At 43.7% G+C, this 268,015-nt stretch overlaps 11 protein-coding genes and 1 non-coding gene across 37 annotated transcripts; 7 read left to right on the top strand and 5 right to left on the bottom strand.

The window, feature by feature from the left end:
* Nucleotides 1–14,978: 14,978 nt before the first annotated feature.
* foxq2 (forkhead box Q2) lies at nucleotides 14,979–17,785 on the bottom strand. The gene is made up of 2 exons (XM_071346724.1): nucleotides 16,955–17,785; nucleotides 14,979–15,582 (listed from the first exon to the last, which is right to left on the bottom strand). Exons 1-2 carry the CDS (start codon nucleotides 17,387–17,389, stop codon nucleotides 15,226–15,228), a joined length of 792 nt encoding a protein of 263 aa, XP_071202825.1. The 5' UTR covers nucleotides 17,390–17,785; the 3' UTR covers nucleotides 14,979–15,225.
* A 15,298-nt stretch (nucleotides 17,786–33,083) lies between these two features.
* On the top strand, nucleotides 33,084–61,308 carry pias4a (protein inhibitor of activated STAT, 4a). 2 transcript variants are annotated; one of them, XM_071345167.1, is made up of 11 exons: nucleotides 33,084–33,232; nucleotides 40,737–41,115; nucleotides 42,904–42,988; nucleotides 43,094–43,135; nucleotides 46,888–46,978; nucleotides 47,096–47,224; nucleotides 47,486–47,591; nucleotides 47,691–47,764; nucleotides 47,956–48,116; nucleotides 57,986–58,131; nucleotides 60,279–61,308. In XM_071345167.1, exons 1-11 carry the CDS (start codon nucleotides 33,206–33,208, stop codon nucleotides 60,524–60,526), a joined length of 1,488 nt encoding a protein of 495 aa, XP_071201268.1. In that variant the 5' UTR covers nucleotides 33,084–33,205; the 3' UTR covers nucleotides 60,527–61,308. The 2 variants fall into 2 exon arrangements, with proteins under 2 accessions (XP_071201268.1, XP_071201269.1); XM_071345168.1 differs by having other exon boundaries at nucleotides 33,195–33,290.
* A 3,087-nt stretch (nucleotides 61,309–64,395) lies between these two features.
* Nucleotides 64,396–70,956, top strand: map2k2a (mitogen-activated protein kinase kinase 2a). The gene is made up of 11 exons (XM_071345169.1): nucleotides 64,396–65,043; nucleotides 65,313–65,523; nucleotides 65,756–65,902; nucleotides 66,246–66,323; nucleotides 67,015–67,066; nucleotides 67,898–68,022; nucleotides 68,228–68,447; nucleotides 68,629–68,693; nucleotides 68,810–68,871; nucleotides 69,211–69,256; nucleotides 69,641–70,956. The coding sequence occupies exons 1-11, from the start codon at nucleotides 64,955–64,957 to the stop codon at nucleotides 69,749–69,751; spliced, it is 1,206 nt and encodes a 401-aa protein (XP_071201270.1). The 5' UTR covers nucleotides 64,396–64,954; the 3' UTR covers nucleotides 69,752–70,956.
* Nucleotides 70,957–72,645: 1,689 nt separating this feature from the next.
* On the top strand, nucleotides 72,646–100,339 carry zbtb7a (zinc finger and BTB domain containing 7a). Its single transcript, XM_071345118.1, has 4 exons — nucleotides 72,646–72,823; nucleotides 84,895–85,431; nucleotides 86,115–87,028; nucleotides 93,029–100,339. The coding sequence occupies exons 2-4, from the start codon at nucleotides 84,973–84,975 to the stop codon at nucleotides 93,435–93,437; spliced, it is 1,782 nt and encodes a 593-aa protein (XP_071201219.1). The 5' UTR covers nucleotides 72,646–72,823; nucleotides 84,895–84,972; the 3' UTR covers nucleotides 93,438–100,339.
* Nucleotides 100,340–122,306: 21,967 nt separating this feature from the next.
* tcf3b (transcription factor 3b) lies at nucleotides 122,307–145,833 on the top strand. Of its 12 annotated transcripts, none has more exons than XM_071345108.1 (21): nucleotides 122,307–122,868; nucleotides 126,245–126,346; nucleotides 127,873–127,945; nucleotides 132,400–132,473; nucleotides 132,945–133,017; nucleotides 133,399–133,439; nucleotides 133,702–133,837; nucleotides 134,067–134,113; nucleotides 136,852–136,966; nucleotides 137,773–137,930; nucleotides 138,131–138,272; nucleotides 138,466–138,524; nucleotides 138,632–138,710; nucleotides 138,957–139,033; nucleotides 139,148–139,354; nucleotides 139,470–139,581; nucleotides 139,763–139,904; nucleotides 140,615–140,677; nucleotides 141,256–141,491; nucleotides 141,752–141,903; nucleotides 142,014–145,833. In XM_071345108.1, the coding sequence occupies exons 2-20, from the start codon at nucleotides 126,266–126,268 to the stop codon at nucleotides 141,895–141,897; spliced, it is 2,061 nt and encodes a 686-aa protein (XP_071201209.1). In that variant the 5' UTR covers nucleotides 122,307–122,868; nucleotides 126,245–126,265; the 3' UTR covers nucleotides 141,898–141,903; nucleotides 142,014–145,833. The 12 variants fall into 12 exon arrangements, with proteins under 12 accessions (XP_071201209.1, XP_071201210.1, XP_071201213.1 ...); XM_071345109.1 differs by having other exon boundaries at nucleotides 122,308–122,868; nucleotides 136,852–136,951; nucleotides 139,145–139,354; XM_071345112.1 differs by having other exon boundaries at nucleotides 122,308–122,868; nucleotides 138,161–138,272; nucleotides 139,145–139,354.
* A 7,260-nt stretch (nucleotides 145,834–153,093) lies between these two features.
* mbd3b (methyl-CpG binding domain protein 3b) lies at nucleotides 153,094–158,810 on the top strand. 3 transcript variants are annotated; one of them, XM_071345166.1, is made up of 7 exons: nucleotides 153,094–153,228; nucleotides 156,201–156,360; nucleotides 156,604–156,741; nucleotides 156,878–156,968; nucleotides 157,258–157,435; nucleotides 157,667–157,810; nucleotides 158,346–158,762. In XM_071345166.1, exons 1-6 carry the CDS (start codon nucleotides 153,215–153,217, stop codon nucleotides 157,803–157,805), a joined length of 720 nt encoding a protein of 239 aa, XP_071201267.1. In that variant the 5' UTR covers nucleotides 153,094–153,214; the 3' UTR covers nucleotides 157,806–157,810; nucleotides 158,346–158,762. The 3 variants fall into 3 exon arrangements, with proteins under 3 accessions (XP_071201267.1, XP_071201265.1, XP_071201266.1); XM_071345164.1 differs by lacking the exon at nucleotides 153,094–153,228 and adding an exon at nucleotides 154,080–154,303 and having other exon boundaries at nucleotides 158,346–158,810; XM_071345165.1 differs by lacking the exon at nucleotides 153,094–153,228 and adding an exon at nucleotides 155,510–155,616.
* A 1,655-nt stretch (nucleotides 158,811–160,465) lies between these two features.
* Nucleotides 160,466–179,307, top strand: LOC139541757 (unconventional myosin-Va). The gene is made up of 34 exons (XM_071346716.1): nucleotides 160,466–160,483; nucleotides 161,243–161,353; nucleotides 161,460–161,628; nucleotides 164,620–164,764; nucleotides 165,027–165,183; nucleotides 165,381–165,606; nucleotides 165,736–165,849; nucleotides 165,949–166,061; nucleotides 166,148–166,416; nucleotides 166,535–166,616; nucleotides 166,709–166,849; nucleotides 167,200–167,331; nucleotides 167,444–167,527; nucleotides 167,820–167,969; nucleotides 168,170–168,267; nucleotides 168,512–168,598; nucleotides 168,829–169,155; nucleotides 169,297–169,453; nucleotides 170,122–170,361; nucleotides 171,681–171,905; nucleotides 172,000–172,093; nucleotides 172,180–172,328; nucleotides 172,489–172,710; nucleotides 172,836–172,936; nucleotides 173,039–173,153; nucleotides 173,273–173,381; nucleotides 173,509–173,631; nucleotides 173,703–173,854; nucleotides 174,124–174,210; nucleotides 174,930–175,053; nucleotides 175,194–175,500; nucleotides 175,888–176,062; nucleotides 176,292–176,372; nucleotides 178,643–179,307. Exons 1-34 carry the CDS (start codon nucleotides 160,466–160,468, stop codon nucleotides 178,802–178,804), a joined length of 5,046 nt encoding a protein of 1,681 aa, XP_071202817.1. The 3' UTR covers nucleotides 178,805–179,307.
* Nucleotides 179,308–183,185: 3,878 nt separating this feature from the next.
* Nucleotides 183,186–236,040, bottom strand: unc13a (unc-13 homolog A (C. elegans)). 8 transcript variants are annotated; one of them, XM_071345096.1, is made up of 43 exons: nucleotides 235,726–236,040; nucleotides 231,161–231,190; nucleotides 230,972–231,071; nucleotides 229,212–229,329; nucleotides 228,709–228,832; nucleotides 228,553–228,623; nucleotides 228,267–228,321; nucleotides 227,408–227,437; nucleotides 227,011–227,218; nucleotides 225,853–225,972; nucleotides 222,965–223,750; nucleotides 222,625–222,715; nucleotides 221,043–221,089; nucleotides 220,668–220,752; nucleotides 218,453–218,527; nucleotides 218,100–218,319; nucleotides 213,220–213,447; nucleotides 212,511–212,652; nucleotides 212,147–212,316; nucleotides 211,575–211,690; nucleotides 210,242–210,405; nucleotides 209,888–210,041; nucleotides 209,673–209,741; nucleotides 205,713–205,802; nucleotides 205,343–205,477; nucleotides 204,644–204,777; nucleotides 204,452–204,537; nucleotides 204,024–204,150; nucleotides 203,666–203,762; nucleotides 202,768–202,911; nucleotides 202,566–202,643; nucleotides 202,359–202,436; nucleotides 201,858–201,946; nucleotides 201,453–201,602; nucleotides 200,906–201,029; nucleotides 196,202–196,231; nucleotides 194,926–194,982; nucleotides 194,747–194,827; nucleotides 191,758–191,905; nucleotides 190,768–190,824; nucleotides 185,615–185,707; nucleotides 185,314–185,473; nucleotides 183,186–184,987 (listed from the first exon to the last, which is right to left on the bottom strand). In XM_071345096.1, exons 1-43 carry the CDS (start codon nucleotides 235,745–235,747, stop codon nucleotides 184,699–184,701), a joined length of 5,472 nt encoding a protein of 1,823 aa, XP_071201197.1. In that variant the 5' UTR covers nucleotides 235,748–236,040; the 3' UTR covers nucleotides 183,186–184,698. The 8 variants fall into 8 exon arrangements, with proteins under 8 accessions (XP_071201197.1, XP_071201199.1, XP_071201198.1 ...); XM_071345098.1 differs by lacking the exon at nucleotides 190,768–190,824; XM_071345097.1 differs by lacking the exon at nucleotides 196,202–196,231.
* A 926-nt stretch (nucleotides 236,041–236,966) lies between these two features.
* LOC139540984 (SWI/SNF-related matrix-associated actin-dependent regulator of chromatin subfamily E member 1-related-like) lies at nucleotides 236,967–243,687 on the bottom strand. Of its 4 annotated transcripts, none has more exons than XM_071345094.1 (9): nucleotides 243,569–243,687; nucleotides 242,927–243,010; nucleotides 242,455–242,682; nucleotides 241,533–241,653; nucleotides 241,306–241,361; nucleotides 241,097–241,166; nucleotides 240,784–240,999; nucleotides 240,237–240,369; nucleotides 236,967–238,921 (listed from the first exon to the last, which is right to left on the bottom strand). In XM_071345094.1, the coding sequence occupies exons 2-9, from the start codon at nucleotides 243,002–243,004 to the stop codon at nucleotides 238,909–238,911; spliced, it is 915 nt and encodes a 304-aa protein (XP_071201195.1). In that variant the 5' UTR covers nucleotides 243,005–243,010; nucleotides 243,569–243,687; the 3' UTR covers nucleotides 236,967–238,908. The 4 variants fall into 4 exon arrangements, with proteins under 4 accessions (XP_071201195.1, XP_071201196.1, XP_071201194.1 ...); XM_071345095.1 differs by having other exon boundaries at nucleotides 242,455–242,658; XM_071345093.1 differs by lacking the exon at nucleotides 243,569–243,687 and adding an exon at nucleotides 243,432–243,546 and having other exon boundaries at nucleotides 242,455–242,658.
* Nucleotides 243,688–244,575: 888 nt separating this feature from the next.
* On the top strand, nucleotides 244,576–253,099 carry btbd2a (BTB (POZ) domain containing 2a). Its single transcript, XM_071345091.1, has 9 exons — nucleotides 244,576–245,558; nucleotides 245,951–246,070; nucleotides 246,340–246,496; nucleotides 250,325–250,430; nucleotides 250,568–250,765; nucleotides 250,992–251,184; nucleotides 251,468–251,555; nucleotides 251,706–251,852; nucleotides 252,009–253,099. The coding sequence occupies exons 1-9, from the start codon at nucleotides 244,969–244,971 to the stop codon at nucleotides 252,168–252,170; spliced, it is 1,761 nt and encodes a 586-aa protein (XP_071201192.1). The 5' UTR covers nucleotides 244,576–244,968; the 3' UTR covers nucleotides 252,171–253,099.
* Nucleotides 253,100–253,801: 702 nt separating this feature from the next.
* Nucleotides 253,802–259,771, bottom strand: LOC139540981 (elongation factor 2b-like). Of its 2 annotated transcripts, XM_071345090.1 has the most exons (14): nucleotides 259,635–259,725; nucleotides 258,257–258,471; nucleotides 257,970–258,151; nucleotides 257,807–257,852; nucleotides 257,492–257,703; nucleotides 257,097–257,272; nucleotides 256,863–256,968; nucleotides 256,346–256,598; nucleotides 256,059–256,254; nucleotides 255,509–255,875; nucleotides 255,064–255,417; nucleotides 254,691–254,873; nucleotides 254,287–254,419; nucleotides 253,802–254,145 (listed from the first exon to the last, which is right to left on the bottom strand). In XM_071345090.1, exons 5-14 carry the CDS (start codon nucleotides 257,636–257,638, stop codon nucleotides 253,952–253,954), a joined length of 2,109 nt encoding a protein of 702 aa, XP_071201191.1. In that variant the 5' UTR covers nucleotides 257,639–257,703; nucleotides 257,807–257,852; nucleotides 257,970–258,151; nucleotides 258,257–258,471; nucleotides 259,635–259,725; the 3' UTR covers nucleotides 253,802–253,951. The 2 variants fall into 2 exon arrangements, with proteins under 2 accessions (XP_071201191.1, XP_071201190.1); XM_071345089.1 differs by lacking the exon at nucleotides 257,807–257,852 and having other exon boundaries at nucleotides 259,635–259,771.
* On the bottom strand, nucleotides 256,691–256,757 carry LOC139541807 (small nucleolar RNA SNORD37). The gene has a single exon (XR_011668423.1). It is a non-coding gene; the product is annotated as a small nucleolar RNA SNORD37 (small nucleolar RNA).
* Nucleotides 259,772–268,015: the final 8,244 nt, after the last annotated feature.

Raw genomic sequence — 268,015 nt, 5'->3', positions numbered from 1 at the left:
TGACATCACAGACTGGATAGGATTTTGTTGTTGATTCACAGTCTCATAAAATGGACAGAAAATCACACTGTCAAAGTTGTCACTCATTATGTGTTTACTGTTCCCCTGTAATGTACAGTATAGGCTACATTTGGTACTGTCATGGCAGTTGTGTAGAGTACATGGCATCATGTCTAGACCTCTCATAACAGTCAAGCAAAATACTATAGAAGTAAGGCTATTCCATGAAATAAAGAAATTGGAAAGGTTATCCTAATATTCATCAATATCAACAAGCTCACCAATGTACAATAAGCTGTTAACCCCCCCACCCCCCCATTCTAAAACTACCAACCTCCACACCCGATAGAGCACTGGTTGCTAAGCGACAGAGGGAGAGATGGATTGAGAAGGCATAGTCGATCAATTCTACAGAGAGAGAGTGAGAGCAGAGAGAGAGAGAGAGAGAGAGAGAGTGACCCAGAGAAAGAGGAGAGGGGGAGAGGAGAGAAAGGCAAAATGCAGAGTGATTGCAGTCATATTCCTGCTTTGAGTTGCAGAGAGGGGTTCGAGATGATCCTTTGAAAAATATAGCTTTCTTAACAGTATCTTGCCTTGGCAAATAAATCCATCTCTAAAACTGTCCGCCTCGCAATCTCTTATCAAATATTCCACTTTCATACGTTTATCACTACAAATTATAATCTATTCAACCACCCTATGTTGAATATTCACCAATTCATGAGAGAGCTTATAATTTTAAATGTTATACTCTCTCAGTCTTTCTATCACACACACACACACACACACACACACACACACACACACACACACACACACACACACACACACACACACACACACACACACACACACACACACACACACACACACACACACACACACACACACACACACACACACACACACACACACACACACACACACACACACAATTACTCATGCCCAGCAGTAGCACATCTCCCCCAGTGTATGTGTGTCTGTGCAGAGCTTGGTGTTGAGCGCATCGACTGAGTATTGATCTCTCCACTCACCTCCCTGCAGTCAGCTCTTGTCCTACATAGCATGCCCTGTCTGATTTCTCCCTTAATGGCTTTTATCCAGCTCCAATCTTTATTTAAACTGAAAAGTAGGAATTAGCGCTCACTCCCATCCCACTCCCCCTTAGCCATCCTTTTCACCCTCCTCTCCAGGTAGTCAACACATCACTGAACCCCATTCCTCCTTTTCTGTCTTTCTCTTTCTGCCCATCCACATTTAACTTACTCCCCCCACCAACCCGGTTTGTCTTTCAGTGTGCTGGTAATGATTGTGGTGCTGTTTGTGTGTCTGTGTGACAGAGAAAGAGAGAGTAATAGCGACAGAAAGATCATATGAGTTTCAGTCATATAGTATCTGATATAACCAAAAATTAGCACCTAACTCATCAAACATCTCCTGAGAATCATCCTTTGCCGTATGTGATTTGCTGATTTCTGATTTGCGCATAATACCAAATAAATATTCAAGCTTGATATATATGTACATGTCATTTCCATCCTAGTGTCACTGACATTTCAGCCTGGAAATGGGAAGCATTTGTTCTCTGTGGAAGTCTTTGTTATTGATGGGCTTTCTTTATTGTGACTAGCTAAGCATTGGTTGCCTTGGGGAGGACCTGCTGCATGCCGTCACCCTACCATTCCATTCGGTTTGATTTGTTGTTCATAGAAGGAAGTGATGGCAGACTCTTATCTTGGCTGAGCAGAAAACAAGCCATACCAAATAAGACACGGCCGACTATCTGTGCTGGCACACACAATGGGGATTAATTGATCCCCTAATACCACCGATAAATCAATTCCTGCCTTCCCCTGGAGCTCATCTGTCCAATTGGAGGACTTATCGTTTGATCAACAGAGGCTCCCTGGCCAATAGGGAGGCAGGTGGGAGGGAGACTGACAGACAGCAGCATAGAGGTTAACCCTACTACGGCCAGGGAGAGTCAATCAGAAAGCCATTGGCAGAAGAATTGTTACTGAGCTGGATGGAATAGAGTGAGCGCTAAATACACAGAGCTACAGAGTGCCCTGTGTAGTACTGGCAAAGTTGGAGTGGGAAACGACTGCATAAGAAGCTATCTATGGTCAGAGAACTAGTTGACAAAATATTCAGATACATCTAATAGGAATGAATATGTTTGTTGAGTCTATTGATATCACAAAGCACACGAGTTACTGGAAACATTTGACAATATCATCAAGTATCATATGGTCACCGTTTCTGCTTGCTCCGCCCAGATAGCCCACCCTCTCCTCCTCTCATGCAGCCAAGTCTCTGCTCGGGGCATCGGCCATTTTCTCACAGTCGCATCCTGTTATCTCCACCTTCGTTTGATTCATCTCCATTAGACTATCGCTTCCATCCTCACCATCACTCTCACTCTTCTTCACCTTCTTTTGTCTCTCTCCTCACTCTCCTCCTCTCCCTTATAAGCCGACATGCTGTTTCTGCCTTTCCCACAAACATGTTTTCGTCTTACAGCTCATATAATAAGGGGCTAAAAATATGCCTTTTTTTCTGGAGAGTATTGATTTTGCCCGTAGCATTGTCTATAGAGAGGGAGAGGAGAAAGAGAGAAGGAGAGTGGGAGGGGGAGATAAATTAACTAGCAGGAAAAAAGGGGAAAGGATTAGTCTGTGTCTGGTGATGCTCCCACCTTTTGTATGCTGTACTTTAGCCTGTTGAAACATCATGGTACTGTACATTACAACATAATAGTAATCCCACTAAGTTTGTTAAATTTTTCTCCATTGCACTGTCCAACAGCACAGGGAGTGAACATGTACAATATGTATGCATGTATAAATATGTACCATTATAGCCTACTGTCTACATACATTTTGTGATATGAAAGAACATTTGACAGGCCTTACAATGGCAAATGCTCACCAAATATGTTTTAGTGCTGTGAATGGCTGGCTCTTTTGGCACTTGTGTGTAATGGAAATGGAGAGAGCTGATCAATAGGCTATTGATCGTAGCTGGCCATAGTCAGGGGAATTGAGAGTGAAAATAGGAGGGAGTCGGGGTGGGGGCTGGCTGCAGGTTGATTTTTTTCAAATGCTCTATTTCAGAGATGACAAATAGTCTGTTTGAAACGAGTGGAGAATGGCAGAGCTGAAGCCTCTCCTTCCAGTATGCACTCTGTCTGAACAGAGATCAGACAGACTGGGTTTCCCAGAAGTTGTCTCTTGGATCTGAGCTGAATCTACTACAAAGCGAAGCAGGCTTTTAAGGCCACAGCAGCTTGTGTGTGGGGATCTCTGTTTAAAGGCTTTCAGATCCATCCAGCAGTGTTTTAAAGCACTGCAAGCACATATAGTCTAGGGATTTGTACTGATGTCCAGGGTGCAAGAGTGCCTGGAACCCCAGGGGATACACAGACACACTTAGGGAATAGTTCCACACACACAGAACACATTGACCAGGTCCTATAACCGTACACCCGACACTGGAGGAGTGGATAGCAGAGGCACACCAAAAAGGGGGCACTGATGATCAACTCATTTTGTGTGGAAAGAAAGAGTATATCTTTACCATACAAATGGATTACATTGAGGGGGCATGTAGGCTACCTCCTCAGTTTCAGTGGGTATACTGGCTGTGGTGGACAGGACCAGCTGGTAACCCAGGTCCACGGGAGCCATTGGTAAGGCATTGGTAAGTGGTTAGAGCCCTGGTCTATAAGTAAGTCTCCCTGAGAGAGAGGCCCCATACCTCAGTAAAAATGCAGCTGTAAATAATGTATTGAATGGAACCTTAAGGTCCAGAGGGAACAATGGATGTGCTTATTATTATTTCTGGTTGCTTATTTATGCAGTGAAGGTTCAGACTGATCGGTTTCCAGCTTCATTCTCCATTATAATTTCAGCAGTCTATCCAAATCCATATCCACAGGTAAGGCCTATAAATATATGTAGTCTTATTTTTCCATTTTGCCCTCAGGTTTGCATACAATAAACTTGTGCGCCCACATGTTTCTTGCCCTGGTTGGGGTTCATGTGTGTGTGTTATCTAGACCGGTATCCGAGGCGGATACATGGGCCTAGGTGTGTGTGCCCTGTTAATGCGCAGAGCCAGGATCCATTGATCTCTGTGCAGGATGTCAAACATTTTAGCACGGATCTTGTCCTTGTTATTGCCCTACACAAGCAGGCTGTTAATGCATTAAAAATCGTTTCTCCCTATCTTTCCAAACCCATTTCTGAGCCCTGCCCGGAGCAACACAAGAATATGCCACTCCTGACCCCCCTCCTTCCACAAACTGTTTCTCCCTGACCTTCCATCCTCTTTGTCTTAATCAATCTTTACGACACCCGGTTGCATCTACCTAATGTTTCCGGACTTTACTGTATCCCCTTTCAAAAATTCTTAATTAAGCCCGTTCTGTGTGTTTACAGTTGGGAAAATTACAATCTGACAGGGCTAATAAAAGAACATTTGAGAGAGTAGGTCAAGAAAAGCATATAGGGACCATTCTCTATGATGCTTACCTACTCCATCTACCACTCCGTCTCTACCACTCTTTATCTCCCTCCATCCCACTCCTCAGCAGCTGTTTAGGGCGACCTAGAAGGTGAATCAAATCAATGTATTTATGAAGCCCTTTTTTACATCAGCAGATGTCACAAAGAGCTTATACAGAAACCCAGCCTAAAAACCACCAAACAGAAAGCAATACAGATGTAGAAGCATGGAGAGAGGCCTACCACATAGAGAGTGGTCTACCATCATCTTTTCAGAGCAGAGTCCAACCACACGTGTCTGAGGTCAGAGGTCATGGCAGGAACAAATAAGGAGTGATTTCCTCAGCAACCTGAAAAGAAAGCAATAGACCCCAAATGACGCAAGAGATATTCAAAGTGAGCTTTTAGGAAATGCAAAGGGACATATAAGAGGGCCCAGTTTCACACAACTTAGGTACATTTATTGGCCAAATGATTGGAATGGTACAACTTATTGGTAAAGAGTCTTACTTACTTTCAAATATTCTAGTGACCAACAAAAACTAAAATAAGTTAAATGAGTTTGAAGCACTTTTAAAGTGCATTATTTTCTTCTGTATGTATGTGCGCGAGCAACAGAGGAAAAGAGTGTGTGTGTGTGTGCGTTCGAGACGTTTTATGTTGCTCGACACAGTCTGACAGGAGCAAAGCCCTGTAGAATTGAGCGTATTGTATTTCGCACTCCACTGGACATATACCTCACATTGGATGTGAGAGAAATCCATTGTGGTCTGTAAGAACCTTTCAGAGGGCCTCTGTGAACACGCCCTCACCTCCTGTATGTCAGCCACACACACAGGCAACCCACTGCAGTGTGATGTGTTCGACTCTCACAAGAGGATGTGTGTGAGTGTGTGAACTGAGAGAGAGAGAGAGAGAGAGAGAGAGAGAGAGAGAGAGAGAGAGAGAGAGAGAGAGAGAGAGAGAGAGAGAGAGAGAGAGAGAGAGAGAGAGAGAGAGAGAGAGAGAGAGAGAGAGAGAGAGAGAGAGAGAGCGGCTCTGAGTATGTGTGGAGTGTGTGTCTGAATGGCTGTCTTTAGTGAGTTAATCAGAGGAGAGGCCTGGAGAGTGTCAGGCAGCTCAGTTGAAGTGTCCTCAAGCCCTCTCACTGTGCGTTGACACCTCTTAACCCCAGTCTATCATCTATCACACCGACACGGCCTCTCCATTGACACTTGCCACCCCCTTACAACGTACCCTCTCCAAAGGCTGAGAGTCCACTACAGGGGTTGTTAGCGTAAGACAGTGTTCAGAACAGTAAAGCATGTGCATGGTATGAACTGTACAGGGCCTTCAGAAAGTATCCAGACCCCTTGCCTTTTTCCACATTTTGTTACGTTACAGCCTTATTCTAAAATGGATTAAATAAATAAAAATCTCATCAATCTACACATAATACCCCATAATGACAAAGTGAAAACAGGTTTTTAGAAATGTTTGCAAATTTAAAAAATAGAAATACCTTAAGACTCTTTGCTATGACACTCGAAATTGAGCTCAGGTGCATCCTGTTACCATTGATTATCCTTGAGATGTTTCTACAACTTGATTGGAGTTCACCTGAGGTAAATTCAATTGATTGGACATGATTTGGAAAGGCACACACCTGTCTATATAAGGTCCCACAGTTGACAGTGCATGTCAGAGCAAAAACCAAGCAATGAGGTCGAAGGAATTGTCTGTAGAGCTCCGAGACAGGATTGTGTCGAGGCACAGATCTGGGGAAGGGTACCAACAAATGTCTGCAGCATTGAAGGCCCCCAAGAACACAGTGGCCTCCATCATTCTTAAATGGAAGAAGTTTGGAACCACCAAGACTCTTCCTAGACCTGACCACCTGGCCAAACTGAGAAATCGTGGGAGAAGGGCCTTGGTCAGGGAGGTGACCAAGAACCCAATGGTCACTCTGACAGAGCTCTAGAGTTCCTCTGAGGAGATGGGAGAACCTTCCAGAAGGACAACCATCTCTGCAGCACTCCACCAATCAGGCCTTTATGGTAGAATGGCCAGACGGAAGCCAATCCTCAGTAAAAGGCACATGACAGCCCGCTTGGAGTTTCCCAAAAGTCACCTAAAGACTCTCAGACCATGAGAAACAAGATTCTCTGGTCTGATGAATCCAATATTTAATTATTTGGCCTGAATGCCAAGTGTCACATCTGGAGGAAACCTGCCACCATGCTTCACCTTAGGGATGCAGCATCATGCTGTGGGGATGTTGTTTTTCAGCAGCAGGGACTGTGAGACTAGTCAGGATCAAGGCAAAGATGAACAGAGCAAAGTACAGAGAGATTCTTGATGAAAACCTGCTCCAGAGTGCTCAGGACCTCAGATTGTGGCTAAGGTTTACCTTCCAACAGGACAACGACCCTAAGCACACAGCCAAGACAACGCAGGAGTGCCTTTGGGACAAGTCTCTGAATGTTCTTGAGTGGCCAAGCCAGAGACCGGACTTGAACCCAATCAAACATCTCTGGAGAGACCTGAAAATAACTGTGCAGCAATGCTCCCCATCAAACCTGACAGAGCTTGAGAGGATGTGCAGAGAAGAATAGGATAAACTCCCCAAATACAGGTGTGCCAAGCTTGTAGCGTCATACCAAAGAAGACTCAAGGCTGTAATCGCTGCCAAAGGTGCTTCAACAAAATACTGAGTAAAGGGTCTGAATACTTATGTAAATGTGATATTTCAGTTGTTATAAAAAAAAAAAATTGCTAACATTTCTAGAAACCTGTTTTTGCTTTGTCATTATGGGGTACTTTGTGTATATTGATGAGGAGTACATTTTAATGCATTTTAGAATAAAGCTGTAATGTAACAAAATGTGGAAAAAGTAAAGAGGTCTGAATACTTTCCGAAGGCCCTGTATTGTATCAGAACCCCCCGGGATATTACATTGTAATGAATTCAAAAAGATCAAAGAAAATTAGGAGACGCTGATTCGTTCTGTAAAAATATAGATTATAAAAGATGAAAATGAAGTATAATGACTTTCAGCTCCCATGACCATTCTCTGCATGCCTGTCACCTTCACTCTTATTATTCATTTATCGTGCAAATGGATGGATGGATAGATGGACAGATAGATGGATGGATGATAAAAAGATGGATTGAAGGGCCAGTGATGAAGTGAAAAACAGCATCCACCTGTATTACCCCAGAAACAATGCAAATTTGTTTATTCAAATGTGTCCTTCTCCTGTACAGCTGCCCAACGGAAGAGAGAGGGGTGTCAGTACTGTCACTGGCCAGTGTAAGTGGGGTCAGGGGGTGACGGTCAGTGGAGGAAGGTGAAAGGTCACCGAGCAGTGGGTCTTGTTAAAATACCTTTTAGCCTCCTTCAGGGATGTTATGTAATGGCTCGGGGACTAGTTTGGCTAGCAGGGTGAAGGGGTGCTAGCTAGAGGAATGTACATGCACTTTGCCAGATGCATATTTATTACTCTTTTTTTATTTGGATTCAAAGTGAGTGCACAGAGGTCAAGAGGGTCAGGGTCAATGTTTATATATTTTTGGGGAAGTATTATTATCATTCTGTTTTACCTAAAGAGGATGTGTCTCTAAGTATCATACTTGGACCTTCCAGACATTTTAATGTCATTGAATGTCATGAAATGATGGTCTTCTTTCATCTTTATCCTTAATCTCGTGATAATAACCATATTCATTTTCATATGCTTTGCTCAATAGCCTTGTATCATGAGCGATGATATCCCACTTTTACATCACAAATCTCCATCACTCTCTCCACATCATCATTGATCACTCCACATCCTCCGTCTCTCTCTCCCTCGGCTATCTTTCTCTTCACACCTCTAACCTCCCTCCATCCTCTAGCCTCACTGTAAAATTTGTCCTTATTCCCTGCTTCAGCAGGCTAACCGTGTGCTGTACCTTTTATCAGTCCAGAGCTGTTAAATTAATAAATTGATATTGACGAGCTATCAGCCGGGGGATAAATTATTTGGGAGCAGAAGGCCTGGGTCATATGACTTTTAGTACCCAGGATTCTGTAATTATTCCCTGCGAGTATGCTAGTGCATAACCCATCCCCCCATCCATACATTCACACATTGGTCTATAAACATCCACACGTACAGTGGATTACAGGGGGCTGTGGGGAATACTGATGATCATTATTGCTGTCATATTCATCATGTCATCTTACATGGTTTAGAGCTGAATATTGTGCATTACTATTGGTATTAGCCTATCAATACACTCACAGAATACATACAGTATGTGCATCGTTGTTCATACAGTATGTGCAATATATGTATGAGGATGTATAGAACCAAATGCAAATTGTACACTATTGAGCCCGTATTCTGAATACCTACAGAAACAAACATGTTAAAACATGGAATGTTATTCAGCAGATGTTCCCATTATAAATGCCAATTGGAGTTGAAATCTGGGAGAAAGGTGACGACTGCAGATGAGGGGGCAGTGAGCATGTCAGAGTGCCAATCATGGAAGCGCTCTCATTGCCCTCCGGCCACCACTAACCTCTTGACCCTGGCCATGGCCTAAAGGTTAAGGGTCACCAACAAGAGGATCACTGCTGGCCTGGCTGGAGAACCATCACCATAGCAACCCTGTCCCTGGGGAGGAAGAAAGGGAAAGGGCACTGGACTGCTCTAACATCTACCATCTCCCCCAACCAGGGGCTCAATCACATCTGTGCTGCTTTTAGAGATTTCAGCTGCCCCTATGGCATACATTGGACTAGCAGAGAGTTGTATCGCTTAGGCTTACAGTAGGAAAAGTAGACACAAGGCATCTAGTAAGTGACCATTATCATGATCTATTTCCAATCAAATGAGGATTGGGAGTGACACTCTCAAGCAATCTGATACTCTCCCAGAGAGAAAGGGCTGATCTCTTGAGATTCTCATCTGACAAATTGGACATTTGTATCTTGTTCTGTGAAGTATTGTTTTCCTTGTCTTACTAAGATGTCTTGTTATGTCACTTATATTTTATACCCAGAAAATGACATGCAAGTCTAAATACTGCGCATGTAGGATTTCAATATAGCCTAAGTGTGATGAATATGAGGCCCACTGAAATATTTGTTCCAAATGATCAAAACAATGTTGAGGTTTACTGGCATCTTGCGTCATCTAGAGGCGAAATACCGTATTGCTCCTTACGCAGCGCGGCACAATTGGCCCTTCACCGTCTCCGCTCTCCTCACTGCTCCTCCCGCAGAAAGAAATAATTCGGTCTGCCTCAGTCTCCCGGGAGCGCCGGTCGATGCCTCGTCCTACCATATGTCTGAGCCCAGCTGCCAATCAACAGGTCAACGCGACCTCGGGGAGAGAGGGAGGGTTGTTGGGAGAGATCAAACAGTGTACCTCAGGGATGACAGATGCAGATGAAAAGAAAGGCAATAAAACATTGCTTCAAAGATGGCAACGGTGCACTGGGAAGCAAATTATTGTTAACAGTAATGTGTAGAATAGCGCCTTGCATTCATGATGATCGATTGACTATTATGGGGCCTTTGATGCTCAGGCAGCCTGGGCTATTATTCCTGCACCATAGAGATAGAGATTCCAGCATAATGCTGACGTCTAATCTACCTGTTTCTATCTATTCAACAGCTTTACAAAACGTTGTTTCGACCTTTTCCAAAACTCCACGTTCTTGCAGGCACATCTGCCATATAATTTTCTTTTGAACGTTTGTAATACAAGAGGCTGAAGTCATTTTTGGTCTATAACTATTCAAGAGTCCTCAAAATTGCGTAATTCTGTGTAGAATTCGTTCTATAGGTCGTGCACAATTCAGCCAAGTTAAACCGTGACTAAATTTGGGTAATGTAAATGTTGACTAATTCAAATAATCTAATAGTTTTGACATGTTTATTAAAAGCATATGTTTATATTTTTGGGTGGTGAAGTTGTGCTTCCTGTCTTATCAGTCACATCCACAGTTTGAATGTCCTTTTTGACGCTCTGTGGAGTCAGACATCAACCAATGTTTTGTCAACATTCATCAATAATGTCTCTTGTTAATCCATAATCAATCCAAGAGACACTACAACAGAGCAATAAAAGCAGCTTTGGAATGCTATAATGTAGCCATAACATGGCCATAAGTCTTCATCATTCACACAGCAGGACTCATCTTCTTACCTCACTCTCAGATTTGTTAATCAGGGGCAAATCGTGGACAGTAATCCCAGGCCCCTGCACCCTTCCGCCTATCCTATTAGATTAAGAAGATAAAGCACACAACCTAACACGCCTCCCTCTGCCATGGCCCTACAAGCTGTGGCTACACTGATAGCCTTGGTCAACTTAAACACATAACTTGTGGCCATAATGCGTTGAATGGAGACATTCTTTGGTAAACTGAAAAATCTGATGTTGATGGACGTTCACATATTCCTAACATGTATGGCATCTAGTTGTGTGCCACAATGAATTACGAAACAGCTGAAAGAATGAGAATGAGAGAAATGCTTGAATGCAACATTGCATTCACCCTCAATTTGGGTGTACATCATTACTAACACTGTAACAACTTGTCAACTTGTGTTTTGTGTAGAGATTTTTTTTTTTTAAAGAGAAGTGGATCAGCATACAGTAGCCCAGTAGTTTTCCCATTGTTCATTTTATACATTACACTCGACAAGGAGTGCTTACACCATTACACATTTTTGGCAACTGTGTGTGTGTGTGTGTGTGTGTGTGTGTGTGTGTGTGTGTGTGTGTGTGTGTGTGTGTGTGTGTGTGTGTGTGTGTGTGTGTGTGTGTGTGTGTGTGCGTGCGCTGTAATGGAAAAGTGTAATTTATACAGTAATTTTAAGTATTATTAACAGTAAAAAAAACTCTGAAACGTTTTACTGCATCATACTGTAAATTATAATACATTGTGGGAAAACTGCTGTATTTTGAATGATACTGTAATTCCACCCCACAGAATACAGTACCGTACCAGACTGCCCAAACAATTTTGACCACTAGTGGGTGCATGGTATTGTTGTTTTTGGCGTATTGACATATTTTGAGGTGTGCCTTGTAAGAGATTATATTTGTTGCAGTGAGAATGCTTTAGCAATTTAACTTCTATGTGGTTACAGTGCCCCATCAATTTAAATTGTATAGGGGACAGATTGGAGTGGGAGCTAGTCTTAAACCTTAAATGGTTAAGCATTTTTCCATATCTTTTTGGTCTGTTTCTCCTTTAGTCGCTGCCTGTTTGGAAACCATTTGTTAAGGCCTCTAGAAGTGCAAGTGATATAAAACACCAAATATTCATTAATATGCTGTAATGCGTAAGCACTTTACCTACATTCTAAAAATAAAAGGTTCCTGGAGTATCCTTTAGGGGTTCTTCAAATTGAAACTGTGGGGGAACCCATATAAGTTCTTCGAAGAACCTTTTAAAAGTTTTCTTCAAATGGATCCTCAAATAACCTTTTGAATAACATTTTTGGGGGAATTTTCAGTGCCAAGAACCCTAAGGTTCTTCTAAGACTTTTGAGGATCTTAGAAGAACGCTTGTTGAACCCCTCATTTTTTGAGTGTAACAGCCAACCTGCTTGCACCAATCCCATATAATTTCAAATAAATACTGTGAAACACAAGCCTCTCCCCTCAGTAAATGTCATTCATCCATTCATTCATTCATTCCGATTACGGTTGCATTTACTTTTACAGTATAATACAGTCAATACAATACAGTCAATACAATACAGTCACAGTACTTGCTTTGATGCCATATTTATATTACAGTAGGTGTACTTTAATATTAAATACAGAATTGTACTTGCCACCAAGCTGCCAGTATATTACTGTCAAATTAATGGTTACCCCTTTACAGTGTGTGTGTGTGTTTGTGTGATGGATGCAACCTGTTCAAAGCCTTGTTTCCTGCCAGCATGCAGAAAACATATGCAACAGAATTAAAGCCCTAAAGCTTGCGAATTGAAGAGGATTTAATGCGGAGTGCAATTCATGGGAATTAAACAAATTAGTGGTCCAATTAGCTTGTCCACAATGAACAGAGAGATTTGGTGAACAAAAATTAATTAGATGGATTTGTCATCGCTCTAATAAACAGAGAAGAAAATGGGGTTCTGACATGTTAGTCTACTGTATTTTTGTCTTTTCCCATAAATAAATACATTCCCTTTTCTTTTTAGAATGTACTCTAATCTACCTTTCAGATGTATTGCCTTATCCAAATATTCAATAATTGGTAGACAAAAACCGCACATGAATTGACATAAACAAGCAGTATAAAAAGTCGATCTCTGACCTAATCCACTCAACAAAAAAAACATGCTCAAGTATTGTGAATTTAAATGCCAACCTCTGGAAATTACATCTGAATTTCCTATCGATGGAATAACTGACAGCTGATGATTGACTTTTCTTTTTTTATGATAATCTTGTTGTATTCTCCAGATATAATTATCTGACCATGCTACTGCATATTTTAACACGTTTTGCCCTTTGATAAAGAAATATGGAGCCAGTTCTCTATACATTCTCAGACCGGTATAAAGATCAGTATTATTGTATACTGTATAATATACCTTTCACATTTCCAGTTGAACTGTTGTTTCTGATTGGACTCATCCCTTTATATCTTTTACTTGTTGTTGCCAGTGAAGACTTTGACAATGGTCCCCTTTACACGCTCACACCTGCACATTCACTTCTCCGCGCCACCCACTCCCCCGACCCTTCTGCCACCTCCTTCCCTTTACCTCCCTCCCCCTTCCCTTCCCTACCCTCCCTTCCCCCTCACCTCACCTCCTGCAGTGTCTCCTCACCACAGGAACGGTAACAGATTACACTGTGTGATAAGCTTCCTATTTTTCGAAACTCCTTGGGATCTCTGGGATTATCCGGGTGCTTATCCCCTGAGTCGACTTTGGGAAGCCTGCTTTAGTCTCTTAGGGCACAAGATTTGGCATCCCAGCATCTCTGACTAATTAGCATCTAAACTAGGCCGGGCTTCAGGAGTGGGCTCACTTTTAACACCCTGAATTCACACACAACCACACATTGGAACACACAGGAACACACAACCACAAAAATACACACAGACACACAAAGGTAGAAGCTAGCATGCACGTATTCAAGCATGCACATGCACAGTTAATGAACTGTACCACCTGGAGTACCAAATATCTTCTCAGAACAGTCATCTGTACAGTAATATGTCAGTACAGTCATCTGTACGGTACAATATTCTGTACATATAAGTTACTGTAAAGCAGGGGTTGGAACCAAAAATATTTTCCAATCGTTTCATTCTGAACAGAACCATAATTTTTTTTGTTTCATTCCACTGTTCCGACCAGCAAAATAAAGTTCTGAACCAGTGTTTATCGTTCCTTTCTGTTCGTTTTCTTTACATTTAGCTCGAAATTAAATTTCTTCACCAATCAGTGCGGATAGAGCAGCTTGCTGTAGAGTGGGTAAGCGATTGAATCTGTACACGAAAGTCGTTAAGAGCAAATTGTATTTTGCCGTAACAGCATAGTTTAATCACAATGAAAGACAAACATACACACTGTGCTACCAGTCACAGTGTCGGGCACGAGATGCAACTGAAATGTTGAGGGTGAGGAGAGAGCGAGAGAGGATGGAGGAAGCTTCCCTTGAAGCGCTGGGCATCTTGTTACCTGAATTAGGCCCACAGAATTATACCTACGGAGGAGCGGCTTCTATAGAGGAACTTCAAATGTCTTTGAACTTCCGAGTTGGTTTAAAGGTGGACCAGAGCAAGCGTTAGCTAGCTAGCTTGTTTGTGCAGAGCGGCACTAGAAATAAAAACACATCTTACCTTTTTGTAGTTAATAAATCCAATGTGAAACGTGATAACTATAGCATCCTTAACTAGCATTGAAAAAGTCAACCTATTCTTCTCTAATTTAACATCTCTCCCTAATTTCTGAATTACGCTTGTACCGTTGTCAGTAGGCTTCAGTAACCTATGTTTCAGAGGGGAGGGGCAGGTAGCCTACACACACACGCACACCTACTAAAAAAAAAATTCTAGTTGTCAGGCAGACGCTGGAATACGTTTCTGAGTAACAGAGTGAAGGTTTTACATAGGGGCTTTGTTGGCACTTTGTTTGTTGTGTGGGACTGGAAAAAATGCCCGGAATGTTATTAACCGGTTCCCATGCTTTTAAAATAACGGTTCTGTTCCAGAACAGTATAGATCACTTTTTTTCGGTGAGTGTTCTGTTCTTCAAATCATTTTGTTAGTTTCCGTTTTTTGGTCAACCAGTTCCAACCCTTGCTGTAAAGTGCTTTATTTATAGATTTAAAATATTCTCATTCTGTGTAAGCATTTTCTCATGTTTGACAGAAATCATTGACACTTTGGTTGGTTAGGTTTTTTTGTTTAGTTTATTTGAAATTGTTGAAGATATATAAAATAATGCAATATGTTCATCAATATATTTACAATTCCATTTCTTCATATACAGTACTCATCAAATACAATATACATAATATTACAGTACAAATCTGGTGTATCACGTTTCAAACAATAAATAGTGCAATATAGTACTTTGGTGCTTTGGTACTCGTATTTGTGCCAGCCAGCCACAGATTTCACAATCATACTCAATACATCTCTCTCAGCCACCTGTCATACAAAGAGTAGTTCAACATCAAACATGCATCCAATTCTGTGGTGCTATTGAACCGGAGCGTGGAGGGATGGGTGTCGTCTGGCATACTGGCTAGCCCAGCTCCAATACATCCTGGCTGAGAGGCAGGACAGAGGGTGGGCTAGGGGGCAGCACCAGTACGGCACCCCCCTGGGCCTGTTGAGGGGGTAATAGGGTGCGTGCAGGGCATACGGGAGCTGTCCTGTCACCCTGCGGATCCTGCGGCGAGCTCGGCGGCGATGGTAGTCCCCATTGGAGAAGTCTTGGAAGTTAGCGGGGTGGATGGCCCAGAAATGGCCTTTACCATTGTCACTCCGACCAGCCTTCACAAAGCATTCGTTCAGGGACAGGTTGTGTCTGACGCTGTTCCTCCAGTTCTTATCCTATAGAACAACAATAATGTTTACATATGAGACATGAAGAATAAAGGTGATTCATGAATTAAGTGTTGTATGTGGCCCTGGAACAGAAATGATCCAACATCATCCTTGTACTCAATTATTAGAAACCAGAAATGGTATTCTCCCATGGCTGAATCCATCGTATACATTGTACAGAGAATATTAACAATTTTCCCTTGCATTTATTTCATTGGTGCCAGGCCATGTAAAAGGGCCATAGTGACGTTTGACAGACGAAACCACCACGTTCACCTTGTTTAATTCCCCTAATTCCATGAGGTAAACCTGTTGTTACACCTGTTAAAGACCTAGTTTTAGTTCTTAACCCGTTGCGGCTATCAACAGAATTACCTACAGCCTTTAGGTTACTCAGTTAAACCTTCCATGCAACAACAGAATCAGCTGAGCCAGGTTCATGCATGCAGTAATTCTACCCATTACCGTGCCAGAGCACCCTTTTTCAACAGTTCACAATGGGAATATAGTGAAAAGAGAAAACGGCAGATATACTTTTTCACGCTCTTTATTTTAAAATGCTGTCTTTTGACTACAGTGGAGGATGTGCGTAATGTCCCAGAATAGTACTTTAGGTTTTGGAAACTTTCCACGCACTAGTCATTTCTTGATCAAACAGCTTTGCAAAGGTTTTTCTCATGAGTATCTAATGTAATCTAGTTAAATTGATTAGAATTACAGACTATTGCCAATACAGCTTTGCAACAGCTAGGAGCGGGAGCTGTGGTGTTGGAGGGCCAGTAGGAGGCACTCTTTCCTCTGGTCTAAACAAAGATCCCAATGCCCCAGGGCAGTGATTGGGGACACTGCTCTGTGTAGGGTGCCGTCTTTCGGATGGGACGTTAAACGGGTGTCCTGACTCTCTGAGGTCATTAAAGATCCCATGGCACTTATCGTAAGAGTAGGGGTGTTAACCCCGGTGTCCTGGCTAAATTCCCAATCTGGCCCTCAACCATCACGGTCACCTAATAATCCCCAGTTTACAATTGGCTCATTCATCCCCCTCCTCTCCCCTGTAACTATTCCCCAGGTCGTTGCTGCAAATGAGAACGTGTTCTCAGTCAACTTACCTGGTAAAATAACGGTAAAAATAAAAAAAATAAAAAAAAACAGGGAGTTGGCCATGTCAATTCCAATTCAATTCAGTCCGTGTTTGAAGTGAATTGAAATTGAATTTCAAGAATCAAAAACAATCTGCTTTGAAAATAAATGGCACTTTTTTCAATTCTTGAATTGGAATTGGAATGTATCTCCTGAATTTAAATTAAACTGATCCCAACCCTAGTTCAGACAAATATTCAACTTGGAATGAACCCTGAATTGAATCACTTGGACATACCTTGTTCTTGAAGTAGGGGTAGCTATCCATGATCCAGTGATAGATGTCACACAACAACAGCTTCTTCTCCTCTGAAGCAAGTATGGCCATAGAGATAAGGGCAATGTAGGACTGGGTGGGCTTGTCCCGTGGACTGTCTGTAGTGGTCGCCTCTTGATCGTCTTCCACTTTGACCTCTTCCTCCTCTTCATCCTCCTCCTCTGACCCCTCTTCTCCTTCTGGCCCCTTCTCAGGGCTCCCAAGTTCGATACTTTCCCTCCCTGAGAGGATGTCAGGACTCCGCTCCTCCACTGAACTATGAAGGGTCTGCTCTGCTGGGGGACTCTTTGCCTCCTCTCTCATGCTCTTACTGTCCTTGTTGTACAGCAGGTAGTCTATGGTGAAGCGTAGTCCCAAGCGCTCCCGGACAGTGTTGCAGCTGCTTCTGTCCTCCATGGGCCTTATTGGACTTTTAAGGCAGTTGCTTAAAACACTTTAAATGTAGATGACCTATTTCCACCACAATAGGCAATCCTCAGATTCTTCACAGATGTTTTTGTTTCTCAGTTTCCCAGTAATGGTCTATGACACTGCTGTGCATCAAGTAAGATGCCTCTCTTCAATGTCCTTTGGGCTAAGTAAGTTAATGACTGCAGTCTCTTTGGTCACAAGATCAAGTTAGGACAATTAAATGGGATAGTCCCAATTTACCCTGATTGTTTGATAACTCAACTCAATGTGATGCCAAAGCCTGTATAGCTTAAGGACAATCAAACGTGTTATACCACATTGATCTGATAGAAGAAGAAAAAAATGAAGAAAAAAATAATTTATGCAGTGTTATTTCCTTGCTCAAATGTATTTTGTGAATACTAGATCAGAATGGATCAGAGTTGTGATGGTACCACTATTTAAACGTCCGTAAATGTATCCCTCACAGTGAGGGGCAATAGAGACAGGAGAAGCACAGGTAGGGGGTCTAATCAAGGCGGATTAATTTTATTAAACCACAGCAAATCTTTGTAATTACGGGAGATTAAACACTGATTTAGTAGGACATGGTGTTCAGAGGGTGCTTCAGCAGCACCAAAAGGCATTTAAACAGCATTATCCCTACTTAAATGGGTTTGGACAGAGGATGCTCCGTATAGTGCACATTATCAGAGTTACTGTAAGAGATTCTGTTATAAAACAGTAATACCTTTATCATAAATTATGTGCTACAATCAAAAAACATCCCCACAGCATGATGCTGCCACCTCCATGCTTTACCGTAAGGATTCGGCAAGGTTTCCTCCAGAAGTGACGCTTGGCATTCAGGCCTTGTTTTCATCAGACCAAAGAAGTGGGCTGTCATGTGCCTATTACTGAGGAGTGGCTTCCGACTGGCCACTCTACCATAAAGGCCTGATTGGTGGAGTGCTGCTGAAATTGTTGTCCTTCTGGAAGGTTCTCCCATCTCCACAGAGGAAATCTGGAGCACTGTCAGAGAGCCATCGGGTTCTTGGTCACCTCCCTGACCAAGGCCCTTCTCCCCTGATTGCTCTGAATACTTATGTAAATAATGTATTTCTGTATTTTATTTGTTATAAATTAGCAAACCTTTCTAAAAACCTGTTTTCACTTTGTCATTAATGGGATTGATGAGGGAAAAAAATAATTGAATCTAATTTAGAATAAGGCTGTAACGTAACAAAATGTGGAATACTTTCCAAATGCACTGTATAGGCTAATGACAGAAGAGAAGCTGCATGTATGTAACTATAGACAAGTTGAGTGACGAACAGCCAACCAAAATGTTGGAAATTATAAGCAGAAACGTATCTAAATCAGACCAAAAAATTCTGCACCCCCTGTCAAACAATTGTTTGGCATTTTCTATAGCCTGTTAACGGGTTAGGGTTGGGTGCTGGCCTATATTATTTATATTTTTTCTGGGGGTGCTGCAGCACCATCAGCACCCCTAATTCCCGCGGCTATGTGAAAAGATGTGGATTCGTTCATGCCTAAGTATAAAGGCTTAGATATGTCAGCATGTTGACACATACTGTACCCTTTCCAGAGTTAGAATATTCTACAAATACAGTGTCTTCAGAAAGTATTCATACCCCTTGACTTATTCCACATTTTGTTGTCTTACAGCCTGAATTCAAAATGGATGAAAATGTATTCATAATGACAAAGTGAAAACATGTTTTTAGAAAAATGAAATAAATAAATATGTTATTTACATATTCACACCCCTGAGTTAATACTTTGTAGAAACTCCTTTGGTAGCAGTTACAGTTGTGAGTCTTTCTGGGTAAGTCTGGGTAACTTTCCAGATGTTGATTGTGCAACATTTGCCCATTATTCTTTTCAAAATTCTTCAAGATCTTTCAAATTGGTTGTTGGTCATTAATAGACAACCATTTTCAGATCTTGGAATAGATTTTCAAGTAGATTTAAGTCAAAACAGTAACTCGGCCACTCAGGAACATTCACTGTCTTCTTGGTAAGCAACTCCAGTTTCGAATTTTGGCTTTGTGTTTCAGGTTATTGTCCTGCTGAAAGGTGAATTAATCTCCCAGTGTCTGGTGGAAAGCAGACTGAACCAGGTTTTCCTCTAGGATTTTGCCTGTCCTTAGCTTCATTCCATTTATTTTTCACCCTGAAAAACTCCACAGTCCTTATCAATTACATGCATACCCATAAGATGATGCAGCCATCCTTATACTTGAAAGTATGGAGAGTGGTACTCAGTAATATGTTGTATTGGATTTTTCCTAAACATAACACTTTGTATTCAGGATTTTGCTTTACCACTTTTTTTGCAGTATTACTTTAGTGCCTTGTTGCAAACAGGATGCATGTTTTGTAATAATTTTATTCTATACAGGCCTCCTTCTTTTCACTCCGTGTCAATTTAAAAATATATATATATTTCACCTTTTTTTAACCAGGTAGGCCGGTTGAGACTGCGACCTGGCCAAGATAAAGCAAAGCAGTGCGACAAAAACAACAACACAGAGTTACACATGGGATGAACAGTCAAAAACACAATAGAAAAATCTAAGTAAGATTAGGGAGGTAAGGCAATAAATAGTCCATAGTGGCGAAATAATTACAATTTAGCATTAACACTGGAGTGATAGATGTGCAGATGATGATGTGCAAGTAGAGATACTGGGGTGCAAAAGAGCAAAATTAAACAACAATTTGTGGAATGAGGTAGTTTGGTAAGCTATTTACAGATGTGCTGTGTACAGGTGCAGTGATTGGTAAGCTGCTCTGACAGCTGATGCTTAAAGTTAGTGAGGGAGATATAAGTCTCCAGCTTCAGTGATTTTTGCAATTCGTTCCAGTCATTGGCAACAGAGAACTGGAAGGAAAGGCAGCCAAAGAGGAGTTGGATTTGGGGGTGACCAGTGAAATATACCTGCTGGATTGCGTGCTTCGGGTAGGTGTTACTATGGTGACCAGTGAGCTGAGATAAGGCGGGGCTTTACCTAGCAAAGATTTATATATGACCTGGAGCCAGTGGGTTTGGCGACGAATATGAAGCGAGGCCCAGCCAACGAGAGCATACAGGTCACAGTGGTGGGTAGTATATGGGGCTTTGGTGACAAAACGGATGGCACCGTGATAATCAAATCAAATCAAAGTTTATTTGTCAAGTGCGCTGAATACAACAGGTAGACCTTACAGTGAAATGCTTACTTACAGGCTCTAACCAATAGTGCAAAAAAGGTATTAGGTGAACAATAGGTCGGTAAAGAAATAAAACAACAGTAAAAAGACAGGCTATATACAGTAGCGGGGCTATAAAAGTAGCGAGGCTACATACAGACACCGGTTAGTCAGGCTGATTGAGGTAGTATGTACATGTAGATATGGTTAAAGTGACTATGCATATATGATGAACAGAGAGTAGCAGTAGCATAAAAGAGGGGTTGGTGGGTGGTGGGTGGGACACAATGCAGATAGCCCGGTTAGCCAATGTGCGGGAGCACTGGTTGGTCGGCCCAATTGAGGTAGTATGCACATGAATGTATAGTTAAAGTGGCTATGCATATATGATAAACAGAGAGTAGCAGCAGCATAAAAAGAGGGGTTGGGGGGGGGCACACAATGCAAATAGTCTGGGTAGCCATTTGATTACCGGTTCTGGAGTCATATGGCTTGGGGGTAAAGACTGTTGCGAAGCCTTTTTGTCCTAGACTCTGCACTCCAGTACCGCTTGCCATGCGATAGTAGAGAGAACAGTCTATGACTGGGGTGGCTGGGGTCTTTGACAATTCTTAGGGCCTTCCTCTGACACCGCCTGGTGTAGAGGTCCTGGATGGCAGGCAGCTTAGCCCCAGTGATGTACTGGGCCGTACACACTACCCTCTGTAGTGCCTTGCGGTCAGAGGCCGAGCAGTTGCCGTACCAGGCAGTGATGCAACCAGTCATGATGCTCTCGATGTTGCAGCTGTAGAACCTTTTGAGGATCTCAGGACCCATGCCAAATCTTTTAGGTTTCCTGAGGGGGAATAGGCTTTGTCGTGCCCTCTTCACGACTGTCTTGGTGTGTTTGGACCATTCTAGTTTGTTGTTGATGTGGACACCAAGGAACTTGAAGCTCTCAACCTGCTCCACTACAGCCCCGTGATAAACTACATCTATTAGGTTAGTATTGTGTAGTAACTACAGTTTTGTTGATCCATCCTCAGTTTTCTCCTACCACAACTCTGTAACTGTTTTAAAGTCACCATTGACCTCATGGTTAAATCCCTGAGCGGTTTCCTTCCTCTCTGGCAAATGAGTTAGGAAGGACACCTGTATCTTTGTATGACTGGGTGTATTGGTACACCATCGAAAGTGTAATTAATAACTTCACCATCCTCAAAGAGATTTTGTAACGTCTGCTTTTTTTTACCCATCTACCAATAGGTGCCCTTCTTTGCGAGGCAGTGGAAAACCTCTCTGTTTTTTGTGGTTGAATCTGTGTTTGAAATTCACTGCACTATTATTGTACACAGAGTGAGTCCATGCAGCTTATGTGACTTGTTAAGCAAATTTTTACTCCTGAACTTTAGTCATGCCTTTAGTCACTTTCGCATTGAGGACATTGAAAAAAGCAGAAAGTAATTACGCACAGATAGAACGAGAAGCCCTAGGCATCGTTTTTGGAGTGTGTAAGTTTCACCAGTATCTGTACGGGAAGAAGTTCACCCTTCTTACAGATCATCGTCCACTAATGAGCATCTTTGGACCGAATACTGGCATTCCGTCACTTGATGCAAGCACAATGCAAAGGTGGGCTTTGTTGTTGTCAACACAAACCTACGGCATCAAGTATCGCAAGTCAGAACTGCAGATGGAGTTTCCAGGTTACCACTACCTGTGGTCAAGCCAGAGTCACGCCAAGTGGACATCTCCTACTTCAGTCAAAGGGAAAGTGCACCAGTCACTTCAACACAAGTGTGAAGAAACACTTGAAACAACTCAGTATTATCTGAAGTAATGGAGATCATCATCAAAGATACTGTAGAGTTGCAGGAGATGCTCCGGAACTGAAACCTTACCTTTCCAAGTGAAATGAGCTGTCAGTACAGTCCAGTTTTCTGCTGTGGGGGAGGAGAGTTACCATTCTGCCTTCGCTGAGGAAACCAGTGTTGCAACAGCTACACTCAGGTCAATGTGGAATGATTCACATGAAGGAGATCTCACAAAGCGAGCAGCCAGGATTGGATGGAAGCATTGAGGAGAAAGCAAGAACATGCTCCTCATGTTAGAAGGTTCACAACATACCTCAACTTGCACCTCTTCATTAGTGGGATTGGCTGGAGGAGGCGTGGCAACGCATACACGTCGACTTCACAAGTCCATTCGAAGACAGAATGTTTCTTGTAGTAGTGGATGCTCATAGCCATCATGAAGTCTATTTCTGCAGAGAAGACAATCGAGAAGCTGGGAGAAGTGTTTCATCGGTTTGGATCGCCACTCCAACTTGTTAGCGACAACGGACCGCAGATAGTGTCCCACAAATTGGCCACGTTCCTACAGGTGAATGGCAGACAGCACATCAGGTCTGCACTGTGTCATCTATCTACCAACAAGCTGGCAGAGAGGCTTGTACATACCATGAAACATGCCTTAAAAGTATCTCAGGGTCAAGGGACACAGCACCAATGTCTGCACAGCTTCCTGCTATCCGACAGGAACACGCCACATTCACCCACCAAGGCTTCGCTTGCATCGCTTCTCCTGAAGAGAGAGCTACACACAAGCTTTGACCTACTCAAACCTTGGGAATGCAAAGGAGACAGTGCGACGTTGACAGGAGAGCCAAGTCAAACGTTTTGAACTGAGAGCAAAGGACATCGCTTTCAATTCTGGAGAAACTGTCTTAGCTAGGAACTACCTCAGAGGACCAAAGTGGGTTCCTGCTACAGTCATTGCTCAGACTGGTTCTGTGTCCTACTGTACACTGTCCAGACTGCAGAGGACGTCATCTGGAAAAGGCACACAGATCAGTTACTGTTGAGTAAAGCCACACCGACAGAATCACCAGAGTGGTCCATAATTGTTACTGGGTGACACCCTGACCCAGCAGTCGTCACCTAGGGCAGTGTTTCCCAACTCCAGTCCTCGAGTACCCCGAACAGAAACACATTTTCGTTGTAACCCTGGACAAACTCATCAAGGGCTTGATAATGATAATGGCGCCGGAGGAGATGGCTATTGTGCTATTGTGTGTGTTTTTTCGCATTATTTGTAACTTAATTTGTACATAATGTTTCTGCCACCGTCTCTTATGACTGAAAAGAGCTTCTAGATATCAGGACAGCAATTACTCACCTTGTATTGGAAGAAGATTTTTTCTTTAACGAGTCGAACGCAAAGGATTTACTTCAGACACCCGACAAGGCCCTCATCCCTGTCATTCTCAGGAGAAGGAGACAGAGATATTTGGACGTAGGTCGGGGTGCCTTGTAAGGATCCGAAGGCGAGTGGGTAATCTGCCTTTACCATCAGTCCTATTAGCTAACGTACAATCATTGGATAACAAAACAGACGAATTATGATCACGTATATCCTACCAACGGGCCATTAAAAACGGTATTATCTTATGTTTCACTGCGTCGTGGCTGAACAACGACATGAATAACATAAAGCTTGCGGCTTTTACGTTGCATCGGCGAGATAGAACAGCCGCCTCTGGTAAGACAAGGGGTGGCGGTCTGTGTACGTTTGTAAAAAAAAAACAGCTGGTGCACAAAATCTAATAGTGTGGAAGTCTCAAGGTTTTGCTCTCCTGAGGTAGAGTATCTCATGATAAGCTGTGGACCACACTATTTACCAAGAGAGTTTTCATCTATATTCTTCGTAGGTGTCTATTTATCACCACTAACCGATGCTGGCACTAAGACTGCATTCAATGAGCTGTATACGGCCATAACCAAACAGGAAAACGCTCACCCAAAGGTGGCACTCCTAGTGGCCCGGGGACTTTAATGCAGGGAAACTTTATTCCATTTTACCTAATTTCTATCTATGTTAAATGTGCAACCAGAGTGAAAAAACTATAGTCCACCTTTACTCCACACACAGAGACGCGTACAAAGCTTTCCCTAGCCCTTCATTTGGCAAATCTGACCATAATTCTATCCTCCTGATTCCTGCTTACGAGCTAAAGCTAAACCAGGAAGCACCAGTAACTCGGTCAATGAAGAAGTGGTCAGATGAAGCAGATGCTAAGCTACGGGACTGTTTTGCTATTACAGACTGGAATATGTTCCAGGGATTCTTCCGATGGCATTGAGGAGTACACCACATCAGTCACTGGCTTCATCATCGATGACATCGTCCCCACAGTGACTGTATGTACCCCAACCAGAAGCCAAGGAATACAGGCAACATCCGCACTGAGCTAAAGGCTAGAGCTAACGCTTTCAAGGAGCAGGACTCTAACCCGGAAGCTTAAAATAAATCCCGCTATGCCCTCAGACAAACTATCAAACAGGCAAAGCATCAATAAAGGACTAAGATTGAATCGTACTACACCAGCACCGACGCTCGTCGGATGTGGCAGGGCTTGCAAACTATTACAGACTACAAAGGGAAGCACAGCCGCGAGCTGCCCAGTGACACGAGCCTACCAGATGATAGAAATAACTTCTACGCTCGCTTTGAGGCAAGCAACACTGATGAGAGCATCAAATGTTCCGGATGACAGTGTGATTACGCTTTCCGTAGCGGATGAGAGTAAAACCTTTAAACAGGTCGACATTCGCAAGACAGATTACCAGGATGTGTACTCCGAGCATGCGCTGACCAAGAGGCAAGTGTCTTCACTGACAACCTGTCCCTGACTAAGTCTATAATACCAACATTTTTCAAGCAGACCGCCATAGTCCCTGTGCCCAAGAACACTAAGGTAACCTGCCTAAATGACTACCGACCCGTACCACTCACGTCTGTAGCCATGAAGTGCTTCGAAAGGCTGGTCATGGCTCACATCAACACCATAGTCCCAGAAACCCTAGACCCACTCCAATTTGCATACCTCCCCAACAAATCCACAGATGATGCATTCTCTATTGCACTCCACACTGCCCTTTTACACCTGTACAAAAGGAACACCTATGTGAGAATGCTGTTCATTGACTACAGCTCAGTGTTCAACAACATAGTGCCCTCAAAGCTCATCATTAAGCTAAGGACCCTGGGACTAAACACGTCCCTCCGCAACTGGATCCTGGACTTCCTGACGGGCCGCCCCCAGGTGGTAAGGGCAGGCAACAACAAATCCACCACGCTGATCCTCAAAACTGGGGCCCCTCAGGGGTGCATGCTCAATCCCCTCCTGTACTCCCTGTTCACTCATGACTGCATGGCCAGGCACAACTTCAACACCATCATTAAGTTTGCCGATGACACATGATGAGACAGCCTGTTGGGAGGAGGTCAGAGACCTGGCCGTGTGGTGCCAGGACAACAACCTCTCCCTCAACGTAATCAAGACAAAGGAGATGATTGTGGACTACAGGAAAAAGAGGACGGAGCAAGCCACCATTCTCATCGACGGGGCTGTAGTGGAGCAGGTTGAGAGCTTCAAGTTCCTTGGTGTCCACATCACCAACAAACTATCATGGTCCAAACACACCAAGACAGTTGTGAAGAGGGCACGACAAAACCTATTCCCCCTCAGGAGACTAAAAAGATTTGGCATGGGTCCTCAGATACTCAAAAAGTTCTACCTCTGTACCATCGAGAGCATCCTGACTGGTTGCATCATTGCCTGGTATGGCAACTGCCCGGCCTCCAACCGCAAGGCACTGCAGAGGGTAGTGCGTACGGCCCAATACATCACTGGGGCCAAGCTTCCTCCCATCCCGGACCTCTATACCAGGCAGTGTCAGAGGAAGGCCCTAAAAATTGTCAAAGACTCCAGTTGCCATAGTCATAGACTGTTCTCTCTGCTACCGCACGGCATGCGGTACCGGAGTGTCAAGTCTAGGACCAAAAGGCTTTTTGACAGCTTCTACCCCCAAGCCATAAGACTCAACAGCTGATCAAATGGCTACCCAGACTATTTGCATTGCCCCCCCCCCCCTTTACGCTGCTGTTACTCTCTGTTTATTATCTATGCATAGTCACTTTAACTCTACCTACATGTACATATTACCTCAATGACCTCAACTAACCTGTGCCCTCACACATTGACTCTGTACCGGTCCTCCCTGTATATAGCCTCGCTACTATTATTTTATTGCTGCTCTTTAATTATTATTATTTTTTTTTTTTGTAATATTTATTTTATTATATATATTTATTTTATTATATATTTTTTACTTAACACTTATTTTTCTTAAAACTACATTGTTGGTAAAGGGCTTGTAAGTAAGCATTTCAATGTAAGGTCTACACCTGTTGTATTTGGCACATCTGATTAATAACATTTATTTGATTTGATGAGTAGTTGACAAGTTGAATCAGGTGTGCTTGTCCAGGGTTACAATACAAACATGTACTGTTGGGGGTACTCAAGGACCAGGACTGGGAAACACTGACCTACAGTTGAGGCTCACAGTCACTTTCTCAGGACACTGACTCAGCCGTACCCAAACAAGACTGTGACACAGGCTACTCACATGCCTACAGCTGTGTCAACGCCACAGTCTAAATACATTGTTGTTAAGAGTCAGGTTGACTGTCATTACCTTATGAAAGATAGGCAGGCACTAGAGGTTTTCACGGTTTCAACAGACACACAATTCCGAGATCCGAACCGGGACCCGAACAGGTCTGGGCCATGAATTCATACTTTTGTCACGGACCTGGTCGGGTCTGATATAATTTCCACGGTCTCGGGTATGTGCAATTAAAATTGATTTACCGACTGGAAACGATTGGACCTGTCCTCTGTTAATTTAGTGTTTGTGTGATGAGAACTATGTGAGCTCGTTATCTGTGACAGCCAATTGCAACTTAATAAAACGTATAGCTTGTGTCCAGCTGAAACTGGTTCTGGCTGCTACCTCCCGTGCGCCTGCTGCTGAGAAGAGAGAGAGCGAGTAAAATTAGCCTTGGCCTCGGCTACTTTCATCTAAGTGATGAAAGTTAGTAAAGAAACAGTATAGTAAAAAGTATAGTGAAAAGAAGCCGACAAGGGGAATGTCCTCTGGGAAAAGTTTTAATATTTTAGTAGACAAAGATGAAAAGAACGTTGTTGTGGCCAAATGGACTGTGTGTAAATCGTTATTCAGATTTGATGCAATTTTCTAACTTTAATTTATTTATTTTTGTATTTATTAGAAAATGTGTAGTCATTATTATTATTGTAAATTGTTATTATTATTATTATTATTTTTATTGTAGGCCTATTTAATCATCTGAACCAGTTCTTGAAATAGCCTATGCAACAAGTATTTTGTTTCATTTTGTTGAGACTTTTGTTGGCTAAATTACAGTACCAGCCAAAAGTTTGGACACTACTACTCATTCGGCCACAACAACGTTCTTTTCATCTATTTTGTTGAGACTTTTGTTGGCTAAATTACAGTACCAGCAAAAAGTTTGGACACTACTACTCATTCAAGGGTTTTTCTTTATTTGTACTATTTTCTACATCGTAGAATAATAGTGAAGACATCAAAACTATGAAATAACACATATGGAATCATGTAGTAACCAAAAAAGTGTTAAACAAATCTAAATATATTTGATATTTCAGATTATTCAAAGCCACCCTTTGCCTCGATGACAGCTTTGCACACTCTTGGCATTCTCTCAACCAGTTTAATGAAGAATGCTTTTCCAACAGTCTTGAAGGAGTTCCCACATATGCTGAGCACTTGTTGGCTGCTTTTTCTTCACTCTGCGGTCCACTCTGCATTTACAAACCATCTCAATTGGGTTATGGATCCACCTCAATTTTCGCCTAAAATGACATACCCAAATCTAACTGCCTGTAGCTCAGGCCCTGAACCAAGGATATGCATATTCTTGATAACATTTGAAAGGAAACACTTTGAAGTTTGTGGAAATGTGAAAGGAATGTAGGATAATATAACACATTAGATCTGGTAAAAGATAATACAAAGAAAAAACTACCTTTTTTGTATTTATTTTGTACAATCATCTTTGAAATGTAAGAGAAAGGGCATAATTAATTATTCTAGCCCAGGCGCAATTTAGACTTTGGCTACTAGATGGCAGCCCTGTATGTGCAACGTTTTAGAGTGATCCAGCGAGATCTTGCGTATCTATTCAAAATGTTGTATCAATTCTGCCCAAATGTGCCTAATTGGTTTATTCATACATTTCCAAGTTCATAATTGTGCACTCTCCTCAAAAAATAGCATGGTATTCTTTCACTCTAATAGCTACTGTAAATTGGATAGTGCAGTTAGATTAACACGAATTTAAGCTTTCTGCCCATATCAGATATGTCTATGTCATGGGAATTTTTTTGTTTCTTACAACCTCATGCTAATCACATTAGCCTACATTAGCTCAACCGTCCCGCAGACGGAACACTGATCCTGAAGAAGATTTATTAAGGTCAGGTGATTGTGGAGGCCAAGTCATCTGATGCAGCACTCCATCACTCTCCTTGGTCAAATAGCCCTTACACAGCTTGGAGGTGTGTTGGGTCATTGTCCTGTTGAAAAAGAAATGATAGTCCCACTAAGTGCAAACCAGTTGGGATGGCGTGTCACTGAAGAATACTATGGTATCCATGCTGGTTAAGTGTGCCTTGAATTCTAAATAAATCACTGACAGTGTCATCAGCAAGCAATCCCACACCATCACACCTCCTCCTCCATGCTTTATGGTGGGAACCCGATTTGGACTCATCAGACCAAAGGACAGATTTCCACCATCTAATGTCCATTGCTCGTGTTTCTTGGCCCAGGAAAGTCTCTTCTTGTTATTGATGTCTTTTAGTAGTGGTTTCCTTGCAGCAATTCGACTTTGAAGGCCTAATTCACGCAGTCTCCTCTGAACAGTTGATGTTGAGATGTGTCTGTTACTTGAACTCTGTGAGGTGCAATCTGAGGTGTAGTTAATTGCCGATTTCTGAGGCTGGTAACTCTAATGAAGTTATCCTCTGCAGCAGAGGTAACTCTGTGTCTTCCTTTCAAATAAAATCAAATCAAATGTTATTGGTCACATACACATGGTTAGCAGATGTTATTGCGAGTGTAGCGAAATGCTTATGTGGCGGTCCTTTCATCATAGTGCTTGATGGTTTTCACGACTGCACTTGAAGAAACTTGCAAAGTTCTTGAAATGTTCCAGATTGACTGACCTTCATGTCTTAAAATAATGGAGGACTGTGGTTTCTCTTTGCTTATTTGAGTTGTTCTTCTTTCCAAATAGGGCTATCTTCTGTATACCACCCCTACCTTGTCACAACACAACTGATTGGCTCAAACGCATTAAGAAGAAAGAAATTCCACAAATAAACTTTTAACAAGGCACACCTGTTAATTTAAATGCATTCCAGGTGACTGCGTCATGAAGCTGGTTGAGAGAATGCCAAGGTTGTGCAAAGCCGTCATCAAGGCAAAGGGTGGCTGGCTACTTTGAAGCATCTCAAATCTAAAATATTTTTTGATTTGTTTAACACTTTTTGATTACTAGATGATTCCATATGCGTTATTTCATAGTTTTGATGTCTTCACTATTATTCTACAATGTAGAAAATATTAAAAAAAATATAGAAAAATCCTTGAATGAGTAGGTGTGTCCAAACTTTTGACTGGTACTGTTTGTTGAGTTGAGCACGTTCCAGACAAATGGTTGAACTGAATTCCTGTTTCCTGTCTCCCGTCTCTTGATTGTTGAATTGATTAAAGATGTGGTTATGAAATCTTCGAGACATAACAGTGAACAACAGGCACAATTCCGATATAAAAAAAAAAATCTAAAAGATTCAGGAATGTCACATGCACAGATAAGTACACTTGTAACAACTTAAGCATTATGAAACTTCTATTTGATCAAATACGTCTAATCTATCAAAATAGCAATTCCCTTTTATCTTCACCAAATTTGACACTCTCTATCCCCCCATACAAAAACTCTCCCTCGGTCTGCTTAGCGCTTATTTTAACTAGGACAGATTTGGAGCGGAGTCGACCCTCTCGCCTCTGTCTCTCTGGTTGTAGTTACTGTAATAGAACAAGGTGGGGCATGCAAACCGTTTTACACCAATGATGTGTATAATGTTTACACTGAGTATACAAAACATTAAGAACACCTGCTCTTTCCATTAAATAGACTGACCTGGTGAATCCAGGTGAAAGCTATGATCCCTTATTGATGTCACTTGTCAAATCCACTTCAATCAGTATTTAAATAATTATTTTTAAGCCTTGAGACAATTGAGACATGGATTGTGTATGTGTGCCATTCAAAGTGGAAATGGGCAAGACAAAATATTTAAGTGCCTTTGAACTGGATATGGTAGTAGGTGCCTGGCTCACTGGTTTGTGTCAAGAACTGACCATCCTACCGATACTCGATTTCGGCGATGTCATTTACAAAATAGCCCCCAACACTCTACTCAACAAATTGGATGCAGTCTATCACAGTGCCATCCGTTTTGTCACCAAAGCCCCATAAACTACCCACCCCAGCGACCTGTACGCTCTCGTTGGCTGGCCCTCGCTTCACACTCGTCGCCAAACCCACTGGCTTCAGGTCATCTACAAGTCTCTGATAGGTAAAGGCCCCGCCTTATCTCAGCTCACTGGTCACCATAGCAGCACCCACCCGTAGCACGCGCTCCAGCAGGTATATCTCTCTAGTCACCCCCAAAGCCAATTCCTCCTTTGGCCGCCTTTCCTTCCAGTTCTCTGCTGCCAATGACTGGAATGAATTGCAAAAATCACTGAAGCTGGAGACTCTTACCTCCCTCACTAGCTTTAAGGACAAGCTGTCTGAGCAGCTCACAGATCACTGCACCTGTACATAGCCCATCTGTAAATAGCCCATCCAACTACCTCATCCCCATACTGTATTTATTTATTTATCTTGCTCCTTTGCACCCCTGTATCTCTACTAGCACATTCATCTTCTGCACATCAATCACTCTAGTGTCTAATTGGTATATTGTAATTACTTCACCACCATGGCCTATTTATTGCCTTACCTCCCTTTTCTTACCTCATTTGCACACACTGTATATAGATTTTCTTCAACTGTATTATTGACTGTATGTTTTGTTTATTCCATGTGTAACTCTGTGTTGTTGTATGTGTCGAACTGCTTTGCTTTATTCTTGGCCAGGTCGCAGTTGTAAATGAGAACTTGTTCTCAACTTGCCTACCTGGCTAAATAAAAGTGAAATAAAAAAATAAAAAAATAGAAACGCTGCAGAGTTTTTCACACTCAACAGTTTCTCGTGAGTGCCAAAGGACATCCAGCCAACTTGACACAACAGTGGGAAGCATTGGAGTCAACATGGACCAGCTTCCCTGTGGAACACTTTCGACACCTTGTAAAGTCCATGTCCAGACGAATTGGGGCTGTTCAAGAATGAGAGGAATGAACCCCCGGTGGACTATATTGCCCTCGTCTGTCCAAGTTGAAGAACTACTACTACACCCTGCCTACACCATCCAAGTAGCCTGAATGAGACATGTGGTAAAATGTATCATTAAATAGAAATTATTCCATAATAAAAAAATACTGAAGATAATTATGTCATTGTCAAGAGAACATACACCTCTATTTTAATTTACAATACCAACATCATGTAGTAGCCTATCAACCTTAGAGCCAACACTGTTTGATTATAATATGGAGCTGATATTTTACAGAACTGGAGGTTTTGTAAGACACTGACTGTCCTGTGAATATAATTTTTGCTCAAATTTGTATGTGTGCAAGCAAACAACTTATGATAAAGCACACAGGAATGGTATTAAAGTAGGCCAACATAGAGCAGAGCTGGGACAATATATATTGTTCCAATTATCTGTTACTTATCACAGTTAATATGCAAACTTGGGGTGAAAGTCAAATCATGCAAAGATTATATATTAGAGTTTATATTATCCTTTCATTTGATTTTAAACATAAATGGTTTTGGTTTACGAGCTCTGTTCTTCAGCACAAATCAAGAAGTTTGGAAATCCAGAAATGGATTACCAGGGGAGGGTGTGAAATCAAGAGAAAATAATTAACACAGGACTGCTCTTATTCATTGGACTGCATTTTAAAATCGAGAAGCATGTATAACCTCTCTTCCAATGTGACTTCAGTGCACTACATCTGTGTACTGCATTTTGACTTGGCTCCCTGTGAATATTTAGATTATTGTTCAAAATAGATAAAGAGTTTATTCGATATCCAATGGTTCGTTGCATTTCCCGAAGCGGAATATTTCACTCGGACAGGAGTTGATTGGGCCATGCGCTCCTCCCCATTTAACAGGTCATGCGTTCCTCTTGTTTTGAATTTGAATTATTTTCACAATGCATATGCTCTTTGATTCGATAGTATAAAACTCAGCAAACTCAAGCGTTCAGCTACTTAGTGGCTGGTTATGTTTTCTTATAAGTGAGGCCTTACATAGATGGGAGGCCTGTCTCTGAGTGTTTAAAAAAAGTTGTACTGTCACTTTAAAACAATGATGACACGCCTACTTTCAACGTACTCCTTGAAGCTCGTAGTGTGGTTGCGCTGTGATTGGAAGCAGAGAAGCGTCGAGCAGCGAGCGACCCGTCTGCTTCTCACTGGTGAAGGACTACCTTTCGGCTCTGCCTCTCGCGGGGCTGCTGTACAAAGATGGCGGGCGAACTGGTGGAAGCGATGGTAAGCAGAGATCCGCTCGACCGGTTTGATAGGAAAGGGCCTGCGTGGGAGATGGCCGGTTAGTATGGGAAACTGTAAATGTTTCCCATGAATACTGTATAAAAGTGTTTAATTTAGTGATGGTTGATTAATTGGTAGCTATATTGAAACTGGTTTCTCTTCGTCGCTAAGTGCGTCTAGCTAACGTTAGCTAGCAGGGACATGGAAAATGAATGATGAGGCCATAAAAACACTCGCCAGCAGGGAGTCAGTGCGAAATTGTATCATTCAATGTTTAAGCGGGAGATTGCATTACACATTCGGTCCATCCACTGGCACTTTGACTTGTCAAATTGACGTATTTTCACTGTTGGGATAACAACAAAGCAAGTGGAGGTAACGTTAGCTTACCCACTAGCCTAGCTTCTTGTCAGACAAGGCAATTGTCAATGCCACTGTCCACCTCTACACGCTGTAAGCCTGATACACTAGTTGTAGAAATGAACCTGAATTGATGAGATTGACTGATGTAATTAGTTTGCAAGACTTTTCTAACTACACTGAACAAAAATATAGACGCAACAAATATTTGACTGAGTTACAGTTCATATAGGAAATCAGTCAATTGAAATCAATTAATAAAGCCTAATCTATGGATTTCACATGACTGGGAATACAGATTAATCTGTCAGTCACAGATGCCTTAAAAAAAAGGTAGGGTCGTGGATCAGAACCTGTCAGTGTCTGGTGTGACAACCATTTGCCTCATACAGAGCGACACATCTTCACATATAGTTGTTCAGGCTGTGGAAAGTTGTCCCACTACTCTTAAATGGCTCTGCGAAGTTGCTGGATATTGGCGGGAACTGGAACACGCTGTCGATTCAGAGCATTCCAAACATGCACAATGGGTGACATGTCTGGTGAGTATGCAGGCCATCGAAATTCTGGTACATTTTTCAGTTTCAGGGAATTGTGTACAGATCGTTGCGACATGGGGCTGTGCATTTCGTGCTGAAACGAGGTGATGGCGGCAGATGAATTGCACGACAATGGGCCTCAGGATCTCATCAGGGTATCTCTGTGCATTCAAATAGCCATTGATAAAACGCAATTGTTCGTTGTCTGTCTTATGCCAGCCCATACCATAAACCCACCGTCAACATTGTGAACAGAGTGTTCATCAGCAAACCGCTCACCCACACGATGCCATACACTCTGTCTGCCATCTGTCCGGTACAGTTGAACCTTGGATTCATCTGTGAAGTGAATACTTCTCCAGCGTGCCAGTGGCCGTCGAAGGGGAGCGTTTGCCCACTCTGTTACAATACCAAAATTCAGTCATGTCAAGACCCAGGTGAGGACGACAAGCACGGAGATGAGCTTTCCTGAGATGGTTTCTGACAATTTGTGCCGAAATTCTTCAGTTGTGCAAACCCACAGTTTCATCAGCTGTCTGGTGGCGTGTCTTAGATGATCCTGCAGGTGAAGAAGCCAGATGTGGAGGTTCTGGGCTGGCGTGGTTACATGTGGTTGTGAGGCTGGTTATTTTTTATTTAACCTTCTATTTAACTAGGCAAGTGACACAACACTACATAAAGAGAGAGACCTAAGACAACAACCTAGCATGGCAGCAACACATGAAAACACAGCATGGTAGCAACACATAACTACATGGCAGCAGCACAAAACATGGTACAAACATTATTGTGCACAGACAACAGCACAAAGGGCAAGAAGGTTAGAGACAACAATACATCACGCGAAGCAGCCACAACAGTCAGTAAGTGTCCATGATTGAGTCTTTGAATGAAGAGATGGAGATAAAACGGTGGAGTTTGAGTGTTTTTTTTTGCAGCTCGTCCAAGCCGCTAGCTGCAGCGAACTGAAAAGAGGAGCAACCCAGGTTAGATGTACCACCATTGGATGCGATTTATGATAGAGAAATGAACATTCAAAATTCAAAGGGCACTCGCACATCTGAGCTGTCTTTTTTTTTTAAGGTGCATGGTAACAGTTGAATAAGATGAGGGAAAAAATAAGAAACCCGCACATTTCTCTTGATAGTATCACTTCTCTTTAATAGGCTTTACGTATCGGCCTCAAGGCCTTCGTCAGAGCTTTTGAGTTAAAAAAAGAAATAATAATTATGTAGACATGGCTCCACCCACATCCGTTCCATGCATCAAATGGGGTTAGAGTTGAGGGAAAATAAGTAAGCGTTACCAAAAATAACAATGTGCATTTGATAAATATTAAAATAGTGTGACGTCAGAGTTATCTGAAATGTGGGCATTAATTGATCAAATTTACAACGTAACATACATTGGCAATTCATCATTAAGACACCTTGGAAATTATGTCTGGAGGGTGAAAATCCAAAAACATTCTCTTTTGCTCAGAGTATTATTTATGTCACCTCCCCTGTCTGATATCTTGACTTTCTCAATGCCACAAAATCTAAAGGTAGAAATGTCATATTTTTGGTCATTTAAAATCTACTGGGACTGGATAATCCCTGTCGTTTGTCCTGGTTTTTAACTTATATGTTCACAAATTCTCTGTTTGAGAAAACGAGAGGTTTTACCTACATAACAAAATCCACATGGACATTTAATCATGTAGATAACATGGGTGGTGGAGCACGTATTAATGTCATTTATTGGGAACCGTTTTGAACATGAATGAATGCTCACATTTCAGATTACTCTTTTTTATTGCGCTGTAACCAATGATTTATGAAAACTTGCTTGGTGGGTTGATGTCCTCATTGTGGTTTTACAGAGGTGTTTAATATGTTTTATGTACACCCTTTTATTAGAATATTTATGAAATTCACAATGTTATATTTGGTAACACTTACTTATTTTCCCTCGACTCGAACCACATTTGATGCATGGAATGGATGTGGGTAAAGCTATGTCTACATAAGGGTGCTAATTAAAAAAAAGATTGAAATAAATCACAAAAGCTCTGACGAAGGCCTTGAGGCCGATACGTAAAGCTTATTAAAGAGCACTGATGCTATCAAGAGCAGTGTGCGGGTTTATTTTTTTTCTCTCCGAGAAATAAACATTAAATTCTCTGGCAACAGCTCTGGTGGACATTCCTGCAGTCAGCATGCCAATTGCACGCTCCCTCAACATGAGACATCTGTGGTGTTTGACAAAACTGCATATTTTTATTGGCCTTTAATTGTCCCCAGGACAAGGTGCACCTGTGTAATCATGCTGTTTAATCAGCTTCTTGATATGCACACCTGTCAGGTGGATGGATCATCTTGGCAAAGGAGAAATGCTCACTAACAGAGATGTGCACAAAATTTGAGAGAAATAAGTATTTTCTGCGTATGGAACACTTCTGGGATCTTTTATTTCAGCTCATGAAACATGGGACCAACACTTTACATGTTGCATCTATTTTTGTTCAGTGTAGATAGTGACTAGCTAGCTACATGCATTGCTGGGTCTTCAAATGCACCGATGGTGTTGTGTCCTACACTACTTAAAGGAGGGACCAGTCTAGGTTTTGTTTGCAGGAAAAATATTCTATGCATGGTGTTAGGAACAGAAGGGGCTCATAGGTCATGCTACTGAATTCTAGAGGGGAGGGAGGAAAATATTACTTGAAGCAAGTGCACAGATACCTTTGTGTAAATATAGTGTGTGGACACCTTCAAATTAGTGGATTCAGCTATTATTTCAGGCACACCCATTGGTGCCAGGTGTATAAAATCAAGCACACAGCCATGCAATCTCTATAGACAAACATTTGCATTAGAATGGCACACTTTCCAACAAGTCAGTATGTAAAATTTCTGCCCGGTCAACTGATGGGTGTCATTGTGAAGTGGAAACGTCTAGAAGCAACAACGGCTCAGCCGCGAAGTGGTAGGCCACACAAGCTCACAGAACGGGACCGCCGAGTGCTGTAGAGCGTAAAAATTGTCAGTCCTTGTTTGCCTCTGGAAGAAACGTCTGCACAAGAACTGTTCGTCGGGAGCTTAATGAAATGGGTTTCCATGGCCGAGCAGCTGCACACAAGCCTAAGATCAACATGTGCAATGCCAAGCGTCAGCTGGAGTGGTGTAAAGCTCGCCGCCATTGTACTCTGGAGCAGTGGAAACATGTTCTCTGGTGTGATCAGGCTAGGCCCCTTTGTTCCAGTGAAGGGAAATCTTAACTCTACGGCGTACAATGACATTCTAGATAATTCTGTGCTTCCAAACTTGTGGCAACAGTTTTGGGGAAGGCCCTTTCCTATTTCAGCATGACAATGCCCCATGCACAAAGTGAGGTCCATACAGAAATGGATTGTTGATCGGTGTGGAAGAATTTGACTGGCCTGCACAGAACCCTGACCTCAACCCCATCGAACACCTTTGGTATGAATTGGAATGCCGACAACCAGGCCTAATCGCACAACCTCACTAATGCTCTTGTGGCTTAATGGAATCAAGTGCCTGCAGCAGCAATGTTCCAACATCTAGTGGAAAGCCTTCCCAGAAGAGTGGAGGCTGTTTATAGCAGCAAAGGGGGGGACCAACTCCATATTAATGCCCATGATTTTGGAATGAGATCTTTGACGAGCAGGTGTCTACATACTTTTGGTCATGTAGTGTATTCCAATTTAAATCATTTGAGTTGACATGCTGAGTGTTTAAGTTCTTTTATACCAGGTAATTATATAGATAAGTCTGTGCACAGCACTTCAAATCAAATGTTATTGGTCAAATACAAATATTTAGCTAATGTTATTGCGGGTATAGCGAAATGCTCGTGTTTACAGACAGATTATTTCACTTATAATTCACTATCACAATTCCAGTGGGTCACAAGTTTACATACACTAAGTTGACTGTGCCTTTAAACAGCTTGGAAAATTCCAGAAAATTGTCATGGCTTTAGAAGCTTCTGATAGGCGAATTGACATTATTTGAGTCAATTGGAGGTGTACCTGTGGATGTATTTCAAGGCCTACCTTCAAACTCAGTGCCTCTTTGCTTGACATCATGGGAAAATCAAAAGAAATCAGCCAATACCTTAGAAAAAAATTGGAGACCTCCACAAGTCTGGTTCATCCTTGGGAGCAATTTCCAAACGCCTGAAGGTACCACGTTCATCTGTACAAACAATAGTACGCAAGTATCAACACCATGGGACCACGCAACTGTCATACTGCTCAGGAAGGAGATGCGTTGTCTCCTAGAGATGAACGTACTTTGGTGCTAAAAATGCAAATCAATCCCAGTACAACAGCAAAGGGCCTTGTGAAGATGCTGGAGAAAACGGGTACAAAAGTATCTATATCCACAGTAAAACGAGTCCAATATCGACAACCTGAAAGGCCGCTCAGCAAGGAAGAAGCCACTGTTCAAAAACCGCCATTTAAAAAAAAGCCGGCCTACGGTTTGCAACTGCACATGGGGACAAAAATCGTACTTTTTGGAGAAATGTCCTCTAGTCTGATGAAACAAATAGAACTGTTTGGCCATAATGACCATCGTTATGTTTGGAGGGAAAAGGGGGGATGCTTGCAAGCCGAAGAACACCATCCCAACCCTGAAGCATGGGGGTGGCAGCATCATGTTGTGGGGGTGCTTTGCTGCAGGAGGGCCTGGTGCACTTCACAAAATAGATGGCATCATGAGGAAAGAAAATTATGTGGATATATTGAAGCAACATCTCAAGACAATAACCCTAAGCATACTTCCAAAGTTGTGGCAAAATGGCTTAAGGACAACAAAGTCAAGGTATTGGAGTGGTCATCACAAAGCCTTGACCTCAATCCTATAGAAAATTTGTGGGCAGAACTGAAAAAGCTTGTTTGAGCCAGGAGGCCTACAGACCTGACTCCGTTACACCAGCTCTGTTAGGAGGAATGGGCCAAAATTCACCCAACTTATTGTGGGAAGCTTGTGGAAGACTACCTGAAATGTTTGACCCAAGTTAAATAATTGAAAGGCAATGCTACCAAATACTATTTGAGTGTATGTAAACTTCTTACCCACTGGGAATGTGATGAAAGAAATAAAAGCTAAAATAAATAATTCTCACTATTATTCTGACATTTCACATTCTTAAAATAAAGTGGTGATCCTAACTGACCTAAGATAGGGATTTTTTACTAGGGTTAAATGTCAGGAATTGTGAAACACCTGACCCAAATGCATTTAAACTCAGTTTATGTAAATTTCCGACTTCAAATCTATATATATGTATATATGTGTGTGTGTGTGATATATACTGTACATATATACTGGATATAGTTCCTTTATTTCTATATATTGTTGCTGCCTCCTGGGCCCAGGGGCTTCAGCCCCGGTAAACCCCTGCATTAAGCCAGTCCTGCGCCTAACATCTACTACCATACCCCGTTCAAAGGCACTTAAATAGTCTTGCCCATTCACCCTCTGAATGGCCACATACACAATCCATGTCTCAAGGCTTAAAAATCCTTCTTTAACCTTTTAATGCAGTTGGCTAAATCAGGAAATATTTACTATGATTAAATGTCAGGAATTGTGAAACTGAGCCAAATACATTTAAAACTAAGGTGTATGTAAACTTCCAACTTCAACTGTACATATGAAATGAGTAAAACATTATTAAAGTGATCAGTGATTTCATGTACATTTACATTTACATTTAAGTCATTTAGCAGACGCTCTTATCCAGAGCGACTACAAATTGGTGCATTCACCTTATGATATCCAGTGGAACAACCACTTTACAATAGTGCATCTAACTCTTTTAAGGGGGGGGGGGGTTAGAAGGATTACTTTATCCTATCCTAGGTATTCCTTAAAGAGGTGGGGTTTCAGGTGTCTCCGGAAGGTGGTGATTGACTCCGCTGACCTGGCGTCGTGAGGGAGTTTGTTCCACCATTGGGGTGCCAGAGCAGCGAACAGTTTTGACTGGGCTGAGCGGGAACTGTACTTCCTCAGAGGTAGGGAGGCGAGCAGGCCAGAGGTGGATGAACGCAGTGCCCTTGTTTGGGTGTAGGGCCTGATCAGAGCCTGAAGGTACGGAGGTGCCGTTCCCCTCACAGCTCCGTAGGCAAGCACCATGGTCTTGTAACGGATGCGAGCTTCAACTGGAAGCCAGTGGAGAGAGCGGAGGAGCGGGGTGACGTGAGAGAACTTGGGAAAGTTGAACACCAGACGGGCTGCGGCGTTCTGGATGAGTTGTAGGGGTTTAATGGCACAGGCAGGGAGCCCAGCCAACAGCGAGTTGCAGTAATCCAGACGGGAGATGACAAGTGCCTGGATTAGGACCTGCGCCGCTTCCTGCGTGAGGCAGGGTCGTACTCTGCGAATGTTGTAGAGCATGAACCTACAGGAACGGGTCACCGCCTTGATGTTAGTTGATGTATATAGGGCAGCAGCCTCTTAACGTGCAGGGTTGAGTAACTAGTGTAGGCTACCTTTTTTAAGTTATTGGCACTTGCCTAGCTCAAGGAATCCAGATGGTAATCCAAAACTTCCCCTCTTCCTATCACTCTCTCCTTTGTGTCTTCCCTTCAGAACATGGTGAAGAGTTTCCGGGTATCTGACCTGCAGACGCTGCTGGCCTCCATGGGCCGTAGTAAGAGCGGTCTAAAGCATGACCTGGTGGGACGGGCGCTGAGGCTGGTGCAGACAGAGTACAGCCCAGAGCTGCTGAAGAACGTGCGGCAGCTGTACGAGTCACGCTTCCCCAAGGCGTCGGGTTGGCTGGCTGCTCGGCGCCCGGAGGGGGTTCCGGTGGCCTACTCCTCCCTCAGCTCGTCCCCCACAGGCACTCAGGGCGCAGACTACCTCAATGGCATCCCCAAGCTGTCCTCCACACCTGCGGCTGAGGTCAAGCTGGTGTCGCTGCCCTTCTACCAAACTCTGGAGACTCTGTTGCCGCCAACAGAGCTAAGTGAGTGATTTTTGTCAGTGAGATGTAGAGAGCTTTCGGTCTAGTCAAGTTCTTGTAAAAAGAGGCCAAAAAGTTCCTGGTCAGCTTTTATGGTCAGTAAAAGAAACTCGCCTTTGGAAAGTATTCAGACCCCATGACTTTTCCCACGTTTTGTTATGTTACAGCCTTATTCTAAAATGTGTTAAATACATACAAAATCCCCAGCAATCTACACACAATACCCCATAATGACAAGTGAAAACAGGTTTAGAAGTTGTTGCAAATGTATTAAAAATGAAAAACATACCTTTTTATTTACATATGTATTCAGACACTGCTATGAGACTCAATTGAGCTCAGGTGCATCCTGTTTCCATTGTTCATCCTTGAGATGTTTCTACAACTTGATTGGAGCCCACCTGTGGTAAATTCAAGTGATTGGACATGATCTGGAAAGGCACACACCTGGCTATATAATGTCCCACAGTTGACAGTGCATATCAGAGCAAAAACCAAGACATGAGGTCGAAGGAACCCAATCGAACAGGATTGTGTTGAGGCACAGATCTGGGGAAGGGTACCAAAACAATTCTGAGGTAACGAAGGTCCCTGAGAACACAGTGGCCATCGTTCTTAAATGGAAGAAGTTTGGAACCGCCAGATTCTTCCTAGAGCTAGCCACCCGGCCAAACTGAGCAATCGGGGGAGAAGGGCCTTGGTCAGGGAGGTGACCAAGAACCCGATGGTCACTCTGACAGAGCTCTAGAGTTCCTCTGTGGAGATGGTTGTCCTTATGGAAGTTTCTCTCATCTCTGCAGCACTCAACCAATCAGGCCTTTATGGTAGTGGCCAGACAGGGGACACTCCTCAGTATAAGACATATGACAGCCCACTTGGAGTTTGCCAAAAGGCACCTGAAGACTCTCACACCATGAGAAACAAGATTCTCTGGTCTGATGAAACCAAGATTGAACTCTTTGGCCTGAATGTGAAGCGTCACTTCTAGAGGAAACCTGCCACCATCTCTACGGTGAAGCATGGTGGTGGCAGCATCATACTGTGGGGATGTTTGTCAGCGGCAGGGACTGGGAGACTAGTCAGGATCGAGGGAAAGATGAACAGAGCAAAGTACAGAGCTCCTCAATGAACCTGCTCCAGAGCACTCAGGACCTCAGACTGGGGCGAAGGTTCACCTTGCAAACAGGACAACGACCTTAAGCACACAGCCAAGTCAACGCAGGAGTGGCTTTGTGACAAGTCTCTGAATGTCCTTGAGTGGCCCAGCCAGAGCCTGGACTTGAACCCGATCGAACATCTCTGTAGAGACCTGAAAATAGCTGTGCAGCAACACTCTCCATCCAACCTGACAGAGTTTGAGAGGATTTGCAGAGAAGAATGGGAGAAACTCCCCAAATACAGGTGTGCCAAGCTTGTAGCGTCATAACCAAGAAGTCTCGAGGCTGTAATCGTTGCCAAAGGTGCTTCAACAAAATACTGAGTAAAGGGTCTGAATACTTATGTAAATGTAATATTTACACTTGACATTTTTTATAAATTGGCAAACATTTCTAAAATACTGTATTTGCTTTGTCCTTATCGGTATTATGTGTAGATTGATAAGAGAAAATGTATGTAACCTAACAAAAGGTTGAGAAAGTTAAGGGGTCTGAATACATTCTGATGACACTGTATACTAATGACAGAAACATGACATTACAATTAAGTGCTAAGGACATTTTGGACATTGCGAAGCATAGGGAAGTTGTGGTATGTGTATGTATGTTTTTTCTTCTGCATCTGTCCTTGTAGTTGCCCAGAACAGTGAGAAACTGCAGGATAGTCAATGCATATTTGAATTAACACAGAGCCAAGCGGACCAAGTCAGAAACGCAACGTGAGCATAACACTTTTATTCAAAGTTAACTGTGTTTATTCTACTGCTTGTGACTTTGAATGGACACTGAGGGGTACCATAACATTCCCTCCCTTGTTGTTTTAGTGAGCTTCGACCAGGAATGAAGGCAATCCAGGTGGTTCTTAGGTGAGTTTACAAGAGTTCAACTGTTCTACACACAACAGCACACTAATCCCACAATTGCATAGGTAATTTCCGGTACATACAGTTGAAGCCTTTTCTAGATCAGTAGCTAGGCTTCCATCAATTTGTTCAATGATATTCAGGTGAATATTCTAACATTCAAACAAAAAATATGCACATTTTACCTGCAGTAGGGGTTTTCCATCAAATTGTCTTCTTGGTAGCCTTGAGATTAGAGCGTTGGACCAGTCACTGAAAGGTCGCTGGTTTGAATCCCAGAGCCCACAAGGTGAAAAATCTGTTGCTGTGCCCTTGAGCAATGCACTTAACCCCAATTGTTCCAGGGCGGTGGACAATGGCGACTGTGGCATGATCCCATTCCCTACGCGTGTCTCAGTGGGAGTTGAAATATGCAAGAACACATTTTCATTACACATTTATACAAATGTGTAGCAGGACAATTATAACCCCCCCCCAAAAAAATGTTTTTGTTAAAAGCTGTGCGTAATTACGCTGTAAGTTCATTTAGAGAATAAAAAACAGAAGTATGATGTGTTTCCATCCCATTTTTAACACTTTAGATGGTTTTGGCACAAAAGTCTGCAATACACAGCAAGTGTGCCCACTTTGGTCTTGGCACATGCGCTCTAGCCAACAGCTTGCAGATACAGCACAGAGGGTAGGCTTCATTATGAGATTATGGAACAGTGAGTTTTTATTTGTCAATTGACAGTCAAGCATCAATCATCATGCCAACAGCATAACATTTAAGGCCCTCATTATTGGAAAGGAGCATTTAAAAAAATTAAAAAATAGTGTACCTTTATTTAACTAGGCTAGTCAGGTAAGAACACATTCTTATTTTCAATGAAGGCCTAGGAACGGTGGGTTAACTGCCTTGTTCAGGGGCAGAATGACAGATTTTTACCTTGTCAGCTTGGGGATTCGTTTTTGCAACCTTCCGGTTACTAGTCCAACGCTCTAACCACCTGCCTTACATTGCACTCCACGAGGAGCCTGCATGGCAGGCTGACTACCTGTTACTCGAGGGCAGCAAGAAGCCAAGGTAAGTTGCTAGCTAGCATTAAACTTATCTTATAAAAAACAATCAATCTTAACATAATCACTAGTTAACTACACATGGTTGATATTACTAGTTTATCTAGCGTGTCCTGCGTTGCATATAATCGATGCGGTGCCTGTTAATTTCTCATCGAATCACAACGTACTTCGCCAAACGGGTGATGATTTAGCACTGTCGTTGCACCAAACCTAACCATAAACATCAATGCCTTTCTTTAAAATCAATACACAAGTATATATTTTTAAACCTGCATATTTAGTTAATATTGCCTGCTAACATGAATTTCTTATAATTAGGGAAATTGTGTCACTTCTCTGTCGTTCTGTGCAAGCAGTCAGGGTATATGCAGCAGTTTGGGCCGCCTGGCTCGTTGCGAAATGTGTGAAGTCCATTTATTCCTAACAAAGACCGTAATTAATTTGCCAGAATTGTACATAATTATGACATAACATTGAAGGTTGTATAATGTAACAGCAATATTTAGACTTAGGGATGCCACCCGTTAGATAAAATACGGAACGGTTCCGTATTTCACTGAAAGAATAAACGTTTTGTTTTCAAAATGATAGTTACCGGATTCGACCATATCAATAACCAAAGGCTATTTGGTTATTGATATTTCTGTGTGTTATTATGTTATAATTAAGTCTATGATTTGATAGAGCAGTCTGACTGAACGATGGTAGGCAGCAGCAGGCTCGTAAGCATTCATTCAAACAGCGCTTTCGTGCGTTTGCCAGCAGCTCTTCGCAATGCTTCAAGCATTGAACTGTTTATGACTTCAAGCCTATCAACTCCCGAGATTAGGCTGGTGTAACCGATGTGAAATGGCTAGCTAGTTAGCGGGGTGCGCGCTAATAGCGTTTCAATCGGTGACGTCACTCGCTCTGAGACTTGGAGTAGTTGTTCCCCTTGCTCTGCAAGGGCCGCGGCTTTTGTGGAGCGATGGGTAACGATGCTTCGAGGGTGGCTGTTGTCGACGTGTTCCAGGTTCGAGCCCAGTTAGGGGCGAGGAGAGGGACGGAAGCTATACTGTTACACTGGCAATACTAAAGTGCCTATAAGAACATCCAATAGTCAAAGGTATATGAAATACAAATGGTATATAGAGAAATAGTCCTATAATTCCTATAATAACTACAACCTAAAACTTCTTACCTGGGAATATTGAAGACTCATGTTAAAAGGAACCACCAGCTTTTCATATGTTCTCATGTTCTGAGCAAGGAACTTAAACGTTAGCTTTTTTACATGGCACATATTGCACTTACTTTCTTCTCCAACACTTTGTTTTTGCATTATTTAAACCAAATTGAACATGTTTCATTATTTATTTGAGGCTAAATTGATTTTATTGATGTATTATATTAAGGTAATTCAGTATTGTTGTAATTGCTTTTTTGGTCCTCCAATAATCATTATCGGTACACCTCTAGTGACGCCTCAAGCACTGAGATGCAGTGTTTTAGACTGCTGCGCCACTCTAGAGCATCAAGCTCGTGCACTTTCAACATTCTGTGAAGTTCATCATAGCTTTATAAATATTTAGCCTAATACACTGCACTGTGAATGCTTTTCCAACATCTCATTCCAAAATCATGGGCATTAATATGGAGTTGCTCCCCCCTTTGCTGCTATAACAGCCTTCACTCTTCTGGGAAGGCTTTCCACTAGATGTTGGAAAATTGCTGCGGGGACTTGTTCCATTCGGCCATGAGCATTAGTGAGGTTGGGCGATTAGGCCTGGCTCGCAATCGGCGTTCCAAATTCATCCCAAAGGTGTTCAATGGGGTTGAGGTTCAGGGCTCTGTGCATGCCAGTCAAGTTCTTCCACACCGATCTTGACAAGCCATTTCTGTATGGACCTCGCTTTGTGCATGAGGGCATTGCCACAAAGTTGGACACGCCGAATCGTCTAGAATGTAATTGTATGCTGTAGCATTAAGATTTCCCTTCACTGGAACTAAGGGGCCTAGCCCGAACCATGAAAAACAGCCCCAGACCATTATTACTCCATCAAACTTTACAGTTGGCACTATGCATTGGGGCAGGTAGCGTTCTCCTGGCATCCACCAAACCCAGATTCGTCCATCGGACTGCCAGATGGTGAAGCGTGATTCATCACTCCAGAGAACGCGTTTCCACTGCTCTAGAGACCAATGGTGGTTGAGCTTTAGACCACTCCAGCCAATGCTTGGCATTGCGCATAGTGATCTTAGGCTTGTGTGGCTACTCTGCCATATTCACTTGTCAGCAACAATTTTGGCTGAAATTGCCAAATCCACTCATTTGAAGGGGTGTCCACATACCTTTGTGTGTGTATATATAGTGTAGCATTTCTTGACTGCAACATGGTTATTCTATCAAAAAATGTGCATCAAAGCATTTCTACTGCATTTGTCACATGGTCTATTTCACAGATTAGAAAAATTATTCACCCGTCTATTGTAGTTTGTTCTGTCAACATTTGGAAAGTTTCCTCTACTGTGTTCTTTATCAACTTTATCAAGTCCCAACAAAACAGTGTACATTTTGTGTGTGTATTGAATGACAAATCTGACCACCACAACCATTCATTGAGAATGTCTGTGTTTAAGAGGATTACATATGTTGCCATCTAACACTGATAACCATTGATAACCTCCTGTGCTGTTGCTATGATCCTTTACAGAATCTGTTATACAGACTCCATCGGTGTCCAGGAAGATCAGTACCCTCCCAATATTGCTGTCAAAGTCAACCAGTCCTACTGTCATGTACCAGTAAGTAGTCAAGCTGGGGAATCCCATGCCCTCAGGCAAACAAACCAACCAACCAACAAATCAGAAGAAAATGCCTATATCTTTGTTGCTAAACATGTCTATATTTGTTCTGTACAGGGTTACTACCCGTCTAATAAGCCAGGTGTGGAACCGCGTCGTCCCTGTCGCCCAGTCAACATCACACCCTGGTTACACCTCTCCACTGCCACCAACCGGGCCACTGTCACATGGGGCAACTTCGGCAAGGTCAGTCTCTGGTTGAAACTTTACACTGTTATTTTAGAACCTTGCCAAGAGGCGACACCTTTTGCACATCTAAAGTAAACTCTGTGATGTACGCAATGTAATTGCAAGCTGTTTTGATTAATTTCCATGACAAGTATTTGAAATGGTTTGGTTGTTTTTGGCAGCTGTCTAAATGTTGACAGCTTCAGATGATATCTGCTGCTATTTCCAGTGTGTTCATTCTGTTCAGTGCTCACTCATGTCCTCTTGTCCTGTGTGCAGCGCTACTCGGTTGCAGTGTATTTAGTGCGGGTCTTCACATCAGCAGAGCTCTTCAGCCAACTTAAACACTGCTCAGTGGAGAGTGCAGAACGCTGTCGTGAACGCAGTAAGTGGCCTCAGCATTTTTGTCTTTCATGCTTTATTGCGTTTTAGTAGTAATTTTTACACCTGTGATGTTGAACTAGTTTCTTTCTGCTGTGTCCAGTCCAGGACAAGCTACGCTTTGATCCAGAGAACGAGATCGCCACCACAGGGCTACGGGTGTCCCTCATCTGTCCTGTGAGGATCTGCACTCTCACCACAAGCCATATCCACCCAGTCATGCTTTAATTTCTTATTAAAGTCTCAAACCTTTCAGTTGTTACTGACCAAAACAAAGAAAACCACAACACGAGGAACAGGCTACCACCCACCATTTGTCTACAGCCTAATGCTAATAACATACCTCCCTTTCCTCCTCCTCCTCTCAGCTAGTGAAGATGCGGATAGGAGTGCCGTGTCGGGTGCTCACCTGTGCCCACTTGCAGTGTTTCGATGCCATCTACTTCCTGCAAATGAATGAAAAGAAGCCCACGTGGACCTGCCCTGTGTGTGACAAACAGGCTCCCTTTGAGCTGCTCACCATCGATGGGTAAGTAAGGCATGCTGAGGCTTGTCACTTACCAACAGCACCACTACTACTCACTCCAGGAATTTGAGAACCACTCTTCCTTTTACGGGTCTTTGCATGGGTTAGAATTTTTTGGAGCAATTTCTTTGACTCCTAAAACTTGCAATGGCCTACCTACACTGGACTACATTTTCAATAAGGCTATTGTCCCAATAAGGCTATTGCAGTTTCAATAAGTCGGTCTCAATTCATTTTCATTAAGGATATTATGGGGCTAAAAATGTATGATTTAGAGACAAAAGTATCGATGCACGCTAAGTTATCTTGAGTCCAACCTTCCGGGTGGCGCAGTGGTCTAGGGCTGCGCCACCAGAGTCTCTGGGTTCGCGCCCAGGCTCTGTCGCAGCCGGCCGCAACCGGGAGGTCCGTGGGGCGACGCACAATTGGCATAGCGTCGTCCGGGTTAGGGAGGGTTTGGCCGGTAGGGATATCCTTGTCTCAGTATGTAAAAAAAATAAATAAAAAAAATATCAAATGTATGCACTCTACTGTAAGTCGCTCTGGATAAGAGCGTCTGCTAAATGACAAAAAAAAAAAGAGCCTTATTGAGGACCTGGATAATTTCTCCAGTTTCTCTGGACTAAAACCCAACTATGGTAAGCGTACTATATTACGGATGGAGTCTCTAAAAGATACAAACTGTATGAATTACATTTTTTCAATCTACACACAATACCCCATAATGACAAAGCGGAAACAGGTTTTCAGAAATGTTTGCAAATGTATTAAAAATAAAATAAAAACATACCTTATTTACATGCAATACCACTAAAAAGTTTGGACACACCTATCCATTCAATGGTTTTTCTTTATTTTTACTATTTTCTACATTGTAGAATAATAGTGAAAACATCAACTATAAAACAACACATGGAGTCATGTAGTAACCAAAAAAGTGTTAAACAAATCAAAATATATTTTATATTTGAGGTAGTAGCCACCCTTTGCCTTTGACAGCTTTGCGTTCTCTCAACCAACTTCATAACGCAGTCACCTAGAATGTATTTCAAATAACAGGTGTGCCTTGGTAAAAGTTAATTTGTTGAATTTATTTCCTTAATGCGTTAGAGCCATTCAGTTGTGTTTTGACATGGTAGGGGTGGTATATAGAAGATAGCCCTAGTTGGTTAAATACCAAGTCCATATTATAGTAAGAACAGCTCAAATAAGCAAAGAGAAACGACAGTCCATCTTTTCTTTAAGAAATGAAGGTCAGTCAATCCGGAACATTTCAAGAACTTTGAACGTTTCTTCAAGTGCAGTCGCAAAAATCATCAAGCTCTATGATGAGGACCGGCAATCACCTGACCTCAACCCAATTGAGATGGTTTGGGATGAGTTGGACTGCAGAGTGAAGGAAAAACAGCCATCAAGTACTCGGCATATGTGGGAACTCCTTCAAGACTGTTGGAAAAGAATTCCAGGTGAAGCTGGTTGAGAAAAGGCCAAGAGTGTACAAAGCTGTCAAGGCAAAGGGTGGCTACTTTGAAGAATCTCAAATATAAAAATATATTTGGTTTTGTTAAACACTTTTTTTGGTTACTACATGATTCCATGTGTGTTTTCGTAGTTTTTCTTCACTATTCTACAATGTAGAAAATAGTAAAAATAAAGAAAAACCCTTGAATGAGTAGGTGTGTCAACTTTTGACTGGTACTGTAAGCATTCAGACCCTTTGCTTTGAGACTCGAAATTGAACTCCGGTGCATCCTGTTTCCATTGATCATCCTTGATGTTTGATGTCGCCCGGCCCAACTGAGCAATTGGGGGAGAAGGGCCTTGGTCAGGGTGGTGACCAAGAACCTGATGGTCACTCAAACAGAGCTCCAGAGTTCTTCTGTGGAGATAGAACCTTCAAGAAGGACAACCATCTCTGCAGCACTCCACTAATCAGGCCTTTATGGTAGAGTGGCCAGAAGGAAACCAGTCCTCAGTAAAATACACATGACAGCCCGCTTGGAGTTTGCCAAAAGGCAACTAAAGGACTATCAGATAATGGCTCCGGCTCACTCTGATAATGGCGCCGGAGGTGATGGCTGCAGTTTTACGGGCTCCTAACCGACTATGCAATTTAGTTTTTATTCGCATTGTAACTTATTTTGTATGTAATGTTGCTTCTACCATCTCTTATGACCGAAAAGAGCTTCTGGATATCAGAACAGCAATTACTCACCTCGAACTTGGCAAATATTTATTTATTTAATTGTCTGATGCAGCTGATGTGAAGGATATACTGCTTCCTCGAGACCAGGCCCAAATCCGTAATTCGCGTCAAGAAAAGACAGAAATACAGGGGGAGGAGATCGGGGTGCCTTGTGAGAATTTGTCGGCGAGTGGCCTCTACCATTCGTTCTATTGGCCAACATGCAATCACTGGTAAATAAACTGGCTGATCTTCGTTAGAGATTATCCTACCAACTGGACATTAACTGTAATCTTATGTTTCACTGAGTCGTGGCTGAACGACGACACAGATAATATACAGTTGGCTGGGTTTTCCGTGCATCGGCAGGACAGAACAGCTAAGTCTGGTAAGACGAGGGGTAGGGATGTCTGTTTGTCAATAACCGCTGGTGTGCGATGTCATCTAATATTTTTTTTTTTTTATTTTTTTATAAATTTTATCCCCTTTTCTCCCCAATTTTTGTGGTATCCAATCGCTAGTAATTACTATCTTGTCTCATCGCTACAACTCCCGTACGGGCTCGGGAGAGACGAAGGTCGAAAGTCATGCGTCCTCCGAAGCACAACCCAACCTAGCCGCACTGCTTCTTAACACAGCGCGCCTCCAACCCGGAAGCCAGCCGCACCAATGTGTCGGAGGAAACACCGTGCACCCGCCCCCTCGGTTAGCGCGCACTGCGCCCGGCCCGCCACAGGAGTCGCTGGAGCGCGATGAGACAAGGATATCCCTACCGGCCAAACCCTCCCTAACCCGGACGACGCTAAGCCAATTGTGCGTCGCCCCACGGACCTCCCGGTCGCGGCCGGCTGCGACAGAGCCTGGGCGCGAACCCAGACTCTGGTGGCGCAGCATAGCACTGCGATGCAGTGCTCTAGACCACTGCGCCACCCGGGAGGCCTGATGTCATCTAATATTAAAGAATTCTCGAGGTATTGCTTGCCTGAGGTAGAGTACCTCATGATAAGCTGTAAACCAGACTATCTACCAAGAGTTTATATTATTCTTAGCAGTCTATTTACCACCACAAAGCAATGCTGGCACTAAGACTGCACTGAATGGGCTGTATAAGGCTATAAGCAAACAAGAAAATGCTCATCCAGAAGCGGTGCTCCTAGTGGCTGGGAACTGTAATGCAGGCAAACTTAAATCTGTTTAACCTAATTTCTACCAGCATGTCATGTGGAACCAGAGGGGGGAAGAAGAAGAAAAACTCTAGGCCACCTTTACTCCACACACCGAGATGCATACAAATCTCACCCTCCATTTGGCAAATTTGACCATAATTCTATTCTCCTGATTCCTGCTTACAAGCAAAAGGAGGAAGTTGCAGTGACTCGCTCAATATGGAAGTGGTCAGATGACGCGGCTGCTACGCTACAGGACTGTTTTGCTAGCACAGAATGGAATATGTTATGTGATTCATCTAATGGCATAGAGGAGTATACCACCTCAGTCACTGGCTTCATCAATAAGTGCATCGACAACGTCATACCCATAGTGACAGTGCGTACATATCCTAACCAGAAGCCATAGATTGCAGGCAACATTCGCACCCAGCTAAAGGCTAGAGCTGTCGCTTTCAAGGAGCGGGATACTAATCCGGAAACTTATAAGAAATCCTGCTATGCCCTCAAAATAACTATCAAACAGGCACAGCGTCAATACAGGACTGAGATTTGAATCCTACTACACTGGCTCTGACACTCGACGGATGTGGCAGGGCTTGCAAACCATTACGGACTACAAAGGGAAACCCAGCCGCGAGCTGCCCAGTGACGCCAGCCTACCACTCTAAATGCCTTTTTATGCTCACTTCGAGGCATGCAACACTTAACCTCTCTTGGGTACGTGAGACGTTAGCGTCCCACCTCTTCAACGGCCAGTGAAACTGCTGGGCGCTAAATTCAAATACAGAAATACTCATTATAAAAATTCAGAAAACAAAACATATTTTACATAATCTTTAAACCTAACTTCTTGTGAATCCAACCACGATGTCAGATTTTAAAAATGCTTTACGGCGAAAGCATACCTTGCGATTATTTGAAAACATAGCCCAGCAGACAAATCATTACAAACAGTAACCAGCCAAGTAGAAGAGTTACACAAGTCAGAAATGGAGATAAAATTCATCTTTTACCTTTGATGATCTTCATATGGTTGCACTCAGCAGACATTCATTTACTCAATAAATGTTCCTTTTGTTCGATAAAGTCTCTTTATATCCAAAAACCTCAGTTGTGTTCGCGTTTTCTTCAGTAATCCACAGGCTCAAACGCAGACAAAAAATCCAAATTGTATCCGTAAAGTTAATTGAAAAATGTCAAACGATGTTTATATTAAATCCTCAGGTTGTTTTTAGCCTAAATAATCAATAGTATTTAAACCGGACTATAACGTCGTCAATATAAAAGGTCGCGCGCATGAAAAAGCTCTGTGCCACTTTAGGGTCCACTCATTCAGACTGCTCTTACTTCCTAATTTTTCAGAATACAAGCCTGAAACAATTTCTAAAGACTGTTGACATCTAGTGGAAGGCATAAGAACTGCAATTTGAGTCCTAAGTCAATAGATAACTACAAAACCAAAAAAAAAATACTTCCCGACTGGATTTTTCTCAGGTTTTCGCCTGCCAAATCAGTTGTTATACTCAGACACTATTTTAACAGTTTTGGAAACTTTAGAGTTTTCTATCCAAATCAACCAGTTATATGCATATCATATCTTCTGTGCCCGAGAAGCAGGCAGTTTAATTTGGGCATGCTTTTCATCCAAAATTCCGAATGCTGCCCCCTACCCTAGAGAAGTTAAGCATGCATGAGAGCACCAGCTGTTCTAGACGACTGTGATTACCTTCTCGTAAGCAAGACCTTTTTAAAGAGGACTGAACATGCCCCATTCACATCGACCGGGCAGTAGTTGAGCGGGTTGAGAGCTTCAAGTTCCTTGGTGTCCACATCACCAACACACTATCATGGTCCAAACACACCAAGACAGTTGTGAAGAGGGCATGGCAACACCTCCCCAGATCCTCAAAGTTCTACAGCTACACCATCGAGAGTATCCTGACCAGTTGCAGGGGGTAGTGCGAACAGCCCAGTACATCAATGGGGCCAAGCTTCCTGCAATCCAGGACCTATATACTAGGCGGTGTCAGAGGAAGGCCCAAAAATTGTCAGACACGAGTCACCCAAGTCATAGACTGTTCACTCTGCTACTGCACGGCAAGCGATCCTTAACAGCTTCTACCCCCAAGCCATAAGAATGCTGAACAATTAATCAAATGGCCACCGGACTATTTACATTGTTTTTACACTGCTGCTACTCACTGTTTATCACTTTACCCCTACCTACATGTACAAAAACTGCATTGTTGGTTAAGGGCTTGTAAGTAAGCATTTCACGGTAAGGTCTACACCCTTTGTATTCAGAGCATGTGACAAATAAGATTTGATCAGACCATGAGAAACAAGATTCTCTGGTCTGATGAAACCAAGATTGAACTCTTTGGCCTGAATGCCAAGCGTCACATCTGGATGAAACCTGGCACCATCCCTATGGTGAAGCATGGTGGTGGCAGCATCATGCTGTGGGGATGTGTGTCAGCGGCAGGGACTGAGAGACTAGTCAGGATCGAGGGAAAGATGAACGGCACAAAGTATAGCGAGATCCTCAATTAACCTACTCCAAAGTGCTCAGAACCTCAGACTGGGGGGAAGGTTCACCTTCCAACAGGACAACGACCCTAAGCACACAGCCGAGACGGTTCAGGAGTGGCTTCGGGACAAGTCTCTGAATGTCCTTGAATGGCCCAGCCAGAGCCCGGACTTGAACCCTATCCAACATCTCTGGAGAGACCTGAAAATAGCTGTGCAGCAACGCTCACATCCAACCTGACAGCTCTTGAGAGGATCTGCATAGAAGAATGGGAGAAACTCCCCAAATACAGGTGTGCCAAGCTTGTAGTTTTATACCCAAGAAGACTCCAGGCTGTAATCGCTTCCAAAGGTGCTTCAACAAAATACTGAATAAAGGGTCTGAATATTTATGTAAATGTGATGTTGAAACATTTCAACAACAAAAAAGTTTTTTGCTTTGTCATTATGGGGTATTGTGTGTAGATTGATAAGGGAGAAAAACAATTTAATCCATTTTAGAATAAGGCTGTAACAAAATGTGGAAGAAGTAAAGGAGTCTCATACTTTGAGTGCAATGCATTCTGTTCATGTATTATGATAAACTTGGGCAAATGTAATTTAATACTACATTTAGTTGAATCCCTGCTAAAAAAATAATATATATATATATATATTCTCGAATTCCGTTTTAATGCCTGGATTCCGTGAGTGTGCTAATTATCATATTTGAACCAGAATGAGGCTCTGTTGTTCCTGCAGTGATTCACCATCTTCGTCAAATGTTTTCATAATTTATCGGCAGCTAATCACCACTAAAGCCTAGGCCTACCAGTAGCCTATGCAAATTAGATTGCCAAATGAACGACACTCACCGATGCAATTTGGTAGGCTACACTGACTGACAAAATGAGTCACTCACTTTAGCAACCAGAGCTCTGTATATAATGACGAGATACTCATTTCTCTGCCCAAGCAATGGGAGTCGTTGTCCCGAAGGCAGGCGACAAGTTTAGGTCCAAAATAAAGCTAATAGAAACACATTGGGCTTATTTTGGAAAGATTTTGGCGAGAGTGAAATCTCTCGCTTCGCCTCTTCCTCTCTGCTGCGTTTCTTTGTCATCGTTAGCTATGTGACAGACAGGCGCCTATCCTATCAATAGATGGCTAGAAGATGCATATCATTCATTCCAGCGGAAGGGCTCGACGGATTAGCGAATTAAACTTTTAAATGAAATGTAGCCTAATTAATATGAAGTAGAAAATGTAACCCACTGATTAGCCGGCGCTAATGGAAAACACTTAAGTCAATGTATTTAAATTGAAGTTTTATCCTAATTACAATGTTTACAACGCTGGTTAAAATTATATATATTTTTTTAATGTAATATCACCAATGCGCATTGGTCCCCGATTCAAATGTTTAACTGGTTAAATGTAATCTACGTAATACCCAAAGGTAATTATTTAGAAGGCCATAAACTATAACTAGTAATGCTGCATACTCCAAGAAAGGTTAAAATCTCACCTTTCTGGTAAAAATAGTGTAGTGTAGTCATTTGAGGACAAGCTCAAGTACACAGTACAAATGTGATGAATAGGAAATACATCAAATATTTCATTTTTAACAACTGATTAAGGCTTGAAACGACTTGTGCTTTCTAAATATAATCAAATTTATAAAACGACCTAATTATAAGAGTTCACCTTCCTTATAACTGTAACATACTTATTTATATTTGTATGTTTAGTGTTAGAAGGTACATATTTTCTAAAGGTCTCCCATGATCAAAATGTCTGGCCCTATCGCTGTGAACGTCACACATAGCTCTAGCTTGGGTACCTGAACTCGTTAGGAACTCTCCTTTCATCTCACATTGATCTTGTCCGTCTATGGATGAATATGTATGAACTTTCCAATTTGTAAGTCGCTCTGGATAAGAGCGTCTGCTAAATGACTTAAATGTAAATGTATGACAGTGTTTTTGTTTAAAATCGATTAATTCTACATTTGATAAAGTTGGCTATAAATCGAATGTGCTAGAGGGATGAAACCACTCTCCTGCTGTGCTACGATGTGACGTAGGGTTCAGCAAGGAGTTGGACAGTCAGAAGAGCAAATTAAATGGTAAGAGGGACATCCCAGCTTCAAGTGGTGTTAAATTTTACATCCTACTTCACATAGGCGGATGAGATATACTCCTGTGTCCGTGAGAATCAGAGCTACCGCTCAATGAAAGCCATTTCGATCTACGGTGTCACAACGGAACTAGTACCAGAACCATGCAGGTCACCTAAACGGGGGATTTTATATTTAGAGAAAGTTAAGATACAAGTGCATCGATCTGCGGACCCAAACCAATAAAACAAATAAAATAATCTGATCTATTCAAACGTTATGAATCGCCGGTTCACAAAAAAATTATTTGCTCATGTCATATTATTTCTACTTTCTGAAAATACTTCCTCTTTTGTGACAACTGATGCGTCCTCTCTCATTCAGTGTCAAACTCCATTCAACTGTGTAGACAGTCATTGATCTTTAAGTCATTTTGCATGCCGAACAACCCCAGGCCTAGTCAAACTGCGCACTGTGCCCAGCTTTGCGCACTGACCAACACGAGGTAGGCAGCCTGTTCCTGATCTAGCACATCTGCGCGGTACCTTCAGCATTCAAATGCTAAAATGGCTTGCATGATATTAGGCTTTATTAGTTGAGTAACAACCTGTGTAATTTGCTAGGTTAATGTTATCTATCCGCTGTTGAAAATGTGTTTTACTTTTATTCCGGTAAGATACTGGAGACACAACTCATCTGCCTATAGCTGCTAAACAGGGCTTACAATATATTTTATTTTGATGGTTCAGGTTCAGCAATAGGTTTGATAGTTTATAGAGAATCTGTTTATATGGTCATTTTTATATATACAGGGTAAAGTTGATCATTTCATATTGAAGACAGCAATCACTTTTGCAAGGCGCACTGCAAATTACTGAAGCAAGAGAAGAGAAGTTTTCTGTAAACTTCCAAACTGTAAAAAACATTTGATATTGGGGGGTGAAATCCAAAGTTGTGCTATGTCTTCATTGGCTAGGTCAGGTCATTTTTGTGAATGATAAATATTGATACATTAGTAGCTAAAACACAATCTGCAAAAATTCTAGAACCAAAGTGGGAGGACAAAAACATATGCTACACCCCCCCCCCCCCCCCCCCTAATCTGGTAGTAGGGTGGTAAATGCCTTATGGCTCAGCTCACGTTCCTACATAATACATACACCATAGACATGCATCATTTAGACACAATCAACCCCGTCCCCCATGCCGTGGACCCTGCTGACTTCCCCTTCTGGCTGGTGCTGCTGTGGGCTGGGGAGTTGCTGTACGCCTCAGGTATGGAGATGTATACTTAATACAAAAGTATAATCAACTCATCACAGCTCTGCCACAAACATGGAAGAGGCATTTACTCAAAAGAGAAAAGAATGAATGTTTGTCTGCCGCCAATCAAAAAACTTGCATGGCTAAAAATGACTAGTATAAATCGCAAAATGTATCAGTACCACTTAAAGTCGACAGGTTTGACAACTATACTGCATCAAATTCAAGATAGTTAGGAACCGATTTGATGTCCCAATACCATGGCATCGGGTTTATCAGATTTTTAAAATGTATTTGACTCATCAATCCGTTCTTTTCAATTTAAACTATTATATACATTTCTCGCCACAAAGTAATGCTCAATATATGGGGCATTGAACAGTCAGCCCTGTGCAGACTCTGCCACGAGGAAACAATCAATAGAGCATCTCTTTTGATACTGTTGCTTTTGATTTGTTGAGTCAATGTCCAGTACAAATAGAAACTATATATAGCTTATTTCCACAAACTTCCTTAAAATGTATATCTAATATTTGAGAGTTGTGTGTTATGGGACACATCCAATCCCTGCTTGTGTGTCCTGATATGATATGTACTTATTTGACTGACTCTGTCTCCATGTGTCCAGGCTGGCATCTGAGATCTTAAAGGAGACCCATGAGGATATTGAGGAGATTGAATATCTGACTGACGGTTCATGGAGACCCATTCGAGATGAGAAGGAGAGGGAGAGGGAACGGAGCAACACTCCTGACTATCCTGTAGTGGATATATGTAAGTGCATGTCAAATGGGGCTGGGTGGTATGGGCAAAATATCATCACAATATTTGTAGGAAAAAAAGGTATGTCTGCATTTTGTTTTTGAATTATAAAAGTTCTAAATATTATTTGAGTAGTCCATGACCCTAGGGGGGCAACACATACATTCTAAGTGATTTCAATGGGTCTTTCTCCATTCTGATTTATTTTATACTGTTCAATTTAACTTCAACCGCCAACAATGTCTGCATTTTCATCAATTTCTACATTGCCTGCACTCATTTGTTATCATTTCCACACTGTGCCACGTAGGGCTGCATGATATTGGCAAAAAAATCAAGCCCTAATATTGCGATTTGACTTTGCAATTTAGATCAAAACACTTGAGTGAACTGTTGGAATCATGGCCATAAAATAAGTATTCTAATGTTATAGTGGGCAGTACTTTGAATACAGTGTTTGAAATGACAACGAATGAAATGAAAAATGATAAAGCCAGGGAGGAATTATTTTGACAGGGTAGTAACCAAGTTAGGCTCAGTGTTTCCCAGGAGACCCTAATTTAGATGTTACTTTACATGGTTTCTCTTACTTCATGTAGCTAGATACTGTTGCACAAAAATGCTGATCTAGGCCTACACCAGCACTGCTATCCGTTTGTTTTAGTTAGCTACGTTTGCTCTGACACTGAAAAGATGAAGAAAAGACAAACTAGCTATTTGCAGACAGTACGATACATTATCAGTTTGTAATTATAGAACGCTTGTGGATTTATATTTTAAGAAGCGAAGTGTAACGCCGTATCGTTGTCACCAACATCTGACCATGCAGCAAGTGCTCGTGACTGTGGTCGAGCAAAAACGTGTCTCGAGTGGCTGGGAAGGGCTTGGTGTGTACGTGCAGCAGGAGTAGGGTGAGAAACGACTCAAGTAGCAAAAGGAGTAAACTATAAAAACTGGTGGCGTATCACATTTAACAAACCAAACATTGAAATACCGTTATAGAAGGTAAAGTAAGTACCCAAACCGGTCCGTGCATCAATACCGGTGTATATAGTAAAATATGGTATTCCGCCCAGCCCTAATGTCAAATATTTCCATTTTAGCTCTTGCAGACTGATTTTGATACTTAGTGCTTTCGGAAAGTATTCAGACCCCTTGACTTTTCCCACATTTTGTTACAGCCTTATTCTAAAATGGATTAAATAAACATAATAATCTTCAGCAAACTACACACAATACCCTATAATGACAAAGTGCAAATGTATAAGAAATAAAAATACCCTATTTACATAAGCATTCAGACCCTTTGCTATGAGACTCAAACTTGAGCTCAGGTGCATCCTGTTTCCATTGATCATCCTTGATGTTTCTACAACTTGATTGGAGTCCACCTGTGGTAAATTCAATTGATTGGACATGATTTGGAAAGGCACACACCTGTCTATATAAGGTCCCACAGTTGACAGTGCATGTCAGAGCAAAAACCAAGCCATGAGGTTGAAGGAATTGTCCGTAGAGCGCCGAGACAGGATTGTGTCGAGGCACAGATCTGGGGAAGGGTATCAAAATAATTCTGCAGTATTGAAGGTCCCCAAGAACACAGTGGACTCCACCATTCTTAGATGGAAGAAGTTTGGAACCACCAAGACTCTTACTAGAGCTGGCCGCCCGGCCAAACTGAGCAATCGGGGAGAAGGGCCTTGGTCAGGGAGGTGACCAAGAAACCAATGGTCGACCTAGAATTCCTCTGTGGAGATTGTTGTCCTTATGGAAGGTTCTCCCATCTCTGCAGCACTCTACCAATCAGGCATTTATGGTAGAGTGGCCAGACGGAAGTCACTCCTCAGAGGCACATGACAGCCCGCTTGGAATTTGCCAAAAGGCACCTGAAGGATATTTCCGTTTTTATTTTTGATATTTCAATTTCTAAACCTGTTTTTGCTTCGTCATTATGGGATATTGTGTGTAGATTGATGGGGGGGGGAAACTATTTAGAATAAGGGTGTAACTTTTAAGTGGAAAAAGTCAAGGGTTTCTGAATACTTTCATAATGCTCTGTAATTTAGACGCCATGCTTTGTAGGTCATTTATTTTAGATATATTTTTTTATAGCATTGGTTTGTAATAGTGTTCACTTGTCCCCCCCATCCCCCTCCCAGGTGTTCCTGAGGCGAACGGCCACTCCCCAGCCCACAGCAGCACCAGCCAGACAGGGAAGTCAGGAGCAGGGTCCACGGCGGGGGGAACGGGTGGAGGAGTGGTGGTAGATCTGACTCTGGACTCTGAGGAGGAGGAGGAGGGGGGAGGGGCTAGAGGAGACAGCGACGACACTGAGGACAGCCAGGACAGCCCCGCCCCCAAGAGGGGCCGATACGACTATGACAAGGACCTGGTCACTGCCTACTGACTGGCGGACTGACCCCACAAACTGAGAGAGAGGGTTGGGCTTGATTGGAGGACAGGAAATCATTAGTCCCTACTGCATCCCCAGCCCGCCCACCTGCCCCCACTTCTCTGGCGTTTATCCACACACAGGCACACTCTCATACATGCACTGTCAACCTCTGGAGTGGTTAGGCTTCATCTATACACCACTGGAAACAACAACTCCCTAACACTTGTGGCTCACCCCTCCCAGCATTCTGTATCCTGCCTCCTTAGAGACAATTTAAAATGGTAACCTCCTCTCAAACTATTCCCCCTCCATCTCCTTGTACTTTGTATTTGACTTGAATTTAAGGCTCTCAAAGCCACAAGCATTTGGTGTTTCGCCACTTTTTGTGATTGGAGGCAATAGGAGATATGGAGCATCATCGTTGTTCAGTAGTAAGAGGTTAAGATAACCTATATGAAGAATTTGTGACTTGAGCCACAGACTAGATTTTTCTGGAATATGATGAAATTGAACACCCCAACTTTCTTTCTAATTCATTCAGACAATGAAGACAAAGAAAATGGGCTCTTAGTATTTCAAATTGTTTAAGTCAGAAAATCCCTAAAAATTATTGGTTTGATACTTCCCCCATTTAATTTTGTCCTTAGATGATGACAACCTACCTCAGTCATACATAGCGAACTTGCTTGAACAGAGAGAGTAGCACCTGAACTATGGTGGCTATAGTATTTTAACAAGAGGGTCTACTTTCTTTCTTTTTTTTTTCGCTCGCGTCACTTAAAAGAATAAAGAAATCCATTAAACATTTTATACAACTTGTACGGCCCAAATAGGGAATAGGTTATGGGAAGCAGGGTCGTGTTCATTAGGGCACAATAGCAACATGTTTCTTTTTATTTTATGGTTTGTAATGGAAAACGAGTACTTCCCTGTTTCACTCCGTTTGAGTGTTTTTGTTTTGTGCTGAATATGACCCAGGGGTGCTGTATCTTTGAGAAGTTCTTGTAAGTACTCCCCACTGCATTGAAATATATGATTTCAGTTGGTGTCTGAATAGCTACACAGTATGACAAGCAATTGTCATAGTGGTGGGTAAGCAGAGACCAGCAGTTATCATTTGAGGTTTTGGAACATAATCTTTTCAGATTCTGCCCAATGTTCTGTGTTGCCAGTGGATTATTTTCACCTGCCCATTTATTGTCAGTTTAACAGTTGGATAGTCTGAGACTAAACACTGCTGCATTCAACCTTCTTCCCCTTAAATCATGAGCGCTTCAGTGTTTTGAACCAGATTTGTTTTTCTTTCAGTTTCTTAAATTTGTTGATCATTTTTTTTATTGAACAAGGCACTTGACTAAAGAATGTCACAAATATTAGTATCTACACAAAACTGGTCAAAACCATGTTGAGGCAATTGTGCCAAAGCAGATTTGTGTCAATTATCTCTTGTTGCAAGGTCAGATTTGGGTGCCTTTTTTTGTTTTGAGTTTAGATTGGTGGAGGCTGGAGCCCACAGTTGTTTGGCTATTTGACCTGGTCTACACAGGAAGTCCCAGTAAGAAAATACATTATTTAAGACGATTTGTCATTATTTACAGTTTTTTTTTATTTTACAGAGTGGGGGACTTAAGGAGGGATGTATCTCCAGATGCGGAATGATATCGATTTGTGAGTGTCGACATCCTTTTGACTTAATTGTCTTTGTCTAAAGTATAGTATTTATTGATAATTGATTGCGTCACAACTTTGTTTTATTTGAAAGGCAGTGTGTATTAAATTGTACATATGTGGCAATCAAGAGTGCTGTACCAGAGCCATTTATATATGGCTTTGTACTGTGCACAAGTTCCCAGTAAGGGGTAGCAGAACACTTACGAAGCTGGAACTTTTTTTGTGAATGAATACGTGGCAAACTGAATGATCCAGGCTCACTGCCATCGTTAGACATGTCCCTTTCCATCTGAGTAAACTGAGTTCTAACCAATAACACATTCTGCCTCTTCCCAGTTCAACGATATTACACTCAAATTAGCCTTTATTATTGCATAGGCCCTAGATGAATGTCTTCTCTACAGGTAGTTTAAACAAGACATCAGTAATGACTGCTTCAGATTAGCTTTTTCCACAGGCACAGTTTAAATTGTAGTAAACATTGTTCATCTTTTGGGTTACAACGGTTGCTGAGACTTACAAACGTTTTAATATTTTCGTTCCTGGTCATTAGATTCCTCACCCCAGCGATAGTCCCCATTTTTTAAAATTTGTGCTGTTTATGGCATTTGTCTACTTTCAGGATTTTATAGAACAGAGTCTGTTGTAAATTCCTAGAATCTCTCAAATGGTATTGGTAATACATGCATTTGACTATAGCGTAAGCATATTGACATTTTGTGATCATCCTGAATTCAGACTTGCATAGACACTCAGTACTGTATGAGTAAGCCATTTTGTGGAAGATGTAGTAGTATACCTAATCTAATAATGAGATGGTATTGACTGGGGAAACGTATGGGATCTTGTCTTCCACTTTTCTGCAGTACTCATGACATTTCCATATATTTCTAGCTTGCGGATGTTATATCGATTTAGGTGAGTTCTGAAACAATTATAGGTAACCCGCATTGTTTGATGGCACTTTCTGTCAAAGAACCCCAAACTGTAGCGGTGTCCCTGAATATGACCATAGTTGTATGATTCATGTATTTTAAGCAACATCTTATTACGTCTAGCAGAATTTCATCTTCAACTAAGCCAATCTATCCAACAAATTACTCCACAGATTTGAATCACGTTGTTTTAATTTATAAGTGTAGAACATCACTGCGCAGATAGATTTCCTCAAGCTTTTTCATATTGCGAGAGAGAGTTGAAGTACAGGTTGTTTCTGAGGAACTGAGCCAGATGGTGAAACCTGGGTTAGGGTCCAGAGTGGGTTTTAAGCAAATGGTGGATCAGGTCTTGATGGTGGCATTCCTTATTATAACAATGCTTAAGGTAGCATGGGCAGGGCTTGCAATCCATTATGTAAATGTTTTGTTTGTCTTTTATATCTTCATATTAAAAGACAATACAATTAAAATATTTTATTAAGCTTCGAATCGCCTCCAGTTGTTACAAAAGTCAGACACAATAAAATCACAAATACCAGTATTGGAACTGATGCCACTTTAGGGGTAAGAGGTGGTTGGGTTGTCACTAGTTACCACAGCCACAAAGTCAATTATGGCTAATCATCGCCTATTTCTACAATTTAACTTATTAAAATCTGACTTTAACCTTATGCCTAACCTTAAGACCAAAAAGCAAATGTTTGTTTTCATGAGTTTTTACTGTATAGCCATTTGACTTTGGCTGTGGTAACTAGTGACAACCAGATGGTTGAGGTGTAGATTGGTGTGACATCCTTTACCTGATGCTGGGGCCTCAGGGACACATTTGTCTCCTTTTCAAAAAGAACTGTACAATTCAAAATCATATTCTAACACCTGTTATTGACTTGTGGAATTAATTAAAACTTTTTTTTCTTTTTTTATCGAATTGTCTGCTAAGTCATGTTAGCTTGAAAAGTAACAAGTTCCTTCTGGAAAAATAAAGTTATTCAAAACCGAAATCATGATCAAATTACTTTTGCCAGTTTTTCCCCATGGGTAGATTTCCCTCAAGTTTAAATACTAAAATTAAACATTAATCAAGTCAAACCTCAAAGTGATGTTTGTAAATTTAGGAGAGTAATTTACGTAGTAGTTGAGTAGCTAGGCCTAGTTGTAGAAATCTGCTTGATTGTAATTTCTACAATGTGCCATTGGAGGTCGCTACCATTAAACATGGCTGTTTTAAAATCCCGCGATAGTTCAATTGCCATGGCATGATGGCTCAGACTCGCGATTTTTGGAAGACTCCCCATGTTGCTGCTTCCTGTACTGAAACACCGAATTCCGTCTCCGCAGTCTGCAACCAAGCTTCACACCCCGGCTCCATACAGGGGAAGGTCTACAAGTGTATCCCTTTAACCTTCGAACGCTAACAATCCTCGGTCAGTGACCAGTCAGTCCTGTCAACCACAGCCGTTGTCCTTGTGGCGAGGGCCGCTCTGATTTGAGGAACGCAGTACACGATTTCCGTAGGGGAGGTGGTGCTAGCTGGACAAGAAGCGAAAGGAACAGTAATGTGTACAAATCTAGTGTACTATTATAGCTAGTTTAAAAAAAATATATACCTTACTCGTTAGATATCTTAAATAGTCAAATGCACCTGACCTGACAAACGTGTGATTGTCCTTACAAACATCTATCTGTCATGCTCGCAAAGTAAGTAACTGGCTAAGCCACTAACAGCCAGCAACATTTACCCCTGTTGCTGTTTTAGAACAACTTTGAATTATCAGTTCCTTGTACTGATTTGCTTCGGAAAGTCGTCCAGGCCACTGTAAAATATTTCGATATGGCTCCGAAGAGAAGACCCGTTCCCCTAAATATCACGCCCATTGGAGAGGGGCAGTCCATCTCCACAACCATCGATGCTGCGTCCGAGTGAGTAACTCCGGAGGGCCGAGAGCATGTCTATTGTGTACTGTACTGATATCCGGTAAATTATGGTTCTGGGGACTAGATGCACAATTTTGTTCCAGTCGAACACTTACCTATATAACACTAGCCTAACTCGCCTGATTCAAACCAATCATGGGCTCAGTGATTAGTCGTATCCATGTGCACCCATATGTCCACAGGACCAGGATTGAAAGTATGTTTGTTTAATATTGATCTATGGCAAGCTCCCTCAATGCATCTCCACTTCTCAGAGCCAATCTGGAGGCCTTACAAAAGAAGCTAGGAGAGCTAGATTTGGACGAACAGCAGAGGAAACGTCTGGAGGCTTTCCTCACCCAGAAAGCCCAAGTGGGCGAGCTGAAAGACGATGATTTCCACCCCATATGTGAGCTGGGCGCTGGCAACGGTGGAGTGGTCAACAAGGTCCGCCACAAACCCTCCAGACTGGTCATGGCCCGAAAGGTGACTCTACCCTTGTATCAATTTTTGATATTTCTCCCTTAACTCAGTTGTAGATCCACGCTACACTACTATCCTTAGGTGCCAGGCTTCTAGGCTGAGACATATAGCCGTTGAAGGAAACCAGGTCCACACAAACAAGTCTGTTTTAATTCTGGTTTATGGCTCAAACTGTTATTCTAGATGAGCACTTGATTATTCTTATGTTGTTATCATCTGATCCCCTCCCCCTCAGCTCATCCACCTGGAGATTAAGCCTGCCATCAGGAACCAGATCATCAGAGAGCTGCAGGTGCTGCATGAGTGCAACTCTCCCTACATCGTGGGCTTCTACGGGGCCTTCTACAGCGACGGAGAGATCAGTATCTGCATGGAGCACATGGTGAGCTTCTGATAGAGACCGGTTTGAGTTGAGGGGGTGGATCAGTCGTAGGACTAGCATTGTGCTGGAATATCGGAGACATTGGGGGTCAGTGGCAAAAAAGCTGATGTGTGAATTTGAGTTTTGGCCGGGAGTAGGAATATTTGTTTGTGGTTTTGAGACTGCAATGGTGCTTATTAAAGGACCTGTGGCGTAACACTAACAAACCAGTTGTAACTTTGTTTTAACAAGTTAAAATGTTGCAGTGGTTATGATATATTAATCATGTCATGCAGCTGGAGCAATTGTGCATTACAAAATGCGTACAATGTACAGACATTAAACCGTTGCCTGTTGGGTACAGGATGGAGGCTCTCTGGATCAGGTGCTGAAGGAAGCCAGGAGAATCCCTGAGGAGATCTTGGGCAAAGTCAGCATAGCAGTAAGTATTACTCAACTTAATTAAGATTTCAATTAATTGTTTGTCCTTAATTGTTTGGTGTTTGCATTCATTTGGTATTTTTTTCATAAATACCCAAGGTAAGTTTATTATGACTAGATGAGTTAAAAAAAAATATATATATATATATTATATAATATAAAATGCTCTTTAATTATTTGTTACTTTTCTCACTTTTTTAGGTATTTTCTTAGCTGTATTGTTAAGGGCTTGTATTGTTGGTTAATGGCTTGTAAGTAAGCATTTCACTGTAAGGTCTACCTACACCTGTTGTATTTGGTGCGTGTGACAAATAATATTTGATTTGATATTGTTGATCTAAACGCAACTTGGCAGTTTGTCACAACTGTGATCAAGTGCACTCTGTTCCTTTCCCTTGTGGTTAAGGAGTTTTTTTTTGTTTCTCAATGGACTGCTTTTTCTCCTGTCATTGTGATAATCATGAGTCACAGGAAGCTCAACATGCAAGGCCTTCTCACTGTTCTCACCATTAACACTGTGGGCGTCAGTGCGTGTTTTGGTGTGGTATCTTGTATGGATATAACTATGGACCCAGGCAGGGTAAAACGTCTCAGAGCTGGTCTTTGTGTAGGATTTCAGGTCCAGGAAGTGTGGATGATACGCTGTCAAAGTATGTTGTGTTAAATAAAATGTTTGCATATCACTCTTAAAGGTACTCCGAGGACTTGCCTATCTGCGGGAGAAGCACCAGATCATGCACAGAGGTAAGACAGCTCTCCATATGGACTATTATTTTCCATATAGATTGTACTGTGTTTTTGTGCACATAAACGATATGATTTAAGACCATTGATGTAGTGTTTTATTTGGACATAGTAAAATAGTGTGTTTGGGTGTATCTTGAGTTGAGGGGATGTAACGTTTAACGTTTGGTGTATAATAGTGTTCTGGAGCTGAGGGTGATGGTTTACAGTGTTTTGAATTGAGGGCCCTGGTGTGTGGTGGTTGTATGTGGAGCCGATGGGTGGGCTCTGGTGTGTCGTGGTATAGTGTTGTTCTGGAGCTGAGGTCCATGGTACAGTGTTTTGGGCTGTGGTGTGTTGTGGCAGGGCTGAGGCAGAGCTGTCCGGGAGCCCAGGCGGTAATTACAGGCTCTCAGATGTGATTACATGGCAGCCGCGCCCTGCAGCCCCCTCCGTCTCTCCCTCTCATTCTCGCCCCTGTCTCCCTCTCTCATACTCGCCCCTGTGTCTCCTCTGAAGTGGGAGGGGGTCACCACAGAGGATGGATGTCAGGTCTACAACCCCATTATTCAGTTTCAATTTTCCAGACTGTTTGTGACTAGGGGGATTGAGGAGGATTTGGCTTGTTTGTATGGTCTCAACTGTAACTAGTGTTAAGCTCTAGCTACCACAGAGTAGCTTTGTGAAATGTGTCAGTGTTGAGGTGTCTGGCATGGTAGAGGGGCTTGGACAGGGACGTGGGGAAGGGGCAGCTGGTGCTGCTGGGTCTGGGACCTCGGCCTTCTTTCTCTCTGGGACCTCAGCCCGCTCTCTCTCTGGGACCTCACCTGTCCTCCCTGATCTGCCACGCAGACGTCAAGCCCTCCAACATCCTGGTGAACTCGCGCGGGGAGATCAAGCTGTGTGACTTCGGCGTGAGTGGCCAACTCATCGACTCCATGGCCAACTCCTTCGTGGGAACGCGCTCCTACATGTCGGTGAGTCAGCTCTCCTTCTCCCTCCCTGCCCAGGACGCCCTGCCAAGAGCTGAGGCCGTGCCCAGTAGAGGGCCGTGTGGCACGGAGGCAGGCTCTGCCAGCCCTGCCCCCTCCCCTCAGACACCTGGAGGGTGCAGTGCACAGAGACGCCCGCCCACTTGGCCAGCTCTGCCTGGGTGTGACGTACGTGTGTGTTCCTCAACAGCCGGAGAGACTGCAGGGCACACACTACTCTGTGCAGTCGGACGTGTGGAGCATGGGCCTGTCCCTGGTGGAGCTGGCCATCGGCCGCTACCCCATCCCCCCGCCTGATGCCAAGGAGCTGGAGGCCATCTTTGGCCGGCCCGTACAGGACGGAGCCGAGGGGGAACCACACACCATCTCCAACCGCCTCCCCAGACCACCAGGAGGGCGACCAGTCAGCGGTGAGAACTGACCTGAATCCCCTCCTCCTCACACATAATACAATATAGATGATATTAGTGCTTTTCAAACAGATTTCCTTTTGCTTCTCAATAAAAAAGTAACTGGAATCAAAAAGAATAAAACATTTAAGTATTTTATTTATGATATCTAAATATCTCTCCATATTCTCCTCTTCCTCAGGACATGGGATGGACAGTCGACCAGCCATGGCGATATTTGAGTTGCTGGACTACATTGTCAATGAGGTCAGATGAACTGCTGACTCCACATATTATTCTCCTTATTACCAATTCTCATTGTCTGTGTGCTCTGGGGATTTTGATATAACATTTGTCTTACACACCTTTTTACTCATTCCCAGCCTCCTCCCAGGCTGCCACTTGGTGTCTTCACCAACGATTTCAACGAGTTTGTGACAAAATGGTGAGCCCAAGCATTCATCATATAAGAATAGTGCCCATTACCTCAGCACCTTTTGTTGTTTTACCATGACTTTTCTCTGTTTTTTGGCTGTGTGTGGACTCAACACATGTCTTGTGAATTATTGTAGGCAATAGGCACAGCGTAGAGCAATGTGGAGCAAACGTACATTTTAAAGGTGGCCATCATTCTCAAGGGTTGAGAAAATTACGTCAGCAGAATGAGATTTCTTGTGCAGCTTAATCAAGGCTTTCCTTTCTATTCTTCTTTTTGGGGGGGGGGGGAGTCATGGAGTTCTCTGGAGTCATGGAGATTATCAAATGTTTCTGTTTGTGTTAATAGTCTGATCAAGAATCCAGCTGAGCGAGCTGACCTGAAGATGCTGATGGTGAGTAGCTATTAACTGTTATCGCTGTTGACTGTTATTTGAAGTGCATCTATGTAGTTGGACAGTTCAGCTCTGATTGTTCATTGGTCCTCTGTAGCTCATCTTCCTCTAGCTCAGTTGGTAGAGCACAGCGCTTGCAACGTCAGGATAATTTGGTTATATTCGCGGGACCACCCGTATGCATCCATAAATGACTAAGTCGCTTTGAATCAAAGCGCCTCCTAGATGACGTATTATACTATATTTATTATTATTGAGGTTTGTAAAAACATTTTGTAGTTTGCAAATTGGCTATGTTCCCTACTGTACATGCCCTTTCAATATCAGCCATGGACTAATATTGATGCGTTTACTAACTTGCGTTTACTGTTTGTTATTGTTTAGAACCACACGTTTATCAAGCGTGCTGAGGTGGAGGAGGTGGACTTTGCTGGCTGGATGTGTAAAACAATGGGCCTCAACCAACCCAGCACCCCCACCCGTGGCACTGAATGAGAAACCCAACGCCAGCTGCTTCCCACACGAGGATCCCCAGTGCCTCACTGTCTCTCACACACACACACACACAAACACACACACTTTGGCTCCCCTTTCGTCTTGCTCTTAAGAGGTTTCAGCTCTTAAGTATACTTATCATCAACAGGGCCCATTTACTCATTGTATGACCACAGGTTTCCCATACCAGTGTCATGGTAGAGTCACACACATGCTATTTTCTCCTATCATATTAAAGATAAGGTACAAAGTATGGAAGGACTGCCAGTTTATCATTTCATGAATTGCCATTGATATCAACTTATTGATAAGTTCTGTATTATGTTCATGGTTTGTGCAACAGCATATTGGTGTAGGCTGTAGAGGAGCTATCTTTGACAATGGAAGTGTCCATGACAGAAATCAAGTTAAGTGCTTTGAAGGTACAGGAGGACTGCAAACCAAAGAAGGTTCTCATCGTGACTACTAATGTTTTGGATATCATGCCTGAGCAAAGTACTTAGTTTTGTACATTCATGTCCAGTACATTTTTGAGAGGAGTACTTTCAATGTCGACATTTTGATTTGTTTTTAATGGTCATTAAACACTGTAAAATGAACATCAAATGTGCTCATTTTACAAAATGGAATGATTTACCATATATTTTCCAGACACCTGAGGTCATTTTTTTTTTCTTCATTTAAAAAAAAAACTTGTATTTGTATCAACTGCCTGAAACTCAAGTGTCAAGTTAGAATCGCTCAAACCGTGACTGCAGATGCTCTGAAAGGTTCCGATTTTTGCCAGTCTACTCAATTTATTCCCCAGAGTGTTTTTCGGTTCTGCTCCACTGTTTTTCTTTGCGTGAGTAAGTGTAACCTACACTCAAGCGTTCTCTTTGTGAAGCCCCAGCGTGGTGACTGGCTTTGAGCAGGCGGTGGTTGTAACATGTATTAGCCTGTCGACTATAAGAGCCCATGTACTGTATGTATTCTCTGCTTCTGGCTGATTTGATCATTCTCAACAGACTTGCATTTGTTGGTAACAAAGTGGATGCATTGTCGCCTGTATGTGTATAAAGCTATATAAACAGTACGCAAGTACTATTTAGCAGTCTTAAGAAAAACATGTTTTTGACTCGTTTAGGGGGAAGTGGAAGAGATGTCATTTTATTTTAAGAAAATGTGTTGGATACGGTTAATGTAAAAATAAAACTTTGAATGTATATGGCAATTTGTTTTTATGTTGGAGGATTTTGTGGTTAGTTATTGGGAGAACTGAATGGCGTTGCCCTCTTGCAGGAGCGTTCCTTTAGAAGAGACGTGTAGCAAGCACTCCGAGGACCCTACCTGAGGCTTACCGAGGAAAGACTGGAGGTAACAAGTGCCAGAGGATGTACTTTACTCAGGTTAAAACATGCAACACATCCTCTAAGGCAGATCTATGCGGCATGTCTACATATTTCCCAAGTCGATCTACGTACTATTACAATAGCTTTCACCCAGATAACTGCTTTCGATAATTCTATTAAAACCAACCTCTTCTAGGATATTTATCTCAGCTTTGTTCTTCAGTATAGTTTGACTGAAGTTTCTCTCGCCTTGGGCCTGAATTAAATCAAAACCATGGCTCAGCCACAAATTACAAAAGCAGAGTAGTTGGTGGGTGTCTGGTGGAGGGAGAACTAGTTTATATTGGACTGAGACTTGTAATAAACATGGCTGACATCCTCTGGAGAGCTACCAGAAGGGAAAATTAACCAGTTTGACGGTTTGTTAATTATTTCAGATTTGTATGAAAACTATGTATTGTAGCTGTCTTTTTAAGCAAAGTAGAATTGTATTTATTTGTTTATTGAAACAATGTTTTTTTTGCCGTGAAAATTGTTTCTAATAAGTGTGGAACATGTACAGCATAGATCCTGATCAACCGAAATGATCCTGCAGTTAAAATGTTTTTATAGTATGTGTTTTTTCTGATCTGAACTACCTCTGGTACCTACTGAAGTGCTGACACTGCCCTCTAGGCTGGGTGTGTGTTACTGCCTCTCCACATGCTGTCAGAGCATGCCTAGCCTAGTTCTCCCCACAGTGCCAAGCCATGCCACACAGTGGGGTGCATCAGCTTCCAGTCAGACCGAAGAGACACCTTTCATGGCTAGCTGTTTCATCACATTACACCAAGGTAAGCCGTTTCACTACATATATGATACATGCATTCCTACTCTGTGTGTAGGCCTGTTAAAGATCGTTTAGAGTATGGAAGATCTCCACCCCAGTCCACTGCAGCGTGACGGTCCAGGTGTACAGTGTAGAAAATGTAAAGTGCGTAGGCGTGTTAGAAATCAGTCAAAATGAGTTCTTATAAGCGTTATAAAGCTGATTGATTTTGACTGGTGTCTTACACGCCGCCGAAGAAACATTGGTAAAAGTGGGCTTGGTATGAATGAAGAGGTGAGGCATGTGGTAAAGGTGTTGCTGTACAACGTGAGAAGGGGGAGAGATGAAGGTATGGGTGTTGAGGGGGTTGCTGGCAGCCCCTGTGTCCTGGAATGTGCCAAGGCTTGTTTTTGGGGTGGGACACTAGGACCTCAGGCTATGGGATGGGTGGGTGCGACTCATCTCAAGGCACGAGAGAGAGATACAGTAGGAGAGAAGAGAAAAGACAAGAGTAACAACCATAATCAGATCATAACCAATTTATCTGAATGCTGTTTACAACTGTATCAACATATACTTTCAAAAGCAAGAGGATGAAGTCAAGTACTCATTTGTCATTTTTTATGTGATCGATATGATGAATGTCCACTCTTGATCGCAGGTGAATATCTCTTTTACTTTGCTCCCCCAGAGAGGAGAGGAAGAGAAACATCGAGGGGAATGCTGTTTCTTTAAGAGAGAGGGAGGGAGAGCAAGAGAAAGGGAGGGACCTCTTTGCCCTCCAGAAACCAGGAAGGGAATTGAGTTGATCTGCTGCTGCTTGGTTAGCGCATATGGGGCTTTGAGCAGCACGACAGTTAGAGAGAGAGAGAGAGCTCCAGAGAGGAGGAGGGCTGAGCTAACCCACAACAAGCACCATCACGGCCATCGCAGGTGAGCTAAAGGCACCCCCGCATACCCCCCACTGTCCACCCAGGGCCTGTCGACAAGAGGGAGCAAGCATAGGAGGAGAGGAGAATGAGGGAAGGGGACAGAGATATGCTTGGCGGGGGGGGTGAAATGGGTTCTGTTTTTATTCCTGCTAAACTACTTCTCTGATTCCTGCTTTTACCTTTTGTGCTTGCTATGATTGTTTTATTTGCCGTGTTTGAGGCATTAACTTTACGGGCAGGTGGAAGAACTTAGGGGAGGAGGATGGGGGCGTTCGGGGGGGTGGGTTCTGAAGAAGAGGAAGGAGGAACCAAAACTAATTTTATAGGACAAGGTACGATGACAAGCGAATTACTTTTTGGGATGGTGTCATTCACTAAGAAATCATGCTTGGAGGGAAAAGTTCCTGACCCACTTGCATTGTTCATTCTTTCCTACTGGTTTGGAATTTATCAGAATAAGAATGTCTTAATTTAGGTCAGGAGTCTTGAAGTGGGTTTAAAACATAGACAGAGGGGTTGTCACAGAATGCTACCCCAGTGTTTGGCTGTGGCTTAGACAGTTTTGGTCGAGACCCTTTTTTTCGTGTGCAGCACAACCCTGTTTGATGGCTGGTCTGTACTTTTAATACCTGGCATTCTGCTAGCAACATACTGAAGTGTATAATTCTGCCCTGAGTGCTTACGTTGGAACAGGCTTGGAGAAGTGGGGGTGGTGAGGGACGGAAAGCTGGGACTCGTAGTTCGCAGCAGGGGCTGTGAAGCAGGTCAAATAGCATTTAAGGACTCCACATCCCAGAGTGCCTTGCCCTTGGCCATACAGGAAAGGGAACACCTACCAGCCTATCCCAGCAAGGAGGTGTGGTGAGTGAGCAGCTGTCAAGCCAATCACAGAGGGGGAAGAGATGCCAGAGCGGAGCAGTGGGCTGAAAATAGAGGGGGGTGGTAGGTGTCTGCTTGTTTGGGATCAGGCAAGGGCTTGCCTGTATGACTAGGGCCACTCGGAAGTTTCCTGTCTGCAAAGCTCCAGTACTGAGGCACCAGGCAGGGCCCTGCTCAGACACGAAGACAGGAGAGCAGGCAGGAGAGCCGGATAGGGCCTGGGGAAGGGACACGCTTCTGCCCAGCTGGTAAGAGCTCAAACTGCACTCTCTCCTGACACTGAGGAGAGTGAAAGAGGGGAGAGCTTAGGAAATAAATACCAGGACCTGCGTGTGTAAGAGAGCGAGGGAGATGGGGCTTGGTAGAGTTCAGAGTTCCTGACCCACTTGGATATAAAAAATAGATGGCAAATGGGGCACTGCTCAGAGCAGGTTGAGCACATCATGTTTAGAGAAACTGTTGTCTTAAAGTTTTGGCTATACACACTGTGCCCTTTTAACCCTTTACTTACTGGTTTGATTTAAAATTAGTACAGTTGTTAATCTAATCATCTGAATTGTTGTTATTGTGTGTAATGTTAGTTATTGTTATTAATATATGAAACTAGGAATAAATGAGCCAACTGCAGATCCTTTATATATCCTTACCCCCAATGCTCGACTGTGACTGGATAGAAGAAAATGTGACACCTCTTGTGGACAATTTCACCTCGTTAGTGAGGTGTAGTAAACGAGCTGCCATAACACAATCATAGCACATGGAATCTTGAGCAACTGGAAACTTTACCCTCTGCCCTCGGGAACTCCTTTATTCGTTTATTAACTTTCAGTTCTTCTCCACGGCTGCCCACACCCTTTTTGTCGTTCTCTACATCCCTCTTGCCTCAAGTAGCCCCTATGGCACTGTGTGATTTGCGTCACAACATCATTTAGTCTACGGTATCTGTCCGTACGTTGGTGGTTTGTCAAAAGACGTTAAAGGAGCGTAACTTATTTTTCTAATTCACAGATGCGTATTCCTGGCAACACATACTTGTTGGACTTGTTTTGAAGCGTGCGGGTAGACCGAGAGAGGGATGGGAGTATTTTATTGTCAGACGCCCAGACTCAGGGAAGTGTTTGGTTAGCTTTCAGATGCAGAGTTTGAAACATTATTCATTCTGTCAAATGTCAGTGTTGATGTCATTATGTTACTCGTGCCACTCCTGAGTGCCAATTGCAGAAGGCTGTACTTTCAGCCTGAGTAAATTCCACTAAGAGGTTAAGTTGGGACACTCCATGCTACTCACAATAGACTCAAGGGGAATTGTAGGGGACTTCAGTGGCTGTGGGTAGGCCTTAGACACCACCCATCAATTTGGCGGTGAGCATGTTGAATACAGTTTGATATTCCTGTATGTTATGCACCATAATGCCCCAAACTAGCAGGTCCACAGCGACAGGAGGAGACAGGTTGCGTGCTATTACACTGCCAGGCCTTGGAAGGACTAGTTTTGGGGTTGTGTTGCTTTTGGGTGGTGCGCTAAACTATAAGCTACCCCGTTATTAAGGGTGAACTCCCCTTGTCAGCAGTTAAATGTCCCACTGCTCCTGGCCCAAGCTGACAAACAGACAGACAGGGCTCTGTGTGTTGTTGTCTTGGGGGAGTCATAGGGGCTGTTCTGGGCCTGCTGGTTTATGAAGCAAGCAGTTCACACAACCTGATCAAATTAGAGGCTGAGATGCAGCCCTGGGTTAGACTAGGCCGTTGTGTTGTGAGTCTGACTTCACTTACATGGTTTACTTTCATGGTGGTGGGTTGTCTCCAAGATGTCACACCTTTTTCTGGCTTTGCTGGATGCTGTCGTTGTTTTCATACATTAGACTCTAGACAACCTTAGACAATAGTTGTCAGAAAAAACAGATGTTTGAGTGAGTAATCCCACGTTGACCTAAGGCACTACGTAGGGATCAAAGAGAGTTAGCCAAACTCTCCTGTGATCATGGGAGGGTACCATATGACAACCATCTCATGGTTGGTGAGTTCTCATCTCTAGACGTGGGCTGGTGGGTGAGTGTTTCAGCTTCCTCAGCAAGCTGAAGGGGGAAGTGGGCAATGTGGTGGGCTGATGTCTGAGAGAGCTAGCGAGAGGGAGAAGGAGGGATGGTCATCTGATAACAGAGCAGGTTCTGTTACACGCCTGTCACAGACACACAGGAAGTCCTCTGCTCACAATGCACGGTAGCACTCACAGATTGGCACAGGGCTCAGGGGAGGAGCTGCTGCTGGACTTGGCACTATGGGTGTAGCTTACGGCCTACTAGGGGTTCTGTTTCTGGTGCCACGTGGGAGTTTGGATCCGCTACTTCCTGACTGACAGCATGGCAGCGTTAGGAAAGTCTAGCTCCAGCAGCAGAAGTTGTGTCTCTGTAACACTGCTGCCAGATGTGCACGGCTGTTTCTGGACCAGCTAAGTCAGGCTGGAGGAGGGAGGCAAGGAAAGCCAAGTAGAGCCTTCACTTTGGTTTACTTTACTTTGCAAGGAGGAGGGGGATGGTACAGTAAACCCATACAGTAGTCAGTGATTCCCGACAGTGGCTCTCCACCAGCTATCTCGTGATCTCTGGGGTAATGGTACCCTTAAAGGAACTTAGACCTTTGAAATTAAATCATAAAAATCTCCCACTTCCCCTTGCACTAAACTTTTATTGACAAACATGATATAAAGATTTAAGATAATGGTGTCAAACCCTTCCTGCAGTGAGGGGTTAGTTTCTTCCAGTGGCTAAGGTGTCTCAAGTCTGAGACACTTTTGAAACACATTCAATTTACAGTATTCCGTGGTCTGATGTCAAGGTTGTGAGTTTAAGACTGCCTCACCCAATACCTTTCAGTCAGGGGCATTGTCTGATTTTTGGCAGACGTCGGACGTGTTTCAAGTCGAGTAGCCAAGCCCCACAACTCCAGTTTTAGCAGTTGCTCACCCTCTTCCTGCTTGCTCCCAATACGACCAATCAAGCTTCCTATCCTAGCAAGCATGGCAGTAATGACTCACACAGCCATACTAGCACTAGACCAGGCAGGCTCAACCTCAGTCAGAATCTCATTCTTCTTGGAACTGTCCAGCCCCCCCCCCCCCCCCCCCACCTCTCCACATAGCTTTTCCGATTATCCTGTAATATCCTCTGTGACTTGACCTTGAACCCTTGTGACCCGATCCAGTGATTCCCTTTCTCTGGGCTGCATGCACTCCTGTCACTAATCATCAGGGGGCTCTGCTTATCCCCTGACAGTCAGCCAGGGAGAGACAGCCTGCTTGAACTCTCTTGTCCATCTATATTACTCAATCTATGCTTCTAGGAGTTAGACCCTGGCTTCTGCTGTCGTTGTTTCACTCTGGTTTGGTTATTCACAGATATGCTACTTATCCCCCACACATTTGCACTGCTAAAGATGCTCGTTTTCTGGGCTCTATGTTACTCCCTTCAGCAGAGCAACAAAGTATTGTGGTGTTGACTACTCTTTTAAAGCATCATAGTAAAGAACTTAGTTTAAGTGACATACATTTTTGTCATGTAAGGAACACCTGAGGTTGATCTGGGTAAGGTTGATAGTCATTGTACTCCAGGTTGAATGGTATGTGTAGGACAGACTGTAGATCCTTTGATACGGGTTTCAGTTGACCTGAGATGATATTTCCAGTGAAACTCACCACCCAGTTTATAACCACGTTTATAACTACCGGTTTAACCACAACATTTCACTGTTTTGGTCATTAAATAAGAAGGGAACTACTGTAACTAGGGGAGAAGCCCATCTATCTCTCACAGGTTTTAAGAAAAGCCCAATTGAACTGAAACAAAGTTGATGTTCTGGTCCAGGGTTCCCCAACTTGCGGCCCGGTGGATTTATTTGGCCCACCAAGTGTTCTGAGCAAAAGCAAAAATATAGAATTAATATTTTTGAGAATTTTCATTGTTGAACATAAGACTGTAAAAACACCAAGAAATTGTCTCAAAGTGATTTTACATTTTGGAAATGTGTTCCAAAGTATTCCCACACAGAATAGAGAGATGTGATCATATACAAATGTAAGCAAGGTTCTAAATGATTGTTTTAGTCAAATATATCGATTTGTGCTTCTTGCGGTCAGTTTGCAGTCTGCAAATATTTTGTAATTATGTTCCGGCCCCCGACCAACCATTCAAGAAAAAATCGTCCCACAGCTGAATCTAGTTGATGATCCCTGTCCTAGTCTTGCGTTGGATCATCCCCGAAATCTAATCTTGATAGCGGCTCTCAACGTTTACTTGGCGCAAGCGCAAGGGTTAGTGTTGAGTGATGGTGGGGGAGGAGTGGGATCTGCAGCAGTAAGTAGTGGTTTGACTTGCAAAGCAGCGCTCTGTGCGTGCGGAGTGGGACCCAGTGAACTAGGCAGGCAGCTCTTGGTCGGTGGCGGCCCTGGGAACTGAGACGGTGTGGTGCTGCAGCCTCTCACCCACAGCCATGAATAAGTGATAAGGAATGTTTCAAGCCATGAGAAGGTGTCAGGATCAGGTTTGTTTGCACAGTTTTTCCTCTTTCTTTCTTGGGTCATCTTTGTGGGTTATTCCTGGCCTGGGCCTTTACTCTCCCTATAGCTCCTGTGTTAAAGGACATGACAGAGCAGCTGGATGCCTCAGTGGACTGTATGCTGGGCTGTTTTAACTCCTTTCAGCCTCCTCTCCCCTCCACAGAGCTGTGTGTGACCAGGGTCAGGCATACATGTCCCGGGGATAATGTGTAAGCAGGTTTGCACCAGGGACCAGCCCAGCAGCCTGGTGCAGTAAACAGCAGCATCAGTGAGAGCAGGTTGACTCGGCTTGAGTCTCTGTAGGCTCACCCAGGATCTATTTCCACACTGTGAAGGACGTGACCGTTATCCCTGTCGTTGCCCTCTCTGACTCTCCCTATCCCTCTCTCTCTCCCCTCACTCCCCTCCCACAGCATATTCAGATGAGAGCTGGAGGATAATAACATTTGTCCATGTCAGACAGGGCAATTTTATCAGGAAGACAATGGGAGAGGTTGTAGTGGCGGTGTGGTCAGTTGCATATCAAAATGGTAGAGGGTTAAAGGAGAAAGAGTAGGCTAACTGGGGTTGAGCCAAAATGAAAGGCCATTGTGTCATGAATAAAAGACACACACTACTCTGAATGGGACCAAGTGGGACAGTATTATTTGCATGTGCAAGGCTGCAAGCTTGTTGTTTTAAGATTACCACGAGACAGATGGACCGGTTTTCCATACTTAGAAAAGTGTTTATACACTCAATGGCCAGTTTATTAGGTTCACCCATCTAGTACCGAGTCAGACCCCCCTTTGCCTCCAGAACAGTCTGAATTCTTCGGGACACTGAACCTTTGCTCAATTGGTATCAAGGAACCGAACATGTGCCAGGAAAACATTCCCCACACCATTACACCACCGGCACCAGCCTGTACCATTGACACCAGGCAGGATGGGGCCATGGACTTGCTGTTACGCCAAATCCTGACTACTATCAGCATGACGCAACAGGATCTGGGATTCGTCGGACCAGGCAATGGTTTTTCCACTCCTCAATTGTCCAGTGTGGGTGATGTTGTGCCCACTGGAGCCGCTTCTTCTTGTTTTTAGCTGAAAGGAGTGGAACCTGGTGTGGTCTGCAATAGCCCATCCATAACAAGGGCCGACGAGTTGTGCGTTCCAACATGCTGTTCTGCACACCACTGTTGTACTGCTCTGTTATTTGCCTGTTTGTGGCCCACCTTTTAGCTTCCGCTATTCTTGCCTGTCTCCTTCGACCTCTCTCATCAAGGAGCTGTTTTCGCCCACAGGACTGCTGCTGACTGGATGTTTTTTGTCACACCATTCTCTGTAAACCCTAGACACTGTTGTGTGTGAAAATCCCAGGAGGCCGGACATTTCTGAGACACTGGATCCGACGTGCCTGGCACCGACGATCATACCACGCTCAGTCCCTTAGGTCGCGCGTTTTGCCCATTCTAACATTCAATCGAACAGTAACTGAATGTCTCAATGCATTTCTGCCTGCTTTATATAGCAAGCCTTGGCCACGTGACTCACTGTAGGAGCAAACCATTTTCTTAAACAGGGTGGTGTACCTAATAAACTGGCCACTGCATGTATGTCACACATGAGTTGACATGACTGACAGGTCTGTTTTAAGGATTTGAACCTTTGTCAACAGTGTTGGCGTGGAGTTAATAGCAGAGTAAGGGCAGTTGTGTTCGTAGCTCTACCCAGAGTTGACTTCTCAGAAGGCAATTACCTAAGTATGACCTGTGGTTAGTGCTGACACAGTGCCAGAGATCTAGGTGTGGAGAGAGGTGGAGCTTTGTGAGGAGGTGTGGGAAAGAGCCAAGCAGGGGAGAGGAGAGGCAGCCAGGTTGAGCAGGTCTAGTGTACATACCAAGAGGCTTGATCTGAAGGAATGTCATTTGAATGCATTGCTCTTATAGAGAATAATCCCCCTGGCCTCACCCCCTGCTGGGTCTCCCTGGCAGATGGAGAATGGAGGGGCTGGCTTTTGTGTGTGTGTGTAAATGGACAAATCAGGGAGGGCTTGCGTTGCTGAGCCCCCCGCCTCCCCCACGCAGGCAAGCTGCAGTCTATAATTTTAATCCCCCTGCACACGTGAGCGAGGGGACAGCCTTTCCTGAAACTTGGCACACAGTATACAGGGTGGGGTAACCGGCTCAGACTGGATTGACAACCTCCCTTTTTAATAGCGATCCCTTGCAGCTTGTGCGTGTCGTCCTCCAGGGGGGGTTTTCCACGGGGTCTGTAACCGGCAGCCTCCCCCTACCCTAACTGACAGAGCGATGCACACGCTGCTGCACAGCCCCGCCTCTGCTCCTCCTCCCAGCATACACTCTGATCCTCCCTGCTCTCCCTTAAACTGCCCCACTCTCTCTCATGGTAATAGGTTCAGCAGTGGGCCAATATATCCAGCATTCCAGATACAGCTAATTCAACACTGAAGGATGTATGCCATAGCTATACTGTTTTTGTTCTATTAGATTGGTCTGTAAATACAGTAAGTCTGCCAATAGCTGTTCGTCAGTGAAATCATGGTAACTGTAGTGTTGTACGTTGATGATGTTTCAACATGTCTCACCTCCAGGCTCTTTAGTGGACTTTGGGGCCTGGTGTTTAAGGTATAAAGTGACAGACATGAGGTAAGCTGATTATACCCAACTTCGAAATGGCATTCTACTATTACAACTTTCAAGAGTAAGTTGAAAGCCGGATTGAGTTCATAAAAAACAGTGTGTCATACTGTGAAGAACTTTGGGTTCTTCACAGTAACCAGCCCATAGAGCTGGTGAGCAGAGTCAACCGGTCCATTACTTGCAATGACAAGCCACTTTATTGTGATATTAGTGAGCAACATTTCAACACATGGGTATTTCCATCTATAAGGACCGATGAGCACTGACGGGAAGTTCATTAGAGCTGAGTATATTTTTGAGAAATGAAGGCATAGTTGAAGTTGGAAGTTTACATACACCTTAGCCAAATACATTTAAACTCAGTTTTTCACAATTCCTGACATTTAATCCTGGTACAAATTGTCTTAGGTCAGTTAGGATCACCACTTTATTTTAAGAATGTGAAATGTCAGAATAATAGTAGAGAGAATTATTTATTTCAGCTTTTATTTCTTTCATCACATTCCCAGTTGGTCATAAGTTTACATACACTTAATTAGTATTTGGTAGCATTGCCTTTAAATTGTTTAACTTGGGTCAAATGTTTCAGGTAGCCTTCCACAAGCCTCCCACAATAAGTTGGGTGAATTTTGGCCCATTCCTCCTGACAGAGCTGGTGTAACTGAGTCAGGTTTGTAGGCCTCCTTGCTCGCACACGCTTTTTCAGTTCTGCCCACAAATTTTCTATGGGATTGAGGTCAGGGCTTTGTGATGGCCACTCCAATACCTTAACTTTGTTGTCCTTAAGCCATTTTACCACAACTTTGGAAGTATGCTTGGTGTCATTGTCCATTTGGAAGACCCATTTGCGACCAAGCTTTAACTTCCTGACTGATGTCTTGAGATGTTGCTTCAATATATCCACAATTTTCCTTCCTCAATGATGCCATCTATTTTGTGAAGTGCACCAGTCCCTCCTGCAGCAAAGCACCCCCACAACATGAGGCTGTCACCCCCGTGCTTCACGGTTGGGATGGTGTTCTTTGGCTTGCAAGCCTCCCCCTTTTTCCTCCAAACATAACGATGGTCATTATGGCCAAACAGTTCTATTTTGTTTCATCAGACCAGAGGACATTTCTCCTAAAAGTACAATATTTGTCCCCATGTGCAGTTGCAAACTGTAGTCTGGCTTTTTTATGGCGGTTTTGGAGCAGTGTCTTCTTCCTTGCTGAGTGACCTTTCCGGTTATGTCGATATAGGACTTGTTTTACTGTGGATATAGATACTTTTGTACCTGTTTCCTTGTGAAGACAAGGTCCTTTGCTGTTGTTCTGGGATTGATTTGCGCTTTTCACATCAAAGTACGTTCATCTCTAGGAGACAGAACGCGTCTCCTTCCTGGGGGGTATGACGGCTGCGTGGTCCCATGGTGTTTATACTTGTGTACTATTGTTTGTACAGATGAACGTGGTACCTTCAGGCGTTTGGAAATTGCTCCCAAGGATGAACCAGATTTGTGGAGGTCAACAATTTTTGTCTGACTTCTTTTGATTTTCCCACGATGTCAAGCAAAGAGGCACTGCATTTGGAGGTAGGCCTTGAAATACATCCACAGGTACACCTCCAATTGACTCAAATGATGTCAATTAGCCTATCAGAAGCTTCTAAAGTCATGACATCTTTTCTGGGATTTTCCAAGCTGTTTAAAGGCACAGTCAATTTAGTGTATGTAAACTTCTGACCCACTGGAATTGTGATACAGTGAATTATAAGTGAAATAATCTGTCTGTAAACAATTGTTGGAGAAATTACTTAGGACATCTACTTTGTGCATGACACAACTGACTTGCCAAAACTATAGTTTGTTAACAAGAAATTTGTGTAGTGTTTGAAAAACTAAAGTGTATGTAAACCTCCGACTTCAACTCTACATTAAAACACAATGTTGACGAAAAGACCCCTGCCAACTAATATGAACACTTACTGTATATTTCATTTTGGAGAAATCATTTACCTTAAACATTGCCTTGAGTCTTGTAATTCCGTTACCACAAACCTACATATCTTTAAGATATTTTGTAATTTCTCTCCCTCATGAGGGAGGACAATGAAAGTTCACAGAAGTAACAAGGAAAGGTAGACCTACCAATTGTTTTTTACTAATAATAAATCAGTAACGGAATTACTGCAATTGAATTGGCTACAATGGGAAATCATAGTTGCCAAAAACCACAGTTGGTTCACCTGCTACTGTCCTCCCTTCCACTGGCATACTGTTATGTTCAGCTCATAACTGTTTTCTTACTGTCGTCTGGTGGTCAAAGCAAGACTGTGAAAACAGTCTGGACAACCTCTCTCTGCCTCTTCTCTCCAGTTAATGTCACCTCTCCCAGCTCTTACTGACAGCTACCATTACAGCTACCACCTACCCTCTTTCCATTTTCCGTAACAAGCATCCTCAACCACTGAGCACCGACCGATCCCGGATGTCCATGGACGTTGAAAAGTAGTTGAAATTTGGTCGGTCCGCTCTGGCCAGACCAAATCTGAACCAACCAATACAGAGAACAGTACAGAAAAGTAGAGTACACAAGCGGAGTGAAATGGTCAGAGGAAAAGAGTGCGTAGATGCTAGAAGGAATTTTACAGCAAGCAAAGTGATCATGTGGCTCTATGAAAGTCAACTGTGTATGAGGGTGATCAGAGGTGTAGTCATAATGCCGATTCTGTTGCAAAATATTTCTTAAATGGAAGCAAACGAAACGGGGAGGAACCTACAAGAATTTATCCAATAGAAACGGAACGTTTTGTAACGGTTTGGGCTAATGATTACACCCTAGATCAGCTAGATGCAGGTGAGAGTGTGCAAGGTGGTATTGAATGTGTCACTGTCTTTCACCTTGATTACTCTAATTTGTCTCTTGACCTGTGCACTTACGTTGTAAACTTTAATTCATAGGCTAGGTTGTAGCAACCTCATGGGTATTGGGCAAATTCTCGTATCATGTAGTAGCCTAAACCTATCAATGTTACATTGAACTGGTGAATGGAATATGAACGACAGTCATCCAATATGCTGTGATAAAAATCGTCCTACCTAATCCTGAATGGCACTAACCAACACTGTACAGTACTATACAGTTGAGTAGAACACATGAGTAGAATATAAGGTACTGTACTGAACATATTTACTGTACTTTACTGTGTTGTACTGTGAAACATAGATATCTATGACTGGTTCAGATTTAGTCTGGTCCGGACCAACCAAATGTGGTCTTATTTCGGGGAGGAGCTCATTAGAATAACAACCAAATAGGCAAAAGAAGGATTTTGCATATTTCTACCTTTTGTGTACCTATTCTGGATACATCACAATGAAGAGAATTATATTCATATCCAGAATGATGTATTTCTGTATAGTACAGATCAGGGACCCATGATCTAATTCTGTTACCGTAATTCCATTAACAGTTGTAAATCCACTGTAGTTACTGTAGTTCAATAACCAAAATATACCTCTTTTTTTTTTACTCAAGATGACATAGCTGACACCCCATTCTTTCTGCAGGCATCTTTGAATCTTAATTCGGAGTTTTTGGAAAACGTAGTCTCATAAAAAGGGGGATTTTACCATAATTCAATTCTTCCAGTAAATATGTTTTTGTGAAATGTTCTGTGTACATTGTTCAAAGTAGTCCTTGCGCATAGAGTTTTACAGTTTGTTTAACTTTTTAAAGTATAAAATTGGAGTCAGACTAATTCCGTTACTGTGAAATTGCCCACATGCAACTCTTGACAATATTATTTTCATGTGGTCTCCAGTCGGAGCACATTGTCGCCTGCACATTGAAATTACTGTAATTTCAAAATAACCCCCAGCCCTTACCCTGAGGCACCTAGCATTGCTACTGTAATACTGTGCCTACCCAATCCCAAGGAGTATTGCCTAGGAATTGAACTGGGCATATGTGTGTCTTAAAGACTGAGAACTGATCCTCTCCTTCTCTTCCTCCCTCAGACAGGCAGACGGACAGACGGCAGGACGGACACGCGGGCGGCGGCTGTGATTGGCGGCTCGGCGGCAGGCTGGTGGAAGATGTCGTCGGGAGCCGGTGGGAGGGGTGGGCGGCGGCTCAGGGGTGGGGGGGGAGGGGAGGCGGCGGAGGAAGGTCCAGTGGGCATCCCCTTCCCCGAGCACAGCGCAGACATCCTGGGCAGTCTGAACAAGCAGCGCCTCAGCGGCCTGCTGTGCGACGTGCTCCTGATCACCCAGGAGAGGGAGTTCACTGCCCACCGTTCGGTCCTGGCCTCCTGCAGCTCCTACTTCCACAAGTTGTTCACCTCGGGCCCAACCGCCAGCCAGCAGAACGTCTACACCATAGACTTTGTGGCGGCCGAGGCCCTGGGCGCCCTGCTGGACTTTGCCTATACAGCCACGCTAACGGTCAGTCACAGCTCCGTGGGAGAAATCCTGGCTGCCGCCCGCCTGCTGGAGATCCCGCCCGTCCAGGAAGTCTGCACTCACCTGCTGGACACCAAAGTGCTCTCCCCGCCGGTAGGCTGGTCATCATGACAACACTATCTTAACATTCCGTCAACAGTCTCTGTCCTATCATTACATCCCATCACATGGCCTTTACTAGTATGTCTCCCTGCGGGTAGATCTGCATCGAAATATAGTCACTTAGCAAACGATTTTATCCAAAGACTTACAGTTAAAATACATGTATTCAGTATGGCCTATGTGGAAATCAGTCAAACCTCTCTTGTTTTGAGTTATAACTATTGTGTTGAAAATGCCATTCTTGATTTTCATCCAACTGCGCCGCCACAGACCACGTACCACACAACCTCTGTCATCGCGTCACTCTACCAAACAAACACTCCATCATCAGTCTTTGGCCATCACATAGTCAGCACGCTTACATCATGCTCTTTATTAATCTCTCTCTCTCACTCTCACACTGCCAAACACATATCCACACCCTGGGGTCACAATAACACTGAACTTTTAACACTTACCCATGCTGGGCCAACACCAGTCTCTGAGTCTCAGGACAGCGTGCTCTTTCACAAGCTGCATTATACAGACAAAGCATATTGCAGTTAAATACTACGCTTCAAAATGTAGAAGTAGCGTGGTCATATTCATGGTCATGTGTCTTTCTGTTTTGTGTGTGTCTGAGTATGATTGTGAGTGTATGAGAGTTATGAAATCCTGTTTTTGTTTTTTCATAGGCGGGCAGTGAGCGAGGAGAGGAAGAGGAGGATGATGATGATGAGGGGGAGGGAGGGAAGGGTGGAGGAGGATGGGGGCAGCAGGGGAATCGACTGCGGGCCCGGGAGTATCTAGAATATTTCCAGAGAGGGGCCCACTGGAGCAGCAGCTGCAGCACGCCAGAGCTCAGGGACATGCCCACACACCTGCACTTTAACCATGGCAACGGGGCCCACAGCAACGGGGCCCCCGGGGGCCCCAGCGAGTACTGCTCTCCCCTGGACCTTGCCCAGGCCCCCACACAGGACCCAGATGATGATGATGAGGAGGACGAGGAGGACGAAGTAAAGGTGGAGCACTCTGAGAATCACAGGGACATGCTGACCTGGGCCAGGGGGAACGGAGGGGGGCCAGGGGCCTCTTTCTACGCCCCAGCCCAGAACGGCCACTTCTACCTCCCCACGGAGCCCAAACTGGAGCCGGAGGAGGAAGAGGAGGAAGATGGCATGCGGGATGGGGAGAGAGGCTCGGCCAGCGCCCTCCTGCAGCAGATGATGGACTCCATCGAGAGGCAGAAGGAGCGGGCCGCGGCCGGGGAGGACCCAGGGGAGGGGGAGGACCCGGACGTGGAGTTTTACTTGAATTACTTTAACAGCACGCAGCATGAGGACGCCGCCGTCTCACAGGGACTGCTGCCCCTCTGGGCGACACGGGGAGGCTCCAGCCAAGATAGAGGGGGAGGAGAGAGGGGAGGAAGAGGAGGAGAAGAGAGAGGAGGGGGCGGAGGGGAGAGGAAGATGCGCTCCAAGGCCTTCCAGAAGTGCCCCATCTGCTCCAAGGTCATCCAGGGTGCAGGCAAGCTACCCCGCCACATCCGCACGCACACGGGAGAGAAGCCCTACGAGTGTGCCATCTGCAAAGTGCGCTTCACCAGGTACGCCACAATTAATGCACTGACCACCCATGTCACACCTACTCATGGTCAGGAAGAGGGCTGGAGGAAAAACAAGACCACTGTTGTCCCACAGCCAAGGACACTCCTGCTTAGCAATAGCTACGTTAGCCAAATGTTTGCTATATGTCAATTAATTCACTATCCTGAAAACAAAGTGAGAAACATTGTTAATAGCATAGGAAACAAATTATCTCCTAGATGTCCCTCCCCCGCCCCATGTCAAAATATGGATAATTTTGTCAAGACCTTTCTGGAAAACTTTAGTCAGAGATGAACATGTTTCATATTTCATCTAGTGAATGGGGACAGTGTCATAAAGATGTGTTTTATAGAGACGGGGCTCATGGAAAAGTCCTGGAATGTTAACAGGGGGTGGTATAACAGGCTATCTAGGAGGAGGCTGCTATAAAATGTTCTGTTCTGATACAGGCAGTGGGGTTAAAAGCAGAGTGGTGCCCTATCTGTGCCAATGCCGTAATTTGTTTTGGACTTACTGATCCCTGAGTTTGTTGATTATTGCCTACGGCAGAACCGACCGGCCTTCTCTCTCTCCCAGTCCCTAGCCAGTTAATGAAATCTGCCCCTGCTCAGACAGCCCAGCTAGCTACAGGCCAGTGTGGACTACTAGACCAGAGTGCTGTGTTACTGGTTTCCCCGTATGATAATTATTTAAAAAATGTAGGGGGTAGATCAGCTTTAATATTGCAAATGGATTGTAGCTTCCATCAATGTAACTGTCTGCATCATTTCCAGTCCCCCATATATTTTTTGGTAAATATATACAGTACCAGTCCAAAATTGACATACCTACTCATTTATTTGTACTGTTTTCTGCATTGTAGAATAATAGTGAAGACACCAAACATATGAAATAACACATATGGAATCATGTAGTAACCAAAAAAGTGTTAAACAAATCTAAATATATTTTCTATTTGAGATTCTTCATAGTAACCACCCTTTGCCTTGACAGCTTTGCACACGCTTGGCATTCTCTCAACCAGCTTCATGAGGTAGTCACCTGGAATGCATTTCAATTAAAAGGTGTGCCTTGTTAAAAGTTAATTTGTGGAATTTCTTTCCTTGTTAATGCGTTTGAGCCAATCAGTTGTGTTTTGACAAGGCAGGTGTGGTATACAGAAGATAGCCTTATTTGGTAAAAGACGAAGTCAATATTATGGCAAGAACAGCTCAAATAATCAGACAGATGACAGTCCATAATTACTTTAAGACACGGTCAGTCAATACGGAACATTTCAAGAAATTTGAAAGTTTCTTCTAGTGCAGTCGCAAAAACCATCAAGCGCTATGATGAAACTGGCTCTCATGAGGACTGCCACAGGAAAGGAAGTCCCAGAGTTACCTCTGCTGCAGAGGATAAGTTCATTAGAGTTACCAGCCTCAGAAATTGCAGCCCAAATACATGCTTCACAGAGTTCAAGTAACTGACACATCTCAACATCAAGTGTTCAGAGGAGACTGCATGAATCAAGCCTTCATGGTCGAATTGCTGCAAAAACTACTACTAAAGGACACCAATAATAAGAAGAGACTTGCTTGGGCCAACAAACACGAGAAATAGACATTAGACCTTTGGAAATGTTTCCTTTGGTCAGATTTCCAAATTTGATATTTTTGGTTCCAACCACCATGTCTTTGTGAGACGTAGAGTAGGTGAAAGGATGATCACCGCATGTGTGGTTCCCACCATGAAGCATGGAGGAGGAGGTGTGATGGTGTGGGGGTGCTTTGCTGTTAACACTGTCTGTGATTCATTTAGAATTCAATGCACACTTAACCAGCATGGCTACCACAGCATTCAGCAGCAATACACCATCCCATCTGGTTTGTGCTTAGTGGGACTATCATTTGTTTTTCAACAGGACAATGACCCAAAACACACCTCCAGGCTATGTAAGGGCTATTTGACCAAGAAGGAGAGTGATGGAGTGCTGCATCAGATGACTTTGCCTCAACAATCACCCGACCTCAACCCAATTGAGATGGTTTGGGATGAGTTGGACCGCAGAGTGAAGGAAAAGCAGCCAACAAGTGCTCAGCATATGTGGGAACTCCTTCAAGACGGTTGGAAAAGCATTCCAGGTGAAGCTGGTTGAAAGAATGCCAAGAGTGTGCAAAGCTGTCATCAAGGCAAAGGGTGGCTACTTTGAAGAACGTAAAATATATTTTGATTTAACACTTTTTTGGTTACTACATGATTCCATATGTTATTTCATAGTTTTGATGTCTTAACTATTATTTTACAATGTAGAAAATAGTACAAATAAATTAAACCCTGGAATGAGTAGGTGTGTCCAAACTTTTGACTGGTACTGTATGTACAGTTGAAGTCGGAAGTTTACATACACCTTAGCCAAATACAAATACAATTCTTGACATTCAATCCTAGTAAAAATTGCCTGTCTTAGGTCAGTTAGGATTACCACTTTATTTTAAGAATGTGAAATGTCAGAATAATAGTAGAGAGAATGATTTATTTCAGCTTTTATTTCTTTCATCACATTCCCAGTGGGTCAGAAGTTTACATAGACTCAATTAGTATTTGGTAGCATTGCCTTTCAATTGTTTAACTTGGGTCAAACGTTTTGGGTAGCCTTCCACAAGCTTCCCACAATAAGTTGGGTGAATTTTGGCCTATTCCTCCTGACAGAGCTGGTGTAACTGAGTCAGGTTTGTAGGCCTCCTTGCTCGCACACGCTTTTTCAGTTCTTCCCACACATTTTCTATGGGATTGAGGTCAGGGCTTTGTGATGGCCACTCCAATACCTTGACTTTGTTTTCCTTAAGCCATCTTGCCACATCTTTGGAAGTATGCTTGGGGTTATTGTCCATTTGGAAGACCCATTTGCGACAAAGCTTTAACTTCCTGACTGATGTCTTGAGATGTTGCTTCAATATATCCACATAATTTTTTTCCCTCATGATGCCATCTATTTGTGAAGTGCACCAGTCTCTTCTGCAGCAAAGCACCCCCACAACATGATGCTGCCACCCCCGTGCTTCATGGTTGGGATGGTGTTCTTCGGCTTGCAAGCCTCCACCTTTTTCCCTCGAAACATAACAATGGTCATTATGGCCAGACAGTTCAATTTCTTTTTTCATCAGACCAGAGGACATTTCTCCTAAAAGTATGATCTTTGTCCTCATGTGCAGTTGCAAACCATAGTCTGGCTTTTTTTTATGGCGGTTTTGGAGCAGTGGCTTCTTCCTTGCTGAGCGGCCTTTCAGGTTATGTCGATATAGGACTCGTTTTACTGTGGATATAGATACGTTTACCTGTTTCCTCCAGTATCTTCACAAGGTCCTTTGCTCTTGTTCTGGGATTGATTTGCACTTTTCCCACCAAAGTAAGTTCATATCTAGGAGACAGAAGGTGTCTCCTTCCTGAGCGGTATGACGGCTCCGTGGTCCCATGGTGTTTATACTTGCGTACTATTGTTTGTACAGATGAACGTGGTACCTTCATGCGTTTGGAAATTGCTCCCAAGGATGAACCAGACTGATTTCTTATGATTTTGCCATGATGTCAAGCAAAGAGGCACTGCATTTGGAGGTAGGCCTTGAAATACATCCACAGGTACACCACCACTTGACATGACATAATTTTCTGGAATTTTCCAAGCTGTTTAAAGGCACAGTCAACTTAGTGTATGTAAACTTCTGACCCACTGGAATTGTGATACAGTGAATTATATGTCTGTAAATAATTGTTGGAGAAATGACTTGTGTCATGGTAAAGTAGATGTCCTAACCGACTTGCCAAAACTATAGTTTGTTAACAAGAAATTTGTGGTTTGGTTGAAAAATGATTTTTAATGACTCCAACCTAAGTGTATGTAAACTTCCGACCTCAACTGTATATACATTTTTTTGTAAATATACGTTCCTCTATTATTTTCCTCTAACCCTTTCACCCCTGCCCTAATTTGAGGTAACTAATTGACAACAACACTTAGGTTTCTACTTCCAGTTTATACATACTATATAATCTTTTTTTCAATAGTTATTTTTTGTTTGTTTTTATTCCCATCCTTTTGTGAAACAGCACAGTTAAAAATATATGGCAAATAGAAATCAAACTGGATGGTCTTCAGAGATAGAGGGGAGGGGTTTAGGGTAGTTTTCTCGTATTTAAGAGCACCATCTTTTCCTTGAAACCATCCCCTTAATTAATTAATCAAGGGACTTGCATTGGAAATAGATGCACACTGGATATACCCAGGACCCTTTGCGCAGGCGGGCGGGTGGGCGGGCCTGATCTAAATGTGGCGTCTAAATTCAGCCGTTCGGCAGTGCACTGAGAAGGGAAGGTGGTATTGTAATCTTAATCCTGTTTGATCAGGGTTAAGAGTGTGCTGCTCTCGCACTAATAAATCACTCCTCCTGCCCTTTAAATAATCCACCTCTGTCATTGTGCTACTTTGTGTCACTGTGTGTGTAGAGGTGGGGTGGGTGGGTGGCCTGTGTGTGGTGTGTAGTTTAAGGTCAGTGAGTGCATCTGCCTATACGTGCTTCGTTCACCAGCATTTTTTATTTATTGGATTTCCACTTTCCAGGTATTAGTGTGTGAAGGTATCTGCTCCAGAAATAGATTTCCCCTGAACCTAGCCACACTGAACGTTGAGCTCTGGGCCGGGTCTCTACGTGTGCTTTGAGAAATGGTGTAGATAAAGATGTGAAGTTTATGGTCTATCCTCAGATGACCTGGCTGCCATGGCAGAGTAAACAACCTGGAATGAATGAATGAATGACTGAATGAATAAATACAAAAATCTGTGTCAATCTCGCCATTTGGCAACCCACCCCTTAGGGGATTAATTGACACAGACAAGCATTACATTAATTCAGTCATATTTCACAGTGATAATTATTCAGGTGTTCTGTGCAGTGCACTCTGCATAAAGAATGAAAAAGAAACAATAATCACAATTTTTATTTAACCTTTATTTAACAAGGAAATTCAGTTAAGAACAAATTCTTATTTTACAATGACGGCCTACCCCGGCCAAACCCTCCCCTATGGGAGTCCCTATGGGACTCGCGATCATGGCCGGTTGCGATACAGCCCGGGATCGAACCAGGGTCTGTAGTGGTGCCTCTAGCACTGAAATGCAGTGCCTTAGACCGCTGTGCCACTCGGGTGCCCAATGCATAATAGTAGGTAAGGTTATCCAAGCGATAATATCCCTAGTGCAGTAAAAAATAAATACCTGGGAGTGGTCCATCAGCTGTTATAGTGAAGGAGATAGACACAGGGAGACAAACTACCTCCAAAGGCCAGGGACCATCAACTAGATTCAGCCACGGGCCAATTTGTTATTGAGCGGAGGGTCAGGGGGCCGGAACATAATGGCAAGTCATTTGTAGACTGCAAATTGACCGCAAGAAGCCCAAACATAAAATATTAGACTAAAACATAATAATTTCAAACCTTGCTTACATTTGTATACGATCACATAGATTCTCTTTGGAATACTTTGGAACAGATTTCCAAAAATGAAAATCACTTGGAGCTGATTTGCTGGTGTTTTTACAGTCTTATATGTCCAACGATAAACAAAGTTTTTTTTAAATGGACTCAGAAATAAATAAATAAAATCACCCGCGGGCCACCAGTTGGGGAACCCTGCCCAAGGCAAACACCTTACTTTAAGATCACACGTTCCTCAATATAACAATGTGTACTGTGTCATATATTGCAAAGATAAATAGCTACGTTTTGGAACATTTTATACTTTTTTATCAATGTCAACACAGACATGGTTGAAATGGTTGTTTTTCTGAAATATAATAGACAGAAATGGCTATGAAAATGTGTATAAGATTGTGATTCTTATTGTTTGGTTAATAGTAGTAGTTTGCTTAGTACTTTAACTACCTTTGTTGCTATCAGAGTTCCTACTGTACTAATCAATTCTCTGTTGTCTTGGACTGAGCCTCTGTGTTCTTCCTCCGCAGGCAGGACAAGCTCAAGGTTCACATGCGTAAGCATACGGGAGAGAAGCCTTACCTGTGTACGCAGTGTGGTGCTGCGTTCGCCCACAACTACGACCTGAAGAACCACATGCGCGTGCACACAGGCCTGCGGCCCTACCAGTGCTCCAGCTGCTTTAAGACTTTTGTGCGTTCAGACCACCTGCACCGCCATCTCAAGAAGGACGGCTGCAACGGTATTCCCTCCCGCCGGGGCCGCAAGCCTCGGGTACGGGACCCCGGGCTCCTGGAGGCCTCCATGGGGCTGGTGGGCCCCGGCCCTCGCAGTGGCAGGGAGAGACGGCGCATGGAGGCAGCCTCGGCAGAGGGGGCCTCCAGGGTCCATGCACACAGTCCCCAACCCCAGGAGAGCCCAGAGGAGCCGGGGCACTGAGGCAGGGAAACAGGGAGGGACGCTGGACGCCATAGTCATACTTGGCCCCTTAAGGGGCCGCTGCCGAAACAAGAGGAGAAAAAAAAAAAAAAAAAAACTAACTATTTCTCTATAAACCAAATCAGGGTGTCACAAATCTAATATTTTCAGTTTCTTTTATCCCTTTGCTTTAGGAAACAGTAGACACAACAGACAAACATGAGTCAGTGTTCTGTTAAAGAGCAAGGAACGCTTCAAATCACACACCCATGATGTCTCCTTTCTGGGTCATTTCTGTCTGATCTGGGTTTTTATACATTTGGCAAAAATGCTTTATATGCATAACAAAACAACAGAAAACCCTGAGCAAACTATGCAGTTAAAATAGGTTTTGAATTCAGAGCCAAACGATGAGGTGTCCCACACCTACCCGGCTGCTGCAGGGGTGAACTGAGTGTAATCTCTCATATTCAGATGGAAAGCAACCAATCTTTTTCTATTCTTTTGCAGTTCTAAAATGTACAGTTACCATAAAAACAGTATTGTCAGAATATGGCAATATATGCAAGATTAACTTACCCACACCTCTGATGCAGCATCCTTTTTTCTAAAGGCTTCAGAAAGAATCAGACAAGGGTTTGATTTAAGTGTTACTTACTCGATAAAATATATTTTAAAAATCTATGGATCATCTTTTTTAAATGTCGAGTCGAATCCACGTTTGGGGGGCTCTTCCATTGCAGGGGTAGGGAACGCGAGGGGAGGAGGGGTGTGTTTCTGAAGCACTACCATGGTGCCGTTCGGCTTGACCACGTCGTTGACTCTTAGCCCTCACAACCCTGACATTTCATTTCTATTTTATTTTTGATTTGTCTTTATTGTTGTTTGTCCCTTTTTGAGTGACTGCTTTGGGTACTTGACACTTTACATTTGTATACATGCGTGGTGATGATTTAATGCTGAGGTATATTAGCTTACCAATCGGGGTTTCCTTCGGCTTGACGTCAGATTTCTCACAGAGTGAAGCTTGTGGGTAAAAGAGAAAATAATCTATATGAATGTTAGAATATATTGAATTTAGAAACCCATTGGTCCTAAACTTAACACTTGATTGAGATGTATATAGAGTTCCTGCCTGAAGGTAGAAGCGATACTATGTGGTTAACTTTGTGCAGTTCTGACAGGATCTGCCCTCTAACCAACAGCAGGTTGAACGACGAAAAGCAGGGATAGACCGAGATATATACGTTTGCACAGCTTCACTAAAGATATCCAACAGAGAGAGGTATATTTAAAGGAGGTTGTTGAGAAAAGGTGTGTATTAGTGCTTATTCCAATCTTTTTTGCCCTAGGGACCACGAAACCATGAGGCAACCTGTGTGATGAAGAGAGCAATAAATACCTGTCCAAGTTGGGAGGCCAAATAAGCACACAGCTGCAGGGTGAGGCAGGTTGAGGGGAGGGGGATTTCACAATGTCTGTTGCATTCCAAAATATAATCTCCCCGGCACAGCCACTTTTCCAGGCAGAACGGGTTCAAATCAGACGTTTTCTCTCTCTCACTTTAGTTCTTCAACGCCCCAAAACCAGCCTGTGGAGTGCAGGGTATTATAGAGCCCTGGGTAGAGGAGGTCTGGTCGGTGGCTGACCGGACTGCTGCTAGGTGTTGGTGTGTGGCAGCCAGGGTCTTTTCTTTGACTCACTCACTAGACTTGGGCTGGGAGTGTCAGCAGCTCCTCCAGTTGTGGACACGTTGAAACATGCCCCCCAAACTGCCAGTGCACTAAAAGCCAGGCAGCCTTTATAGTGGGTAAAAAACATGAGTGCAGCCACCAGAGATCTTGAGGTGTTGCTCCACAGACTTATGACGTGTGTTTGGAAACGGCCACTGGTTCACATAGATCTGAACACGTTTGTCTTTGTGTTTTGAGTCGCTTGGCTAGTCAACTCTGTGTTTTTAACCATACTTGTACACTGGTTTTCGGGCAAAGGAGAGTGTGCCGTGCCGGTGACTGTAGATTGAATTCCCCTGCCATTGCTGCAATGCTGTGTCCTGAGTATCAGTCCTTTGCACCTTAATGGGAAAGAAGCAGGTTCTGAATGCACTTTGTTACTGAGAAAGGCACTTTTGTCAAAGAAACGGGTACTTTGAAACAAACTAAGGCGAATTAGCTTAATATCCCCATCGCAAGTGGTTCCGTTAAGCTTGTTCTCTGGTTTTGTTCAGTTTTTGACGACAAGCTGCCAAAAAAGAAAGATGTATGCGTGTTTCGGGTCTCTTAAGAGAAGTCAGGCGGGTTCAAAAAACGAACATGTTTTGTGACCTTAAAAACATTTTTTTTTAAAGACAAAATAACCCCATGTAACTGATTGCACTTGAAGTTAGGTTTGGTAAAACAAGCTCTAGTGAGTTGTCTATGTTCATGTCTTAATGCAGAGCGGGGGGTGGGGGGTGAGGACGGAGTGTGAGTGTGTGCGCATGGCTGGAGGGTCTCAGGGCAAGCCTGGATAAACAAACTCTATCTTCACCCATCTGTTCACCAGCTCCCTTCATAGCTCCACATATTATCACAGAGAAGAGAACACAGTCAGACGCTTTCAGACCAACTGCACGGCAGTTCAATCATACACAGACAGTCCCTTTTCCAAGTAGTGGCTAACTAACGGTGTGTGTGAGTATACTTGAAACTTCCACACACCCTCAACCATCTTTTCCATAGCTTTTCACTGCTTTGTATTCTGTTGAAATCTTTATTTCCCTGGGATGTTGACTCCTTCTCTTAGAAGAATGCAAATCAATAGTCTGTCAGTATTGATATACACAGATCAAGTAAAAGACAAGGAGGTAGATGAGAGGGGTTGATATGTATAGCCTGACAGCCAGGAGCTCAGGGTATAGTCATGTATATGAATAGGTCTGATGAAAGAAGCCGTAGTCAGGTGATCTGTTAGGGGTTCTAAGTTATCACTCAAGTATATGTAGCCATCAACTTATGTTCTTGGGCCTTAATATTGTGATTTCAAGTTGTATTCCTATTTTATTTCTTTAATCTTGGTTAAGCCAAAGTTACCCTGATTGTACATAGTACACTCTTATAGAGTTCTCCCTGAATTGCTATTCATGTCTTGTATATGATATAAAGGTATGAAAGTAATTGTAAACATATCCAGAATGAGACCACCTCTGACCAAGCCACACGCCAACAAAACCCACCCCCCCGATATGTATGCAGGAAATTGTGTAGAATCAGTTCACATTCTCTTTATTTCCGTGGACTCTAAAATCAATGGTGTAGATGGAATAGCTTCTCTTTTATGTCTTTATGTTCAAATCTTCTTAAAAAGGTGTCCCTACAGCTTCACTTTTTTCTAATCAACTTTATGGCTGTTTTGTGTGTGGGTCGGGGTTTAGGGAGGGTAGGGTATTTTCTGAGTTCGATTAAAGGGGTGTTTTGGTCCGGGATATAAAGCCTGATAGCACTGGAAATAGTGCTTTAGCTGAGACAGCAAGAGTTTGCACTAAAGTCCTTGTCCTACTACTAAAGGAAGGAGGGCGTGAGACCTCAGCAAGGCCCTTGAGTTTCTGTGGGCACAGGGTGTTATACACTCAACTGTCCAACACAGTCCATCCATTCCCCTAACCAACAGACTTAATCATGTACAGGTTCTTCTGAGAAGTGTACCAACATTACTTAACCAAACCAAAAGAGAAAAAGACTTTGATAAGTCGTCACAACATGTTGGATGTATGGGATTTGAATACATCAAAACCTGAAGGTGCTTTGAAAGTTTTAGGATGGTACACACAGAGGAGACTAAACTATTGTAACAGCGAATCTGAAACTACATGTTTGAAATATTGTACACATTCAGGCCATATATATATATATATATGCTGCCTCTGGGAGGTGGTATGACAACCCTCTGAGCAGTGTGTTCAGGGTCTAGATGTATTCAGGTGTCCTTCAGTTAGAGTGAGTGTCCCTGGGACTCTCTGGCCTTGTCTGAGGACTAAGCTTTGTTTAATGGGTCCAGTAGAAGTCTGAGGCTGGGCCTCCGTCTAGCTCCCAGGTGGACATGGGTCATGGGCAAGAACGTGACTTAAAATGGAAGGAATGGAAGAACCTTTCTCTCCCTCATTCTAATTTTAGAGCGCCTTACTCTAACTTCCACATAGTTAGAGTTTAAAATGTGGCTGTAAACCTTTCCATACTCAACATTGGGACGATTGGCAGGTGGGGGACAGAATCAAAAGACAATATATACTAAACTGTCTGGAAGCTGATCTCTAGTGAGCCACACTCTCAATCCAACTCCCACTGTAGTGTTTGACCAAACTACTATGACTTACTTGAATGAATTGGTTATTGTGAGAAGTGTCCCTGTGAGAGAAACGTACAACTGGGTGATGTAATGGTGTAGCTCTCCTCCTTCGTGGCCCTATGCTCCCATTCCTGCTGAGACCTCCCAGCCTCCGCCCCAGACCACCGGTTCTCCAACACGTTACGCTGAGAAGATGTCTCACAGCTCCTTAAAGAGAAGACGTATCGTTGGGGTTAATCCAAAATCCACCAGATGTTTTGTTCCTAATTCACTATGACACAAAATAAAATGTCTGAAAGCATTAAAAACGACAAAACATTTGATAACAATGATAATTGTAATAATCATGGTACAGGAGTGGGTGGTGGTTGGAGGAGTGTGTTTTGTTAGTGGTGCTGCACACCTGAATGTCCAGGCTGGTGAAGCACAGCAAGCTGAGGATGACATATGTAGTATGGCATAATGCACAGCGTGGCACTGGCACTTACACAGCCATCCCTGGGGCCAGAGAGGCTGTTGGCTGGTTGGTTGGCCAGTTTAGGAGTCTCTCTACGTCAGTGGGCTACAATGGTTTGCACAACGTGGGAGTGTCAGGATTGGGGCGGGACGGGACCAAATTGGTCAGCAGCGACGACATGGGAGAGACCAGATCAGGGTTGCGGTGCAATGGTTCAGGTTGCCCCATCTTGTTGTGTTTCACTGGGAATGATATGATGTAGCAAAATTGTGGATGACATAGGGGAGTCACAGAACTGGTGATGGGGAATGTTGATCTATTTTTCTGTGCTTCTAAGTTGGAAAACAACACTGAAATACATTGTGTTCCTGTTTCTGTTCAGTTTGTGGTTTGATTCAGAGTTAACATCTCTTTCTTTGCCTTCCATGTACAATTGGCAAATTGTACCAATGTTTAAAGAAATGGTTTTCAAAACACGGAGTGCGGAAACAGTTGGTTCCCCATTGCCATGTGACTGTGACCCCCCCCCCCCCCCTGTTACTATTGTTAATGTTGATTCAATAGCTTGTCTGTGGGAGGGAGAGTGCTGAGAAGTGTGTGTTAATCAGGTTGAAATGTATAAAAGTAGCTGGGTATAAGAAGCACAGGGGGGGGGGGGGGGGGGGGGTTCTCTCTCCAGACCTTGGTGTCCACTTCTCTACTGACTGGCCTTTGATTACAGATCACAGGCCCTCAGCAGGGGAAGTTAGGTGGGAGAGGGAGAGAGACTTGTGGTTTAAAGTCACCAACCAATTGAGGATACATTCCATAAATTCATACTGTAATTTCCACTTTTGAGTCTTGGCGTGGGGAGACGGAGGGGGTGGAAGGAGAGGAACAGTCAGCGTTTTACAGCCGAGTGTTTCAATCTGTCCGTCCCCCCCTTCTACCACCCCCAGTCTGACAGACAGGCAGTGAGTTGGGCCTCTCCAGACTTGGCCATCCAACTGCCTGTCTGTCTCAGCTTCTGCTATTGTAACAAAGCACTTTGCAAAAGGCCATCCAGAATATTGTGTGCTGTTGTTTTTTGGTTATTACTATTGTTATTATTATTGTTTATATTTTTGTTCTCATTATGGATGATTATTTAAATGCAAAAGCTACATGAAAAAATGAAAACTTGAATATTTGATATTTGGGTTTAGGTCCATTTGAGCTGCCGCCCCACTAGGCCATACATACACTTCTGGCACACACACCGTCTCAGCTGATAGATAGATACTCAGAGTGGAAGGGTAAAGGCAAGGTCTCCCTATCTCCACATACAATCTCAAATATATTTGGAAAACAAGTCATATAATCTCATTGGGAGTTGCATTGCACAGAAACATCCATAACATAAGCTTTATGAGAAGGCGAACTGTGCTGTACTACTTAATGTCAAACATGCAGATTTAAAGCTGTTTTATTTTGTATCCCTCGCATCATTTACACATACTGTAGTAGCCACATATTGATTCTGGTTCATTAATATATGTGGTGTCTATGCCCTACACTGGTGATCCTTGTGTAGTTAAAGTAAATTGCTGGATCTGGTATAAAATAGACACAACCAAATGATTATGCCATTTTTGTCACCTTTGGAGTTAAGGTTTTTTACAGAATCGATTAATTGATTGGCCTTGATAGAGTTTTTTTCTGTCAAATCAAAATTAGTTTCAGCAAAATATAGTATGCAGACATATAGCAGGTGTGAGGGAGACGAGTTGTTATCATTGTAGAATGATTTCTGACTGTAAAAAATGACAATAATCATCCATACTAGTTTAGAACGCTGCTGCACATTTGGGGGAGGCAGATTATTTCCTGTCTGTCAGGCTTGGATGCTAAAAACCCTGTCCTCTTCAGAAAAGTCATTTTCCTTTAACATTGGCTGTTAGTGTCTGTTGGAAGTTATGCGGGATAGGTGGTTTTGGAGATTTGCACTTTTGGCTACGAAAATAAATTGTGTTGTATATGAGACCACTAAATCCATACCATCTAAACCATATAACTTAATTTGTTTCGGTTTTTGTTGTTTTTCTTTTTTAATATATCCAAAAATGTCTGTTGTCCTGGTTTAAAGAAAATAAGATCTTTCTATTAAAAAAAACAATGGTTGCGACTTTGTGTGTGCATGCTCGTGTTTGTTTATAACTAAGAAAAGGCAGAGAATGCATTCAAGTGCAAGTCTCTGGCTATTGTCACGTCAAATGTCAGGCAAATTGTTTCTCTTTTGTTATGCCCACACACTAAAACCACATCAAGTAGCCTTCATAATTATTAATTTCTCATCATATATGATCAAAAACAGTTAAAAGTACTGTAATAGTTTACATACATGTGTACATTTACAATGTCTTACATGTCAATATTTCGTTTAAATCTGTTTCACTTTAAAACGGTCCTACTGACAAATACACAATCATCCAACCTGTTTGTGAATTTCAAATAATTAAGAATATTATAAACTACACATGTACTTAATCTATCAATGTAGTATCAGATAAATTATTACAATATTTTATTCTGGTATGAAGGACTCCCACAACTTTTTTCCACATGCAGTACTTAGGACATCAGTCCCCCCACAAGATGGCAGTATACTTTCTAAAATGACACACGAGTACTAAAACTAGATACCTTAAGTAACTTGCTACTGCACCTGTACTACACACACAAACTGCTGCTTTTCATTCTGCTGGATCCACCACCGCGGAAGCAGACCCAGCCATGCTGAACATTCAAATAATTTACCGTATTTAGCTACTTAAAGCAAAGAAAGAAACACACCACCATTACGTTTTTTGATACTTTCTAACATATTCTGAAGTGAAGTGTGTACTTTGACTCTTAACATGAATTCCTCCCTGTTTGCTATGGTCTTGGACCCTGCAGTGTCCACTAACACTTCTCTTGTCTTTCCGTGCCTGATTCCCTCAGGGTTTCCTGTGGTGAGTGAGCGGGGTCACGTGACAGGTCGTTATCCCGACCCAAACGGCCCCGCTAGGGTACACTTGAGGAAATTCTCGTTAGGAAAAAGACGGTCCTCTCTCCTCTGTGACCCGGAAAGGGCTAAGTGGTCGAAGAGTATGTCAATTCGTTAGTATCCAAACGGAGGGATCCCCACCTCGATAGCCACCTTTCATCGAGCATACTCCTGTTTATCCTACCGCGGAAGTGTTTTGAAATCTGCCACACCCTCTTTGAATCAGCTTTTGTTTTGTCAGAGGAGGAAAAACATGCACACGTTAAAAACAATATGCAACCTATTGTTTTATCTATAAAATGTATTGCACAACTAACTTTGTTTTGAGCACTTTACACATCTATTTGGAATCCACCCATGTAAACATAATTTGCCTAATGACGCTTGAGTGGAGAAGGACCTTCTCATTTCAAGCAAGCGCATTTCCAGCCACGTTCACTCTCCTCGCTGACTGAGGACGAGGAGAGATGATGGAGGAGGTGAGCAATGTATTTGATTAAAGGCCCATGTGGCTATATACACTATATATGCAAAAGTATGTTAACATCCCTTCAATTAGTGTATTTGGCTATTTCAGCCACACCTGTTGCTGACACGTGTATAAAATTGAACACACATCCATGCAATCTCCATAGACAAGCATTTACAGTAGAATGGCCTGTAATGAAGAGCTTAGTGACTTTCAACGTGTCACCGTTATAGGACGCCACCTTTCCAGCAAGTCAGTTCAGCAAATTTGTGACCCGCTTGAGCCTGCCAGGTCAACTGTAAGTGCTGTTATTGTGAAGTGGAAACTTCTAGGAGCAACAACAGCTCAGCTGAGAAGTGGTTGGCCACACAAGCTCACCGAACGGGACAGCCGAGTGCTGAAGCGTGCAGAACGTAAAAAACGTATGTCCTTGGTTGCAACACTCACTACTGAGTATCAAAATGCCTTTGAAAGCAACGTCAGCACAATTGTTTGTCGGGAGCTTCATGAAATAGGTTTCCATGGCCGAGCAGCTGCACACAAGCCTAAGATCACCATGCTCAATGCCAAGCGTCGGCTGAAGTGGTGTAAAGCTCGCCGCCATTGGATTCTGGAGCAGTGGAAACACGTTCTCTGGAGTGATGAAACACGCTTCACCATCTGGCATTCCGACAGACAAATCTGGATTTGGTGGATGTCAGGAGAACGCTACCTGCCCCAATGCTGTAGGGATGGTCCCAGGATTCCCCCAGACGTGACGCTTGACATTCAGGCCAAAGAGTTTAATCTTGGTTTCATCAGACCAGATAATTTTTTAGGTGCCTTTTGGCAAACTCCAAGCGGGCTGTCGTGCTTTTTACTGAGGATCTGGCCACTACCATAAAGGCCTGATTGGTGGAGTGCTGCAGAGATGGTTGTCTTTCTGGAAAATTCTCACATCTCCACAGAGGAACTCTAGAGCTCTGTCAGAGCAACCATTGGGTTTTTGGTCACCTCCCTGACCAATACCCTTCTCCCCCGATTGCTCAGTTTTGCCGGGAGGCCAGCTCTAGGACATGCACTGTGAACTGTGGGACCTTACATAGACAGGTGTGTGCCTTTCCAAATTATATCCAGGCTGTATCACATCCGGTCGTGATTGGGAGTCCCATAGGGCGGCGAACAATTTGGCCCAGCATCGTCCGGGGTAGGCCGTCATTGTAAATAAGAATGTGTCCTTAACTGGCTTGTTTAGTTAAATAAAAAAGTCCAATAAATTGAATTTACCACAGGTGGGCTCCAATCAAGTTGTAGTAACATCTCAAGGATGATCAATGGAAACAGGATGCACTTGAGCTCAATTTCGAGTCTCATAGCAAAGGATCTGAATACTTGTGTATTTTTAATACATTTGCAAAAATATATATATATAACTGTTTTCACTTCGTCATTATGGGGTATTATTTGTAGATTGATGAGGAATTGTTTTTATTTAATCCATTTTAGAATAAGGCTGTAATGTAACAAAATTTGGAAAAAGTCAAGTGGTCTGAATACTTGGCGAATGCATTGTATGCATCCTAGCCTCAGCTCGTGATTTAATACTGTAGGAACATGTCCAAATGTCCACTTATTCTTCATCTTCATTGAGATAACATCTATTTGGGATTTTTGAGTATAATGATGATAGTGTTATTCAGGAATGCTTGAGGCTAACATAATCTATATTAAAACAAAACATGATGAATGGAGAACACTCATAGTAAATTACACTAAAACCCATGCATGAATACAATGAAGTGCAGAATGTCTTTAGGCTTGACACGATTCTAATTCCCACTTTTGAGTCTTGGTGTAGGGAGACGTGGAGGGAGAGGGTCAGTCAACATTTTACATCCGAGTATTTCAATCTGTCTATCAAGGTTGGACGCTAAAAACTCTGTCTTATTCCTGAAAACGTGTTTTCCTTAACAATGGCCGTCAGTGTCTGTTGGAAGAAGCTATAAGGGGATAGGTGGTTTTGGAGATTTGCACTTTTGGCAACAAAAATATATTGTATATGAGACCACTACAAATCCAAATAATTTAAAGTCTAAACCATATAATTCCATTTGTTTCAGTTTTTGTTCTGTTTTATTTTTTTAGTATACTGTATATATATATCCCAAAATGTCTGGCGTCCGGGTTTTAAAAAAATAAGATATTTCTATTATCTAAATTTAGTCACTTTAAAATCGTCCCACTAGAAAATACAGAATCATCCAACATGTTTGTGAATTTAAAATAATTCAGATTAATATAAATTACACATGTACCTAATCTATCAATGTAGTATCAGAGAAATGATTACTATATTTTATTCTGGTGTGAAGAGCTCTCACCTCAACTAGTTTCCAAATGCAGTACTCAGGGCATCAGTCCCACCACAAGATGGCAGTATACTTTCTATAATGACACACATGAGTACCAAAACTTTCGCTCGATCCCAGTACTTGCTACTGCATACACGAACATGCTGCTTTTCATTCTGCTGGATCCACCACAACGGAAGGAGGTCCAGCCATGCTGAACATTCAAATACAGTACTGTATTTTTACCCACTTAAGCAAATACATAAACACACCACCATTATGTTTTTGGATGCTTTGTATTCTTACATTCTGAAGTGTGTGCACTTTGACTCTTGTTTAACATTCATTCCTCCCTGTTTGCTAATGTCTTGGACTCCGCCATGTCCGCTTACACAGTCCTGCTGTCTGTCCTCTGTCTTTGTGTGTCTGTCTGTGTCTGATTCCCTCAGGCTGTCCTGTGGTGTGAGCGGGTTACGTGACAGCTCATTAACCCCACCCTAACAGCCCCAATCCAGTCCCCAGGCCCAGCTAAGCCCGGCCCTGCCCACCACACACACACACACACTAACACACATCTAATATTCCATTAATGACAGTTAAGCAGACTAAAACCTTGTTCACACTGCAGGCCTTACTGCTCAAATCAGTTTTGTTTTTCAAATCCATTTTGGAATACTGACTGTCCAAACTGCAAGTTACAAGTGACCAAATCGGATTTGTGTGTATTCAGACAGCAGTCATTTGCTGGCATGGCTTCACAAGTTGTCATAGCTACGAAGGGTGGACAGTGGTGTAGGCTGATTGGTGGTGATGCTCATGGTTCCTATCACTCAGAAGTTATGCAGCAAGCTAAGGTGACAACAATACCTGCCATGGATGTTTCCCAGTTGCTTTGAATGTTCAAAATCAAAGTGTCAGAACACCTTTTAAAGCCTTAAAGGATAAGGAGTCATTTTTGGCTAGCCTCAGCAGTCAACTGGGTAGGTAGCTGTTCAGCTTTCTAGGACATTCGCTCATTTGTTTGTAAACAATTGTCAAGCTAGTTTAGCTACCACATGTTCTTGTCAAACTGTCAACAGAGTAGCAAGCAACAAGATATACCAAGTAACAGTCTAAAAACCACTTCAGAGCAAATAAATCAGATTTGACCGTTCAGACACAAGTCGCATGGCCAGAAATCAGATATGTATTAGAATTCAAACCACCTTCGAAGGTGGTTTGAAATGTGGCTTCAAATATCCGATTCCATGTGCTTTTTGGCTGTTCAGACTGCAGGAAAAAGAACATACTCCCCAAAAATTGGATTGGAGTCATTCAAACCAATGTGAACAAGGCTTAAGAGCCCACTGTGCGAATGTGTGAGTGTGAGTGCGTTTGCATTCTCTTGTGTTATTCATGTGGATATACAGTATATGCTTCCTAGCTTTAGCCCATGATGTCATACTTTTTATTTGATTTCCTACATACTGTATTGGTCATGTACATAGAATTATACAGTGGGGAGAACAAGTATTTGATACACTGCCGATTTTGCAGGTTTTCCTACTTACAAAGCATGTAGAGGTCTGTAATTTTTATCATAGGTACACTTCAACTGTGAGAGACGGAATCTAAAACAAAAATCCAGAAAATCACATTGTATGATTTTTAAGTAATTCCTTTGCATTTTATTGCATGACATAAGTATTTGATACATCAGAAAAGCAGAACTTAATATTTGGTACAGAAACCTTTGTTTGCAATTACAGAGATCATACGTTTCCTGTAGTTCTTGACCAGGTTTGCACACACTGCAGCAGGGATTTTGGCCCACTCCTCCATACAGACCTTCTCCAGATCCTTCAGGTTTCGGGGCTGTCGCTGGGCAATACGGAATTTCAGCTCCCTCCAAAGATTTTCTATTGGATTCAGGTCTGGAGACTGGCTAGACCACTCCAGGACCTTGAGATGCTTCTTACGGAGCCACTCCTTAGTTGCCCTGGCTGTGTGTTTCGGGTCGTTGTCATGCTGGAAGACCCAGCCACGACCCATCTTCAATGCTCTTACTGAGGGAAGGAGGTTGTTGGCCAAGATCTCGCGATACATGGCCCCATCCATCCTCCCCTCAATACGGTGCAGTCGTCCTGTACCCTTTGCAGAAAAGCAGCCCCAAAGAATGATGTTTCCACCTCCATGCTTCACGTTTGGGATGGGTTCTTGGGGTTGTACTCATCCTTCTTCTTCCTCCAAACACAGCGAGTGGAGTTTAGACCAAAAAGTTATATTTTTGTCTCATCAGACCACATGACCTTCTCCCATTCCTCCTCTGGATCATCCAGATGGTCATTGGCAAACTTCAGACGGGCCTGGACATGCGCTGGCTTGAGCAGGGGGACCTTGCGTGCGCTGCAGGATTTTAATCCATGACGGCGTAGTGTGTTACTAATGGTTTTCTTTGAGACTGTGGTCCCAGCTCTCTTCAGGTCATTGACCAGGTCCTGCCGTGTAGTTCTGGGCTGATCCCTCACCTTCCTCATGATCATTGATGCCCCACGAGGTGATATCTTGCATGGAGCCCCAGACCGAGGGTGATTGACCGTCATCTTGAACTTCTTCCATTTTCTAATAATTGCGCCAACAGTTGTTGCCTTCTCACCAAGCTGCTTGCCTATTGTCCTGTAGCCCATCCCAGCCTTGTGCAGGTCTACAATTTTATCCCTGATGTCCTTACACAGCTCTCTGGTCTTGGCCATTGTGGAGAGGTTGGAGTCTGTTTGATTGAGCGTGTGGACAGGTGTCTTTTATACAGGTAACGAGTTCAAACATGTGCAGTTAATACAGGTAATGAGTGGAGAACAGGAGGGCTTCTTAAAGAAAAACTAACAGGTCTGTGAGAGCCAGAATTCTTACTGGTTGGTAGGTGTTCAAATACTTATGTCATGCAATAAAATGCAAATTAATTACTTAAAAATCATACAATGTGATTTTCTGGATTTTTGTTTTAGATTCCGTCTCTCACAGTTGAAGTGTACCTATGATAAAAATTACAGACCTCTACATGCTTTGTAAGTAGGAAAACCTGCAAAATCGGCAGTGTATCAAATACTTGTTCTCCCCACTGTAGATGTTAGCAGGTAGCCTAGTGGTTAGAGCATTGGGCCAGTAACTGAAAGGTTGCTGGATCGAATCCCCGAGCTGACAAGGTAAAAATCTGTCATTCTGCCCCTGAGCAAGGCAGTTAACCCACTGTTCCCCGGGCGCCGAAGACGTGGATGTCGATTATGGCAGCCCCCACACCTCTATGATTCCTATGATTACAAAACAATACATACATAATCCAAAAAGTAACAAAAAATAAATGAAGAAATATCAGAAAGAGCAATATCAGAACGAGCAATGTCATAGTATGTTATATAAATGTATATATGGGGTGTATGGACAGTATATGAGTAGAAAAGGTATGTGCAGCAGTAGTTATATTGGATGAGCCAAGACTAGAATACAGTATAAACATATGAAGTTGGCAAAACAGTATGTAAACATTATTAAAGTGACCAGTGTTCAATGACTATGTACATAGAGCCGCAGTCTCTAAAGTTCTGGCTAGTGACAGTGTCTAAGTTTCAGGGCATTGCACTGGGCGGAGGCCGGCTAGTGATGACTGTTTACCAGTCTGATGACCTGGAGATTGAAGCTGTTTAACAGTCGATAAGTGCATCGACGACGTCGTCGCCTCAGTGACCGTACGTACATATCCCAACCAGAAGCCATGGATTACAGGCAACATCCGCAACGAGCTAAAGGCTAGAGCTGCCGCTTTCAAGGAGTGGGACACTAATCCGGACACTTATAAGAAATCCCGCTATGCCCTCAGACAAACCATCAAACAGGAAAAGCGTAAATACAGCGTTAAGATTGAATCCTACCACACCAGCACTGATGCTCGTCGGATGTGGCAGGGCTTGCAAACTATTACGCAGTACAAAGGGAAACTCAGCCGCGAGCTGCCCAGTGACGCAAGCCTACCAGATGGGCTAAATGCCTTTTATGCTCACTTCGAGGGAAGCAACACTGAAGCATGCATGAGAGCTCTAGCTGTTCTGGACGACTGTGTGACCGTGCTCTCCGTAGCCGATGTAAGCAAGACCTTTAAACAGGTCAACATTCTCAAGGCCGCAGACGGATTACCATGACGTGTACTCAGAGCATGCGAGGACCAACTGGCAAGTGTCTTCACTGACATTTTCAACCTCTCCCTAAGAGTCTGTAATACCTACATGTTTCAAGCAGACCACCATATAGTCCCTGTGCCCAAGAAAGCAAAGGTAACCTGCCTAAATGACTACCGATCCGTAGCACTCACGTCAGTAGCCATGAAGTGCTTTGAAAGGCTGGTCATGGCTCACATCAACACCATCACCCCTGAAATGCTAGACCCACTCCAATTCGCATAACGCCCCAAAAGATCCACAGATGACACAATCTCAATCGCACTCCACACTGCCCTTTCCCACCTGGACAAAAGGAACACCTATGTGAGAATGCTGATCATTGACTACAGCTCAGTGTTCAACACCAAGGTACCCCCAAAGCTTATCACTAAGCTAAGGACCCTGGGACTAAACACCTCCCTCTGCAACTGGATACCGGACATCCTGACGGGCTGCCCCCAGGTGGTAAGGGTAGGCAACAACCCATCTGCCACGCTGATCCTCAACATGGGGGCCCCTCATGGGTGCGTGCTTAGTTCCCTCCTGTACTCCCTGTTCACCCACGACTGCGTGGCCAACACCATCATTAAGTTTGCTGATGACACAACGGTGGTAGGCCTGATCACCGACAACGGTGAGACAGCCTATAGGGAGGAGGTCAGAGACCTGGCAGTGTGGTGCCAGGACAACAATCTCTCCCTCAACGTAAGCAAGACAAAGGTGATGACCATGGACTACGGGAAAAGGAGGACTGAGTTTCACATCACCAACAAACTATCATGGTCCAAACACACCAGGAAAGTCGTGAAGAGGGCAAGAGAATGCCTTTTCCCCCTCAGGAGACTGAAAAGATTTGGCTTGGTTCCCCAGATCCTCGAAAAGTTATACAGCTGCACCATTGAGAGTATCCTGACCAGTTGCATCACCACCTGGTATGGCAACTGCTCGGCATCCAACCGTACGGCGCTACAGAGGGTAGTGCGTACGGCCCAGTACATTACTGGGGCCAAGCTTCCTGCCATCCAGGACCTATATACTAGGTGGTGTCAGAGGAAGGCCCAAAAAATGGTCAAAGACTCAAGTCATCGACTGTTCTCTCTGCTACCGCACAGCAAGCGTTACTGGAGCGCTAAGTCTAGGTCCAAAAGGCTCCATAACAGCTTCTACCCCCAAGCCACAAGACTGCTTAACAATTAATCAAATGGCCACCTGGACTATTTGCATTGACACACCCCCCCCCCTTTGTATTTACACTGCTGCTACTCACTGTTTATTATCTATGCATAGTCACTTTACCCCTACCTACATGTACAAATTACCTTGACAATCCTGTACCCCCGCACATTGACTCGGTACCGGTACCCACTTTATATAGCCTAATTAATGTTATTTTATTGTGTTACTTTATATTATACTTTTTTTATTACGTTTTTTGACTTTAGTTCATTTAGTAAACATTTTCTTAACTCTATTTTCTTAACTGCATTACTGGTTAAGGGCTTGTAATTAAGCATTTCACAGTAAGTTCTACACCTGTTTTATTCGGCGCATGTGACAAATAAAAATTGATTTGATCAAGTGCACGGTCTGGATGCTCTATATTATTCACATTAGACCAACAAATATTTTTGGTATCTTCAACATAACAATTAGTACCAAAGGTTTTGTATTATCTCTTAAAATCTATTTTAGGCCCAGCCTTTGGAACTTTATTATGGTTAGTACATCCAATGGGTATGGATACAACTTCAGAGCAGAATTCTGCAGCATTGGTAAAATTGTGATCAATACATGTGGATGATATACTTCCTGTACTGTTTGTAAACACCCTGATAGGTTGATTAATAACCTGAACCAGATTACAGGCACTGGTTACAGTGAGCAGCTTCCTCTTGAGGGGACAGCTTGATGAAAACCAGTCACCTAGAAAATAGACCTCTCTGTTAACATCACACACATTATCAAGCATTGCATACATATTATCCAGATAATGAATGTTAGCACTTGGTGGCCTATAGCAGCACCCCCAAAGAAGAGGCTTTAGATGAGGTAGGTGAACCTGCAACCATAACACTTCAACAGCATTAGGCATGAGATTCTCTCTAAACTGTACAGGAATATGGCTCTGAACATGTACAGCAACACCTCCACCATAGGCATTCCTGTGTCTTCTGTAGATGTTATATATAGAGTCGGTACCCCTTTTGCTGCTATAACAGCCTCCACTCTTCTGGGAAGGCTTTCCACTAGATGTTGGAACATTGCTGCGGGGACTTGCTTTCATTCAGCCACAAGAGCATTAGTTAGGTCGGGCGCTGATGTTGGGCGATTAGGCCTGGCTCGCAGTAGGCATTCCAATTCATCCCAAAGGTGTTCGATGGGGTTGAGGTCAGGGCTCTGTGCTGGCCAGTCAAGTTCTTCCACACCAATCTCAACAAACCATTTCTGTATGGACCTCGCTTTGTGCACAAGGGCATTGTCATGCTGAAACAGGAAAGGGCCTTCCCCAAACTTTTGCCACAAAGTTGGAAGCAAAGAATCGTTTAGAATGTCATTGGATTCTGTAGCTTTGAGATTTCCTTTCACTGGAACTAAGGGGCCTAGCCCGAACTATGGAAAACAGCCCCCAGACCATTATTCCTCCTCCACCAAACATTACAGTTGGCACTATGCATTTTGGCAGGTAGCGTTCTCCTGGCATCCACCAAACCCAGATTTGGCGGATGCCAGGAGACAGCTCTAGCAGGGCTGTGACGAACTGACTTGTTGGAAAGGTGGCATCCTATGACGGTACCATGTTGAAAGTCACTGAGCTCTTCATTACAGGTCATTCTACTGCCAATATTTGTTTATGGAGATTGCATGGCTGTGTTCTCAATTGTATACACCTGTCAGCAACGGGTGTGGCTGAAATATCCGAATCCACTTATTTGAAGGGATGTCCACATACTGTTGGCCATGTCCCCACTCTCTCTGGCAATCTAAGTGAGTCTCTGAGATGGCAAATACAGTATATCAATGTTATCTGATGTTAGGAAGTTACTGATTTCTTAAACCTCATTTCTGAGGTTACATATATTAATATGGGCTATTTTTAGCCCTTTCCTGGGTAACTTATTGGAGATAGACATAATATGGGAAAAAAGAATAAAAAACATAATATGGGAAAAAAGAATAAAAAACACACAAAGCATGACAAGAACATTTTCCAGGTAATAGTCAATCAGGCACTTGTGAGTGTCAGTTGGTGTATGTCTGTGTGTGTGATGTGGGGCTGAAGCTACTGACCCGGAAGCTAGGCTCCTTCACTCCTCCCTGTCTTTTGTGAGGGAGGGTGGACAATGAGCCTGTCTTAGTGGATGTAAGCAATGTCCCCACTCTCTCTGACAGCCTTTATGGCTGGGATAAGTTATTTCCTCTTCTGGCTCACAGTAGTCTTCTTTAACCTTTCTAGCCCCGGGGTTCCGCTAGCGGAACACCCACAACATTCCACTGAAAAGGCAGCGCGCGAAATTCAAAAATATTTTTTTCGAAATATTTAACTTTCACACATTAACAAGTCCAATACAGCAAATGAAAGAAAAACATCTTGTTAATCTACCCATGGTGTCCGATTTCAAAAATGATTTACAGTGAAAGCACAACATATGATTATGTTAGGTCAGAGCCAAGTCAAAAACACACACAGCCATTTTTTCAGCCAACAATAGGAGTTAGAAAAAGCAGAAATATAGTTAAAATGAATCACTAACCTTCGATTATCTTCATCAGATGACAGTCATAGGACATCATGTTATCATGTATTGTGTGTTTTGTTCGATAATGTGCATATATATATTAAAACAAATCTCAGTTTACATTGGCCGTTACGTGCAGTAATGTTTTGATTCCAAAACATCCGGTGATTTTGCAGAAATACTCATAATAAACATTGATAAAAGATGCAAGTGTTGTTCACAAAATTAAAGATAAACTTATCCTCTATGCAACCGCTGTGTCAGATTTCAAAATAAACTTTACGGAAAAATAATTATCTGAGAACGGCGCTCAGAGCACAATCCAGCCAAAGAAATAGTCGCCATTTTGGCGTCAACAGAAGCTACAAAAACACTATAAATATGCACTTACCTTCGAATAACTTCATCAGAAGGCACTCCCAGGATTCCCAGTTCGACAGAAATGACTGAAAAGTTCCATAAAGCCCATCATTTAGCCACTTGTTGTTAGCATGTTCAGCCCACGAATCCATTTTCATTACGCACGAGCAATCCCTCCAGACAAAAACTCAAAAAGTTCCGTTACAGGTCGTAAAAACAAGTCAAATGATGTATGCAATCCATATTTAGGATGTGTTTAACATTAATCATCAATAAGGATCCAACCGGAGAATTTCATTGTCTGAAGAAAGAGCATTGGAACGAGAGCACTCTCTCTCGCGTGCAAAACGAGACTGAGATTTCTGACGACCACTCACTAAAATAGCTCCTATGAGCCCCTCCTTTATAGTAGAATCATATAACTAAAATCTAAAGACGGTGACATCTAGTGGAAGCCCTAGGAAGTGTTTGCTTATCAATAACTAGAAGGGGTATCATTTGGCACTGTTTTGAAAATCGAGTTCTCACTTCCTGTGTGGAAGTCTTCTCAGGTTTTTGTCTGCCAAATGAGTTCTGTTCTACTTACAGACATAATTCAAACAGTTTTAGAAACTTCCGAGTGTTTATACAATAGTCTATACAATAGTAATAATAATGTGCATGTATTACCTTCTGGGGCAGAGTAGGAGGAAATTCCGTTTGGGAACGCAATTCGTTCAAAGTGGAAACACTGCCCCCTGTCCATAACAGGTTTTAATAAGGAAGATGGTTCCTCTGAAGTTCTTGGCTCTCTCCAGAACAGCCATCTTGTCCTTAAACTTTTGGAACTTGACCCCTATCAGCCTGAGTCTGTCACCGTTTCAGTGATCCTTTTTTAAATGTTATCCTCAGACTTGCTCAGTTCTCATGTGAGGACTCTGGTATGCCATCCACAATGATGTTATTCCTCCTGCATTGCCCCTCTAGATAGTCTGTTTTCCCAGTAATCTGTAATAATAATTCACAGATAGTGCCGTCATCTCACGTGGACTTATAGTTTCTTGTCATTTTGCTGCAGGTCTCTTTCAGGACATCCACCTCCCTCTGTGAGAACTGCAAATTGTTCTTAACAACCTCTTAAGGATCAGCCCCTTTTTTTCCATTTCCGCCTAAAATGACATACCCAAATCTAACTGCCTGTAGCTCAGGACCTGAAGCAAGGATATGCATATTCTTGGTACCATTTGAAAGGAAACACTGAAGTTTGTGTAAATGTGAAATTAATGTAGGAGAATATAACACATTAGATCTGGTCAGATTGTCCGTTCTTTTATTAGTTTAGTCCATCGGTATTTGGACAAAGCTCTTGAAGCTATTTAGCTGTTGTTGTAACAACTGGTTGTAGAACCCTTTTTGTTCATTTAAAAGATCCTTCACCTGTGATAGAGAAACACATTACTCCCACCGGCTTTGGCTTTGGATTACATGGTAGCAATGTAGGCTAACACTGGTAGTAAGCATTTCACTGTTAGTCCAGACCTGTTGTTTATGAAGCATGTGACGAATAGAATTTGATTTCATTTTACTCCATGCAGTTCCAGACAGGGCAGGTCGCAGCGCAGATGGAAACAGCAACAAACAGCAGGGATTTAAACAGCCACAAGCACAGGACAATTAGCAGTACCAGTCACAAGGGCTAATCGCATTGTGGGCTGTGTTCAAGCTTTCAAGAAAACCTTGCTAGCTTGATAGCTAGTTAGCAGCTAGGCTAGCTGCTATGCCAAGCAGATCTTCAGACTTTTGGTTTGCAGGATCCCTGGACAGATCGTAGCGATCCCAGCAACTGATGCTAACCGTGTCATGGGATCCAAATGTAAAAGCTCATGACTATAACGAAGTGCAGAATGTCTTTAGGCTTGACACGATTAAGAAATGAGTAAGGTATCTCCGACACAATAGGATATGGTGTTATTTTCCATGTTCAGGCCCATGTGTTATAGTCTAAACATACTGGATAAGAGGCATAGCAACACTGGGGGGTAAGAAATGCCTGGGAGCTGTTGTCTAGCGTCTCTGGTGACACCACTTTGAGTGTGCGCACGTGTACGTGCATATGTGTGTGTGCGCTGGTGTGCGTTTGTGTTTCGTCTTCATTATGACCCGAGGTAGTTGGGCTCCCTGGTGTTTTTACAATGAACACTTAGAAATGTTGTTCATTTACAGAGAAACAGGGAAACCTGCTATCTTCATTTTCCTCATAGACACTTTGTTCTGTGGCCATACAAATTCCCCGTCCTTTACATGTGGTTGAACATGATACAGTCAGCACTGTTCTAAGTTCTTTCAGATATGTATCTCTGTGATATACATGCCCAGACAGTTTTCCTCTCAGGGTATACTTTTTTCAGATCAGGTGCCTAACTCCTCAATATAACAATAATTAGGCGCTGCAGAAGACATATGTTCTTTCTTATGTTGATCAGGGACATTGATCCTTAACCCCTGCACCCTGCCGCCCAGCTCCACGTCCACCCCCACTCTGCCCAACTCCCACCAGGAAACATTCTGGGGGACGGGAGAGGCTTGGAGCCTCGCCTCTGGCCATTCCCTTCCCTAGAGGAGAGGACTGAGGTGCCTTTAAACCACTGCGGCAAAAACCCCACCAAAACTCTGCAGTCATTAATATGCAAAAATGCAAATGAGGAGGTAATTAAGAGCCTGAGCTCTCTGGAGGCTCTTTGATTGCTAATTAATTCTAATCTGCAAAGAAAGGGGGGAGGGGATACAAAAAGTATGAACTAATATAGAGAACCAACGAAAAGAGGGCCCAATACCTGAATTACTTACATTCATTTAACTTTATAAATCAGTTATTACCTGGGGTCATACACTTGAGAATTATTTCTGATATTTTATCCAATAACAAAATGGTACATAGAGGTTACAACATTTTTGGGAGAATAGCAAAATGTACTTGATCAAAGAAAGATAAACTAAGGGCTCTATTCAATCCGTATCGCAGAAGTTCAGCATTACAGCGTAATTGAAATTTAAAGGCAATGTTCCCATGTTAGCGGAGACTGGATTCACAGTAAACGCTGAATATGTTGGCTCGATCGAAAATTACCTTTACATTTCTATTGTGCAATCTGTAACTCTTCAGTGATAGACTAAATATAGCCCTAAGCATTTTTGTTATATTTTGCTGATGTAATTTTAACCTAAACAAAGGTCATGTTTTGAACTGAAAAGGTTGTGTTCAACAATAGAGTATCAGTATGGTGTGTTTGTAATGGGAGAACAATAGACATAGTTAAGCGGATCCGAATACACTGGCAAACACAGTTATGACCTGACGTGTGTCAGGGAGAAAACAAAAAAAGGTCAGGTATCTTGTCAGAATGTGTTCTACTGCTGCAGCAGCTGTGTTGTGGAGTAGAGGAGATGTCATTTCATCACTTTTGTGAGCAATAATACCCCCCACTTCCACTTTCTCGCTTTAACACACACACACACACACACACACACACACACACACACACACACACACACACACACACACACACACACACACACACACACACACACATAGGCACTCACACATAGGCACTCACACATAGGCACTCACACATAGGCACACACACATAGGCACACACACACACACACACACACACACACACACACACACACACACACACACACACACACACACACATAGGCACTCACACAGGCACTCACACAGACACACACACACTGCTGTTATTGTTGTTCCTGTGCTCCCAGGACACCAACAATCTCTGTCTCCCTCCCCCACTCGCTCCCATCCATCTCCCTTTCTCTCCTTCTTTTCCTCCTTCTGTCCTCTCCCTGACATGCCTGCTACAATTGATTTTAAGTCAATTCAAACCTTGATCTGATTGTAATTATATGACTTTGCCTTCCTACACCTCCTACTCAGTATCTGACTATTTATTACATTATATTTACAAAATGTCAAGAGACCAAAGATTGGGCAGTGTTGATATTGCCAGGGACCTCTCTTTCTCTCTCAAACCAGTTATATTTCTCCCTCTTTCATTACACTGCCACATTTTTGCTCTCCTTCTTGCTCTTGCTCATGCGACTGCAAGTCTGCTCCGTGGTGGGGTTCTGATGTGCCTGCCTGGTTTTGTAAACAGGAAGCCAGTGTTCTGTTAACTGTACCTGAAGGCGTGGGTGGCAGAACAGGGGCTACCCTAGAAACTACTGAGCAATAATGGGATTCCAAGATGGCAGAAGGGGTGACATAGAAATCACAAGAGAAATACAGTGGTCAGGAAACCACCTCATCTGAAAACGGGGAGGGCAATGGGGTTTGTGTTTTTTGTAAATACACTGTTGATTTGTTTTTGTCTGTGACATTCAACATTGTGTTCAATTTAGCTCTGGGATGTCTGTGAGATACATTTTAAGGTCAATCCACAAAACAAATGTTCTGCTCTATGGAGCTCTGCCCCAGTATTTTATTAGAAATAAAATATATAACACATTTGTGTTCACATGAGGGTTCTTTGTGTACCATGAGGTTACATTATGTACCAACTATTTTAATTTGAGGTGTCTTCACATCACATTCAATGTTAACCTTGTGTGTTTCCCCATAGCTAGCTGACCTTGTAGTTTTTTAAACACTTGCTCTTCTCTGTGCACCTTGCTGGTATTACACAGGTGGGAGTCTGAGTTTGGACAGTTTCGGCTCTGTGGGGTTCTGTTTACCATGAACACAGAGAGCACAACAGATAGGTCCCTCTCTCCTCCCCTTCCTTCTGCAGAGATAGACTCAGAACACGGGCACCCAGCCAACGCTATCAATCTATATAACCTGCTACCATCCGCCCTTTCATTGGAGCATGGCTTTCAAGGGGTACCAAATTATGAATCATCCCCAAAATAGGTACGGTTTATTCTCTAAACACACGTGTTGTGGATCAAATACTTTTTTATGTCTGGTTAATTACATTTTTGCAAGTGATTGTCATGAGACTGTAATAAGTTGCAGTGATGGGAGGAGCTAGAGTTTGAGGGGTTGTCGCCTTTGGCCTAGTTTCTTGTGTGATCAGAACCCTATGCACCTCTGCCCTTCCCCCACACCCAAACCAAAGCCTCTACCGTTTCGCAGCCATTGGCTGTGAGGCACTCAGTGTGTAAGGTAGTGAGCAGCTTGTCTCACTGCTGTGTGATATAACCAGGTGATGTGGTTTGCATGAGTGGCTTCCTATAGACTGAACAGAGAGGATGCTGGGGAAGAGGGCTGGATGTGACAAAAGATGTAAGAGACTGTTGAGACAGGTAGCACCAAACCACAGAACATAAAAAGGAAAGGTAAATGCTACCATGTGTTCAGTGTAAAATGGAACAAAGAACAGTGGCATCCTAATATTTATATATTTCTTAATTCCATTATTTTACTTTTAGATATGTGTGTATTGTTGTGAATGGTTAGATATTACTGCACTGCTGGTGCTAGGAACACAAGCATTTCGCTACACCCGCAATAACATCTGCTAAATATGTATATGCGACCAATAAAATTTGATTTGATACAGTGCTTCATTCCATGTTGTCCCAGGAGTGGATAATTCCCCTATCTTTATTTGTTTCTGTACTGTAATATTTCTAAAATGGCATAATTAGTACACTTAGTACACACTTATTACTTACATGAATTGATCAATATTCAAAGATTCATACACGTATTAATATTTGATACATGTGCACAAATATATGACCGATTAGCACCAATGTGCAAGACATATGCAAATGTTCCATGTGCATCTGTCGTTAATTACAGAGAGGAGGCGGGGAATGGCTTGAAGGAAGTTATGGGGGCAAATAAGGCAGTCTCCCTCTCCAAATACATTCTATGTGGTCTATCTATTGTACTATTAATTTATTTTAAAATTGTATATTATATACTGGATATTTTGGTATCCATTTTTTCTTACAGTGACAATGATATGATGATAATAATCTGGGACTGTCGTGATACCATTATATAACCTATTACTCATAAACAACTCACTGCAATATGAGTGATGGTTAAATTATGTGATTTAAAATCATGCTGCTCTATTTCTCTGCAACACACAATATTGATAAAACATTTATAGGTACTCTTGACAAAAATGTATACTCCATGTACAATTCTATGCAATGCCCCTTCCATTCCACCTATAATTCTTGGAGTTCACTGTCCACTCTCAATATTCTATGAATTCACGTTTATTATCTGTTAGTTGACGGTTCTCAGATATTGTTTTTTTTATTCCACCCCCTCCCTCTTCACTCTGGCTGCCCTTGTACATGCTCTCCGTGTCAGGCCCAGCTGTTACTACAAACTACTTGGAGGGCTTACAAATCTCATTGTTAACACTGACAACAGCACTATTCTTACCCAGGGCCCAATACTGGAAAAATATATTTTTTTCTGGCAATTCATTTTCAAACAGATGTTTCCATCTGTTAGAATTTTTCTTTTTGATTAATAGATACCTTAAGACAGGATTGTTCAAGTGGTTGTCAAATAAGTGAGTCAGATGTTCTTTGACAGCGGGATAAAAAAAAAAATCCTGTCTTCTGTCAATGTGTTCAGTGTGTTAGTAAAGGTATTTATGACCCATATGTGCATTTTTTCTAGGCAATAACCCTACTACATTCCACAGACTGTCTCTGGGACTAATTAATGCAGACTGTGCTGCCGAGGCTCTCCTACCCAGGGGACACACATGATTATTTACCTATATCTCCTATTGGCAGCCCATCCCTCTTTCTCTGAATGGAGAGTTAGATATTTGGTTAACGCCTTTAATAATTTACATACAAAATCTTTGCTTTCTAACTGCCCTGTTTGGTCACAACTTATACCATAAACACAGATAGTCGTCATCAGTTATGGTCATCCATATGATACCCACCCTGAATTCATTAATGGTGGTCATAGCATTCCTTGGCATAGCAAGTGCTATGCCAAGGTTTAAGGCAGCGGCTCTCACATATACTGAACAAAAATATAAATGCAACAATTTCAACGATTTTACTGAGTTACAGGTCATATAAGGAAATCAGTCAATTGAAATAAATTCATTAGGCCCTAATCTATGGATTTCACATGACTGGGCAGGGGCACAGCCGTGGGTGGGCCTGGGAGGGTGTAGGCCCACACACTTGGGAGCCAGGCCCAGCCAATCAGAATGAGTTTTTCCACACAAAAGGGCTTTATTACAGACAGAAATATTCCTCAGTTTCATCAGCTGTTCGGGTGGCTGGTTTCAAACGATCCCGCAGGTGAAGAAGCCGGATGTGGAGGTCCTGGACAAGCGTGATTACACGTGGTCTGCGGTTGTGAGGCAGGTTGGATGTACTGACAAATTTTCTAAAATGACGTTGGAGGCAGCTTATGGTAGAGAAATTAACATTCAATTCTCTGGCAACAACTCTGGCGGACATTCCTGCAGTCAGCATGCCAATTGCACGCTCCCTCAAAACTTGATACATCTGTGGCATTGTGTTGTGTGACAAACCTGCACATTTTAGAGTGGCTTTGTGTGCACAAAATTGGAGAGAAATAAGCTTTTTGTGGGTACAGAACATTTCTGGGATCTTTTATTTCAGCTCATGAAACATGGGACAAACACTTTACATGTTGTGTTTTATGTATTTGTTCAGTAGAAATTATAAAACTGACATTAGAATAACATAAAACCTGCCTCCCAAGTGGCACAGTGGTCTAAGGCATTGCATCATAGTGCTAGCTGTGCCACTAGAGATCCTGGTTCGAGTCCAGGCTCTGTCGCAGCCAGCCGCGACTGGGAGACCCATGGGGCGGTGCACAATTGGCCTAGCTTCGTCCGGGTTAGGGGAGGGCCGGCCGGGATGTTCTTGTCCCATCGCGCTCTACTGGTGGGCTGGGTGCAATGCACGCTGACACGGTCACCAGGTGTACGGTGTTTCCTCCGACACATTGGTGCGCCTGGTTTCCGGGTTAAGCGGGCATTGTGTTAAGAAGCAGTGCAGCTTGGCTGGTTTGTGTTTCGGAGGACGCACGGCTCTCGACCTGCGCCTCTCCCGAGTCCATGTGGGAATTGCAGCGATGAGACAAGACTGTAACTACCAATTGGGGAGAAAAAGGGGTAAAAGGAAAAAAAGAATAACATCATAGTGCTAGCCGTCAGAAAGACATGCTATATGAAGAATATAAGCTGTCTATAACATATGCGGTCCACTTAGTTTGCAAATATTTTGCCCTTTGTCAGGGGAGGTGAAGATTATTAAAACCATTGAATCATTCGAAGGATCTTTGTGGTAATTTATGGAAAATACAAACTATCAAGCTATTAACTCATAGTTTTTCTCTTTTCTCTTTCTCTTAATCAGTCAATTGAATGGAACCACTATGTCCCCCGACCCACCCCTGACTCAGTCTCCAGTATCTATGCTGCATTAGTCTATGTGCCGGGAGGCTAGGGTCAGTCTGTTATTTCTGGTGTAATTCTCCTGTCTTATCTGGTGTCCTGTGTGAATTTAAGTATGCTTCCTCTAATTCTCTCTCCCTCCCCTCCCGGAGGACCTGAGCCTTAGGATCATGCCTCAGGACTACCTGGCCTGATGACTCCTGGCTATAACCAGTCCACCTGGTCATGCTGCTGCTCCAGTTTCAACTGTTCTGCCTGCGGGTAGGGAACCCTGACCTGTTCACCGGACGTGCTACCTTGTCCAGGACCTGCTGTTTTCGACTCTCTCTCTCTCTACCGCACCTGCTGTCTTGACCTCTGAATGCTTGACTATGAAAAGCAAACTGACATTTACTCCTGAGGTACTGACCTGTTGCACCCTCTACAACCACTGTGATCATCTTGAAGAACAATCTGACCTTAAATGGCCATGTACTTTTATCATCTCCACCCGGCACAGCCAGAAGATAACTTTCTACCCCTCAGAGCCTGGTTCCTCTCTAGGTTTCTTCCTAGGTTCCTGCCTTTATAGGGAGTTTTTCCTAGCCACGGTGCTTTTACATCTGCGTTGCTTGCTGTTTGGGGTTTTAGGCTGGGTTTCTGTACAGCACTTTGTGTCATCTGCTGATGTAAAAAGGGCTTTATAAATACATTTGATTGATTGATTGATTAATCACTATGGATATCGTCATCAAACAAACTTAGACCTCGCTATGTGCTCTCCCTCTCTCAACACATGTTTTTTTTTCTCTCTCTCTCTCTCTCTCTGCAGCCAGACCTCTCCCCTCCCCCCACATTCATGCTCTGTTATGATCCCATACTATACTCTTTCCTTTCCCTTCTCTCTCCACCCCAGGTCTATGTATCAGGCGCAGAAAGACAGAGGACGCTTTAGTTTTATGTCCAAGTGAAAATAGCATGAACATAACCAATCAACCTAGTCTTGAGGTTTCCCTGGTCATATCACCTGGTCTAAAAAACTCAGGCCCCGAATAATAAAATAGTTATTGATGATCTATTATCTATTTCTTAGAAAACATTTTTGCCAAAATGGGATATACTCAACGGTGTGACCAGTTTTAAGGTGAACATTTTGATTATCAAGAAATTGTAAAAGTCTAACTGGCAAAAACAGCCTATTCCTAGGCTAGATCTTATGGCTAGTCTGAATTAACAATTTAGTGATGCTTACTCTGTTGGCACTACAGTGCACATAGTTGTAGCCAAGCCTTGTACAATTAGTAGTGTGATATAGTTAGCCAATGAATGTTATTTATTTGACAATTTCACCCTTCTGCTTGGAGTAGCCTAGGCTACGCTTACAAAATGTAGACCGAGCAAAATGTTAACCACAGCATTAAAATGATGTCAGAGGCTACACTGTAGCCCCCTCACAGCCTCCCTGAGCACACAGCAAACCAGGCGTCAAGAAGAGGGAGGTTCAAATATGTATTTGCGGTCAGCTATTGGCTTCCGTGTCTGCTTGTCACTCATATATGTTTTTCTATTGGCTATGCTTTTACGGATTTATCATTCCATCTCGTGAAGCTGCTGTGTAATCGCAGCTAACTTTCCTACTATAACCTTCCGCTAAAAGGCGTAGTCCTTTAGATCTCCTTTATTTTGAAGAGTACACATTAACTGTTGACTAACGATTTAACATATGCGGCGGTTACATCAATTTAAGTCGTTACAACTTATAGTTGTTCTTTTCCGAGGAGCAAATAGGTTGTCTCTATATAGGCGTTTGAAATTGGACACCGCTGCTTTGAGGCCCTCTTTTTATGCGGAAGGATACGTTGTTGCTTCTGACAATGTGGACGGAGGTGGTTAAGATGTCTTCTAGAAGAATGAAATCATCTCAATTGTAACAACAAAAAGGAAGACGTGAGATTAATAACTAGATATTGTTTGGATGCAAACTGGTTACATTGTACTAATGACGTGGACAGTGTAACGAAGCAAGGTTCAGGAGGAATAAGGAAGACCTACAGCGATCCAATGCGTTTCACGCGCTGAGGTTGAAATTCTCTTGAAGTTTTATGTTTTTTCCCCCTGCGAGAGACAGCCTTTCTTTTTACTGTTGGATGCCAGACATTTGAAGATTAAAGGTAAAAAATGCTTCTGTTTCAGACTGACATATAGTCGGGAAAATTGCACGAATTCATTAGGTGTGATGTGGCCAATTGTAGAACGTCTGACTTCTACAATTATCAAAAGTTTTGGGAATGTGTGGTTGGAGCGGGGGGATGCAAGTTTTTGTCTGGTTTCTAGTAAGGTGGTGAGTTCAGCCCTCAAGTGTGTGATGGTCTCCGCACCAACCGTGTAGTGGGGGAAATTAGTCCTTTGTTCACCATAAAGATATAGGTTATTCTGAATTTGACTCACTTTGATGTGTTTACTAGTCTCAATTTTCCCATAAAGAAGCCTATGTTTGATCAATGGGAATGACGACTAAATCTAATTGGCTATATAGCCTAAGTAATGTTGAGTGACATTATAAACTTGTACTTTCATTGGTTCACCCTGCCATTTCAAGAGTTCATCAGAAATGTAAAGCAACTAACGCAGACGTTTCAATAACCACTAATACACAAACAACGACCTCTTTATGAAAGTGGTTAAGCGGCTGGTCACAGGCTAGACTTTCATTTATTTTATTACACAATTGGCAGGAATTTCCTTATTCCCCCACCCCCCCACCATCTCCTTTTTGGACGAACTGAAATGCAAACTTCAACCTTGAGTTTGTTGTCGTATTTCAAAAGAAATAACGTATTTATAACATTATTTCAACTACTTTCACAGTTATTCAAGGAGGCCACATTATTTGTTTTTCAGTCTTTTAGATGTTTTTTCTTTTCCTCAAGGTTAATGGAATTATTTTACGTTTTGTGTAGCGAGAGATCCCATTCTTAATTCCACAATATAGAACCCTTGGAAACTGACAATATCCTCCGGCTGGAAAGCATCCCTTTTCAGTAGGCTATAGGACCTAGACGTGGCCTATTATCTTTGGAAACGGCTAGCGAGCGGAGTAGAATGAGTTTGCAACCAGGAATAAATATTTACCTTGTTTTAGTTAGGGAAACTACCCTTAACGATATGGAAACATTTAATTGGAACGAAAATATCGTTGAACCCAGCAGATTTCTGAATACATTTGATCATGATGATGTTCCCGACAATAATGTAAAGTTTTAGTTGGATTCATTGTAGCCAGACACATTATATTCCCTTGCTGAGAAGCAACAGTTGTATTTGAGTTTTTTCACCTCAAAACATATATTTACATTTTCTGTTAATGTCTATTCAAAGGAAAAACACAATTGTGCAAAGCTCACATTCTACTACTAGTTTTTTTGGTGGTGCTTGAATATGTTCAAGGTTTTGGGAAGTGCATGATCACAATGGATTTTGTATTAGCTCTCAGAAACAGAGGCCTGTATATGCAAGGTGTGGGTAGAGTAGCCCACTTGTCAAAATGTGTTTTGTTTAATTAAAATAACATAAAAATTGTGTTAAAAATATGTTCCTTTTAGGAATACAGACTATAGTTTTGCACATGGAGGACGTCTTGCCTTGTCTTGTCTGGCTCACGTGTACAAGGCGACCATAGCCCTAATCTATTGCTTCCGAATATTGTTCTAACTGGGTAGCAAAAGACACAATTCTGTACAATAAAATGTGTGTATCCACAGTGCCAGCGTCCCTTTAAATATCCAGATGTACCCACAACATTTTGGAACAGCAATTGTTTTGTGGTTTATGTTTGGCAAGGTTTGTGTATCCTTGGCCTACCACCTTATACAAAAGTGTGGCAAGACAACATTAGGCATATTTACAATTGGGCCTATTGTTATATTAGGGGGGGGGGGGTCTTGTTTCAAGGTCAGGTCATGTAGGCCTAACCTGCCTTCACTTTCAATACCAAGGCCTAATCCTGATGGCTCCTTTGAATGGTTTATAGGCATTTTTTAAGTGTTTTTTCCCCACACGTCTTCTCCAAGGAATTTATTCAACGTTGAAGATACTAAAGCGTAATTTGTATTTAAAAAACGAAATTCCTTGATTCCACTCTGGGCTCAAAGGATCTACTAGCTTTGTGTGTGTGTGTGTGTGTGTGTGTGTGTGTGTGTGTGTGTGTGTGTGTGTGTGTGTGTGTGTGTGTGTGTGTGTGTGTGTGTGTGTGTGTGTGTGTGTGTGTGTGTGTGTGTGTGTGTGTGTGTGACATATGAAGAAAGTAAGAATAGCTTTCGTTTGGCAGTTGATGTATTGTTACAAATCTGGTGTTTACATTTACACCTGACAAGTTGCATTTATTTTGTGGTTCAAACCTTCAAATGGTTGTTTACAACAAATTGCACAAGAAATGGATTACAAAGGAGGTTGTAAAAGTACACCACCTGTTGGCGCCCTAGTGCTTCTTCTCTGTTGCACTGGCAGTTTATTCTGAGGCATGTAGTGCTGCTGAGCATCTGAGCTCTGCCTCTTTGCCTCAGGCTCCCGTTGGAATGCAAAACACAGGGTAAATCCAGTATTCATGCTTTTTGTGCCATTTGACAAGGTTCCTCTGTGCTGACATATGGTAATTTGGTAATGACATGTTTGCATACATCCATTAGCTCTGCCTTTCACCCCTATTGCCTAGGTCTAACAATAGCTCCAATTATGTCTAATTGTAAACCTAATATACTTTACTTCCATGTAGAAATGGATGATCAACGTGCATGTGATTTGTTGTGGAAGACATGGCCTGAGAGAAGTGATTAGTCTTGGTAAAGGTTGAATAAGGGATACATTAACTAGGCAGGCCTATATTCTTCACATGGAGTGTCCGATTCCCTTCTTTGCAGCCTGTGTAGTGATGCCTCACTATTAGTAACCTATGTGGTCATGCCCAAAGGAGTTAATGACCCTCTCTGGTCTTTCTTTATGTTGTATTTGTTCATATGTGATTATTCCCAATGAATTATTGCACTGGCCTATATATGACAAGGGAAATGGTGCTACCCATTTTAACTCGGTTACAACAAAATAACAAAATAGTGTTGCCCATTTTTTTATCCCGGAATATTGTTTGAATATCCGTGTCCCATATGCCAAAATACCCATGTCTGACAACTATTATTACCATGAAGAAGTCCTAAGGTTGTAGGGCCTCTGGGAAATCATCTAGACAACAATAAGAGGGGAAGGATCTTGAACTATTAGTTTGGGTGCTCAACTTTCGTCAACTTTTTACGCATCCGTGTTCATAGTGAGTGGTAGGTAAGAGTGAATTACATGGCCAGAAAAAAGCAGTATGTTCATTCATTTTCTCAAGTGATAGAACTCATAAATTCCTCAGGCATATCAGCCAGTAATATCTAGCCTGATTTCTTTAAATTATTTTATTAATTTTTTCAGTCACATTCAATGTGTTTGTGCTCTCTAGTCTGGTTCCACTAAAAGTCAGTCTATCTTATTTGCGAATCTCTCTCGTAGGGTTGTTAGTGACTGAGGGGCATGAACGAGCAGCAGCAGCAGAGAATGACTGCAGTGGGAACACAAGACAAGGAACTCAACGACCTCCTGGATTTCAGTGCGGTAAGAGAGAGTGGGCTAGGGGTCTGGGACCAGGACATAGACTGCTGGACCGGGAGGGTGGGAGAGAGAGAGAGCGGCTGAATGGGGAGGGACGGGCCCGTTACATATCCAATATAATGACAGCAAAACCGTTAAACAGTTCTCCTTGTTCCCGATTCATTAGCAGGTTATAATTTTTCCACATTGCTTACCCCATGTTCTTTTCCATCCTTGAACTCCAGCATGGCAGAAGTAGCTTCATCCCTCCTAGAAGTTATTTGATTTGAATACTGTTGTTTTGTTTTACCCCACCCTCAGTAAATCAAAGCAAGGTCACCTGAATGTACCACAAGTCCTAGGTGTTTATTCATTGGTTTTAAACCAATGTTTGAACATGAAAAAACATCAGTAAGGTTGATTTATTGTTTGGGCTGACCTGAATCCTGAAGATTTATTCAAGCGAGATGTATTTGATTCCTATTTTGCCGTAATGTTTATTTTTGCTCTGAGTTTGGTTTTTCTTATTTTGTGCACAACCTTGCAATATTTTGATGGCTGATAATAACTTATGGGAAGCGTTTGAAGGGACGCTCCATACTTTTGAGTGGTTCTGGCGCTGAAACACCCCATATCATATTCAACTCAATACATGCTGTTTGGAATGGGGTAACCCTGTCGTTTATGTCTCTTGAATAGCAGGTGTTTATGAATGGTCAGATTAATAGGAGATTTTGGGTTTGATTTTCATCTACTTGCTGGCATCAGCCTGTGTATTCATTCATTTTTACCGTATGATTTCTGTTGGGCTTTTAAGTTGACATTCATGTCTGTTTTTTTTTCACTGGATAAATTGAATAGCTGAGCCTCTGTAAATTGATTGTTATGGATAATTACTATACGTGGAAAAATATCTGTGGATTCAAGACCAGGAACCCTAATTAAGTAAACGCTTGTCATCGGACTTGATGTCCCACGCATTGATATTCCTCCACTAACCACAGCTTACTAATTAATATAAGATCTGCCCAGGTATTTGATTTCCTCTCTGTGTTATTGAAGCCTTATGTGTAGGGAAATTCCATTGGTTTTATTCCCTCTCTTACTTAATGGGCCACTAGTGTGTGTGGAGCATCAAATATCATGCCCTCAATCAAGACTTAGGTTTGCTATGCACATCCATTTGTGTAGCCACCCACTCAAATCAGAAATGTGTCCATGGTCCTGTAAGCAGTAGCTATGTATGGAATCTAAACCCATTGGAGACAAAGGTGTGTGTGTGTGTGTTCTGTGCCAGGATTGGCTGATAATGTTACAGTATGGCTGTTGCTGGCCCAGATGCCAAGAGGCAGAAGCACACACAGTGGCTCATGAGATGGCATGTTAAGCAAGCACCTGTGACCAGGGATTAGGCTAGATCACTCCTAACATCCGTGTCCAGCCCACATTTCACATCAGACGATGAGCTAGCTTTACTGTATGTTCAAAGAAGGTGTGGCCTATGTGAATATTCACGTCAGTATTTATTTCCCACCTCTTCTCTATTCTAGATGTTTGCACCACCTGTGGCTAATGGGAAGAACAGACCGACGACACTCGCTAGCAGTCAGTTTGGCGGATCAGGTAAGATTCTCTTCTGAATGCAGAATACTGTAAAACTGTCCTTCTGAGCCTTAAATACCCTGCAGGGCTACACCTCAATTCTATTGTATCAAGCTTTAGTTTTGGTAAGGTCAGTAAATAATGGATAATGGCTGTTTATATGTAGCTGCAACATTGCTAATTGTCCTTATATAATACGTTTAAAGTACTAGAGCAGTCGTGCAGTAGTGGTTTTGTTCTATTGCATTATGCCTTCACCCATTCACTTGGCAATAGAATTAAAGATACTGTATATATTTTTGATTGACCTCCTACTTCTGCTGTGTGGGACGGTATTTCATCACCTTTTATTGCTGGTAGTAAGTTGTCCAGATCTGGTTAGTTTGATCCTAGTTCTCCTGTGGTAATATTCAAGCCTGCTCTGTCACTCCGTGTGCACATTTCCCCTTTTTAACCCCCGCTCTTTTTATCTAACCAAGATGATTCATCTGTGCTAAAGCTTCAGAACGTCGTTGGTGCCTTTGAACGCTGTGTGTTGGATGACAAAATCTCTGTAATTCAGAAGAATGTCTTCTTTATTTTTGGTTGTTGAATGAGACCCAACGTGTTTTTTGGTGGGGTGATGAAGAAAACTCTTGGTGGCCGTTTAGATGTACAATATGTCTCTATTTAGCGAATTCAAATATTTTTGATGCATCTTCTTCTACCACCAACATGGCTTGTATTTTCCCACCCCGGAACACCTGAAATGTGCGAGTAGCTTTTGCTGAATGTTATTAGTAAGACATGTTCCTTCCCTCCTCTGTCACCCTGCCAACCTGCAGTGTGAAATGGAGTCACACTCTGTGCGGCCCCCAGAGTAAGAACTCAGCCGCAGAGGAACAAAGGCAGAAAAGGGCTTATGGACTTGAAACGACTCCCCCACCCTGAAGTATAAAACACTCCTCCCCCAACTCGGCACAGGGCTCTTCCCCCCACTTGGCTCACAGGAAATGGCTTCAGCCGGAGACAATACCCCTCACCCCGAGCTCTGGAACACTTAACTGGCCCAGCATGGAGTGTTGGCCAGAGTGGGAACCCTCTGAATGGGGATCAGTGGCAGGACTCAGTTTGTTTCTATTACAGCAGGCAATTACTTAGCAGTGAGAAGTTAATTCCTGCCCCTGTCCTAAGTGTGCCCCTTGGTCATTGACACCATTCGAATGTGATACTTCAAGATGTCACATTTAACTTTCAGAGAACTCCAGGTAGCTCGTAATAGCACGAGTGCCACACCGCCAACCTCTAGAGATTCTGTTCGAGGTTATGACACAAGCCTATCAATCCAGTGAGAGATTAGGGCATCCGTAAGCTACAATTCAGACTTGTGGATACGTTTCTTCCTGTTTTCCACTCTGAAGCTGCACCAAATCCCTTGTTATAACTAGATATACAATCAACAGGGAGTAGCATCGGTACAGGTCTAAATTACACACTTTAGCAGTTTTTACGTCAGTTTTTCACCTGAGAAGAATAGACTTCTGTTGAAGTAGGCAATGTATGTGAAAAATGTGTATTTCGCACCTCTTCCACTTTTTCCTGAAATGACAACTTGACTTCAGTCCTCCATTATGATAAGATCACATTGCCATAACAAAGAGCAGCCTGTTTGTTCTGTATTGTTCACCTGCAAACAGGTCAACTTCCTGTTTGACTGGCCCAACTGTAGCCTGTGACATCACTGCTTCTGTTCTACTAGTAGGTGACTGACTCAGCGCGGGAAAGGCAGCGGTGGAGTTGTGGCCTACCAGTCCGCCTCTATTCACCAACACAAAAGTACTCGGAGGGGTGCTAATTGCATTAGGCGTCCTCCCCTCCTCGTCAGAGCCCATAGCCCAGAGCGTGTGGAGAGGGGAGCTGGAGCTGTGGGAGCAGTAACACCCACAGGGCTCCACCAGGCATCCTCTCACTCACCTCTGCAGCTGCTGGCCCCGTCACCCACCCACCCAGGACAGGCCACATTTCCCCCCCAACAACAACAAACAACCCTCTCTCACAGGCAGAGACACATGCTTGTGCGCACACACTCCCACACAAATATTATTTCAGATGATTGTCATAGGATGTTTGTCACCTTATGATCTGAACAGCCAACTTCTATCTAATATGTCCTATACTGGTGGCATTAGAAAATGGCTGGTCTAATAGACCTAGCCTATAGCTTGTGGTTTTAACACGTACGCAAGAAATGATCCAGGCTGCCTTTTCAGAGGCATATTCGATTTTGCCCAGTGAGAAGATTTTGTGCCTCAAAATCAGATTATTTGTTCAGCGGCTGGCTGCCCTGTACGGTGTTAATATCGCCCCCATGGCCTTCACTAGATTCTCATCTACTGAATCAGGTTAGACGTTGGAGCGCAACGTTTCAACAGGTAGAAAGTGGGAGAAGAGAATGGAACCACACTTATAACATCATTACACGTAAACAATGAAATTGAAGATCTTCTGTAAAAGCGTGAAGAATGAACATGAAACAATTATTGCAGCATGAAGTCTGTCTTTAGTCCCCGAGCCCTGTCCTTCTCCCCTCTTATCGCCCATGCCTTTTCCTCTTTCCTTCACCCCTGTCCTCCCGTCCTCCGTCTCTCCTCCCCTCTTCCATTGTGGCAGTAGGCTCCTCAGTGTTTGGCTCTCACTTCTCAATATAGCTGGCTGTGCGTCGGTGTCACCTCAGCAGCTCCCCACCTTGTTTAATTGCCTCCAAGTTAATTACTCCACAAAGTGTGAAGCAATGTTGTCAGAGTTTCTCTGCAAGGCGATGCTCTCTCTATCTCATGTAGTACCTGCTCGCCAAATGGAGGCCTTTTATTAAGTGCCGTAGGTCTATGTGGGCATCAAATACTACTATTGACTGGCTGTTGGAACGAAGCCGTTGTAGACTCTGGATAATGGAGAAGGTTCTTAAGAAGCCTTATTTTATGGCCCTGGGGTGCCACTTATGTGGATTTGATCGTGTTTCCGTATTGAGTGGACTAACTCTGCCAGCAGGGCTGTTGAAGTGGTGTCCATGCAAAGCCTGTCGCTCATATTTAGTTGTGTCCATCAGTCCTTGTGACTAAATGTGACTGTCTTAGCAGTGTGACCTTTCAGCTCACTGACAGTGACTGAGTAAGGCTGATATTTGGAGGTGCCTCTCTCTCTGCTCCCCTGCTTCTCCATGCCAGTGGCATCAGCTCCATAGATCATGGCTGTCATGGCGTGTGTAGGTGCTTGCACCGCTCTGTTAGCCTCATCACTCATTCTGAGTCGTCAGCCGCTCATCTCGCCCAGACCCTCTCTCCCTCCCCTCACTCTCTCACACATTTTTTTAATTAGGCAGAAATCAAAGGATAAATATGAATATTCATAAGGAAACTGCATTAATATGCACAATTATGCAAATCAGTATGCAATTAAGCCCTGTGTCTCCAGAGAGGCTTGGTAGCATTAACGGATAAGACAAGGAGAAAGGGGTGATGGGGGTATTTTGGAATTTCTGCTCCACCAATCTTTAGAATGCTTGTTTTTCCTCAGCCGCACAACCGCCACTCGTGAAATGATTTAACATATTCATATATGATTTGTGTATTGAATATGTATGTTATTTGGTGTTTTATGGCTTACGATATTATGGCATCTGCACAACTGCTGTGAAACAAATGGCAATGAGAAGCTGGACAATGACACATTCTGTTATCGTTTGGTTTCTCAGTCAACTACGACAGGATCATTGCCCACTATAGAATCAGTGAAATGCCCCCTCTTTCAGACTGGTGATTTTAAAACAGCAGTTCCCATCACTGCTTCTTCCATTTGAGGTTTTCACATGGACATGTATGGAATGGTCCCTCCTTAATGCGACAATGACAGATTCTCTTAAAGGTGATCTGTTGTCCCAATGGTGTTGCCATTTAAGACCTGTGAATGACATGCATTGGCTCAGGGACCCTGCAGTGCTGACAAGTTCACCTGAGTGATGGGTGCTAGCATTATGGCTACATTTCTACACATATACCCCTACATATTTATTTGGACAGTGAAGCTAAAACAGAATTTTGCTCTATACTCCACCATTTGGGATTTGAGATTAAATGTTTCATATGATGCGACAGTATAGAATGTCACCTTTTATTTGATTGTATTTTCATACATATATGTTTTACCATTTTAGAAATTAAAGCACTTTGTATCTAGTCCCCTCATTTGAAGGTGTCCATAGGTATTTGGACAAATTCACTTGTATATTAAAGTAGTCAAATTTGTAGTATTTCGTCTTATATTCCTAGCATGATATGACCTATGACCTCTTCAAATGGGGGGACTAAATGCAGAAAGTGCTTTCATTTCTAAAAGGTAAAACAGATAAGTATAAAATAGCCTGGCCTCGTATAAATGGTGACGTTCTGTACTTTCGCCAGTCAGTGCGAGTCTAACCCTTTCATGTATCTCTCTCCCAGCTCTGGATGAGCGCAATGGCTCTGGATCCTGGGGCCCAGGAGAACAAAACAGCCCCCCCTTCAACCAGGGAAGGGTAAGCACTACCAGGGGCTCATCACAGGCTCACATACACTCACTTCACAACAGCTCAGTGCATTGGCAAACTATGCATTTGATTCAGACTGGTAGTTTTACTTTGTACCTAATAGCCTGGCTCAGAGTCAGGCGTTGGCAGGCTCTGCACTAGTCTTTACCTCTGTGGAAGCCCAACGGTAATTTGCGGCTTCACATCCACGGTAACTGTCTTGGCTCGTCTCATTGTAAATATAAGGAACGGTGTACAGGGGGTGAAGATTGTCTGCAGCAAACTGTTATTACCACAACTTGATGATTAAGAAATTGCTAGAGACTGGATCTCGTACACATTTCCTGAGCTCACATGGTAGTTTACAGACAGGGATGAACCAGTGCACTGGCCATGGCATGGAAGGACTCATTACTGATCACTGAACTCTGCTGACTGACTCTTTACCATGTTGTCTTCCCCTCTGTGTTTTTCCCACAGGGCTACGGAGATGGCTCCCACTACAATGAGCACGAGGGCCTGTCATCCCCCTTCCTCAGCTCAGGAATCGGAGGTAGGCTACGCTCAGAGTCTCTGATGGCTTGTCTCTGTGTCTTTCAGTGTTGTAATTGGGATAGGTTGTAAATAAGTAGTGGAGTTACTGTTGGTGTGCACGTATTTTGTTATAACCATGAAATGATCTGAGTGACAAAGTGCCAGGAAGCGTGTGTGTGTTGGATGTTAAGAGCACTGGAGCAGAAATGCTCCCTTGGGTTTTGTCTGGCCAGCAGCTGAGCGCTCTGAAAGGGGGGGGGGGGGGGCACTTTTATCACTACTTTGTATTTTAAACAGCTACTGATTTTGACTTTTTGTCATTGTTAAAGTATACTCCAAATACCCGATGTTTAACTACCATTCCATAAGGAACCCGATAATTGTCAATTTCTTCCTACAGGTAAAAATGAGAGGATACCATACTCTTCCTTTGGTGGCCAGGTAAGAGTGCTTCTGACCCCTTTGCTTATTAAACCTAGTTAAGATCATGGTTTAGGTTTACCATGTCACCAATTCTAACTTGATTTGAGCTAAAGTCTGGTTTCAGTATAAAGACGACCCCGTTTTCTCACTTCTGCTTTCATCCGAAACACATTGAATTAGAGCGTTCTGGATTTCCCAGAACTGTGCATTCATGTGTGCTTTGTATGCATTCCTGCATGTGTTGTTTGTTAACCCCTTGTTCTTTGTGTTGTTCTGCCAGCCCGGCTTCCTACCCAGTGACATCGCCATGCCCAGTCCAGATGCCATGTCCCCCTCTGGGCTAAAGTCTACCTCTCAGTTCTACCCCGGATCGTACCCCAACAACCCCAGGAGGAGGCCTCCCGATGGCCAGCTAGGTACGGTGGTTCGGGAAGAAGCCCACATTAGTTCTCTAATGTTTTCCAGGCTCTTGCCTTCTCTGTCGGATGATTTGTGCAAGGGTATTAGTAATAGGCGTAGCATGATTCTCTAACTGTGAAAACGCTAGCAATACACAATCATTAGGATGTTATTTTCAAACTAGACACAACAGTCGACCTTGATGAAGCGAGCCATGTGATTTACCTTCTCTCTGTCTCCCTGTAGACACCCAACCCAAGAAGATCCGCAAGCCCCCTGGCCTGCCGTCCTCGGTGAGTGTTCATTCTGCTCCCCTTCACAGCCCACAGACAGACAGACAGTCTCCCCACACTAATGCTCACCCACTCACCACCCTGTCTGTCTGCTCCAGCAGCTCTCTGACAGACAGACAGACAGACAGACAGACAGACAGACAGACAGACAGACAGACAGACAGACAGACAGGGCCTCTGCTCACTCAGGCAAACTGACAGCCCAGGCTAGTGAGATGGTCTACAACACTGGGCTCAGGCTACTGTCTAAGCCTGCAACTATAGTCTCTAGTCTACAACACTGGGCTCAGGCTACTGTCTAAGCCTGCAAATAAGCAACTATAGTCTCTAGTCTACAACACTGGGCTCAGGCTACTGTCTAAGCCTGCAAATAAGCAACTATAGTCTCTAGTCTACAACACTGCTCGGGCTACTGATAATGCTTCTAAATAACCAACAGTGGTAAATAACACTAGAGTTGTTTGTGTTGAACTAATGCTTGAGAATGTATGCCAGGGGTATTTCCTTGCCTTGTATGATGGTCCAGATATTTCTGGTGTGTTCGGGCTGCCTGATGCCTTATTAGTGGAAGACTGGAAGGCCCTCTGCCAGGGATCATAAAACATAAATATTGCCATTAGACCAGAAATGTCTGTAACCGAAACCATTGCCACATGCACTCTCCAATATGACAGTCATACTGAAACCTCTGTGGTCATAACATTACCTATGAAACATAGATGATGTTAAACACCTGTTTTAGTGTAAATTCATTTGAACTCCCAGCTGCCCCCCCTTCTCTCCCCCTCCATCCGTCTGCCTACGCTTCGCCACATGATGGTCTGGGTGGCCTCCCCCTGTGAGTGACCCAGTTGTGAGTCGCGCTGCTCGCGAGGCCTCTTAGCCCGTGTCTGAGCCCAGATTAATGACTGCTGATGATCCTGTGTCCCTCTCCCCTCCCTTCGCACCCTCAGCTCTGTGTTGTAACCTAGTCCGGCAAAGCTCTCCAGTCCTCCCACTCGTCAAACCCACTCGACAAACCCCTCCACTAATCCTCCAATACCTGTACACTAGGGGCCAGCCCTGACCCCCTAACCTAAATGTCACATACAACACATCCTATTTCCCAGGCTTATTGTGGCCCCTTGTTACTGAGCCATCTACGGTGGTTGCATTATTTATGTAGACAGTATTTTCTCTCTAAATTGATATGAATCTGTTTTCTATTCTATCATATTACATCACTTGTTTTGCCATTGACTATAGGACCTGACACACTGTCATAACCTGAATTACATGAAACACCCATTAGTGAGGATTTTCACCAGAAATCCTCTTTCTTTCCTTCTTAAGAACAGAATTATCCACCCGCAATCATTGTTTCATTCCCCCACATCTATCTAGAGCAGAGGATTCGCTCAACATTGTTTTCCCGTGAAAGACAAAGCCTAATGTTAAATGAAGTCATCTCTGGCTTGTTCTCTCGAATTATCTGTGATGGTAGTAAATCCCCTATTACCTCACACTCCCCTCGCCATATCATGCTTTAAGTCATTCAGATTTCCTTATTCTGTCCCCCCAGCCTTATCTCTCTGCCTATTTCATAAATCATCAGCGCCTTAATACCCTCCCTCGCCCCCTTTCCATTGCAACCTCTCTCTCTCTCTCCACCTCTCTCCCCATGCCTCCCTCTCTCGCTGACTGGCTCCCAGCCCCCACCTCTCTCAGCCCTCTCCTCGGCTCTCCTCAGCCCAGCTGCCTGTGGAGTTGGACCGGGTCCAGGAACAGGCAGATGGCTCTGTAATTAGAAGTGCATCTCTCCATTCCCTTTCCACTTCTCCCTGTTAAATCAAATTACAGAAAAAAAAACAGTTTTCTGGATTAGCATTCTTTGCAGCATATCCTCTCCCCCCTCTTCTCTCTCTCTCATCCCTCTTTCTCCTCATACATGCCAGAAAGCGTGAGTGATGGGTTATGGTGTCAGAAATCTGGGATCTTTGTGTCCGTATGAATTTTATGGGAGTGATTCGACGTTCTCGACACATGCGTCAAGAAGGCTCGGGAATGGCATGGCATTTTGAATGTGAAATTCATTGTGGTTCGGAATAACTTGAATGGCCCATTGAAGCATTGAAGGGCCATTTAACAAACATTTCTATTTGAGTATTCAAACCCATGGTTGGGACACACTCATATCCCACAATTAAATGTAAAAAAATGTCAATACAATACATTTATATTATCAAATATATAGTAATAATATATGCCAAAACCCACAGTCTGGGTACTATAGAAATCTGAGAAATTATTAAATGTGATCCCCTTGCTTATTTGAGGTTATGGGCTCGACAATGGTGTGTGTGTGAGCTACCGCTGAGAGGCGAGCTGCAGGCGGTAACCCTGCTATGTCACTAGGCTCCTGGGAAAGAGGAAGCGCTGGCTGGGCTGTGGGATTGGATCTGTGGCTGTGACCAGCATGGCATGACCACTGTGCTGCTCTCTAACACAGCACAAGCAGGGGTAGCATGCCAGCCTCACCCTCGCCACCTCCTGGCTGCTTAGTGCAACAACCGTTACACATTAAGACCATTTTATTATTGGCAGTTACAGTATGCATTTGTCGTCGTCTTGGCAATAGTGATACCTGCCTATTTAGATGTAAGGAGCAGACAACTTTATTCCAGGGCAGACTAAATGTAGGCATATGTCGTGTGTGTGTTTGAAATGGCGCTTAACGTGAACTGTGTTTGACCCTTTAGGTGTATGCCTCTTCCTCTGGGGATGAATATACACGTGACAACGGAGGATATCCTGGCACCAAACCTGGCTCTGTCTACCCAGGCTCTTTCTACATGCAAGGTAACTACTTGCAAGGTAACCATTTTAAGCACTTTCATAAACTGTCATTGATTGGAGTGAGTACACTGTCTAACCTTTGTTATTTTAACTTTATGTTAAAGGTGCCGTAAAACTTCAATTAAACTCGATCTCAAATAGCCACCTGTCTCTTTTTTAATAGCCAGGCAACGGCACACATTTCAGCACATAAACGCCTGTTTCAAATAAACGCTGGGTATAATCGAATTGTTTTACGAGGTTACCGTGAATTACCATTCATTCTTTACAAGGTTTAATGTTTGACTTGTTACATTAAATAATTCAGTAATGACTCAAAACAAGGATGGCAATCATCCATTTTTATCGCCAGTAAGAAACTGCTAGCCATTGGCTGCTAACAGCGGAGAACTGCTAGCTAACTGGCAAGCACAAAACAGTCAACAACTTTGGGAGTACAAGACCCGAGAAACTGTCCAATCGCCCTCTAGTGGCAAAAGTAAGAACTGACAAATGCACAGTCAATTAAGTATTTTTTTTACATTTATTTTGTATCGAGGCATGCTAAGACAAAAGAAACGTGACACATTTGTGCAGGAAATTAAGACATTTATTAAAATGCTGGAAGTAAACGATTAACTGCAAATTAGCAAAAGCTATGTGCATTAAGGAAATAGACGCATGTCTTAAATAGAAACCTGTCTCTCTAATAAGCACCTGTTGTGGTCAGAGATTTTAAACAAATAAACACAGTAAATGAAAATGTGTTGAGTTAAAATGCCCTGGAGTTAGTCATGTTTCAGCGAGTAATAAGTCCATTGCCTAAAACTTGTTGTTGTTGACAGAGGGACTCCACCCCTCCTCTGACCCCTGGGCCTCCTCAGGACCTCTGGGTCAGTCTGGCTACTCTGCCATGCTGGGGAACTCCCCCCACATTGGCCAGCCAGGCTCCTTCTCTGCCATCAACCCACAGGACAGGATGGTGAGGACAGCCCCTCAATATGTAATATTTCAAATCGTTTACATTCAAATTCCTAATTATTTTCCTTTTGAAGTAACTGTTCTATTGAATTGGTACATGCAACAATATGTTTTTTGCAATCTTTATTTGTTTCTGTATTCTGTTTATGCCATTTCTCCTCTATGACGAATCCAACTTCCATGCAAGTGGCTCTAACCCAAGCTGTTCTGTCCTCCCTCCAGAAGCGTCAACCCCTACCTCTGTCCCCACAGAACTACCCTCTCCATGGCAGTGAGGTGAACGGCAGCCTCCCACCCGGCTTCCACTCTGGCTCTGGGAGCTACAACCACACGCCCTCCATTAACGGAGCAGACGGCATCATGGGTACAACTAACCCTCACATGACAACCAATCGCTTTTCTAACCAATTACCTTGTCTTTCTCCTGTGAAACATGTTGCGCTGCCCCTCGGTTTAACAGTGTATTTAAAGCGGTCTTACTAGCTTATTGGAGACCTTTTTGTAGTAGTTTCTGCCTTGTAATAATGTGAGATCAATAAGCCGTCTTTTCTCCACAGCCAACAGAGGCGCCACTGCAGGGAGCTCAGGGGATGAGATTGGGAAGGCTCTCGCATCGGTGAGTAATTCTCTCCAAAAAAATCCTATTGCCTTTTTGTTTTGTACGTTCTTCTTTGTGTGTGCTGTTGTTCAGTGGCTGAAGGTACTCTTTCCTGAGGGTTGTAGATCTACCCCTCGGACCACAACAGTAACAACTTCTCCTCCACACCCTCCACCCCAGTGGGCTCGCCCCAGGGAATTGCAGGTATACATACTGGATTGTTATATCTGCTGCATTTGGTAGCTTGTATTAGTTAAGAGTTTTAAGGGCAGACAATTGGATGAAATAGTGATGAAAAGCTGTAATGGAAATGTTAAGGAAATTATCTCCTATCAGCACATGGGCTTGACTGGAGCTCTGGATCGCCATCTACTGGTAGAAATCAGAGCTGTCATTTTGTCAGTCATGCTTTTCCGTGTAAATGTGGCATCTTATCTATTCTCTCTGCAGGAGCTGCATCTCAATGGCCAAGACCTTCAGGGCAGTCTGCCCTGTCACCCAACTACGAAGGGCAACTGCACGCCCTGGTACGCACTATTCACTCTTTACTACAAATAATCATTTAACAAAACTATTATTTGATGTGATCGTATTATAATCAACGTAGTGACTGAGATTTTCCCTGTGTCTCCTTGCAGCAGAACAAAATGGAGGACCGTCTGGAAGAGGCCATCCACGTGCTGCGTAGCCACGCTGTCCAGGGCCCGCCCGGCTTGGGGGGAGGAGCCCACTCTGACATGCACAGCCTGCTGAGCGCTGTGTCATCTGCACACAACGGTGGCCTGGGAGGCCTCTCTCAGGCCTTCTCCAACGCTGGCCTAGCCCTCAGCAACAGACACCCTGCCATGGTGAGCACGCCCTCTGACCTCTGGTTCCAACACTAACCCCCTGTTGTCTTACATCACTGAGATTGTGATGATGCTTTTGTTGTGTTTTATCACATGCTTTGTTCCCATTCTCCAGGGAGGAAACCATCACGAGGAGCCCACAGGCCTTCCTCCTAGCAGTACCCTGCTGCACGGTCACCACGCCTCCGGACCCCCTCAGTCCACTGGACAACCCGACGGCTTCACCAGTGAGTCACACGCGCCTCTCACACACTTTCATTTGCTTCTCTCATCCTCCACATGAGCTGTGAGCTGTACTCCTTTTCCCTGATGTAATGTGTTAACTATGGTAAATAGATAAGATAATGGGCTACTTAATTGTTCTCTAAATCGGAAATACTGACGGTGAGGTTCCGTTCTGCTCCATAGGTCTGCCAGGGAGCGTGGCCCGCTCCACACACTCGTCCAGTGGCTCGGACATCAAGAGAGAGGACAAGGAGGACGAAGAGAACTCCTCCATCGCTGACAAGTCTGAGGACGAGAAGAAGGAAACCAAACGCATCAGAGCAAGGTAGGTGATCACCAACGATCTCACCCTGACTATTGATACTGGTAACTGTGATACAGAATGTATGCCTGTGTTTAGGGATGGGCACGGTTATTCCAATATCCAAACGGCCGTTGGTATTCAATTGACTTTTTTGAGAAAACAAATAATATAGGCCTATTGTAATGAAAAGGTTTTGTCAAATGGTCTATTTGACATTGCTGCATGCAAGAATAGACCATGACATTATAAATGTGAATAAAGCAACAGTTTTTATAAGTGCGCCCCTTTAAAAAGATGTACCGGCAGCCTACACTTTCCATGCATGTAACTTATTGTCGGTCATTCAAAGCAGCACTACTGTCAGAGGCAGTGAAGTGGGAGATTTCTAATCAATACAAAATGGAATAACAGTTCCAGGATGTAAGTTGGCTAAATGAGAAGGAATAGGCTACAATGATCAACCAATAGGTAGGCTGTTTAATATGAATGGAGTTGAGGTAACGCAGTGTTATTATGGCCATATTTCTTTGTGTGCTGTAGACTATTTTATCCCACAGAGGTGGAAATTTTGTTGAATTCTGTTACGCAAACAAATACAAGGATGAACGCATGACATTAGCCCCCATTTTATATGCTCAGTTACCACTGTTAGTTAGCTGTGTTCGTTGAGTTGGTCACTTCATTTCCAGCTAGTTGTGTAATGCCCTCCCCTCATGTCCCATTGTTTTCAGAAAGGAGGCGCTGACCCTCCAGATCCTCACTGGCCTCTCAGGCCTGTCAGACCCGGGAGATGAGTAAGTGTCGCCATCCATAGTCTGTAATGCTTTGTGTGCTGAAGGCACACAATTGGGGAGCCAAGATTTGTATAGCGATGTCCACTGTTCTGCAAAGCTCCCCACATACATTTTAATTTGGTTTGATGGTATAGACGTAGTAGTTGACAAAGTGACATTGAATAGCATAATGGTAAAAGTTAACGTTTCCAATCTATGTGGGATAAAAGTCATTATTGTTTAGTCTATTTACCAAATGGAATAGTCCTTATTATCCATTACACTGAAATTGTTAACTTATTTTCCTAGTCTTGAGTGAATTAATGTTTTCTATTCGGATCAATTGTATGCCTATTAACCTGTTTAATAATATATCTGGAGCTTCCTTTTTAATACATTTACTTTCAGAACTACATAACTTCCTGGTGCTACCCAGGATTCTTTTAGAATGACAGCTAAATGCTTAGGCATCTATGCTTTGCATGTTTTGCTGAGGTGCAGCTGGCACATGCGGCCCAACTCTTTGAAAGTCTAGTTGCTTGGTTTGTGAGTGTCGCCCTCCCGTGGCTTCATTCCTCTCCGTGTCTTCCGCCTTCTAGTCCAGAGGATGAGGATGACGAGGACCTTCCTCCTGAGGTAAAGGTAGAGCGTGAGAAAGAGCGGCGTGTGGCCAACAACGCCCGCGAGCGGCTGCGAGTGCGAGACATCAACGAGGCTTTCAAGGAGCTGGGCCGCATGTGCCAGCTGCACCTCAGCAACGACAAACCTCAGACCAAGCTGCTCATCCTGCATCAAGCCGTCAACGTCATTCTCAACCTGGAGCAGCAAGTCAGAGGTAACGCAGTGCTACTGTGACCATATTTCTTTGCATTTGTTTTACGCGTTGACCTCGGTATTACTTTGTCCCCTGTGTGTATTCTTTCCTCAGGGACCGAAGGACCGAACAGAATATTTCATCCAGCTGTTTTTCAGACCAGACAAATCAGTTTTATGTTTATTTTTTTAAAGGATTAAATAGGTTTGGAGTACAATGGAAAGTTGGATGACTTACTTGTATGCAATGTAAACTCATCTTCTCTCCTTTCACCTCGTCAGAACGCAACCTGAACCCTAAAGCAGCGTGTCTGAAGCGGCGGGAGGAGGAGAAGGTGTCTGGGGTGGTGGGGGACTCCCCCATGCAGCTCTCAGGAGGCCACCCCGGCATGGGGGGAGACGGCCATAACCCAGTCAGTCATATGTAATACCAGGTAGGTAGGTAGGTACCTTTTCATCCGTCAATAATTGTAGTACTTTTGAGTTGATCACTTCACCAAAATTCAAGTTTGGAATACTAACACTGTTGTATTTTCCATTGCAGATCTAATGGAATTCCTTTGGCTCTCGGAAGATGTGGCCTTAATCTCTTCTTCCACCCATTCTTCTCAGTGTGTGTGTGTGTGTGTGTGTGTGTGTGTACACGTATACTGATGTTTTTGTGTATTGTCAAATTCAGTTTCAAGACGCACATTCACATACCCTTATCCACACATGCATACTGCCAAAACTGACACAGCCAATTTGCCGCACTCATGACCATGACTACCAGCGCAAATGTGAACTTTTTTTCTTTCTTTTTTTATACATATATTTTTTGCTTCTATAACATGATGGAACACCAGAGTAATAGTGTCCTGCCACTAATGGGACTCAACACACTGCCGAGAGGTGCTCTGTGAACGATAGAAGCCTAACAAATGACAAATTAATCAAGGATTTGTGCCTAATTGTTACATGTTTTATATGAGACATTTAAGCAAACTGCTTACATTTGCGGAACATTTTGTTTAGGGGTTATATGTATGAGCACATTTTTTTTCAGGTGTAGTTTTGTCATTCCCAACTTAATGGTACAGTCTTACATATGTTATGTAACCAAACCCATGCAATAGAGAGGGGACAGGACCTGCATCGGGGGGCAGAGTTGCAGGCCCCACCCCAGCTCTGTGGGCCCTGGGCCCGGCATGAGATGAGGGAGAAGGGAGAGGAACCTCCGCTGCCCAGTTGTCATGTTCTCAGAGTTGTAGAAAATTATTCTCCAGGGCTGTTCTTTCCATCCATAAACAAAATAATGGTATTTCAGACTCAAGTATTGTTCCCCTCAGTGTAGGTTATTCGGGAGATGCTGGTTTAGCTGGCCAGGGGTAGAGGAGGACAAAGTGCAGTTTTACAGCACAAAAAGAAGAGTAGGTTTCATCCTGCATCTCACCTCCACCCATAGGCTACCATTGACTCCATCAAAAACTACAGAAAAGCTTGTGGAGCTAACCAGCCACTCTGTCACATTTTCTCATGAGACTGGAGGCTTGGTTTGATGGGCAACTTATGGCCGTATTGTGTAGTGCCACCCTCTGAGTTTTTCAAATCAATTGACCCTGCACCAACACACACCACCTATGCCCCCTAAGGACACCAAACTAAATGTGGTGCTTCACCCCCTGCATTGTCATTGTTAAAAGACTAACACTAGGTGCACATTTGCAGATGCAGGATCAACCATTGATGCCCATAATTAAATACAATCTTAATACTTGTTATATGTTAAGTTGTCTATTCTTAAAATTGAAGCTTTGAGCATTCCCAATGAACTATCAAGCCCTCAACCTTCTCCTGTAAAGTCCTGACTATATTATTAAAATGGCTACTTAATGAGGCAAAATCTCATTTGTAAATCCACCTCATTCATTCAAAAAACCGAAGATATTATTTCAAGTGGGGCAAAATGAAATATATATATATATAAATAAATATATTTTTTTTGTTAGTCTATACATTGTAGATTTTTTTTATAAATGACTATGTTAGTTTGAAGTTTAGAGTGTATCGTAGTTGAGCAGAATGAAGAGATGATATTAAATGTATTTTCAAAATGAACTCCAATTGCACCGTCAACTTGCCATTGGAGAGGAAAGTTTAACAAAAACACAGGCTCAGAATATAAACAAAGACAGATGGGGTCAGTTGTAGGCTTAATTATCATTTGTATTTAGTGATTATTAAGCTGTCAGTCTTTGGTGCATACCTTTTTGATGCGATTGCTACATTTGATAAGGGTACAGTGGCCTAAGATATTGTTCCTGTGTAAAAAAAAAAAAAATAAACATTTGTAAGGAAGTGTGTTTTGTCTGTTACCCAGATGAATTATTTATTTTCAAATGGGAATGTGTGGATGGAGTTTACGCCTCTGACTGTCCTATTGAAGTGTTCTTACTGAATGGTAGTGTCACTTCACAAGTAAACATCTACGGCGACGGGCTCTGTCTCGAACAGTAATTATGCAACTGGTTTTGAATGTACCATTCAAATGTGGATTGCCTTCATTTTCAAGTATGTATCCAGGTTTTGTCAGTCGGTTCAATGTTATTTTATCTTCATTTCAAACGTTCCGTTCTACTCTGCACTCATCCATGTGGTCATCAATGTGTAGCTATGCTAGAGTGTCCTGACATGTTATTTTGGAGGCAGGAGTTTGTTTGTGTAAGATACATGATGGTTTGAAAATACAACAGTGTTAATTCCTGTGATAAGTTATTATCATGGCCTCAGACATGGTATAGCAGCACCATCTAACCACAGGGGCAGAAATGTGCATTGTTACCTGTTGGTCATAGTATTGAGAAGGATTTAAGTTTACTTTGTAGAAAGAGGGGAAAAGAAAAATACAGTTTCGAATCAATAGTGTGGCCTTTTCATTCTCAAGACTAAAGATGTCATTATTGGAGAGTGATGCCTTATCAGTGCCTGAACTTGTATTTTCATAACTATAAAGACAGTTTTCTCTTTTTAACCATAACATTTCATGTATCGCCAGGAGTAGAGGTGCATCGGATGACCCCCCCCCCCCCTTTCAATTTTCAGGAAGAAGTTGAGAATGGGGTAAAAAACATGGGCTTTTTTTCAATGTATCTAGTTAAATAGACATGAAACGTTATGTATATCGCTTAGTTACTTTTTATATTTTTTTACTGATTTGACCATTTGTCCAAACTACTGTTAAGTTGTGGCCGTGGGGTCAGGTTCCTGGTTTTGTTTGTTTCTGTTTGCCCCCCTCCCCCCATATTGATAAACCACTCAACACTACTGGGTTCTAAGATGCTGGTTTCTGCCCTTGTGATTTGCTTTTCGAAGCACCTCAATGTCAATATATGGCTTCAGCTTTGAAGTGGGGGGGCTGTGTTATTTTGAGCCATGATAACTGGAGCTTCTTGTCATATTACAACTTACAAAATGTGTCTGTGTAAAAAAAAAGAGCGCGCAGCAGTGATGCTATATTTAGTCACATTTCCTTTGCTTTGAGACTTCTTATTTCTGATTGCCAGCTCATTATTGACTTTGACAGTGACTTCTTGTAAGAGGTATTTATGTACCTCTTCAAAGAGTTGATTTGAAGACTTGTTTCTCTACTATTACAAGGTTAAATGTGTACTAAATATACAAGATTTGTTCTGAGGGGGGAAAATGGACTGATCGGATTTGTTTTTGCTTATTCTGTGAACATCCCAAAATGACAATTCACAACCTGTATTCTGAGTTGTTGGATGGGGGGGAAAGATGGAGGGTCTATTTTCTGTGTCTCTTGACCTGAATATTGACACTGGCCCTGTTTGAATACTTATAAGTGCATCCACCTCTCCTTGCTCAATGACATGACTGGATAGTGTGAAGTGTATTGTCAACCTGTTAAAATGTGCTATGAACTTTTTGATTTCATTTGGTATATGACAGCAAACCTTTCTTTTCCTAACCACTTCTTTCAGATCAAATCAAATGTATTTATAAAGCCCTTTTTTTTTTCTTTTTTTTTTCATCCGATCATAGATCAATTCAAGGAGGAGGGAAATACTTTTTTTTATGTATTCAAATGGGGCTACTCACTCACTGCTACAGAGCCTGGCATCTTACACTTGCAGTGAGGACACAATCAAGATTGAGCAGTGTCTTCAGAGTGCCTCCAGTCCCAGTCTCCTTTATTATTTTTTATATATATAAAGTAGTTATTGAGAACTGTCCTGTATATAACAGTAATGTAGCAATAAATGTGCCATTTTTAATAACAGAATTATACCTTTTTCAATGTCTGGCTTTTGAATCTTGTATACATTAAAAAAATAAAATAAAGGAAAACATTGTAATAAAGGGTTGATTATAGCTTGGAAAATGAATGGTTTCTATCAATCTCCCATTGGTGCAGAAAGGTCTGAGAAAGTATAGCCCACAATCCCTTACTAAAGTTTTCCAAATGGTTGAAATTTAATCTTTTGAGCTCTGAAAGTAAACCTTTTTGATAATGATTTGTTTTACTTACCATTGGAAAGTTAGCTAAATGATGCCATCATAATAGAAATAGAAACTGATGGCATTGACAGTTTGAACCACAAATAGACAGACATAGGCCTATGATTTATAATATATAGCCTTATCTGTAAACCAATTAAGTTAATAAAATACATGTTTTGATGTTTAAAGAATCGGGAGGAAACTAAATTGTGGCATAACTAGCTGATGATAAAGGATTGTACAGGTAAACTCAGGCAGGTTTAGCTCTCAAACCTCCTTGTAAGCTTGTAAATAAGATGGCCTTGATGCATAGACAAACAATATTTTGCATCCTTTTCTGCTATGAGAACATTATTTTAACCTATTTGAAATAGTGATTTTCAGTTTTGCAGCTTTTTTAAAAACTGGCATAACAACGGACAGTCCTCAGGAGGTCCTGAGACTTTCTGGGGGGTTCCACTAGTTACTACAGCCACAAAGTCAAAATTGGCGTTATCGTAAAAATTCATGAAAACAAACGTTTGCTTTTGGGTCTTAATGTTAGCAGTGTAGTCAATGTTATGATCAGGTTTAGGTTTAAAATCAGATTTTTTAAAATATATACATTTTAGCAATGTTCGGGGTTTATAACTTGTGTGGCTGTGGTAACTAGTGACGACCGTGCTTGAGGGGGAAGGTCAGAATCTTCTTATAGCTCAAACAGTGTTCAGAATGGTGCAAGTGCTAAACAAGTTGATTGGGGCTAAGTACATTGCCATCGCCAGGACGTGGTAAGTTGAAGTCTGTTTATCATTTTGTGAAAATGTATTTAGACTTTTATAAATGAATGCTGACAGGTCCAACGTATTCTTCCACGACCCATCACTCAGTTAGCTCGCTAACAAGGCAGTGAGCTAGCAAGCTAACGTTAGCTACTATTCTTTGCCGATCTGTGGTCCAAAATAGCTAGCTAGTTAATTTTGCTAACAATATCAGGCCTTTGTGTTAATTATGGCCTTATATTTACAAAATCCACCTTGTTGGAGTGTGTTTACTTTACCCCTCATCCAAGTCTTTGGTTTGTGTTAGTGTTGCCAGTTGTTTACAACTTGAGCCATGAGTCTTATCTAGCTGGCTTACCCTTAGGGCCCAATCTCCACTTCCTTCACCATGGAGTGGAGTTTAGTTAGCTAGCTTACCCTTGGCCTTGATGTGTGACCGTGTGAGACTGACCCCTTTTTTCGATTTGGTAGGAATTTAGATACATTGTTGAATCCAACCAAAATAGCCTACACCACCTCAAGTGATCTCTAGGTTGAGTGGTCAAGGGGTTAAATACTGGGGGGGACTGACTTGACAGCTGTAGTGCAAACTCCTGTAGTAGATACTGGACTTCATATCTAATATCTCCCCCCATGTTATCATTTGTCCAGGGTTCCCACAATGGCTGGTTGGGGGTCGGTGGGCGGAGTTGCCCTTGTCTATTTTACAGACTGGAGGCTGATCCTGGACTGGGTGCCCTATATCAACGGCAAGTTCAAGGACGACTAGAGTCACCTCTATGGATCAGAATGGTAAGTGAACATAAAGTGAGAAAATAATTCTGGTGTGTTTAATTGTGTGTTTATTTCCAAAGCAACTTAACAATCCTTTCAAGCCTGTAGTTGTAGGCTATTGCGTGGCCAACAGGTGGCACTGTCCTTAAAATTAGAACTGCCATGTTCGTTGGCAATATTACAACAAAGTTACTACAAACAAAGAACACTGGTTTTTTTTCTCCCTTGGACATCACTGCACGCTTGATAGAACATCATTAATGTAGTGCACTTTTTTTTATGGATGCGCGACACTCCTCATCTCATTAGTCAAGAAAACTAAGGACAAATCAAAGTTTATTGGTTGCGTAGACAAGTTATCAGATGTTTTTTAAATGTATTTTTATTCAACCTTAATTTGAACAGGGAAGACATATTGAGACCTCGGTCTCTTTTACAAATGTGCCCTATACAAAAATTTAAAAAATATATGTAAACCGTTGAAGTCGGAAGTTTACATACACTTAGGTTGGCGTCATTAAAACTCGTTTTTCAACCACTCCACAAATTTTTTGTTAACACATCTACTTTATGCAATTTTTCCAACAATTGTTTACTGACAGATTATTTCACTTATAATTCATCGTATCACAATTCCACTGGGTCAGAAGTTTACATACAGTAAGTTGACTGTGCCTTTAAACAGCTTGGAAAATTATGTCATCGCTTTAGAAGCTTCCGATAGGCTAATTTACATAATATGAGTCAATTGGAGGTGTACCTGTGGATGTATTTCAAGGCCTACCTTCAAACTCAGTGCCTCTTTGCTTGACATCATGGGAAAATCCAAAGAAATCAGCCAAGACCCCAGAAAACAATTGTAGACCTCCACAAGTCTGGTTCATCCTTGGGAGCAATTTCCAAACGCCTGAAGGTACCACGTTCATCTGTACAAACAATAGTACGCAAGTATAAACACCATGGGACCACGCAGCCATCATACTGCTCGGGAAGGAGACGCGTTCTGTCTCCTAGAGATGAACGTACCTTGGTGCGAAAGTGCAAATCAATCCCAGAACAACAGCAAAGGACCTTGTGAAGATGCTGGAGGAAGCAGGTACAAAAGTATCTATATCCACAGTAAAACGAGTCATATATCGACATAACCTGACAGGCCGCTCAGCAAGGAAGAAGCCACTGCTCCAAAATCGCCATAAAAAAGCCAGACTATGGTTTGCAACTGCACATGGGGACAAAGATCGTACTTTTTGGAGAATGTGATGAAAGAAATAACAGCTGAAATAAATCATTCTCTCTACTATTATTCTGACATTTCACATTCTTAAAATAAAGTGGTGATCCTAACTGACCTAACACGGAATTTTTACTAGGATTAAATGTCTGGAATTGTGAAAAACTGAGTTTAAATGTATTTGGCTAAGGTGTATGTAAATTTCCGACTTCAACTGTATATACATACAGTACCTGTCAAAAGTTGACACAGCTACTCATTCCATTTTTTCTTTTGTGTGTGTGACTATTTTCTACATTGTACAATAATAGTTAAGACATCAAAACTTTGAAATAACACACATGGAATCATGTAGTAACCATAAAATCTAAATATTTTATATTTGAGATTCTTCAAAGTAGCCACTGTTTGCATTGATGACAGTTTTGCACACTCTTGGCATTCTCTCAACCAGCTTCATGAGGTAGTCCCCTAGAATGCATTTCAATTAACAGCTGTGCCTTGTTAATTTGTGGAATTTCTTTCCTTAATGCATTTGAACCAAGCAGTTGTGTTGGTAGGGGTGGTATACAGAAGATGGCCCTATTTGGTAAAAGACCATGTTCATATTAGGTCAAGAACAGCTCAAATAAGCAAAGAGAAACGACAGTCCATCATTACTTTAAAACGTGAAGGTCAGTCAATTCGGAAAATGTCAAGGACTTTGAACGTTTCTTCAAGTGCAGTCGCAAAAACCATCAAGCGCTATGATGAAACTGGCTCTCATGAGGACCACCACAGGAATGGAAGACCCAGAGTTACCTCTGCTGCCGAGGATAAGTTCATTAGAGTTACCAGCCTCAAAAATTGCAGCCCAAATAAATGCTTCACAGAGTTGAAGTAACAGACACATCACAACATCAACTGTTCAGAGGAGACTGCATGAATCAGGCCTTCGTGGTCAAGTTGCTGCAAAGAAACCACTACTAAAGGACATTAAGAACAAGAGACTTGCTTGGGCCAAGAAACACGAGCAATGGACGTTAGACCGGTGGAATTTTCTGTCCTTTGGTCTGATGAGACAAATTTGTGATTTTTGGTTCCAACCGCAGTGTCTTTGAGATGCAGAGTAGGCGAACGGATGATCTCCACATGTGTGATTCCCACCATAAAGCATGGAGGAGGAGATGGTGTGGGGGTGCTTTGCTGGTGACACGGTCTGTGATTTATTTTGAATTCAAGGCATACTTAACCAGCATGGCTACCACAGCGTTCTGCAGCGATACGCCATCCCATCTGGTTTATGCTTAGTGGGACTATCATTTGTTTTTCAACAGGACAATGACCAAACACACCTCCAGGCTGTGTAAGGGCTATTTTACCAAGAAGGAGAGTGATGGAATGCTGCATCAGATGACCTGGCCACAATCACACGACCACAACCCAATTGAGATGGTTTGGGATGAGTTGGACTGCAGAGTGAAGGAAAAGCAGCCATCAAGTACTCGGCATATGTGGGAACTCCTTCAAGACTGTTGGAAAAGCATTCCAGGTGAAGCTGGTTGAGAGAAGATCAAGAGTGTACAAAGCTGTCATTAAGGCAAAGGGTGGCTGCTTTGAATAATATTAAATACATTTTGATTAGTTTTTGGGGGGGGTTACTAGATTATTCCATATGTGTTATGCAATCAATATGTACAGTGACTTCAGAAAGTATTCACACCCCTTGACTTTTTCCACATTTTGTTGTTACAGCCTGAATTAAAAATTGTTAATTTTTTTTTTTTTTTTTTTTACTGGCCTCCGCACAATACCCCATACTGTCAAAGTGGATTCATGTTTTTAGACATTTTGACAAAATGAAAAGCTGAAATGTCTTGAGTCAGTACGTATTCAACCCCTTTGTTATGTCAAGCCTAAAGTTCAGAAGTAAAAATGTGCTTAACAAGTCATATAATAAGTTGCATGGACTGACTGTGACGTTAAAACAGAGATTCGTGATAGGTGAAAACTGAGGATGGATCAACATTGTAGTTACTCCACAATATTAACCTAATTGACACAGAGTGAAAAGAAGGAAACCGGTACAGAATAAAAATATTCTAAAACATTAATCTCGTTTGCAACAAGGCACTAAAGTAATACTGCAAAAAAATGTGGTACGGCAATTCACTTTTTGCCCTGAATACAAAGTGTTGTTTGGGACAAATCCAACACATTACTGAGTACCACTCTCCATATTTTCAAGCAAAGTGGTGTCTATATCATGTTATGGGTATGCTTATAATTGTTAAGAACTGGGGAGTTTTTCAGAATGAGAAAGAAACAGAATGAAGCTAAGCATGGGCATAATCTTAGAGGAAACCCTGGTTCAGTCAGCTTTCCACCAGACACTGGGAGATGAATTCACCTTTCAGCAGGACAATAACCTAAAACACAAGGCCAAATCTACACTGGAGTTGCTTACCAAGAAGACAGTGAATGTTCTTGAGTGGCCGAGTTAGACTTGAACATCTCTGGAGAGACCTGAAAATAGCTGTGCAGCGACGCTCCCCATTCTACCTTACAGAGCTTAAGAGGATCTGCAGAAAAGAATGGGAGAAACTCCCCAAATACAGGTGTGCCAAGCTTGAAGTGTCATACCCAAGAAGACTCCAGGCTGTAATCGCTGCCAAAGGTGCTTCAACAAAGTACTGAGTAAAGGGTCTGAATACTTGTGATATTTCTGTTGTTTTTTTAATACATTTTGCAAAAAATAAAATTATTTTTTGCTTTGTCATTATGCGGTATTGTGTGTAGATTGATTGGGGGGGGGGTTATTTAATCCATTTTAGATTAAGGCTGTAATGTAATTTTTTAAAGTCAACTGGTCAGAATACTTTCCGAATGCAAAGTAAATCTACTTGAAAATCTATGGCAGGACCCGAAAAGGGTTTACTAGCAATTGTCAACAACCAATTTGACAGAGCTTGAAGAATTTTGGAAACAACACTGGGCAAATGTTGCACAATCCTAGTGTGGAACATTCTTAGACTTACCCTGAAAAGTCAGTTGTAATCACTGCCAAATGGATTTCTACAAAGTATTGACTCACGGGTCTCATTTTCAATACATTGTGCTAAATTTTCTAAAAATATGTTTTCACTTTGTCATTATAGGTTATTGTGTGTAAATGGGTGAGAGGGGGGGGGGGGGGATATATAATTCATCCATAAAAATATTGAATCAATTTTGAATTCAGGTTGTAACACAACAAAATGTGGAATATGTCAATGGGTGTGAATACTCTGAATGCACTTTATATACACCGGATGGATTTACACGATGTACTAGGAATTGTATGTACAGCGGTATATAAATAAATATACGTTGTGTGTACAGTAGTAGAAATATTAGAATGAGCTGTTTACAATACAGTATTTAAATACATAGTATAAAACCCCAGTAACAATGCCCATGGGGCAACAGTAGCGCAGTTTCTGCTGTGGGTTCCAACTTTAAAAACTATTTACAATTTTCAGTCGTCCCCTAAGGATATGCTAGGGAATGAATAAAGAATTATATTTGTGTAATATTACTGCTAATGACTGGAGTGTTTGTCTGTCTGCAGGACTACGACTTGGAGATGGGCATGGGTGGAATGCTTGCTCTTTCTGCGTTGGCTTAAGTGGGATGACCCGACACAGAGCTTGTAGGGGTTTGCACAAAAGGATGTCATGTTAGCTTGAATGCTGTTATTTAATGTCAATAAATGTCATTTACTTACTGTCTTTGTCGTTATTCTACACAATGCAGCGTTTGAGTGGCAAACTCGTTGATACGATTGTGTGAAAGTTATTTTGAGAAGTTCCCAAAAATATTTATTAATGCATGAAGTATTTTACCAATAAATTCAATTGGTTTACAAATGCTTGTAAATATGTTTTATTTTGTTTATTAACATTCCTGGAGTGAAGTTAACGTTCATACCGCATCAAATAAGAGAAGGCATTATATCCTCCAAATAAGGACATGCTACAACCATTGGAATGGAATTGCAAATAATTGGTTAGTCAATCACTGAGAGAAACTGGTTATTGGTAAAATATTGTCTGTAAAAATGTTTTTGACACTCAATACTTTGTCCAACTGAAATACAAAGTGGTATTAGCAACCACGGTTACAGTTTAATGACTCATTTTACGCTTCCTTGCTACATAATACACATGTGGGCTGCTCTGAAGATTCAGAAAGATAGTTACATGTCACATTCCAGTTACTATCATAAAGGACACATTGTCTTGTGTTTCTTGTTGGATACATTGACTATTTGAAACACACAGGGCGACTTTGTTTCAAACCCCCATTGATATCCATGATTAACAATCAGGTTTAATCTGGGGGCGATTCTGTTTTTGCGCGGATGTCTTTCATTTCTCTCGTTGAAGGGGGAGGGGAGTGAAAGGAGGGGAGAAGGGATTTAACACAGACCGAAAGGGAGAAACCTAGATATTATGCGAGATGGACAAAAACGAGTAAGTACCCTTACACAAAGTAATACCCATCTATATTTCTGATATTGCTATATTTGACATTAAATGTGTTGTTTTAGGGATGCATTGTTGCTAAATAGTATTTTGTCATCGATGAAAGGTTTTCGTGTGGGAGGCGTTTCGGTGGTCTCGAGTGTATCCGCAAACCATTGAACTGTAGGTAGTGTTCAGGGATTCCAAATTTAGTTACACACTTACTGGTGTTGCAGTTGAACTTTTCTTAATAGCAAACCATTTTTTTCTTAATAGTTCGAGTAATTCGTTTGGTAAAGAATTCGTGAGATAACTAACTACTAATCTAGCTCTAAATAGATCATTGTTTTATACCGAATATTTCAAACAAGTAATGTAATTAATGTAGCCATCTCAACCTATGAAGCTCCTGCCTACTTAGTCCATTCATAAAAAGCATTATGTAAACGACTGAATGACAAGTGATTTTGTCGTGATAAAAAGGACTCACGGCGTTCTCGAATTTTACCTATGTGAAACTTTGCCTGAATAATGTCCTTTGTTGATTTTGTGAAATCATATTGGTAATCTATACATACTTTGGCGATAGGCTCCATTATAATGCTCTATTATAATGCTCTACTTTTGGAGCGTTCACGTAGGCTACCGCGCGCGTCAAATCAATGATTTATCAGATCGGGATTCAATAATGCAATGTTGGCGACGGTCCAATGTATTGCGGATGTAGCCCTCATTGCCCTCTCGAGGCAGGCAGTGATATGGCTAAAGGTTACGGCGGAGCGATATGCTGTAGTCTACGACAAAGAGCTGCGATAAATCGGGAGGGAGATCCCATGAATAGTGTTTGAGCCCTATGTCACTAATGGACGGAGTCATTGTATAAAACACGAAATGTAACCACAAATATAAAAACGCTGTAACCCCAAATATAAAAACGTTAGCAAAGAGAATCACTGAACACTTCACAGGAGAACATGGAGAAGAAAAGGTGGGAATGCTTGGCTCTCCCCAAGGGCTGGCAGATCGAAGAAGTGACCAGAAAGTCGGGGTTGTCTGCGGGAAAAAGCGATGTCTATTATTTTAGGTAAAGTTACTGAGAAAGAGGAGGGTGTTCTCATGCAAATGTAGTCTACGGGCGGTATTACAAGGGGGTTGGGGCTCTGGGTTCACTTGGAGGGGGGTGACCTGGAGACAGAAAGTCGGGGAGTGGAGTAGCCGATATTACTGTTCTATTTGTGGCATCAGGGTAACTAGGCCACCTCTCATAGCGTAGTTCTACATAATTGTTGGATAAGGATCTTGGTAACCACTGTTTAGCCTATGTAGGCCTAAGAACCTGTCAACCTAGTGCAACAGAGTTAGGTTATGTGAATGATTGCATTACAAATAGCCTAGCCTGATTTAAAGTCCTTACAATAGCCTTATCATTTTATTTGACCAGAGGAACTAACTATTAAATAGTCGACTAGCCGATTGTTTAATAGCCACAGAGGAACAAACATGAAACCACAAGTTGTTATTTTTTAGGCTAGGTGAGGAGGAGCGGGGGAGGCGGGTCGATTGTATAGTTTGTGGTAGGCTACCTTATACCGCATTTTGATTCTGTGGTGTGATGCACGCACCTTATTTTCAAGTTAATTGTCTCAATTTATGATGTTGAAAGCAAGTGCAAGATTTTTTGCATTAATTATCAGCAAGCACGGATGTTTCCATAGTTTGGTCAATCATACAAAGTTTTAAATGTTTTAGAAAATCGTAATGCATCAAAATAAACAGTGCATCAATAGGCTACGTGTTTGAGATATAACTGGTTATTATAGCAGAATATGCATTTCCATTGCTGATTTATCAACGCCTTTGTCCACGGATTAAGATCTAGATGAAATGGGCCCTGTCGTTATGCTGACAACTAACTAGGCAGTAGAAGGCGACCGACCACCCGCTACACAATTAATTGTGAAACAATGTTTCCAATCGAATGTTCGAAATGTTGCAATATTTATTGCTCTTGATTGCCCAGTTACATTGTATCCCAATAGGTCATTTATCTGAAACTATTGTATACGTTTATTGGTGAATTGGTTATACATTTGGGAATATACAATACATTAACATGTATTCTACTGCTTAAATAGTTTATTATACAATTACACAAAACATTGGTAAATTGTTTTGTTGTTAAATAAATAAAATGCTTATGCAAAGACTCATTGTTTACACATTAATTCCATATGAATAATCTGTGAATAGTAAATCCTTGGCTGTGTTGGTTCTTGCATGATATCTTGTTTTACATCTACTCTTCATGTCTCCAGTTTTTTTTTTGTTCAGCTTAACTTGTTTGTTGCAGAATCTGGGTGTCTGTCTCTGTCTGTTTGCAGCTTTTCTGATCTACAGGTAACTGCCAAAATAAAGGAAACCTGAACATAAATTGTCTTAATAGGGCGTAGGGCCACCATGAGCCAGAACCACTTCAATGCACTATGGCATAGATTTTAAGTGCCTGGAACTCTGACTGTGGTGGAAAATGCTGTCTCAGGCGTCGCTCTAGAATCTCCCATAAGTGTTCAATTGGGCTCAGTTCTGGTGACTGAGACTGCCATAGCATATGGCTTAAATCATTTTCATGCTCATCAAACCATTGAGTGGCCACTCGTGCCCTGTGGATGGGGGCATTGTCATGCTATGGGGGCATAGCCATGGTAGCCAAAATAATGGCATGTCCAACCTTTTTACACATGACCCTAAGCATTATGGGATGTTAATTGCTTAATTAACTCAGGAACCACAACTGTGTGGAGCACCTTCTTTCAATATACTTTATATCCCTCCCTTTTATATCCCTCCCTTTATATCCCTCAAGTGTTTCCATTATTTTGTCAGTTACCTTACCTCTATCTCTCTACCTTTCCCCTCTTGCTAGCCCCTGGTCAGTTGTCCATAGCCTAACACTATTGTCTGTTGTTTCCCCCCACACCTAGTCCAACCGGGAAGAAGTTTCGGAGCAAGCCTCAGCTGGCTCGTTACCTTGGCAACCAGATGGACCTCGGCTCCTTCGACTTCCGCACGGGGAAGATGCTCATGAGTAAACTGAACAAGAACAGGCAGAGACTGCGCTATGACAACAACAATCAGACCAAGGTGAGAGGGTTGTCTTCTGAAGTAATATTTCTAGACACTTTGGACAAACTCTTCTCAATGACTGCACCCTTATTCGCTGTCAAACCAGCCGTTAGAAGAAAAAATGAATGCAGAATAACGTGTTTCAAGACTTTTCTCCCAGGTGCTAAGGATAACCCACATATCTAGTATTTCAGAAACAGCACTGTGGCAACATAGTGTTGGTTGTCACTGTCGACTAATGTTTCTTTGTGTGTCTTCAAGGGCAAGCCAGACCTGAACACATCACTCCCCGTCAGACAGACTGCTTCCATCTTTAAGCAACCTGTCACCAAGGTTACCAACCACCCCAGCAACAAAGTCAAGACAGATCCACAGAAAGCCGTCGACCAGCCGAGACAGGTAAACACAGCCATGAGCCTGTCTGCTATGTAATGTAAACTACAGTTACATTGAGTTATATGCTTTTATTCCTGAAGATAATTTTGACTAATGAGACACAAATGAATTTAGATTTGATTTGTGGGTTTTTTCACAGCTTTTCTGGGAGAAGAAGCTTGGTGGTCTCGATGCCTTTGACATCGCAGAGGAGCTAGTGAAGACAATGGACCTGCCTAAAGGTCTTCAAGGTAAGAGTCCCGTGTGGCTATGCTCAACCAACTGGGGTCCTGTGTGACTCAGTTGGTAGAGCAAGGCGCTTGCAGCCCCAGGTTTGTGGGTTTGATTCCCACAGGGGACCAGTACGGGTAAAATGTATGAAAATGTATGCACTCACTACTGTAAGTCGAATAAGAGCGTCTGCTAAATGAATGAATGAAATGTAAATGTAAGAGAGAGAGCCAAGTATGATCCCCATTTCCTGTTATTTTTTTAATGTCTTCTCGCTACTGGGATTGTGAACACCTGTCTGTCTTCTAGGAGTTGGACCTGGATGTACAGACAAGACTCTACTGTCAGCGATAGCCAGCGCCCTGCACACCAGTGCAGCCCCCATCACCGGTCAGCTGTCTGCAGCCGTGGAGAAGAACCCAGGGGTGTGGCTCAACACATCGCAGCCCCTTTGCAAGGCCTTCATTGTCACTGACGAGGACATCAGGTAGGCTACACACAGGAGTGTACACTATATCCATGGAGTCCTATCGGTGCCGAAAGTAATGGCACCTGTTAATTTCTGATGTCATTTAATGAATGTATAAATTGAATAACTGAATACATTAATGGAATTGTATTTTAACATTATGACACAATGCTGATTCTCCTTTGCTATTTTCATCTCAGTCCATATCTCTAAATGCTTTGGTGTGTTATCTGCTCATGGTGAGTGCAGGAAGCAGGAGGAGCTGGTGTACAGTGTGAGGAAGAAGCTGGAGGAGGCTCTAATGGCGGACATGTTGGCTCATGTGGAGGAAGCAGCCAGCGAGGGCGACTCACTCGAGGAGGACAACGACGCCATGGAGGCTGTATAGCAGAGGTAGGCTACTGTTCAAAGGTGTCAGTATTGTTGAAAGATGGGAGAGATGGAGACCCGTACACTGTCAAAAGAGGAATAAATCCAAAACTGAGGCTTCAATATAGATGTTTGACACTGATGATGGCTTGATGCCGAAACGTTTTAATTTCTGCACAATGAACAATCATGATGCCCAATAAAACCTCTTTGTGTATTTAAGCCTCAGTTTTGTATGTATTCCTCTTTTTATATATTTTTTACAGTGTGTATGTCTCTATCTCTTCCAGTATTCTCATTTTGATACCTACGCTCCTGGAACAGACACTATTTGGTTTAAAAAACCTTTAAAGTCGGTTGACGGCCTCCTTTTGTTGAAAATAAAATTGTGATGGTTGTTCAGGCTCGTACAGCATTTATGGTTTCTCAATAGATGTCAGTGTTTTAATTTCAGAGCTGCGAAGCGTACCACCCAAGGGGATGACACATTTATAATATGATTTACTGTCTGTATTTGTTTTGTATTTCAACAAATCTCTTCCTCTCTCCTCTCTTCCAGGGTGATGGGGAGTTAGAGTAGTTTGGATGGGTTTTTCAACACCTTATCACAGGACCATGAAACAGGAACCCTGTACCAATCCAACCAAAAGAACTGCCCACTTTCCACCTACTACACCTCTGAAGCTTTACCTACCTACCACCCACCTCGCCCGCTGGTTGGGCTCTTCTGGCTCCAGTGCCAAGAAAGGACTTGGACTGAGCCATTCTGAATCAAATAATTTAGCTAATAATCAATCTTTCTTTTGAAAAAGAGAGCATCAAATAACTTTTTGACAGCACATAGTGAAAGGAGAGCGATTTACATACAGTATGACAAATTCAGTGTTCAATGATGTAGTTTTATTTTTTACAAGACATTGTATGAATTTTCTGAATGTGAGATATATGTTGTGACAAACATGTCAACCCCCCCCCCCCCCCCCCCAAAAAAAACTACTTTTTAAATGTATTGGGAGATTTTCAATTAGTAGTGAATGGTGTTTTTCTTTCTGGGTTTCTAATGCACTCCATGGGGATCGATGGACCATAGTGTAAGGGTACTTTGGTACAGTTTATAGGGCTATGTGAGAGAGGCTTTGATGAGAGGGAACAATATAGTTGCCCAAATGATGCACTCTAAAGCATGTCTTATAGTCACAGGACAGAGAATTAGTGAAAAATGATTGAATCGTGTTCTCAAGGAAATATCCTTGTCATTGTAATGTAGTCCATTCAAACCCCTTACCAAGTATTGACCAAAGATGGTTCATGTCATTTTTGGAAAGTCTTACAGTATTCTACTGTAGTTCTTTTGTTATAGCATCATATTCAGCTTCTCAATAGCTAGTGATGTTTCCACGTGACACTGAGTTATGAGTGAAGTCATACTGTACATTGTTAAAATGGGTACAATGGTGTAGAAGTGACTTGGACCCTTCTCTCCTGCATTGTGTAGATTTGATTCATTTTAACACTCATTGTGCTCACTGAAGTTGTTGGTTTAACGTTGCTGTTTCTAGCCAATGCATGTTTGTCCCATGGCCATGCTTTTTAAATGTTTCCAATGATGGGTCAAAGCCATCACAACACTTGCTGCCTCCATTATCTTGTGCACTGGGTGCCAGACAGAGTAAACTAAGCAGATTTTGTTTGAATAAAGATTAAGGGCTGGACTCAATCTGTATCGTGGAAGATCTGTGTTAAATTTTATGGTAATTGTTCGACATTCCGTCGACATATGCAGCGTTTACCGTGAATGCAGTCTTTTAAATGCCTTTTTGGGGCGGCAGGTAGCCTAGTGGTTAGAGCGTTGGCCCAGTAACCGAAAGGTTGCTGGATCGAATCCCCGAGCTGACAAGGTAAAAATCTGTCATTCTGCCCCTGGACAAGGCAGTGAGCCCACCTAGGCCTTCATTGTAAATTAAGAATTTGTTCTTAACTGATTTGCCTAGATAAATAAAGATTGTATTTTTTTTTATTACGTTTTTTTTTTAATATCGAGCTATAGCGTGGATTTTCCACAATGTAGATTAAATCCAGCCCAAAGATTCTCAGTGTTGAGAAAACTAATTGTGCTTTGTACATATACCCACAAAGTTTGATGTATGTTTGAATTGTCAAGCTCAATGAGATCCCTATCCAACATCAGCAGGCTGAACTGAATTTTATGTTACTGAATAAAATGTATCGGTATATCAACAGAATACGGTTTCATTTTTCCTTTGTCAGTTTTTGTCTCTATTTTGATGAGCCATACTTGATACTTCCTTGTCTTGTATCTTCTGAATAATACAGGTGTTTAACAGTGCTGAGAAGGCAACCACAGCTTGGGGTTAACTGCTGCGGTGAATGAGACCGTTGAAGAGAAGTGCTTGTAAATCCTTCCATCTCAATCACCTCCTCGAGATTAACAGTTAACCTGACTGCTGCCTCTCAGGGGTTTTCATGTCACTGTCAAACAGAACAAAGTGCAAAGGGACAGAGCGGTGCTTGAACACACTCATAGGGGAGGAGGACACAAACTATCTCGGAGAGGATACCCTTGTTGCCTTTTTGAGTAATTTAGGAGACCCCTTCTGAAATTGGTCAGGGTTTTTGCAGGCAGAGGGTTCATATCTGGAAAAGATTATGATTGGAACTATGGAGTTGTACGCCAAGGTAAGTGTTTGAGCCTGTATGTCTGAATAGCGGAGTAGACTTCCTTCTTTTTTTACAGTTTAATTTCAATGAAGTCATAGTTTATCCAGAGGGTTAAGTACCTTGCCCAAAGGTAGGCACATTGACAGATTGTTCTAGTTGGCTCTGGGATTCAAACAGCAACCTTTCAGTTACTGGCCTAACACTCTGAACCACTAGGCTACCTGCTGGCTACCTTTTGTATGTAACACGAGGGCATAATCTTAGTAATAGAGATGTAATAATTGGAAATGCTTTAAATGCCCATGCTCAAGGAACTAGACTCTTCTAGCAATGACACACACAATATCATATTGCACAGGAAGTATTGTGTGTTGAGCCAAGAGGTTGCCATTACTGGGATAGATCTGCGAGAACATAATGAGTAATCCAAGATGAGACAGAGAGGGATGACGGACGTTAATTCTTAACGACATTTAGGGTGTTTTATGCTGATGGACGACAAATGTCTTGCTTGGGTGGGACCTGGCAGTAAAAGGCACACGGAGTAATAACAGACTTTAGAGCAGTAGAACAGATAGTGTCCCGTGTGATGTAATACTATCCTCTACAGCTGTGTTTTTGGCCAACTGGCAGTTGGGCCTGTCCACCTGGTGTGAAAGTGATACAGCAAAGGGTGTTGGTCATTAGTACAGGAAATCCCCCTCAATGCATGCTCACTTTTTCACTGTGTTTCTTCAATGAGCTCAACGTTTGTGATAACGTTTATTTCTGTAACAGGGTGCCAGTGTGTGGGTACCTGATCCAGAGGCAGTGTGGGTATCAGCCAAGCTCCTCAAGGACTACAACCTTGGAGATGAGAATGTGGTGCTGCAGATCAGCGATGGCAGGGTGACACACTCACACACAGTCAAGAGCTGGCATACTGTAGATGTATTGTTAGTCGCTCTGGATAAGCATTTGATAATGACAAATATTGAATGTGCCACCCCTCTAGGAGGTGCAGTACCCAGTGGTGCCACCCTCTGGCCTCCCCCCTCTGGCGAACCCTGATATTCTGGAGGGGGAGAATGACCTCACTGCTCTCAGCTTCCTACACGAGCCTGCTGTTCTACACAACCTGAGAGTCCGATTCCTGGACTACAGCAGTATCTACACCTACTGTGGTAAGGAACAGAGAGAGACGGAGAGAGAGCCAGAAAGAGATTGGGGGTGGAGGTCTTTCTTCAGATGCTGTTTTGCCAGTGGACAGATATATGCAGCTCCTGTGTGCTCCTGCTTTTATGATTATAACCTCATAATCCCATCTTTACTAGGTGTAAAGTTCACAGGGACATGGCCTCCTCTCTTTGGCTTCATACAAATTGGTTCTCCATAAGATGCTAAATAAACATTAACCTGAGAACACATGCATCTTATGTGATTGCTGTGATATGTTGCAGACATAAACAATAATCGAAGCAGTTTTGATATATAAAAAGTCATAGGAAAAATAATATTAATATCTTGTATTCTTACAGATTACTTTTATTCGATTAATAACACTGTCATTTACAGTGGTAGAAAAAGTACCCAATTGTCATACTTGAGTAAAATTAAAGATACCTTAATTGTCACACCCTGACCATAGAGAGCCCTTGTTTCTCTATGGTGTAGTAGGTCAGGGCGTGACTGGGGGTATTCTAGTTTATTATTTCCATGTGGTGTTCTAGGTTATTTTTCTATGTTGGTGATTTGTATGGTTCCCAATTAGAGGCAGCTGGTAATCGTTGTCTCTAATTGGGGATCATATTTAGGTAGCATTTTTCCCACCTGTGTTTGTGGGATATTATTTTGTGTTTTGTGCATGTGCACCACGTAGTCACGTTTCGTTGTTAGTTTATTGATTTATTGTTTTGTTTTTGCTAAGTTTCACTTTATAATAAATATGTGGAACTCAACATCCACTGCGGCTTGGTCCGTCTCCACACGTACAGTGAGGGAAAAAAGTATTTGATCCCCTGCTGATTTTGTACCTTTGCCCACTGACAAAGAAATTATCAGTCTGTAATTTTAATGGTAGGTTTATTTGAACAGTGAGAGACAGAATATCAACAAAAAAATCCAGAAAAACGCATGTCAAAAATTTTATAAATTGATTTGCATTTTAATGAGGGAAATAAGTATTTGACCCCTCTGCAAAACATGACTTAGTACTTGGTGGCAAAACCCTTGTTGGCAATCACAGAGGTCAGATGTTTCTTGTAGTTGGCCACCAGGTTTGCACACATCTCAGGAGAGATTTTGTCCCACTCCTCTTTGCAGATCTTCTTCAAGTCATTAAGGTTTCGAGACTGACGTTTGGCAACTCGAACCTTCAGCTCCCTCCACAGATTTTCTATGGGATTAAGGTCTGGAGACTGGCTAGGCCACTCCAGGACCTTAATGTGCTTTTTCTTGAGCCACTCCTTTGTTGCCTTGGCCGTGTGTTTTGGGTCATTGTCATGCTGGAATACCCATCCACGACCCATTTTCAATACCCTGGCTGAGGGAAGGAGGTTTTCACCCAAGATTTGACGGTACATGGCCCCGTCCATCGTCCCTTTGATGCGGTGAAGTTGTCCTGTCCCCTTAGCAGAAAAACACCCCCAAAGCATAATGTTTCCACCGCCATGTTTGACGGTGGGGATGGTTTCTTGGGGTCATAGGCAGCATTCCTCCTCCTCCAAACACGGCAAGTTGAGTTGATGCCAAAGAACTCCATTTTGGTCTCATCTGACCACAACACGTTCACCCAGTTGTCCTCTGAATCATTCAGATGTTCATTGGCAAACTTCAGACGGGCATGTATATGTGCTTTCTTGAGCAGGGGGACCTTGCGGGCGCTGCAGGATTTCAGTCCTTCACGGCGTAGTGTGTTACCAATTGTTTTCTTGGTGACTATGGTCCCAGCTGCCTTGAGATCATTGACAAGATCCTCCTGTGTAGTTCTGGGCTGATTCCTCACCATTCTCATGATCATTGCAACTCCACGAGGTGAGATCTTGCATGGAGCCCTAGGCCAAGGGAGTTTGACAGTTCTTTTGTGTTTCTTCCATTTGCGAATAATCGCACCAACTGTTGTCACCTTCTCACCAAGCTGCTTGGCAATGGTCTTGTAGCCCATTCCAGCCTTGTGTAGGTCTACAATCTTGTCCCTGACATCCTTGGAGAGCTCTTTGGTCTTGGCCATGGTGGAGAGTTTGGAATCTGATTGATTGATTGCTTCTGTGGACAGGTGTCTTTTATACAGGTAAGAAACTGAGATTAGGAGCACTCCCTTTAAGAGTGTGCTCCTAATCTCAGCTCGTTACCTGTATGAAAGACACCTGGGAGCCAGAAATCTTTCTGATTGAGAGGGGGTCAAATACTTATTTCCCTCATTAAAATGCAAATCAATTTATAACGTTTTTGACATGCGTTTTTCTGGATTTTTTTTGTTGTTATTCTGTCTCTCACTGTTCAAATAAACCTACCATTAAAATTATAGACTGATAATTTCTTTGTCAGTGGGCAAACGTACAAAATCAGCAGGGGATCAAATACTTTTTCCCCTCACTGTACGTGACATTAATAGAAAATGACTCAAGTAAAAGTGAAAGTCGCCCAATAAAATACTACTTGAGTGAAAGTCTAAAAGTATTTGATTATAAATATACTTAAGAATCAAAAGTAAATGTAACTGCTAAAATATACTTAAGTATCAAAAGTAAAAGTTTAAATCATTTCAAATTCCTTATATTAAGCAAACCAAACAGCCCGATCTTGGTTTTTTAATTTACGGATAGCCAGGAACACGCTCCAACACTCAGACATAATTTACAAACAAAGCATGTTGGTTTAGTGAGTCTGCCAGATCAAAGCCAGTAGGGATGACCAGGGATGTTCTCTATAAGTGTGTGAATTGGACAATTGTCCTGTCCTGCTAAGCATTCAAAATGTAACGAGTACTTTTGGTTGTCACGGAAATGTCTGGAGTAAAAAGTACATTATACAATGTAGTGGACTAAATGTAAAAGTTGTCAAAAATATAGATAGTATAGTACAGATACCCCGAAAAACTACTTAAATAATACTTTAATGTATTTTTACTTAAGTACTTTAAACCATTGGTCATTCACACCAACTGCTCATTCCAGGGATTGTGTTGGTGGCCCTCAACCCGTATGACCAGCTGCCCATCTATGGAGAGGAAGTGATCGATGCCTACAGTGGGCAGGACATGGCTGACATGGAGCCTCACATCTTCTCTGTGGCAGAAGAGGCCTACCGCACCATGACCAGGTCAGGGGTTAAAGGTCAAGGGCCAGGGGTCACCCTAGTCTTTGGTCTCCATTTTATATGCCCTTTGTTACCTCAAAACACTGTCGTTTTGACTGCTCCTTGGGGGGTTGGGCCAGGGTTGTTGTTCTTTGTAAAGAGCTCTATACAGATAAAATAGCCGTGACACGAGAGAGCCTTTGATCAGATCTCTTTAGTTGCCCTGTGTGACAAATAGCTCTGTAAATGACAAGATTATTAAGAGGGTAGTTGTCTATGTATGCAGGGAGGAGAAGAACCAGTCCATTATAATCAGTGGGGAATCTGGAGCAGGGAAAACAGTCTCTGCTAAATTCACCATGCGCTACTTTGCTGTGGTGGGGGGAGCAGCCCAGCAGACCAGTGTGGAGGAGAGAGTACTGGCCTCCAACCCCATCATGGAGGTACTGACATGTGGGTGAATGAGTACTCTTAACCTGCAATGCGGTTCACGCACATTTTTTTAAGAGTGTGATTTTGGAAAAAGCATGTATTTTGCATATAAAAAATGAGTACTGTATTATATCAGTATTCAGTTGTAAAGGTAATAGCTAAAACAGTGTAATGTATCATATTTGTAATTCTTTCCTTTACTCTTTAGTCCATTGGGAATGCTAAGACTACACGCAATGACAACAGTAGCCGGTTTGGGAAGTACATCGAGATCGGCTTTGGACGGAAGGGGGATATCATTGGGGCCAACATGAGGACGTACCTGCTGGAGAAGTCTCGAGTCGTCTTCCAGGCGTCACGGGAGAGAAACTACCACATCTTCTACCAGCTGTGTGCTTCTAGAGACCTGCCAGAGATGAGAGTCCTCAAACTGGGTGAGACTGGACCACATTGTATTCAGGAACTTATTACAAGGTCAACAGCAGGGAACAAATGAACGTCAGTGGGTCTAGCAGTGTATTTCAGAATGTGTTCATTATGTGTTTTGATGTGTGTTTCTGCAGGTGGTGCGGAAACGTTCCGCTACACGAACCAAGGAGGGGAAGATTCCATGCAGATCCCAGGCACTGATGACGTAGTAGATCTGGAGCGCACTCGTAATGCTTTCACCATTCTGGGTATACAGCTTCTATATTAAACACGTCTATGCTAACATGTTTACTCTGACTGTAGTGGTATGCAGTTTGAACATGCCGGTGTTGTGTGTACTCCTCCAGGTGTGCCTCCTGACCAGCAGATGGAGCTCTTCAGGATCCTTGCAGCTGTTCTGCACCTGGGCAATGTCAACATCCAGGCCAGTGGGAGAGGTGGTGATCGAAGTTACATTGATGTAAGACTTTTTGTTTTTTCTTACATTTTTGTCCAGTATTTCCCTGAAACTCTCTCACATAATTCGTTAAAATATTCCATAACCAGGGGGAGGAGCATTCCCTGTCGGTGTTCTCCAAGCTGCTGGGGGTGGAGCGGACCCAGATGGCCCACTGGCTGTGCCACCGCAGGCTGGCAGTAGGGGGAGAGATGTTGGTCAAGCCCATGCCTGGTCAGCAGTCCCTAGAGGCCCGGGATGCCCTGGCCAAGCATGTGTATGGTCAGCTGTTCACCTGGACAGTGACCCGGCTAAACTCAGCCCTCCGAGCCCAGAGCGAGCAGCCCAAGTCATTTATTGGGGTGCTGGACATCTATGGGTGAGTAGAAAGGGCAGGGGGTCACACTTTAGACAAAGTTGTTGTTATACCTGTAATTACGGTAATGACTGTAGTAACAACGTGTTGATTTCCCTTTTTGTCCATTTCTCTTTGGCAGGTTTGAGACGTTTGAAAGGAACAGTTTTGAACAGTTCTGTATAAATTACGCCAATGAGAAAGTGCAGCAGCAATTCAACAGGGTGAGTCACCAAGTTAGACATCTATATGAACGTGTTATCCTCATGTCCCCTCGGTAACCCTTGGTCTCCCTCTCCTCCCCTCACCCATGCAGCACGTGTTCCAGTTGGAGCAGGAGGAGTATGTCCGCGAGGAGCTGCCGTGGAGCAGGATAGAGTTCAGTGATAACCAGCCGTGCATCACTCTCATCGAGGGACAGCTGGGCCTGCTCGACCTGCTGGATGAGGAGTGCAGGGTCAGTCAGTCACAGTCCTGGTTTCTATCAAGACCACATTGTGTTGTGTCTGCTTTGTGTTCATGTGTCCAAACCGGTTTGAAATACAATAAGTACACGTACTCAGGATATGCTGTGCTTCTAAATCATCACTGAGTGCACTGACAAGCCATGAACGCCTTGTGATGGATTTGATCCCCCACAATTTCAAAAAAATATGTATATGTAAAACAAAAGCAAGTCCTGCCAGAAAAATAATTATCCTATTAAAAGTCAAACTTCAAAGTATTTATATTAAAAACAGAAGATTTATCAAATGTACATTGATCCAGAAAAACCTTACCTCCCATGGTGTCTGTTTTCTTGATCAGATGCCCAAAGGTTCAGAGGAGAGCTGGGCGAGGAAGCTGTATGATCAGCATCAGAGTAACAACCCCAGTCCACACTTCCGCAAACCTCGAATGTCCAACACTGCCTTCATCATCCTGCACTTTGCTGACATGGTGAGCTAGTTATATTAGCCAGAGTATATTAGATGCCTCAGTTTGACCTGTTTACAGAATGTGCTGGTTGCGGTAAAGTATTTGACTTAAACTTTCTTCTTTTGTTTGTCAGGTCCAATATGAATGTGATGGGTTTTTAGACAAGAACCGGGACACAGTTTTTGAGGAACCCATCAACATCCTAAGAGCCAGTCAGGTATCACCTGTCAATGTTTTAAATTACAACTATGATGATCTGCATTCACACAGTGAGGATCTGCAGCTTCCCCTGTCAGAAGTGTCTTGGCTCACTTTTCTTACCTCCCTGTCAGTTTTGAGTGCATCTGAAGAGTAGAGGAATTTGAGGGAGGCTCACTGAGGAACCAGATTTCAGCTGTCCACTTTTGTCGGACTGGGGTGAAATCTAGGCTGAGATCAAGATCCTAGGGTGAAATGGAGGACAATCCTTTTTAACCTACTGTAACCCGGTCTGTCTGTCTCTCCGTCAGTCTGAGCTGGTGTCTGAGCTGTTCCAGCAGAAGCCAGTAGGGGGCAGTCTGTCCATCTCAGGGGGGAAGTCCTCTCTGCCCAATGGCAGTCTGCGCTCTGGCCCTGGGAAGAGAGCTCAGCGGGAACACAAACTCACTGTGGGCTTCCAGGTACTATATGCCTTCCCCTGCTGTGGCCAAGCAACACCATTCATTTCCAGCTTTTAACAGTTGACAGAATGTATTTGTTTTCTTGCTGCCATATAATGTCTGTATTACTTCATCCATGGCTCGTTGCATGTTGTTGTATGTTCTATGGACTGTAGGACAGGAGTGTGAGTTTGTGTGTTCCTCCATGTTTCTTCAAACAGTTCCGTCAGTCTCTGCAGCTGCTGATGGACACTCTGAACAGCACCACCCCCCACTACATCCGCTGTATTAAGCCCAATGACCTCAAAGAGCCTTTTATGTGAGTCAGACCCCTGTGCACCAGCCATGTGTGTGTGTGTGTGTTTGTGGTGGGGGAGGCGTGTGTGTGCGGTGTGTTTAACAGTGTGTATAATGTGTGTATTATGTGGAGAGAGGTGATAAACAGTATGTTATCTGTGTTTGTTGGGTGTGTATTATGTGTTGCGTTGTGTGTATAATATCAATATTGTCAGTAGAGGTGTGTGTGTGTGTGTGCAGCGTGTTAAGCAGATTTCCCCTCTCAGGTTTGACCCTAAAAGGGCCGTCCAGCAGCTGCGCGCCTGTGGGGTGCTAGAGACCATACGCATCAGTGCTGCAGGCTACCCATCCAGGTACACAGCACATTTAACATCAGCTTCACCTTTGGAATATTCACAGATAAACCAATCACATATACAGAAAACTGATGCATAGTAGCATAGTTATTTCACCAATGCAGAACACTGTATCTGTCCTGTAGCCACCAACATCTATGAAAAACGCACAATTAAAGATCTCAAGAGTATTTGTACTCACTCTGTGAAAATGTGTCCCTCTCTTCCTTCCACCATCTTGGTCCCAGGTGGACCTATGCAGAGTTCTTCAGCCGGTACCGGGTGCTGCTGCGCGGGGGTGAGGTTCAGACCCAGGAACAGATCCAGGCGTTGTGCCAGAGGGCCCTGCCGGAGCTCATTCCAGACCCAGAGCAGTATTGCTTTGGGAAGACCAAGGTGTTCTTCCGTGCTGGGCAGGTGGCTCTGCTGGAGAGGCTGAGGGCAGAGAGACTGAGGGCGGCCGGGGTGATCATCCAGAGCTGGGTCAGAGGCTGGCTGGGCCGCAGGCGATACATCAAGACCCGCTGGGCAACACTCACCATCCAGAGATACACAAGAGGAGCCCTGTCTAGGCGGTGAGAGCAGAATGACTGTGGCACAATAGCACGTGAATCTGCTTTACAATTTATACTGTCATATAGTACAGTGTGTCTCAGCAGTAGGCTACCTACATTTGTACAATTATTTAAGCGACTGTTCTGTTCTGTGTGATCTAGGCTGGCAGACCTTCTGCGCTACACCAAGGCAGCGCTGGTCATCCAGAAGACATACCGTATGGTGGCGATAAGACAGATGTTTCTGATGATCCGCGAGGCCACCGTCACCATCCAAGCTTTCACCAGGGGCTCGCTGGCACGACGCCAATACAGACTGGTGAGGAAACGCTGGCACAAAGGCCCCAGAATTTTTTTATCAATGCATCTAATGTTTTTTTTTTTTACAGCTTTAATATAAAATGCATTTCATACATGTAATAACTCAAACCTCCAGAGATAAGTCAAGGCAGGGCTCCAGCCCCAGGAACTATTCCTCAGTAATATCAGATCCAGATTCTAGACTATCCTGATACATTGAGTGTACAAGAACACCTTCCTAATATTGAGTTGCGTCCCCTTTTGCCCTCAGAACAGCCTCCCACAGTTGTGTCAAGTTGGCTGGATGTCCTTTGGGTGGTGGACCATTCTTGATACACACGGGAAACTGTTGAGCGTGAAAAACCCAGCAGCTTTGCAGTCCTTGACACACCTACTACCTACTACTTGCCTGGCACCTACTACCATACCCTCTGAATGGCACACACACATAATCCTTGTCTCAAGGCTTAAAATCCTTCTTTAACCTGTCTCCTCCCCTTCATCTACACTGATTGAAGTGGACTTAACAGGTGACATCAATAAGGGATCATAGCTTTCACTTGGATTCACCTGGTCAGTCTATGTCATGGGAAGAGGAGGTGTTCCTAATGTTTTGTCCACTCAGTGTCCTTAATCATAACTGTGTGCAATAATATAATGCATCTCTTCTATCCTCTCCCTCCCCAGGTGGTGGCAGAGCGGGCTGCGGTGCTGCTCCAGTCTGCAGTGCGTGGCTGGCTGGCCCGCCTTGCTTACAGGAGGGTGAGGGCAGCCATAGTGTTGATGCAGTGTTGTGTGAGGCGGCGGGCAGCCAGGAGGGAGCTGCTGAAGCTGAAGGCAGAGGCTCGCTCGGTGGAGAAGTTCAGAGAACTCAACAAGGGCATGGAGGTCAAACTGATGCAGCTGCAGCTCAGGGCCGACCAGAAGGTGAGATGCTGGGGTCATGGAAGGTGGTGAGAAAGGGATGGGTGGATGTGTAGAAGGGTGGAGAAGCCTGAGAAGGGGATGGTGAGGGGGCTTAGAAGAAGATGGGTAGAGGAGACCAGGTGTTTCTAGGGGGCTGGTGAATTTTGATGAGCTGTTTAGAGGTTTTGGTACATCCAGAGTGGAAAAAATACATGTGCAAAATGAATAATACAGAAGTGAACCTTTATGTGTGTGTTTATGTGCGTGTTTATGTGCGTTTTTGTGTGTGTGTTTATGTGTGTGTGTATGTGTGTGTGTATTTTTTGTGTTTATGTGTGTGTTGATGTGTATGTGTGTGTTTATTTTTTGTATTTATGTGTGTGTTTATTTTTTGTATTTATGTGTGTGTTTATGTGCTTGTTTATGTGTGTGTTTATGTGTGTGTTTATTGTGTGTGTTTATGTGTGTTTGTGTGTGTATGTGTGTGTGTTTGTGCGTGTGTATGTGTGTGTTTATTTTTTGTGTTTATGTGTGTGTTTATGTGTGTGTGTATGTGTGTGTTTGTGTGTGTTTATGTGTGTGTATGTGTGTGTGTTTATGTGTGTGTTTATGTGCGTGTTTATATGTGTGTTTGTGTGTGTTTGTGTGTTTGTGTGTGTGTGTGTGTGTGTTTGTGTGTGTGTGTGTGTGTGTGTTTGTGTGTGTGTGTGTGTGTGTTTATGTGTGTGTGTATGTGTGTGTTTATTTTTTGTATTTATGTGTGTGTTTATGTGTGTGTTTATGTGCTTGTTTATGTGTGTGTTTATGTCTGTGTTTATTGTGTGTGTATGTGTGTGTGTTTATGTGTTTATGTGTGTTTGTGTGTGTTTGTGTGTTTGTGTGTGTATGTGTGTGTGTTTGTGTGTGTGTATGTGTGTGTTTATTTTTTGTGTTTATGTGTGTGTGTATGTGTGTGTGTATGTGTGTGTTTATGTGTGTGTATGTGTGCGTGTTTATGTGTGTGTTTATGTGTGTGTTTATGTGTGTGTTTATGTGTGTGTTTGTGTGTGTGTTTATGTGTGTGTTTATGTGTGTGTGTGTGTGTGTGTGTGTGTTTATGTGTGTGTTTATGTGTGTGTTTATGTGTGTGTGTTTATGTGTGTGTGTGTGTGTGCATGTGTGTGTTTATGTGTGTGTTTGTGTGTGTGTGTGTGTGTGTGTGTGTGTGTGTGTGTGTGTGTGTGTGTGTGTGTGTGTGTGTGTGTGTGTGTGTGTGTGTTTATGTGTGTGTGTGTGTGTGTGTGTATGTATGTATGTGTTTATGTGTGTGTTTATGTGTGTGTTTATGTGTGTGTGTCCAGGCCAGGGAGAGCGTTGCTCTGAGAGAGACCCTCCAGGCGGAGCGTAAGGCCCACAACACTGAGCTGGACGCCCTGCGGGGGGCGCTAGTTAAGCTGGAGAACCAGTTAGAGACCCAGCTCCAGACCCAGCAGTCTCAGCCCAGCACCGCCATCACAGAGGGGGAGACGGAGGAGAGGAGGAGGGCAGAGGAAAAAGCAGCCCAGGAGATCCTACGACTCACACAGGTAGGTCTTGTTGGTCCTAATGGATCCGAAACAGCTCTTGTGCTTTTCTGCAGAATAGTGGTATTTAAGGTCTCTCCTCTTTCTCTGTTTACAGGAGGTGCAGGCCCTGTGGGTTGAGAGGGACTGTTTGGGGAAAGAGAAGGAGGATCTGACCACTCGATTACTGGAGCAGGAGACAGCTCAGGAGGGTAGGTCTATTCATAACAGGTATCTGTTTTCAGTGCGTCTCTCTCAATTTTCTTTGTAATCCTATGCTTTATGTCTGTGCATCCAGAGAGTGTAGTACAGGCTGTGGCCCAGGAAGGTAAAGCTCTGACAGCAGAGCTGGATGAGGAGAGGAGGAAGTACCAGGGTCTGCTCAGAGAGTTCACCAGGCTGGAGCAGAGATACGAAAACCTACGGGAAATGAGCATGCTCACTGAGGTACTCACACATTATATTCAACTCCATATTCCACTAGCCTGGGTGCCGGCCTTTCTGTTTTGCCTATGTGACGTATCAATGTAGCATTGTTGAGAGACACTCAAGTTATAATATTCAACCTCGCTGAAAAATATGTTATATCTCTGTGTTACCGCTGCAGCACTCTAAGGGCTACAGACGGACAGATTCAAACCAAAGCCTGATCACGGAGCCCCCATCTCCGTCCCCGATGTCGCCGCCCTTTTCCGGGCCCCCTACCTTCCCAGCCACACCTTCCTTCTTCGGCCTCCCTCCCTTCCCCTCTCCGGAGGAGGTGAGGAGGGTTAGTGTGACGTCCCCCACCGCAGAGAGGAGGGCCTGGCTGAGCTCTGACACACCCATGGTGAGATGCACTCCCTCCCTCTGGATGGCTCCCTAACGGGGAATCAGTAGGAAATGTGTGGTTCAGTTCTACTTATCAATCAATATGGCTCCTGTGGCTGAGACTGTGCTCTGTTCTTTACCCAGGACACTTTGATGGAGAATATGGGTGTGGCTAAAGACTCAGCCGGGAAGATGACCGGAGAAGACCTGTGGCACGCCTATGATGCTGTACGAGTGGCCAACAAGTCCGTCCCTATTCCCTGATCAATACGTTCACAGCAATATTGTTATATTTTATCATTAAAAGAATACAGATGTATTCTACCCTGTCTGTGTGTAACTGTCAGGTTCCTGGAGAACCAGCTGCGTAGCCAGCACTCTCAGGAGGAGGCGGAGCTGGAGGCTCTGCGGCTGCAGGCTAAACGGACGTGCTCTGATCCCTCCCCCTCTGCAGACCAGCAGGTAGGGTCTCGTATGAGCGGTCTGGGAGCATCAGGTGGACTACAGTGCAGATTCTGTTACTTTGAGCATCACCGCTGTAAACGTGTCATAATGGCCCTGCATGTTTACTTACTGTTCAGTACCTGGTGGAACTGGTGGCAGCCAGGGAGCAGGAGGTCTGCAGACTGAGGAGAGAACTGAAGGAGCTGAAACACACAGTCACACTCAGAAGACTACTGGCACAGACAGGTCTGGACAACACTCAACTACATACTTGAAAAATGTCTTGACCGAAATGTCTACAAAATAAATGTGTGGAGGGACACATCGATATCTATCATCGATATCTATCATACTTGTTTGCTCGTCCCCCTAGGCCCAGTGCTGGCCCAGTCCACAGAGGATTCCTCTGCCCCCCATGCCAAGGCTGGGACTGTCACAGGGCTGCTGGAGTGTAGGAAGAGGGATGAGGCCAAGCTCATGAAGACCCTCATCACAGGTAGGACCCCTAACCCTAGCTCCATCTGTATAATTAGTGAATGTGCCCTCTAACCTCCGTGTATGTTCCAGACGTGAGGGTGGACAGTGTCCTCTCCTTGCCCCCTGGCCTGGCTGCCAGTGTGCTGTTCCTGTGTGTACGCCAGGCAGACTGCAGCGGAGACGAAATACGCGCCCGCTCTCTCTGCACTGCTGCTGTCACTGCCATGAAGGGGGCTCTGAAGGTACATGCCCGCCCGCACACACACACACACACACACACACACACACACACACACACACACACACACACACACACACACACACACACACACACACACACACACACACACACACACACACACACACACACACACACACACACACACACACACACACACACACACACACACACACACACACACACACACACACACACACACTTTTCAGTCATGGCTCTCTTACAGGTTTGTTCTTATTCACTTGTTGTGTCTTTGTTTTCCCCTCCTACCAGAAACACTGTAATGATGTGGACATGACAGCACTGTGGCTGAAAAATGCCTGCCTTCTCAATGACCTACTGACCCAGCACTCCAAACAGGTAAGGCATCGACATCTCTCATCAAAATGTCACCAATGTCATGTTATTATCACTCAATACTGTCATATGTTATTATCATTAAATACTGTCATATGTTATTATCACTAAATACTGTCATATGTTATTATCACTAAATACTCTCATATGTTATTATCACTAAATACTGTCATATGTTATTATCACTAAGTAATGTCAGGAATTATTATCACTAAATACTGTCAGGAGTTATTATCACTAAATACTGTCATATGTTATTATCACTAAATAGTGTCAGGAGTTATTATCACTAAATACTGTCAGGAGTTATTATCACTAAATAGTGTCAGGAGTTATTATCACTAAATAATGTCAGGAGTTATTATCACTAAATAATGTCAGGAGTTATTATCACTAAATAATGTCAGGAGTTATTATCACTAAATACTGTCAGGAGTTATTATCACTAAATACTGTCAGGAGTTATTATCACTAAATAGTGTCAGGAGTTATTATCACTAAATAATGTCAGGAGTTATTATCACTAAATAATGTCAGGAGTTATTATCACTAAATAATGTCAGGAGTTATTATCACTAAATAATGTCAGGAGTTATTCATGGCCATGTAAGCTGACCGGGGAAATACACCCCTAGTTATTGAGTTCATGGAAACAGCCAAACAGCCATTACATACATACTTCAACATGTGATTGACAGACAGTATTTGTGCTTGGTCTGTAGGATGAGGATTTGGTTCCATTGACCTCTGACCTGAGTGAGTTAAACCGTGCTCTGAGTGACCTCTGTATCCAGGCCTATCAGCAGCTCCTGTCCATCTCAGAAACCCGCCTGCAGCCCATCATTGGTAGGACTGACCAACTCCAGAACAATATCAAAACCAACCCACCCAGTCGACTAAACGTTTTATCATAGTTTGCTTTCATTCCACTACGTAATCCTTCAACAGTAGCTCCTGTTCCCCTGACCCACTCAATCCCTCCACAGTTCCTGCCATGCTGGAGAGTGAGATGATCCCAGGACTGTCTGGGTCGGGGGTGAAGCTGGGGAACTTTAGGAAGCGTGCAGGGTCTGATCCCCGGGCCGTAGAGAGGAATGCAGGGGAGACCCCTAGTATGGCTGCGGTGCTGAGGGAGCTGGGTGCCCTCCACACGGCCCTGTCCCGCCAGGCCCTACCACCCACCCTGATGGAGCAGGCCTTCCGCCAGCTCACCCACCTCCTCTCTGCCTCTGCCCTCAACAGCCTGCTGCTACGCAAGGACATGTGTAGCTGGAGCCGTGGCTTGCAGATACGGTCAGAGGACAGAAACACATACACACATACACTTATACACACAGAGGGCCTGCCCAGGAACAAGTTTCAGTAAAACATATGCAACCAGATGTCTAATATAAAGCTAGGGCTCTATTCAATCTGTATTGTGGAAGTTCTGCGCTAAAGCCCAATTGAAATTTAAAGGCAATGTTCTCGCCCCGCGTTGGCTTCGACTGCATTCACAGTAAACGCTGCATATATCATACCAAACGGAAATGACCTTTCTATTTCTATCGTGCAATCTGTAACGCTTCAGCATTGAATAGAGCCACCAGAGTTGGTTTATAAAGGCGACAGTTTTCATGTAGAGTACCAGGTGACTGTTGGACCTGACTCCATTCTTTTTGTTCTGCTGGATTCTGCCAGGTATAATGTGAGTCTGCTGGAGGAGTGGCTGCGGAGCCGTGGGCTGCAGGCAGGGGGAGCTGTGGCCCTGTTGGAGCCTCTCATCCAGGCTGCTCAGCTCCTGCAAGTGGGCAAGAAGACAGACGCTGACGCACAGGCCCTCGTTCACACCTGCACTGCCCTGTCTACCCAGCAGGTGGCGGCCTTATCACTATTACTACACTATTGCAATGGGTGGTTTTTAAGCTGGTATTGGCAGGGTGAAATGTTCAAAGTGTTGTAGATATTATTTAAATAGAATAAAACCAATATGATTCTGTGAACATTATTCCCTTCACTAGAGAACCATGTTCTTTTTATACAGTATATGTCTATGTACAACCACACATCCTTGCAGTGCTAAGCTAACTATGTCTCTGTTCCAGATTGTGAAGATTCTGACCCTGTACACCCCTCACAGTGACCTAGAGGAGAGGGTGACACTCAATTTTATCCGTACAGTGCAGGTACAGTACCGTAATACACACAACAGTAATGTAAACTTCTCATTACATGGCATATTGAATTTTCAACTGAATGAATGAATAACATTTTATTTTCATGTCAAATCGCCAGTTGGCAACCCATCCCTTATGGGATTAATTGACACATCAACATTACAATCATTTACTGTGACAATTCAGTGATAATTATTGTGTGACAGTTGTGACTGTTGTGACAGTGCTCTTTACACCCTCACAGGTTGTCTAAAGTCCATATACTGACTGTCTTCACTATGGTTGTGGTGCGGTCTGGTTACCAGTAGTGCGGTTGTGTTACCAGTAGTGCGGTCTGGTTACCAGTAGTGCGGTTGTGTTACCAGTAGTGCGGTCTGGTTACCAGTAGTGCGGTTGTGTTACCAGTAGTGCGGTCTGGTTACCAGTAGTGTGGTTGTGTTACCAGTAGTGTGGTCTGGTTACCAGTAGTGTGGTTGTGTTACCAGTAGTGTGATCTGGTTACCAGTAGTGTGGTCTGGTTACCAGTAGTGTTGTCTGGTTACCAGTAGTGTGGTCTGGTTACCAGTAGTGTGGTCTGGTTACCAGTAGTGTGGTCTGGTTACCAGTAGTGCGGTCTGGTTACCAGTAGTGCGGTCTGGTTACCAGTAGTGTGGTCTGGTTACCAGTAGTGTGGTCTGGTTACCAGTAGTGTGGTGTGGTTACCAGTAGTGTGGTCTGGTTACCAGTAGTGTGGTCTGGTTACCAGTATTGCGGTTGTGTTACCAGTACTGTGGTCTGGTTACCAGTAGTGTTGTCTGGTTACCAGTAGTGTGGTCTGGTTACCAGTAGTGTGGTCTGGTTACCAGTAGTATGGTTGTGTTACCAGTAGTGTGGTTTGGTTACCAGTATTGCGGTTGTGTTACCAGTACTGTGGTCTGGTTACCAGTAGTGTTGTCTGGTTACCAGTAGTGTGGTCTGGTTACCAGTAGTGTGGTCTGGTTACCAGTAGTGTGGTCTGGTTACCAGTACTGTGGTGTGGTTACCAGTAGTGTGGTCTGGTTACCAGTAGTGTGGTCTGGTTACCAGTAGTGTGGTCTGGTTACCAGTATTGCGGTTGTGTTACCAGTACTGTGGTCTGGTTACCAGTAGTGTTGTCTGGTTACCAGTAGTGTGGTCTGGTTACCAGTAGTGTGGTCTGGTTACCAGTAGTGTGGTTGTGTTACCAGTAGTGTGGTCTGGTTACCAGTATTGCGGTTGTGTTACCAGTACTGTGGTCTGGTTACCAGTAGTGTTGTCTGGTTACCAGTAGTGTGGTCTGGTTACCAGTAGTGTGGTCTGGTTACCAGTAGTGTGGTGTGGTTACCAGTAGTGTGGTCTGGTTGCGGTTGTGTTACCAGTAGTGTGGTCTGGTTACCAGTAGTGTGGTCTGGTTACCAGTACTGTGGTCTGGTTACCAGTAGTGTGGTCTGGTTACCAGTAGTGTGGTCTGGTTACCAGTATTGCGGTTGTGTTACCAGTAGTGTGGTCTGGTTACCAGTAGTGTGGTCTGGTTACCAGTAGTGTGGTCTGGTTACCAGTAGTGTGGTCTGGTTACCAGTACTGTGGTCTGGTTACCAGTAGTGTGGTCTGGTTACCAGTAGTGTGGTCTGGTTACCAGTAGTGTGGTGTGGTTACCAGTAGTGTGGTTGTGGTTACCAGTAGTGTGGTCTGGTTACCAGTAGTGTGGTCTGGTTACTAGTGTGGTCTGGTTACCAGTAGTGTGGTCTGGTTACCAGTAGTGTGGTCTGGTTACCAGTAGTGTGGTTGTGTTACCAGTAGTGTGGTCTGGTTACCAATAGTGTGGTCTGGTTACCAGTACTGTGGTCTGGTTACCAGTACTGTGGTCTGGTTACCAGTAGTGTGGTCTGGTTACCAGTAGTGTGGTCTGGTTACCAGTAGTGTGGTCTGGTTACCAGTAGTGTGGTCTGGTTACCAGTAGTGTGGTCTGGTTACCAGTAGTGTGGTTGTGTTACCAGTAGTGTGGTCTGGTTACCAGTAGTGTGGTCTGGTTACCAGTACTGTGGTCTGGTTACCAGTAGTGTGGTCTGGTTACCAGTAGTGTGGTCTGGTTACCAGTAGTGTGGTCTGGTTACCAGTACTGTGGTCTGGTTACCAGTAGTGTGGTCTGGTTACCAGTACTGTGGTCTGGTTACCAGTACTGTGGTCTGGTTACCAGTAGTGTGGTCTGGTTACCAGTACTGTGGTCTGGTTACCAGTAGTGTGGTTGTGTTACGGTCATCATTTCCTCTCTGTTCCATCAGGGTCTTCTGAAGGAGCGTTCAGGCGGTCAGCCTCCACAGCTGCTGATGGATGTACGGCGTGTGTTCCCCGTCACCTTCCCCTACCTGCCGCCCCCACCTGTCCGCGCTGACCAGCTGGACATCCCAGACTCCCTCAAGATCTCCTTCCTACGACGGCCTTAGAGGAAGCAGTAGTTATTCACTGTGGATTACACTCTCTTTTGAAGTTTTGGTCTTGCTACCTCGGGTCTTTTTCCTGCAGGCTATACAGTATATCAAAGTAATTGTAAGTGAATAATACATCAGTCATTAGTATTCTGTATCAGGCATTATTTCAGTAGCACAAGTATAGGACTCTTACTGCTACTCTTCCTGTCAGGGTTGTTGTGCTGTTAGAATGGCCATATGGATTCTTTCTCATCTCTTCCAGAGTAAGGCTTTTGGACACAAAGATTTCCTTATCTGCACTAAGATTACAGTATTGCCTGTCTGCTGATTGACATTTCCCTATTTGATGCATCCCACATACTTCAGTCCTTACCCATGTGTTGTATGTTGTACGTTGGAAGTGTGTGCTTAATATATTGTTTAATTGTTAATAAGTTCCAGATATCAGAATTTATAATTGTATAATGTAAACTTAACATGTTTTTCACTCTGATCCATAATGAACAGCAGGAAAAAGAGTTCAGATTTCCTGGAATATTTTATTGGAAGCAGAAGCAACGCTGCACCTCAACCCTCAATAAGAACAACCAGAATTAAAAAAAATTAGAAACATCTTCAGTATAAAAAAATGATCTCATGCGAGTACTTTGTACCACTACACATCATCAGTAATACATATTTATATATTCACAAACCTCTGAAAAATAGAAAATAATACTCAAATATCAAAATAAATGAAGACAACAATTGGAAAATATAACATCAAATAAACGCGTGCTGGCACAAGAAAGACCTTTTTTCCCCATCATGCACTGCTTCCTATGTACAGGCTGGCATCACAGTGGGATCGTGTTCAAGATTGACTACATTGCAGTCGGTGACTGCAGACTGACTGATCTACAAATCGCCTCATCCTAATGAACTACTCATTATTACTTGTAGATCAATCGTTGCTCTTGAACACGGCCAATGTGTCTGCCTCTGTGGGCGTGTCAGTGACAGTACATGCGTGTCTGTCTGGTTGTCATTGTGCTTCTTCTATATCTCTGTATCATGCCTCTGTGCCTGTCTGTACTACATACATGCCAACCTGAAAGGGTGAGATTTCCTTTTTACCTCAACGCACAGACACAGAACGTCTGTCTGAAAGAAAATGGCCTCGGTGACCGAATGTACTCAGTATCATTGTCAACAGCAATAAATAAGATATTGTGCCATTCGCATTCTTTGCTACAGTTGCTATACCTGTACGTTAATGTAGTGACAACGCAATAGTCTGTGAGGCTGTGTATTCGTAGCCTATAGACTCCTATTCCATCTCCCATTGGAGTTCAAAGTTCAAATGGATGTCCATCCACTACCCAGCCACAGCAGGATTCAAGTTGACTAAGTAGCAGCAGCTTCACTTCATTCAGTGTATGTATTTGTATAGATATATAACCATATATGTTTGGTACAGAAGTACTATTTACAATGACAATATACAGAGTCTGTTGTTGATCCTCTCTACGCTGAGTCTGTTGACACTGCTCTCCGTGTTGTTTAGCCACTACTAGCTACTGCCCCAGAACCTGGCCCGTTTCAAAACAATATTTACACGACTCGACAAAAACACTTTGTGCTGATAACTCACAATGTAAACATTATAGGACTGCTCAAAACCGACTGATCTACATAGAAACGGTACTGATTAGATGCATAGAGTCAAGTTGTACACACGTTTAAATATGGGAGCCACATGTAAAAATTGGTGATACTATATGCAGTGCTTTCTGGAGCTGGACCACCAGAGTAAGTTGTAAATTGGCAAGTGCAGCTACTTACACAGGTTCTGAGCAGAGTCACTGATGCCCTGTCTGATACCTGGGGCAGATGGACCAGAACCCAGGAGAGGGGAGGCAGTGTAGTGGGCTGTAGAGGGGAGAGAGGGGAGGCAGTGTAGTGGGCTGTAGAGGGGAGGCAGTGTAGTGGGCTGTGGAGGGGAGAGAGGGGAGGCAGTGTAGTGGGCTGTGGAGGGGAGAGAGGGGAGGCAGTGTAGTGGGCTGTAGAGGGGAGAGAGGGGAGGCAGTGTAGTGAGCTGTAGAGGGGAGGCAGTGTAGTGGGCTGTGGAGGGGAGAGAGGGGAGGCAGTGTAGTGGTCTGTGGAGGGGAGGCAGTGTAGTGGGCTGTAGAGGGGAGAGGCAGTGTAATGGGCTGTAGAGGGGAGGCAGTGTAGTGGGCTGTAGGGGGGAGAGAGGGGAGGCAGTGTAGTGGGCTGTAGAGGGGAGAGAGGGGAGGCAGTGTAGTGGGCTGTAGAGGGGAGAGAGGGGAAGCAAAGGAGGCAGTGTAGTGGGCTTTAGAGGGGAGGCAGTGTAGTGGGCTGTGGAGGGGAAGGAGGGGAGGCAGTGTAGTGGGCTGTAGAGGGGAGAGAGGGGAGGCAAAGGAGGCAGTGTAGTGGGCTTTAGAGGGGACGCCGTGTAGTGGGCTGTGGAGGGGAAGGAGGGGAGGCAGTGTAGTGGGCTGTAGAGGGGAGGCAGTGTAGTGGGCTGTAGAGGGGAGGCAGTGTAGTGGGCTGTGGAGGGGAGAGAGGGGAGGCAGTGTAGTGGGCTGTGGAGGGGAGAGAGGGGAGGCAGTGTAGTGGGCTGTAGAGGGGAGAGAGGGGAGGCAGTGTAGTGAGCTGTAGAGGGGAGGCAGTGTAGTGGGCTGTGGAGGGGAGAGAGGGGAGGCAGTGTAGTGGTCTGTGGAGGGGAGGCAGTGTAGTGGGCTGTAGAGGGGAGAGGGGGGAGGCAGTGTAATGGGCTGTAGAGGGGAGGCAGTGTAGTGGGCTGTAGGGGGGAGAGAGGGGAGGCAGTGTAGTGGGCTGTAGAGGGGAGAGAGGGGAGGCAGTGTAGTGGGCTGTAGAGGGGAGAGAGGGGAAGCAAAGGAGGCAGTGTAGTGGGCTTTAGAGGGGAGGCAGTGTAGTGGGCTGTGGAGGGGAAGGAGGGGAGGCAGTGTAGTGGGCTGTAGAGGGGAGAGAGGGGAGGCAAAGGAGGCAGTGTAGTGGGCTTTAGAGGGGACGCCGTGTAGTGGGCTGTGGAGGGGAAGGAGGGGAGGCAGTGTAGTGGGCTGTAGAGGGGAGGCAGTGTAGTGGGCTGTGGAGGGGAAGGAGGGGAGGCAGTGTAGTGGGCTGTAGAGGGGAGGCAGTGTAGTGGGCTGTAGAGGGGAGGCAGTGTAGTGGGCTGTGGAGGGGAAGGAGGGGAGGCAGTGTAGTGGGCTGTAGAGGGGAGGCAGTGTAGTGGGCTGTAGAGGGGAGGCAGTGTAGTGGGCTGTGGAGGGGAAGGAGGGGAGGCAGTGTAGTGTGCTGTGGATGGGAAGGAGGGGAGGCAGTGCAGTGGGCTGTGGAGGGGAGGCAGTGTAGTTGGCTGTGGAGGGGAGAGAGGGAAGGCAGTGCAGTGGGCTGTGGAGGGGAGAGAGGGGAGGCAGTGCAGTGGGCTGTAGAGTGGAGAGAGGAGAGGCAGTGCAGTGGGCTGTGGAGGGGAGGCAGTGTAGTTGGCTGTGGAGGGGAGAGAGGGAAGGCAGTGCAGTGGGCTGTGGAGGGGAGAGAGGGGAGGCAGTGCAGTGGGCTGTGGAGGGGAGAGAGGGGAGGCAGTGTAGTGGGCTTTAGAGGGGAGAGAGTGGGATGAGATGAGAGACCTGTCATTCCATTGACAGTCTTAATATAATCCAGTTTTGACATCACAGGAATACATACGATCCTATCCTGCAGGCTCAACCTCCTCCAAGAACTTTAATCAATGATAAAGGGGTGAAAATTGGGACCTTTGGTCCTGGAATGGCACTAGATACAGTCTGGGTACCATGCATGCACTATGAGCTACAACACCACCAATACCCTGTAGGTACCCTGTGCTTACTACCCTTCCCTGTGCTTACTACCCTTCCCTGTGCTTACTACCCTTTGCATGCTTTCTATGTGCTTCTTCTAAATGTGAGAGCCATGCCATGAATGTTATGAGATTTTCCCCCCACATAGCTATGGCAAGTTTCACCATTGAAGAGGGCAGGCAGGAGCAGTTCCGTACTATAGCCCTTGTGGACAGACCCTGTGTGCTCAGAACCAGGACCAGACAGCCTGGCCATTCTAGGTAAAAGGTTATAGGTCATGTGTGCTTCCCCCAGCAGAGGGGAAGAAAGACAAAAAAAGAGACCGTGGGGGTCACCCGTGGCCTGACATCTTCATTTGACAAGAGGTTGCTATGGCAACACAAGCGGTAAGAAATGCCTCAGTGTTTTGTCTCTAACTGCTCTCTTCCACGCTGACACATGTTGATCAGAGAGGTTAAAGGAGAGGAGGTGGCTGTTTTCCAAGGCAAACTAATGGAGCTCTGTTTATACTCTGTACTGTTCAGCCCACTAAACGTTTCTGATCAAACAAGCAATAAACCTTCACCCAAAATGTTTTACTTGCATTCCACCAAGTAAAAGACACTTAGGATATTCTGAAAGAATCTAAATATACTATAGACTATGTGTTCTTCCACTATATTGTGTTCTATGTTCTTGATGGCTTTCTGTGATTTACACATTTACACAAACAGGCAACACTGGTGTCTACACAAGGTCAACATTGTAACAATATAACACACAAACAGTATACAGATGTGCTATCTTAATTTGATCACTCTGTTGTCGCAGAATTCTTTTCCGGCGCTGCAGCAAATGCAAATTGTAATATAGTGAAGGTTTAAAAATGCTTCTAAAGTTTGTAATTTCCACTTTAAAATGTCAGACTTGAATTATCCTAACTAAACATTTAGAAACCCCTACAAAAATGTCCATTAATTAAAATCCACATAGTAACTCACATTTCCTGAGAAACTGTTCAAATTAAGATAGCACACCTGTATACACACTCATTCATATCCTTCTCTTGAACATACACCCACACACGTGCTGATGAACTACAGAGCCCCGAGGCTTGTCTTCATCAGGTTGCTCTCACTATGTACTGAAGACGGACAACAGGTTTGACAGAACAAGGCATTAGAGGGTTTCAGGCAGAAAGCTCTGTAACAGGGTAGACAAACAGACAGACAGACAGACAGGGACACTCTCTTTCAAGTGCAAAGTCTTCATATAGTCTTTAAATATACCATCAATTCACTGATAATATCTCTAATTAATACTTATAAACATTTACATTTATAATTTGTCCAGCCTGCTCTGCTATAGATACTCCATGTCGGAATGAGAGAAGATCCAGAATTCAGCCCATGGTGGACAACCCATGGAAATAGTATCATAAACCAGTGTGTGTAAACCTGACTCTTTGGAATGTATGAGGCCTAAAAGCCTGATGGTCTGCTGTTCACAGTTGGTCCTGTTGACTTGTGCTTAGGGCTTGACTTGGCATAACATTATGGATTGATCCATTGGCACTAGTCTAGTCTAGACAAAGGAAGGGAACGTGGAGTTAATGTAATAGAAGAGACGTCAAGACTTTCAAGGCTACAAGAAGAGAGATTGGCAGATTCTAGTTCAAATGTGTGATTGGAGAGCACTAAGACATGGCCTATGCTATGGGAAATAGAGAGAGCCCACTACATACTCTATATACTCTATGACTTCAACTCTCTGTGTGTGTGGATGTGTTGTAGAACGTTGGTCAGTGTTGTGGGGTTTTCTGTGTTTACGATTATATCTATGCATTTTTACAAGATAATTAATCATATTCATAATAAAGACATCGGTGCTTTCAAGACAATCAGGGCAATGCCTGTAGATGGTATCACGTCTTCTTCAATGAGATGTATGTACAGTACTGTAGTAAAGAACTGTTTCTCTGTGCTTGTCCAACACTACAACATCAGGGCAGTAATTTGACTTGCAGTCAGTCCGCAGAAGGACTTCCTAGCCTGTAGGTGGCGCTGATCGAATAAAGACTTTGCCCCCTCAGCCTCGGCCTTCCTCGGGAGAGCGCTGGTCTGACTTGAGCTTGACGAACTCCTTTGCCACGTCGTCGTTGTTGCGCTGGGACAGGATGCGGAGGACGGTGAGGCCCGTCTCGTCCATGTGCACGCGTTTCCCCAGGGGGAGCCAGCAAGCCACGCTGCCCCTAGAGGACATGTCCTTCAACTGCATCACGGCCATGCCCACCGTACGGTCCTCCCGGGCGAAGCAGTAGTCCTTCACACACACCTGCAGCTCGTAACACTCTGTGCCCACCTCGTTACTGAGGGTGCTGCAAGGAGACGAGACACGGACACACCATTCAAATCAATGCATCTACACTGATCCACCACTCGTATAAGGGAGGTGGTCCTCTTTAGTTCAGTTGGTAGAGCATCGCTCTTACAACGCCAGGAGAGGGGTTTTTATTTCCAGGACCACCCATATGCATGATAAAAGCATATAGGTGGTCTGCTAAATACAATATAATAATAATCACTGTAAATAGATGAAAAACTGACAGGATTCCCTATCCGTATTCAACATGATAAGTTCCACTACGACGCCACCACAATCGGCAGACGCTTCGTACCACTGAGGCCAGACTGTAGTACTCACTATGTGAACGTTTCGTTGTATTTGGGGGCGTAGCTGTTGTTCTTGGACTTGGTGGCGTACTTCCTCTTCTTGTCAGCCAGGTGAGGACCGATGATGTAGATCTCCACGAAGGGACGGAACACCCCCGTGGTCTGCCACCTCAGGTCATTGGCTGCCACCACTGAGACAGAGAGGGAAAAAGTAAAGGGGGGGGCATTTATTAACAATGTTTTAACACACTGTGTTACAACTTCTAAGGTGTGTTACAACTTCTATTTAGACAGTGAAATGAAATCTCTTACAGATTTCAGTGGACACTGACCTTTGACGGTGACCTTGTGCTCTCCAGTGTTGGGGTGGGTGAAGATCTCCACGTGGATAGACACCTCTCCCACGGCGTCGTCCACTCCAGAGCCTGGCACAACGGGGGGGGGGGGGGGCACAAGTCACTCCTCTTATCTCGTTTACTGCTACTGCAGACAGGCCAACACTATAGCCAGAATACTTTCCCTTCAGCTCATACTCCCTCAATGAAAGTACAATACAGCCATTATAGGCTGTATGCTTAAGTATGGCAGATGTAATTGTGTCTGAGAGTTGTAAAACAAACAACATACACTACATGACCAAAAGTATGTGGACACCTGCTTGTTGAACATCTCGTTCCAAAATCATGGGCATTAATATGGAGTTGGTCCCCCCTTTGCTGCTATAACAGCCTCCACTCTTCTGGGAAGGTTTTTCACTAGATGTTGGAACATTTCTGGGGGTACTTGCTTCCATTCAGCCACAAGAGCATTAGGGAGGTTGGGCACTGATGTTGGGCGATTAGCCTTGGTTCGCAGTCGGTGTTCAATTCATCCCAAAGGTTTTCGATGGGGTTGAGGTCAGGGCTCTGTGCAGGCCAGTCAAGTTCTTCCACACCGATCTTGACAAACCATTTCTGTATGGACCTCGCTTTGTGCATGGGGGCATTGTCATGCTGAACAGGAAAGGTCCTTTCCCAAACTGTTGCCACAAAGTTGGAGGCACAGAATCGTCTAGACTGTCATTGTATGCTATAGGGTTAAGATTTCTCTTCACTGGAACTAAGGGGCCTAGCCCGAATCATGAAAAACAGCCCCAGACAATTATTCCTCCTCCACCAAACTTTACAAATGGCACTATGCATTGGGCCAGGTAGCGTTCTCCTGGCACCCGCCAAACCCAGATTCGTCCGTCGGACTACCAGATGGTGAAGTGTGATTTATCACTCCAGAGAATGCGTTTCTACTGCTCCAGAGTCCAATGGCGGTGAGCTACACCACTCCAGCCAATGCTTGGCATTGAGCATGGTGATCTTAGGGTTGTGTGCGGCTGCTCGGCCATGGAAACCCATTTCACGAAGCTGCCGACGAACAGTTATTGTGCTGGCGTTGCTTCCCAAGACAGTTTGGAACTCGGTAGTGAGTGTTGCAACTGAGGACAAACTATTTTTACGCGCTACGCACTTCAGCACTCGGCGGTCCTATTCTGTGAGCTTGTGTGGCCTACCACTTCGCGGCTGAGCCGTTCTTGCTCCTAGACGTTTCAACTTCACAATAACAGCACTTACAGTTGACCGGGGAAGCTCTAGCAGGGCAGAAATTTGACGAACTGACTTGTTGGAAAGGTGGCATCCTATGATGGTGCCACATTGAAAGTCAATGAGATCTTCAGTAAGACCATTCTACTGCAAATGTTTGTCTATTGATATTGTGTGTTCGATTTTATACACCTGTCAGCAACGGGTGCGGCTGAAATAGCCAAATCCACAAATTTGAAGGGGTGTCCACATACTTTTGTATATATAGTGTATAGGAGGGTTTGAGAAATGCCTCTGGTGCTGAAGTGGGCCCGTATGAGACAATCATGCAGCTAGGAGTGGTTTTGGGTTGTAAATGTTTTTTCATTCAACAGTTCCAGGCAAAATAAATACGAGAACCATCTGATGATATTTCAAGATTTTAGGATGATCTTATGTAGCCACTCATAGCTGTCCTGTGACTCTGCCTGCCCGGCCCCAGGGGGTAGGAGCCTGTCAGTCAGGATGCAGGGGGGATGACAGTGGGATAGAGGAGACTGGTGGTAAGAGAGGAGAGGGTTATCTTGGTCCTCCTCTACTGCTGCTGGGCAGAGCAGGCAAGTAACATGCTGAGATGGATCCAGTCAGACGGAGAGACCCATTCCTTGCTAAACCCTTTACCCAGAGCAAGCATGGCGACTAGAGGGACCTTGCGGTGAGAGCAGCCCATCGGCCCCAGCCCAGTCACAAGTTATCCTGAGGCAGGGTGCACACATGCCTATAGAGGGCTTGTTATCTTGTGACTTCTGGTGCGATAATGCCCAGAAAGCCAACAGGTTTTGAGATGCACACGACCAGGGTATGTGTATACCCCGCCACACAACACAGGATAACTCATCTTTGGGCCTGGGTTTGGGGTCTTGGCCTGGGGGTCCTTCGATCCATGCTGCTAGGCCTGGGGGGGCGAGGGGTTAGGGAGATACATGCAGAGGGCTCCCTGTAGAGGGCTCCCAGTCAGTTACGGACAGCTTGTCTGGGAGGGAAGAGGGGTGATGGGGAGTGGGTAGGTTGATTTACTTTCTTTGCCTAAAATGTGATCTCAGTTTGTAATGATTTACGTCTCTGTATGTTTTAATCAGTGGTGACTGAAAGCAGCCTGAGTTTCAGTGAGTGACAGGCTAGTGAAGCCCGTGTTCTATAGGAGGGAGATAACAGAGTTCTGGCAGCTCTGTCTGTTTCTCTCCAGGGGCATGATGTGACAGGCTAGTGAAGCGCGTGTTCTATAGGAGGGAGATAACAGAGTTCTGGCAGCTCTGTCTGTTTCTCTCCAGGGGCATGATGTGACAGGCTAGTGAATCCCGTGTTCTATAGGAGGGAGATAACAGAGTTCTGGCAGCTCTGTCTGTTTCTCTCCAGGGGCATGATGTGACAGGCTAGTGAAGCCCGTGTTCTATAGGAGGGAGATAACAGAGTTCTGGCAGCTCTGTCTGTTTCTCTCCAGGGGCATGATGTGACAGGCTAGTGAAGCGCGTGTTCTATAGGAGGGAGATAACAGAGTTCTGGCAGCTCTGTCTGTTTCTCTCCAGGGTCATGATGTGACAGGCTAGTGAAGCCCGTGTTCTATAGGAGGGAGATAACAGAGTTCTGGCAGCTCTGTCTGTTTCTCTCCAGGGGCATGATGTGACAGGCTAGTGAAGCCCGTGTCCTATAGGAGGGAGATAACAGAGTTCTGGCAGCTCTGTCTGTTTCTCTCCAGGGGCATGATGTGACAGGCTAGTGAAGCCCGTGTTCTATAGGAGGGAGATAACAGAGTTCTGGCAGCTCTGTCTGTTTCTCTCCAGGGGCATGATGTGACAGGCTAGTGAAGCGCGTGTTCTATAGGAGGGAGATAACAGAGTTCTGGCAGCTCTGTCTGTTTCTCTCCAGGGGCATGATGTGACAGGCTAGTGAAGCCCGTGTTCTATAGGAGGGAGATAACAGAGTTCTGGCAGCTCTGTCTGTTTCTCTCCAGGGGCATGATGTGACTGTCAGTCCTCCAGTCACTCAGAGAATGCAGCACTCAGCCATCTGGCCTGCCTTTCTGTTGAGGCTCACAAAAACAGGCTAAAGATACACTCTTCTTTGTGGAATAAGAGCAAGCTAAACTGGCTATAATTAAAAGTCTGCACGATACAGCATGAATTAATACATAATACAGTAGGTATGAAGCCTGGCATTAAAAGTTCCCCTTTTGGAAAACGTCCTGCATTATCATAAATTATAGAGGGCGAGCCGTGTGTGTGTGTGTGTGTGTGTGTGTGTGTGTGTGTGTGTGTGTGTGTGTGTGTGTGTGTGTGTGTGTGTGTGTGTGTGTGTGTGTGTGTGTGTGTGTGTGTGTGTGTGTGTGTGTGTGTGTGTGTGTGTGTGTGTGTGTGTGTGTGTGTGTGTGTGTGTGTGTGTGTGTGTGTGGAGGCTCTTCCTTCCTCTTCTACTGCTGTAATCAACCTAATATCTCAAATCTCATTACTTGACCATAACGCACATCCTCCAGTACTCAGCCTACATCTGGCAGCTGACAGGAACTAGTAGAATAATGGCATATTACAGACTATTTCAGTGAGCTTCTGACGTAGACATGTGAGTCACAGTGAGTGATTCTAAGTCATACTGGTGAAGAGAGCTTGAACAAGTATGACTCCCTGTGAGAGCAGCGAAAACAAGAGGAGAGCAAATATTGTCTGTAGCCGAGGTTATGCTCTACATGTAACTGTGTCTCCTGGGCTCCCCGGTGTGTGTGTGTGTGTGTGTGTGTGTGTGTGTGTGTGTGTGTGTGTGTGTGTGTGTGTGTGTGTGTGTGTGTGTGTGTGTGTGTGTGTGTGTGTGTGTGTGTGTGTGTGTGTGTGTGTGTGTGTGTGTGTGTGTGTGTGTGTGTGTGTGTGTGTGTGTGTGTGTGTGTGTGTGTGTGTGTACAGGCAGTGGGGGGCTAAGTTTAGCAGTTTGGTGACTAAACCTCTGAAGAGGAGACGTGGAGTCAGCTCCCTCAGCTCTGATGCATACTGACAGAGAGCACATCACCTGACCCCAGGGACCACTGCTGATTGGACGATTTGGTGTTACGCCCAGGGGGAGGAGGGAACTTTCACCTCCTGTCACTGCTGGAGGAACCTGCCCTGGGGAGGGACGACTGGCCACTCTGTACATTTGAGGGATGGTGGAGTGTGTGTGTTTAGATAAGGGTATGGTATGGGAGGGTGCCAACAAGAACAGGGAGCCCTTCCAGACAAACCGAGCCACACTTCATTATCATCATCACTCCATCATTCAGGAAGGAGCAGAAAAATACATCTCCAACTCCAAGACCTTGCAGGAGACAGAGAGAATTGTATTTTTAACCACATCGTCTCTCTCTCTCTCTCTCTCTCTCTCTCTCTCTCTCTCTCTCTCTCTCTCTCTCTCTCTCTCTCTCTCTCTCTCTCTCTCTCTCTCTCTCTCTCTCTCTCTCTCTCTCTCTCTCTCTCTCTCTCTCTCTCTCTCTCTCTCTCTCTCTCTCTCTCTCTCTCTCTCTCTCTCTCTCTCTCTCTCTCTCTACGTGTCTACGTGTCTACCTATGACGCATGCTGATGACTGCCTCAGACAGAGCATGAGTCCTCACAGTCTTATAACGTGGTTCCCTTTGTCTGATGGCTACCATGCCTTAGTAGTTTCTGGTCATACATACTGGGTATGTATATGTAGTACATACATCATTTGTGTGTACTGTATGTCATCATATGCATGCATGTCCCTATGCACGTGTTAGGATGTTTGTGCATGCTATTGGGCTGTCAGTGTGTGTTTGTGTGTGGGGATAAGGTTAAGGTTAAGCAGGCAGGAGGGTAGTCTGAGGATGCGTATGTAAATGGTGGTCTGGGTTCTTGGCGGCCTGGTGTTTCAGGCCCTTAGTGTCCACATACCCTTCTCTGGGTACACATCCTCACTAGCCGTGAACCTCACCCCCTTCCCGCCGAAAACTAGCGGATAGAGGGGGACGAGGAGGAGGAAGAAGGTGAGAGGAAATAGAAAAGACATGGAGAATTATAAAGAGTGCAGAGATAGAGTCAGAGAGTCAAAAGGGGAGTCAAATAGATTCAGACGTAGAACTGATGTTGTCCTTGATTAATATACTGTTATCAGTGACATCTATTGAAGTTACATCATTAACCATCCAACGTAACTCGATGCAGTCTATGGTGGTCCTCATCCAAGCCACACACACACACACAGCTTCCTTCCCACTGTGCCGTCGCTATGAAGTGTGGTTTAACAGTCTCCAAAAGCACCAAAGTAATTTGTTCTAATTACATTTCAAATGATCATTCATTAAGTGGGGTTTCCAGCCAGGGGCGTTCAGAGACAAAGTATGTCAGTGTTTCCACCGCGTAACACACCGTCACTGTTATATCATGATTGAGGGATGAGGAAAAGGGAGAAGGACAGGAGAATCTCTCATTCATTTTTCATCTGAAAATGCCTGTCCGATCACATTACGCGTTTCTCTTTCTGCCCCCGGAGAGCCTGACTGGAGACTTGAATGTTTCATACCGCAGAGAGAGGAAGCACTCTTCCAAAGTGTTTGGTTCTGCTCTATAAAACCACAGAAATATTGAACAGGAAATAAAAACAATGGGTGTCTGGGAAACCCTGGAGTAAACACAACACAGGGATATGTTAGAGAATGTCTCTGGTGCATACCAGTACAAAGGGCAAACAAGGATACAGTTTCATGGCATCATACTACAATCAATAACTGGCCATATTACACACATCAATGTCCATAAAGATAAACGGACTGTACAGAGGTAGGTAAAGGAGAGAGGAAGGAATTAAAGAAAGGGAAGACTTGAGAGTGAGAAAAATAGAGAGAGAGAAACTGGGGGAAGAGATGGGGTGGACAGGCACCCTACCTTGTGCGTTCTGAGATGAAACAAAGGTCTTGATGAGTTTGTCTGTGGCCTGGGTGTAGAGGGACAGGGCGTAGTGTAGAGACAACAGGTCAGGACTCTTCTCCAGGAAGGTCTTTTTCAGGCCCACCCCTCCAGCATGGAAGTATTGCTACAGTACGGCAGAGAGAAGACAGAGTCAGACTATAGCTGTTTCCAAACTAGGCTGAAGTGTGTTGAGTATGCACACAAGACCCACACCCGTATGTCACTGAAATAAACTACATGCAGACCACTGGCGGTCAGTGTCGTTTATGATGAGGGAGGATTATTTTTTTTCATGAGCATGGCCCTATTTCTATTACCCCATGTTGGATGACTGTCATTCATATTCCATTCACCCAGTTCAATGTAACATCAATAGTTTCAGGCTACTACATGATACTAAAATTTTCCCTATACCCATCATGAGGTTGCTACAACCAAGCTTATGAAGGAAAGTTTACAACGTAGGTGGACACAGGTCGATAGAAACATTTGAGGTGACAGACAGTGACACACGGAAAGACAGTTACACATTCTATACTGCCTTGCACTCTTGCCTGCATCTAGCTGATCTAGGGTGTAATCAATAGTTCAACAGTTGCAAACGAGAGTTTCTATTGGACAAATTCAGGTATTTTTATCCCCGTTTCGTTTGCTTCCGGTTAAGAAACGTTTTTCAAAAGAAACGACGGAATGAATACACCCATGATCACACATAAACACAGTTCAATTTCATAGCAGCCACATTGTATTCATTCTAGCCTCTATGCACTCTCTCCTCTCACCTTTACTCTTTGTTTGTGGACTTCAATGAACCACACATCAGCTGTATGTGACCAGGTGAAAAAACCTTTCCAAGCCAAACCATTTCATAACCGCTACACAGTGCCTACATCATTGTCCCCATATTAGCTAAAGTAGCGTCCTAGTCAACATAGCAAATAGAATGAATGCATTAGTAAACCTGCTACAATCATGCAGTAACATTTGTAATAAATGCTGTTTTTATTTGACCTTAACACATAGCTATAATACTGTTATAATGCCTTCCTTATTAAAGCAGACTTTGTTGCAAATATCTTGCTACACCCCACAGTTAAACACGTTCTGCCCGTAACAGACACTAACCTCACTCCCACACGCAGGGGAGGATGGCTGACTCAGACCTTTTATGACCACTGATAAGGCAGGCATGCCACTATACGAGCACGCACACGCATATGCACACACACACACACACCCTTGTTTCAGGCTGGGTTTCCAAGAACAAAGAACAGTGCCAAGAACCAATGAGACATTGACACCAGCGTGGAGGGGACGGGCCTCCACTTACAACGACCAGTCAGGAGCATGAACTACCAGAATCTACCTACGTCATTCACTGTATAAAATGTACTGCACAATATGTTTCGGGACTCTGTTCTGCTAGTTCCTTCTGAGCTAAATGAACGAGTCCGTGCACGCTTTGCTCAGATATCTTTACCTCCAAATAAACGGTCTTTACTATACCTTATCCACCTCGTCCAGCGTCTCAACTTGGTCTCATTTCTCAAGTAACGATTCATCAACACGTTACAGTGTACAGTCAGTAAGAAGTTAGAATGGCGGACCCCGTTGGCAATAAATTAATAAAACCAAAAGCTTACCTTGACTTGGAAGTGTTCCAGTGTTGTGTTGGAAAGTCATAGCCAGCTAGCTAACATAGCATCCTTCTATTTGAGCTGGGTTTTTGAGTTAGTAAAAACTAGCCAGCTGCATTTGCTATCTAAGAAGTGAAACTGAAACTGAAAAAAAAGGACAAAATCTCTAACTCTCTCTCTCCTTCATTTTTGAAGAAATTAATTTGTTGAAAACTGTCCAACTATTGTCTTTCTCTCTCTTTGAGTCAACTACTCACCACATTTTATGAACTGCAGTGCCAGCTAGCTGTACCTTATGTTTCAGTAGTAGATTCATTCTCTGATCCTTTGATTGGGTGGACAACATGTCAGTTCATGCTGCAAGAGCTCTGATAGGCTGGAGGTCGTCCTCTGGAAGTTGTCATAATTACTGTGTAAGTCTATGGAAGGGGTAAGAACCATGAGCCTCCTAGGTTTTGTATTGAAGTCAATGTACCCAGAGGAGGACGGAAGCTAGCTGTCCTCCGGCTACACCATGGTGATACCCTACAGACTGCTGCTGATGCTACTGTAGACCTTCAATGCAAAACAGTGTGTTTTAATCAATGATTTGGTCATGTGAATATATTTAGTATAGTTTTATTTAAAAAGGATAACTTTGTTTTCCAATTTTTATTTTTATTAAATTCACTGAGGAGGATGGTCCTCCCCTTCCTCTTCTGAGGAGCCTACCCATTTGCATACCCATTTCAGACATTCCATTTGTACTACTTAGTTTTTTCTGGGATAATGGCACATTGATGTTTCCTGAGGATGCACTACTCTGGTAACACGCTGTGGTTTAGTATTCTACAGCTATAGCACTCTTGGCATGAGGAAGAGCAGTAGTTGCCATTTGGCTCACTGACAAGTCCTTATTCAAATGACCATTACAAATTAGCCTCATTTACCTCAGCTTAATCTGCCTTAAATCAAACGGCACAGGCTACAGAGGAATTCCTCCTCACACTGTATCTTTAAAAAGAGCCTTTCTAGATTAGGGTTGCTTAACTGCACTAGCCTGAGGCGTACACGTTTACTGACCTTCAACAGAAGGCCTAAAACTCTCTGTTCATAATATGCTGTGCATTTTAAACAGTGATCAAGTCAAAGTGTGTGTGTGTGTGTGTGTGTGTGTGTGTGTGTGTGTGTGTGTGTGTGTGTGTGTGTGTGTGTGTGTGTGTGTGTGTGTGTGTGTGTGTGTGTGTGTGTGTGTGTGTGTGTGTGTGTGTGTGTGTGTGTGTGTGTGCACACGTGCGTGCACGACTGTAACTGAGGTCCTGAGGAGAGAGAGGGGTGTTGGGTTGTACCTTGATGGTGTCCAGAGCCAGTTCTATCACAGCACACTGCTTAGGGGACAGTGCCTTGGCCTCCTCACGACCCATGTGCTCCTGAGAAACACACACATACAGATTAACAACACAAACAAATAATTCATTATCTGAAATACAGACAGTGCCAACGTGGCACGAGATACGATGTGTGGTACCTTTATCTTGGAGAGCTGTCCCAGCTGTTTGGCAGCGTTGGAGATGAGCTGAGTGCCCTAGAGGCGAGCAGAGGTATAAACAGAGGGGGGGAGAGAGAGACAACAGAGAACGAGGGAAGAGGGCGTTATTATCATCACGCCACAGGGTAGCTGTCACACAGACTAACGTCACATCACAAAGGACAGACACAGTTCTGAGTCATTCATATTCACATACACACTCCAAAACTCACTTAACACATCAAAGGACTGTCAGAAATATGATCATACTTGTCATTATCTCGCTCACGAGCACACACACACAAAGCAAGACAATGCAGTACAGGAAGAGAAGACAGACAGACAGACAGACAGACAGACAGACAGACAGACAGACAGACAGACAGACAGACAGACAGACAGACAGACAGACAGACAGACAGACAGACAGACAGACAGACAGACAGACAGACAGACAGACAGACAGACAGACAGACAGACAGACAGACAGACAGACAGACAGACAGACAGACAGACAGACAGACAGACAGACAGACAGACAGACAGACAGACAGACAGACAGACAGACAGACGCAGAGGTTCAAAAAGCCAGAACCCTACAGCCTGCGCAGTAGCACTGTGGTGATATATCCCGTATCTATGACGACTCTGTGATACTCTGTTAGCAGAATATATCACTAAGTGCTCCACACAGTACCCATCACCATGGTTACACCTTATCTGTAAGATAACACTCTTCAAATTAGAGAGCAAAAACAACAGAAAAACAGACAAAACAAACAAAAAGACCTGTACAAAGACTCAGAATCATTATCATCCTACAAAAGGATTATAACAAGAAGGGTTCCACTCTCATCTCATAAATGTGGTTGATCAAATCATTTATGCCATCATGGACGCTCAATGCCAGTCTGTTGAACAACTGTAAGACTGCAGCAGGAACATGGTCATGCAGCGGGTCAACAACAGTCCGGCCCTAAAGGCTGTTTGTTAGTGTGCTAATGCTGTGTAATGTTAACCCTCCATGTGTCCAGCACTACTTGGGTTGTGTGGAGGCTGGGAGGCAGGTAGCTACAGATAGGTTTACAGGGGGTGGCCCACAACAGACAGGACGGTACGGTAAACCGGCAAAGAGGAACGCCGTTTTAAAAACAAAGGTGAGAAACGATCGCTTCCACCACTTTGTTTCGGACGGAGAGGCGAGAAAACACAGAGAAAGAGACATAGAGAGGAGAGAAGACAGGACACATTGAGCTAAAGTGATTTTAGTCCTTACATCACTGTGACAAGCAAGCTTCACCCTGCCCTGTAAAGAGAGGACATTGGTTAATACTTCAGGAAGGATCCTGTCCCCACAGTCTGATTGGCTGACTGACTAATTGCGTGGACATCTCAGTAATTGTCCGTCTGATAGGCTAATGGATATGGTTCAAAGCCAATCCATTCTAGCTCTCTTTTTTAAATGGGTCCGACAAGTAAAATCTACAGATCAAATTCTACTGATCAACATAAGGTCTATTTGTGCCTTTATCAATGACCTTAAGAGTTTAGCCTACAGCCAGTCAGGTCTATATCAGTATGAGCAGTAGATCCAGCATGGTAATGAACCCATACTAGCTGCCTATAAGGGGACAGGCCACTGACGACCAACAATACAGTTGAAGTCGGAAGTTTACATTCATTTACACTCAGTTTTTCAAAATTACTGATTTAATCCAAGTAAAAATTCCCTGTCTTAGGTCAGTTAGGATCACCACTTTATTTTAAGAATGTGAAATGTCAGAATAATAGTAGAGAGAGTTACTTATTTCAGCTTTTATTTCTTTCATCGCATTCACAGTGTGTCAGAAGTTTACATACACTCAATTAGTATTTGGTAGCATTGCCTTTAAATTGTTTAACTTGGGTCAAACGTTTCGGGTAGCCTTCCACAAGCTTCCCACAATAAGTTGGGTGAATTTTGGCCCATTCCTCCTGACAGGGCTGGTGTAACTGAGTCAGGTTGGTAGGCCTCCTTGCTCCCACACGCTTTTTCAGTTCTGCCCACAAATGTTCTATAGGTTGAGGTCAGGGCTTTGTGATGGCCACTCCAATACCTTGACTTTGTTGTCCTTAATCCATTTTGCCACAACTTTGGAAGTATGCTTGAGGTCATTGTCCATTTGGAAGACCCATTTGCGACCAAGCTTTAACTTCCTGACTGATGTCTTGAGATGTTGCTTCAATATATCCACATAATTTTCCTCCCTCATGATGCCATCTATTTTGTGAAGTGCACCAGGCCCTCCTACAGCAAAGCACCCCCACAACATGATGCTGCCACCCCCGTGCTTCACGGTTGGGATGGTGTTCTTCAGCTTGCAAGCCTCCCCCTTTTTCCTCCAAACATAACGATGGTCATTATGGCCAAACAGTTCTATTTTGTTTCATCAGACCAGAGGACATTTCTCCAAAAAGTACAATATTTGTCCCCATGTGCAGTTGCAAACCGTAGTCTGGCTTTTTTAAGGCGGTTTTGGGGCAGTGGCTTCTTCCTTGCTGAGCGGTCTTTCAGGTTATGTCGATATAGGACTCATTTTACTGTGGATATAGATACTTTTGGACCTGTTTCCTCCAACATCTTCACAAGGTTCTTTGCTGTTGTTCTGGGATTGATTTGCACTTTCGCACCAAAGTACGTTCATCTCTAGGAGACAGAAGGTGTCTCCTTCCTGAGCGGTATGACAGCTGCGTGGTCCCATGGTGTTTATACTTGCGTACTATTATACTTGCGTACTATTGTTTGTACAGATGAACGTGGTACCTTCAGGCGTTTGGAAATTGCTCCCAAGGATGAACCAGACTTGTGGAGGTCCACAATTTTTTTCTGAGGTCTTGGCTGATTTCTTTTGATTTTCCCATGATGTCAAGCAAAGAGGCACTGCGTTTGAAGGTAGGCCTTGACATACATCCACAGGTACACCTCCAATTGACTCAAATTATGTGAATTAGCCTATTAGAAGCTTCTAAAGCCATCACATCCTTTTCTGTAATTTCCCAAGCTGTTTAAAGGCACAGTCAACTTAGTGTATGTAAACTTCTGACCCACTGGAATTGTGATACAGTGAATAATAAGTGAAATAATCTGTCTGTAAACAATTGTTGGAAAAATTACTTGTGTCATGCACAAAGTAGATGTCCTAACCGACTTGCCAAAACTATAGTTTGTTAACAAGAAATTTGTGGAGTGGTTGAAAAACGAGTTTTAATAACTCCAACCTAAGTGTATGTAAACTTCCGACTTTAACTGTACCTCCACCAGTCCGCAGATAGAGTCCATTCACACATCTCACAATGAAAAGATATGTCTAACAGATATTAAACCATTTCAAAATATAACATTTGAAAAAAAAAAAATGAAAAATGAAAAATATTCTAGAAATATAAATAAATAAAAGTAAATCAACAGAAACCTTGATTTTCCAGACCAGGTACGATAACATTTCGGAAAAAGCTTAAAGGCAGAAAATAGCTTTTCTTTAAGCATTGAGAGTGTTTTTGTGCGGTAAAGTGTGTTCTTAGACATAATGTCTACCGCGTGTGTATGTCACCAATCCTGAACTCCACAAGCGTAGAATACTACTTCTGGTATAGACCAGCCTTGGTGAAAGTATATACCTTAGAGTATCACTATGTTATTGTGACGATCATTCTACAACAACAGGACATGGAACCAAACCAGGACAGATCAACACAGCAGGCCTGCAGAGACATACTAGGAGACTTACTACAGTGGAGTTGGAGAAGATCAGACGCAAGCAACAGACCCACATAGGGCAGGGTGACACACTTCACACAGGGAACACGTGGGGGGAGTGGGGGAGATAGGGGAGAGGGGGGCAGAGAAGAGAGGGTGGGGGGGGGCACCAGATATTAAACCATCACAACGCCAGTCACCCATAGAAGGAGTAGAGTCCTGGAACACGATGCAAGAAGAACAAGGCAACAGCTAGAGAAGTGTCACTTCCTAAGGACAGGAGAGTGTGAAGGAGAGAGAGAGAGCACAGAAAGGGGGCAGGGCAGGGGTCAGTGGGAGGCAGGGGGTTGCCCGATTGGAGGGTTCGTAGGGGGGAGGGCGGTGCCCGCTCTGAGTCAGTCAGGAATGCACCATGCTGCTCTCACCTCAGAGACAAAAGGACAGAGGTGGACAGGAGAAGAGAGGAGGACAGAGAGAGGAGGCCAGAGAGAAGAGAGGAGGACAGGAGAAGAGAGGAGGACAGAGAGAAGAGAGGAGGACAGAGAGAAGAGAGGAGGACAGAGAGAAGAGAGGAGGACAGAGAGAAGAGAGGAGGACAGGAGAAGAGAGGAGGACAGAGAGAGGAGGAGAGGAACAACAGAGCAGGTAGAAGACAGAGAGACAGATAGGAGGAGTGAGGATGTGGGGGGGGGGATAGTTTGCAGCCACATATAGCAGAGGACCGACCACTAACGGACTGTGGGACAGACAGACACACTGACACGCAGGAGTGCCGTACTTACAATCATCTGTGGAGGAAGAGCAGTGGGAGCAGGATGTAATAACCAGAAAGGAGGGTCAGTGACGCTGCACAGAGCCCCAGATCAATCCTCCAAGCAGCAGCAACACGCATACCAGATGGATAGGCAGAGGGCCAGAGGGACCTACAGTACTGACTGAGACTAGGGCTGGGATGATACCATGTTCCATGGCAAACAGGAAAACACAAAGCAAAGCACAAAACACAAACTCTTTGGTCCTTTAAAAACCTGCTGTTTGTAAAATATTGTGTGCTGTAGCTTGGAAAGTAACTAGATGTGACTCTGGATGACAACATAATGATGTTTGTTTACAACATTAGGGCTGTTTTCCTAAAGAAGTTAAACCCGCTTTGTGTTTTGCTTCCTTGCCACGATACTAACGAGTATCGCGATACTGGTATCGTCCTGGGCCTAACTGAGACTGGTACTGGTACTGTAACACCCCCTCTGGACCCTGTCTCTGCACCCGTGGGAGAGCTGAGAGAGTGGCCGGGGACTAACCCACCATACACTACTATAGAATGATGTGAGGCTCTTTTGTTACCAAATAAAAATGAGAACAGATATATCAAAAACAAAATAAATACTGGCTGCTTTCCAACATGAAAGGCTCAGAACTGAGGGCAAATCCTAGGTCCAAATTGCACTTTTTTTGTGTGTCTATTTTACTTTTGAGTTTGAAGTAGATTAGATGTTAGTTTGTGACTAGGAGCACTATCCTGGAGAGCAGCCATGAGCTGGGGTTAGAATGATATGATGCACTCCTTCCCACTTTTGGGTTTCACCTACATCCATCGAGTGAATGGAAGAGTTGGGGTCTTTTTGTATGTGGGCGTGGGGGCTGGGGAGAGGGGCGTATCAGGCTAATCTTAATCACTAATCTGATCTATTTATCCTTACAGTGTAAGCAGAGGAGCCATCTTATAATGTAGACAAAATGTCTGCCATCTCAACCCTACTCCTCATCCTGTCTAATAGCTGTCCTGGCTGCTCACTGTGGGAGAGCCTTCACTGTACCAATTGCTGAAGTCCTCCTCAGAACAGATCAAATATTCACATACCACATATCAGAGCAGAGTGCCTTGACTAAAAATAACTCTGATCTGTCTTGGTTCCCATCCCATACTGAGAGGTGGCTTGTGCCTGTGTAGCAGTTGGCATTGTGGGTAGTGTTGGCAGTGTGGGCTGTGTGTGTGTGCATTGAAGTATGTGAGACGATGTGCATGTCAGTGTGTGTATGTGTGAGTGTGTGCCTGTTAGTGTGTGTGTATGTGTGAGTGTGTGCATGTTAGTGTGTGTGTATGTGTGTGCGTGTGCGTGTGTGTGTGTGTGTGAATGTCAATGTGTGTATGTGTGAGTGTGTGCATGTTAGTGTGTGTGTATGTGCGCGCGTGAGCATGTAGTGCATAAGTATGTGTGTGCTCAGAGGGGTGGGTGTTCGTACCGTCTGGTCAGTGAGAGGGGGCAGGACGATAGTCTTCTCCATGGTGTTCATCACCAGTTTCCACAGCTCCTTCAGAACACGTTTCAGCACCGTCTTCTCGCAGATCTTAGCAAACAGCGTCAGGCTGACAGGAGAGAAAGAGAGAGAGAGAGAAAGAGAGAGAGAGAGAGAGAGAGGAGGGAGCGAGGAGTAATGAACGACAGAAGGGAGTCCAACATAGAACTCCACCCAAGATTTACAAGAACTGGAGCGAAAAATACAGAAACCGAAAGATCGGAGAGACGGAGAGAGAGATGAGACAGAGAGAGAGATGAAACAGAGAGAGAGAGGAGACAGAGAGAGAGATGAAACAGAGAGAGAGAGGAGACAGAGAGAGCGAGAGATGGAGAGAGCGAGAAAAAGAGAGAACAAGATGCGAAGAGGAGAGATGAGTTGAAAGAGAGAAAATAAGACAGACGGTAAAATGGAAAGAGACTGGAAAAAGAAAGACAACGGCAGAAAGAGAGACTGCTGCCAAAAAGTGATTAGCAACATCTCTCTCACTCACTTGCTGTCCAGGAAGTCCATGATGGGCTGCAGCACATTGTCAGCGTCCTGGGCCACGCTACTGCAGTTGTTAGCCCCCACGTTGGTCCCCTTCACCTGGCCAAGGATGTCTCCCATCTGTTTCACGTTGTCCTCAATCTGCGGCTGGAAACTACACACAAACAGACACACAGGAGACGTAACGTGGTTAAATGTAACCATTTTGACATATTCAGATGAGACCAATCCTTTAACCAGGAGAGAAAGACACTGTGATATTAATGAAAGACATATTGGAGTAGACATGTATGGGTAGTTTGCATGTCTGTCTGTTGCCTGGCAGTGCCCAGCAGTGTGCCCAGCAGTGTGCCCGGCAGTGTGCCCAGCAGTGTGCCCAGCTGTGTGCCCAGCAGTGTGCCCAGCTCACCTGACAGAAAATATCCTGCTGAGATCATCCATCACAGTATTCAGCTTCACCTGCAGGTCTTTCAGGAAGTCACTGGCCTCTTTGCACAGCTGAAACACACACACACACACACACACACACACACACACACACACACACACACACACACACACACACACACACACACACACACACACACACACACACACACACACACACACACACACACACACACACACACACACACACACACACACACACACACACACACACACACACAGGGAGAGGGAAAAAGTGACAGTGAGACTGGCAGAGCACCGGGACTCTCACACAGAGCTCTCAGCGGGCACACGGAAACATTCCCCAACAAACAGACGGTCAAGGAGAATAGATGCCCTGAGCAGAGAAACCTGGTCAGTGAAACAGGCTAACACACACAGACACACACACAGACACTCTCAACACATACACAGTCAGATACAGCCTGGGCTGGGGGGAAACAGGGACAAGAGAGCCACTCACATCCTTTCCTCCCATGGCCTCAAACATCCTCTCCAGTTGAACTCTGAGCTGCTGGATGTTGTTGATCAGGATGCATGGCTGCAAACAACACAAAGTCATTATCAACTACACTATCCAAATATCGCACATTTTCACTGAAATGCACAAGCACTGTACTGTAGTGCATCCCCATACAACATGTGTCATGTCGAGTCATTGGCCACTCACCACTTTCTCCATGTTGACGTAGTTAGCAAAGCACTTGGAGATGATGTCAGCGTAGGACAGGAGAACGTTACCGATGGTCTGAGGAGAGAGAAGGCGATAGGAGTATGTCAACTACTGTCTCTGTGACTGGGCATGCTGGCTCAGCTTATCACCATGCAGCCATTAAGGAAGTGGATATAGTGTGTCGAATACTGTAGTGTACCTTGGCAAATCGTTTCATATAGTTGCCTACGATCTGGGGGTCGGGACACTCCAGCTTGCGGATGATCTCGAAGCTCTGGTTGAGCTGAGAGAAGACGTCCACCACGGAGCAGGAGAACAGAGCATGCTCCGACGTTACCTGGAACTGTAGGGGGAGAGAGGAGAGAGAGCATTAAGAGTGGAGAGAGAGGAGAGAGAGACTGGGGAGGGAGGAGAGAGAGACTGGGGAGAGAGGGGAAGGAAGAGAAGAGAGTGAAGAGAAGGGGAGAGGAGTAGGGAGACATTTATTTCTGAGGGACACAGATTGTTAACATCAGGGGAGAGAGAGAGAGAGAGGGGGGGGGAGGAATAAAGGGAGAGGTTTGAGAGATGGAGTATATGAGAGAGGGAGGAGAAGAGAGATGTTGTGAAGGCTGCAGGACCACTGAGCTCTGAGAGCATAAATAATCATGATTGTTGTGGTCTGGTTCGAGGATCTCTAGGGTTGTTTGAAGCCAGACAGCAGACCAGACAGGGTAGACAGCCAGGTCAGCTGGGTCTGTCTGTCTGCCTCTAATTGGCCAGAGGTGAGTCTGTGGCAGTTCCCCAGGGGTTGCTGGGTAATGAGAACATGGCTCATTAATCCACAGGTTGGTACAGTCAAACACTATCTCCCTACATGAGAGCAGTCTGAGCAAATCTCTTTATAGTCTCTCTCTACACTTTCTTAACTTTTTGTGCTTTGGATTCCATTGTCTCAGGGAAGTCTTTGATGAGTGCAGGAAAGGCAGAGGATGAGAAGTCTGCCTGATAACTAGGATGGTAAATGAGGAAGCTACAAAGGAAGGGATTACTTTAATTCTGCCACAACCAATGTGACTCATCATTTACATTTGAGGAGAAGAAGTGGAAAAGTTTACCCCATCTTTTTTGTCCCTCTCCAGCGCACCGTGCAGGAAGTCTCGAGACACTTCCTCATTCTCGTCCAACCACTGGATGACAAACGGCTCAAACCACCTAGGAGAAATCACACGGGTGGTTTGATATGAGTCGACCCCACTGGAAGTTTCTATTTCAAACAACTTCGGTGGCTGTAGAGTCCATCTGGTCTTGCTTATGGGCTGTGCTGTACAGTACCAGAGAGGTAGTGTGTGTGTGTGTGTGCGTGTGTATGTGTGTGTGTGTGAGAGTGTGTGCGTGCTTGTGTATGCCTGCATGCATGCATACGTGTGTGTTAATGTGAGTGTGTGTGTCATCATGGCACAGGGTGGCACTTACGCTGGGTACTCGGGCACACGGCTCTTGAAGAAGGGCAGGTCTTTGCAGTACTCGTTGTAAAGCCACTTGACTTTAAAATGCAGGTTCATGTAATCCGCACTCTTACACAGCCGGTTCTTTTCATGCTCTGAGAGAGAGAAGAACGAGAGAGGGGAGAGAGAAAATGAGAGAAAGAGAGAGAGAGGAAAGACAAAGCTCTTAATTAAAGAGCAAACAAGCCCAGAGGGGTGATCTATTCTCCGCCACGTAGCGCTAACAGGCTAATCGAGAAAAGCCCTTATGCTCTGACAAACTGCCTCCGTGCCAATAGCGTCATATCTGCTTGTAAACGCACTATGACAGCCCCATAAAAACAGAAGAAGAGACTAAGACTGCTAGGACAGCGCTAAACCACTAGTGAGGATGGTGCGACTTTATTCAGTGCTCACCCTCCATGGCGTACTTCATATCCTGAGCAAACAGGTTCCACATCACCTCGGCACTGATTTTACCCACGTTGAGCTCCTGAGGAAACCTACACGTTGCAGACGGTAAGAAACACAGAGTTATGTATTGATGTAGAGGAGAGAGACAGAAAGACAATGAAATAGACAGCTAGAGCAAGAGAGTGACAGGCTCACTGGTTGAGGCAGGGTGTGTAGGAGTTCTTGTCCTCTTCTATGATGGACACGATGAGGGTGATGAGTTTGGACCAGAAGTCCAGGTTCTTGATGCTGGGACCCTGCTCCTCTGGGTGTTCCACTCCTGGCTTGGCCTTTACAAAACAAAACACACTGAGTCACTGGGATACTTTCACATTGGCTACTGTCGTAGCTTAAGACATGCAGACATAACTCAGAGTTTCAAGTTAATCAAGAGCTTGAGTTGTGCAGATATCAAGTCAGGATTCAACCCGATTCTGACTCTCCTCTATTTTGCTCAATAGTTTGTCCATTATCTCTCTCATCGCTACCGCTCAACTCTAATGAGCTGATGAACCCATCAAACCACATGTACACGGTTTAGTCCTTTGGAAAGAGCTGACAGTCAGAAAAAAGTATTCCTACCACCGCAGGGGTTCAAACTGAAGAATTATCTAGCAAAGATTTCAACAAAATATGGGACCCTCAGGATGGAAGGTTTTATTCAAAGGAAAAATGTGCTTTTGAAATTCATGAAGGGAGTCTGAATGAATCACGCCACTTTAATGAGGCAAAAACAAGGCTTGTAAATTCCTATCTAAATCCTGTACAGGCTTGATGGAGACCAGCCTGAGGTGTTAATGAGACGGACACACACACACACACGTGCACACACACACACGCGCACACACAGCCTACCGGATCTGTCTGGTACTCCCGGCTGTAGAGCTCGTGACAGTTATTGAAGATGTATTCATAGGTGGAGTTGAGACAGGCCTTGACACAGTCCTTCACCACCTGACTGGCTCTGGGGGGACTCTGTAGCTCCTGGACCTGAGGACAGTCACAGACAGAGAGAGGATCCTCAGACTAGGAAAGCCCCAGACAACCAAACTCAGTCAAAGGAACTCAGTGAAGATGGATGTGTGATAAGAGCACGTAGTGTAGCGATACTGTACAGTGTAAACAAGAATAGAGACATGTGGTACCAACAGAGTAAAGAATACAAGTATTGACCAGAGCAAAGCAAAGGCGATCCAAGCTGAGGAAGATGTAAAGTGAGAGTTACCTTCATCCTGAAGAAGGTGATGCTGGTGAGCAGGTCCACAGTAGACTTGAGGTCCTGCAGCCTCTCAGAACTGCTGGCTGGGAAGTTATTCTGTTACACACAGAGAATAGAGCAAATCAGATCAAAAATCACATTTTATTAGTCACATGCGCCGAATACAACAGGTATTACGAGCCCCTAACCAACAATGCAGATTAAAAAAATACGGATAAGAAATAAAAGTAACAAGTAATTAAAGAGCAGCAGTAAAATAACAATTACGAGACTATATATACAGGGGGTACCAGTACAGAGTCAATGTGCGGGCGCACCGGTTAGTTGAGGTAATATGTACATGAAGGTAGAGTTATTAAAGTGACTATGCATAGATGATAACAACAGAGAGTAGGAGCGGTATAAAAGAGGGGGGCGATGCAAATAGTCTGGGTAGCCATTTGATTAGATGTTCAGGAGTCTTATGGCTTGGGAGTAGAAGCTGTTTAGAAGCCTCATGGACATAGACTTGGTGCTCCAGTACCGTTTGCCGTGCGGTAGCAGAGAGAACAGTCTATGACTATGGCAACTGGAGTCTTTGACAATTTTTAGGGCCTTCCTCTGACACCGCCTGGTATAGAGGTCCTGGATGGCAGGAAGCTTGGCCCCAGTGATGTACTGGGCCGTTCGCAATACCCTCTGTAGTGCCTTGCAGTCGGAGGCCGAGCTGTTGCCATACCAGACAGTGATGCAACCAGTCAGGATGCTCTCGATGGTGCAGCTGTAGAACCTTTTGAGGATCTGAGGACCAATGCCAAATCTTTTCAGTCTCCTGAGGGGGAATAGGTTTTGTCGTGCCTTCTTCACGAATATCTTGGTGTGCTTGGACTATGTTAGTTTGTTGGTGATGTGGACACCAAGGAACTTGAAGCTCTCAACCTGCTCAACTACAGCCCCGTCAATGAGAATAGGGGTGTGCTCGGTCCTCTTTTTCCTGTAGTCCACACTCATCTCCTTTGTCTTGATCCCATTGAGGGAGAGGTTGTGGTCCTGGCACCACACGGCCAGGTTTCTGACCTCCCTATAGGCTGTTTCATCATTGTTGATGATCAGGCGCAGGCGTTGTACCTGGCCGTGCAGTCATGAGTGAACAGGGAGTACAGGAGGGGCCTGAGCACGCACCCCTGAGGGGCCCCTGAGTTGATGATCAGAGTGGCAGATGTGTTGTTACCTACCCTTACCATGTGGGGGCGGCCCATCAGGAAGTCCAAGATCCAGCTGCAGAGGGAGGTGTTTAGTCCCAGGGTCCTTAGCTTATTGATGAGCTTTGATGGCACTATGGTGTTGAACGCTGAGCTGTAGTCAATGAATAGCATTATCACATAGGTGTTCCTTTTGTCCAGGTGGGAAAGGGCAGTGTGGAGTGCAAAAGAGATTGCATCATCTGTGTATCTGTTGGGGCGGTATGCAAATTGAAGTGGGTCTAGGGTTTCTGGGATAATGGTGTTGATGTGAGCCATGACCAGCCTTTCAAAGCACTTCATGGCTACAGACATGAGTGCTACGAGTCGGTAGTCATTTAAGCAGGTTACCTTAGTGTTCTTAAGAACAGGCACTGCTTAAACATGTTGGTATTACAGACTCGGACAGGGAGAGGTTGAAAGTGTCAGTGAAGACACACACACACAAACACACACACACACACACACACACACACACACACACACACACACACAAACACACACACACACACACACACACACACACACGCACACACACACATACAGTTGAAGTCAGAAGTTACCATACACCTTAGCCAAATACATTTAAACTCAGTTTTTCACAATTCCTGACATTTAATCCTAGTAAAGATTCCCTGTTTTAGGATCACAGCTTTATTTTAAGAATGTGAAATGTCAGAATAATAATAGAGAGAATTATTTATTTCAGCTTTTATTCCTTTCATCACATTCCCAGTGGGTCAGAAGCTTACATACACTCAATTAGTATTTGGTAGCATTGCCAAATATTAAATCATTTACACTCAGTTTTTCAAAATTACTGATTTAATCCAAGTAAAAATTCCCTGTCTTAGGTCAGTTAGGATCACCACTTTATTTTAAGAATGTGAAATGTCAGAATAATAGTAGAGAGAGTTACTTATTTCAGCTTTTATTTCTTTCATCGCATTCACAGTGTGTCAGAAGTTTACATACACTCAATTAGTATTTGGTAGCATTGCCTTTAAATTGTTTAACTTGGGTCAAACGTTTCGGGTAGCCTTCCACAAGCTTCCCACAATAAGTTGGGTGAATTTTGGCCCATTCCTCCTGACAGAGCTGGTGTAACTGAGTCAGGTTGGTAGGCCTCCTTGCTCGCACACGCTTTTTCAGTTCTGCCCACAAATTTTCTATGGGATTGAGGTCAGGCCTTTGTGATGGCCACTCCAATTCCTTGACTTTGTCATCCTTAAGACATTTTGCCACAACTTTGGAAGTATGCTTGGGGTCATTGTCCATTTGGAAGACCCATTTGCGACCAAGCTTTAACTTCCTGACTGATGTCTTGAGATTTTGCTTCAATATATCTACATAATTTTCCTCCCTCATGATGCCACCTATTTTGTGAAGTGCACCAGTCCCTCCTACAGCAAAGCACCCCCACAACATGATGCTGCAACCCCCGTGCTTCACGGTTGGGATGGTGTTCTTCGGCTGCAAGCCTCCCCATTTTTCCTCCAAACATAACGATGGTCATTATGGCCAGACAGTTCTATTTTGTTTCATCAGACCAGAGGACATTTCTCCAAAAAGTACGATTTTTGTCCTCATGTGCAGTTGCAAATTGTAGTCTGTTTTTTTTATGGCGGTTTTGAGCAGTGGCTTTTTCCTTGCTGAGCAGCCTTTCAGGTTATGTCGATATAGGACTCATTTTACTGTGGATATAGATACTTTTGTATCTTTTTCCTCCAGCATCTTCACAAGGTCCTTTGCTATTTTTCTGGGATTGATTTCCACTTTCGCACCAAAGTATGTTCATCTCTAGGAGACAGAAGGTGTCTCCTTCCTGAGCGGTAGGGCGGCTGCATGGTCCCATGGTGTTTATGCTTGCTTGTTTGTACAGATGAACGTGGTACTCCCAAGGAAATTGCTCCCAAGGATGAACCAGACTTGTGGAGGTCCACAATTTTTTTCTGAGGTCTTGCCTTATTTCTTTTGATTTTCCCATGATGTCAAGCAAAAAAGCACTGAGTTTGAAGGTAGGCCTTGAAATACATCCACAGGTACACCTCCAATTGACTCCAATTATTTCAATTAGCCTATCAGAAGCTTCTAAAGCCATGACATAATTTTCTGGAATTTTCCAAGCTGTTTAAAGGCACAGTCAACTTAGTGTATTTAAACTTCTGACCCACTGGAATTGTGATTCAGTGAATAACAAGTGAAATAATCTGTCTGTAAACAATTGATGTAAAAATTACTTGTGTCATGCACAAAGTAGATGTCCTAACTGACTTGCCAAAACTATAGTTTGTTAACAAAACATTTGTGGAGTGGTTGAAAAACGAGTTTTAATGACTCCAAACTAAGTGTATGTAAACTTCCGACTTCAACTGTAGATCCACAGTGTGGTGTGTGTGTGTTTATGTGTGTGTGTGTGTATGTGTGTGTGTATGTGTGTGTGTGCAGACAATGTTGTATAAACTGGCCAATGCTGTAGTGCAGAAGCAGCAGTCTCAGTCTCTTCCACTGACTCCAGACTAGATTAAAACCCTCAGCTCTTCACCTCACTGACCCTGTGTGTATGAGGAGCTGCCAGCCCAATTAACACATCAGCCTCCTTTCTCACATCACACACAGAGATAGAGAGAACGACAGAGAGAGAGAGAGAGAGAGATAGATTGAATGAGAAAGAGGGAAATAAAGGTAGGTAAGGACACAGATAGAAAACCAGACAGAGACAAATAGAAGAGTGAAACAGTAGTACCCGGTACATGGACAGGTCAATCCTCAGAGAGTTGTGGAGTTGGTCCAGGAGCTTCACAAATCGTTCTTTCTGTAAGAAAAAAAGGGGTTTAAAACACACCACAACACATTAGCCTAACAGCTAGCATATCCATTGGCTCACCTTTAACACTGAGTTGAGGCATTGCATTATATTTTTTGTCCCCATCCACCCCTCATTAATTTGGGGCGACTCACCCCGAAGTTGGATGCGGCGAAGCGGTCGGAGGCCGACACATTATTTGTGGCCTGGGTGGTGTGGGCGTAGTAGGCATTGATGTTGGCCAGCAGGGTACTCATTACCGCCGGCACCCCAGGGCACATGTACTTAGACGACAGGCAGGCAAAGTGACTGTGGGAGAACACACACGGCAAACATGATCACTGTGGTATATATGAAGCTGACTCCTATACGGCCCATGCATTCCCTTGTGACGTTATACCCCAAAATCACCCTAAACACAACCGTACATCATGTGTCCTCTCAATACATTACAATCTGGCAATGTGTATACTATTGCTAAGTGACAGGGTGGGTACATTTGAGCTCACGTCATAGCCTGGTAGATGGATTCCACTCCGTAGCGCATGGCAAACTCATCCACTATCTCCTGAGGAGTCTCATCAAAGTACACCTTCCACGCGTCATCCCCTTTAGCATCAGGAATCTTCACAACGCCAGAGCTCTGCACATCTGTGACAAAGTGGAAGAGGTTCTGGGGAGAGGGAGAGAGAGTGAGGAAGAGAAATGCATGGGTTATTCAATCCAGACTATGATTTCAATGAGTTGAAGTGGCTGAGGCTGAATACAGGGAGATGTCATTACGATCTCAGTGTGAGTATGTCTGAGCAGGAGAGCAGAGCAGAGCACGTCACACTCTATAACTGACTGACAGCTCGGTGATCAGAGGGTTGTTCAATTCATTATTCATTCAGGCCTGGGCCGCCATTCATCACACGACTTTCATTAGAAATGGATCAGTTGATTTCATGTTCAAATTCTTAATGCAAATTTAAACAAATTAAAAAGACCTTGTCAACTGCTGCCTTTAAAAATTGCAGTTCATTTGCAAAATGGTGTTTGTCTATTTTGGCTTAGAGAGTACAGAAGGATCAGAATCATGCAGTGTGACGACTCACCATTACAATGTGTGTTAAGCCATTGTGTAAATTAAGAGAATTTGCTACAGATCATCTATTTACAGTGCAATTCAATATTACTTGTAGCTACTGCAAATTGACCGCAAGAAGAAACAGATATAATATTTGACTAAAACATAATCATTTCAAACCTTGTATACGATCACACATATTATGTGTGGGAATACTTTGGTACAGATTTCCAAAATTAAAATCACTTGCAGCTGATTTGCTGGTTTATTTTACAGTCTTTTATGTCCAACAATAAAATACAAATAAAATTAAGGGGAAAAAAACGAAAAAACTATTGGGCTCACAAAACTTGGAGAACTCTGATATAGGGCAATGCTCATTTAGAATAACTATGGTAACTAATAACTATGATAATTCCATATTTGAAGAAGGTCAGAGGGAGAAATAATATATGTGGTATTTTATATCTGATGTGGTCTTAATCTTGATTGAGCAATGCAGACGGTGACACTTTTATGGGATATTAACTTCTGATTCATCTGTAACGGCCACTTCAATGAACAACTGCTACATCAGTCAGCTAAATGAAACAAGATGACTGGGCTCATTAATCTCACTTGCCACCTGAAGGCATGAGCACACGCACCCCCCCCCCCCCCCCACCACCACACACACACACACACACACACACACACACACACACACACACACACACACACACACACACACACACACACACACACACACACACACACACAGACACACAGCTTACCTCGTGCAGACAGGTGTATTGGACATGATATGGAGCGACTGTTTCCTCTCCTTTGATCTCCACATTGATGTGCATCCTGATGGCACCAGACACGGCTGACTTGTCTGTACGCTTGTCTGCAGAGAGGGACAAAGGACAAGAGTCTCAGTCAACACATGTTACAGTCAACATAACAACAACTATCTTTATTAAAGACCTCAACCTTTCACCCAAATTAGTCACCAAATGTGCCTCATCTAATGGATACCTAGAAAGTCATTTTATGGACTCAATGATTTGGTTAATTAGCTTAGAATGAATGAATGAATGAATGAATTACATTTTATTTTCATGTTAAATCGCCAGTTGGCAACCGATGCCTTATGGGATTAATTGACACATAGTATGAGAATTACAAGTAGAACTTCAACAAAATTAATGTTTCCCCAGGTCTTTCCCCTACTGACCCAGGTCTTTCCCCTACTGACCCAGGTCTTTCCCCTACTGACCCAGGTCTTTCCCCTACTGACCCAGGTCTTTCCCCTACTGACCCAGGTCTTTCCCCTACTGACCCAGGTCTTTCCCCTACTGACCCAGGTTGTACCAGACGTCCATCTCTCCGCTCAGCGTGCGGACCTCAATGATGGTCTGACCGAGGAAGTCATCTGACTCCCTCTTGAACTTCTGTTTCACCCGAGACTTGATGTCATCATCCTCGTCCCACACCCGCACCTTGATCCGGTCCGAGGAGTTGTGGCACTCACTACAGGGAGAAAGAGAGAGAGAAACAGGAAGACGCCACTATGTCATTTCCTGCTTGAGGGACCCACCAATCCCATCTATTCACATGGGTTCAGAGTTGGACATATGCATTAATTGTGACCCATTCATAACCTGTAAATACACAACCTTCAATGTTATTTCAGTCCAGTACTTTCTCTCTCTTATAGTACTCACAAGTGGAAGTTCTCCTCCCAGACAGGGTTGAGGTTGCCGTAGATAGTCTTGGTCCTCTTCTTGGTCTTGCCCACCTGGACCGTGACATAAGGGTCACTCGTGCCAGTTTTATCCTTGGCCTGAAGGCCCTGGGCACACAGCACTGTGGAGGGGGGAGGGGACAGGCGACAGCATCAGGTGGTCAGTCTGGCTGGAGCATAGCTTGTTTAAACAGACTGACCACTGCATAGTTTACGAGGCTAAGTGGAGAGAGTTCGCCATCCCACATACTCCCATTGACCTATTCAGATTATTTGCCTTTCCTACCTACAGACGGATATCTCTAATCCCTCCTCATATGGCCGTTCAAGGGATTTATCTAATCTGTCTCCTTTGTGTCAGACAGTGGCTCAACGGTCTACAGCACAGCATGACCTTTACAACAAATAGAACTGGAACGCAAACAAACAAGAGGAGACAGAGGCGGATGATGTGTGCCGGGACTCGTGATGGAGTCAGACTCCCAATGGCATCTGCCAGAGCTTTACAAATGGATGGTTCTGGACTCATGCTATTCACAAAGCGTCTCAGAATAGGACTCTGCTTGTTTATCTTTTTACATCCTAATGAATAAGGTCATTTTTGTGATTCTGATTCGGACAGCGCGGACCTGATCCTAGATCAGCACTCCAACTCTGATTCCCTGGTATCTTCCCCCTCTCTCTCTCACCTGTGATGCTGATCTTGGCCGACCACTTGGAGGTGCCGTCTAGTACGCTCTGTTTGATCTGCTTCATGTAGGTGACGTGAGTGGCTTTGACCATGGCAAACACCTCCTGGATCAGCTCAAAGATCTCCGGCTTGTTCCTCTCCCGGATCTTCATCCTGTCCTTCAGAACCATGATGATGTTCTGGGTTCTGTCCTCCGCCCCATGCTTAGAACTCTTCTCCGCTGCCCCTGAGGTAGACAAGAGCGATGAAGGTCAGATTTAATTTATTGAGTTACATTAGAAATTAGAAGGTTTTTGTGATGCTGCATGGAGGTCATGAACAGTTTTCATTGTGTTGAATGGGATAAACATTGGATGAATGTATACAAAGGATGCATAACATAAACCATGGCATCTATAAAAACAGACTTTACTGTTATTTTAGTTTTATTGTTCTTTTATTCATCTCTTTTATTGACTTCTGTGGGTTTTTTAACTTCTTCTCTTGCATTTTTTAAAATTGTTTTGCTGTAAAGTACGTTGCAATTTTAAATGCAGTTCAAATAAATCTTGATTTGATCTATAAGAGCAAATGTGCCCCATCATCAGAACACTGTGAGACAGAGTACGCACACTGTGAGACAGAGTACGCAGTATGATTTATGGATGAGTACTCTGGCAGTATCTGCAGACCTGTGAAACGCCAATGAAGAGTTGGAAAGGTGGAGAGGATGTCAAGGAAAGACAAATGGCTTTTAATTTCCTTTCCAGAAAAACCAAACAAGATAGAGAGTGTCTGAGACAGCAGAGTGGGAGGAGAGAATAAGAGGGATGAGGACAAGCAGAGTGGGAGGAGAGAATAAGAGGGATGAGGACAAGCAGAGTGGGAGGAGAGAATAAGAGGGATGAGGACAAGCAGAGTGGGAGGAGAGAATAAGAGGGAGGAGGACAAGCAGAGTGGGAGGAGAGAATAAGAGGGATGAGGACAAGCAGAGTGGGAGGAGAGAATAAGAGGGATGAGGACAAGCAGAGTGGGAGGAGAGAATAAGAGGGATGAGGACAAGCAGAGTGGGAGGAGAGAATAAGAGGGAGGAGGACAAGCAGAGTGGGAGGAGAGAATAAGAGGGATGAGGACAAGCAGAGTGGGAGGAGAGAATAAGAGGGATGAGGACAAGGAGAGTGGGAGGAGAGAATAAGAGGGATGAGGACAAGCAGAGTGGGAGGAGAGAATAAGAGGGAGGAGGACAAGCAGAGTGGGATGAGAGAATAAGAGGGAGGAGGACAAGTAGAGTGGGAGGAGAGAATAAGAGAGAGGAGGACAAGCAGAGTGGGATGAGAGAATAAGAGGGATGAGGACAAGGAGAGTGGGATGAGAGAATAAGAGGGATGAGGACAAGCAGAGTGGGAGGAGAGAATAAGAGGGATGAGGACAAGCAGAGTGGGATGAGAGAATAAGAGGGAGGAGGACAAGCAGAGTGGGATGAGAGAATAAGAGGGATGAGGACAAGGAGAGTGGGATGAGAGAATAAGAGGGATGAGGACAAGCAGAGTGGGAGGAGAGAATAAGAGGGAGGAGGACAAGCAGAGTGGGGGGAGAGAATAAGAGGGAGGAGGACAAGCAGAGTGGGAGGAGAGAATAAGAGGGAGGAGGACAAGCAGAGTGGGAGGAGAGAATAAGAGGGAGGAGGACAAGCAGAGTGGGATGAGAGAATAAGAGGGATGAGGACAAGGAGAGTGGGATGAGAGAATAAGAGAGAGGAGGACAAGCAGAGTGGGATGAGAGAATAAGAGGGAGGAGGACAAGCAGAGTGGGATGAGAGAATAAGAGGGATGAGGACAAGGAGAGTGGGATGAGAGAATAAGAGAGAGGAGGACAAGCAGAGTGGGATGAGAGAATAAGAGGGAGGAGGGCAAGCAGAGTGGGATGAGAGAATAAGAGGGAGGAGGACAAGCAGAGTGGGAGGAGAGAATAAGAGGGATGAGGACAAGGAGAGTGGGAGGAGAGAATAAGAGGGATGAGGACAAGCAGAGTGGGAGGAGAGAATAAGAGGGAGGAGGACAAGCAGAGTGGGATGAGAGAATAAGAGGGATGAGGACAAGCAGAGTGGGAGGAGAGAATAAGAGGGAGGAGGACAAGCAGAGTGGGATGAGAGAATAAGAGGGATGAGGACAAGCAGAGTGGGAGGAGAGAATAAGAGGGAGGAGGACAAGCAGAGTGGGATGAGAGAATAAGAGGGATGAGGACAAGCAGAGTGGGATGAGAGAATAAGAGGGAGGAGGACAAGCAGAGTGGGATGAGAGAATAAGAGGGAGGAGGACAAGCAGAGTGGGAGGAGAGAATAAGAGGGAGGAGGACAAGCAGTGGGATGAGAGAATAAGAGGGAGGAGGACAAGCAGAGTGGGATGAGAGAATAAGAGGGATGAGGACAAGGAGAGTGGGATGAGAGAATAAGAGGGATGAGGACAAGCAGAGTGGGAGGAGAGAATAAGAGGGAGGAGGACAAGCAGAGTGGGAGGAGAGAATAAGAGGGAGGAGGACAAGCAGAGTGGGAGGAGAGAATAAGAGGGAGGAGGACAAGCAGAGTGGGAGGAGAGAATAAGAGGGAGGAGGACAAGCAGAGTGGGATGAGAGAATAAGAGGGATGAGGACAAGGAGAGTGGGATGAGAGAATAAGAGAGAGGAGGACAAGCAGAGTGGGATGAGAGAATAAGAGGGAGGAGGACAAGCAGAGTGGGATGAGAGAATAAGAGGGATGAGGACAAGGAGAGTGGGATGAGAGAATAAGAGAGAGGAGGACAAGCAGAGTGGGATGAGAGAATAAGAGGGATGAGGACAAGGAGAGTGGGATGAGAGAATAAGAGAGAGGAGGACAAGCAGAGTGGGATGAGAGAATAAGAGGGAGGAGGACAAGCAGAGTGGGATGAGAGAATAAGAGAGAGGAGGACAAGCAGAGTGGGATGAGAGAATAAGAGGGATGAGGACAAGCAGAGTGGGATGAGAGAATAAGAGAGAGGAGGACAAGCAGAGTGGGATGAGAGAATAAGAGGGATGAGGACAAGCAGAGTGGGATGAGAGAATAAGAGGGAGGAGGACAAGCAGAGTGGGATGAGAGAATAAGAGGGATGAGGACAAGCAGAGTGGGATGAGAGAATAAGAGGGAGGAGGACAAGCAGAGTGGGATGAGAGAATAAGAGGGAGGAGGACAAGCAGAGTGGGATGAGAGAATAAGAGGGATGAGGACAAGCAGAGTGGGATGAGAGAATAAGAGGGAGGAGGACAAGCAGAGTGGGATGAGAGAATAAGAGGGATGAGGACAAGCAGAGTGGGATGAGAGAATAAGAGGGAGGAGGACAAGCAGAGTGGGATGAGAGAATAAGAGTCGGGGGGGCAAGGAGAGTGGGATGAGAGAATAAGAGGGAGGAGGACAAGGAGAGTGGGATGAGAGAATAAGAGGGAGGAGGACAAGCAGAGTGGGATGAGAGAATAAGAGGGAGGAGGACAAGCAGAGTGGGATGAGAGAATAAGAGGGAGGAGGACAAGCAGAGTGGGATGAGAGAATAAGAGGGATGAGGACAAGCAGAGTGGGATGAGAGAATAAGAGGGAGGAGGACAAGCAGAATGGGATGAGAGAATAAGAGGGAGGAGGACAAGCAGAGTGGGATGAGAGAATAAGAGGGAGGAGGACAAGCAGAGTGGGATGAGAGAATAAGAGAGAGGAGGACAAGCAGAATGGGATGAGAGAATAAGAGGGAGGAGGACAAGCAGAGTGGGATGAGAGAATAAGAGGGAGGAGGACAAGCAGAGTGGGATGAGAGAATAAGAGGGAGGAGGACAAGCAGAGTGGGATGAGAGAATAAGAGGGAGGAGGACAAGCAGAGTGGGATGAGAGAATAAGAGGGAGGAGGACAAGCAGAGTGGGATGAGAGAATAAGAGGGATGAGGACAAGCAGAGTGGGATGAGAGAATAAGAGGGAGGAGGACAAGCAGAGTGGGATGAGAGAATAAGAGGGAGGAGGACAAGCAGAGTGGGATGAGAGAATAAGAGGGATGAGGACAAGGAGAGTGGGATGAGAGAATAAGAGGGAGGAGGACAAGCAGAGTGGGATGAGAGAATAAGAGGGAGGAGGACAAGCAGAGTGGGATGAGAGAATAAGAGGGAGGAGGACAAGCAGAGTGGGATGAGAGAATAAGAGGGAGGAGGACAAGCAGAGTGGGATGAGAGAATAAGAGGGAGGAGGACAAGCAGAGTGGGATGAGAGAATAAGAGGGAGGAGGACAAGCAGAGTGGGATGAGAGAATAAGAGGGAGGAGGACAAGCAGAGTGGGATGAGAGAATAAGAGGGAGGAGGACAAGCAGAGTGGGATGAGAGAATAAGAGGGAGGAGGACAAGCAGAGTGGGATGAGAGAATAAGAGGGAGGAGGACAAGCAGAGTGGGATGAGAGAATAAGAGGGAGGAGGACAAGCAGAGTGGGATGAGAGAATAAGAGGGAGGAGGACAAGCAGAGTGGGATGAGAGAATAAGAGGGAGGAGGACAAGCAGAGTGGGATGAGAGAATAAGAGGGAGGAGGACAAGCAGAGTGGGATGAGAGAATAAGAGGGAGGAGGACAAGCAGAGTGGGATGAGAGAATAAGAGGGAGGAGGACAAGCAGAGTGGGCAGAGTCTGAAGTATAACAGTCAAAGGAGCCTTTTAGTTAAAAACACTCTTATCCAAAGCAGCGGTCGGTAAGGTCCATTACAGAAGTAACCTCACACGTTTGGTGTTGCTAGTTACTACAAACCTCTAAACAATTTTTTCCCAACTTTATTTTTCATGTTTCACCGCTATATTATGTTTTAGCACCAACTGAAGAAAACTTTACAACTCACTGAGCAACATCAACATGGCTCTACTTACTTTGCAGGCAGTCAGCGTTGAGCAGGTCCTGGCACTTATCGTGACATTTGACCCCACACTCGGTGCACCTCATGCCCTGGCGGGCGATACCCCACAGCAGCCCCTCACACTCGTAGCAGTAGGTGGGCGTGGTGGCCGTCCACACCTCAAAGTTATGGGGCGTAGTGCAGGAGATGGGGTATATCAGAGCCTGTAGGGTCTTCTTGTACACATGACTCTTCTACAAGAGAAGGAAACAGAAGAAGAGAGAGAAGTTCTAGTCAGAGACTTAGTGGAATATATGAGTACATGGAGAGAGAGAAAAACTATCTGCATATAGTGTGAATAGAGAAAAGAAAGAGCCATAAACGCACCAGTTCCTCGTTATTGAGAGTGCTGGACGCCATGGCTGATGTAATCCCTGCCTTCCTGGAGTTCTGAGCCAGGGACTGAGGTAGACCAGGAAGGGGAGTAAAATTAAGGATGGAGTGGATGACAATGAAAGAAGAGATACGTTTTAAATATAGTAGTTCAGTACATACTGTGATTGAAATACATTCAAAAGGGCTTTTAAAACAAAGTAACAACTTCGATTGTACTCAAAGAGAAAAGCATATTTCTCTTGATACATACTTTAATATCTTTCAACATAGTTTGGATCAGAATACATCTCAGTACGCATCTAAGCCAATAGGGCATAATGCAGTCCAGCTGTATTCTCCCCAAGTGTTTATATAAGAAACAAGGGGTCGTAGGTATCTGAAATGAAAGTGCTTCAACGTTCCCTTTTCCTTTGGAACCCAGTGTTACTCACCATAGCCTGTAACAGTGCATGTGAAGGAAGGAGGAAGCAGAAGGAGAAACAAGTGTTAAAAGGGGCATGTCAAACAACTTTAGCTACAGTCACAAACATGGCCACAGTGGCATAGGGGTGATTTCAAAACATATACAGAGTGACGGTGGGAAAGAAACCAAGGGAAAGAAAAATAACTAGATCAGAGAGAGTTATTGATTTTGTTGATGAAATACTGGGTGGGAGGAAAGATCTCGACCTATAAATCACACAAGATGAAAGCATGGCATGTAAACAACGTTGTACACGGCTAGGACAAAGGCCCTTAGGGACAGAGTGGGAAATGAATGTACTTCCTTAACAATGTTGAAGAATAGACACCATTAAAACACAGAGAGTTAGGACACTGTCTGAGAGAGAGAGAGAGAGGTAGTCAGCATTAGGAGAGAGAGCCATCGTCCTGCACATACTTCTGTGTCTGAGAACACTGGCTGAATATTAGTCTGGCTTTGTTGCACATTCAGATTCAGTTCCACTCAGCACATTACCTGGTCTGGATGAATCAGACTCAGGCAGTTGGTGTGTGTGTATGTGTGTATGCGTGTGTGTGTGTGTTTGTGTGGGGGGGGGGGGGGGTGTACAGTGTGACAGTAAGCTGGATTCATAGAGACAAAGTGCTGAGCTATTTTGTCCGGTATGGTAATTCTTCATTACAGCTCCGGTTGGAGCCGAGCCACCTGAGCGCTGAGCTGACAGTATAGTCTGGCAGGCCTTCAGCATATCAGAGCTATTCAACTCAAAACTTGGAAATCAGATCAATTGGCAAGGATGGATAGAACAAGCACTAGGCCATCTATTTGGTGTGAGTTGAATAGCCTAGTAAGCACCTGCTTTGACAGCTACTTAAACACTCTGCTCTGGCATTACTCCAGCTGGAGCCCAGTAATGGTACTATTCCTCTGTATGCTTCTCCAGTGAATAATCTACTCTATTCAATCTTTAACGGGAGGCTACACTCTTAGAAAAAAGGTGCTATCTAGAACCTAAAATGGTTATTTGGCTGTTCCATAACATAACCCTTTGAAGAACCCTTTTTGGCTCCAGGTAGAACCCTTTAAGTTCCAGGTTGAACCCTTCTGGGTTCTATGTATAACCCTTTCCACAACCCTTTTCTACCTGGAACCAAAAATGGTTCTACCTGGAACCAAAAAGGATTCTACTTGGAACCAAAAAGGGTTCGCCTAGGGGACAGCCAAAGAACACTTTTTTTCTAAGAGTATATGAGTGTTCACGTACAGTACAGCAGGATATAACTATCCAGGATTATTTTCTCCACTCTCCTCTAGCATCCCGTTGGTTAACATACCACACCCCCAGGGTGAGCAGTCAGAGAGAGGAGAGGACAGAGTGACGCTCCCTGGGAGGTGTGGAGGGCAAGGCAGGCCTCAGTGGCCATCTGAGACCCCTGACTCTGTGTACCTCAAGTAGAGACAGAAGGGCAGGGTCGTCCCCCTCAGGGCACAACAAGGAAAGAAGGGGGGAAGAAAGAAAGAGAGTAGAGAGAGAGAGAGAAGAGAGAAACAGAGAAACAGAGAGAGAGAAACAGAGAGAGAGAAACAGAGAGAGAGAGAGAGAGAGAGAGAGAGAGAGAGAGAGAGAGAGAGAGAGAGAGAGAGAGAGAGAGAGAGAGAGAGAGAGAGAGAGAGAGAGAGAGAGAGAGAGAGAGAGAGAGAGAGAGAGAGAGAGAGAAGGGATGAATGTCGAGTGACTATATTTAGTAAGTGTTCAGAACTTACACTGACCAGGTCTCTGACCAGAGGCATGGCTTTCCTCTTGCGGAGGTCCGGCATGCTGTCAATGCTATACAGCGCCCCACCCACCCTGCATGGGGAAAACCCACACAAACACAACACTCTTATTATCACAAAATCCACTTCCACCACTAACACATAAACACACTGTAAATTACAGGAACAATTACTTTAACCTGGTCCCAGATCTGTTTGTGCTATATAGCCATGTTTGTATAACAATGGCCATTTGCAACACAAAGAGATCTGGGACCAACTACACTCCAATTATTTGCTCAAAATGTCATGCAGTTTTGTTATTATTTCATGTTGTGAAGCTTTATTAGCATACTTGTGGGTGTGATAGTGACAGACACTTACCCTGCTGATAGCAACAGGGAGCAAATCCCAACCGACTCCCCTCGAGCCTGTGGAGAGAGGGGTGAGACAGGGTGAGACAGGGTGAGGAGTGATTGGCACATAGTACGCCTGGAAATGGTTTTATTAGGTCTTAGTACATCACATATCTGCCCCTGGCTGTCTGTCTCGCCACAAGAACAAAGATGGAGTCTCCCACAGTTTATTACTATAAAATCAAGAATGATGTGTTTAATTGGGCAGAAAACAGTCCATAATGTCAGCCATAAAACATGGAAGAGAGACAAGAGGGCGTTGCCTCAGGTGATTTCACTGTCCATTGACGTCAGTCGGGAGGCCTATGTGTTTGAAGGCCATGGTTGAAAGTGGATTTGTGACAGATCCTTATCTGCAGTACCATTCCAGTAATTCTATCTGTGCTCTAACAGGAAGACGTGCTCCTTATCTGCTCCTTATCTCTCTGTGTGTTCAGACATTCACGTTATTGTCACCAGCAGCGCTCACAAGCAACCACGGACACACCCACCTGGCAGTCGGCTCCAGCCCTGGCCCATCAGAACGGACAACATGCATATCGCTATGGGGTGGCAAAAAAACTGAAAAGAAAACAAATGAAATGGCGCACAAACAGGGGTAAACAAATACAAATTATCTTAACAAAATAAAGCCAGGCTAAAACAACCACTGGATCACAACTTAAAGGGTCATATAAACTGGAATTAATGATTAAGAAGTGAATGAAACAAAACTGAAGGGGCACAGATGTCAGAAGATACATTTCAGGGCAGGGACATATGAAGGAGTGACAGCATTATGGTGAGAAACATAGCAGGCAGCCACATAGAGAGTCCATCCATACACACCCACCTGCACCAGCCTGGTCTCATAGACTAGACATAACATAGTAAATGGAAATCTGGGGAACTAAAATTTGTATGATATGTTATATTTGGTCAAGTGACATAAGAAAGAAGGTTAAACTGAAAGGAAGGCGGTTGGTCGGGGAGGATGGGTGAGCGCATAACGCAAATGTCTAGCAACCCAAAGGTTGCGTGTTTGAATCACATCACGGACAACTTTAGTGTTTTGGCTAATTAGCAACCTTGCAACTATTTACTACTTTTTAGCTACTTTGCAACTACTTAGCATGTTAGCTAACCCTTCTCCTAGCCTTAACCCTTAGCCTAGCTAACGTTAGCCACCTAGCCAATGTTAACCACAATAAAGTGGAATTTGTAACATATCATACATATTGCAATTCGTAACATATAATACAAAATATAATTCATAACATATCATACAAAATGGATGATGGACATTCACAAATTAATATTATATGAAACAACATATCCTACTAAATGGAGGGAGAAAGATTTACATTTACTGTTACTTACGTCTAACTCTGAGTCCACACACACACACACACACACACACACACACACACACACACACACACACACACACACACACACACACACACACACACACACACACACACACACACACACACGCACACGCACACACGCACGCACCCCACGCACACGCACACACACGCACACGCATACACATACACAGGCTGTCTCACCTGCTGCAGCTGTAGTCGGACCTTGCTGCAGAGCCGTTGCCAGTTGGCCCTGGCCCTGTCTGGCCCAGGCTCCATGATGGGCCTTTGATAGCTGGGAGAGAAATGTACAGGGGTATTCAGACTGGTGCTCATTATTTGTGAAGATACTTAGATGGTAGAAAATAATCAAACTTCGCTCTGTTTTAAAGGCAGTAGCGGATAGTAATAAAAGTCTATTGTAGTACAACGTAATGTGTAGAGGGGAAAGTTGTAGTAAATAGTTGTGGTAATAGCGTAGCAGACAATGGTGTTCAGGCCAGCATTACTATATAACTACAGAAGTGGATGGTTGAGGGTTCACCTGACAAGAGGAGTCTCACTCTTCTCTGCTGGGACTTCTGCTGGGGGACTCTCCACCACAGGGACCTCCTGCTCTAAAGACAGAGGCTCTTCCTCTTGGAGGTCTAGGAGGATATCATCCAGGGCATCAGACACTGGAGGCTGGGTCTCTGGAGCAGGGGGCTGGGCTGTGGGCACCGGGGGCTGGATGAGGGATGGATGGATCATGGGGGTAAATGGAGGCTTGGTGGAGGCTGTGGTGACAGGGGGCTGGACAGGGGGCATGGTCTGGGCCTGGGTGGTGGGGGCCAGGGTGGGGGGCTCGGGCTGCTGCTCTCTCAAAGAGGCTTGTTTCTCCAGAGGGGGCCTGGTGATGGAGGCCTCGGGGGCCAGCGTGGGGGCCGTGTAGGGTGGCTCCTGGTTCTCGCTGAGCGTGCCGTCCAGAGGGTAGAGATCTTCATCTTCGTAAATTATCTCCTCCTCTCCCTCATAGTTGTACTCCCCCTCTCCCTGCTCGGGCTCGTAGAGCTCGCCCTCCTCCTCCTCGTAAATAGCCCCCTCCTCTCCGCCATCTTTGACATAGCCCCCTTCGTCACTGTACACCACCTCGGGCTCATCGGGGTCCCAGCCAGCCGATTCCTTGTCGTAGCTGACAGAGGAGTGGCAGGAGTGGTAAGAGTCGTTCTCATCGTAGAGCTCCACAGAGCCTCTCAGACTCCCCTCGTTCTCAGGGCCAAACTCCTCACTGAGCTGGGAGCTGCCTCGACTCAGCTCCCCAGAGGAGGCATAGCGACTGCTGCCTGTAGGACTGTAGACAGACAGACAAATGGACCACAGTCAGATACACAGACACATGGAGCAGACTGGGGACGAAAAACTAAGAAATGAACAACCAAATGGGCCCAGAGTGCATGTTAAGGGGAAGTATTGGGGACTAAAGTGAGGGAGAACAGTTAATCTAGGATTAAGAGGAGAGTAACAAACCCATCCTGGACCAAGGGATGGGCTAGTGTGTGTTCAGATGCATGAGTGTGGGGGTTATGTGGTATAGTAACAGGGAAGTCTTCATTTTTAGTATAGAGAGAGAGAGATTATTGGTGGATGCTCTGATCACACGCCACATACAAATCTGCATATTCAACAGAGCAGATTTTCACAAACACCCAGAGCCAACACAATAAACAGCGAAACAAACGCGAGGCACACAGCCTTGACAAGTAATGGCACCCACTCAGGTGAGGTGATGAGAGAGAAAGAGAGAGAGAGGGAGAGAGAGAGAGTGTGTGAGTGTAATATTTACTGTTCACTTTTTATTGTTTATTTCACATTTTGTATATCCATTTCACTATCTTTGTCAATGTAAGTATATGTTTCCCATGCCAATAAAGCCCCTTGAATTTAATTTAATTGAGAGAGAGAGAGAGAGAGAGAGAGAGAGAGAGAGAGAGAGAGAGAGAGAGAGAGAGAGAGAGAGAGAGAGAGGTGGAGAAAGAAAGTACAAGTGGAAAGAGAGAGGCAGGGGCCTACACTGGGCTGATCAGCCTCTTTTTAGCAGACAAATAAAATAGTGGAACATTTATCGACTTTGATGAATGAGGCTATTAGTGAGAAGAGAAAGAGAATGAGACACCTCATGAGTCAGAGAGAGAGAGAGCAGACTGGAACAACACACATCCCAACACACAGACACAAGTCCACTCGTTTACATACAATCGATTAAAGCAGTGAAGGTTCAATAATGCATGAGGCGGTACAGGGGGAGTAAAGAAAGAAGAGTTAAACAGCCCTGGGCTGTGTGTGTCTGTGTGAGAGCTAGGAGACAGGAACCTGGGCTGTGTGTGTCTGTGTGAGAGCTAGGAGACAGGAACCTGAGCTGTGTGTGTCTGTGTGAGAGCTAGGAGACAGGAACCTGGGCTGTGTGTGTCTGTGTGAGAGCTAGGAGACAGGAACCTGGGCTGTGTGTGTCTGTGTGAGAGCTAGGAGACAGGTACCTGGGCTGTGTGTGTCTGTGTGAGAGCTAGGAGACAGGAACCTGGGCTGTGTGTGTCTGTGTCAAAGCTAGGAGACAGGAACCTGGACTGAATGCAAACAGGAAAACAGAACACCTGAGGAAACCAACACACACATAGAAATACACACTGCATACGCACAAAACCACATCCAGAATCCTGCTACTCGATCAAGAAGCACACACGCATGCAAACTCTCTCTCTCTTTAGTACACCCACATGGACACACACAGCTCTTTCACTGAGCTGTCTGACAGAACCCTGCATTTTCCTTCTCAAACACCAAACACAGCAGGAGAGAGGTACAGTGGCACATACGTCTTCCCCTCTCTGATAGGCTACTATTAATTCTGAACAGGCATGCCTCCTGCCACCCAAGAGCCGGGGCCAGGGTCCTCAGCCAACAGTATGGCTGGCTCTGGCTGGGGGAAGCCTGAGCTGCATAGTTAATCACAGAGAGGACTTGTCACTGAGGCACCGTAGGAGGAGGAGGTAATAACAGGCTGCCACTGAGAGACAGAGGAGGCAGAGGAACCACACAGAACACACTAACACTTCATCACTGCAACTCACATCAACTTAGCCAAACTGCTCCCCTATGCCTTCAACGTCTTACACAACAACACAAACACAACAGAGGAACTCATTCACATTTCACCACAGATGAACGACAGAGAGAGGGGAGATCATGTGTGTGTGATACCGGTGTGTATACAGTAGTTATTATCAGGTAGATACAGGATCGGAACGTAGATAAGAAGTAGAGAGAGGGAGTTGAACAGCACATGCATGCAAGCACAGCGAGCGAGGAGGACAGGACTATTCCACCACTGACGTCACAGCGAGACCACGGACGAAGTCACAGGCTGGAAGAGGAGGAAGAGGAGGTGCAGAGACCCACCTATCAGAGAGCGAGTGCCTACTGTCTAGAGAGTACTGGCGGCTGGTGTGCCGGCTCGAACCTGAGGCTGAATCGAGATCGCTGCGCCCGTTGGTGGCCGAGTCTAAACTATCATAGCGTCTGGCAGGAAGGAGGGAGAGGCAGTAGAGGAGCATCAGTACAGTCTAGCCTGGGGCTTTTCAAAGACACACAGCAACATCCACAACACCAAACTGAACCACACACTGCCTGGCAAACCTACCGCATAAAGACCACTGGCACTGACCAAGGAGCCAGACAGAGCCAGTCAGACAGAGAAGAGAGTGATTGGTTTTAGCTATAGCGGACCTTGCAGGTCCATATGGCTATAAAAAGAATCACTGTCGAGAGAAGCCTTTATGCAATAACGTGGCTGCCCCAAGCAAGGCATGAGTTTGAGTGAACTTGTGCCTTTGAACAATAGATGTTAAGACAAAAAACACACTTGATTTTGGGGGGGGGGGGGGGGGAACAAGTTGCTAAGTGATCACAGGGGGCTGTATTTCAGCCACACACACACGCATGCACACTCACACACATGTACACACACACACTAAGTGATGGTGCCGGTGAGGCTCCTCCCACACGGCCTGTATACAAGGTGGGCATGACTGCTCCTTTGGGCTTGTATAGTGAGGCCGCACCGCAGTATGCTCTGTAGAGTGAAGTCACAGTGGGACAACAGGTTACCATGTAACAACAGTGTGAGCCAAAACAAGCTCACGGGGCTCTGTGGGTTCTGTATCAGTCTGATTTACTCTGTGGTGAATAGAGTGTTGATCTCTAGAGGAGACAAAGTCCATATGGATCCCTTGACTAAGAAGAGGTGTTGCGAGTGAGATCCATGCTGTGTCAATAGTCTAATGTAGTTTCCTTTCCTCGTCTCCGTTCCTTCACCCACACATATCTCAAAGAGCTGGACAGGGAAAAGCTACAACTTCCACCTACCCTGCATGTTTTTAGATTAGAACAACTGTAGGATAGCAGCTTGTAATAAAATAACTTAAAGGTAAGTTTAAAATGAAAGAGAGGAGACAATGAAAGGAAGCTTATTGGGACAAACCCCCTATTGAGACCCCGAGTAGTGAACCAGGTAATGAAGCAGGTAAGGATGACAGAACAGGACAGGAGAGAGGTTACCTCATGGGTCTCTGGTTGTCGTAGTCCAGCTCTTGGATGGAGCCGTTGTAGGAGGTTAGCGAGGAGTAGCGCTGGTCTCTCTGGATGGGGTACTGGTGCATGGAGGCGTTGGGCTGAGACGTGGTGTAGAAGGGAGGGGGGATGCTGTTACTGGTCTCACTGCGGTAGTCACTGTCTCTGTCGTCCACAGCACTGTCTGGGTCTTCATCTACACAGGAAATGGTTGAAATATGATGATGATTATCATGATGTGAGTCTGGGTTCATCTTTACTCATTATGCTAGTATGTGCTTGGTGACATACTTAAACCTAGCAATATAGGCCTGCAGTACAAGGTTCCATTTGAGTCAGCATACATTGTTCGCTAAACTGTGTGAAAAAAGCTAGAAAGACTTACTTTGCTGGTCTCCCCAAAGACTCCAGTTACCTACAAGGACAGAGGGTAAGTAGGTAATAAGTTACCACAGAAAAATTTGATTTGGGCCTGAGCCATAAACTCCAATGCTAAAAAATGTGCACAGAGCAGCGGGTAGTCAGCCATAACTCTCAACCCAGCATCCCATAACTCAAAGCGCATTCGCAGACCCCATCCGTAAACACTCAATGAAACACAGCATGCAGCACTCACACACATACTGACCAACCTTTACGGCTGATCCCTCACAAATCGTCTCTCACAAATACCCACTGACAGACTGAAACACCCACCACAGCCCAGACTCATCCACAGTCATTTCCACCCACCCACATGGGCCGTCATCATCAGACAGACAGGGCTGTGTCTGACAGGGCAGTGTAAGTATGCCAGCACACATCCATCACACAGCCAGCAGCCATAAATCACTGTGTGTGGAGCTGACTATGAGGCAGGCCTGCTGGCTCGATTCGTCATGTCAGCTTTTCTCCCTACCTCCTTCCATCCATCCCTCCCTCCCTCCATCCGCCTGCCTGCCTTTCTGCCTGATTCTTCCCCTCTAATCTGCATCCCAAAGACTCGGGAGGAGAGTGGAGAAGAGGGGGAGGAAGAGGAAGAAGAGGAGGAGGAGGAATAAAGTGAATATGAGGAGGATGAAAGGGAGGATAGTGAAGAGGGAGAGAAGGAGAGTGAAGAAGAGGAGGAGGAAGAGGAGACGGGGAGAGTGACAAGTAGGAAGCGGGGAGGGGGCAGGAACAAAGTGAAAAGGAGAATGAAAGGGAGGAGGGTTTTAAAGAGGGTGTGAAGAGGCTACAGCCAGTATCAAGTGTCTACTACTCACAGCACTGTGTTGATGGCGCTTGCAGTGGTCTCTCCTCCTCCTCCTGGTATGTGTACTGCAACACACACACACACACAATAGATACAGCTGACTGACACTGTACATGGCACTGCAGCTAATCTAACATGGGGTAATCACCATCTAGGAGAGTTATGGGTGTACCGAAAGGTCTACATCATATTTAATGCATAGAGTAAGTGATGACTTCTGTAATTACTGATAGCCCTGCCTTGTGGCGGGCGGGTAAGATGTAAACACAGAGGGAGGAGAGGAGGAGATGCCTTACGTCCTGGTCCCTCATGGCATTGAGTTGCTCCAGTTTCTTGGCCCAGTATCGAGCCTCATCCTCTGGAATGTCTGAAGCAGAAAGACCCATTCACTGGTCAGTCACTAAGGACACATTCATGCACACATGTACGCATGCACGCACACACACACTAACCTAATGGCAGTTCAAAGCGGGTGTCCAGCAGCACGCGGTGGAAGGTGGGGTCTTTGGTGCCGGTAATCTCATTCTCAGCCATGATGACCTGGGAGTCCAGGGTCAGCCACTGCCCCGGCCCATCCTAGCACGAGCACACACACACACGTACTGTTATTGTACAGGGTAACACTTTCCCTCTTACAGTCAAACAATTGGGAGGATGCTAAAAATAGTCCTAGTTACAGTGTTTCGAAGCAGAGGAATTCACTCCCTGTAGGTTATCCATCTTAACCACCCAAGAACACTTCCCTTAAACTCCTTTCATCCCTGATATGAAGTGTATTCCACCTTAAGCACTTTGATGTAGCTTGACAACAAACAGTATGAGTCTATTGTTGTGATGAACTAGTGTCTGAGCCTTGGATGTGCTGCTGGTAAACCGCCTTGTACTCTCAGGAGGGTGGAGTGTGGTGGGGAAGGAGAGGGGGAACCAGGGGGGGGGCCGGGTGGGCGTACCGTACCTCATTAGACTGGCGGATGTTTTGCAGGGGGATCCACAAGGTCCCCACCATGGTGTCCCAGATTAACCCTTTGTTCCACACCTCCACCGTCAGCCCCAGGTCCAGCCTGTTGATCTCACTAAACAGAGAGAGAGAGAGAGAGAGAGAGAGAGAGAGAGAGAGAGAGAGAGAGAGAGAGAGAGAAGGGTGGGTGAGAAGGTGTAGAAAAAAAGAGGGAGACAAGAAGATGAGGAGGGAGAGAGAGGAGGGGAGAGAGAGAGAGAAAGAAGTGATGAGGAAATAAACTAAACAGACTGGGAGACCGAAATGACAAAAACCCTGATTGAGCAACAGGGCCTGGAAATATAGAACCCATCTTATAGAGAAGTGAAATATATATACCATCAGATACCCAGCGCTAATCTAATAGAACAAAGAGCCAATGTGATTCACCCTTTGGTGGATGTGAGTCACTGAGCCACAGAGAGCTGTCTGAGGGGGAGAGGCGAGGTCAATAAGGCAGAGTGAAGGAGACCAGTATTATTTCCATCAGGGAAAACAGGAATGAATTCTATCAGGAAAAAAGCGTATAGAGCTGACTGTCCAGGACTGATTTGGTCAATAACATATATACACTGCACCTCCATTATCTCAAGTATCCACACAGCTATACTCAGATTGCATCCCCATGGTACCTGACCCCTGACCCCTGGTCAAAAGTAGTGCTGTATAGGGACAGCCAGGAATCCCCTTGTGACAGGGAAGATTGTTGTGTGCAAGCTTCACAAATGTTTTTAAATTGTTCAAACATTTCTACCCTGTCTATCTATGGGTAACAGGGTTGACGTGTTCTGCTCGACCCGCTCAGTTTTGGACCACAAAACACCAGAAAATGGCCAAAAAGAGTAGAACCAGATCACCTGCTTTTACACTATGATTTGACTATTAGATGTTCAATGTCTCTCTTGAAAAAAATATTTAAAAAGTAATACTTTCACCAAATTAAAATGAGATCTCAGCTCACGTAACAGGTCCCCCCCCCCCATTAAAATGAATCACTAATAACATGAAATAAATAATCATCTTCAGAAATGACTGTGTCAAAGCAACAAAATAGCGAGGGCTTTACAGTGATGGTGAAAACTTGGAGAAATGTTGGGTTTAAGTGGGTTAAACTGAAGCTGAATTTTGAATGTGGTCTATATTAAAAGTGCACTTCATTTAATATAACAGGCTTTTAAAATGCAATATTTGTGCACAATTTCTACTTAAAATAAGAAGGGATGCAAAAGGTACTCATTTCGTGGCAACTTCCTGTTCCTGTTATCAGTTCTGAAAACATTTTGACAAGTGCCCTATCCAAGGCTTCATCTGAACTCCTGCCCAGTGACAGTAGCACTCCAAACAATGAGAGTGTTGCTGGGCACCTTAAACGTCACTACTTAAAACATTTATTCAGGAGTCCCTGCAGTCCGTGTTACACAACATGTGTGCACTCTGGTGTTAACACATTAGTGTCACTGCCTGCCCGGCATGGACGGCTGGCTGGCTGCCTAGCTCAACAGTTGCATATCTCGTATCTGAGATCAGGCATCCAGAGCCTTGTAGTCTCATCACTGACAGAGCACTTAGGACCCAGGGTAGCTCAACGTGTGGAGAGAGAAACTAGTAAGTCTTTCCTATAGAGGGAGAGATGGAGGAGGAGGAAGAAGAAGAGTGGGATGCGAGAGAGGAAGAGGCGAACAAATGAGGGAGAGGAGGAGAGGGGGAAGAAGTCTTACAACATGAAGTCCTGCTCCCAGCATGGCTGGGCACCCCGCACAGCGATGGTGGTGCTCTTGACATTCTGCACCTTCAGCGTCACGTAGGTGTTAAATTTCTCTGTGGAACAATGAGGAATATCAGTGTTAATATCAAACAAACCAGTGTTGAAGACTTTTTAAGACTAAGTCAAACATGTCTCAACTCACCTTGGGGTCCATCGAGTTTGGCTTTCTTCACTGCAAAACAGACAGAAAAACAACAACATGAGCCATCCTGTAATGGGTTAAACAAAATGGGGTCAATCACTCTAGAGATTCAGGTTTCTAACAACAAAGCTATTAACAACCCACGCCTTCCTGAGCTGAAAAGGTTTGCTGCACAAGACAGCGTCAAAACATATGTTCATTTTGCAATTTAGATCAGAAATCTTAGATATTCTTTTCATATCCCAATATGCATATCAGCCCATGTGGGGATCGTGGGTGATGACAAGACCCTGGCATTTCGTAGGAGGAGGAGGAAGGAAGGACCTAATTCAGTCAGCCTGGGCACACTTCCTCTGATGGCAGAATGCCTGGGTCTTAATATCAAAGCCTGTATTCACTAACAGATGTCAAGAGCTCTATTTGAGTGGAAGGCTCTCAGCGGTATGCTCAGGTGAGAGAGGTTCAGAGAGAAGAGGAGCACACAGGATTCAGTGTGTGTGTGTCTGTACACACGTAGTCTCACATATGATGACCAGTAAGGGTGACACAATGAAAGCAGGTCTGTTAAGGTAAAGGTACCACTGTCACCTTCTATAAATTGGGGATCACTTTAGGTAACCAATCCTTTTTTTCTGACCCATTCATTATTCATTAATCCCGCCCCTGCCCGCCCGCCCTGCCGATGCCAAGTAAACCCATGTTCAGGGCTTTAATATTCAAAGGCTTCCTTCTAATCCACAGTGAATGCCTCCCCTCAGTTCATCTCTAAAAGCTGCAGTTAAGAAAAGGGACTTAGGGAAAAAGGCCCATTTGGAATCACAGAGTGTGATAAAATAACCTCCAATGCTTTTCTCTGAGGGCACAGTGGAATGTGGCAGTGGGCTGCCACTCAGATGCCCGTATGGCTAACATGGCCAGTCCTAATGACCTACTGACACGTTCTCTATCATTATGGGTCCAGCTGGAGCACTCCCACCTGTAGGAATAATCCATATCATAACAACCATCACAAGAATGGCTTTTTTATCAAGCCACTCAAGATTTCAGCTAAAGGAAAAGAAAATGAAAGAAAACGAAATTGTGTCTCCTGCTGTCTGACTTGACATGATAAGGTTAATATGTCAGAGTCGGATAATGATGAAGCAGCGTGACAATAGTGGTAGTATTTGTTTTCCTAAAATAGCTCATCCCAACAGACCCTGAAGAGGATGTTTGTTTTATCTGAATATCAATCTGATTTTGCTAGTCTGCAGGGAAGGAGGAGTTAGAGGATGCACTTAACCAACTTCAGAGCTAAGCCTTTCATGATTCACCATTACTCAATAGAAGACTACTTCATCCCCTGTAGGGTGATTCCATGGAACACTGCAAAATACAAGGAACAAAAGAGATGTCCAGCTCCATTACCACCGCCTCCCTTTGCAGAGCTGAAGCTAACAGGATTCTACCCAGTCATTCAGCCAGCCTCTTCAGCTGTCTATTCCTCAGCACCTCCGCCATGTCTCTCTCACTTACCATCCCTTCACCCCCCCCCCCCCCCTCCAACGCAGTGCTTTCCCAATCATCAGCCTCAATCCACTGACTGCCTACATTTTTCTCTCTCTCTCTCCCCCATCATCAACCTCAATCCACTGTCTGGAATCTCGCTCTCTCTTCCTCTTGTTCCCCCTCTCTCCCCTCGTTCTCTCTCTCGTTCTCTCTCTCTTCCTCTCGTTCTCTCTCTCTCCTCCTACCATGTGGCGTGTGTGCTCCCTCTCTATCTCTTTGTCTCGTGCTCCATTAATCTCTCTGTTCAGCCAAGCGCAGGCAGAGCAGAACCCCCACTACTAAAAAGAACCACTTCAGCGGGACAGTAGTGGATAGGGGGTTGGGGTGAGAAGTGAAGGGTAGAGGGGGAGAGGGGGACTCACACAGCTCAAATGCACAATGCTAAACCGGTTTAGCTATGATGGCAGGAGGGTTACAAAAAAGCCCACTTTTTTAAAAAGTGCACAAGCTAGTGTCTCTTCGCAGGAAATATAGTCACTCTCGCCCTACAGAAGCGCTCCAGGGTTTTATTGCCTGAGATTTTCCAGTCGAAAGCTTACAAGCACCTCATACTTCAGATCAGTTGTACTTGTACAAAGAGCAAGAAACAGCAATATAATTCAAACATGTAGCCTGCAGGAATTCTATAATGTCGGAGGAGTTCTCAGTTATGAAGAAACAGAGAAAGAAGATACAAAATGAAACTTTCTGATTGACAGGAATGAGACGACATAATTGCTTTCTTCTGTCATATCGTCTTGTTCAATCTAATAGAGGGAAAATTAAGTTACTCGCACACAGTGAAATGAATCTTTATTATAATTTGTAATAATAAACTATATCATGGAGGTCAATTATATTTTATTTTAAAGTATCCATTGTAATGTGCCCTAATGAAGAACAAAACTGTCTCCATTAAAAAACAATGAATCCACAGAATATGAAACACAAAAATGAAATTAAAGCCAAGGGCTCACTCTCTTTCAGGAAGCAGCCTGCCGAGATACAGGCATCATGTATTCTGAACCTGAACAGAACATGAGATATTGTTATATAGTGTCTGATTATATGGAACTGAACGGCCCTCGGCTGGCGCAAGCCAATTATCCTTCCGTTGGATTACAACATTATTCATGCTTGCTAGCTGAGCCACTGAACGCATGACATGCTGGGGAATACACGGAGAGCTTCAGTGGACATTCATGTGGGAAGAAGAAATGACTGGGGATTTGTCAACTAAAAACAAGCCCGGTCATTGTTGCAAGGAAGTGTGTGTGTACTGTTTGATATTGTAATGTGACGCTAGAAATCTGCTCTCTCGCTGAACACTGGGCATCACTCTTCCTTATCACTAATGATCTGAAGATATGCAAATAGACCTATAGTTAGAATCATGCGTTTATAAGAAACGGTAACAGTGGGGACACTTCTTCTCCACTGGGTTGCTGTCAATGCCATGTTCTCTCTGCCATTTCTACATGAAGGCCTAACAAAAAGTACTCATATCCCCATTCTTCCTCCAGTCTCTCGATAGTGGGTGAAAATAGTGCCATTTGTAAGAAAAGTCTGTCTCTCAATCTCACCTTGGCTACGGGATTTTATACAACCACTAATTTAGCTGTACATTCATTACTAATGGGAAATTAAAGGAAAAGTTCCAAATGCCAGGGAAGAGGGTTGCTATGCCAACAACATTTGAAGATATCGCAGGTACATCTGACAGTCTGTCTCAATCCTGACATCTGTGCAATCAATTTGTTAATCCAACTACTGTGCCAAGACAATATCCTGTCTCCACAAACACTTTAGGCTTGCTGGCATTTCACTCTACCACTTTCATAGACAAATCGTGACAGGCCAACGTTTTAAGGGAAGTGACTGTGGGTGTGAATCGATGTGACAATAGCATAAAACCCGAAAGCAGGCCACTGAATGCCTAAATAATCTATAACAGGCAGGCAGCTAACAAATTAACTGGAAAACAAGTTACTGAGGGAGCAAAATAGGTCAACACAGCTAATATTCAAACAACCCGAACAAAAACTAGACTATTTAGCTGTTTTGATTTTAGGGCTACAAGATATCTGCTATTAGGTGTTTTTGTTGGGAGAGTAAATTGACTAAAGGACTCACGCCAATGCCCCATTGCCCAGGGTAAAATCTCTTGGACCATTTGTTCTTATCCTCGGAGAAAATGCATTTCACACAAACAATCATTCTAGAAAGGGTATGGTCAACAACACTGATTCAACATATAGAAGGCTAGTGCTAGAGGCAATCTACTGTAGCCACGGCATAGAAAGGCTGCATTCAGGATATTTCTTTGGAAACGTCATTTCTTAAGAGAAAGGCTGTCATAAGGAATGCAATCATCATTTTGATAGACAACCAAAAGCGACAGTACACAAACTAAATGAACAATATTTGCCGTGCGAACCACCCCTACATATTTAAAAATCGGAATAGAAACCAAAGATAACATGGATTTACAGTACACGCCTTTTTAGTGAGCTACTACACACCGGGACATAATCCAATACTGGACTCAGTTTCTGACAATCATATTCCAGAAACTCATATTTACTCTGTGTAGTCTGCTTTACGATAATATTCAAACATATTTTGAGCGTGATTTGTTGCGGTTAATAGACTACAATAACGACAGTTCAGCTACCATTTTATCACCAAGACATCAAAGTGTTTATGATGACTGACAGTGTTCATTACGCTTCTCCATCATTAGAAGACAGTCATATTATAAAACAAGAATTAGACCAATTAAAAAAATGCTGTAGGCTGTCTGGCCACCTAAAGAATACAAAGAGCTTTCTGGTCAAAGGAATTTGACTACAGCCAATTTAAAACAAATGTAGTATTCGGCGCGTCGTTTAGGCCTATACGCCAACAATTAAGACATTTTAGAGCAGAATCAGCTGCAAATGAGATGAATTGAAGAAAACCGCCCGCGGAGCAACTGGTTACCCGTGTAAATAAGAGCATTTCTCTCGACAGCCAACAGTAGTTTGTTTGTCACTTACCGCCAACGCACAGCAATGACATCTCTTAGCTCTGGCTATGATCGCTCCCAGATGTCTTCCACCGGCACCGATATTTCAATTCGGAGTAGATGTCCGTATCTATAGCCTGTATAAATAGGTGGATGGAGTCAGCTCCGTTTCTACTAGAAGCTATTATACGTCACTGTTTTGCGACAGTAAAAAAAATCTGATCTTTAGAGTCTTTTGTCGTGCGCTTTCCCTCTCATGTATGGATCAATTTAGGGGGTTATATTTCAACCTCAGCTCTCCGCTCCCCGACGCACAGCCATCTTGTTCAGCACCACCACTGTAAGGACAGTTCCCGAGACCTACGTCACGGTAGTGATGACGGGATGAACCAAGGATGCTCGCAACACCTGACTGTCAGGCCTCCCTGAACGTTTCGTGGTCCTGATGAAAATCCCAAATATAGTCTACAGCATCTTCTAACCTCAGATTAGATAACTGGACCTAAGAGAGAGCATTAAACTTGTCTTCAAGTCCACTACCAATAATGACAACGAGCAAGTAGTACTACAAGCAGTAAGCTAGTGTAATGTGTAAAAAAGAACAAGAATACATTAAAGTATAATTTAGGAATCCATACACTTATAGAAGAAACCCATTCAATAGCTTACATGACATCGGAACCTTGACTGACGGTTATGTTCCGTGCCTCGAATTAAACGGCCTCTCCTTGTTCTGATCCCAAAGCTTTCAGAAACACCAACTTTTTTTTTTTTTTTTTTTAAACTAGGCAAGTCAGTTAAGAACAACTTCTTATTTACAATGACGGCCTACCCTGGCCAAACCCGGACGACGCTGGGCCAATTGTGCGCCGACCTATGGGCTACTAGGCATAATTTCAGGAGGCATGTTGGTTTGTTCTTAATCAAGTGTAACCACAGCAAAAAATACCTTGGGAAAGGCCTCCAGCGAATAAAGTGTATCTAAACCACATCAATCTGTCAATTCAGACATTTAGTATAATTTAAACTGAGTACAACCCTATCAAGCTAACCACTGACAACGTTTCTAAGTGGAGCTATACCACCATCTGGTGGGGGGGATCTAGAAACTAAAGTTCAGACAATTCGTTTGTTCCGTACTTCTGTCCATTATAAAGTGAGGGCAGCAGGTGCCATCAGCAGCTATTGAGTCATCATGCCATTTCAGACATCATCCATGTGTCACCATATGCTCTATGTGCGTCACGCTCATCCTTAATGAAATCCGGGAAATTACACACATTTACTTTTATTGCAAATTGAAATAATGATTACAAAAGGAGACAAAACTTCCATTTCAAATTCATTCCAAAAAAAACATTACAAAAAAAACCTTCATCCAAAACTTCCCACCCCAAAACTAATGTCAATAGCATTACAAAAAACTATTCTGAAAATGTTGCTATGATCTTTTCCAGTTAATTTGGTCTCTCATTTGACACAAGTACACTTCCTCAATCTCCTTATTTCAAGTGAAGACATATGGAAAAAGGGCATGTAAACTGCTTTTCCCATGATTATTTTCCAGAAACCATAGGAACTATAAATGGAACAAGGTAAGGCAGTTGACATAATGACTGTTCACAACAAGCCTGAAAGGCTGACATTTGCCTCCAAAGCTGAACAAGACTGTACACATGCAGATACAGTGCCTTCAGAAAGTATTCAGACCCCTTGACTTTTCCACATTTTGTTATGTTACAGCTTTACTCTAAAACTGATTAAATTGTTTCCCCCCCTCAATCTACACAAAATACCCCATAATGACAATGCAAAAATAGACTTTCAGACATTTTAGCTCATTTAAAAATAAACATCACATTTACATAGGTATTCAGACCCTTTACTCAGTACTTTGTTGAAGCACCTTTGGGGAGCATTGCTGCACAGATATTTTCAAGTCTCTCCAGAGATGTTGGATCAGGTTCAAGTCCGAGCTCTGGCTGGGCCACTCAAGGACACTCAGAGACTTGTCCTGAAGCCACTCTTGCATTGTCTTGTCTGTGTGCTTAGGGCCGTTGTCCTGTTGGAAGGTGAACCTTCGCCCCAGACTGAGGTCCTGAGTGCTCTGGAGCAGGTTTTCATCAAGGATCTCTCTGTACCTTGCTCCGATCATCTTCCCCTCGATCCTGACTAGTCTCCCAGTCCCTGCCGCTGAAAAACATCCCCACAGCATGATGCTGCCACCACCATGCTTCACCATAGGGATGGTGCCAGGTTTCCTCCAGATGTGACACTTGGCATTCAGGCCAAAGAGTTCAATCTTGTCTTTAGGTGGCTTTTGGCAAACTCCAAGCAGGCTGTCATGTGCCTTTTACTGAGGAGTGGCTTCCGTCTGGCCACTCCACCATAAAGGCCTGATTGGTGGAGTGCTGCAGAGATGGTTGTCCTTCTGGAAGCTTCTCCCATCTCCACCGAGGAACTAGAGCTCTGTCATAGTGATCATTGGGTTCTTGGTCAACTCCCTGACCAAGGCCCTTCTCTCCCGATTGCTCAGTTTGGCCGGGCGGACAGCTCTAGGAAGAGTCTTGGTGGTTCCAAACTTCTTCCATTTAAGAATGATGGAAGCCACTGTCTTCTTGGGGACCTTCAATGCTGCAGAAACGTTTTGGTACCCTTCCCCAGATCTGTGCCTCGACACAATCCTGTCACGGAGCTCTACAATTCCTTCGATCTCATGGCTCTGACATGCAGTCAACTGTGGGACCTTATATAGACAGGTGTGTGCCTTTCCAAAATCATGTCCAATCAATTGAATTTACCACAAGACTCCAATCAAGTTTTAGAAACATTTAAAAGGATGATCAATGGAAACAGGAGAAACCGGAGCTCAATTTCAAGTCTCATAGCAAAGGGTCTGAATACTTCTGTAAATAAGGTATCTGTTTTTATTTCAAATACATTTGCAAACATTTCTAGAAACTCACCTTGCAATTAGGGGGTATTGTGTAGGGATTGCTGATGAATTTTCTTTATTTCATCAATTTATATATTACACTGTATACCACAGAGTAATGCTATATAGACTGAGCCTTGTGTTTTATCGGTTTGTAATTTGTCTGTTACATCAGAAAGACATCCCATCTATCCCATGACTATACTGAAGGGCACCGATTTGACCTGGTGTTATACCATCCGGGATCCACATCAAGTCAGAATGGGTGTGGAGGTCCCATCATAGCTTCTCACTGAAAATAAGGGAGAAGACTGTTAGAACAGTGTGATCATTCATAAACAACAAGGTTAAGTTGTACTGTACGCATGCAGATCTAGCGAGTGTTTGAATTTGACAACGTTATATGAATGGTAATGCACCCGACTGTAGGTACTGTACACTAAGAGGCATAAATATCACACCCCCCAAAAAAATTTTAACCTCCCATTATTTGTAATGGTGAGATTAGCATGTCTTGGGGGTATGATCTTTGTGCCTCTAACTAACCATTATTCACAATTCATTCATGATTATCTGTAATCATGGTAGCATCCATATTAATGTAGAAGTGTTTTGAAACATGTTCTATTCTTAATTACAATAAAAGTGACTCCAAAAGGACCATACATTATTTACCATTAATTTCTATTGGGCACAACATAATCTGAAACACAACCAAAGCAAACTGCAAATATGCATCCAACAAGTTTGTAGAGTTTAGTGTTTCCCCATTTAGCAGTGGTGGGCCTAATTTTCAGGATGGTAAAACATTTTCAGTGTAAAATTAAACAAAATTGAAATAAAATCATCGTTGAGAACTAACAACTACAAGAATAAAAACTAGACAGTCGGGGATAATCTAATATTCCAAAAATGTCATGGCGCCCTCATTGATTTTGTTATAATGTTTGTGTCACTCAGATAACATAACACAGCTAAGCCATGGCAAAATGTGTAGAATTGCAGGAAATTAGCTTTAAAAATGCAATTTCTTTTTTCAACATCATGACAAAATGTATACAATTGTAAGAAACTAGCTTTAAAAGTAAAATATTCTCTCAATCTCATGGCAAAATGTGTAGAAGTGCAGGACATTTGCTTTAAAACAACATTTTGTCTACAGCCAAGAGGGCCTCTAAAATTTTGCCACCGTTGCCGAACAAAAATCCTAGAGTAAACACTGGAGTCATGAGCTTGATGTAATCATTGAGTGCTAGGAATATGGTACCAAATACTACACGTTTGACTACTTTAATACATATAAAAGTGAATTTGTCTAAATACTTCAAAATAGGGATACCTTCAAAATCAGGGGACTAAGTACATCAAGTGCTTTCATTTCTAAACGGTAAAACAGATATGTATGAAAATACCCTCAAATAAAAGGTGACGTTCTATACAGTCGCCTGATATGAAACATTTAACCTTAAATCCAAAATACTGGAGTATAGAGACAAATTAAACATTTCAGCTTCACTGGCCAAATAAATACATAGGAGAGTGTATGTTCCCTGACATAACTCAATACCTCTACATCAAGGTGTTAGATAAATTCACAGGTGTGTTACCTGTCCAGGTGAGAAAGGACATCGCGAAGCTGAGTCAGCAAGGCACGGTGCTCATGAGGGTTGCTCTCCAGAGTACCACTCAGGCGACTCAGGTAAGAGTCCAGGGTACCAAGAGAGGGGGTCTCACCTGTGCCTGCAAAGAAAACACAGTCAACTAGGGTGGACTCCAATCAAGTTGTAGAAACATCTCAAGGATGATCAATGGAAACAGGATGCACCAGAGCTCAATTTCAAGTCTCATAGCAAAAGGTCTGAATACTTATGTAAATAAAGATGTGTTTTTATTTGTAATAAATTTGCTAACATTTCTAAAAAAACTTTTTTCACTTTGTCATTATGGGGTATATTGTGTAGATTGATAAGGACAATTATGTTTATTTAATCCATTTTAGAATAAGGTTGTAACATAACAAAAATGTGGAAAAGGGAAGGGGTCTGAATACTTTCTGAATGCACTAGAAGTAATTGCAGCCAAGTCGTACAAAGAGATTAGGCTGAGTATCAGGGTCAGAGATGGATGGAAGGGCCCCAGTGACAAGGTGCTGACCTGGCAGGGCCACGGTGGACAGACTGCTGACGAGGGTGTGTTTGATGGCCAGCAGGTGCCTGTGTAAGGCCTGCGTCCGGAGCTCATCCTGCCCCAGTTCAGCTTCCAGCCTCTCTTTGGCGCTGTACATGTCTGCTATGTGCTTCTGCAGCACGGCGTTCTGCTCCTCAAACTCAACATTGGCTTTGCGAAGACGCCGAAGCTCTGCTTCCCGGGCTGGGAGCAGAGAAACAACCATTAGTAAGGAAACAGTTAGTACTTTCTTCACTGAAACAGTGTTTGTCCCAGAGACCCTCCTCTGCCCGTCTCTTACCCTTGTTCTGGTCCAGGAACTCCTCTGTGAATATTGGAACATCAAATCTGTTGGACAGGTAGTCTGAACCCTAGAGGACATAGTTCAAAACAAATCAACCCTTTAACACATGGAACAAAAGCAGGAAGCCTTCTTAAAACCTTGTGTTCATTTGACATAACACATTCAGAAACACAACATAAGCAAATAATGTAAGGCAAAGAGCATACCTTCAGAGCAGCTGATCCAGAACTGTTGGCATTGATAATGACAGATGGAGACTCCTCTGAAGAAAAAAAAACCAAGAGAACTTTATATACAATGCTCAAAGAAAACAAATGGATGAAAGACATATAAAAAAAAAGCTACAGTTTTTACCAACCTGTCAAATGGATGAAATAGGAGCTGTGTGTGTAACAACCCTCAGTTAATAAGGTAGATGTGTCACAACTCTCACCTCTCTTGACCTTCTTGTCCTGGATCTTGGCACTGGTGATCTGATAGGCCTCACTCTGTTGGTATTCTCTCAGCTCCCGGGCATACTGCAGCTTTTCTCGCTCCGCCTCATCCAGGAAGCGCTGTCAGGTCAGCACACAAAAAAACTTCAGTCCACTCCAGATGTAACAGTATTACTTCTGTCCCTCTCCTTGCCCCAACCTGGACTTGAACCAGGCATCCTCTGCACACATCGACAACAGTCACCCATGAAGAATCATTACAAGAGGAACAACTACTTCTAAGTCTCAGAGTGAGCGACGTCATTGATTGAACGCTACTAGCGTGCACCGCTAACTTGCTAGCCAGTTCACATCGGTTACACTCGCCCCCCTTTGACCTCCCTCCACCGCAGCAAACCCAGCAGCTGGACAGAGCACAACTGAGTGACCCGGATCAACAGCATCAATGTAACCGACGTCATGTGCGCTACTCACAGTATATCTTCCTCCACATAACAGGCTCGAAACAGTTATGCTCGGCTTACAGACACACGTGACTGCCCTCCTTGACAACAGTTTGAGCTATACAAAAGGTACCAATTGGATAGCTCCATTGGCAACATTTTAAACTAGATGTGGAGTGAGCTTACAGTACATTCTTAACTCCATTAGAAACACACAGAAGAGATCTCAACACACTGCGATGGTAGCTTCCAATCCCAGGCTTCTCCTCAAGAAACATGATAGCCTGTAGTTTTTAAATGAGACCTACCTGGAATTATCAAACAGACCATATCCTGGCAAGCCTATACCTATTCATATAACTACAACTACGCATACATCTACTGAATGCACTGCCACTAAATACAAACCTGGGGCAAAATAATTGGTAATTGTTCATACATTCTACAACTACATTTCCCTAGCCAAGCCTGCAGGTACCTGTTTGTCATGAGGTGCTAAGCAGCTCCACTCTGCGCCCAACCTCTTGGTAATTTCTGGAAAGGGCAGGTCAGGGTACTTAGCACGGATCTGCTCTCGTCGTTCATTCAGAAAGCGCACATATCCAGTCACTGGTGCCTTGGGACCGTTGGGCAAAACCTTCTTTCTCTTCTTACCCTTTGGCCAACCCCTCTTCTTCACAGGCTGTACAGAAAGAGAACGGATATGCTATCCAGGATGAAAAGATAAAACGATAACCATGTCAAAGTGTGCATCAAGAGTCAGGAAACATAGCATAACATCATCATAACAATGCTCGTGTCCCATTTAAGCAGTTTATAGAATGGTAGCAACATGTTGAAAAGGATTGGATAACCAAACAGTGGGTAGTCTGTGTATACACAGCCAGTAATTGTACAGAATTTACTGCTATTCATGTCAGTATGTACGGGGTCCTTTCCCCTTCTCTTGCCTCTTCGTGTGCTGCATCAGAGGACGGCATGCCTCTTGGTGGTGGTCCATCATTCTGCTCCTGTTTCACACCTCCCATGATATCCTTATCCCAGTGAATTATATGCAAGTAGGATACATAGGATTAGAAAGACACTAGTTAGTACTTCATACTCACTCATTGAGCTTGTCAGATGAAAATGGTTATGAGAGACAGGGACTATCACATATGTTTGTCATTATAAATATTAGCTAGCTAGTTAGCTAACGTTACAGGACAGAGAATAGCATGTACTCCTGACGGACAAAAAACATGTAAAAGCGAAAACTGTCATCTGCAATCCTCTTTCCAGCTGTTCGGGCATGATCATGACACGTTTCTGATAAACTAACGTTAGTGTTCGCTCTGATAACGCGAACTAATGTAAGGTTAACTAGCTAGCTAAATAAATAGTTGGCTAGCAAACATCGATGGGACGGGACAACGGGAAAACGGTCAGTACAGTAGGGGGTAGTAATACACTTACTGAACATGACGTAAAATGCGTCAGAGATGTGATTAAATATGCCAAAGGGAACATTTATCTGACAATAATACTAATTGTAATATAGCTACATTTTTATGTCATTCTCTAACTAGCCTAGCTAATATTGTATTACTTACCCCAAAGGTGTTCTATGATATTGACAAGACAGTCGAGTGACCGCTCTAACAATGGAAATACATGTTCTCAAAGATGGAAGGTAGGCGGGAGGAGGCGAAATCAGTTGGAACATTCTAGCCAATAAGAGGGCAGATACGCGTGTGATCAACAGGCACAACCCCCTCAGTCGGCGCAACTCCGATAAAAGTAGTTTTTCCCCAAAAAGTTGCCGGTATGCCACGTTCGTTCACTTATATCTGTGGATTCGTAACAAACTAACCATTGCTAAACTTAAATTCGATCAAATAAGCCTCACGTCGCAAAATAGCAATTACATTTTTTGTTGACCAAATTCGACAATCTCATTGACCTCCATACAAAAACTCCTCACTTCGTTGGCTTATATTCGTGGACAGATTTTGGGCGGAGTAAACTGTCTTGCTTCGGCTCTTCCTCTCTGCCTACCCCGTATTTTGGGCCAATGACTGTATTGGGCCTCTCAATCTAAGGTCAGGAAGAGCGCCTTCTCATAGCTGATTGGCTGACACAATAACTAGTTAATTCTAACTTTGTAATGAGGTTTTAGATTGTTACTGTAACATAATTTTTTACACTTCAGTAAAGTGTATCAGATTGGTTCATATTTCTGCTCTCATTTTGGCATGTGTTTTGATAATGTACTCTTGGTTCTAAAGTGATATTACAACAATACTATTCGGCCTATCCCTGGGAGATTGTTTTTCTTCGAGGCTAATCATCATCAGTTATAAGTAATTGGACATAAGATCTCTGTGATTAGTTTTACTTTGTCCCAAATAAACATCAATAGCCTATCCCATCTCATTATATTGGGCAAGTAAAATCATATATCCTATACTGTTTAGAACAGTAGTTCAAACGTGCACATTTGGAAACTTAGATATAGACAGTCTCTATGAAGAATGTAAGATTGATGGTATGAATTTGTAGAAGTTGATAACAGGTAGGCTAATACAAAACATAGCTTTAAATGTCTGAATTCAGAAAGAAAATATATCGACTAGGCCTTATCAATGGAGAGGAGAATAATTTTAATTCAATTTGAACTGAATGCATATTTATCTGCTAGGTCTAAGTAACATGAATCATGTATGTAGGCCTACATTATTCCATATTTGCATACCAGTGCATCAAATAAGTAAGCCTGCAGTTTTGAATTAATAAATACTAGCTCCATGGTTGGGGAATATAATAGCTCATCATAACCTCATTGATGTTTATTTGTCTAATAAACTATAGCAAATTAATATGATGACACCATGATACATATGCAGCCTTTGGTATTATTGGCTGCTATTGAGTGTCCAGACAATTTAGGCCACCTTCGTCCTCAGTCTCCAGCCTCATGTGAGGTTCACTCATTCCGCCTGTGTTTCTGGGTATGCGCTGTTGTGCTTGTTTATCTCAGCAGCAAACCCTGCAGTGTTCTCCATCCAAAATGGCTGCGGAGGAGGAGAGCAATAGCAGAGCTCCATGTCTCAATTTCTCCAGTCCCGGACCGCTGGGTAATGCTCAGCCGAGTAACAACGCCCATTCCTCGCCCGCTACAAACGAGGGGTCAGCGGGTGCAACTGGAGGGGCACCACGGACAGCGGGACACTCAAACCCTCAACCAGGCCCTGACCGTGGCGGTGGCACCGATGTCAGAGTAGAGCATTCCCCGAATAGGCAACACACTACGCCACAGTCAGCGGGTCAGAGTGCCACGGCTGCCCGGGCACCGACAGTCGCAGGAGGAGCTGCGACAAACATGACAGCATCCTCCGTGGAGTCCCCGAACATTCCATCCTCACTTCCCAGTAGCCCTGCATCTGCGGCCGTATTGGTTTATCGGGAGCCAGTGTACAACTGGCAGGCCACAAAAAACACCGTGAAAGAAAGGTTTGCGTTTCTGTTCAACAACGAGGTGCTGAGTGACGTGCATTTTCTGGTGGGGAAGGGAATGGGAGTGCAGCGGATACCAGCACACAGGTAAGCGATGCATGATTGTTAAAGTATCCGTATTTCATATTTGCTTGTTTACAAATCATTAAATCTTTGCCTATTCATGCTTATGTATTCGAATCACCGCCAGTAGCCTACATAGTAGAATACATGCCCCAATATAAATCTTCTGCAGTGCCGAGGATGACCGTTGTGCTATAGTGGGTGAGGTCGAGTGTAGGCTAGTCTTCGTCTGTTTGTAGTGATATATCCATGATATGCGCATGACCATTGTATGTTGGCAAATCATTGTGGAGGGTACGTATATTAATGCACCTCCTGGGCTAACGACTGACCAGGAAGACTACAGTTATAAACACAAATTATCCAATACATTGATATATCCCTCCTAATAAACACGACCCCCTTTTCCTCGGCAGATTTGCCCTTGCCGTAGGAAGTGCAGTATTCGATGCCATGTTCAATGGCGGTATGGCCACCACCTCTACTGAGATCGAGCTGCCTGACGTGGAGCCGGCTGCATTCCTTGCCCTGCTCAAGTAAGATTATAGAGAAGACATGTCTGGCACACCCATTTGACTGTAAAGTAGCAACTACCCAGTTTAATCCTTTTGATGTCCTTAAGAATGAGCCAATTTAGGGGGTCTGTTTGTGTCTTCAAGGTTAAATTCTAAATGTAGTGAAAATGCCTTTTTAAAATTAACATACATAAAATAGTATTGACATGTTAATGTCTTCAGATTGGTACCGTAACTACACTACGAGGTATGTATGGGTTGTCTGACTGTCCAAACTGTTGCAAATCCAGGTTCCTGTACTCAGATGAGGTGCAGATAGGACCCGAGACTGTGATGACCACACTGTACACAGCCAAGAAGTATGCAGTGCCGGCCCTAGAGGCCCACTGTGTGGAGTTCCTCAAGAAGAATCTACGGGCTGACAATGCCTTCATGTTGCTCACTCAGGTAGCTAGCTAGCTCACTGTTGCACTGCTGCTTGTAATGTATGGCCAAATCTCAAATGAATATCTCTATTTCCCTATACAGTGACATGGGAAATAGGTTGTCATTGAGCGATTCCATGCCAGCATGGCCCAATAATATTTGTTGTGTATTAGATTGTTCAGGCAATTCTCACATATAAACTTAATTGGGAGGAAGAATGTTTAATATGCTTTTTACATTTGTAACAGAACCACACTTTTTTTTGAAAATCATGATGAAAGTGGCAATTTTAGGCACTTTTTGGATACACCTACTCATTGCAGGGTTTTTATTTTATTTTAAACTATTTTCTACATTGTAGAATAATGGTGAAGGCATCAAAACTATGGAATCATGTAGTAACCCAAAAAATGTCTCAAAATATATTTTTGCGATTCTTCAAAGTAGCCACCCTTTGCCTTAAAAAAATGAAAAATTCTAGGGGTGGATCAGCTTAATATTGCGGAAAGATTGTTGCTTCCATCAATGTAATTGTCTGCATCATTTCCAATCCCCCATATCTTTTTGGGTATAGATATATAGATATACATACTTTTTGTAGAATATACCACTATTATTTCCCGCAAACCCTACCACCCTTCCCCCAATTGGAGTAAACTAATAAACAATAACACTTAGGCTTCTACCTTCAGTTTATACATTTTACAGACAATCTATTTTACAATAGTCATAACTTCCTCTATTTCTGATGTCCATCCAGCTTGATTTCTATTTGTAACTGTGCTATTTCACAACATTTCTGAACCTATATACATTTTACAGACCCCGTATGTTTTACATTGGTTATCTTGTTATTAATCCCACCCTTCAGCTCCATTCAACCCTTCCCATCTATCTCTTAACACCATCCATTTTGGATTTCTATTTGCCATATATTTTTCAACTGTGCTGTGATGCTTCACAAAAGTACTGAACCTTTCTATTTTCATAGCTTCGACAGATTGTAAATTAAAGAAATTTTTTGCTAAAATAATAATTATATTATTGATTGATTGACTATGGCTTTTCAAATCACCCAGTATTGCTATCTGCAGCGTTAGTTCTAGGCAAAAGTTGCATTTCTTCAGCCATTCCTGGACCTGTAACCAAAAACGAGCTACATATGGACAATACCAAAATAAATGATCTAATAACTGCCTCCTCACAGCAAAATCTGCAGAGCTGGGAATATTGTATCCCCCATATATATAACATTCTATTGGTTGCAAGAATTTTGTATAGTAATTTAAATGGAAAAATGTTGAATCCGGCGTAAACCATGTGCCATGGAATGGGTACATCAAAAATCTCTTCCCAACTATTTTGCAATTTATATGGCACAGCTGTCAGTTTTTTGGTCCTTATTAAATGAAATTGATATATGTTTTTATTTATTACACTTTTCTTTAACAATTTATGGTCTTTAATGCAGGGCCGACATACAAGTTCCTTACTTTTTTCCCCTTCTAATTGCCTCTTCCATTTTTGTGGTAATGCTGCAATTAGTTGGTTGTAATTTTGGGTAGAGCAGACATTTCCATATGTCTGTTATTTGCATGTCTGACAACTCCACCAGTCCTATTTATATCATTCACAAAAAAAAATTTAAGTTAGTATATTTGAGTTTAACCATAATATTTGTTGTATTATTTGTTCTTTCTTTTCATGTGGATTAAACTGAAATTGCAACCAACTTTCTAAGGCTTGTTTAAAAAATAATTATATTTTGGAGATTATTTCCTTTTCAAACAACTGAAAGTGAGCAGTTGTAATCTGAATAAAGGGAAAAAGGGCATTCTTGAACATGGGATGAGACATTCCTACCAATTTACTCGAGAACCAGTTTGGATTTAAGTATAACTTTTGTATGACTGATGCCTTTAGTGAGAGGTCTAATGCTTTAATATTTAATAATTTCTGCTCTCCGAATTCATATTCGTTATATAAATAGGCCCTTTTAATTTTGTCTGGCTTGCCATTCCAAATAAAATTGAATATTTTTTGTTCATATAATTTAAAAAGCAGGTCACTAGGTGTAGGCAAAACCATGAGCAAATAGGTAAACTGTGATATGACTAAAGAGTTAATCAGGGTGATTTTTCCACAAATAGACAGGTATTTTCCTTTCCATGGTAGCAAGATCTTATCTATTTTTGATAACATTCTATAAAAATATATTGGAGTGAGATCATTTCTTTCTTTTGGGATTTGTATACCAAGCCACCCTTTGCCTTGACATTTTTGCACACTATTGGCATTCTCTTAACCAGCTTCATGAGGTAGTCACCTGGAATGCATTTCATTTAACAGGTGTGCCTTGTTAATTTGTGGAATTTGTTTCCTTCTTAAGCCAATCCGTTGTGTTGTGACAAGGTAGGGGTGGTATACAGAAGATAGCCCTGTTTGGTAAAAGACCAAGTTCATATTATGGCAAGAACAGCTCAAATAAGCAAAGAGAACGACAGTCCATTACTTTAAGACAGGAAGGTCAGTCTATCGGGCAAATTTCAAGAACTTTGAACATTTCTTCAAGTGCAGTCGCAAAAACCATCAGGCGCTATGATGAAACTGGCTCTCATGAGGACCGCCATAGGAATGGAAGACCCAGAGTTACCTCTGCTGCAGAGGATAAGTTCATTAGTTACCAGCCTAAGAAATTGTACTCCAAATAAATGCTTCACAGAGTTCAAGTAACAGACACATCTCAACTGTTCAGAGACTTCGTGAATTAGGCCTTTATGGTCAAATTGCTGCAAAGAAACCACTACTAAAGGACAACAATAAGATAAAGAAACTTGCTTTGGCCAAGAAACCCGAGCAATGGACATTAGACCAGTGGAATGTTCTGTCCTTTGGTCTGATGAGGCCAAATTTGAGATTTTTGGTGAACGGATAATCTCCGCATGTGTGGTTCCCACCGTGAAGCATGGAGATGGTATGGGGGTGCTTTGCTGGTGACACTGTGATTTATTTAGAATTCAAGGCACACTTAACCAGCATGGCTACCACAGCATTCTGCAGCGATACACCATCCCATCTGGTTTGCGCTTAGTGGGAAGATAAATTTGTTTTTCAACAGGACAATGACCCAAAACACACCTCCAGACTGTGTAAGGGCTGTTTTACCAAGAAGGAGAGTGATGGAGTGCTGCATCAGATGACCTGGCCTCCACAATCACCTGACCTCAACCCATGAGTTGGACCGCAGAGTGAAGGAAAAGCAGCCAACAAGTGCTTAGCATATATGGGAACCCCATCAAGATTGTTTGAAAAGCATTCCAGGTGAAGCTGGTTGAGAAAATGCCAAGAGTATGCAAAGCTGTCAAGGCAAAGGGTGGCTACTTAAAATAATCTCAAAACATATTTTGATTTAACACTTTTTTTGGTTACTACATGATTTCATAGTTTTGATGTCTTCACTATTATTCTACAATGTAGAAAATAGTAAAAAATAAAGAACCCTTGAATGAGTAGGTGTCCAACCTTTTGACTGGTTCTGTACATGTCCCCTGTAAAACCCAATGATCAATGAACCTTACATGATACAGACAACACCTTGGTGTCATTATACTGCTAATATAGTGTGCTCTAAAATAGGGAGGTATGCTTTCATGGAATCGCCCCATAGGCTAGGATGTATAGGGTGTCATTGGAAATGCAGACGCTGTAATAACAAGGTTATTACAAATGATAAGACTGAAAACCCAGTATTTCTAGCTTGTCGCTAGGTATGGATATTAGAATAGAGCAAGCGGTTGATCACAGTATGATCGCTGCCAGCTGTTTGCTAACACTGGTTGTTTGTTTCAGGCGCGGCTCTTTGACGAACCTCAGCTGGCCAGCCTCTGTCTGGAGAACATCGACAAGAACACTGTGGATGCACTCGCTGCCGAGGGCTTCACTGATATTGATCTAGGTAAAGTAAATTATGCTGCCTCTGTCTGTCTGTCTGTCTGTCTGTGTCTGTCACACACAATAAGGAAAGGGGCATAGGGGATTGTCTTCAGACAAAGGACACGTTCTGGGCATGATGTGAGATCTTGTCTTCTGTAGACACACTGGTGGCGGTGCTGGAGAGGGACACTCTGGGGGTGCGGGAGGTACGTCTGTTTGGGGCTGCGGTGCGCTGGGCAGAGGCAGAGACCCAGAGGCAGCAGTACCAGCCCACTCCGGAGAACAAGCGCAAAGTGCTGGGCAAAGCCCTGGTCCTTATCCGCTTCCCTCTCATGACCATCGAGGAATTTGCTGCAGGTAGCTCACTGTGGTTATTTTCTGTCTTACGTCCTGACACCATCTGTCTATTGACAACAAAGTTACACGCTATGAAAGGCACTAACCATTCAGTAGCCACATACTTGGCAACCAGACCCAGTGGAGACGAGATAAACCGAACCGGGAAATTTAGTCACTTTTACATATTGGGATTTGAGTATTTTGTGTGTGTGTACGTATATATGCCTGTATTTCTACTTGATAGGTCCAGCCCAGTCTGGTATTCTTAGTGACCAGGAGGTGGTGAGCCTGTTCCTTCACTTCACGGTGAACCCCAAGCCTCACGTGGAGTTCATCGACCGGCCTCGCTGCTGCCTGCGGGGGAAGGAGTGCAGCATCACACGCTTCGGACAGGTGGAGAGCCGCTGGGGCTACAGCGGGACCAGTGACTGCATCCGGTTAGTACACATACACCAATGACTACATACAGACAGTGGCTGACTTGGGCAGGAGCTCATCGGAGCTGAGTACCGGCACCTCAAATTTTCTACTGTTTGAGCTCCTGTTCCTCTTGTTCGAATATTAGCTCAAAAGTATTGTGGAGCTCCTGCACCTAAATAAAAACAGTACCAACACCCAAATTGAGTACCGGCCCCTATTTCAGACCAAGTCCAGCACGGCATACAAAGTATCTCAATTCAGTAAAGGTTTACCTTCTATATCCTTTTCTGCCTCTGCTAGGTTTTCAGTGAATCGGAGGATATTTGTGGTTGGATTTGGCCTCTATGGTTCGATACATGGTCCTACAGACTACCAAGTCAATATACAGGTAAAGAGGAATAACATATACTAGTTACAGTGAGTGCTGCGTAGAAAGCATACTTGGGTAGTTAATGTTACTGTAAAAGATCATTTGTTATGATTTACCTGGTTATATAAAGGTAAAAGTGAAGACTGACTGTTGGTCTCCCTCTTCAAGGTCATTCACACAGACAGCAACACTGTCCTGGGTCAGAACGACACAGGCTTCAGCTGCGACGGTTCCTCCAACACATTCCGGGTCATGTTTAAGGAACCAGTGGAGATCCTGCCCAGTGTCAACTACATCGCGTGTGCCACCCTCAAGGTACAACAGAAGATGATAATTTCATCCACCACCATTTACATAACTTTTTTTTTTTTATACAAAAAATGCTGTACATTGTAACCGCTCAGATTTGAAGTACATATTGAATAGCATAAGTAAGCATACAGCTACACCACAATTATCCATGTCTTTCAGGGACCAGACTCGCACTATGGCACCAAAGGAATGCGTAAAGTGACCCACGAAGCCCCTGCCACCGGCACCAAGACCTGCTTCACCTTCTGCTATGCTGCAGGAAACAACAACGGCACTTCAGTAGAGGACGGACAGATCCCTGAGGTCATCTTCTACACATAATGAATCTCCTCTGACCTCCCAACCAAGGACTGGCTATATGTGGGTCCCAAATGACACCTTATTGCCCATATAGTGCAAAGTAATACTTCAGGCAATAGTACAGCTCCTCTATTCCTCATTAGTCTTTACTACTACTACACTTCATCAAAGGGTTGTCCTCTAAAGCTGGTTACACAGGCAGACTAATTCTAGATTTTATTCCACTAATTGGTCTTTTGACAATCAGGTCATCGGTGCAAAAGATTGACGTGATTGTTCAAAAGAGCAATTAGTGGAAAATATCAGAATTGTGTAAACTCAGCCGACATGGTAAATCTAACCAGGACCTGGTTGTTACAAACTTCTGATATTCATGTTGGATCTTTGTGCATACAGTATTGAATGGAAGTGGACTTTAGTTCAGTTTTTCCACCAATAAGCACACTTTTGTAGCCCTGGATAAGCACACCTGATTCAACTTGTCAACTAATCAAGCCCTGAGTTGAGTTTTTGTCCAGGGCTACAACAAATGTGTTAGGGATACTCAAGGACTGGAGTTGGGAAATGCTGCTTTAGTGGTTAAGTGTCCATCTCTCCAGTCTAGACTGATGTGGACTTTTATCTGAAGCAAATAAGTATGTCTTTGAAATAATGTATCGGTCAGGTAATTAACAGATAAGAAATCTGCAACAAAAAAGTCCACCCATACCTCAATGAAAGATTAGTCCCCAAATGGTTGCTAGGTTTAATCTTAACCTCTTCCAATGGCTGGGTGTAGAATTGTGAATGAAAGCGCAGAAATTGAATTTCTTTGACAATTGATAAAATGATTAGTTGCACTGATGCACTTTGACAGGAAACTGACAATTAAACCCTGCCTGCAAGTTTACTATATTATAGAATTGAGTAATCCCTGAAATAAATTGTTGAAATTCAATACATTTCAGGAACTGTTGGCCTACCTGGTGAATCAATGAGTCAAACATGTTACTCTACCAGTATAATGAACCAAAATTGGAATTGACGAAAATGAATTGTCTGATTTAATGTATGGTGAACTGAAATTACCACTGCTTTAGTTTGCCTAGACCTGTAAATAGTAAAGTAAGCAAGTGTCTTGTTTTGGATGCCATTCTGTGGAGCCATGGTGCCAGGAAGGCATGTTTGCCTTATCATTTTCCATGCAAGTTAGAGAAATTTGTATATACTCAATTGCATGCTTGCGAAATGCAACACGTTGGTAAACTTTTCTTGTCTAGGTATACCGCCTGCGTGGCAGGAGGCAATTGCCTGAGGTGCCCATAAAATGGTACCAAACAATGCAATCTCAAATTAAAAACACAAGTCTGGCTAATGTACATTGTAAATAAAATGTTCAGATTAAACTAGTCTTTCACAATATAATGGGTTTGCCAAAGCAAGTTAAGGATGCCAGGTCCACTAACAGGCTTTAAAGATGAACAAAGCTGTGTTAAGCATTTTCAGAACCACTTCAAATTTGAAATGAGGGACAGCATGCCGTATGAACAAAGTCCAATAAAATAAGCAAACTAGTATAGGAAACGTTAATATTGAACCAGCTGTTTTCACTGGCTTGTTACCGGCCAGGACGAACTTCCCCCACCCTTTCCCAATGAAGGCCCAACCACAAGTTTTTATTTTCCATTTTTTATTTATTTTATGGTTTACAATTCATAAAGTCTTGACTTTTCTTTTGGTAAATGTTAGTGCTCATGGTGATCTGTACAGTCCTGTCCCTCAGTATTGGAGGGGGGGAGGCAGGGGAATGAGAGAGTAGCCTTTTACAATTTGTCCAGGTAGTTGTCCAATGCAGGAATGCCCTCCTTGAGCCCCTTACGTTTACGGGTGTCAGCCACAATCTGAGAGATTTTGGTGGTAGAGTCCTGGGGATCTCCCTGGAGGATCTGCCAGTGGTCAAACACACACTGGGGGAAGGCCTGGCCACCAGTGTTGGAACGCAGGTCAGCTGTGAAACCTGGAGAAAGAACACGGGTATTAGCATACAAGGTTTTACACATACAGAAGGGCTGCAGACTTACTACAACAGAATCATATAGCCCTGGTAAATGCATATGGGAAGAAGGGCAAAGTGGACAGCAGTTGGCGAGTCCCTCACCGAAAGACTCATTGACAGGTAGGTAAGCCTTGACGATGAACATGGGGGTCCCCATGACCTGGGACTCCTCGAACACGTGACCGCGCTTCCGGTTCAACACACCGTAGATGCCTCCTACCACCTGCTCAGGACACTGCAGGGAGAAGCGAGGTTAACATTGAAAACTATGGTTAATGCCAACAGGTATGCATGCAGAAGCTGTGCAGTTCAAGCTTCTAGAATTGTAGCATTTTCTAGTCAACTTCCATTAGCCTCTAGTTGCAAGCTCATTTGTACATTCAGGTCTCAGATAGTGGTTTATGGGTTTATCCATCACTTGTTCAGCGTGGTGCATGATTTCTCATCATAGACCTTGTCCTTATTGAAATTAAACATTCAACAGGCATTGTGAATTGTAAACCTACCTGAATCTCCACCAGGTAGACAGGCTCCATGAGTCTTGGCTGGGCTGTAAGCTGGCAGGCATACAGCACTCGGCGGGCTGTGGGAATGATCTGACCACCACCACGGTGGATAGCATCTGTGTGTAGGGTCACGTCGTGGACGTCAAAGCGGACAGCACGCATGTTTTCTTCACACAGGGCACCCTGAAAACAATATTTAAGGTATTGAATCAAGTACTTTAGGTTACATGACAAATCAACATCCTCACTTTAAACTACCCTTTTTGTTTCCCTCAACACAATATAATGCTGCATCTTTGAAAGTTGGCATGCTGGTTTAAAGTCACCGACAAATTCTGCCTGAGGAAAAACGACATCCATAAATCTTGCTCACCTCCTTGACGGCCCACTGGAAGCCGGCCACCACGCTGTCCTTGATCTCGTTCAGGTACTGGACTCCCTTGGTCACGTCCATCAGCAGGTTGGGGCCGGTACCATCAGGGCCGAAGCACCAGATCTTACGGGCCTCAGACACATCCCACTCGTACTTGTCGGCCAGGAAACGGGCACGGATCTTCAGCTCCTGTCTGGCGCTGACGTCGCCCTTCTCGATGTCCTCAGCCAGGCCGTCGGGGAAGGGACGGGCCTTCATGTACAGGCGGTTGTGTTTGTTTGGGGACTTGGATAGGCACATCTGGTTAGACTCCTCGGACACAGTCTCCCTGTAGGAAACCACCGGGTCTGATTTCTGAGGGGGAGAGGGGTGTTTATTAAACACTGCCTGTACCGTGACACCATTGTAAAAGGGATCATGTAAAGAGGCATGAGGACTAGTGTACCTTCAGTGGAATGCAGGCATGGTCCTCCTCCAGATCCTTCAGGCAGATCTCCAGATGCAGCTCGCCAGCTCCAGCGATGATGTGCTCTCCAGACTCCTCGATGATACACTGCACCATAGGGTCAGACTTGGCCAGACGCTTCAGGCCCTCCACCAGCTTGGGCAGGTCAGCAGGGTTCTTGGCCTCGACAGCCACTCTCACCACAGGGCTGACGCTGAACTTCATCACCCTCATGTTATGGGCCTGCTCGAAGGTAGTGATGGTCCCGGTCTTCACCAGGTACTGGTCCACTCCAACCAGACCAACAATGTTCCCGCATGGCACGTCCTCGATAGGCTCAATGTAACGTCCCATCATCAGAATGGTCCTAATGAGGAACGGGAAAGTCAGGCAACAGATCAATACTGGGCAAGACTTTATACAGCATCTACGATGTTAGTCTTGAATGCGCCTTGGGCATGGTCACAAATGACTTACAGGTCCTCCATAGATTGCGCAAGACAAACAACAAAGTATGGTCATTTGAAGTGTTGCTTTTGAGTGTACCAACCTCTGAATTGGTTTGAGGTAGAGGTCCTCCTTCTTTCCAGGGGTGAAGTTCGGTCCCATAATGCGCACCTTCTGGCCAGAGGACACGCAGCCGGAGAAGACACGGCCGAAGGCGTAGAAGCGACCCTTGTCGGTGGTGGGCACCATCTTGGAGATGTACATCATCAAAGGAGCCTTGGGGTCACAGTTCTTGATACCTAAGATGAAACAGTTGGGTTAACATAGATCGGTATACAGTACCCTCCATGTTTCCAGATGAAGGAAACGAGACCGAGGCAGTAGTCTTACCCATGGCAGCTTCATCGTCACCAGGTCCTTCATAGAGCAGCTCACAGCGGTACTTCTGGGCCGTGACGGGGGAGGGCAGGTGGATGGTGATCATCTGGAGCAGGGCCTCTCCGGCTGGCAGCCAGCGACGCATCACAGCCTTCAGCAGGGGCTTGCCCTCCTTCTCTTTGTCCTCATTGTCCAGCTTGATGTCCAGCTTCTCAATCAGCTTGGCCGTCTCCTCTTTCTTGAAGTTCATGATGGCATCGAACACCTATAACAGAAACAGCAGTAAAACTTAATGAGTGGACAACAAAATACAGATGAGATCATATGGGGAAAGATAACTATAGCCTTCACCACGCATGTCAGACTGAAGCTTATCATCACTGGACAATCAGGTCAAAGTGAAGAATGTTTATGTCATCACTCATACGCATAAAGCTCTAAACGGCTTTCCTGGTCAGATGGGTACATTTCTGGTATGTCGTTCACCTGACCAAACTGAAAACAGTGTGAAAGTCATGTCCCCACTCACCTTGAAGATGGGGTCCAGCACGAGCTGAGAAAAGGTACGCGGGAGCTTCTTTCCATCAGGTCCGGTGGCCGACTTGCTGAACTTGCCAGTGGCAGGGTCAAAAAACCTGAAGGGGAAGAAAGTCTCAGCATTTAACTACACGGCAAACGTGACATGTACCAGACAATCTTAATCAGCAGCCAGTTCTGGAAAACGTGGCAGCTGATTACAAGGTGGACAGTGAGTGGTCCTCACCTTTCACCCCACAGCTTCTTCATCATGTCCTCCACCTTCTTGCAGCGCTCTGCTGGTCCTAGTTGGGCATCACCCTTGGCAAACTTCATCACGTACATCTCAGCAAACTGCTTCAGGGTGAAGGCCCATCCGTGAAGTCCGGACCCAAAGCCAACAGTTCCAATGACTGGGTCAATCTGTGACACAAGTCATTAGTTTGACGACACTTTTGTTCACTATGTGGGGCGGGTTGATACCAAGCAGCTAGTATTCTATTTACAGAGAAATGCTTTCAATATTCATGTAAACTGCAGTTTTACCATTGGGTGCAAAACAGAACTGGAGTAATGACAACTTCTCAAGTGATATTAAACCATTTCTGGCAATGCACTACACAGCCAAAATAAGTTGCTTACCATGATGGAGCCCATGGGACCACCCTCATCCTCTCCGTAGGTGGCGATGATGACGTTGACATTCTCCACGATGCGCTGGAAGGTCTGGAACAGATCCTCTGGCTCCAGCTGCAGCTCCAGCAGGGCCCGGTCCATCTTGTTCATCATCAGCACAGGCTTGATACGCTCTGCAATGGCCTGCCTGAGCACAGTCTCGGTCTGCACACACACACCTGGGCAGGGAAGGACAAGAGCAGATAGTGAGTTCGGAAAATGTTGAAAACAAATGGATTGGTTTGTTTGGTTGACTGGCTCCTCCTCCTTTTTGTAATATACCTCAATCACGGAACCTAGCATCAATATGACATCCTGTATGACATGTCTGAAAATAAAGAAATACTTGTTCACAAATTATAGAACACGCCATATGTTTTTTCCATTACACAAATCAAAGCATAATTGTGTCAGACATAACTAGGGCGCTAGTCCGCTTTCTTACCTGACACGCAGTCCACAACAACCAGGGCCCCGTCAGTAACACGGAGAGCGGCTGTGACCTCAGAAGAGAAGTCAACGTGGCCTGGAGAGTCAATCAGGTTGATGAGAAACCCAACACCATCTTTGCACTGCTTGATGAAGGCCATGTCGTTCTCCGAGAGCTCGTAGTACATTGAGATGGCGCTGCAGAGAAGGAAATTGTGTTCTTAGTCTACAATAGTAGGAAGCCTCACTCCTACTTCTGGCCAGTCAGGGAAAATGTGCACGAGTATGCTAGTGGACACTCACGTTGACTTGATGGTAATGCAGCGCTCCTGCTCGTCTTTTCGTGTGTCGGTGAAGCGGGTCTCTCCGGCGCGGGAACCTGCGATGATACCAGCCTTCGACACCAGCGAGTCTGTCAGGGTGGACTTACCATGGTCGACGTGCGCAATCACAGACATGTTACGGATGTTGGACTTCTTGTCCATGATGGCACGGATTTGGTCTACGGTAAAGTTCACCTACGGGAAAATTGTTTATTAGTCTAGTCTCCCTTGTTCTTACACATTGTTAAAAGTCCCAAATACTGAGTATAACCAGCCATGACAGTTTCACCATAGTACTTTCCCCCTTCCACATGGACATCAAACTCTTCTAGATTTGGGAACTTAAGATATTATACTGTAATAATGTAGCTAGGAGGTAAAACAAAAGTATAACTGCAGATTCTCGTTATAAACTGTGGAATGCACAATACAGTACCATTATGGCAGATGTGAGGCACTGAATGCTGATGCAATTGAATTGCCAATGGGGACCTGGCAGGCAAACAATCATGAGCATGCTCGCCCGTTAGCCGACAGGACTTTATTAACTGGCGTCATGCTTTAGTATTTCAATGCCAGGCAAAACTGCCAAACTGAGGTAAATCATGGTGCATATAGGATGGCATTGAGCCCACGATTTGACTAGAAAACGCTATGCAACCTGACAAAAGTACAGTAGGTAGTAACGTTAGGCCTCGATGCAGTTAACAGAAATATATAAAACGTCAGCTACCTAACTACACCTGCCATTTAATCGCACAAAGTATGTAGTGCATTAATTAGATTTACTGCAAACAGCAGACTTCAATTCGATCACAACCATTATGATCAAGACAAGCGCTAAGACAGCGCAGCCTGGCAGAATAGGCCACGTGTACAGCTAGTTACGCCCGTCGGTCAACATAACTTGTTAGTTAACCGGCTAACGTTAACACCGACAGCGTTTACGTCGCTGGATATGGGACAAATAACGTTAACGTAACTAAAAGATAGTTAGGACAATTCGAGACTGGCCGGCAAGCCACATGACAATCGACCGCCAAGAGAACAATATGAGACTGGCCGGCATGGCATCGACACATAGTTAGATGCTAGTACCTAATTGGAAGGGCATGACAGGTACAGGTGGCCTCTTTGACATGGAGGATTCTAATTTGTGTTTCGGCACTGCTGTGCGGGATGAGGTTTGTTCACCAGATTTTTTTTGGATTTTTTTAATGTTGCCATTTTGTTCCAAACCCAAGTCACCGCATACTATCATCCTAGTTTCAAGAATCTATATACTTAAAAGTTATATACAGAAGAAGCAGATACCACGATTACACTATTCCCCAAAATAAACTAACTAGCTAACTCACCATTTTGACGGATGGTTGTGGATTCGCTTAGTGGAAACGAAGACACACGATATGACACTGCCCACCTCACGAGGGCATAGGCAGGGAAGAGACTGGGTTACGTCAACAGGAACGGTTTTATACTGCTGGCGTGCTTCGTGACGACACACCGTGACAGAGCGGGATACTTTGGCTTTTTGAGACAACTTCTCTGCTTAACATTTGTATCTAGCATTTTACGCTGGTGGGCCTACAAGCGTTGACGAAATATTTATACTGCTACGAAATTAGGCCGAATCAACATCCAGACATCAAGCAAAGAGTAATCGCTTGTGTGCCACACCTAGGTGCAAAAATAGACTGCTGACTGTTGTACACATCCGCTTTTCTTCTTCGATGAGGTTTGACGGTGGTTGGCATCCAATAAATGTTGCATTACCGCCACCTACTAGACTGGAGTATATAACTCCCTTATACTTTGCTTGAAAAAAATTGGCCACAATTGGCCAGGGTAGGCCATTATTGTAAATAAGAATTTGTTCTTAACTGACTTGACTAGTTAAATAAAGGTTAAATGTTTTTTTTTTTTTTATGTATCACGCTCTGTAACTCTTCTGAAGTCAAGTCTCGCAAACCCAAATACCAATCTGCAGCTGCCACCAGCACAATTTTCTGCAACTTACATTCTATCCCTGCAGTACAGTTGATAACCATTGCTATAAATGCTAAAAATCCAATCTTACTGAAACATATTGACTTATCCCTCTGTAGTGGTACAGATCTACTACTCACACCACTCCTCTCAGGATCCCCCACCCTTGACCCATCTTCCTCTACTTTCTTCACTGCCTCAGCATACGACACCTTTTGCACTTAGCTAACCCTGGAAACCTCAACCTGCCTATCTCGCTCCGACATTTCTGATCCCCAGCCCCATGGTCACCCCTACAATTAACACATACCACTCCTTTCCCTGATGCTACACATTCCTTTGTCTCATGCCCTTCTGTACACTTCTCACACCTAGGATCCTCCCTCCTACACACTGCTGCCACATCCCCATAAGCTTGACACCTGTAACAACATAATGTATTCGGCATAAAAGCTTGTACAGGATAATTTATAGATCCTAACATCACTTTGTTGGGCAAGACTCAACATCAAAACAACGACTCTTCTGTTTCACCACTCTCATCACCCCGTCTGCGTCGCACCAAACGACAAGCATCACAAACACCGGGAATCTTCTCCTTCAGTTGGTCAACTTCACATTTACCCCTACCCCAGTAATCACTCCTTTCAATGGCACCCTTTTCTTGAGAGCAAAACAATTCACACCTCTTGCCCCCATTCGTTTAACGCGGAGCGCTTGCTCCTTCTGACCAGCAAAAACACAAACAATTCACACAAGACCACTTCTGGTTACCCTCACAGATTCCACAGCACCCTACTTCACCCACCCTGAAACCACACATGGATCAGCCACAGACTCATCTTCATCCTGACCCTCATTGCAAGCCTCGGGCTCCGAGAACTTCACCACACCTACCAGCTCCGATAATTCACCCTCATTCACTTCCATTTCTCCTCCTGTCTTCAACTCACTCTGCTTACACTTTCTACCATTCTTCATTAACAAACCATCTCCCTTTTTCCCGCCATTTTTAACCGACCTCCTCTGCCTCTCTTTTTCCCTCCATTCCTCCTCTGTGTTCCAAATATGTCTCCTTATGATAATACTGCACTTCTCCTGACATACATCTTGTTCTTGCCTTCTCAAGGGATGCCATTTAACCGGTTGCCACAATCTCTGTACAATCAGCATGATCCCCTCAGGATGTAGTGCTCAAAAGTGCATCCCACTTGTAAAGCAGCTGCTTCATCTTGATGTTCTCTATCTGGTGTCTTTGGGACGTTCCGGATGTCCACATCCACTCTTACCCGATCTGACCTGACTTGGTAGGCCAGATATTACATTATTCTTCTTCTTTAAAGTTTTATGACCGACTACACATGTTGGTGTATTGCCGCCACCTACTGTACGGTGTACTGAAACAAAAAATATTCCATTGCGGGAAGGGGGACAACATAATACAAAATACAAAAATCAAACAACCATCCCACTCTTTCAGTCACATTCAAATCCCGTTCTACACAGGCTCTGGTGCCTATGAGGAGGGAGTATTTATCGACAGGATTCCTTGTAATGCAAAAAAATCCCTGAGTCCCCAAAAACGCTCAGCCGCACTCACAATAATGCCTATTTTCTCCTATTTCCTCTCCGTTTGCGTTAATAACTGAAGTAATAAACGTTACAAAGCCCACCTTCTTAACATGCAACATGTCAGGATCCCTCTGTTGACAATGAACATCATTTTGTGCCTCTACTCCTACTACCACTACTTCTTCAACTTCACACCTTTCTTCCACTGTTCTCAACGCCTCTGGATAGGAGACATTCTGGACAGCCCTTATTCTTGCCACCTCTGTCTCCTTCACTCGAACAGGACACTTCAGAAATTCGGCTGCATGTTCACCACCACAATTGCAGCATTTAGGCTCAGCCGGCATATAATACCCCTTCCATCTAAATACACTTGACACATGACCAAATCATTTACATTTATCACACTGTATGGGTTTGGGCACAAAGGCTCTCCCAGGGAATCTCATGTAACCCAAATACACGTGAAGAAAGAAACTCTTCATCAAAAAACAATAGAATGGATGGAGTGGGCTTCCTTGCATTTGCTTCTAGTGTAACAGTTTAACTTTACGTCCGTCCCCTCGCCCCGACCCGGGCGCGAACCAGGGACCCACTGCACACATCAACAACAGTCACCCACGAAGCATCGTTACCCATCGCTCCACAAAAGCCGCGGCCCTTGCAGAGCAAGGGGAACCACTACTTCAAGGTCTCAGAGCAAGTGACGTCACCAATTGAAAGGCTATTAGCGCGCACAACCGCTAACTAGCTAGCCATTTCACATCCGTTACACTCATCCCCCTTTCGACCTCCTCCTTTTCAACAGCAACCAGTGATCCGGGTCATGGCACCAATGTAACAGTTTAACTTTACGTCCGTCCCCTCGCCCCGGGCGCGAACCAGGGACCCTCTGCACACATCAACAACAGTCACCCACGAAGCATCGCTACCCATCGCTCCACAAAAGCCGCGGGGAACCACTACTTCAAGGTCTCAGAGCAAGTGACGTCACCGATTGAAAGGCTATTAGCGCGCACCACCGCTAACTAGCTAGCCATTTCACATCCGTTACACTAGCGCCACCCCAAAGATAACACCCTTGATATGCGCCCTGCTTCGAAGATCCACACGACACATTCCATTCTGACATCATCTTGAGACACAGAGCACGCACCTTCTGTTCCATAGAAACACAAAAAACTAAATAAGCCCACTTCTCGTTATTCTCTACGACGCCACCTCATCCAACACATCCACAATTTTAATAGAGACTTCAAACAGATCTCCCACGTAACAACATCGATCGAAAACCCTTACAATTTTGTAGTGGATTCAGTGTATCCACTCAAATTCGCATACCACCCCAACAGATCCACAGATGACGCAATCTCAATTACACTTCATACTGTGAGGGTGTTGGTGAATGGAGAAACGTGGAGTCAGGCGCAGGACACAGAGATGAGTATAGTCTGACAGTTTGCTCAAAAATGAAGAATAAATACTCCAACACGGAAAACACAAAAATCCAAAACACAAGAACACGAACCCACATGACAAACAATAACGCACAAAACAGAGAGGGAAGCCAGAGGGTTAAATAAGGAACATAATTAATGGAATAGAAATCAGGTGTGTATAATGAAGACAAAACCAAACGAAAATGAAACATGGATCGGTGGCGACTAGAAAGCCGGGGACGTCGACCACCGAACACCGCCCGAACAAGGAGAGGGACCAACTTTGGTGGAAGTCGTGACACATACTTCCCTCTCCCACCTCCAAAAGGGGAAATAACTGTGATAATTCTGGGGACCCTGGGACTGAACTCCTCCCTCTATAACTGGCCTTCCTAACGGGACTGCCCCAGGTGGTGAGGGTAGGCAACAACACCTCTGCCACGCAGACCCTCAATAGGGGGGCCCCTCAATGGTTTGTGCTTAGTCCCCTCTTGTACTCCCTATTCACCCACAACTGCGTGATCACGCACAACTCCAACACCATCATCAAGTTTGTTGACAACACAAAGGTGGTAGGCCTGATCACCGACGGCGATGAGACAGCCTACAGGGAGGAGGTCAGAGACTTGACAGTATGGTGCCATGACAACAACCCCTCCTTCAACATCAGTAAGACCAAGGAGCTGATCGTGGACGACAGGAGAAAGAGGGGAGAGCACACCCCCATCTACATCAACAGGGCTGAAGTGGAGCGGGTTGAGAGCTTCAAGTTCCTTGCCATCCACATCACTAAGGACTGAACAGGGTCCACACACACCAGCACAGTTGTGAAGAGGGCATGACAGCACCTCCTCCCCCTCAGGAGGCTGAAAAGATTTGGTATGGGCCCTCAGATCCTCAAAAAGTTCTACAGCTACGCCATTGAGAGAATCTTGACTGGCTGCATCACTGCTTGGTATGGCAAATGCACTACCCTGGACTGCAAAACGCTACATTGCGTGGTGCGGATAGCCCAGTATATCACTGTGGCTGAGCTCCCTGCCATCCAGGACCTCTATATCAGGCGGTGTCAGAGGAATGCCCGAAAAATTGCAAAAGACTTCAGCCACCAAAGCCATAGATGTTCACTCTGCTACCGTCCGGCAAACGATACCTGGGCATTGGCTTCCAGACCAACAGGCTCCGAGACAGCTTCTACCCCCAAGCCATACGACTGATAAATAGCCGAAAGAACTGATAAATAGTTAAATAATGGTTACCCGGACTATCTGCACTTATCTTGCACTGACTCTATGCACACTCACAAGACTATATCTACTGTACACACACTCACACTCACACTCACACTCACACACACACTACACTGACACTCTCACACAATTCAGTCCCATTCAAAATCCTATTTTTCCTAACCCCTAACCCTAAACCTAACCCTAACCCGTACTCTTACCCTAACCCTAACCCGTACTCTTACCTTAACCTTAACCCTAACCTTAACCCAAAAACCTAACCTTAACCCTAACCCTAAACCTAACCCTAGCCCTAAAACTAACCCTAGCTCCTAACCCTTAACATAATTCTAACCTTAACCCAAGTTGGTCAAAAAAATAAATCTGGTCCCCACAAGAATAGATAAACACGTCCACACACACACACACACACACACACACACACACACACACACACACACACACACACACACACACACACACACACACACACACACACACACACACACACACACACACACACACACACACACACACACTGAACAGGGGAAAAAACATCACAACATTCACTGAGGATAGATTACATACACTAAGTACACAACATATTAAGAACATGACAAGGACTGACCAGGTGAATCCAGGTGAAAGCTATGATCCCTTATTGATGTCACTTGTTAAATCCACTTCAATCAGTGTAGATGAAGGGGAGAAGATTTGTAATCCTTTAGACAATTGAGACATGGATTGTGTATGTGTGCCATTCAGAGGGTGAATGGGCAAGACAATAGATTTATTTAAGTGCCTTTGAACAGGGTATGGTAGTAGTTGCCAGGTTCACCGGTTTGTATCAAGAACTGCAATGCTGCTGGATTTTTCACGCTCAACAGTTTCCTCTGTGTCTCAAGAATGGTCCACCACCCAAAGGACATCCAGCCAACTTGACACAACTGTGGGAAGCATTGGAGTCAACATGGGCCAGCATCCCTGTGGAATGCTTCCGACACCTAATAGAGTCCATGCCCAGACGAACTGAGGCTCTATCCTGATGCCTAGTCACTTTACCCTGCCTTCATGTACATATCTACCTCAGATACCTTATTATGATCTGTCCTGATGCCTAGTCACTTTACCCTGCCTTCATGTACATATCTACCTCAGATACCTTATTATGATCTATCCTGATGCCTGGTCACCTTACCCTGCCTTCATGTACATATCTACCTCAGATACCTTATTATGATCTGTCCTGATGCCTAGTCACTTTACCCTGCCTTCATGTACATATCTACCTCAGATACCTTATTATGATCTGTCCTGATGCCTAGTCACTTTACCCTGCCTTCATGTACATATCTACCTCAGATACCTTATTATGATCTATCCTGATGCCTGGTCACCTTACCCTGCCTTCATGTACATTTTACATCTTTGCAGCTCTGCATCTTTGGGAAGGGCTCGTAAGCAAGCATTTCACTGTTAGGTCTACACTAGTTGTATTCAGCGCATGCGACAAATACAATTTCTTTTGAATGTTCCTTTTAGAAGTATAAATTATACCCATAGAAAATGCACTTTTACGGGTGCGTTTACACAGGCAGCCCAATTCTGATCTTTTTATTTCTCACTAATTGGTCTGTTGACATATCACATCAGATCTTTTCACGTCAGCTTTTTTTCAGAGCCGATCTGATTGGTCGACTGACCAATTAGTGAAAAAAAGATCAGAATTGGGCTACCTGTGTAAACGCAGCCTATTTTAGGCTAGATGGGACAGTTCACCCCAAGTAAAAGTTGGACTGCATTTTTGCCATTCCTCAAAAACCCTATAAAACAAAACTTATTCCTGATTTCTTTCAACTCATTTGGCCTCAATCACATAAAAAACAAAAAACATGTTGTGCATATCTTTCCCATTAATTCTGGATTGAGACCAGCATATCAGGGTAGCTGTAATGCAGTGGTTAAGGGCTTGTAAGTAAGCATTTCACTGTAAGGTCTACACTTGTTGTATTCGGGGGCATGTGACAAATACAATTTGATTTGATTTTGAAAAGGGAAGCGATAGATTAGAGTACACAATTTGAATTTGGTGATTTATCCCATGTAAAGTAAAAGCTATGGAACATTTGATTTCAAACAATTTATTGTTATTATTGCACTCCGACTGTGAACGACTGCCAGTTGCCACGTCACTTTGTCAAGTCTTCCAGCAGGTGGTGCCTCTGCGAAGAGTTCAGACCTCTTTCTGCATCATTAGTAAGTTTCCACCGCATTCTAACTCTCTGTCTCTGAAGTGCCATACAACACTCTCTACCGGTCTGTGCTGTTACGTAAGGTATTATCTAATGATAGTACTTTAAGACATGGGCTTATATAACAGAATGTCCTGTTCCATACCCAAAAGCCCATTACAGGGCAAAATGTCATATTTCATATTGTTAGAGCTGTTTTTAGCAGCATGACATCGTTTTAAATAACTTTTGCGACTCCTTAGACTTCTAGATTTTAATCAATAGGACTAAAGTCAGACAAACTTTTCAATATTTCTAGATTTACTTTCACTGAGATAAAGACATCTGGTCAATATGAAGGGACGTGCTTTATGCTGCTATTCAAAACATTGAATGTGATTGAAATCCCACAATGTGTATTGGACTCCTACTGACTGAGCGAGGAGTTGAACGCAGACTGATTATGATTGTGCAAAGACCATTCAAAGCCATTTAAGCCCAATATTACACCCAGAAATCTACACTTACTCAGTCTGCTAAGTGCTTTACTTTCATTCAAGTATTATTCAGACCAAACACACTCTGAAGGTTATTTTTCATGATCTCTATTTAGGCTCCATTCACATTGTCATTCAGTCCTTCACATCCAGCCAATTGAACACCCACTTGCTTTTGACTCACACTCACAGTTGCTTTTGACTCACACTCACAGTTGCTTTTGACTCACACTCACAGTTGCTTTTGACTCACACTCACAGTTGCTTTTGACTCACACTCGCAGATGCTTTTGACTCACAGTTACTTGTGTCAACATTTTAAGATGTCTATTTTTTTTACAAAATAATATTTGCACGGACTGTATTGTACCCATTGGATGTATGCTTTAAACAGACAACATGTGAACGTTTGCTTGTAGGAGGAATGACCGGTTACATCAGGCCATATCCATAAGGGTAATCCCAAAGCCACAGAGCCTGAGAGTAGTGATATATTGTTTTTTCATTCTGTTGTAACAATGTACAAGCGCAACTTGCAGGCTAAGAACAGGGTTTTACCCTTTGGACCCATTCCCCATCAGATAGAGGAGCAATAATGATAACGTAATCCTGCCACAATATAAAGACCATCATGGTTATTGGCAGTGATCCTGTTGCAAACTGAACTGAAGACACAGCTAGCAGGACAGAGACAGACGAAAGGAAAGAGTAACAGATATTTGAAATGATACAGTGAGCTAGGAGATAGGGAGAGAAAAAGGGTCAGGCTTTTTGGACATAAT

The sequence above is a fragment of the Salvelinus alpinus genome, chromosome 16 (assembly GCF_045679555.1).
Source record: "Salvelinus alpinus chromosome 16, SLU_Salpinus.1, whole genome shotgun sequence".
In the NCBI taxonomy this organism is placed as follows: Eukaryota; Metazoa; Chordata; class Actinopteri; order Salmoniformes; family Salmonidae; genus Salvelinus; species Salvelinus alpinus.
The sequence above is the reverse complement of the archived record's forward strand: the minus strand, read 5'-3'. Positions and strand labels throughout refer to the sequence as shown.

Coding starts and splice junctions, on each gene's coding strand:
- LOC139540981 (XM_071345089.1), bottom strand. Junction 256,599..256,862: donor TGCTGGACCCCATCTTCAAG/GTGAGTGGGGAC, acceptor TTTCTGTTATAG/GTGTTCGATGCCATCATGAA. Junction 254,874..255,063: donor TCCAGTGGGCCGTCAAGGAG/GTGAGCAAGATT, acceptor TATTGTTTTCAG/GGTGCCCTGTGTGAAGAAAA.
- unc13a (XM_071345096.1), bottom strand. CDS start 235,747: ATGTCATTGCTGTGCGTTGGCG. Junction 191,906..194,746: donor TGGCTCTGGACACCATCAAG/GTACAACCCAAC, acceptor GCCGTACTGTAG/CAATACTTCCATGCTGGAGG. Junction 184,988..185,313: donor TACAACGAAACGTTCACATA/GTGAGTACTACA, acceptor GTCTCCTTGCAG/CACCCTCAGTAACGAGGTGG.
- map2k2a (XM_071345169.1), top strand. CDS start 64,955: ATGGCTCCGAAGAGAAGACCCGTTCCCCTAAATATCACGCCCATTGGA. Junction 65,044..65,312: donor ACCATCGATGCTGCGTCCGA/GTGAGTAACTCC, acceptor TCCACTTCTCAG/AGCCAATCTGGAGGCCTTAC. Junction 67,067..67,897: donor GCACCAGATCATGCACAGAG/GTAAGACAGCTC, acceptor TCTGCCACGCAG/ACGTCAAGCCCTCCAACATC.
- foxq2 (XM_071346724.1), bottom strand. CDS start 17,389: ATGGAGGACAGAAGCAGCTGCAACACTGTCCGGGAGCGCTTGGGACTA. Junction 15,583..16,954: donor ACCCCTACTTCAAGAACAAG/GTATGTCCAAGT, acceptor GTTGTTCTATAG/GATAAGAACTGGAGGAACAG.
- btbd2a (XM_071345091.1), top strand. CDS start 244,969: ATGCGCTGTTGTGCTTGTTTATCTCAGCAGCAAACCCTGCAGTGTTCT. Junction 250,431..250,567: donor CTTCACTGATATTGATCTAG/GTAAAGTAAATT, acceptor TGTCTTCTGTAG/ACACACTGGTGGCGGTGCTG. Junction 251,853..252,008: donor TCGCGTGTGCCACCCTCAAG/GTACAACAGAAG, acceptor CATGTCTTTCAG/GGACCAGACTCGCACTATGG.
- zbtb7a (XM_071345118.1), top strand. CDS start 84,973: ATGTCGTCGGGAGCCGGTGGGAGGGGTGGGCGGCGGCTCAGGGGTGGG. Junction 85,432..86,114: donor CCAAAGTGCTCTCCCCGCCG/GTAGGCTGGTCA, acceptor GTTTTTTCATAG/GCGGGCAGTGAGCGAGGAGA. Junction 87,029..93,028: donor TGCAAAGTGCGCTTCACCAG/GTACGCCACAAT, acceptor CTTCCTCCGCAG/GCAGGACAAGCTCAAGGTTC.
- tcf3b (XM_071345105.1), top strand. CDS start 126,266: ATGAACGAGCAGCAGCAGCAGAGAATGACTGCAGTGGGAACACAAGAC. Junction 126,347..127,872: donor ACCTCCTGGATTTCAGTGCG/GTAAGAGAGAGT, acceptor TCTCTATTCTAG/ATGTTTGCACCACCTGTGGC. Junction 139,355..139,469: donor GCAACAGACACCCTGCCATG/GTGAGCACGCCC, acceptor CCCATTCTCCAG/GGAGGAAACCATCACGAGGA.
- LOC139541757 (XM_071346716.1), top strand. Junction 166,062..166,147: donor GTGATCGAAGTTACATTGAT/GTAAGACTTTTT, acceptor TTCCATAACCAG/GGGGAGGAGCATTCCCTGTC. Junction 169,156..169,296: donor AGAGGAGCCCTGTCTAGGCG/GTGAGAGCAGAA, acceptor TGTGTGATCTAG/GCTGGCAGACCTTCTGCGCT.
- pias4a (XM_071345167.1), top strand. CDS start 33,206: ATGGCGGGCGAACTGGTGGAAGCGATG. Junction 43,136..46,887: donor GCAATCCAGGTGGTTCTTAG/GTGAGTTTACAA, acceptor GATCCTTTACAG/AATCTGTTATACAGACTCCA. Junction 47,225..47,485: donor CATGGGGCAACTTCGGCAAG/GTCAGTCTCTGG, acceptor TCCTGTGTGCAG/CGCTACTCGGTTGCAGTGTA.
- LOC139540984 (XM_071345092.1), bottom strand. CDS start 243,485: ATGTTCCCTTTGGCATATTTAATCACATCTCTGACGCATTTTACGTCA. Junction 241,167..241,305: donor CTGGATCAGCTGCTCTGAAG/GTATGCTCTTTG, acceptor TATGTCCTCTAG/GGTTCAGACTACCTGTCCAA. Junction 241,000..241,096: donor GTTCCTGGACCAGAACAAGG/GTAAGAGACGGG, acceptor CTCTGCTCCCAG/CCCGGGAAGCAGAGCTTCGG.
- mbd3b (XM_071345164.1), top strand. CDS start 154,194: ATGGAGAAGAAAAGGTGGGAATGCTTGGCTCTCCCCAAGGGCTGGCAG. Junction 156,361..156,603: donor ACAACAACAATCAGACCAAG/GTGAGAGGGTTG, acceptor TGTGTCTTCAAG/GGCAAGCCAGACCTGAACAC. Junction 156,969..157,257: donor CCTGCCTAAAGGTCTTCAAG/GTAAGAGTCCCG, acceptor TCTGTCTTCTAG/GAGTTGGACCTGGATGTACA.